This window comes from Lycorma delicatula, chromosome 1 (genome assembly GCF_047948215.1).
Source record: "Lycorma delicatula isolate Av1 chromosome 1, ASM4794821v1, whole genome shotgun sequence".
In the NCBI taxonomy this organism is placed as follows: Eukaryota; Metazoa; Arthropoda; class Insecta; order Hemiptera; family Fulgoridae; genus Lycorma; species Lycorma delicatula.
Window position 1 is genome coordinate 259,312,719 of NC_134455.1, and position 288,358 is coordinate 259,601,076.

The 288,358-nt window shown below is 31.3% G+C and overlaps 3 protein-coding genes across 8 annotated transcripts in view; 2 read left to right on the forward strand and 1 right to left on the reverse strand.

The window, feature by feature from the left end:
• The first annotated feature begins 7,195 nt into the window (after positions 1-7,195).
• Positions 7,196-184,585, forward strand: LOC142330866 (uncharacterized). 4 transcript variants are annotated; one of them, XM_075376334.1, is made up of 13 exons: positions 7,196-7,353; positions 111,685-111,942; positions 134,368-134,522; positions 135,908-136,043; positions 139,314-139,471; positions 142,581-143,069; positions 153,087-153,333; positions 158,300-158,444; positions 164,259-164,422; positions 164,675-164,878; positions 172,309-172,476; positions 180,799-180,953; positions 183,094-184,585. In XM_075376334.1, exons 2-13 carry the CDS (start codon positions 111,846-111,848, stop codon positions 183,445-183,447), a joined length of 2,472 nt encoding a protein of 823 aa, XP_075232449.1. In that variant the 5' UTR covers positions 7,196-7,353; positions 111,685-111,845; the 3' UTR covers positions 183,448-184,585. The 4 variants fall into 4 exon arrangements, with proteins under 4 accessions (XP_075232449.1, XP_075232462.1, XP_075232457.1 ...); XM_075376347.1 differs by lacking the exon at positions 7,196-7,353 and adding an exon at positions 9,586-9,959; XM_075376342.1 differs by lacking the exon at positions 7,196-7,353 and adding an exon at positions 76,550-76,708.
• Positions 184,586-190,980: 6,395 nt separating this feature from the next.
• LOC142330892 (uncharacterized) lies at positions 190,981-264,100 on the reverse strand. Of its 2 annotated transcripts, XM_075376362.1 has the most exons (11): positions 263,758-264,100; positions 244,889-245,078; positions 237,336-237,524; positions 236,021-236,217; positions 227,097-227,206; positions 206,085-206,192; positions 201,817-201,893; positions 200,363-200,454; positions 198,931-198,986; positions 194,304-194,427; positions 190,981-191,295 (listed from the first exon to the last, which is right to left on the reverse strand). In XM_075376362.1, exons 1-11 carry the CDS (start codon positions 263,908-263,910, stop codon positions 191,236-191,238), a joined length of 1,356 nt encoding a protein of 451 aa, XP_075232477.1. In that variant the 5' UTR covers positions 263,911-264,100; the 3' UTR covers positions 190,981-191,235. The 2 variants fall into 2 exon arrangements, with proteins under 2 accessions (XP_075232477.1, XP_075232485.1); XM_075376370.1 differs by lacking the exon at positions 244,889-245,078 and having other exon boundaries at positions 263,758-263,913.
• A 216-nt stretch (positions 264,101-264,316) lies between these two features.
• Nelf-A (Negative elongation factor A) overlaps positions 264,317-288,358 on the forward strand; it is a 73,560-nt gene continuing 49,518 nt past the window's right edge. The window contains exons 1-3 of one of the 2 annotated variants that reach the window (XM_075376381.1): positions 264,317-264,530; positions 282,998-283,175; positions 287,078-287,163. In XM_075376381.1, the coding sequence (XP_075232496.1) occupies positions 264,321-264,530; positions 282,998-283,175; positions 287,078-287,163 (474 nt within the window). In that variant the 5' untranslated portion in view covers positions 264,317-264,320. The remainder of the gene's footprint in view (positions 264,531-282,997; positions 283,176-287,077; positions 287,164-288,358) is intronic. The other variant, XM_075376388.1, reaches the window with a different exon arrangement.

Consider the following 288,358-nt stretch of genomic DNA (forward strand, 5'->3'; position numbering starts at 1 on the left):
TCTCTGCATTATGCAATTATTTATTGATCTTAATAAAATATTTATTTTACTCGTTTATTTTTAACATTTATAATCATTAAAACCATGCGATGAAAAGTTATTCTGAAGCATTCCTCAATTAATTTTATTTACATTGTATGAGTGAAATACCTCAAAAAGATTTGTAAGCTATTTCTGACAGTATTGTTTCATCATCAGTATCATTATCTCATTAGCAGTATTGTTATTATTAACAATAGGAAGAAAAAACAAAATATTTAATTTCACCGTACAGTTACCATGACACGGACGTTTCTGGTTTGATAATGGATGTGTAAAGGCGCAAAAAACGATTAACTTTTTCTTTCTTAGTAATGAAATAATAAAATTATATTAATCTGATATACTATTTTTATGTAAATTATTAATTTATTGTTTTATTTATACATTATAATGGCAAGATTCATATTACTGGTTTCAAACCGATACTGCAATAAATTATTGTAATTGCAAATTTGGTACTCTTATGTCAATAAATATGAGTACGTATATTATATTAATTGTTCTTGCACACTAATAATTGGCGCTCCGATTAATTACCATTTATTTACAGTTAAATGAAATGATTCTGCGGTTTTTTATTTTCATTAGTTTGTTTTTATAAATTTCAACTTAGTTCATTAATCTCTTTAAAAAAAAAAAAAATGTTATTTCTATTTTAATCTTCTTTCTCTGAGGACTGGGAACTTTGCAACAACAGAAAAGAGTAGACTTTAATTTTGTATATTCATATATAGGCTACGTCTTTAGCACTTCAGAATCTATTTTAATTAATTTTCTAAAGTCTATGAGTGCATGTGTGGTGGACGTTCACGCACACTAAAAAATTTGTTTCCACAGAAGCTTAAGAATCCATGAATAACCGGTTCCGACAAAAATCTAATCATAGATTAGATTTTTGTCGGAACCGGTTAAACAATGTCGTCGACATTGTTTGCATATACGTCATTGAGATATATATTTTACAGACTTATTATGTTTGTGGTAAAAAAATGGTTGATAAATTTTATTAGTGAATCAAATAATGCATTCTGAAAGTGTTCTAATACTTTTTTATTATAAAGAAGAAGAAGGTAATTGTTTTATTGGAAAAGTGCTGAAGAACCGTTGCTCATCGATACAAAATAAACAATAAGGATTATAATTATTATACGGTTCCTTTGGAAAAATAGTTACTTTGAACTGAATTTGACGGTCTCTACTATCTTAGTTGTTAGGAGTAGGTTACTGTAGTTGTAAATGGAGTTAATAGTGCTTTCTGAAGATATTTTCCTGAGACTTCATAGGACGCTACTGAACAGTTTTAGTGTTTACCGTTTGAGGGAATGTAATCTGAAAGTTATATAAAAATTTAAATGCTTTTTAATAGTGCATTATACAACGAGCCTATAATGATATCAATTCATTAATGGCACAAATACGAATTGAGTTACGACACAAGCCTTGGCGAGTGTCGTAAACTTCGCAAGAGTCCATTAATGGTCATTATGGAGTGTTGCATACCGTATTTTTTTAACAGCTGACAAAATATTGGGATTATTGATTTAAATCGATCGTAGAATACATTGTTTACGGAAAAAGTTTTTTTTTTTAATTTTTCAAAAATACATTAATCAGTACATTTTTGTGGTAATAGGTTATTAGTCATAAGTTCTGCTTTTTCTTTAATTTCGATTGGCGTTAAAAGACATTTCCTCAGAATCCGACGTAATTAACATAAGGATAAACAGTGTAATATAGAAACTTAGTTTCCTATCGGTGTTCTTTTAAATGAACCTCTGTTTGCTAATTAATAAATCGGATTAAAAAAAAAAAACAGCTTACACATTAAACAATACCCGCTTCTGATCGGTGAGTGGTTGAAAAGAGTAGGCTTTTGATCGGTTGAACACCTTTATCATAGTGAAAACTGTATCATAATGACCCTCATTATGACACAGCTTCCAGCCGCGTAATTCAAACGTTATAATACAAAATAAAATGAAATAGGAATTTTTTTAAATATGAATAGAACAGAAGAAGTCAGAATGTCTGCGTTACGAAGACCTGCTGTAACTGTAGAAACTTATTTTAGTATAGTTTGTCCAAACCGAATTGGCACAGATCTGATGAACAGCATAGCTGTATATCTTGCTGCCTACCGAGAACGGGTTTATGACGCTATTCGATTAAAGACAGTATGTTTACGGCGCGACTGTTGTTTATTCCAATCAATTAACAAATTCACGTCTTGTATTTACTAATTACTTATTTAATCCTGAGTTTATATATTATTAAATCAATAATTTATTTCTTTTTTAGATACTGAAGTAGATAAGTTATGCAATATTATGCAGACTAATCGGCTATTACTGATTAGTGTTTCGGCAAATGTATTTATTTATAGTTTTATAACTATAAAATATTCAAGCCAAACACGCAGAAGACTGATGTCTACTGTTTATGTTAGCTCTTCGCCTTTTGTTCTGGGAGTATCGAACAACCGTACGCTAGTCTAGGTTATGAGTCATACGTAAGAAAAATTTATTTATTCAGGTTTATGTGAATAATAACCTACCGATGTGTCATTCTAAACATTCAAATGATCTGATTCATTCAGAGGCTAACTTGTTTTTGTAAATGATGATAATTTATATTGTATTTGCAGTTAAAACTTGTCCAGTTAATTGTGTGTATCCAAAGAGTATAAGGATACGGTCCGATTATAGCGTTCTTTGAGTTTCAATTCTTGAAAGTAGTTGAAGTCTTAAGTAAAATTTTAAAAGTAATTTATTTGCGTTAAATTATTACATTTTTGTCGGCTCTATTTTTCTGGTAGCTTTATTTATTTTATTATTTTGCATGTTATATCTAATTTACGTGGAAAAGGTATTCACCGCCAAGGGAAAGAAATCATACACAACGTTTTTAATTACATGGCAGGAGAAGCTGCAGTTGGAATGTTGTTTAGTGACCCCAAAAAAGTTGTAGAATGTGTTGCGTCTGCCACAGGAGTCCCAAAAAGAACAGTTTAACGAATTACTGGTGAAATAGCTACGGAAAAAAATTAATTTCTTCTCGCTATGGAATGAGGTACTCATGTTTGCACCCCGTTCTTTAGTCCATTCATCAGGCATATGAAAAAATTGGCAAATACATCATATTTTTAATTTGAAGCTATTACTGTCGCATAATCTTACATATCACCATCAAAGCATGTTGTCAAATCTATTCGGAGATACTGTCATAAACTTTTTTACCTTTTAGTGCGTTTAATTTAGGAGTGGTATTTACATATTTTTTATTTTGTACTTTTTAGTCTTCATAAGTTTATACTTACAGCTGTACTAGCGCACAGGTTTGAGCGTATTTAGCGAAAATCGGATCGGTACGTTTTACGGTAGGTGAGTACATCCCAACCCCGTAGGGGAAGACTCCTGCCTAGTGACGTTCCGGTCGCCATACCACCCTCCCTCCCGTTCCATGCCCTGATGGGCTTTAACGGGAGGTGGGTGAGTACAATCAAAAAGTAGGACTAAACGATTTAATTTCCGGATAACCAAGATCCGGTCGACCAAGAGAGTACCCGATGTGTTAAACAGTTAGCGCTCGACCTGCTGATACATACGCCGTTTGAATCGTGAAAATCGGACGAGCGGTTGCCGAGATATTACGGTGGCATCCCATCGTACCCCCTCAACAATTTCCGAACGGCGCCCTGGGGGCACTTTAAAACATTATCATTCGACAGTTATCAATGTGAGCGGATGGGGTATTGTAGTGGGTGGTTGAAAAAATTTTCAGAACTCTAGGACCGACCGTTTTCGAGATATTTACGTTTTCGTTCGAAAATTCGGATCTGGTTAAAAAGCACTAAATTTTCCCAAAACTGTTGAATTGTTTTATTTGGTTAAAAATTTATTTATTTTTTTATATAAGTATAAAACTAAAAATAATTAAAAAATTAGATGTGAATTTGTTTATCGATTGGAATAAACATTAGTATAAGAAGTACTAAAAAATAATTTATACCGTAAATTAATATAAAAAAATTACTATAAGATAAAAAAAAAATTATACCGTATATATACCATAAAATTTATTATACCGTATGTATACTGTCTTCCACGAGTAGTATATTATAGCCACGCGCTAGCTAGGCAACCATCGCCTAGATCAGATCTGTGCCAATCCGGCTTGGACAAGCTATAATTAATTTATTAACTAATTCACTATTAACTTTTAATAAAGATAAATATAAGAAATAAATGTAAGGGTACGTTCAATTCAACTTTTTTTATATTGTTATTGATGGAGAAGTGAATCAGATATTGGCCAAATCAAATTTTTTAAATGTCGTCTGTTACATAATACTAATTTTACTAATTAAGTTCTTTTCAGAGAACTTTGTGTAAGAAAGGTGAAGAAAAACTTTCTCATTTAAGAAGATTTATAGCGTAATAATTAAATTAATCTTAAAACATTAACATTTTATTCGGTTTATAATGGAAGTAATTTCAAAATGTAAAATTCAATTTATTAAATTAATAACTTTTAATAATGGATAAAAAATAATTATTGCAGCCTAAATTAGTCGTTGTTAAAACAATTATAATTAGTAAATGTACTAAAAAGGTCACCTCCATTAATATTTTATTTTTCTTGTGTTAGAAAAAATAACAATAAAGATTAGCAATCGATAATTCATTACGAATAAATTTCCGCTCAACATTCCTTTACTCTTAAAATTTTTTCTTTTATTTACGTATTTTATAAATACTAGCCTAATTTATTCACAGATAAAATAACCAAAAATGATTCTTATTGTTAAAAAAAAAAAAAGAATAAATATTAAAACATCCGTAAACTGCTGATATATGCGTAATACATATCAAAAGCAATTTACATAAATAAACTTTTTAAATTTAGATTAACGTTTTCGTATTAAAGAAAGGTATGAGAGCTACTTTAAAAATTACCCAAATTTCTTAAATCTATTCGAATTTTTGTTACAACTTTTTCAAAAAAGTAGTGAAGCTTTCTTGTAAAAGTTTTTCACTAGAAAAGATTATTATTTAGTCACCGAGTATTTTTTATAAAAATTAAAAAATCTATAAGAATCAAAGCACATATAAAAGGTAGTGAGAAGGCCCTATCGGAAATAACTGCAAATGAAAAACAAAAATATTCCACTCACTATCTGATTTGAAGCTACCCATCATCGAGATATAATATCAATCTAGAATCGAGATATAATCAATCTAGAATTATTTAAAATAAAAATTTATTTCACTAGCAATATTTAAATAAAATAATGCGCATTAATAGGTATATGGTAATTATAAAAGAAATTATGCAAACAGTAAATGTATCGCTTTTTTCCATACCTAGTTATGGAAAAAACGATTGTCTGTGTGTGGTAGAGATTAATTTTTAAGACTGACTGTTTTAATACGAGCCAGCGTAAAGTAAAGCTTTGCTATTAGCGTGGATGGAGCCGAGTGAGCCGCCAGGAGCTGTGTGAGCCGTACGGAGCTGTGTGCAGCAGTCTGAATGACTTAAAAATTAAAAGTCCTTTAAATAAAATTTAAAGTTCCTCGTTTAAATAACCCTGCGTCTGAACAGGAGCATCATCAATCGACAGTATTTTTACCTGAATATATGCAGTTTATTTTTCTGATTCGCATGTGGGCTTTTTAGGAGTTTGTGTAGAAGTACGCGTACTGAGTAAATTATCTAGAATAGGTTGTATATTAGGTAAAATATAATAATGGAAAGTAGGAGGCTCTTGTTAAAACTGTTTCCTCTTAACAATCAGCATAAAAAAAGTAAAAGTTAATTGCCTGTTGTGTTTTTATAAGTTTTGACATACATTCCGTAACCTCAAACGTTATAAACATTAACGGTTTGATTACGTAATGAAAATTCGGAGTTTTATACAATTACGGTTAACTTTGCTACGGTTTTTAAGATCGTATTTAAAATTAAAACATCTCTTCATCGCAACCATTAGGAGTTCTGATCGCGAACCGACTGAATTTTTTTCAGTTAATACAAATGAATAAGAGGAATCTTTACGTTAACTGATTAATAAGTCAATTTTTTCAGAAACCTGATGATGAATATTTTATTTTCCCGAGTGATAAAATAAAATTGAGGGTAATATAAATAGGTGAAAATTAAGCAGAAGAGGTTTCCCTTATCTTCCCTTATCTGACAAGGATTATTAAAACGTTTACATCTGGGCTTATACATTCTTTACGTAAAACTCCATCTTACAAACGTAACCGAGAATTATTTTTATAAGTGCACCAATTTTCTTAGTCGCTATCAGAGTAAATTAAATATATTTATCCCGATAATTAGTACGTATCACAAAACTCCAGGACTGAGAATAATCGAGCTTCATATACAGCCGGTTGCGTTTTTCAGTCACAGTTGAGTATATTTCAACGGTCGCCAAAGCTTAACGATCTGTAACAAAAAACGAGCATTCGTAGAATTCCAAGAATTGCATTCGCGAATAAGTCGCTTAAATTTCACTTTTAGTGTTGACGCTAAGATATTACTAATATCCCTGGTCGTAACAAAGTTATAAAATACAAAGATAAAACGTAACCCTTTTTTTCGTCCTTATAGTTAAAAAATAACATGATAAAAAAATAATCAGGGATGAAGGTACGTTTACAAGTGTTGAAGGAAGTGACAGCAGTAACAGTAATGAAACGATACACTAAAATATTAAATAATATTCGTAGTTATTCACAACTAAATTAATACATTACTATCGCAGTGTCATTGAGTAATTTTATCACGATGTTTATATTTATTTCTAAAGTTAAATGTTAAAATTGATACTGTTACCGCTGTTAAAATTTTAACGAAGTCACATTAGCCGCTTTACACAAGATGCGGTGTGGAATAAATTACTTTTTGTCTTCATAAGTCGAAGGAAATTCTATTCTTGTTCCTGACAACACAAAAGAACTTGAGATGGTAATAGTGATAATGATAATAATAAAGAAACGATTAATATTTGTCGGCAAATTTTTTAGAGCGTTTAACGAGCATTTCCTAAATAATAGACAAAACTAAGTAAATTACTGTTTGCAGCGATAACAGGATGCTGTAGGCTGTAGGTCGGTTCAAGTGTGGTGGGGATGCGGTAGGTAGAGAGGCCTAAAGGCAACGGTCGGTGTTGTTCAACATTCGGATGTAAAGTGTTGTCAGTTGCGACTGTGACTTAGAAGCCGTTGACTGACTGACAGCTGACTCGTGGAAGGTAAAGAAGTAGAGAAGGTGTATAGCAGTTTCAGAAGTAAATAATTTGTACAGGTATGTCTAAATAATTTTAATTTATTTCCTTTTTCTAGATTAATACAAAACCGAAGAAGAAGAAGAAGACAGTTAGATTTAAAAGTGTATTTTATAAGATTTTCGTTCATTACGAAGTATTTTAATAATTTTTTTTTTTAAATATAAATATATATACCCTTAATATTATGTTTGTTGTTAGGTATTTATTCTAATTTCGTTAAATATTTTTTAAGTTATTTTTTTAGTGTGTAATATATTTTTAAATTAACTCCCTCGATAATAGTTTGTTAAATTTGATCACTTTTTAATTGTGGCAAGAAGATGATGATTGAGATATTAGTAAGATGACTACCGTGTCGTATTGTCACATAACGACCTGTAACAAAAGGTAGCAGTTTAAAAAATTCCGCTTTTCGGTAGTTGTATATTTGCATGTTTCTTTATAAATCTCTTTTATGATTTTTTCATGAATTTTTTTAAAATGTAACGAAGTTTCTTTTATAACCAAATCTTGCTTTTACTTAATAATAACGACAATTTTATATAGATTAATTTTTGTACAGATATCATTCATTAGGAAACAATTAGATTCAATAAGATTTATTAACATCCATAAGTTGGTTCATAACACAAATAATTGTAACTTATTCATTTCAAAAGCAGAACCATGGAGAAGCAACGTTTCAAAATAATAAAAGTGGCACATTTACAGTGAAAAATATATGTAAGATATATATAACTTAATATATATATATATATATATAGGTCTTTGACATTTTAATTTCGCAATTCAAAAAAAATCTGTATACAATAACGTGAAACTTTTTAGGAAACTAAGAGTTAAAATGTTGGAAAATAGGTTGTACTTTTTAAAAAAAATATTAACAATGAAGCCTAAAAGTTATCACAATCATTATGACAGCACGTTAGTATATCTAAATAAAATTATTTGTTGTAAAATCAAATATTTAAGAGAATATTATTTAAAATATATTATTACCTTAGTGTCATTACTACTCAGTTTATTTTTGTGTTGTATCAAAATAACCCGATACTACATTTTATAAAATATGCAATAAATGCATTTAATTTAAATTAATGATACGGTTATGAATAGATTAATGATTAATTGATATATTGGCTACATTTAATTACACATAAACCATAATTATAAAACATTTAACACTTTTAGGTAGATTTCATAAGAATTGAATCATGGTAATGAGTACCATGATTCGATTTCTGGAAAATTTCGACATATCTTCGCCTTTCGTATCTCCCAGACCCCAAAACCACCGAGAGTTTAAAAGTTTATATATATATATATTTCACTTTCTTGTGGTCGCGATAACTGCCGTAATTTTGCGCCAATCACTTTCAAATAGATACATAAAATATAACGACCCAAAATATCGGTCGAGTTCGTTAATGGGAAAAATCGGACCATGGAGGTGGAAACGGGGGAGCTTTTTCGAAAAAACAAAATATTGCTATAACTTTCTTATTAAGTAAAATATCGAATTCGTTTTAAGTTCCTACTATTCTTTTGATAAGGGCCTAAAACTTACATAAGTAAAGTTTTTTGATATCACCAACCATTGGCCCAAGGAGTGGAAAAAATGGGGTTTTGAAGACAAAAAAAAAATCATCTCTCCCTTAGTAGGCACAGTATCGAATCGGTTTAAAGTGGTCGTTAGTCCTTTAAACATTACGTAAAACTTTTGTCTGAAACAATTTTTGATGTGACCAACCCTTTTTGGGATGACCAAAATTTTGCTGCAATTGTAAGAAGATGGGTTTGATATATACTAAACATATGAATCTTTTTTCACATGTAACCATTGTCGTATTGAGTAAATTTGAAGTTTTTCTTAACTTTAAGGTGGAAATCTTTTTTATCCCCTACTTGCACCGGTGAAATCTACCTCCGCCTTCCAGCATGCCGAACGGATTTTTTTTTATTCATTTTTATAAACTTATAGATGTAAAAATATTTATAAGAATATGTATAATATAAGAATATATTATTTTTAATAGGAATATTTATAATATTTATATTTGTATTAAGAAAAACACAAGAGAAATGAACACATTTTTCTAAAAATATTATATCACAAAGTAACGGTTATGTAATCGCAATAATGATGTAATATTATGGTAATAATATTAATAGTTCTGTCGATATCATATCAGTCAGTTTCTCGGTATCATAGGAGTCTAATTCAGTTAAAATGTTTTCACTTGACAGAACAATTTCACATTCGTATTTTATAATCGTTGCTTATAATATGTAAAAAACGTAATAAGCTCCAATGATTGCAGTGTTGGTCGTTGATAGAAGTTTATGAAAGGAAGAGATTGTTATTTGCTAATCCAGTTGAATAGAGCTTATGTGAACAACAGCTTGGTTTGATCGAGGTGTATTTCAGAAGGGAATTAAATGCCCCGGTTAATAGTGCTCAATTAGTTTCAGTTTATATTCTGATATCAATAAGATTCTCGCTTATTATGTAAATGTTACGTTTAAAGCGCCCGTTCTATGTGCCGTGTTACACCAGTAAGGAGACTTATAGATGCACTAGAGACTTTAAAATTCGGAGATGAACCGTCTTCATCCAAAACAGGTACAGCTTGAAAAAATAATTTTCCACCATTCCTTACAATACATATTAGTAATAGTATTATATATTAATGAGGTTTAACATGAAATATGTTACTTTTATTAATCGAAGGACTTAATAGAGCTCGATATACTTATCGGGGAACATTTCTCATTTAAATATAAACTGCACTAAAATCTCTTCAAAACATTTAAAGAAGTTCAGAAACTATTAAATTTAATTATTTGAAATTTTAACGTAATGTACTCGTGCAGAGATTTTTTTTTAAATTTTTCAGTTTTAATCTATTTTTATCAGATAACGTTTTAAAAGATTCAGACTACTGAAGATAGGCTACAAGTTAAAAAAAAAAAAAAAAAACATTAAAAAACGAATATTCTTTTTCTTTTTGTTGTTTATTTAGACTGGTGTAAACAGACGTTAAATACTGTAAAATGATTACTCGTAACACTTGCTATAATTGCGTTGTAGAATAAATTGCTTTAAATTATGTATTATGTACGTAAACTTTAAAATCAACAACCTATTGAAAAACATTCAGTGTCTAATATTTCTTGACAGAATTTTAATAAAAGTATTACATCAGAGTCAAAAATCTGATCAGTAAGACTTTAACTTTTAAGAAATTAACTTTAAGAAATTACTTGTAAGAATTAACTTTTTATAGACAAAAGAAAGTGGGAAATCCTGTTTCTATAAGATCTGGTTATGGGGATATTGTTTCAAAATTTCTTTGATTAATGGTTTTTAAAATTAGTGTGATTAATTTTTACTACAGATCGTGTATTTTATGTTAAATAGAAACGTATTTAATTATAATATTAATTAAAATCTCTGCGGTTAGGTCTTTCATTTAATACGTGCACATTTAAACTGAAAAGATTATTTAGTTTTACCTGTTTGGAGCCCTTTAATAATTTTGAAAACTCAAAATAATATTTGTTGTTTTTGAGACTTATCTTTTAACAAACTGGAAGCGAATATCCGGTATTTATTTTGTACGGTTGAGAAGATATCTTGCTGCTGCAGACACAGTTCGGTGAGAATAGAATTGACCTCTAACAGGAGAGAATTTCGATTAGATTAAAGAAAGGAAGTTAAAAAATTCAGAGTGATTAAAAAGAAGAAAGAATTTGGAATGTAAGTGGTTTTTAAGTTTTTGCCTATTTTCACTTTTCAGATAAAGAATAGAATCTGAAGTGAATAAAGAGAGGAACTGGAAAAGTAGTTTTGAAAATTCTGATAATTTCCAACGAATAGAACGTAGATTATATAAAATATTCTATAAATTTTCGATTTCAAATTATTCTACTTCATTTAAATTCCAATGATAAATGACTAGACTGAGATATTAACAAGAGTGCATGTACTAACAAAAAGGTTTACCGAAATACGTTTTTACCGCGCAGTTTAAATACAAATAGTAAAACATAACCGGTCAGATGATTTGAACGGCGTATAATAAACAAATAATTATCTGTTTTCATAATCTATATATACGTCATCACTCTTTACCGTGCACACATCTAAATACATTTTGCAAACGCTAACGTAAAAATTATTCCTGGTTGGATGTTTTACATGCGTTTTATACTTTAAAGTAGAATTTTAATTTATATCATTGAACTAATTATTAAAACTTTCACCGATGGAATTTTCGATATGAATTACGACTACCTTATCTTAAATTTTCCTGCAGAGTCCACAACAGAAAATCTAACAGGGTTTATCAGAAAATTGTTTCATTTTTTAATGGGTTGCATATAGAAAACACTTTTCCGGGGTTAGATATTGTATTCAATAAAATTTACGAATTTTGTTAGTACTTTTTCGCGAAGTTTTAAGACTCACCGTTCTTTTGGTTTACCATGGATTTTGTCATTTTTCTGTCTTATAAACATTTTTTCTCCAAAAATTATCACCTGTAACATTTATTTCTTTTGTTTGTGTTATTTGCGTTCAATTGTTTGGGTCATTTTTGTGTTTTTTATTGAATATGCAGTAATACTTTATTTTTTTTAAATATTTTGACTGGAGTTTTTAATGTAAAATTTTAATTAAATAAAAATTTTAAATAAAACATAATAAAAGGTAACAGCTCTTATTCGATTAATAATAATCTATATTATTTGCTCGATTCCCCTTTCGTCAGAAAACAAATTACTGAGATTTAAAAGATCATTTTCTTTTTTTATTTATAGCTCCTTAAGTGTGAGTCCAAGTTATACCCTAACAAGATTTTAATCTAGTAAATCGAAACCCAAGTGGTTTTGGAGAATATTGTATTTTGTTAACCGCCGTTTTCTATATTATCTTTCGAATTCTTATTTAAATTTAAAGAAAACAGAATTACCGGCGATCAAAATTTTTATTTCTGTAAATTAATAAATCCGATCGCTAAGAATGTTGGTTTTGATTAACCACCTCCCAGTTATTTTATTCCTATGAAAAACAACTCGTTTTTCATACTGTTTCATCTATTTAGCTCAAGGGCTATTGTCAACATATCGAATTCTATTTTTTTAATTTATAAATTAATTTACAAATTAATTCTGTGGGCGTACAAGTAGCGCAAACGTGAATGACTAGCCTTTTACCAAGGTCTAGCAGTTAAATTTTAACGTTAACGATTTCTCAGCTTTGTCTCCTAGTCATCTTATTATCTATGACTTATTAAGGGTAAGATCTGAACTGCAACACATTCTCTCCTGACGAACAGGAACGGATACCGCAATGGCCTTAACGGGTTAGTAATAACTACCTACGAGTTTAATAAATTAGATTTGCATCCGATAATTTTGTATTATCATATAAAATATCCTAATCATTCAATTAGGATATTTTAAAAAATTTTCGGCGTTACTTCTGTCTTCTATTATTATTATTTTTTTTTTAGTTTTGATGTAATACCTTTAATTATTAAATCCGACTATAATTCAGCAGTATGTCACTTCGTTGAACATGGTAATCGTGAAAATAGAGAAATTGTCATAATTTTCGTAAAATCGACCGTAACCGAAACCGTTACTTAACCGAATCATTTCTATCAGAACTTTAATTCTAATGTTTCTAACACCATTTTGAACTGGTGTACTCTATAGATACAATTAATTCAAATAAAATATTCGGATTATCGATATTCTTACACCGTTTTTAACATTAACTACCTAGTCTGCTATTTATAGTATACGTAATATGTTAAATTTCACTTATTTGACGAATGACAGAAAACAGATGATAGAAAAGTAAGGTATTTTTAACAAATTGCTATAAAAGATGATCCGATATTAATTAAAATCAATAACATTTTATAAACCTAAAAAACAAAAACAAAATGTTCGTTAAAATAATAATCCCGAGTTCAAAAAATTGATGATGGATTTACGAATGTCTACACATCCTTGTAAGTTGATTTATCCGTGCTAAACTAAAAACGTTCAGATCTTAAACGTATAAGCGATGAACTGACCTTATCTCAGTATTACAGTTTTTGTGATGTTTTTTATTAAGAAATATTTCAAACCTGTTTACTTATTCAGCAGCATTAGGTGGGAAACATAGTCACTGTTAATTTGTTTTTATCACTGCTTATCTAATTTTTTTTTTATGATTGCGTTGATGAAGTAAATGATTAAGAATTCCAGAGTTTGTGAAAATTTAAGTTACTTACCATGAGCTGACAACTTCCTCAATTTATTAAAAAACTAAAATCCTCTGAGAATGTTATTGAAATTATTGTGATTTACTTAACGAGATTGTCGGGTAGTATTAGAAGGTTAAAGGTGAAGATTTAGGCTAAACATTAGGCAGAAATATATTTTAGTACATTTATGGATATAATTCAGAAAAGAAGGTTGTAATGGTTGTAATATCGGGGATTAATGTTATTAATGCTTACAACATAAATGAATTTATGTTGCAATAAACATACATATATATGTTTTTTTTCTATCGATTGTTTTTATGTATGCATGTTTTATTGCTTATTTATGATTTTATTTCACAAAATAAAATTAAGGTTCTTTACATTTCATTACATGCCACGTTGTATATTATGCACAGTAAAATATTAGTTATTAAAATGTGAATTAATTATCCGATCAGAATTTGCTTAAATGTTAACGTTGTATTTATTTTTCCTTATTAAATTGGAGTGCGTACAACAATACATTTTTGTAGAAGTATTTAACTAATTATTTTTTTTTGTTTTCAGTTACAGCCTATTTATAATTTTCCTTTCGAATTATAAATTAAAAATTAAGTTCGTATTACAGGTATAGAAATGATGGTCAGTTTCTTTATTTATATCAGTTGGTTTTGGTTTTAATTTCTGATAGTAGCAAGTTGCCGGTATATTTTTAGTCGTTTCAACCATATAACATTCTTCTTCTTTAAAAATCTCTTTTTTAGACCGTATCCGAAGTCTAAAAAATAATCATTATAGCATCATGTTCTTGAGAAAATTAAATTTTTCCCCTAATTGCACGGTGCAGCCTGTAACGGGACGGTCAACAATAGCACCACTGAAAGTACAAATATGTAGAACTTTTTTATTCAGTAAAGTTTTACGAAAGACAATGTTGATTGTGCGTACAGATGTTTTGACTATATTTTGAATAATAGTAGTAATAATAATAACTAATGATTGCTTCGTATTCAATTTTTACCTTCGCAAAGGCCGCTTGACATTTAGATCGCTAATGTAACTTCCGTTCAAGGCCAGGTTTCGGGTTTCAGCTTCCTATCACTAATATTGTAATGACAATGTGAAGACGTTGCTTATTAGAAAATTGCTTATAATAAATAGGTTGAACCAATTTGCTGCGCTGTAAAGGCTAAAATAACAGCACCAAAAGATAACTTATTTCAAAGACTGTATAACATGAAGACTAGATTCTTTTAACTGTTATTACTTTTTCTGAAAACGTGTGTCTTTTGAAACGATATGAAACATGAATATATTTTGAGTTTTATTTCATTTAAAGTGAGCATTTTAAAATATGTGAAAATTATTTACTTATATGTAATTTTATTCAGATCTAACGGTAGTTTTTAAAATTATTGTATAAAAGAATTATTGTAGTTAAGCAAATCTAGTCCATTTTTTTATTATATTAAAGCGATAAATGATGTACACGTCTAGCTATACAGTTCACTTACTATTAGGACAATAAAAACTTAAATTATAGGTCTATTTTGTGTCAAATAAAATGGTCTACGGTAGATTCATTAAATAAATTCGAGGAAAAATTCATTTTATGCATTTTCCTTAAAAACCATTTTTGGTAGTAACTTACAAAGCAATTTTAAACCGCCCGTGTATTGTTACGTAAAGAGAAGAATAGTATAGTTCTTCTCTATCTTGTACTACTAATTTTTCTTTCAAGAAGTAATCCTATTAAAAAAAATTAATGTTATTAAATTTCTTTAAGTTGTTCTATTTACGAATAGTTTTTGCGTACATTAATTTAGGAAAAGAATAATATCATTTTTGTCATGGTAATGTAGCAGCATCAAAACGCTGTTTTCAGGATACATAGTGAAATTATGGTAGAGAAAAATTTCCACTGTTTAAATTGCATTAGATTAAATATATATATATATATATATATCATTCGCAAATATTTTATTTCAATTGTACTGATACAGTTCTATGGAATAGCTCTCTCGAATACGGCTGAATGATCCGTGAACTTTTTGGAAGGTGGTCATTACATTACGATTTGCAACTCTACTTTCTAAGAAAAAATTAAAAACAGAAATTCAGTTGATTCGTAGTCCGAGAAAGCAGAATAAAAATTACTACAGCCATACTATTATTGCAGTCAATGAAATGATGTGAATCAACGTTAAACTTATGTTCGGTTAAATCTCTATTTCCTTATCGTGTTATTGGTTACAAACTACAAAACTAAATGATCTGTTTAACCAGAAAACCATTTTAACTTAACAAGCGTCTTTTTATATAAAAGTAATTAACCTTTTTGTTTTATCAAATTATTTTATTCGTTTGCATACTTTTATTGTAAAAGTAAAAAACCAGTACCGAAACGTGATCGGAAGGGCTTCACATCGTTACACCCTCGAGTACAAACAATGCTATGGAAGCATTCATAAGTGTGTGCACGCGTACTTGCGTGTGTGAAAACGAGATTTTTTTCAATATAAAAGCGAGCATTCGAATGAATCGGCAGGCTACTACCATTATTGAGTTTTTTTAGTATTAAATGAAGAAAGCAAACTTACTCTAGTGTAATATTTTTAACGAAAAGTGTTAGGAAAAGCATACATTCTCGGAACCCATCCGGTATTGAAAGATCACAATTCCGTCATTCGTACACTCCATTACGTGACGAAAAACGTTGAATATTTAAAAAATATTCTAAGTGTACAAAGTTAAAAGAGAAAAATACGCAAACGACGACTTTATTTATTTACAAACGATATTTTACAACTTGCTGACGTTCAATAGGCAGTAATGCGTCGGTAACTTAATTAATAGCAAAATGAGTTAAAACTCAGTTATGTGTTAATACTTTAATTGCGGGTGAACCGGTTAATATCACTGGTTTTTTCGCATTAGAAGCCAGAATTAACCCGGTTTCACTTCGAAATATACGATACTCTTCGAAATTTATTTTACTGGGGACTTCGTAGATTATGAATAAGAATTATCAGTTTTATTTAGCTAGAAAAAAAAATTAAGTATCAGAGGCGGTCGGAACATCTTTCCATCCAGTTGTAAATAAGTAGGAATGCAGAAAAGTTTAAAAAACATTCTAATCATTACCATTACAACTGTTTCTCATATGTAGTACGCAAATGATGACAATAGGCTGATTTTAAATTTTACAATTTCCTGGAAAAGATGAAGTCGTCGGAGAGGGGAACAGATTCAATTATAAGCTCGGTCATTATTTCCAGAAATAAAATAAGTAAGCTACATCATAATTTGATACGTACGAAATTGTTATTCCTATATATAAAAAAAAAATAAATAATAATTATTAATTTTCTTAGAGTACAATTTTAAAGATGCATTAATGCATGTCCTCTCCTGTGTATATTTTTTGCTACTATAATCAATGAAATAAAAGGTAATTATTATTACTTTGAGTATTATTTCTGGTTGTATTCTTCCATCACGTTATCAAAAATTATAGTTGAAACATATTTAAACGTTATTTATTATTAACAAATATAATTTATTATTATTTTCATTTTAACAGTAATATTACATTTTATAGCGTAAAAAAGTAGCCTTCTTTAAAAATCTCCCAAAATGACTTTCACTAGTCATCTCTTGCTTCCTCTAAATTATACGATGGTTCTTTATGTGCGGTAAAAAAAATAATACAGCGTGTTCGTGTAATTTTCTGTTAACGGTTTGTGATGTCATCACTGTTTGTATTACACAGAAAGCTAACGTTTTACAGGAAATCTATTTTCATATTTTAGAGAACTTAATTTTATATTTTATTTTATTTCAGTGTTATTTTACTATTGAAGTACAGAATAATACTAATGAACCTGTCTGAATTCTAAATTTTTTATTTTAATTATTGTTTCTATGTTTCAAAGGAATTGATGTTGAGAAAAATTAGAATATAAGTTAATTTTTCAACAAAAAGTAGATGAAAAACGTTTTGTTTCTTAGTATCTGTTGGTCTATACGTGGATAAATTCTTTTGAAATGTGATACTTTACGGATATAGCAATATTTTTAATAAATTTTTCATTACCTGTATTTTTAATGTTACTTACTGATAGAATCTACGTCAAACGTTGACATTTTCTTTACCTACAGAAGACCGATGAAATATTTGACCGATGAAAATATTTAATTTAAAATTAAAAAAAAAAAAAAAATTATATATATTACTATTGAGTACGTTGTAATCTGTTAAACTAGTGAACAATAAACAAGCCCTCTCCAGCCCAATGAGAGGAGGATGATATTTTTGACACGTAAATGAAGTGGTCTTATACAGACTCAGGCCGACCATTCCTGAGATGTATTATTAATTAAACCCCAACCACCAAAGTACACCGGCATCCACTATTATTCAAATCCGAAGCAACCGAAATTTACAGGGACTGGAACCTAAAATGCTTCGGCTTCGAAAATTAATTGTTAAACAGCTGATTTAAAACGACGAGTTTACCATTACACCAGCCCGGTGGGCCGAACAAAAAATTAAAGAAATCTTTTAAAATGAGAGAAAAAAGGAAGGAAATGAAAACAGGTAATTTTAATTTTTTATGGAGATGCTTTCGAGAAAGCTAATTATAGGCACTATAAGGTTTCATTTAAATCGTTTTTGCCGATTTCACACCAATTTTTTTATCACATTCGAGTGAGAGCAATATTAAACTAACAAAAATATAATTTGGAGAGAACAGTTGGAGAAAATATGGATTCTGTATTTTTTTTAATTTCATAAATATAATATTTATGTAGTTCTAATTTGGGTGGTATATTATTTTTCAACTTTTTTTTTTTTTAGTGGTCTTTACATCCACTAAGTTTAAATATTAATAGTACACCAGCATATACATATTACTTTCTTCAAATACTTACGTATTTACTGCAGTTAGTTATCTACTAATAAATTAACCTACATATTTTACCTTAAAGAAAAGGAAATATTAATGATTATATATAATATTTACAACAAAATAGTACTTGAAATTTCCATTTATTCAATTTGATGAATATTTTCTAAATAATTAACTTGTAATTATATATAACAGAATTTCGAGCAAAATATGTTATCTTTCTTTAAGTGAATAATAAAAATTAAGTGTATTTAAAGAGATCAATGAAAAAAAGAATTAGAAAATACCAATTCGCATTTCCTGTTAAAAGAAAAAAATATTATTTTATTGTACTTTATGAAAATGTTAGGAAATTTTTATTATTGTACGTTATTTTACAACTAATGTAACAAAAAATTTACATCTGTTGGAGTTTCATTAAGAGTGTTTTTTAATTTACTCTCCAATCAAAGTACGTATTTTAAGTTGTGATCTATGTAGAGAAAGAGAATTAAACGATTCAAAAAGAAATAAATTATCTATTTACAATCGACAATCTATTACCTATAAATATCGAACAGAATCTGCGCTCGCTAATGTTTCCTAATATGTAATAATTTAATTAAAATATAACTAAAGATACATTTTTCTTTCAGAAATAATATTTTTATCTAGTACTAGATTTCGAAATTAACTAATATATAAAATACATGACTTTTGCGCCGGTTTAGTCAGTCGATAGGTGTTACATTCTATTAAAATGTGGAGCTACATAAATTATCAGGGGTGAAATTAGATTCGACCAGTCGACAAATTTCATTGGAATCATCTCTCTACGTCCTATGCTGTTCCTTGCCGTTTGGTTCGCATTAATGACTTGAAGTCGTTCATCAAGAACAGCCAAAAAAAAATTAAAGGATAAAGATAGAAATATGCATCGGTTAAATTTTTTTTTTCAAATAAAATTCATTTCATCTGTATCTTTCTTCTATTGTGTAAATATATTTTAATGAATATATTTTAATACTTTTTTCAAATTAAATAATATTTTTATACTTAAAAATAATAAAGAAAAAGGAATAACTCGTGTTTGAAGCATTACATTAAGGTATTTAAACAATAATTAGCCATGCGATATCAAATAAGTGACAATTCTGACAAAAGTAAACCGATAAATTAAGCGATATTTTAGATAAAAATATAAATAATATATTTTCCTCATAAAGTGCCAGAAAAATAAACACGTTGTTGTTTCTTTAAATAAAAATAAAATTTCACGTACACAGAAATCAAATCGCCTCCATTTCAGTGGATGTATTTTACGCTGCTATGCAGCAATATATGCTGCTCAGTTAAAAAGGTGACTGTAAATCACTTCTCGTCTTAGTCTTGTAATCCTGTTATTCTTAAAAATAATTATTTATTCTTGATTCTGTTTACTCTTATTTACATGAACGAAAAATGTTTCACGTCAGTTCGTTTACAATCGTTACGAATATGAAATCTTACATAAATACACATTGTACTTTATTAATTTGATAAAGTAATTAAATACTTTGCTATACATTCGAAGCAAGTAAGCATTTTCATTGCTCAAAAAGAATTAGAATAATGTTAGGTTTTCCTCAATAAATGGACAAGGCCATCTCAATTGCAGGTAAGTCAGGATATGAATAAATTAGCGTGTAATGAATGACATGTGAGTATGTTAAAAAGTAAGAACGTATTCTATGGAGTGTGTCTAGTTTATTTTCTTTTAGTAACTGAGTGAGCGTTTGAATAAGATTGATTGTGAATAATGTTTGAACTAATTATTTTAATTTTTGAAAAAACGTAGTCTTAGATAATATTCTTTTTAAAGTGAAAATAAAATATTTATTTAATATTTAAATAAATTTCTTGGTAGGATAATTTTTTGCTCAAAATTGAATTAGTAAAATCTTAATTCTCTTGTTGTTTCATAACAATATATTAAAATGATTTACGTTGCTTTTCCTGATTCCTTTGAGATTTCTGTCTCCACCGATAGGTTAAAAAAAAAAGTTGTTTTGTAAAACTTTTAATAAAGATGAATAGTTACAGAGTGAAACAATGCCAGTGTGATTTCATTTTTATTCTTCTTTACCAATGATAATGTAAGGCTATTATGTACGTTTATAATGTTAGGAATATATCCTTTAATAGTGCATATTATAAACCTGTCATAAATAAATTGGATTTAAATTGTTTCCGTCTTATAAAAGATTAAAATTGGATTAAAATTGTTTAATTGGTTAAGCTTAATCGGTTTAAATTGAATTTTTATAATTGTAAAGCTTGTAGGACAAAAAAGTAGGCTCTTAATGATTTAAATATTATGTAATAAATATTCTAAACTAGCTCGGTTGTTTAGTCGTATTAGTATCACTAGGTATATGAATGAATGTAGTCGTATTAGTCTGTAATGGAACGAATGCTTCTTGTATGTAGTATTTAATGTTTAAATGCTAATTTCCTATCTTCTTTGTTTAATAAATGGTCTGGTCACAGATCCAAGGTCATAAATTTAAAATTGCAGGTGTGTTATATAAAAAGACTAACAATTAACTTTAAAATGTAATTTGTTTTTATAAAATGTTTTATTGTTTCGCACTATTATAACATCCACTAGCTCTGTATAATCATAAATATAAGTAAAATAATAAAGGTTTTAAATATAAAAGTTTTAAATTTTTAACAGGTTTTAATTTTAAAGTAATTTTTAAGTAAAAAAAGCTTTAAATTATGCATCTTTATGTAAGTTATGTTAGTGTTAAAGCAGTAAATTTTCGTAAAATAACTTTCGTAAACATAACAACAAATAACATTTGTAATGTTCTGTGAAACTCTTTGTTTGCTTTTTTTTATTGTGAAATAATAAATGAACTAGGAAATGGGTGGGATTTATATGTTGTTCTATAAAATTATTAAAAGAAGACATTTGTAAAAGCATAAAATTTTATATAAAATGTAATATTTTACTATAATATTAAATATAAGATTATACTTATTATTATTATTATACGTAATATAATCAGTATAGAATAATCATGAAAATATTAATGTAAATAACTAAACTAAATTTCATCGTTTAATAAAATATAAGAAAAATTGATACGAATGCTTAACCTAATTGAAGTCAAATTAAATAAATAGACATTTTTAAAATTAGTTCAAATTTATACTGAAAAAAGAATAAATAAACTACCGTGCATTAAAAATTCAGTTATCACATAAACGAAAATCTACACGTGGCTCCGCAATTACAAAATTAAGTATTACCCTAAAATTGTCAAAATAACCTTCCTATTCGTCCAGAAAAGTTTTTTCTAGTCTCGATTGATAATTCTTGTACTTTTTTTTTGAAAATAACATATAGAAGTGTAACAGTACACAATCGTTTGACCTGGATCGTACATTACATGCAATTCAAACTAATACATTTACGGTCTTCTCGGTAAACACTCTTCTTCAGCACTTTCAAAAAAGGTTACTATATAAAATTATCTTAAGATCTATTTAAATGTAAGCATTTATAGTGTACGACAAAACGCTGTCACTCAACTCGTTAGCAGGCGTACCAATCCGGTACCGGTTCACCATTTTACTAACGAAAGGATACACCACATTTATCGAATCATTTATCTAAGTAATTATCACAATCAAATTTTACTATGAATGCCGTAAAAATAGTCTCATCAAACTTTTACACTCACAAAAATGCGCTGGACATTTCTCCACTGATGATGAAGAGAGACAGGATATTGTGTGACAGTGACGGTAAAGAGTAATGCGACTTACATAATTCGTCTTGGCGATCTCACTTAACTTACTGAAATACAATTTAACACATATTTATTTTATAAGTGTTCTCTTTCCTTGAGTCACCCTTTTCATCTGCGAAACCGTTCTTAACCGACGCGTAGTTGCACGTAATGTACAGGGCAAAATTGAATGTTATAATTTAAAGTAATATAAATAATTTGAATATTCATTTTAAATCATTTAAACATTCTAATAGTAAGATATCGTTTGTTAACGTACTAACCTTTTCGTATAATTGATATGAGACGTAGTTTGAAAAATGTCCACTTCACAATTTAAATTTCTCTAAGGCCCGTACGACAATTTTGGGGCTAAAGAATCCCGATATTAGAAACAATTTGATTTTTTCGTTACCATTTTTCATAATTAATATTATTTTGTTTTCCAATATATAACAAAAAAATTTAGTAATGGATGTTTAGTAGATGATAAAAAAACAACAGAATTTACTAAATATTGGCTGCGATATGTGGTTTTATGATCGACTTCAAAACAAAGGAGGAGTTTCTAATTCGATATGTATGTATTCAATTTTAAATTTAGCTCGAGCTTTACACTTATCAAAGAAAGGATTTTCAGTGACCTTTTTTTATATTGTAAACAGAGTTCTTATAGTAGTCCCGTTATAAATTTTTTCCATAAAACTAAGCAGAAAAACTTTTAAACGGAATGTTATATCGGCCTCATGAACCCAGATTTGAAGGTATTTCAAATCATTGTTTATATCATCGCTTAGGATCGGATGTTATAGCTTTGTGAAATACGCGTTGGATTCTGTTATCTAAAGTATTTTTGCATAAAATTAAAAGAAAATTAGTTAAACAGTTTAGAATAATATACATTTCTATTATATATAATTTTAAAACAGCGTACCAAATTCCAGTTTGATTTCCTCGAGCGTTTTTGGTTATTCTGCTATCTTCAAGAGGAATATACTTATAGCATAAGAGTATAGATAACAATTGAGAAAGTGTCACTATTACAATACTGACTTAGTCACTTGGACGTAAAACTCTATAACTTTTGACGAATTTTAACAAAATGACGATCAATTGTTTTATATATAAATATATAATTTAATTATGTAAGATTTTGATTTTATATATGTTAATCATAAGTATCCTTTTGAAGATGGCAGAATAGCCGAAAGCGCTAGAGGAAGTCAAATTGGAATTTGGTAAGCTGTTTTTAAAATTATGTATAATAGTTATTATACTAAACGGTACCACGTTCGAAAAACTAAATACACATTTCGCATTTCAAAGGAAGAGTAATACAGAGCAGGCGCTAGGTGTTACTCTGTTGGTATCTTTTCTTTTATTTAACAAGAGTCAAATTTCTAGTCTTGGCGTTTTTGAAAACGTTTATTTTTCTACACTGCGCCTGTTTTATAGGCTGACCATTTTTTATATAAAAATAAAGTCAAAATTAGAAAATTAAATAAACTTTAAAAAAAAATTAAATGGCCTAAAAAATCGTTCTAAACAAAAAAATTAACTATTGAAAGCATATATTTAAAAAAAAAAATTTTATTAGTTTTTAGTGCGAAGTTTTGAAGTCTGTTTCATATATTTTAAGTTTATTTTATTTCTTAGTCGGAATTTTAATGTTTAACAAAATGCGAGATTTAATTTAAACGATTTGATCGGATAGATATAGCGTAATTATATAAAACCTTAATCATTACGGTAATTGAAATATTTTCATGAAAAGCATGAAAATTAAAAGTCAAGGTAAAAATAATATGTACTCCAGTATTCAGAACCGCATTACTTTAATCTCGATAGCAGTCGATTAATTTTGTTTCTCTTTATTTCTTTTCTTATAAACAGAAAAGGCAGTATTTTCGCATTTTCTCTTTATTGCAAATGGTTAATTTTCGTACGGGTGGGATTTTTTCATAAAATTTTCCATATTTTAAATAAGACAAAAAAATAAATGGCTTTTAAAACGCCGGTAATAAAAATTAATTCTGCTTAGTTTTAAAAGAAAAAAGTTAACTTTTTTAATTCGACGCCAAATTTAGCGTTAGCAAATTATTGTTGTAATTTGATCTACAGTTAAATGAACTAAACAAAATTTATTGTTCGTGGTTAGTTTTTAATTTGAGACCGACTTTAAAAATTTGAAATTTAAAAATGAATTGAATAGTATTATTTTTTACATTATAGTACGAATTTTGAATTCGGTTTTATTTATTTTATAGAACATAAATATTTTACATATTTATACGATAGATATGTGAAAATATTTTACACATTTTATTTGTAATATATAATATCCTACTGTTCGACTTAAGAATGACGTATCCAAGGTTAAATATTTTTTTATCTGAACGATTTGGACGGTGTTCGTTGTATGTGTTACGTTCGGTAGTATATTTTTAGCATGTACAGATAACGTAGCTCTTTTTTGAGCGATTCGATTATTCGTTTTTTTAAACAGCTGATTAATTTTCAGAAATGTATCCGCTCCTTGAAGAGCCTATATTTACGTACGTAAAAATAATATATTCAGCTGACGTAAAAATAATATATTCAGCTTTGAAATAGGACAGACAGTTTTTTGTAATTCTGAAAGAGTATTATTCTTTACGATATTAAACCTTGAAATCGAATCAATAGAATTCCGCGTAGGGAGTTTATAAGGTTTCTAAGGCTATCCTTCTCGGGGAGAGTAGTCGGTTAGTGCGATCTTAGTTGTGGTCTTTTCGGTAAGACGGACGTCAAGCAGCTCGGCTTCTTTGAATACTAGTGGAGTATAGAAGGATGTGGCACAAGGCTGCACTGATGGAATAAATGATAGAATGAAGGTTAGACTTACAAATTGCCTCTTGACAGAATAATTCTCCGTATAGTCTTCTGTCATGCGAGCCCTATGATAAAAACATTTCCAAACATTCTAAGCTCAACGATTTAAGATTATTATGCTGTAAAAATTACAGAATAATACGGGTGTATTTTTTTATTATTAAAAACGAATTTACGTCTAAAGGTTTTATTAAAAATTTACGTCTAAATTTTTCGAATTTGATGAACGAGATTATATTTTCTGATTGAGACCCGTTCTGATAAAAAAGAAACTATAATAGTCATAATTACATTTCTTAACGATAACCGAAATTGTGTCTGGTTTTTATATCCGCAATTGAAAAACGTCGATGTAAAGACGTTACAACCTAACGTCTATGTTAGGATGTAAGCTATTTGCTTATATTTAAATTTATTTAGCTTCACTTTTTGACGATGTGCTTTATTATAAACTGTATTTAATATACTTAAACAAATTAATCTCTCCGGTGAATTATAATTCATAGTTTTATTTTCTTTTTAATTAAATTAATTTGTTTTACATCGCAGTACATTTGAATAATTGTGAAGACACTACAAACAAGTAGTTAAGTAAAAATATAAAAACAGCTGTTATATGTTAATTTAAAAAAATGGACAAAAAAGTTGTAATACTTTTCTGGCTTCGGTTATTTATTCTTATACAGTGGAAAAATAATTATACGTTGAAATAATTTTAAACGAAAAAAAAAGTTTAAAAAGTTAAAAGAAATCGATATTTTTAAACTTTGATCGGCTCCCTACCCCAGTATTTATACCAAGTGTTTTTTTTTTTGGGGGGGGGGTCGCTTGCACTACTACTATACTTAGTGAGACGTAAAAAAAAATTAGGTTAAAAATATGCAATAAATAAAAAGATAGTTTTTTCAATTATTTGGGAAGGGAGAATTTGGCAGCAATTTAAAAAAAATGGTGAGATAAGCATGTACGCATACTGAGCTAATCTAAAGTGGGGTTATGTTTGCAAAAGTTTGAGAAAATTAACCCCCAAATAACTATATATCCCAGCCCCTGGAGACATTAACTCCAAAATTTTTCCAACAAATTACCTCATATACACGAGTCGTATAAAATTTCATCAAAATCGGTTTATCCGGTCAAAAGTTATTAAGATTCAAACATGCCAACACGCTTACATATGTAGGAATATATATCCCCACTTTTTGTTTTTTTGGGGTTCCTGAGTCATGAAACGTCAAAAAATGAAAAAAAACCCAGTGATAATCATTTTCCATTTTGCCAGTGATAATCATACTTCCTTTCTTGCAGCATTTAGCTTTTGAGCTATTATGGTAGGAAAGTAAAAATGAACGAACATATACGTAGTTCTCAGAGTATTTTCAAGCATAGTAATATTCTAAAAAAATCTATAATAAAAAAATTAAAAATAGGTAAAATATATCAAGGTTAGTTGCAGGAAAAACTTAAAATGCAGACCAAAGTATTAGTGTAATTTTTTCCCTTCCCTTTTTCCTTGTTTCATTTCCTCTTTTCTTCATTTTTATCTTTCTTTCCATTTCCCTCATTTCCTATCCTTTAACTGAACGGTTATGTGCTCAGAAATAAGGTATTATGTTTTGTTAACCGAGTAACCTTGAAGTTCATTTTAAAGCTTGTTAATGGGAATGTGCCTTTGAACCCATTGGATTGATTAGATGATTCATTACAAAATTTTATTCGGTATAAAAAAGATCTGAAATTTTTTTTGTGTATAGGATACAAAATAGCTGTTTATTTAAAATAGCATTACGACGATAAATGTCATCTATTCAGTCGAATTTCAGCTAAAATGTTACGTAAATTATAGTTTCAAAGATGTATAAACTCAACAACGTATGAATCTCAAGCTCATTAAAAAAAATTCTAAATGAAGCCCTGAAATATCTTGAACGTAATATAATCCTTTGTTTTATAAACCCGTATTGGGCTTCACTAAAACTATTGATGTTTTTCGGGACCCTCATACTGTAACGCACACTGCTCACTTGTTATTATTATTATTATTTTTTTTCTTGCACAAAATGTTATTTTCAGTTGGATAATAAGCCCCAATAATTTATGATTTTTGCAATAGTCTCTTCGGATGGTTATAAGAAAAATCATAATTTTATTTTTTTATTTTAAATAAATTAATTCGTTTGGACGTATATCAAAGCATACAATCGGATTCAGAGTAGTTTGCAATGGTGTTGTTAATGAACTGGTCGGTAGCTCAAAAACTTGTGGTTTGCTGGTAACGCCTAAATATATAAAATAAAGAGTAATGTTTTAGATTTAAGCATCATTTGTACTTTGTTATAATAAACGTAAAAACAATTATATAGCGGAAAAAAAATCGAATTGAAAATTGAATTTTTTGAAGGCTTGATTCACAATCGTCCTTAGCAACAGGTGTACCTTCTTCAGAAAATGAGTATTTACTCAGTCATTTATTAATTTTGGTGGTATTTCATTCCATACCATAATTTTTTTTTATTTTTAAAATCGGTGGTTGTCCTAGTTGTTTTGATACAGTTAGCGGCTTGAAACTAAACTATAAAAGGGTTGTCGTTAACTATTTTAAGTTTTACCTGAAGTGTACCATCAATATCTCTTTTTTTCTTCTTTTTTTTGGCTTCAGTCATTTGACTAGTTTGATGCAGCTCTCCAAGATTCCCTATCTAGTGCTAGTCGTTTCATTTCAGTATACCCTCTACATCCTACATCCCTAACAATTTGTTTTACATATTCCAAACGTGGTCTGCCTACACAATTTTTCCCTTCTACCTGTCCTTCCATTATTAAAGCGACTCTTCCAGGATGCCTTAGTATGTGGCCTATAAGTCTGTCTCTTCTTTTAACTATATTTTTCCAAATGCTTCTTTCTTCATCTATTTGCCGCAATACCTCTTCATTTGTCACTTTATCCACCCATCTGATTTTTAACATTCTCCTATAGCACCACATTTCAAAAGCTTCTAATCTTTTCTTCTCAGATACTCCGATTGTCCAAGTTTCACTTCCATATAAAACGACACTCCAAACATATACTTTCAAAAATCTTTTCCTGTCATTTAAATTAATTTTTGATGTAAACAAATTATATTTCTTACTGAAGGCTCGTTTAGCCTGTGCTATTCGGCATTTTATATCGCTCCTGCTTCGTCCATCTTTAGTAATTCAACTTCCCAAATAACAAAATTCTTCTACCTCCATAATCTTTTCTCCTCCTATTTTCACATTCAGTGGTCCATCTTTGTTATTTCTACTACATTTCATTACTTTTGTTTTGTTCTTGTTTATTTTCATGCGATAGTTCTTGCTTAGGACTTCATCTATGCCGTTCATTTTTTCTTCTAAATCCTTTTTACTCTCGGCTAGAATTACTATATCATCAGCAAATCTTAGCATCTTTATCTTTTCACCTTGTACTGTTACTCCGAATCTAAATTGTTCTTTAACATCATTAACTGCTACTTCTATGTAAAGAATAAAAAGTAACGGAGATAGGGAACATCCTGGTCGGACTCCCATTCTTATTACGGCTTCTTTCGTATGTTCTTCAATTATTACTGTTGCTGTTTGGTTCCTGTACATGTTAGCAATTGTTCTTCTATCTCTGTATTTGAACCCAAATTTTTTTAAAATGGTGAACATTTTATTCCAGTCTACGTTATCGAATGCCTTTTCTAGGTATATAAACGCCAAGTATGTTGGTTTGTTTTTCTTTAATCTTCCTTCTACTATTAATCTGATGCCTAAAATTGCTTCCCTTGTCCCTATACTTTTCCTGAAACCAAATTGGTTTTCTCCTAACACTTCTTCCATTCTCCTCTCAATTCTTCTGTATAGAATTCTAGTTAAGATTTTTGATGCATGACTAGTTAAACTAATTGTTCTGTATTCTTCACATTTATCTGCCCCTGCTTTCTTTGGTATCATGACTATAACACTTTTTTTGAAGTCTGACGGAAATTCCCCTTTTTCATAAATATTACACACCAGTTTGTATAATCTATCAATCGCTTCCTCACCTGCACTGCGCAGTAATTCTACAGGTATTCCGTCTATTCCAGGAGCCTTTCTGCCATTTAAATCTTTTAATGCTCTCTTAAATTCAGATCTCAGTATTTTTTCTCCCATTTCTTCCTCCTCAACTTCCTTTTCTTCCTCTATAACACCATTTTCTAATTCATTTCCTCCGTTAACTCTTCAATATATTCCACTCATCTATTGACTTTACCTTTCGTATTATATATTGGTGTACCATCTGTGTTTAACACATTATTAGATTTTAATTTATGTACCCCAAAATTTTCCTTAACTTTCATGTATGCTCCGTCTATTTTACCAATGTTCATTTCTGTTTCCACTTCTGAACACTTTTCTTTAATCCGAAAAAATCTTTGCACTTCCTGTTTATAGCATTTCTTAATTGCCGATAGTTCCTTTTACTTTCTTCATCACTATCATTCTTATATTTTCTACGTTCATCCATCAGCTGCAATATATCGTCTGAAACCCAAGGTTTTCTACCAGTTCTCTTTATTCCGCCTAAGTTTGCTTCTGCTGATTTAAGAATTTCCTTTTTAACATTCTCCCATTCTTCTTCTACATTTTCTACCTTATCTTTTTTACTCAGACCTCTTGCGATGTTCTCCTCAAAAATCTGTTTTACCTCCTCTTCCTCAAGCTTCTCTAAATTCCACCGATTCATCTGTCACCTTTTCTTCAGGTTTTTAAACCCCAATCTACATTTCATTATCACCAAATTATGGTCGCTATCAATGTCTGCTCCAGGGTAAGTTTTGCATTCAACGAGTTGATTTCTAAATCTTTGCTTAACCATGATATATTCTATCTGATACCTTGCAGTATCGCCTGGTTTTTTCCAAGTGTATATTCTTCTATTATGATTTTTAAATTGGGTGTTGGCAATTACTACATTATACTTCGTGCAAAACTCTATAAGTCGGTCCCCTCTTTCATTCCTTTTGCCCAGCCCGTATTCACCCACTATATTTCCTTCCTTGCCTTTTCCAATGCTTGCATTCCAATCTCCAACTATTATTAAATTTTCATCTCCTTTTACGTGTTTAATTCCTTCATCAATCTCTTCGTATACACACTTTACCTGATCATCATCATCATGGGTGCTTGTAGGCATATGCGCTTGTAGGCAATATCTCTATAGATGTCAATTAACATGTATGAAATTTTTATTAAAATAACACTGATAAACGTAATTTTTATTTACTAACTTGCGATGCATGATTTTAATCTGTTTTTTGATGTTGAAAAGAGAAAAAGTGCAGCTTGGGCTTCATTAAAGACGTTTGCAAAAATTTTCTCGGTAAAAAAAATCCGAGAATTACCACAATATTGTTAATCAACTTCTTACTTCATACAGAGCTATAGGATGTAATATGTTTTTGAAATTACATTTCCTGCACTTACATCTGGGGGTTTTCCCGAAAAATCTAAGAGACGTAAGTGACGAGCACGGTGAACGTTTCCGCCAAGACATTTTGTTGATGGGAAGCTTCTGTAAAGGGAAATGGAATATTAACATGCTAGCCGATTACTGTTAGACATTAATTTGGGATGTGCCTGAGGCTATTTATAAAAGAAAAGCATCAGTGAAATTATTCTAACACAGTTGTGGCCATGCAAAATTATAGATTTTACAGATTTTAACTATACTTTCTCTTAATTTTTTTTGAAGAGTAATTTATTTATAACTAAGGGTGATAGAAAAATTGTATTTACAGATCTGTAATGTACGCAAAAAAGCAATTCAAGAAGTGATATCACATTCAGAAAAAATTAAAAAAATTTGTTTTTGTTTATCAGTGTAACGAATAAGCTTAGTTAGGATTGTTTATATGTTTACCGTTTTGTACATATGTTCCTGCAATATTAACAACTGTGCTAGATTTAGTATTCCGCCGGCCTCCGTGGCGCGAGTGGTAGCGTCTTGGCCTTTGATTCGGAGGTCTCGGGTTCGAATCCTGAGCAGGCATGGCATTTTCACACATGCTCAAATAACTCATCTCAGAGTCCTTTGATGCAATAACTAACGGTGGTCCTGGAGGTTAAAAAAAATTTCCAACATTTGAATGCCTTTTGATTCATTCGATGATTCATTTAAAATTGTACGCCAAGAAGACTTTTTTTGCACTTCATACTATTAATCTACACGAGATTTGACATTTATCTTAACTTCCAAAACTTCAAAAAAACCTTTTAGTATAGTTATCATTTACATCACTAGTTTTTACATTTTAGCAAATCGGTTTATCTTTTGCGCTGACTAGACACAGCACAAATTTAATTCCTTGAATAATCCATTTTAAAGAATTGTTAATTTTTTGTTTACTTATTTTTTTAGGATTATGAAATGAGATTTGGGAAACATTTTGTTTCTGAAAGTATCAACATTTTCATTCATAGATCCGTAATTTAAAATTTCCAATTAATTGTTTCATATAAACATTTTCTGTAAAACAGTTTATAACTTTAGTCTTGTAAATTTTTATATAATTATTTATCGAACAAAAAATTTCATACTGCAATTACTATTAGCACCAGCCGAAACCGGATATATATCGCTGTATTATTCGGAAAATCCAGACCGAAACATTCAGACAGCTATAATCATAGTTCATGATTAGCTACCAACACATTTTTTTTGTTGAGATTTTCGATTTGGTTGCTTAATGTTCAAATCGAAACTGTTACTGCTTAAAATATAAAGGAATCTTTTTCGGAGGGTAAGGGTTATTAAAAGCACATAAAACTTTATTAGAATCGGTGAAATATAATTTTCTTACGATTACAATTTTTCATTTTATTCAATAATTTATCTAACTTGCAGGAAAATATATCATAACTATTAAGAAAGTACACAATGCAATGACATATATATAGTTTCACAAATATATGTAATATATAATAAAGTAATAAGTATTTATTCGCTTAGTGATGTACTTTTTAATTGCAGGATTATTCATATAATCAGCACTAAATACAAGTTGTATTTTGTACGTACTGTCATACGTTTTTATTTAATTTAGGTAAAATGGAGTGCTCAAAAAGATCCTGTAAAAAAAATGTTATAAAGCAGAAAATTACTTTATTATTTAACACATAAATTATTTTATTTCTCCTTGAGTTAAGTAATTAAATAATAATAAAAGTTATTAATTAAAATTGTAATAAAAAGGAAGATAATAGCCATATCCAAATAAATGTCGGTATCTTTTTGCTAAAACAGATCAAAATTTTATCATCTAGGTTATGCCTATAATTATTTTTATAAATATCGTATAAGGATTACAAACGTATAATGAATTTTAAGGTTCATAAATTATTTTTATACATATTAATCCATTCCCTTCATTTACTAATAAATCAACGAACCTAAAGTTGGTATCTGGATCAAATTTGCTGTGTAGCACTATAATTAATATCTTGAATAAACTACCTGAAAAATGTGTGTATTCTGATGACGTAGCATTAAGTTAGAAAGTCGTCATCATGAGCGTTTTGATAATATTTTACAAAGCATTTATTTGGAACTATGCTAGGGTAGAAAATTAAAATAGGAGTATTTGTCATCTGTTTAATTTATTCACATTGATGTTTGATAAAACTAAGATTTAAAATTTTTCCATTTTTTAAATAGGATTTCACGATTAAAATCATATATGCCAAATATATATTGAAAATCAATTTGAAAAATAGCTTCTACTTAAGTTATAGGACGTTTTTTTTATAAGGAAGTAAATTCAATAATTTAAATTTAAAATAAAATAGAACACGATGAAATAGGTAAAAAAAAGCTTGCCGTTTGGGGTAGGGTAATACAATTTTGTGGCGTATGAAAAATGCATGTTTGACCGGGATTTGAACCCCGGACTTCCGAATGAAAGCCTGAGACGCTACCATTTCGCCACGGAGATCGGGATTTTAACATTATTCACTTTTCGAACAAAAAATTTACAATGAAATAAAAGGTTACCACTTTTTTAAATGTTACTCTGGAATTAGTTTTATAAATTTTTAATATCCATTCTGTAAAACTACATTCTATAGCAGATCCAATCCATAAAAAGAGTAACAAAAATTTTATCTGTCTCTAATGCATACGTACAATCTGTTTAACTAGTAAACAATAAGGACTCCTCTCCATGGCCTAATGAGTTATATGTATAACGTGCAAATGAGGTGTAATTCTGAACAGACTCAGGCTTACCATTCCTGAGTTGTGCAGTTAATTGAACTCCAACCACCAAAGTATACCGGTTAAACAAGTGATTTTGGGACGATGAGTTTACCGCCATACCAGCCGTAATATAAAATTTCAAAGTTTTTATGAGCGTTCAAAGTTTAATTCTTAGTTATAAAGAGGATTCTATCACCAGTTATAGTCATTAAGTTCATACAAAATTCTACGATCTTAATTGAAACTTGGATGAACGACGATGTGAGTATCGATCTAAAAGGATATAGGTACGTTAAGCAATTTAAACGTTACGGAGGGGGGTATCATTATATAGGAATGAACGACACTATAACATTTTCAACTCCCCATATCCTAATAAAATTTGATAAAACTCAACGATGATCAATAGATGTGTAACGGTTACGAAAATTCTGTGGAATGAAAGGCAGTATTTTCTTAACAATGGATATGAATTAACACACTATTTTAATTCGATATGTGGTAAATAATATAATATGAGGTAAATAAAAAAGTAATATTAATTATAATATGTAGTTTGTGATATACACAATATTTGGTTAGGATATAAGTGAAACTTACAGTGTAAAAACTGAATTTTGGCTTAAGTAAGTTTAATTTTTTCAAGGTTATTTTAGAACTATTAAACCCGAGTAAAAGTTGATAAAAACTTTGTCGAATTTACTGTAAAAAACGAATGAAAAAACGTAACTAATATTAACCATTCTGACATTCTCCGCAGTGGAGTGGTTGTCTTTGTCTTTCGTCCGAAAGATTCTAAGTACGAATACCGATCAGGCTTGGTGTCTTTAATAAAGAATAAACTTCTTCTTTCGTACATCACCGCAATTAGATGTGACAACCTATTATTTCTCAATGATGGAATAAATAAAACTGAAAAATCATTAAGAAGGAAAAGTAATTCTCGTGAATATTTATGGTTGAATTATATGCGAAACCAAAACATAATAAGAGGAGGGGGCTGATATCTATCACGGCGGAACATTATTACGAAGTACACATATAGTAAATTTAATCACTAATTTCCTCTTTATTTTCTAGTCGATAGTTTTGTCAGTTCTAAGGGTTTTGAATACTTTGTGTTGTAATAACTTTTTGGTTTTAATGATCACTATCGTAGGTTTGTTTGAGCTTAAATGGTAAGGATTTAACGAGATTTTTACCGTAGGATGCTCTTCTGGAGATCTATCCAGCAGCATATGAAGTAAATAATGATAACCCTCCGTTTACAAATCATTGCTAAGCTTTGGACGATATGCTTGTATTATTATTGCAATTTTTTATTTTTATTATTACATTAATAATATGCAGATTAATCTTAATAAAATTGCAATAATGTACTTGTTTATAATACAATTACAATCGGTCTAATCTCCGACTCGTGTTTCTGTACTCCTGCAGTTTCTGTCCTTAAGCTGATTTCAGGGGGTAGGAGTGGCACTCAACGTAGTTGAGCTTTTTAACGTACTGAAATTCATTTTGCGGTACAGGGTCCATAGCTAATTCTGTGTGGAACGTTATAAAATATTCACCGACCGTGGAATCGTTCTTGTCACCGGGTTTATTAAGAAATCATTATTTCACAACGATATAAACGTCCTGGTTCAAGCTGTACGTTAGATCCCGGTTTCATTGTATCGTATTCGTGTACGTGTCTCATCACGTGTTTATCACGCGAGATAAAGTTATTTTACGAGATCTAACGAAAGAAGAGTAAGGTGAATGACCTACAACGCATGACCACATTCACAAGGATGTAAGTTTTGAAAATAATTTTCATTATAGCTCTTTTTTCACTACTTCAAAAAATGTATTATTATTATTATTATTATTATTATAATCAGTATTATTATTACTATAACCAGTGTTGTTAAAAAAGTAGTAATTTTGTATTTGCGCGTGACTGATTAAAAACGTTTTGAACGTAACGAAAAACATGTAAAGTTTACTTGTTTTGTACGTACATAAAGTAAAGAAAAAAATATAAACTTTTTCTCCGAATTTTTATAATTTAATTTCTTTTTCTTTGTTTTCACAATTTTTAGTTGCAAATTTTATTTTACTTTCTGCTCGTTTCTTTTGTAAAAAAGAATCACTTGTCTCATTTACAAATTAAGTTGCTACAAAAAGTTTTAATCGGTCAAGTTTTATACTTTATTCATTACAGTTCATTCGTAAAAAATGATTTCAACATTATTAACATTAAGTTCTTGTATTATATTTGCTCAGCAAATTTTGTATTTGCTTAGTTTGCCGATGTATATTTATATCTTCTATATATATTATATATGTATTTGAGTGTGTGTGCGCGCGCGTCTGTGTATTTGCTTAGTGTGTGTGTGTATATATATATATATATATATATATATATATATATATGTATGTATAGAGCCTTGAGTGTTAAAAGTATGAATAAGTTTCTCTCAAATAAAAGAAAAAAAAAGATACTGATAGCATTTTATGAGATCAAATTTGATGCTCTTAATAGCAATTTATAATGACTAAAAAAAATTGTGCGTGTTGTAATTTGGTTCCCTAGTAACTTTTGTTTTTCCTGTAATTCGTCCGAATTAAATGAAACTTTCTATTTATCTATTTCGTCTAGATATCCAAAGAACTTTCCCTTTGACTCCTTTTCAGTTTAACTTGCCTTTACGCCGTTCGAACGAATAATTTTTTTTTTAAAAGCAAGCCCTATTAACTGGTTTTTTATTCAACTATTATTTCGTCGGAAACAGTGAGATATTCTAAAATACAATTTGTATTTGTATAATTACATACACAATTGTATAATTACATATTTCTTATCAGTGTGTGCGAAGGCAATATGCAGTTAATCTTCAAATAAGATTATTAACCTTTGTCTTGTTTTCTGAGTTCAATCCTAGTAATAGTGTTATGTAATGCATATATAAAACCAAATTTAAGTGCAGCAATTTGAGTAGATACGCAGATAAGCAAAAGAGAAAAGAAAAAACGATTATTCATTTTTTTTTTTAAAAAGCAAAATCATCTATATTATTTATTATTTTTAGGTGGCCTGATAATATTGAAAGTAGATGTTTTAAACGAACAGGAGATAGATATTTACAGCGGAATCAAAGAGACGATCTAGTTGTTGGTATGATGTATTTTAAGAAAATCAGATTTTATTAATATGGTGAGAAACACAACGATAACTGTACAGGAAAACAAAATTGGCCATAACATGAAACAATAAAAAAAAAAGAAAAAAAGATGAATTCTATGAAATAACGCAGTTCTATGAAGTGCGTTATTAAACTTCAGTTCATCGACAGTATAATAATACCATTCAATAAAAGTGACTACGATTTCGTTTTTTCTCCATTAATTTTCCATAGCAGTATTAAAAGCCTTCTGTTGTCTAGAATCATACAAATTCTTGTGAGATTTAAATAAAAACGCGCGCGCACACACACTCAAAATTTCAAGTACATGCCTTTAGCGAGCCTATAAATAATTTACTAAAGTGTTAAAAGATGAATTACGCATATGGTCTAGAACAGCTATAATCGTATACATTGTTGAAACTACGTGAAACTTCCAGAATATTTTTATAAGCTGGTAAGCACGTCAATTTTATTTATTTATTTTTTTACTGCAGGAAATTAATTTTCATGAATATACAAACAAACCTTAAAAATAATACAAAACTTTAAAAGTAATTGTAAAATTCTCTACAATTAAGAGGAAACGAACGAAAATAATTTCATCCTCAAAACCACCAATGAAAAGGAACTGCAGAAGATATTGCAAATTAGTTGGTTTCATATTAGTCCAATTACCTGTTTCATATACTATTATAATATGAAAAAATATACGAGTATATATGTACGACCTTGTGATGCAGTGGAAAGTTCAAAATGAAATGTATTAAAAATTGCCGTTATTTCGTCAGCTATAACAGTTATCGTTGTGTTTGAGCTTAATCGAATGTATTTATCAAATAAAAATACGTCAAAAAAATAGCTGACGACCGGATTTTAGAACTAAACTTGTTAATTTGTTATGAATTTGACTAGTACAGTTCTTCTCATAACAAAAAGATCACAGGGTTTACTTTTAAATGACGTCTTTCAATGCTATTCAGTCTTTCTTATTTTATTATTTATCACGCGATATTTGTTTTTATTGAGGAACACAACCTTTTATTATATAACATATAATCAGTCTTCTTTATTTTATTTTTAAATAGAAATCTTTTTTATTTCACATAAATTATATTATTGTTGTTAGTGTTTTGATATAAGTCCTTTTTTACGTTTAACCATTTCGGACAGATTTCACTTTATTAATCGTCATTTCAGATATATTTTACTTGAAAAATAGATATTTTATTTATTGCAATAGTTTTTGTAGTCTGTATTGTATAATAACGATTAACCTTTCACACATGTTATCTAAAAGTAACTGTTATCACCCACTATAAAACTATTTTTCTGTAGTACAACATAAACAAAACAATCTCTTTCCCCGATGGATAAACATATGTTGCTCTCTTACCTGGACAAACGGTCAGCTTTATCACAAACATTATTGTACTGTTAGGTAATGACTAAAGTTTTTTTTTGGCCGGAATAATCTCAAAACTACCAACTTCATGTGAAACAGTTTTTTTATTGTTTAAAAGCATACTCTAGGCTTCTTTAGCCCCTCGGTTGAAATATTCAAATATTTCTTTTTCAGGAGAATGTGGTCTGAAAAAATTTCTTTTTCAAATTGTGCTCTACCTTAAAAGCCAAGAAACAGATTAATCAAAGTACTTTTAAAACTTTGGACGCGTGGTTCATTATTTTTCAGAACCTTAAGTCCCGTTTAATTAACAGAAGTTGAATCATCGAGATATTCGATCCATTCTTATGCAAAAGTTCTGTTTCTGGGAGGCAATCAAATTTTTAGTTTAGAAAGTAAGAACCATATTGCCTACCTCGTTTCTTTTCAAATTGTATTCTTCCTTCAAAGATTTACAGAAGTCTCAATGGAATTAAAAAGATTCGGGTTCCTCGCCACCCTTACCAAGACTGCTTGCCTTTTTATTTAACCGCCATGAAAAGTTACAATTTTTTTAACGTTAGTCTTCAACAGTATTAATTTTGTAGGCGAGTAAAAAATTTGGTGTCTAAATCAGTCTGGGCACTGTTTGACTTATTTCAGTTTCGAGAATTTGGAAGCCTTTTCTGTAACATCAAATTATTGGTAAAATTAATTTATTGAAAAGTTTTTTCAAAGTTTATCTACATGTTGCTCACAATATGGTCTTCCCGTAACTTACAGATTTAAAAGTAAATTTATCTAACCAATTCCAGTTTATTTTACTGAAACTCGCACGGGAAGTTAATCTTAACCAGGACAGAAATATACCTTCTGATATAAAGTATGAAACGTGGAGAAGCATTCCTTCTTATAAAAAATTACACATTTTTGGTCCAGATATTTGAAATATATCTGGATTTCATAAAAATATTTAAATTAATATATACTTATTATTAATTTAAATAACTAAAAAAATTAATTTGAATATTTCATTGAAAATAATGAGTAGGCGTTCAGATTACAGAAACTTACTCTCCGTAACTAATTTGCATTTGTTAACAAAATGAACAGCAAAAAATGTGAATATACAGCAGATAAAATGAGATAAACAAGCGTAAAAGAGAAGGAAAACACACATATAAATTAAATCCTTTATTCGTATTGATGTTATCATTAAAAATAAATTTTACAATACATTTAAAATTTGTACTGATACATTCATGAGTTGATTACAGAATACATTTGAATAATTCATAGATTATGTCGTCAATTTGTGTATCAATACTGAAATATTTTTTCATACCTCATTAAATAAATGTCACAAATGTAATGATTACACATTACTCTTTCTTTCTTTTTCACTTTCTATCTCCTATATACCTATATATAGGTGTATATATATAAGCATATATTAAAGTTTTAAGTAATCATATATTTGTTTGAATTATATAAAAAAACAATAATAAACTATACAAGTGTAAATGATGTGACGTTCTGATGTGAGACATAATTCCTTCCCTGAAAATGGCACACATATACTGAAGAACAAGCCCCATGACAGGGAAAATGAATACTAGGGAAAATGAATAATGAAGTCACTGTTTAGTCAACATCATTGTTTTAATTAGTACTCGAGTTCTATGTTTGGTGCTTTCATACATCACAGCTCCAGAAGACTGTGGGCAGTTATTGTAATTTATAAAACAAACAACCCCATCTATGCGGTAAAATAGTACATTATGTGGAAACATACTTTTTACTCGTTACTCGGTAACGATCTTAGTACCAGGTAAATTATTTTTAAGTAAATCAGATAATTAAATGAATCAAAGGTTTCAAGTTTTGGTAGATGCTAAACTTACTATGCCGTAAAATAATCGATGCGTTGATAAGTCAAAAAGAAACATGAGAAGAGAATAGAAGTTAGACGGAGATTCCGGAATCAAATTATTTGTGTAATGGCAGACTTATAAAGGGCATGTTAAGGAGGTGAAGAAAATTAATTAATTGAAAAATCTGTTGTTAAATGACTCAAATAACTGTATAATATAATTCTGTAGATATAAAACAATTAAAAACCGGTTGCATAACGTAAATCTTTTAAATAGTTTGTTTTCTATTCTTGATTTTACGTAAATACTCGTCTAGCTTAGTACTTTCTTTATGTATGAAAAATTACACCGATAACATGTTTTAACCAGGATTTTGAGAAACTTCGGACATCTTAGTATCAATATAAAAAAAAAAGTATTTGTAAGAAAATTTTCATTTCAGCACTCGATGGAAATTTTCATTTTTTAACAACTCTCGGCTAAAGGGATTGAATTATTCTAAAATAATACAGTAATGTTGTAGTATGTAAAATCACGAGGAAAACATTTCAAAACATTTCAAGTAATAAATTTTGTGTTTCTGGGATGGGAGGAGGGGAATTGCATAACAAATAAATAAATTAGAGCTAATAGACCGAGTGATTTTTGTTTTTGTGCGGATGTTATGGGTAATGAATGTTTTATGCCTTGTTATTCGGGGTTCCAGGAAGAATCTAACGTGTAGCCGAGGCCTTGCAAGTATTAAATTATGCCAATTAAGATTTAGTAGAGAGGCACAGGTAAACTTCTTAAGGAGGCTACATGCAGGAGAGAGTTACGCCAGACTATATAGTTTGATTGAGACCATTTTTAATAATTGTATTTAATTTTACACTGAACTGCCTTATAAAATATTGGACCTACACATATATCCTCGTAAGTATTATAAAATCTACTTCGACTGCAAATCAGGTAATATTTGCGAATACAATTGGGTCTCACAGATTACATTTCTTAAATTTTGGTTTTAGGGATGTGTGGATTTCGCAGTGTTCCTTTGACATTAAATCTGAAATGAAGTTTTTGTTGACGTTGAATTATCAGCAATGGAGTGGGACTTTCAAATGTTATCTTGCTATAGGTTTAGTCTAGTTTGTAATTCACTTCCTCTTCGAGAGAATTTTTTATAGGAGTTTCTAACAATCAAAATGGGATACGTAATATTAATAGAAAAGAAGGTCTTTTACATATAATAATTTATTGTTCCATTTCTAATCCTCTTAGATAACATTATTTCCAAAAAAATAAATAATGAAACAGGAAATTTTGAAATCGGTGTAACAAATTGTCAGCAGATACAAAAGAGAAATTATTAATAATTTTTTTCCACACGGTAAACATGTTGTTATGAAGATGAAACAGTTTATAATTAATGAGTAAGGTGGCATATCACGGTCACGTTTTTTCTTCTGCAGTCTTTTTAGATGAATTTTAAAATGGGTTTATATTATCCTAACTTTTATGTTACACTATTTCTATTGTAATTATTGAGTTTAACATTTTTTTGTATGGCATTTTGTGCAGGCTATGAACGTTTATGTGAATTTACTTTATTATTAGCAATTTTATTAAACCGGTGCCCTATTGTTGTTATTTGATAACGGTAGTTGATGTTTTTTGTACTGCAAAGCTTTGGTACTATCGTATTTACTAAATTACTATCTGTATGTACGTAAGTTTAAATATTATTTAATTTTACTATTCTGCCATGTTTAATGGATTTCGGTTTCATCTTAATAACTCTTTTATCTAGTTTCATAGTTTTTTTTCATAACAATTTCTGTGTTTATCATCAGTTCTTTAATAATAGATAGTTAATATTTCTATATTAAATCTACCTTAATAATCTTTATTTGTAAAACAAATTAAATGAAGAAAAAAGATACTGATATATAAGAAAAATAATAAAATAAATATTGATGCGAATAAATTTTATTATTGTTAGCAGTATTGCATGATATAGATTTTATGTTTATGTTGCTATCATAATATGATAATATACCATGTCATAAATAAGCATGGTGATTAGTTTAAGAGAAATGTTTTGCTTGAATTTATTGTTTAATGGGTGTTGTCAATGTAATTTTTATTTAAATGAATTAAGTAAAAATTATTGAATTTTTAGAAAGGATTTATTATCTAAAATCTTTTCATGAGCTGGAGAGAATATTGCATACATATTACTTATGAATTAACAGTAATTTTTTCGGGTTAAAATTGCATTACTTTACACTTAGATTTACATTTAACTTGAGAAAGAAAATTTGTTGTATATTCGATTACATACAACATCAACTTTTTACACGGGAATTTGCTTATCAAGTGAAGTTATCAAATCGAATTGAAGTTGAAATTAGTACTGAAAGACATATGCAACAAAAAATATGCTGTAATCTATTAATGACAAGATAACTGAACCAGTGTCGTCATTTCGCAGAAATAATTTTAGCCTTACATGTAACCCAGTTGACATTTGGGTTTGCCATCTAGTACAGCCGATCTACTTTGTTTATTTTTTAACGATTTTGTAATAAACACAATACTTGTATGTCTATATATTTTTGCCGATCACCTCGTTTCAACATAATGAGCATTCATTCATAAACATGAAAGTGTTACATATTAAAACCGATAAAAAATTTAACGTAGTTGAGTAATACAAGAAATTTAAACACATTCTTCGCATAATCATAATGAATTCAATACAAATTGCACTTGATTCAAATATTACTCAAAATATAAAATTAAAATAAACCGTCTGCATACCCAGAAAGTGAATTCTATTACAATCACAAAATAATAACAATAATTTTTTTCTTAATTTAAGATTTTCATATTCGAAACGTATATGCATATATATAGATAAGTGCTATGAAGTGGGAATAATGTTCATAAAAAACAATTTGTGCCGCTTGTAAAGTACCTGTCAAGAAGCCTACAGATTCATGCCGAGTACGCTGCAATCCCATCATGTTGTAACCCTCGATTATGTATGCGACGGATTGGGATGAAATTACGTACGAGTAATAGTAATGATCAACGCACCGGGTTGGTCTAGTGGTGAACGCAGTAAAGGCAGTTACTTTTATACGGATTTGAATACTAGATCGTGGATACCGGTGTTCTTTGGTGGTTGGGTTTAATCAACCACATATCTCAGAAATGGTCGACCTGAGACTGTACAAGACTACACTTTAGTTAGACTCATACATATCAACCTCATTCATCCTCTGAAGTAATATCTGACGGTGATTCCCGGAGGCTAAGCAAGAAAAAAAAACAGTAGTGATCGGTATTTACTTTCACAGGATTTCGACCGTGATCGTCCAAAAAACAGCTCCGATACGTAGAACTACGGAAAAGCATACGGAGTATTAACCGAAGTTAATCTTGAACTACGCGTAGACCTCTCGTGAAGCTCACGGAATATTCAACCGCTTAACGGCAATTGTGATCAGCGGCGCCAGGACAAAAAGGTGTAGAATGAAATAAATCGTTCAAAATTTCTTAGTCATTTTTGAAATAGATCTACTGACTCTCTGTTAATTATTTTATATGATTGATCTCCTTAAGCATCCTGCGAAAATGTTTCTTCGGAAGATGCGGCTTGCTTCATAATGGACCTCCTTGGACTTTTAGCGACTGAATTTAGCAATCCAGTTGTATTTCGTCTGGTAGTTTCGAATCGGTTAGAGAACCTTCTTGGAACTTTTATACTCTTAGGATAATATTATCAATCGGTCATGAACTGCTGTTGAAACTCTTGCAGAATTGTCACAACAAGCCTAAAATAATAGTTCATAGGTTTTACTATGATCACACACAGGTCGCTGCTCCATGGCAAATTAAATTCTAACACTGAGGATACTGGGTAGGACTATGAGCACATCTGTCAACTATTTTTGAGTAAAAATAGATATATCTTCTCAGAAGTATATAATGTAGAAATATTTCAGATTTATCTTGTTCATTTTCAACATTTTAGACCGAGGTTTCTAACGTGAAATTAAATATTACTTTCTTTGAAAGAAATTAAACTGGTAACAACATTTTACAAAAGTCGCAGCAAACAACTGAAATTAAACAACACTACGGGAAATGTCCATTATTATTTTCCGAAATTTTTAATTTAAATTTTTTTTGAAATTTTAAGTGCGTTATTCTTCTGCAATAAACGATGTCAAGAATTTACGGAATCAGATTCTGTGATTTAGGTTTCGGTGATTCGTTCTTTATAATTGCCGTTTAAATACTTTACAGTGCTGTTCATTTCCAGCAATCCGAACTTATCCTCAACATTATAAATCTCTATTATTACATTTAATATTAGCTCTATTATTCAGTTAAAAAAGATATATATATATAAATTGATTTCATGTGTTTAATCCATAATAAAAAAACGTGACGCGTAATTAAATATATCAATGTATACTTTTAATAACATTAATTCACCTGCATGCTTATGCAGATTGCTACGAGTTCAGTTTAAAATTCAGATCAGCAACATGTTATGACACGGAATGTAAAATGTTTTATTTGAACATAACAAAACCTATGAAAAATTGTTTTCTTCTTAAATGAATTAAAATTTCAGTTAAATTTCTATTTTTGCTTGTGTTAAAATTTATCACAGACTATTAGCCTAAACGTGTTTTTAACTATTCCTAAGAGGTATTAATAAATCTATCGCTTATAGAAAAAACATTAATGATTTTTAAATATCGGTCAATATTTTTATTATTCCGTTAAAGAATTGTACAAACATTTCAAGTTTAATTTGTTGATTTTCAATATTTTAGACTGAAGATGCTACAGAAAAATAAATATTACTTTATTTGAAAGTTATAATCTGGTAATTAAATTTTACAAAAATGGCAACGAACAACTAAAATTAAAAGTACAACGGAAAATGTATATTGAAACATTTTTTTTGCTCAATAACAATTATAATTACAATCGGCTCTCCTGCGGAGCCATAAGTAAGTTTCCTGACAAAATCACGTGATAAGAAGGTCCTTAAGGAATCCCCAAAATAAATAATACACAATAAATAGTTGTAAGCAAACTTAAAGTCAAATATGAAATTTCAAGCTCAGCAATGAAATTTCGTAAATCACAAACCAATAATTTCAGCACCACATGGTCCACTAAACAAACATTAATAACAAATAAAAAGAAAAAGAAAGAAGTAACAAGAAATTAGATACGACACCGCTAAACTTGACGGTGTTAGATTCCAAACTGTTGCGCAGACCCAAGTCGAGTACATGGGTTCGTTTCAACCGTCGGACGTCTCTGCTGTTATGGAGTAGATTAATTGCACAGTGGTTTACATGATTCTCAAGCCTCAACCGTTATACTGAAATATAACGGTAATATTTTCCGAAATTTGTAATTTAAACCTTTCTGAAATTTTAAATGCGTTATTCTTCTGCATTAAATGATGAAAAGAAATTAACGGAATAGGATTCTATTATTTAGACAGTCGATTCTGTTTTTATGCGTAACTGTTGTTTAAATGCTTTAGAGTGCTCTTCATTTCCAAGAATCCGGACTTATCTTCAACATTATAAATTCTTGTCTCCAAAAGTTAACCCATTTTTTACTTCCTATTCATTCTACTTTTATTTCGATTTACTCGTGTTTGCTTTCTTGTTTCTCGTGTTTTTCTTCAAACGAGTTACACATTTATGGAGGTTTATTTTTCCATTTAAATTTTTATTAGTACATTAACAATATTTATATATACTGTATAAACATATACATTTATTATGTACACAATTCTTTGTAAACGTATGGGCTGGTATTCTGGATGACCACTTCTTTGTCTGTTTTTTACCTGAAACGCTCAATGGTGAAAGATATTTCTAGACGGCTGACCTTCCACGTTACAGATAACAAGGAGCACCTAAATGAAGCATATCCAAATAGATGGATCGGTCGAGGAGCCCAGTAGCATGGCCTGTAAGGTCTACTAAACTCTATATTCTTGACTTTTGCTTATGGGGCCATTTAAAGACACTTGTATACGATACCCCCTTGAATACCATAGAACAATTCACACAAGAATTCTAAGTGTTATGAGGATTCGTCAGACACCTGGCTTCTTGTTCGGCAGTCAATGAAAAAACGCCTGGATTCATGCACGTATTTTGAATGAGGGCCGCCATTTTGTACAGTTACTGTAGTTTATTATATTAATGTTTCATTATCTGGTACGATAATTTATTGTTAAATTTTAATTGAAAAAAACACTTTGGGTGATAACCAGTGTCTGTTCATTAAACGAAAAACGTGTAATGCGAATTATTTTTCAATTTTAATATTATAATATTTTCATGATTTCAGTAATATCTTATTTTATTGTAATATTTTAAATACTATTAAATTATTATAATTTCTTAAATGATAATATTAAAAAATGTATTCCAGTTGAAATCGTATCATGTTATTTAATTCTATTCGGGAGGAAATGAAAAGTGGCTTTTTAACCTACAGTGGTTTACTTCAAGAATTTTTGCCATAACTTTTTTATTTATAAACGAATTTGAATAAATAAGGTGTCATTTTCTTTGTCATAAAACGCTTAAAATCGTCTGTATTACGCAACATTTAATAAACTGGAAAATATAGCTGGAAATATATTAACAATTAAAACGTTTACGTGGCCGCCATTTTGAAACGGATTGAGAGATCTGGTTCATTATTTTTAAACAGGTAATACTCTAGGTACTCTGGCAGTGTACGAAATTTGAGTTCAATGTTATAAACTATTCCTGAGGAATAAGTTTTTATGTTAAAAATACAAAGTGGAGGATAGAAGGAAAATTAAGCGTTTCGACATACGAGTGCGGGACCGACACCTGAATTCTTTAAACGGTTTTTATAAACATCTATATATATATATATTATATTATTTTGTCAGGAAAATTTTACACATATATTTTCTTTCTTTTTATTTAAATAAAAATTGATGAAATCGTTCCATTCCGGAAAGTTTCACTAATTAAATAAAATAAAGAAAAATATTTGGTGTTCGTTAATACATTTATGATAATAGTCTACGTATTAAAATATGTTATTTAATCAATTTTCTTACAACAATAGTCACTCATATGTGTGTGTGCCCATAAAATGCTTTAGAATAAGAATTCGGGTATTTCAGATATTCAGTCAAAGAACTATTCCTATAAAACCAACTACTTTAACCTTTAAAACCATGCCGTACGGAGTAATTCAGGGGGTAGCTTTAATTCTCGTTCTGGCCTTTTTATAAATGCCGAATTACAATGTAGGGTATATAATGTTGCATTTTTTTTTAAATTTATGAGTTAGTCACCACCTTATTTTAGTTATAATCGTGTCATCTACACAATTCAAAATACGAATAATAATTTAAAGCTATTTCGTTATCCCTGTAATTGTGTTTTTCTTTAATTATAATATAAGATAAAGTGCACGTATTTGTTGGTTTAGAATAATTAGTTATTCATGAACATATTTTTTTCGTAATGAAAACCTTCGTTTCTAACACAATGATAATTTAAATATTAATTACAACTGCGAAAAAGTTACACCTTTATCTTCAATTGTAGCAACAATTGTTTTTATTAATATGTATAATAATTTTAATTCTCTTGTTATGAGCAGTAAGGTCTTCATTAGGGTGAAATAATTTATAAAAATCCTTTGAGAATATTGAATATTGTCAAAGTGTCTTGTACAAATTAAAGCATTCCTTCTAATTAATTAGTTAAAATGATGTACGAAATACATAGTATAGTTTTCCTGTAAAAAAAATAAGAAATTTGTTCACTTATTTATTTAAATCAAATTTATCTACAGTTTCATGAATCGTAACATGACGTTATTTTCGACTTTTTTGTTAAATTTTTTTGAATCTAAAAAAATTAACTTTTTGGTTAAGGTTCTGCAAAAAAAGCGTTTCGAAAAAAAAATTATAACCAATTAATCCGCAGAGAAGTAATAAATTTTCATTTTATAGTGTGGATTTTTTTCGTGGAATTACGTATAGATATACTTAGGTTTTGTTGACTCAAAAAATTTAAAAGACTATAAGAATATAAATTTAAAAGAGACTATTGATTAGTCACCGTAAGTCACTCGTTTTAACAAATTATGACTTGAATTTATTGTAATAAATACCAGATAAAATAAAAATCGGTTACATGTGCAAGAAAATGTATGTGCTCAATTAAAAAATTTTATCTTATCAGTATCTTAGTAGAAGTTGAGAAATATTTTAATAAAAAATGATATAGTAGACTTCCCATAATCCGAAATTATCACTTATCTGAGAAAGTAATGTAAGAATTAAAATCCATGAAAATTATACAATTTTAATTATTTTGTCAGGAAAATTTTACACATATTTTCTTTCTTTTTTTTAAAATAAAAATTGATGAAATCATTCCATTCCGGAAAGTTACACTAGTTAAAACAAAGAAAAATATTTATTGTTCGTTAATACGTTTATTATAATAGTCTACGTATTAAAATACGTTATTTAATCAATTTTCTTATAAAAATAGTACTTTTTATTACAGCATACTGCGACTGCTGTTTTAATTGAATCTCGAAAAATTTACGAAAGACTGTAGAAAAATCATTTAAAAACACTTTAAAGTGTATACCAAAGGATACTGTAAAGTAATCATTTATCTTATATAGTAAAAAGAAATAAATAAAAAAAAGGTTAATGATTAAAATTAAAAAATCCACAAAATTTCAACACTAATAAAATGTAATAAATTTTAATATGTTTTCTACATAAAATCAATTAAATTTGTTTGCTTTAAGGTGTTATATTTTCTGTTAAAACTTGTAAAATTTGTAGAATCTTTTATCTTGTTCATCGTTAATAAAGAAAATGTATAAATATTCAATCAGTAACAGTGTTTATTGCATTTTTATTATGACATGACATTTTACTTACTGTAATTCTTGTTTTTTGTTTGTTTTTTAATACTGCTGAAGAGTGTCGGTAAGCTAATTTTTTTTAACCAAAGTCATGATTTTAATTATTTTGGATTTCCAGGAACCTGCTGAACTTTTTTTAACAAAATATACGCTATTGCGTTTAAGTTAAAAATTTTGCTAAATAATGGAACAGTTCTTCAAAATATAAATTCTGCATATTACCTAAACTTTGAAGCTTTTGTTTTATAACTTGACGCTGTGATTTCAGTAGGAGTTCTTTATAATAGTCCTGAAAATTGCAAATACGGCTGTACAACGCAAAAATTATTTATGCGTGTGGGTTTTGAAGACAAATACTAGGTAAAATAATTTCTGAAATGAAACAAAAATATTAAAAATGAAATTTTGTAATAGTAACTATTAATAATTAAAATATCCTCCACAAAAGAGAACCGAACACCAAATTCAAAATTGAACTGTTAAGTAAACTTACGGAATAATTTCTTTTTTATAGTTGGTAATAAAGGATTAAAAATGAAGTTACGGGTAGTATTATTAATATTAATTTTGTAAACATCTTGAATAGTTCCTCTACTGAGTGGAGACGTATATAAAATATTATTTTCACAGAAAGGCATACATCGATATTTTAGTTTATAGTATTCTGTCGATACATTAAATTATCTGATATAACACGGTATACTGGGCTTGGTGAAACTGTTCATTTTTCACTTTCCGTAGCAGTTTTTTTTTTTTTTCTTGGGAATGATCCTGTCATTTTCAGGAGATACTGTCAATTCGCCTATAACGAGACTTACGAATACAACTACATTTAGTGAACAGTCTCATGCGATGAAATTTATTTCCACTTCTGAGATATAAATGCAGCATTCCCTCATGACCATCAAGAAATACTTCCTAACGGTAGGACAACATTTCATGAAATCCGTGCTTCGGCCTTTTATGATTTTTTCCACGATGATGGGTTTAAAAGCACTGGTTTGTCTGTCGGTAAAGTACGGAAAATTACTTCGCAAAGCAAAATTTTAGCATTTGCACTCGCAGAAGGTTCAACATTTACGATTTGGATATCTTACGTCGTGGTTAAATTTCTGTTATTGGATTCAAAATTGGCAAAAAATGAATTCTATATTTTTCGTATTAACTTCCCAGGCAGATCTTAAATTAATTTAGTAGTTAACCGGGTAAACTCCAGTACTGTTAAAAAATTGCAAGGTAGTGTTAATATTAATACTGATAATATTTTCTATAAAATTTCTTACAAACTAGCTCCCCACTATTTTTAGATGTTTTCATACAGATAAGACGATATGTATTTTATACGATGAAACTCACAGATATATCTTTGTCAACCTCTAGCAATTAATTGGAACTGTTTTTTATCAAAATAATTGGATTGGACATGGCGAACCAAGTAACTGGTTTGCACGGTCAACTAATCTAACCTAAATGGTCTGATACCTACCCATCGGGTTGGTCTAGTGGTGAACTCGATATTGCAAATCAGCTGCTTTCGAAGTCGAGAGTTATAAAGTTTAAATCCTAGTAAAGGCAGTTACTTTTATGCGGATTTGAATATTAGATCGTTGATACCGGTGTTCTTTGTTGTTGGGTTTTCAATCAATTACACACCTCAGAAACGGTCGATCTGGACTGTACAAGGCTACACTTAATTTACATTTATACATATCCTCATTCATCCACTGAAATAATACTTTACGGTGGTTTCGGAGGCTAAACAGAAAAAAATGGTCAGATACCTGGGAACCATTAGAAAATGTTGATTCTAAAGAACGAATGGTGTAAGAGAACAGATAGTATTAAAAACTAATAATGATTTTTGAGTTACTACTATATAATTTCGATTACGCGTGTAACAATCGGGTTGAAATATTATTGATCACCATGGGGAGCGCTTCGTTTAAACAGAGTTGGAAGAAGTTTTAAACGATTTGTGTAGATACGAGTATATTAACAAAAATAGAAGTATTTCATCAGAATTTATTATTATCTTATTTGATCCTGCTCTCTTACAACTTCATTACAATAAAATCAGAAATTTGAATAATAAAGCCAATGTTTACGAACTTTACACTATCATTTATTTTTAAAAAAAGTTGATATTTTTTACTGTTGTTTCGTTCACTTTATTTTTAAAACTTGTTAGAAATATAATATTCTAAATTAATTATTAATTTATAAGAAAAAGTTTCGTATGATTGTGCAGTCTGTACGTGAAAAATAAAGTAACGGTCACCTTCATGCTCCTTTTCAAAAAAACGGTATTATTTTTATTAAATTTTAAAACACAAAATATATTATTCCTTTATGTTAAAGGTATATGTTATAGCTTCATAATTTATATATTGATGTAAAGATTCACACTCTACCAAAACTCATGAAAGTAAAGACAGTAAGTCAGAGAAACACAAAAAATATTTAGTCCTTAATATGTGAAAAAAAAAGAATTAATATGAAATTTGTTTCAGAAGTTAATTTGGTTAATTAATACTCTGTAAACTAAGAACTTTTATCTTTATTCATTAAGCAGGTTTGCATCCGGCTCCGTCACAGAAATGTAGATTACGAAAGTTTAATTTTTAATTCAGTAATTATAAGTAAACAGCTGTACATAATTAATTAGTTGTTAGATATTAAAATTTTTAAAAATTTCACCATATCGCTATACTAACAGACTGATTTTTTATCACGACTGGTTTTTTTTAATATAAAAACGTAGAAATCATTCTAATTTAATCTTCATTATTTAAAACCAACTTAAAATACACAGAAGAAATTTAAATAAATCATTGTTAAAAAGACCGAGCATAAGGAAACCCCAAATAGTTAATATCTTAAGAAAATAAGGAATGGTTTTTTCCAGTACGTAGAAAAAATTACTGAAATATTATTATTAGACTGTATTTATATTGTTAATATTATTACTTCTATCACGATATTTATTAATTAGTTTTTATGTTTATTATTATTATTATTATTATTACCGATCTGCATGGCGGAATGGTAGCGTATGGAGGTTCCGGGTTCGAATTCCGGACCGGTTTGGCATTTTTCATTCGTGACAAAATTCATTATCATCCATCAGCAACTGCAATTAGACATCATGTTGTTACTCCATAAATAAATAAATATTTAATTTTGAGAATTTCATTCAGCAGAACGACTAACCCGAATAAAATATAATAATTCGGTTACATTTTGAGCGCTAGGATTCGGAAGGGCTTCGTTTTTAAGTTTAAAAGAAATAGCTTTTATTATTTTTTTGTTATTATTATTCATATTTTATTTCATCGTCGAATAATAAAATATTCTTATTTTTATCAAATAAGACTATTCATACTTAAAATTCTTCAGTAATATTACATCCTTCTTCATAACCGTATTTATAAGATCTTTATTTTTCAATTTATTCAAATTTTGTTAAAGTTAATTTCATGAGACTGTAGAAATACGTCAAAACAAATTGCTTTTTTTAGGTAAAGTTCAGTAGGGATTTAAAAAATGAACGGAGATAATTTACTATTTCTGATATCACTAACTACATTAGTTTTATCTTTTTACAGTTGAAAATTATTGTAATATGATATTATTCAATTTCTAATTTTTTTTAGAAATCTTCAGTATCCTCCTGTGTTCTGCGTTATTAAAGAGATTTAATAAAATCGGTGTGGACGACTCAACGTTGATTTAGCATTTATTATTCTGATCCCAACTCAATTTGGAGGCAAATTGTGTTTAATGAGTGCATAAATGTTGTGGTCAGAAGTGCCGGTGAGATTTTGGTCCGATTCTATGTTCTACCAATGTTTAGAAATATGGTATTTCATATTGTACGGAAAGTAATTTTAATTTGCACATAATACTACACAAGTTTTTACGAATTCTACTTCTGAAATCGCTTCTACTATTACATATAAATTAACTATAATAAGTAATTATTCTGGTCTCATAATCAAAGCTAAATATAATTTTTCCTTCCGTATAAATACAGAAAATATTAAAGGCAGAGATTTAGCATAGCTCTTAGAAACCAGAGTTTCTTAGGGTTAATATAAAAGAAAAAGTATTTCATAAGTCTTATAATTGAAAGTTTGTGTAATAATTCGTTTTTTTTTTGTTTTTTTTTGTTTTTTGTTTTTTAATAAAAATCGTATATCGTGCATCTGTAAATAATTTTTTCTTGAATCAGTTTGTTAACATGTAGATGTATTTATTTCCATCTACATATATATATTTAGTAATTTTTACGAGCTGGTTGACTGAGGTTATCTAGGTTACGAACTTTCAACACTATAAAGTTTTTTCTGATCCTTCCAAACAATGCACTTTGAAAAAGGACACTCAATATACCATTCTCGTCTAAAAAAGAGGGTGGATGCCCTAATAGGAAATAAATTCTAAATCTCTCCATTCAGAAAAATAACCTTTTGAATAATGGAATATTCCAATTTTTTAGAAATTTCAGAAGAGCCAGGAATTATGAAGCATGTGCGGATAAAACACAAACTGTGTTTAGCTACTTTTTTTTAATAAACCTAAGAAGCAGAGGGACTCTTTCCAAAACGAAAGTTAGAATATTTCAATTATTAATTGAAATATATCAATATCTCAATTTTTGTCGATCGGTTCGGAGAGGAGCAGTGTATCTTTAGATTCATAGATACAATTGTGTTTTTTACTTATTTTTATAAGTAAAAGCGAACGATTTGAATATCGCATTGCTTCGATTTTTGCCCCGAACTTTATAATACTATTGAAATTCTTCATGTTCCCCGTAAGAAGTGTAAATTTTCAAAATAAAAGTATTATTATTGCAGTATTTTATTTTTTATTCATTGAAACCGTTAAAGACAAGAGGGTCTAAACTTCTTCAATTCCATTTTTATTATTAATTGTTTGGAATAACATATTTTGGAAAATACTTATAATAATATTCCCTTTATAACCAATACAAATTCAGTAGGTGTTCAAGAAGGTACTAGGGTTTGGATCCTTAGCCAAACCTGGGGAAGATTCCCTTCCTACACCAAAAGAATTAGATCTTAGAATTTGGTTAAAATGTAACAAAAGTTTCTTAAGCAGTCATACTTTTGATCGTAAATTCTTTTTTACAATTACTGTTTGAATTATTGCCAAGAGGTACCAAAGAGGGTGGAATTAGGGGGAAATAGGTAGATGTGACGTTTCACAAATGGTTATGGACCCGAAACCAGGTAAACCGGTACATGACGTAACTTTATATTAGGTTTTTCACAGGTGAATTATAATGAGGACTTGTACAGACAAGTCCTCAAAGAACACAAATTCTATTGTCAAAGAACACAGGTTCTTTGACACTAACTTAGGAGTTCCTCAAGGGTTGGTTTTAGGATCTGTCTTATATTCCATCTATATAGCGGACCTTCCAACACCGGACTATGACACTTTCGATTCGTTTGTCAATGATACGGCTATCCTGGCCACCGATGTTGACCCAACTCTAGCTTCAAGTAATCTGAATTGGACTAATCAACGGATCGACCAATCAAGCGAAGTCGAGTCATTGTATCGCAATGAGGAAAAGAGACTGCCCCCGGGTCTTCCTCAATGGTGCTGTCTTACCGCGTGTTATAAGTGTGCGGTACCTTGATCTTCATCTTGATCGTCGTCTAAGTTTAAGGAAATGTTCTGGTAGCTGAGCAGGTGATCATAGCTTTCACTATCTAACAAGTAGTTGCTGTACACGATTATTCTGAAACCGATTTGGACCGAGAGAAAGCTGTGGAGAACTACAAGCAGCAGCAACATTGAGATAATACAACGATTCCAAAATAAATTACTGAGAAACGTAACAAAAGCGCCTAGATTCGTAAGAAACAGTGATATCCAGGAATATCAGGGTTTACCGTATGTTCGAGAATAAATACAGCGATTCAGTACACATTTTAATGTGCGGCAAAACAATCGCGTGAATTATTTAGCTATTAACCTTCTAGACAATAGTGAAGACGTTACAAGGCTAAAACGGCCCCACGTGTTGGACCTTGGTGACTTTATGTGATTTGTGTCTGAGCTGCATCAACTGAATTTTACTCGTCAATTCATTATTTCACTTTATTCAATTTTAGTTTCTGTTTCGTTATTCATTTTACTTTTATTTTCTTCTTTTATTTTTCTCTTTGTGTTTCATCATTTCTCTTGTTTATAAATTCCTTGAATATTTTTGTTTTGCGTTGAGCTACCATCCTGACTCCCGGAAAGACACCGGTCTTGTAACATTTTCGGTCGTCACACCAACCCCTCCGTTCGTAGCCCTGATGGGCTTTACTGGAGGTCGTCTTTTAGATCTTTAAACTTGATAACACGACACAGTCATCAGTTTGGCTTAATGATACTGTCTTTTGACTTCACTTTGCGTGTATACTTACATTGAATGTTCTATATAGAAATATTAGTATGTAATTTTAGAGAAGCTTCGTTGTAAGCCATTCAGCATATGACTGTATATGATCATATATACTTATGGTTTCTTTAACACTGTAAATTTTATTTTGAGATAAAACAAAATTATTTATATAACATTAAATTATCGTCACAAACATCTGTTTTTGTTTACTGGAATTCAAGCGGTGAAAGTATTTTTAATTAAACAGAAAATTAAAATTTTTTCGATGACGGTAAGCTATTATTAAAAAATTTTATCAACGCATCATAACATTATTTACACGAATCTAATGAAAAATTTACCTCGGATGCAGATACAGACAATAAATTAATATGAAGCTCCCTAAATCAGAATAATCCCGCAAGATTTCATACGATGTATTAATTAGTATGTTAAACGAAAATATAACAAGGATCTAGTAGTTTGATATATAAAACCGTGAAAATTATATCTAGAATTTTGCTGTTCTATGTACAAAAAATTTCATAAAAAACTTATTTGAAATTGAGAAGAATAAGAGTGATTTAATTACAACTGAAGGTTGAGACTTTTAAAAGGAGAACTCAAAAAATTATGAAATACATAAAAAAAAAAGTTTAAGTTATCCTTGGATAACCCATTGCTAGTTGCACTGTTGTAAGGTAAGAGTTGATGGCTGACAAATAAACTTTTAATTAACAATTAAAAATTGTTAATTATACGAAAAAAGGTAATTTATCAGATGCATATTTTTTATGATCTGGATAAATTAGTAAATGTTTAATCTGAAAATAGGAAATGTTTCTGCCTATCTCAACATCCTAAGGATTTTTTACATTCATGATTTTGTATAAGGTTTTACTGAGATGTATTGCACGTCTGTTTATAGGCGGTACATTGTTTAACTACATCTGAATTCTTAAGGGGTGGGTGTTTTACTACAAGAATTACATTTCGAAGAAGTGCTTTAGATTCGTGCACCACGTTGATATTTTCCGCTATCTTACAAAACCCGTATAAATAATAATCTCTTGATCGTTATCAAGGTCCAGACTACGCGCCAGTGTTTAGCGCATCTGAATTATTATCTTCTTACATTGCTTACTAGGCTATTAAACAAACAGATAAAATTTTTAAAAACTCTACAGACGAGTTAGTATTTTTTGTACTAGATTTTTGTGCAGTATTAGGTAATACAAACTCAGCCGGTTTTAACGTGTACAGTGTCGGTTTTGACTTCATGCAAAACCACATCCAAACATTCATTTACAAAACCTCAAGTGTGAAAGTCTTTTACGTCAGTACGTATGTCCTGATAATAATAATAATTTATGTTAGTTAAACTATCTTTTATTTCTTATTAATGAATAAGACGTTATGTGGATTTACAAGCATGAAAAAAAAAGTATATAATAGTGTGTGTGTGTGTGTGTGTGTGCACGCGCATTTGCTTTCATTAAAGAAATTACGACGAAGTACGTACATGAACAAATTTACATTATTATTTTTCAAATAAAGAGAAAGCAGACTTAAATAACGTTGTTTGCATATTTAACTGAAATACTATTAATTTAATTTTAGAAATAATCAGTTTTGGATTGAGTATAATTAAATTAATTCTCTATAGTGTTGTAGTTTTATGTAAACGATATATGCATTATTAGTAGGACGAAATCTGATGCTTCATTAAACGTATTTTATTTCATTATCTAATGTCAAGTGTGTTGCTAATATTAGCGACATTATAATGATATAAGATAGGAAATTATCATGTTGATTGGCGAAGCAATATTCGAATTGGTCGGTTATTGTTGATAGATGACTCATTCATTATTGTAAATAATGTCTTCCTGCTGAGTCGAAATCTCATTACAGTTCAATGATCCTTTACTAATATTATTTAATCTAAATAATAAGAGTGATTAAACAATCTGGTAAACTCAACTGAGGGTGACAAATTAAAGCGAAATCAGAAAAAAATAAGAGAATAATTCTCTAAGATTTTAAGTTAACTAATACTGAAACAATTTATAAAGAGACTCGCTATTGTAAAAAAAATTAAATGTAATTTAATTAATTTACTATTAAGTAATGCACTGTAATTTTTCTGTTCACCTTTTATTCAGCTCGTTCCGTTTCGAAAACAATCTGAGCGAACTGATTACTTAAAATAACATTTGTAGAAATAAGACTAAAAAAATTAGTCTCACTCGTTACAAAATACTTAAACATCTACAAAAACATATATATATATATAAAACTTTTTTTTATCGAATGAAAATTTAAAACATGACGAAAATGAATCTAATAAACATAGAATGTAAACAAAATTTACACTATACAACACAAATGAATCAATTTTTAGGGAAAAATCAGCCGCATTTCAGAAACAGCACATTTTCAAACAGCCGCATTTCACAAGGTATAGCCCTAAACAAGGTGCTATACCTTGTGTAGCCGTTTTTGGTGTTAGAAACACAAAAAGAAGTTATGACATAAGAGTGAAAAAAAAAACATTCAACCTACACCCAAATTCGGTGTCTATTTAATAGACATAGATGTTAATAGAATAACATCCAATTTGAAATTATTACACTTAAAAAAAAATAAAAAAACCACAAGTATGAAATATTATCCAAACTAGGAGGCATATGTAATTCAACAGTTATAATTAACAGTGACATGTTAAATAATAAGATTATAGGTTACATTAATAAATAATTATAGGGCTTCACATAATACTTCAAACACATTTCAAACCACAACTACATAATTAACAAATCTAAACACGCTACAAGCACACAAAAACGGTTCCTAAAATAAACCACCCTGAAGTTTTCACCTTTCAAGCTAATCAAAAATACATAAAAATAGAATTTTCTACGAATCCACAAACTAAGGTAATGTTTGGACAGAGCATCAGAAAACTTACATAAAGATAAATACTGACATGCATTTATAAAAAAAATCACTACAACCTTCATGAATAAAAAAAAAATTAACATATCCACAACTCAGTGTTAACATCACCTAACGTAAATACCCGCTCACTAACACAAATAACGAAGTACCTCAAGAATCTATCCAGCAACCATAAATTCACTAAGATTATCACAAAATTGAATTGCTTTACATTTCAAAACAGCTGTTACAGTGATCTATTAGTCCAGCAAATTTCAACCAAACAAACCCATTTATTGCCTTCAAATAACATGATCCATAGACTGCTCAACACACCCATGTTGGGTGAAAACCGTATAATTAATATTATAAAAATCTATCGCACACAAATTGATATAACATTCTTTGGCACATTCCTACATAAAATATTTAAAAAAATAAGTATAATAAAATTACATCTCATTAATGTAATACGAAACCCTCTCGGAAAGAAAATGATGTTTTAAAATGTCTGGATATAACGTCATCAATGAACAAAACGAAATATTACATGCGTAACTCCATCACCAAAAACCGCACCCGGGATTATACTGGGTGGAGCAGAAACAATTAGACTATGTAAAATCGCGACATACACCTGTGTAGGTGATGGAAGGAAATACATATAGCTGAATAAAGCAGTTTAAAGTCATTACGCAGCTTTGGTCGGAACAGCATTGCGCTTTTGCAGTGAAAGTTTTCTGCAAACATAACGGTTCTGCTACTATACGCAACGCATTTCTCGACGACATTCTGACATTGGAAAATGGAAAGGTTCCCGCACGCTAAACAATATTGAATTATATCAGACAATTCAGGTCTAATGCATCCATTGTCAACAAGTAGCAACCAGCCTGGCCGCTCTTACGAACTATGCGAACCCCAGAAAATGTACGGAGAGTGGCAGAAGCGTTTCAATGTAGTCCTTAGCGTTCCGCTCGTCGTCATTCAACCGCGTCACACTTAGCCCATAGAACCGTTTGACGCATTTTACATGAGGTTCCATCTCTATAAAACGCAAGTAGTGCAAAAACTCCAACCGCGTGATTTTAATTATCGGAATGCCTTTTGCAGGCGATTATGCAACTAATCGAAGAAACGCCGCAATCGCTGGATCACCTGCTAATATCCGATGAAGCACATTTCATCTAAACCGATAAGTTAACAAGCAGAACTTCAGATAATTGTGCCGCAGAGAACCATTTATTGGGTGCATGAGAAGCCACTGTACAGTGAAAAGGTTACACTGTAGTGTGGTGTGGTGGGTTTTAATACATTTGGAGTGATTGGACCGTACTTTTTTGAGAACGCTCATGGTCAGTCTGTTACGGTCATATCAGATCGATATGCTATGCTGTTAGATCGTTTCTCCATAACGAACTTTGTCGGCATCTTGCCGACACATAGCTCGTGCGGTTGAAACAGGATGGCGCTGCCGTCCTTACAGTAAAATTTCATAGCAGTCAGTCAAGAGAAATGTTTCCCAACATGTCATTTCTCATCTCGGAGACGTTGCGTGGCCTCTTCACGTGCCTGATATATCAGCTTACGATTTTTTCCTACGGGGCCATTTGAAAGAGAAGAAGATTTAACCGACCTCGCACTGTACAGGAACTGAAAGATTTCATCTGAACAGAAATTTATACAATGATCGGCTGAGGAAAGTTATGGACGTCGTGCAGAGATGTCTCTTATCGCAAATAGTGGTTACTTGTATGACGTTATCTTTGAAACGTGAGTTGAAAACAAAATGCTTGTCCTTGTTCTTTTCAATGGCTGGCTAGTATTTCGTTTTCAATTAAAGTGTTCATTTTCAATTTTAAATCGTCTTAATTGTTTCTACTCCATTATGTATAAACTCAACAGCTCCAACTGCACAATGTTCAGCTTCGGTGACCCAGCTTCAAACAAAAATTCAGTGAAGACAAAGAGTTTATTACAACATAGAGTCAGACATTTGCCGATCACGTCACTGAACACATCACATATCCATCTGAACAGATGATAACTTTGATATTCTTCACGGATTCAAAAAAGGACCACGGTTTAACTCACCTTAAAACTTTTATATTTCGTCATCAGTTAGTTGACAGGTTTCATGCTAATCTCCTTTCTTTTGTATTTTGAGCTAATATTTTAACCTTAATACATCGTATATTTACTACATACTTCATCCTAGATTATTTGTTTCGTGAACATTGTGAAATATATTGACACAAAACAACAATATACTAAATGAATAATCAATTTAAATTTCAAACAAAAACTTTTTATCACGTTCCAAATACCAGTCCGACTAATTAAAAACAACAAAATTGACAACAATAAAATATCAGGTATAACCAAAATGAGAACCAGACACTAAAATGGTCGAAAAACAACTGACAAATTTTCGAAATAATTTATTATACACGTTCAGTTAAAAAATTTTGTTTGACTTTTAAAAAAATTTTATATCTTTAAAATAAATATATAATTTTATTTCAAAAGTAGATTTTAGAAAGTAAAAAAGAAATACTTTTAAAAAAAATTGTGTGAATTATAGCGCACACACAATTTATGATAGTGAAACATGAAGAACCGGTAAACTTGAAAGACAAAGAATAGAGGCTTTTGAAATGTGTTGTTGATTAAAAAATGAAGAACATTATTCTATTAACACCGGTTAACAAATCCGTTAAGTTTAATGGATGTTAATATTTCAAGACAAATAGAAAAAATTGTTACTAAAAGAAGGATTGTTAGGTCATACATTACGGTACCCAGAGTTCATTATAAATTAATTACTAAATCTAACGGATAGAAAAATTGAATGTAAACACTTACAAGAGACAGGTTGGAAATATGCATAACACAGATAATTGAAGATGCTGGGTGAATGAATACTATATGAAAATAAAGAATTAGTGCAGAACAGGAAAAAATATCTCCTGATATTTCCCTTTTATTCAAAATAAGTTACTTCTATTTTCTGTTATATTTACTGCACATATACAATTTTGTATTTGTTAAATTAAAAAGTTTTGAATTGAAATCAAATAGTAGGTGCATAAGAAAATTTATTTTTTATCAAAATAAATTTTGACCATCCATGAACATAGTATTTTTCAGTAAAGTGATTTTGAAATATAAATAAATAGTAAAATACATGAGAGTAAAATAGCGTAAAATACATGAAAGAAGAAAATAAATGTTGGTTTTTTGCATATGTGTATCAAGCGAAAATCAAAATGAAATACGTGCGTTCCAAGTTGTGGCATAAAGAAATAAACGTATCCGAAATTGGTTTACGCTACTATATTGCGATAAAATTTGTATCGGCTAACCGGCAACGTATTACTCCGCTGGGTTGTAAATATGATCGGTATAACAGATTTACTTTCTGTAATTTTTACAGGAGTTTTCATTATCTCTTATTCAACAGACGCATACACGAACGAACGCGAGTATTAAACTTAATGAATCTGTTTTTTTTTATGATGGCCCATTTCTTCTCCTTCACAAAATATATATACATATTATTTTACAAAAATACGTTCATACACGTATTTACACACGAGGACATACATACTGTTTTGTAAGGATAAGATTCTCTCTCCCTCTCTCTTTCTCTATTCAATTAATTTTATAATTCAACTCTTAATCAAATTCATTATCTTCGACTTTTGTCTCCACCTATGCATCATTATATAAAATATTTAAATGAATTATCTATTCACTCATAATTATGGTAGTTTTTGCTGGTTGAACAAATAATAATATTCTTTCAAATGAACCACATACTATTTTTTTATATAAATGCTATACAATATAGTATTTATTTTAATAACATCTTTTTTATAGTAATGAAAACAGAAAGCGTGAAACTCAGCACTCGTAAAAAAAAGATAGATGTGCTGAACTGAGATGCGAGGTTAGTGTTTATGTCTGCAATAATAACAGAAAAGTGGCAGATGTATTTTCATCAAGGTTGTTATCTTTTTTTATTTGAATTTTTTTATTAACAAAATGACTCGTTACTATAGCGTACTAAAAATACATTTATGTCATCATTACATTCAGTATTACTTGTGAACAAATTTACCGTCATTATCAATTAATTGAACGACATATGTATTACAAAAGAACCTTAAGCAGAGTATAAAATAAGATAAAGTAATGAATAAGTAGTATCTGTAAATTATGATTGGATCCTAATTGAACTTATGAGTTCTACCACCAAAATTGTAAGTTGTTATTTGTAGTCTCGGAACAGATTTGCTCATTACTATAACTTACTTGTCTCGTTAAACAAATAATTTTCGTGTAAGTAACTGAATCTATCTAGTGATTTTTCAAGTTTTATTAAGAGTCGGTAAGTGAACACTACCTCATTTTGCATTACAAGATCATTATTTATAGTTTTTAACAGTCTTCTTATATTTAAAAGTACTGCAGACAATCCTTATTTTAAATCAAATACGTAAAGATACTATTGGCCAAACTAGGAAAACAGTTAGTGGAGTTTATACATTTTTGAAAAAACCGATAAAAAATGGTTAAATATTCGGGTGACAAGGCTAAAATACAACAGTAGGGTTAATGCGTCAGATTTTGAAAATTAATTTACGTTAATTCTGTTTTAAACGGTAATGTAAAGTGTAATGATTTATTAAGATTCTCTCTCCCTCTCTCTTTCTCTATTCAATTAATTTTATAATTCAACTCTTAATCAAATTCATTATCTTCGACTTTTGTCTCCACCTATGCATCATTATATAAAATATTTAAATGAATTATCTATTCACTCATAATTATGGTAGTTTTTGCTGGTTGAACAAATAATAATATTCTTTCAAATGAACCACATACTATTTTTTTATATAAATGCTATACAATATAGTATTTATTTTAATAACATCTTTTTTATAGTAATGAAAACAGAAAGCGTGAAACTCAGCACTCGTAAAAAAAAGATAGATGTGCTGAACTGAGATGCGAGGTTAGTGTTTATGTCTGCAATAATAACAGAAAAGTGGCAGATGTATTTTCATCAAGGTTGTTATCTTTTTTTATTTGAATTTTTTTATTAACAAAATGACTCGTTACTATAGCGTACTAAAAATACATTTATGTCATCATTACATTCAGTATTACTTGTGAACAAATTTACCGTCATTATCAATTAATTGAACGACATATGTATTACAAAAGAACCTTAAGCAGAGTATAAAATAAGATAAAGTAATGAATAAGTAGTATCTGTAAATTATGATTGGATCCTAATTGAACTTATGAGTTCTACCACCAAAATTGTAAGTTGTTATTTGTAGTCTCGGAACAGATTTGCTCATTACTATAACTTACTTGTCTCGTTAAACAAATAATTTTCGTGTAAGTAACTGAATCTATCTAGTGATTTTTCAAGTTTTATTAAGAGTCGGTAAGTGAACACTACCTCATTTTGCATTACAAGATCATTATTTATAGTTTTTAACAGTCTTCTTATATTTAAAAGTACTGCAGACAATCCTTATTTTAAATCAAATACGTAAAGATACTATTGGCCAAACTAGGAAAACAGTTAGTGGAGTTTATACATTTTTGAAAAAACCGATAAAAAATGGTTAAATATTCGGGTGACAAGGCTAAAATACAACAGTAGGGTTAATGCGTCAGATTTTGAAAATTAATTTACGTTAATTCTGTTTTAAACGGTAATGTAAAGTGTAATGATTTATTAAATACAAGACTAGATAATATATTATATAGAGGCCCTAAAATAATATTACAGAAAAATGATAAAAGTATATAATTGATAAAATGAAAAAGTAGAAGCGTATTAAGTAATGGATACATAATGCGATTATGTAGGCCTTCGTGCTATATACATAATGTTGGTAAAATACGGTAACGTACATACTTGTGGTTGATGATACTTATGCAAGTGTACGATGAAAATAAAAGATTGCTTGCACGAGGGGTAGACGGTCGCTGTGCAGGGCATTCTATTACTCTTTTCTCGTAACATTAGGCTCATTTTGAAACCGACTATTCAGCAATGCAGTGTGTTCTAATTTCATAAATGGTACAAATTCTTTACGCAATTAAAATTTAGTAAAATTTTGTTTAATTTCAGACAATAATTTCTTTAAAATGATTTAGCGTACTTTTAAATATTTCTTACGGTATACAGTGCAAAAAAGAATATTAATACTTGTATTAATAGATTATTATTACACTCCCTCCAGCAACCGAGTCATAAAATGAAGGACCGCTTTATCGGAGTAAAGGTTATCAAAATATTTCATTTGAGTTATATTGATACACAGTGTATGCACTTTTTGTAACGGGTTTTAATACTGTTGATGATGTTTACCGTAATAAACATCATCATCATTAAATAATAGGCCTACAACCGACAAATTGTAATACAGTAATTTATGGTGTCGCATTTTTGACTAATACTGAATTCAATATTAATGTTTACTTTTCATTTTCAGTAAACTGATTTAGTTCAGTTCTTGGCGTGTCCCGTACGAATAGTGCAGTTGTTTCCTTCTGTAATGTTCTGTGTGTATTTATTAATTCGTTCGGTTTGTGCGTTTTTTGTCAGCGGGTTTTTTGCAACGGCAGAATTAAAATCCGTAGTTAAGAATAAAAAGCTCGCAGTCAAGCTCTTGAAATAGTTAATGTCTACGATTTTACGAAGAAAGAAGTCATAAAGTTAGAAAAATTAGACGACAAAGATTAATCACGCATTCAAAAATGTGAAGAAAGAATCGCTACAGCTTGTGGGGTTTCAAGATCATAAATTCAAAATTCCGGAAAGAAAAACAGGATCTTCTTAAATCTAAATCGCAGTCGTGTTCATTTAACACACCAAAAAAGTATAAATAACGTTCTAAAACCAGTAGTTTAGTGGATTAGACAGTTTTGATCAAGGCGTAAGAAGAACAGTTAACGAGTTTCACGCAAAACTAAATGAACAGCCTACAATAAATAAATTACGCGAAGAACTTCAAAAGAATATTCATTTTAGTGGTTCTAGAACTACACTAGCAGCTATCCTGAGAGAGTTAGTGTTTTAAGTGTTGTAAAGCCGATAATAATAGGAAACTTTTGATTGAGAAAGAAGACATTCTGTGGAAGAAGATAAAATATTTAAGAAAAGTGACCGATTGGAGAAAAGAAAATCCTTCGATCGTTTATTTGGACAAATCGTAAATTTTAACGTCCTATTCGACCACAAAATCGTGGTCAGATAACAGTGGTACAGGAAAAAAAGAGCCGATTAATAAATTTGGTCGGTTAATCATAATCCACAGTAGACGAGAGATTAGGTTCAGGCCAAGCGCAATGTTAATTTAGAAAACTAGTTCAAAAAACGGTGACTATCACGACGGCGTCAAGAATAACAATTTTATGAAGCGGGCAACTGCAAATTAATTCCTTGTCTTTCCCCCCCTCCCATCAGTCAGCGGTTGTTATCGATAATGTGCCGTACAAAAATTCACTTCTAGAGAAGCCTCCGAATTCAAACGATAGAAAAAGTGGCATGATTAATTTGACAGAAAAGAGCAATATTCCGTTTAATAAAGCAATGTTAAAAACCACAATATTGTATGACGTAATTAAATCGCATAGAAATAAAAAATAAAGTATCATTTTGATGAACTATTAAAAAAGCACGGGCTTCAGGTTCTGAAAATTTCCACCTGACTATCCCGATTTAAATCCGATCGAGGTGGTATGGTCGGATCTGAAAAATTATGTTAGTAGTAATAACATAACGTTTTTAATGTTAGATATTAAAAAATTAGCTGAAGAAAAAATGAGTAAGGATGATTGAAGACCGTATTGCGAACATGGAAAAAATTTGAAATGAGTATAAGAAGATTGAACCGTTAACCGATGAAATAACAGATAAATTTTACCATATATCTAGACAGTGGTAATGAAAGTGGCTGTTCCGATGAAGACATAGGAACTGGACCAATAATGCAAATTTCAAGTACGTGTTAAAAATAATAATAATAGTACAATCAACATTGAAAACAATCGTAGAAAATAAAAAGAACTTGCGAATTCTAAATAATAAAAAAAATCTAGATATTGTGTATAAAAGAGTTGTAAAATAATAATTGTAGACTTAATTTAGTGTAATTACGGATACAATACACATTCAAGCACTAGTTAAGATTTTTTTAGTTTAAAAATACACCTAAATTAAAATTCATGTTTTTACATTCTGTATTTATTGAATTATTAACACTAATTAAATAATGATGAATTATCATTAATAAAACATAAAGACGTAATAAATTAAACGTGCATCCATAAAAGTACAGTGATTATTATTGTTACCCTATTAGATGGGTGTAATTGTTTTCAGGTTCGGTAATAATGCATTCTCGACCTTCTTCAACACTCTTTTTATTTTCATAGGCACTTCACGGTAGTGGCTCTGTTTATTCATTTCACAAATAAAATAATTATAATTCGAAAGACGGGAACTTTTATTACATGAAAAGTCACAAGGATTGGTAGAACATGTATATTACTTCTTCCCGGCAGTATATACTAATTTTGTATATTAGTTTCTTTACATCTTTTGCGATGAGTTTAAACCGCTAGTTCGCTTCGTAATGGATGTAAAATATTGCGGGTAATCTTATTTTCCCTATTCATTTTCTCTGTTGATGTATGGAACGTTATTATTATTCTTACTGAAATTTGTTTTTAATAAGAACCTTAATAAAACTAAAAAAATACCGTACTTAATCTACATTCAACTTAACTGGACTTTATTCCTGAGTGAAATAGTAACTTATAAACGCTCGAAAAAATATGGCTTGAAAAATTTGGGCGTTTTTAAATTTAACGGGTTTTAAGTTAATATATAGCTTTTACTAAGCTAATACAGAAATAAATTACTTTTAGCTAATATTTGATCGTGATTTTTAAAAATTTGTTATACGAATAAAAAAGTTGTAGTATTGTTGAAAAAAAAAAATTGTTATTTATTTCTCCTTTTATTTAATACATATTTTTCTTTCGTTCTGCATTAGAAATCGAGGAATTAAACTTTCTGCTTTATTATTGTCAAAATATTAAATTCGGCTTTTTATAAAAATTCAATGGCTTTTTGCTTTTATTATTCTTTGGAATAGCTCGCCTAGAAATTCTTGATGAGCTCTATGAGAATGTTTTATGCAGGATTTCTTTTATATAATGCATTTCTAATTGGTAAACAATTAGAAAAAAAAAATTATTTATAAATAATAACCACCAAAAGTATGATATGAATTATTCAACTTAATTCAATCTTATCTAAATTCTTCAACGATTTTACTTGTTTTGAGATACCGATTGGCTTTGTTTACTTCAGTTCGTAAACGTAAAATATTCTGTGATAAACGGTTTTTTAGAGAAAGGGGATCTGCGAGAAGTGGAAGCAGCAACCTCTTTTAATCTACAATAATAATTTTTTTTAGTGAATGATTTCAAAATTTTTTTTTTAACCCGACAAAGAACTGGAGCAATAATATATTTTCCGTGAAATAATTTACTTCTTGCTTACGCATTTCTTATTCTTTGTAAGTCTACCATATTTTAATTAAAACTAAAGGAATATGAAAAATATTAATATTATACGTAAATATCATGGAAAAAACAGACTTAAAAAATTCACTAAAAAAGTAAAAAGTAGATTCGATATCTATTCAAATTTCGATTCCCTTTTTTTAAGCTGATGCCAAATGAAGGGTTGGAAAGTTCCTTGTACGACATTATTTTGGCAACCGCAAAAAAAAAAAATTGAATACTATTACTTTTCAATTTTTGGTGCTTTTTTTAAATTCAGTTATATTATTTCACATTTTTATTTAACACCTACGTAATATAAATAAAATTTCAAAAGTTTTTTATTGCTTTACTAAATCTTCGATAGAAAAATTTAGTTGAAGTTTGTCATGTATCCCCTTGAAAATTATTTGTTGACACACAAATTATAATAGTTATTTAATATCTATACCACAAAAATGTACACGGAAATAACCGTACATTGAAATAAATGTACGATGATGTATTACAAGTGTTCAGTTTCTCTACACCATTATCTGAATTAGCTTCCTTTATTTATGACTGTATACAACCATCAAAACTCAACATATTGTTCAATCACAGATACATGCACATAATATTGTTAAAAAAAATAAATAATGAAGGCAAAACAAATGGTAATTTGAATGAAGATTATATCTTCAATTTTATTAATAGAAGAACCATCACCAAATAATATATCAAACGCTAATACAATGACTTTTTTTTTAAATTTTGGAGTTAATTATACTTTTTAAATAGCATAATTAACTCCAAAATTAAGAAAACAAATTGGAGTAAAGTTCGTTAATAATGAAATGTGTTTTATATTTAAATTTTTCTGCCTAAAATCATCTCATAGGTGATGTAACAAACCAGTGAAATAATATTTATAATAAACAGCTCATAATTCAATAGCAATCAAAACTCTTGTTTAATCCCTTTATGAAAGCAGTAGTAAATAACGGTACAAAGTTTCTATTATTTGCATGGCCATGACGAATTAGAGATTTAATACCGCTAATGATATACGAATTAATAATTAATGATGATTAACAAATGCCGATTTTTAATCGTTAAGAAATTTTATATGGCAAATAATGGCAATAAGATATTGGATGTAAACAAGGTTATTTACAATGGAGTGTTTGACTGGGAGGGAAATTTCCAACAAAACGCTTCATAGTCGTATTTACTTCCATCCGATCTTACTAAATGTAAGTCTCAAAGAAAAGAAAAAAAAGAACTGCTGATTATGGCAATGAATATTATTCTAAAAAGTGATTTTTGTCGTATCTAAAATTCTGTGTAAAAAAAATTAAATAATTTTTATTTACTTCGTATACATTTATTAATTTTAGAAAATTTACATTCTCGAGTAGAGTACAAAAATAATATGAACTTTAATACAAACTAAACTAAAAATATTCTTAATAAAGATAACATTGTTAATTTGTTAAACATTGTTAATAATAATTGATAACATTGAACTTAACAAACTTACACAGATTAATAACATATTGTGTATTAATATCAATTACTTTTTAATAATTTGTTGTTCGTTATCTATTTTCTTTTCCTGTTCCGATCATAAACGTAGCTTCAGTAATATTAACTAAATCAGATTAGATTAAACAACTAATTAAATATTTATTAGTTAATTACTTAATATTTTATTTACGCTTTAATTTTTAATGCTTTAGAAATTTAATTAAAAAATATCAGACTTCTTTTTATGCTTAGATATACTTAACAAATTTTCAAATTATCATTAAAAAATGTTCATGGATATCTGGTAACCCATTATACTCTATAGTTCTTTATTTTCTGCATAAATCCAGAATTACCAGCTTATTTCTCAAAAAAAACTTTCTCGTCTCGAAGACCCCCCTCACGCATCTGAAAAATTTTGTTTTTAACAGAAAATAAAGAATTTTGTATTTGTAAAAGTTTCGACATCAAAGTATTAATTTTTTTAGTTCTATTTTATCAGATAAAAAAGTAATGTGAAATTTTATTATAAAACAATTTTTCATATAGTAGTTGTGAATCCCATTTGTTTGAATAAAGTGGTACAGAATACAAATATTAAAAGAGTAGCGGTGTCGTTTAATGCCAGTTTTTTTCGTTTATCATTGATTATTCTCAGAAGATTAACGATTCCATAATATCGACTACCAGTTGATTACTTACCCATGCATATTTTTATTTCCCTAATTTATTCCTTAAAAAAGTATAAAAATGAAAGGAAACCGCAATTATGTGTAAAAATTAATAGTATAGAATAAACTAAATAATTTCTATAAATGTTTTATCGTTTAAATCTAATTGTCAAAAATATTTCTTTGGAATAGAAAAATAAAAATTATTTTGTAAACTGTCATAAATGTGGAATAAAAATTTAGAAAAATTCAGGCACGGATAAAATAAAGTCAACGAATGAAATTTTTAATAAAGTTCAGTTTTTTTAGAGTTAATTTACGATACCACAAATCAGCAGCGCGATTACTCTTCCGGTTCTGTATTCCCTTCATTAGTGTTACAAACACTTATAATCTATTATTTTTATGAAAACTGATAAGGGGCATATCCAGCTCAAAATGGAAAGGGAGCACCTTTAGGAATTTAACTTCTTTCATTGAGAAAGGATAATCCATGAGCGGAATGCTAAACAATAATACACAATAACAAAAGGAAGGAAGAATAAAATATTTATTTTAAAGAAAACTTAACTTTCTAGCAATAGTTAGCGAGAATTAGATGCAAATTGTTTAATTACAGCTTCAACTAATTTTACTCTTTGTTTGCGAAAACTCTTTGTCGGTGAATGCTCAACGTAGGTAACCTGTTTAACCTGTTTTCACCAATAGTGTTTCTTAGCGATATTTTAATTCGACGAAGGAAGCTAAATGAACGCTCGATAGTACTTGTTGTGTAGGGCTGTAAAATCAGTACCAGCAGAGCCTTTCTAATAGTCGGTAAAAACAATTCAGTCTTTTTTAAAACCTCATCTATGTTTGGCACTTCCTGTACCTCATTCCATATTTTGAACCACAATTTTCTTTCTCCTTCAATGCCTTCTAAATTGTACCAAATTACACAAGATGAAGTACTTTTACTCCATTCCTTCACTGAAAAGCATTCATATTACTCGGATGAACATTTATTATTGAAAATGCAGCTGATTTATATGCAGAAATTTGATTTATAAAGATGATATGATGGAATTGGTAAGAAATTATTAGAGACCTCCAAAATTCGGATGGATTGTTGGCTGGATGATTGATAATTTCTATGTCGCTGTCGGCCAGCGATGCGAGAGGGGGTTATATCAACATTCAAATATATTGCAGTGTCGCCTGATTCTTTTAAAACGGCAGTCGTGACGTTTCCCGCATCTTTCCGATAAACTCGTAGCATGTCAAGAATAGTTGGAATGTGCTGGTTGGCTTTAATTACGTCAAGCATCTTCAATTGAAGTGGATTTGGTACGGTTTCAGTATGGCAGAATTCTTAGCAATTAATGCTACTGACACAATAAATGAATATTGATATGCACGCCGCTGCATGCGTTTGATAAGCACTTCCTCTTGCTGCTGCAATTCCCTCTTCAGCTAAAGTCTCTAATGCATTAACTATATCAACGAAGTGATCCTTAAAAACACGGGTGCTTTTCTATTTCTCTGACTACCTAGTCTCACACAATAAAGGAATGCTAGCAATTAAAGTAAAGACCGTTTCATTGTAAAAAAATTAATCTGAAAACTTTACAAATATTTTTTATTTATCTTAAAATACATATCTTAAAAATGTTATCAGTAAATCACGTGTCGGACCCGCAACATGTGGACGTGCATTATCGTGCAGCAGGACGACGCCGTCGGTTAGCCGCCCATGTCGCCGATTTTGAATGGCGCACCGTAACTTACGTAGAGTTTCGCAGTAAGCTTCTGCATTTATAGTCGTTCCACGTGGCATGAAATCAATCAGCAGTTTGCCAAACAGATCCAAAAAAAAATTATGGCCATCAGTTTGCAAAACAATTTTAATTATTCTCTTGTTGTTCAGGATATACGAAGTAACATTTAGCTGGGGCCCTTTAACTAATTCGTAAAGATTTTTCAACCTTTCACAAATTAATCTTTCATCTGACCTCTTAATAAATAAGTTAAATCTATGTTAATCTGTTGTGGTAGCGAACTTCGATACAGCTATCTATTTCTAAAAGTTATTTTTCATATTCGATAATATCTGGTATTTCCAAAATGATAAGCTAATTTTTTCTCCACTGTTAGAATTTATGTCTAACTTGAAGATTACTTATAGAAAAAATTTCCAAAAGCTACATGAATTTAATTCCTTTATGTGCTATTTTTCTGCTCGTTGTACTTAGAGAAATAAAACACTCAAAATGAGTTGCTTTTTCTCAAGTGGTTAGAAGTACTTTACAGTATTTAAGCGCACTCTTTGTTAATGATCGGGAGTAAAATTTTATCGACCTCTTACCAAGCCCTTTCTTAAACCTAAGTTATGATATCTCGATGTCTGTTGTAATCTAATATTTTGAAGCCAACCAGGGTCCTTTGCTAAACAAAGCGTGCGGTGAAGCTAATGAGAATAAAACCTACTCGCTGCATAGAGTAGTTACAGAGATTTGGGAAAAAGACTTATTCACAGACGGGTGGAAAACAGCTCTAATTCATCCACTTCACAAAAAAGTGGACAAAATGGAGGTTAATCCACTATCTCTAAAGGGAGAACAAATTTTTAGCCTGAAAACAGTCATCAAGAAATACAAATTGGCAAACAAGAGAATAGTGATCACCTTTGTAGATTTTAAAAAGGCCTATGATTAAAGTCAACTGGAAAATATTCTTTAACGATATTTTCGTTGAAATCTGAAAACCGACATTTTTTGCGATCACAATACTTCATTTATTTCGTACAAGGAAGTAAAAATTTACAAAACTACATATAAATGTTTTTTGTGATCTTATTGTTATGTTGGTAGTTCCGAATTTGAAAAATGTAATAATGAAATTGAATACTCTTATTAACAGTGTAACTTTAGTGATTCATAAGAAATCAGACGCCGAAATTAGTTTTATTAATACTAGCACTTGAATTCTGCTAATAGTTACACTACGGAAAATATTTAATTTGTGTGCGTATGTATGTACCTGTTTTTGTTAAATATTCATTAAGAAGATATATTTTCAGTTTATTTGTTTGCATTGAAATTTTTTGTTGAAACATAATAGTGAACAGTACATTAGCCAGTAATAAAAAATGCAAAATATATAACTTTTTAAATTATTGTATTTACAAAAAATGAAAAAAAAAAAATTGTATATCCCAATTTTGAGCTATTTACACCTCAACAATGTACATTCTATTACAATTTAATAATAATAATAAAAAAAAAAAAAAAAAATTACTTAAAGGGGCATTTCTGTTTACTTTTATAAAACTTATAGTAAAAATATAATTAAGAAACATCATTAGTCGATGTTAAAAAAAATTTGTTATTTGGTGGTCGAAGAATAAACTAAAATAAGTAAATTTTTTCATTAAAAGTAGCAAAAAGCGTAATTTGTTTCATAATTTTTTTAATAAATTTCGACCATATTTACTTTTGGTTTGTTTGCTTATCAGGTTTATCGGTTTTTACATTTTTACAATTTTCGTAATTGTGAGAGAAAGTATTCGTATATATTTTTATTGCAACTTTTTTCAAAATTAATGTAGCGTAAAGTAAAAATAATTTACCATGGGAGATTTAAAAAAAAATATATATATATATATATATATATATATATATGTATGTATATATATGTATTACACCCATAATTCCTAAATCAGCATATAAAAAAAGAAAAATGTCATAGTAGACAGAATAAAGAAAATGTTAAAATTTTAAGCTAATGCCTATGATGTATATAATCAATTGTTCGAACGTAGTTATCCGGAACTCGGACAGGTTGCCTGTAAATTCATTTATTGCGTGTTCTTGAACAATATATTCGTAACTATATATATTTATATACTTACTTTTCAGCACTGCGATCATACAATCAAATGGATGAAGGTACTCCATTTACGTAGGTTTTACAGTAATTAATCCTTTTTCTGTTAGAGGAAATTTTACTATTTAATTTTAAACCTATCGGCCTAGTTGTGATTTGAGAGATATTGAAGAAAATTTGATGGAGAATTGGTCTGCATCATTTATATCCAGCGGATACTTTTGTCAAAACCATTCCACTAACGTTTTATGAACTTGTATGAGGTGGGTGCTGGGAGCGAGTCTGTTTTCCTTGATGCCGGACGTTTCTACTGTGAACCAAAAAGAAGAGATGAGATGAATTTGTTATTCTCTCTTATAGATGCGCTCTTCTGTCACATATATAATAATTCTATTTGTACGTGCAGGGATAGTCAGAAAATCGACCTTCGTTTGTTCCTGATGTGATGCGTATAGTTCCGTTCAACGGGGTTCAACGAGTTTAATATATACGCCATCAATCTGTCCTATTTTAATCTAAGCCCTTCTCCATTTCAAGATAAAACCGTTCCAAATTCGATAGTCGGCAGGGATCCAGAAACTCCATGTAGGACTGCATAGTTTTCTGCAAAATCTTATTTCTAAATTGAACAGCTGTTTTTGGCAATTATTCTTTGAAATTAAACGTTCCATCTAGAGTTGACCGTAATATTTTCCAAATATTATCATATTATTGCTTAATGCACCCAAATTAAAGGCTACTGAACGATTTCACTCTATCTTGACTTTGTCATCAGTAAACTTGCGTTTATATTTCTATTCTACAGAGTTTTTTTTTCCGGACTATTTCGAACAAAATTGTTACAAATCATTTTATCGTTTGCTATGAAATTTGTGCGTTATGACTAATAACCTAATAACTTTTGCATCCCGTGTGACATGAAAATAGGTCGATGTAATTTCACACATCAGTCTGAAAATGTTTACGGCTGAGTTTTTATTCTCATTAATATAAGGTGAGAGAGAAAACTAGCATTATGAGAAAATGTTTGCTATGGACATCACGCCTAAATCATGAAGGTTATAATTACGAAAAAATTATCATTAAAATTACAATTCCTAGAGACTTCGGATAAGCGTTTTTATTTTTTAAAAATATGCAAATTGTAAATAAATTACCAAAATTTTGTTATGTAAACTATACTTTGATTATTTGTTGTAATATTAATGGGTTAAACTTAAAACCGTTTGGTTACGAATAAAAAATAAACATTTTGTCAAATTGTTTAAAACAGATTTTAAAATGGTGATAAACCAATACCTTCGCGGTTTCGTGGTTCAGATTTATGTGTACAAATATATCTCAGGTAACATTATTACATAAAGTATCAACATATTTGTATTTAAATATTAAATACCCTGAAAAAATTACTTTCATTACCAAATGAAAAAAAAAATTCTTAAATTACAAAGTTAAGAAATACAGATATAAAGATAAAAGAGAAGTTGAAAAAGTAAATAAGTTTTTAGCGAATCATATGCCCCTAAATTATGTATGAACCCGAATGCGTGGATACACAATATATTTAAAAAAGTACGATCGTTAGAAAAAGATTTCAGATAAATATAAATTATCTTTCTATAGAAAGGAGATATCTTAAAGAGTACATAAAAATCGTTTTTCTTTGTTACAAAATTAAAAAAAGCCAAAAAATTTTTTAATCAGTAATAGTTGAACTATAAATAGCGTAATTCAGGATATATATCAGTGTTTGTTGAAATCTTTCTGAATAAAAATACGTACACATGTTAATTCAGAAACTTATATTTGTACAACTTTTACGCTGTGTGTTTAAGGGTACACAGATTTTAACTGGTGGTAATGGTGATCATATACATCCCATGTTAGAATTGATCCATTTTTTACCCAGTCCGTGAATTGAACGTAAGTTAAAATCTCAGATTATTTGATATAAGTAATCTTTCCGACAAATATAATAAATAATCCGATTAGTTAACTGCGACAGAAAAATCTGTTAAACTTCTAAATTTAAAGTTTTCCATTAATTGCAATTTATTTGTTTGAACGATCACATAATATTTCATAAATGAAAATGTTAATATATTTTGTTAAAATTGTTCACGTAATGATCGATGTTATGAATTAAATAACATTGTAAAACGCAGAAAAAGTTTTTTTGTCATGATTTTGAGTTTGTAATCGTGATTATTATTTGATTTCTTTTAATTTGTTCCTAAGAAGTACAAATTACGGTCATGTATTAATTTACAAGGTCATGGTTTCACTGCTACTTCATGAGCTGCCATCACGAACTGCTCCAATCAAACGCGCTTGCCCACAACACACAACAACGTGTAGTGTAAGATGTAATCTATATATATATATATTAAATTATATACAATAAAATAGAATATTTTAATGTATAAATAAAATGAATAAAGAAACCATCTGAGAAATTGAGGTAGTTATTAAGTAGACACGGTAATTTTATTTATTAATCTCTTAATGAGATAAATTATTTTAGTGTCCTTGTCACGCGGTCACACGAATCACGTTGTGTCTACTCTTCAAAGTTTTTTATTTTTCTTCTCAGAATTAATTATTTGTATTTAATTACATGTTAAATTTTCTTTAAGAAATCTGAAATAGAATCGCAGTAATTAATAATAAACTTCCACATAATTCATATTATGTTCGCGTCTCAAGACTTGTAATAAAACACAGTCTTTTTCTGCGAAATGATTATATTAATCCCACAAGTTGTATTAGTAAAATACATTTCTGGAGGCTGTCTTAAGCCTTTATTAAAACAATGTTACTTATAGAAAATTGGATTAATATAACCTAATATCTCGAACGTTACTGTTTGAAATACGTCGATAAGAATTGAAACAGAAATTTTTCACCTCTTAACTTGTGGTACGTATCTTACTAATAGTTTAATATGTTTTCTTTTATGTAGACATTAAAATAATTCTAACAAAAAATTATTTATATACGCTAGTTAGTATTCTAAGTTTCTTAGATCTGTCTAAGTTATTGCGTTACGTGACGATTTCGGTCGACGGATTTTTTCCATCGTTGTGAATTTTCTGAATTTCTTTATTTCTATCGTTGTGAATTTTTTTTAACTCTTCCCATTTTTGTAATTTGTAAAGTAGGAAATGAAAATAGTGCACTTCTAAAGAGTAGTAAAAAAATTTAACAAAATTAGTAAACTGAATACTTTGATAAATATCGGGAAAAAACATTCACGATAACTTCTGAAATACTCATAAATAAATATACACAGCTACAGCTGACAGGATCCTTAACTCAATCCCGAAAACACAGAGATATTTGTCTGTTGAGCGTAAACAAAACTGATGCAAGTTTTAGAGGGATCTAAAGCAAGTTGAATTTAAGTAAAACAATATTTTATTTAATGGGCTAACCCGTGAAATCAAGCACTCAATGAATACAGGAGCGGATCAAAATCACGACTTTTGGTGCGGGAGGGAGGCGCACCTAATTCTTCTTTTTTCTGTTTACGTGCTGTAGTGTTCCGAAAAAACTTATCGATTAGTAAATTATTAACTCTTGTAAGTAAAATTTGATAACGGGTCATCAAAATAGGGACTTGAAAACAGAGTTAGACTTGGAAAAAGAATAATCTTTTCCCTTACATTTGAAGAGATTGGCTGCAAGAACCGTTAGCCTTAAGAATGTCTGTTTTCTAAAACATAATAAACAAGTTATTTTAACTATTTATAAAAATAATTATATTTATTTGAAAGCGCAATTATAATTGTAAGAATACGTTTGGTTCAAATTTCGTGTGCCTTTAATATTTCAGCCCGGTGTACGTACCCTAAGTGGATAATGCAAAGGGCATCAGTAAAAGTTTTTTTTTTAATTTCCTTACTATACAAATAGAATGTATGTAGATTTACCATAAAAGTTGTTTCTTGGAAAAAAGTCGTGAATATTTTTTTGAGGATTATCAGTGAGGGTTTACAGTGTTTAAAAATGACAAATGTTACTTAAATTACCGATAAGACCATCCAGGGAATAAATTGAAAATCTTCACATATGTAATCGAACATTTTTTATTTAAACAGCAAAAACATTTTCAATTTCTGTGACGTTTTCTTCAGTATGAAATCTTTATTATCGGATCGTATATTTTTGTAATCAAACATCATTTATGAACAGCGTTCATAAAAATGAATTATTTTAAAAGATAATTTTTTATTTGCACTGAATATTAAGGTCCATATTTATAAAAACAAAATTACTAATATTTTGTATCAAACACTTTATATTCATAAAAAAAAAATTTAGTTAAAAATTCGCACCACAATAGTTTTTAAAATGAATTCTAAAAGGAGATTATGCCCTGATCTAAAAAAAAATCAAAAACTTTACTCAATTTTATTTTGTCATTTTCATTTTTTTTAATTTTAATTATTATCTTTTAGTGAAGTTAAGAGAAGGACTTGCTAGATTATTTAAAAAATCGATTAAATGTAGACGAAAAATCTTAAAATCTCTTCTGTGTTAGCCAAAATTATTTTTAATATTTTAAATTGATTATATTAGTTTTATATTTACCAATGTTACATGACAAGATAATGGGTTGTTATCAGTTAGATTGACGTTTTATTCCGTCGTCTATCTAACTTAATCGCATAAACTTAAGAGCAGGTTTACTGAATAATTTTTCCGTTCTATTGCTTTTCACTTTCAACGTTCATTTATTTATTTCTTGTACGAAGTAAAGGAAGTATTGTGATCGCGAAAAAGTTCAGTTTTCAGATTTCAACGGAAATATCCATTTTGACTACCCTTGAACCCATTTTGACTGGTTTCGGTGTGACGTCTGTACGTACGTATATTTCATATAACTCAAAAACGATTAGCCGTAGGAAGTTGAAATTTTGGATTTAGGACTATTGTAACATCTAGTTGTGCATCTCCCTTTTTAATTGCAATCGACTGAATCAAAGTGTCCAAAAAAGGCCAAAATCCGAAATAATTTGGATTTTGGACTTTTTTAACTGCAGTAATAAGCCCTCATTGAGAGATTTGAGAGAAATGGTACTTATTTTCATTGGTTTCAGAGTTATAGCCAAATAAGACTTTAATTAATAAAATATTTGGTTCTTAGAAGGGGAAGACACCGGCTCGAATCAGATTTCATTTCCTTTCTTTTTTTAATTTTTTTTTTAAACTTTTTTTTTAATTTAAATATATTAATAATTAACGTGACTGTAAAATTTTTTTACAATAAAAAAAAGAAAAAAAATCAGAAGTTATTAGTGAAATAAAATTTTATGTTCTTTTAAAAATGTGTGTATGTAGTTTAATAGGCATTAATTATTATTACATATGTGTATATATAATAGATTTGGTGAAACATCTGATTATTTAATACTAATTAAAAATTATAATTTAGGATCGTATAATTTTTGGATTTTCTAGTTTAATTTATGTTTAATTCTATTTAAATATTCTGGAATTTTTGTTTAATTTTATCTACATTGAAGTTAATTACAGAGCGACTGAAAATTAGACACTCACAAGAACAACATATACATTGAGGATACATCTTTAAGAAATTGCAAAAAAATATCTTATCTTTTAGTTCATTACTCCTCTGATAAGGGAGATAAGGGAGATAAGGGAGATAAGGGAGACTTAGGGACAATATTATCCCTAAGTCGGAGTTGATCATCATTTCGTTTATTTGTTTTTTGTTGCCAATCAGTTAATCGCTCTTTGGTTTGATATAATTCTTCCGATATTAATTTGTGTACACGTTCTCTAGTTTCAGCAGTTGTGTAACTGCCCACTTTATTTTAACAATTGAAGGATCGGTTCTCACTTTAAAATGAAATAAGTTTAAATTAAGCGTAGCAAAAAATGTGTATATGTAATTTAATAGGTGTACAAGGAAGTTGTGTAATGTTCACATCAGATTTTTTTTTAAATTTATGTTTAGTTCGATTAAAAGTTAGGTTATATTCATCGGATAAATATTTTCTCGAATGAATTAACGTAAAAAATATTACTGAAAAATTATCAGGCTACTTATATAAATAAAGAAATCTAATTTAAAAGTCGTTTTAAACATTCTTGATTGATAACTTGCTAGAGTCATCAGATTGTTGACTGCTCTGATGCTACTCTCTTTCCTTTACGTTTTGTACTAATCAGTTAGCCTCAATATTTATATCTTCAATTATTTGTTTTACTGATGAAATATTTGTCTTCCTTTACAATTTTAGTTTTTCACACACACAATCATTACCAAATTACCTTGTCTTGTTCCTCTACCTTAATATTAAATTCCTCAGCATTCTCTTTTCTGTCCTCTCGTTTTATTACCTTTGTTTTACTCTTGTTTTCAAGTCGTTTTCTTTCTTAGCAATGAATTGAAGACATTCAAAATGTTTTAATCCCATTTATATTTTTTGTCAAAATAACAATGCTACCGGGAGAGTTTTTAATATGTATTCCTGGATAGTTAATCCGTTTTAAAACTGTTCCTTCAATTTCTGTATTGCCTTTTTTAAACACAAGTTAAAAAGCAACTGGACAGAAGACAGACATCCTTGCCTCTTTCGTTCCTGAATCAGAAATTACCTTTCTTCATCTCCTTTTGCAAATATCAACCGATTTTTAAGAGAGAAATAACTACTATTTCCAATGGATGTAATTTTTTTTTTTTAATTTTGTTCCACTGTGTATATAAAATCCCTTTTCTTAACCCACTAAATGTCGTATATGCTTAGATAAAATAACGGTTTATTCTCCTTAAATCTATTGACTGAAATTAACTGAGAACCAAAAGAGTCTTTCTTGTACTTATACTTTTTCTGAAACCGATCTGGTATCATCTAATACACCTTCCATCGTGTTCTCTATTTACCTACAAACTATCCCATTGACTCTTCTCATTCATTGAGACATTAAACTGATGCAATAGTTCTCCGATTTATCGCTCCCAAGTTTCTGTTCTACTTCTCTCACATAACATAGCGATTCAGACGATAGACCGTCAATTTTTAGTACTTTATTCTCGTTTAAAATTTCAGAACTGTTTCAAATTCAGATCAAATTGAGTATGGATTTATCATTAACCAATTCTTCCTTTTCCACTAGTATTTCAACGAGCATTTTTCTCCTGTTACAGTCTTCTTTTAATTGCAGCCAACTCTTTTTCTCTCAGTAATAGATGATGGTTGGAGTTTGTTGTACGTTATACAGATGATACTAATAATTAAACTATAATCTAACAATCCGCTAAACGGTGGTGTTGCAGTTAAGTAATTACAGTTTTCTTGTAATTTTTGTAAATCAATGAACTTATCAGTATTTCGAATGTTTCGTTATTCTACGTTAGCCATTTAAAATGATTGTTTGTTGAATTTCATAGAGTTCCTCTTTACATTTTGACGTACATCACATTAGTGGAACAAAAAAAAATAGTCATTGGGGCATTATTGTTTAAGAAACTAATACATTAAAAGACCCTGCTTTTTTAATAATAAAAGTCCATAGTAGTAATAATGATCCAGAATTGGTTTTATAAAAAATGATAATCTTTTAAATGTTTTTTTGAATTTAAAACTTCCGAATTATCTTTCACTTAATGAAATGTCATTTTAAAACACCTAACATAAAAACTTCAGAAATTGTTGTCCTCTTATTTATTACTTTTTGTTTTTTTGTTTAATCTCCGGGATCACCGTTAAGTATTGCTTCAGAGGAAGAGATGAATGATTTGTAGCGTGGGTGAAAATGCCATGCCTGACCGGGATTCGATCCCGGGACCTCCGGATGAAAAGCCGTGACGCTACCAGTTGCGCCACGGAGACCGGCCTTATTTATTACTAACTGTTAATTTAAAAGATCACCATTTATTATTGTGAAACCGTCTTTGTAAATCACACAGGTAATTATACTTCTTGCCAAAAAAAAAAATAATCAGGTGGAATCTATTTATTAATTTTTTTGCTAAAAAAACTTTATGAAAAAAAAATTGTTAAAATTTTTAATTTGTTAAATTGGTTAAACAAATGAAAAGTTATAAATTCGCACAAAATTCAACTCTGAGGTATGGGTATTTGTAGAGGTAAGGAAGCAAATGCAAAAGTGAAATTATTTGACCTTGAACAAACAATATTTATTTTAAAAGGCGTATAACATTTTCTCACTTTCACAGAGATGATTTTTGAGAAATTAATATAACATCCCTTCATTTAGAGAAAGATAAATAATCAAAGCAAAAATGTTAACGTTTAGAATTTTAAAAGAAAAAATAATTTTAGATTTTAAGTTTTCTGTCTATTAGAATTTTATTAAGTGATGATTTGAAAACAAACAGGGTGAATATAAAAATGTAAACTGTAAACAAGGTTTATTATTTTTCAAAAACAATTTTCCTCACGGATATTATAAAGAATGTTTCTTACAATTATGAATTGATTAGAATTTATAACATTAAATTAGAATTATTATTCAATAGAATTATCATGTATAATAAAACTGTGTAGTTAAAAGTACAAAATACTCAATCATTCATCAGATTTTTTCCGAACCCGTGATTATAGAAAAACAAACAGAATTAGCAAAGGGTGTCGCCTTGATCTTAAGCACGGGCTAGTAAATTGACCTCAGAATAATGATATTTCGTATGTACTTCTAAACTGTAACTATAAAAATGTAAATATATTTTTCGATCAATATTAAGACCAAATTTATTTAATAAATTTAAAAAAAATAAAAACAAGAAAATGTTAGACTAATAAATGTATAATTGAAATATTAATCCATAAAAAATTTAAAAATCTCTTGAGCAGAACTTTCCATTTCCGATGGCCCAACTATTTCGCAGTCAGAAATGCACTTATTTTCAGCTTAAAACGCACTACATACGAGTGTGCACTCCTACGTTCGATTAACGAGTAGATCCTGCACACAATCAAGTTTCCACTAACTCACCACTATGACTCGGAGCATTAGCGCGTATGAAAAGGAGGTACATTATTATAAATCAACATAATCTCAAACCAAGTTAAATACATTTATTGTCGACCTTATATTGAGCGTAACTGAAGAACGACTCAACCAATTTTCATAGCACAACTTCAGATACAATACTACAGCATATATGAATTTCAATTAAATTGATCCAGTAGTTTTGTTGATTTTCGAGGCTCAAATTGTATGCGTAGGCCTATGTATGTATGTATTAGAGAATGACAAATTTTCAGTGAGTGGCATTTTCGTATTCCTTATACCTCAAAACCTCAAAGAAATACCTCAAAGAAAATTCAATTTCACTCCCCAAACCCACCGTGTGACTGAATGTAATACCGTACTTTTCTGCGAGAAGTTGAAGAAAAGTTCTCTGTCGACAAACCTCTGTCGTTCCTTATTACAACAGCAGAAGTCAGAGGATTGACAATTATAATATTATGAAACTACTAGAAAATTGTGGATCTATCCTTACGTGGTGTGAAACAATGTACTTGATTTAGACTTTAGCAGCAAAATATCGTTTTGGCGTACCAAGCAGTAAGCAAACGGTACATCCACACGAATCACTTGTTTAGCTCCATTAATATACATCACCACATCTAAATGCAATTAAAAACTGTTTAAATAATATAGAATGGAGAACTTTATCAAGTATTTAATTAATCTTGGTATACGTGCGTGACAGCGACAGTGGTTTCGACAAACGTAACTTTAAAGTTAGCTTGTCGGGTAAAGTTAGCTTCGATGACATTCCTTTCTTTTCATATTGTTCTTTTTAAAACCTTTTGTAATGGATTAAATGTTTTTCATGTGGGCAGTACTAAGACAAATTAATGAGAACGTCGTAGTTTTTTTATTGTTATTAACTCTACGTCTTAAAATAAGGAATGTGAAGATTTTGTCTAATATTTCGATTAATAATTATGATCAATTAAAACTATAATTAGTTATTCTTCTGTATATAAAATTACTAGGTAAAATATATATATTATTTATATATACACACACACAAAAAAAACAACTTTTTAATTACAATTTTTTTTTTATGAAATTTCTTTTTAATGTTTACATTTTATAAATTAAGTTTTCCATTAGTCCAATTATTTATTTTTTTCATTTTATTTGTTGCAATGTTTATCAATAAATTTAATAAATCGCAATCAAAATAAATAAACTTAGAAATAAAATTTTCAGTATTCATCGTTTGAAAATAAAATTTACTTTAAAAAATATACAAATCAACAAGTATTTAATACAAAAAACTTCAATAAGTAATACATTTTAATGTTTCAAAAATTTATATTAAAATTTTTATTCTTTTAAATTTCATAATAAGTTTTGATCAATCGTTAATATTTATTTATTTTTCATTAAAATATGTTTATTTTTATCTTCTATAATCTAAAAATGTTAAAAATTTGATAAAATAAGCAATTAATCTATTAGTTTTGAAAAAAATGTTAAAAAATTGGTGAAATAGCGTACAGATATTCGTAAAAATAATTTTTATTTATATGATTAATGCGAATGATATTAAAAGCGATGCGGAACTGTGTTATTTTGAGTGAGGTTAATATAATTATTTCGATAGCTACTGGAGATGTATTTCTGGGTTAAATTTTAAAATAATTTTTGATAGTAAGAAATTTAAAAACCACAAATTTTCTCCAAAGGTTTTGTACTAAAAATTTCTGTATACTTCTTTTTAACGCTAGATTAGAGATAAAGCAGGAAATTTTAACTCGAAAACAAATTTCTGGAATTTATACCAACGTTTTTCAGTATTTTTATCAGTGCAACATACTTTTAACGGGTAAAATGTTGTTCCCGGAACATATACTTGTTCTCGGTTAAAAGGTAACCTTATCTTTGTGTTCTTTATTTTTGAAAAAATATAATAATAAATTGTAAATTAGCAATATTTCAGGTTCTATAAAAAGTCAATTGACTTATACCAGCGCCATCATTATCGTGGGGTAATACGTCGTTCAGTCAATAATTTAACTGAAAAGTTTTGTTGAATCGTTAATATTTATTTTCAATTAAAATATGTTTAATTTTATCTTCTATAAACAAAAAATATTAAACATTTGATAAAATAAGCAATCAATCAATCAGTTTATCAATTTATCATTTATTTATCATATTTTTAACTTTTTCTTTTTAATACTTTTATTTATAGTCGCATCAACAATTAAAGTCATTAGCGACTTATCGGTGTAATGTAACTGTACCGGTAAAGTTGTAGTCTTGAAAAAACTCAGGTCAACTACTCTTGAGATGTGTGGTTAATTGAAACCCAACACCCAGAAGAACACCGGTATCCACGATCTAGTTTTCAAATCCGAATAAAAGTAACAATAAACTAATAAACTACCTTTATTAGTATTTGAACCTGAGAACATCGACTTCGAAATCAGCTGATTTACGACGACGAGTTTACCACTAGACCAACCCGGTGAGGTGCGTTATCATATTTTTAACTGAATGAATTAAAAATTCTAAAAATAAAGGTATGGTGTAGGGAGATAGAGGCCATCGTACTTTTAAAAGATACTTACTGAAACAAGACTCGGCCAATATCCTGGCGAAGTACGTACATCATCTAGTTGGGTTCCGACGCACATTCTACTCTCAAAACATCACTGATCGCAGCTTCAGTTTCAAGGTAGAAGTACTCATGGTGTTGCTCTGAAAATTCGATCCGCTATACTTAGGTAAAGGCATCAGAGTGTAAACTATCCTTACAATAATATCACACACAAAAATACCAACATTCAGAAACTCTTGTGCTCATCTCGTTTCATTAATCAATCTCTTTTTGGTCCAACCCCTCCAGTTCTCAGTAAGAACTGTTTTGCAATGAGTAATGAAATTGTTCAGAAGGAGTCTCTTAGGAAAGCTGATATGCACCTGAGGGATGATGATTTTTCTCCGACCAATGCTGTTGCATGTTGCTTGAGAAGCTCTTCTGATTACCTGATCGTCCTATACTTGGAAATGGAAATAACCAATGTAGAAGGAACCTCAAGGAAAAGTTTCAAAATGCTCAAGAAAATTTTCTCCAGAACAATTTCTATAGATTGTTTAGCTTAATTAGAGGTGTTTGTTAGAAATTTATTTAGATTTCTTAAAAAAAAAACCGGAGTATTTCTTGAATATTATCTTACACCAATAAATGCAAGAAAGGTATGTTTCTATTTATAGCCATTTTCTTTTCTACGTTTATTATATAGAGAAATTGTATCTTGTTTTTAATGAAGCAGTGAATGAGTGTAATATGTTACGCCCATCTTTTATTAAAGATTCTGATTCATAAAATTATGAGCGGCGACTATAACAATAACAGTAATGGACGACTGTTAACGTTTTCAAAAAAAAGATCCTGGTAGTAGAAACTGAAATCATAAAGGAGGAAGGGGTTTACTTAGATCCTTATTTCTCAAGAGGCATAGATATTGTTACTCCTAAAAAAAATTTGCAACGGAGTACTGATAATAACGTGTTATCATTAATAAAATATTAGTATGAATGAATCCATTAGTTTTTGTTTATAGCAGAAAATATGATATTTTTCTTTAAAAAGATCTAACAGTCTACCTATGAATTTGATTGACTATATCTATTCCTGTAGATGCCCTCATCATATTTCCAAGTCTTTGTAATTAGATACATAAAGATGTTCAGATTGTTTCTGTATCGTGTGCATGAAGATCAAATATGTATGATAAGGATAAATATATATCTGCATTTTCTTCATACTGCAAGATGTGTAGTGATGTCTGTTCCATAATTGTGATTTAACTGGTTGATGTTGTATTACATATTAAGATGTATAATTTTTTCAATATTTTACAAATATCTTTATACACAGATATACTACTAGCGATAATTGAATGGTAGAAATGTAACTTACAAAATCATTAATTTTTTATATATGAGATACGAGATATTATTTAAAATTATTACTAATATCATTAAATAATTAAAAGTTCTAAAATTTTATTACAAGCCTTTTAAAACTTATTACAATGTAACTTGTTGGAATTCAATTCAATCTTCAATCAAGTTAATTTTACATTTGTATCTTAGTGAAAACAGATATTGTGATAATGAAGATAAAATCAGCATTCGTTACTACATGTTATTTCATATTTACAAAAAAAAAAACTTTCCTTGGTAAAACTTTCATCAGCGCCAACAAAAAAATAACAAAGGAAAAAGCAAAACTTGGGGTATAATACAAAAAGACTATTTAAAAATGAAACTATACTCCAAATAAAAGTATTAATCTAGACTATGAATAAACTTCTGAAAACCATTACTCCTGTAATTAACGCATATTTTGTTATTTTATGCATGGAAGATCAGATGGGATTAACAGCGTGTGCATTTGTCTATTTGTGCTCTGTTAATTTTCTTACAATTAACAGTTAGTTGTGTTTAATTTTGTTTTTAATATATTGTAAGTTCATATAAATTTATTTAGTTAATTCAGTTATTTCTTAAAAACTATATAAATTAATTATTAATTATATTATTTTTTCAATGAGATTTTATTGTTTGAGGTGAGAAATAGAAATATCAGAAACAAATGTTGTTATATAATAGAACTATTTTCAAACAGCTGGAATTAAAAAGCGTCCAGCGTGCCATTACAAGTAACTGATCAAACAAAACAATCTTGGCGTCAGAATCGATTCCTCTATCCAAGCGATTCATTTTCCTTAGTATGCCACCAATAATTCCAACAGCTGATCTAAAAGAGAAAGCCTCTACTTCCAATAATTGTTAGTAACCACTGTAAAAAATTATCAAGAATTTCTTAATACAATAATTTCAATTATCACATTGATTTGAATAAATTAAATAAATGGTAATACTAATATGACAACACAGAAAGCTGATCATATATAATCAACAATAAAAAAAGTAATGAGTATATTATTGCACTTAAGGAAGGAAATATTATAAATAGTGTGCTACCACTGTTAATATGGCTCATCAATTTCTATGATTGGTAAATTTCATTTGTTACCTTCTTTTACATATTGACAGACACCTAAGTGGAGTGCACACTTTGACATAAAATTAGAAAATAGGTAAAAAAAATTATTTACTTACATCGCAAATGATTGCCATTGGAAAATTACATTTTAAAACTGATTGTGTACAAGATCAGTAAGAATGTATGGTTTCTAAATTTTTAGTCTTCTACAGTAGCCAAACTACAACCAATCTGATCAAAATGTTTAGTAATGATAGGTGAAGAAGCCTTTGGTAACGTTTCACAATGATTTGCAAGTTCCGTACTTTAATGATACCTTCCTTTGAGTTTATACCAAACAAAACCTTTGCAATCCACTTATATGCAAACTAAATACGCACTAGCTTCCGGTAAATCCCCCAAAGGCAGCTACATAGAAAATGGAATAGTTATTTACTTTAAGGTGTTAAAAGACTTTTATTAGCCAATTCTTTTTTATTTACCTTTTTCCATTCTTTTTATTTATGTAATTAATTTTAACTCTTTTTCTTACATCTCATAGTAGCCTCACGGCTGTGTTGTTTTTACATCCCATTTCATGTCATCTCATCTTTCATCACTTTTACTGATCATTTTGTTAATGTAGTTGTAAATTAAGTAGAAAAAAATGTTGCATAAAATAACTGTTTTTTTATTTCTCTCTAAATAAGACGTAAATAGTAGTATCGAGTAAAGCTTGCAAACTGTTATAATCAATATTAATAATTACATAAAAGTATTCGCATTTAAAATCACAATTTAAAGACTTAAAACAATAATTTTATCATAAGAGTAATTTTTATTTTTATAAATATCTACTTGTGAATTATTATTAATAATAATTCACATAAATATATATTATTATTATTATTATATAAAATAATAATACAAATGAGGATTCTCTTCAATATAGAACATTAGACAGAGCAACTCGGTCGAATGAGGAAAGATAGATCCATAGTTGATCTTGAAATATAAACATTCCTGAAAAAATAACTCGGTAGGTCCTCATTAAAAACCGGTAGTTATTTGTCTTTGTGTTAATAATACATTTTTTTTAACTTATATTTTCATTAATATTAATGATATAAATTTATCATTAAATAACTGTACTAATAATTATTTTTAAATAACTTTTTTTACTAATACTTCATAATACACTGATGATTGTTTGAAAACCGATTCAGCCATTTAAATTTACATTTATAAAGGGTTTTGAACGTTCTTTCTTATTGAATTTGTTTGAGAAATGGAATCTTTCTTATTGAATTTGAGAATGGAATCTTCCTTGGTGATCAAAACTAAATCAGCTACAGCAAGATTTCATGTGGGAAAATGCCATTTATTTTGTTGCTGCAAATAATGCAGATAGTCTTTACACCAACACTTCCAAATAGATTGAATAAAATCTAAAATAATTGCCAGCGTCCTAAACTTGACTTCAAATTTCTAATAATTGGGCTCAGGCAAGGATGTAAGTGGGACCCAGTGAGAAAATGTCCTGGTGTTAGAGTCTCAGGATCTCTATTGTCTGTAGAAACAGAGAATAAGGGATGGGAGATAAGGCAAGCCTTAATCTGTGTTAAAATTGTATTTAATTCCTTAAAGTTAAGAATCGTTTGACCAATAACACAATGCATGTGATGTTTGACGCTTTTAATTGTGCTTTCCCACAGCCACCAAAATGAGATGCAGGAAGAATGAACGACCAGTTACAACCTTGTTTTATTGAAAATGAATGAATGTTTGATTTAAAATTTTCTGATTTAAAGAGTTGAAATAAGTATTTTTAGCAGAATCAAAGTTAATACCACTGTCATAGAAGATTTGATTAGGAATACTTCTGTGTAATATGAATCTTTTAAGGCTGCAATAAATGAGTGTGAAGTTAGGTCAGAAACTAGTTCTAAATGTATTGCTTTAGTTGCAAGACATATAAACCGTGCAATATAAGCTTAAGTGAAGACTTGGATCTCTGCCTACCATAGCATATCATAATTGGACTGCCATAATCCACTGCACAAGCAGAGAATGGTCGTGAAGGGACTACTCTAAAACATGTTAGTTGATCAAGTTGTTGAGTTTGATTTCTTGCATTAAACTTAAAGCAAGTCAAGCATTTATTAATGATTGACGAAATAGTTCTCTTGGCATTTAGTATCCAATACTTCTGACGCAATGAATGATGTGTTAACTGAGTACCAGCATATAGAAGCTATAAATGTTTGGACATAATTATTAGTCGTCTGATGTTAGCATCTGGCTGTATTGTAATAAATTGTTTTACATGGTAGTATAATAAAGAATGTTGCAGTGTGCCTCCTACATATAGTAAACCTGAGTTATCCAAGAATAGAACCAGAGAAATAAGTTTATTATGTTTAACAATAGTTTGATTATTTTTAACACTATGTATCTCATTACCAAAATTAATAAACTGTGATTGTTGCAAGAAAAAGGTAAGTGTGTTGTTTAGTTAAAAGACCTGAATTTCGTTCTAACCGATTAGACTTAGCATTATAAATGAATCTAAAACAGAAGTTAAATGTGTGGAATAGCTTGTGTAAAGATGAATATTTCTGTGTATAATCAGGTATGACGGTATATACACAAGACAATAACATAGTTTTGCATTTTTCTGCTAAGCCTTTTGGATTTGTGTCACAATTATTAAAAGTAAAATTATTATTATTTGGCCAATAGGAAGAAGTTTGTGAAAGCTAACTGGGAGCATGCCACTAAGATGAGATGTCAGATGTTCTAACCGATTAGACTTAGCATTATAAATGAATCTAAAACAGAAGTTAAATGTGTGGAATAGCTTGTGTAAAGATGAATATTTCTGTGTATAATCAGGTATGACGGTATATACACAAGACAATAACATAGTTTTGCATTTTTCTGCTAAGCCTTTTGGATTTGTGTCACAATTATTAAAAGTAAAATTATTATTATTTGGCCAATAGGAAGAAGTTTGTGAAAGCTAACTGGGAGCATGCCACTAAGATGAGATGTCAATTAATTTGCTTGGAGGGCAACCCCTAGACATTACATCAGCAGGATTATCTAAAGATTTGACGTAATACCAAATAGCATTTGCAGTACTATGTTGGATTACTGATACTCTATTGCTAATAAATATCTTCCAAATAGATGGTTGTCCATGAATCCAGTAAAGTGCAACCATAGAATCAGTATAGAAGTGTGTCTCGTTAAAATGTATCTTTAATGCATTAGTTACCTTTATTAATAAGTAAGTGAATAACAAACAGCCACATAGTTCAAGTCTTGGTAACATTATTTGTTTTAGAGGGGCCAGTTTTGATTTTGAACACAATAAATTAGATGAAATTGTATTGTCAACAAATAATGTTTGAATATAAATACAACAGCTGCAGCCCTTTTTGGAAGCATCAGAAAAATCATGTAATTGAACTGACTAACTTTAATATTATTATTAGTAATTATAGATTTACTTATTTTTATTGATTCAATTAAATGAAACTGATTGTATAGAGCCAGCCATTGAGATGGTATTGTTTTGGGTGATATATCCCAATCGATTTTAATTTTCCATAATGATTGCATAAAATGTTTATAAGAAAATATGATAGGACCAGTGAGTCCTAGTGGAATGGAATATACTAGCTATGATTGAGAGGATATTTCTTTTTGTATAGATGTTAGAATTATTGGAGTGAGTGACTTGATAAATTAATTTTTCTGAAGTATTATTTCAAAGAATTCCTAAAATTCATATGTATTTTTCTTGATTGGACAGAGTAGGGTAATTACGATCAAGGGAACCACTGAAAGAGTTGTTTGAAAACCAAGTATCTAATGAAAAACTGTACTGTTGTAGTAATTTAGTAATGTCAGTTTTCAGTTGATTAATTTCAACTAAGTTATTTGAGCCAGTAATAATGTCATCAATATAGAAGTTGTTTTGAATAGCGTTACAAGCTTGTGGATAATTAATTTCATTCTCCTTTGCTATTTGTATTAGACATCGTGTGGCTAGGTATGATGCGTAAGCAGTTCCATAAATTATCATACATAGTGCATAGTGTTTTATTTCCTGATCTGGAGAGTTGCACCATAGTATACGTTGTAAGTTTGAATCACTAGGTTTGACTAAAACTTGTTGATACATTTTTTTGTTATGTCTGATGTGATGACATAATTATGTGTTTTAAATCTAATCATTATAGAAAATATATCTTTTTGGACTACTGGACTGACTAATAAAGTTTCATTAAGCGATAGGCCATTAGAAGTTTTAGCTGAACCATCAAAAACCACTCAAAGTTTAGTAGTTAGGCTAGACGGTTTAAATACTGGGTGGTAGGGTAAGTAACACACATTAGCTTATTTAAATAGTAAGTCATTGTAGTTAAGTGATGATATGTGACCCAGATCTAAATATTTTTGGATGAAGGTGGAATAATATCTTTTGAGCTTAGAATCATTGCTTAACCTTTTTTCTAAATACAAAAATCTATTCCTAGCATTAACAAAGGAATCACCTAATTGGATGTTATCATATTTTATAATATGATAACACACTGTGGTAATGAGACCACAAAACTACGAGGGTAAGTCAATTATTATCCGCAATGTAGTGATAAATTTATTGCAATACAAATAGGAAACTTACATGTATATCATTTTTCAACATAGTCTCCTTGCATTTCAACTCACTTGGTCCATTGTTCCACAAGCTTCCTGATGCTCTCATAAAAGAAGGTTTTCAGTTGAGCTGCGAGCCAGGAGTGCACCTCTTCTTTCACTGTTTCGTCCGAGGTAAGTCGATGGCCCCTTAATACCTTTTTGAGTGGACCAAAGAAGTGGTAGACAGAAGGGGCAAGATCAGGACTATACGAGCCAGTACTTTAAAGTTTAATTTCTGGAGCGTTTCAGCAGTGTAGGCAGCAGTATGTGGACAGGCATTGTTGTGCAACAACACAATACCTTTCGACAGCAGTCCTTGGCGTTTGCTTTGAATTCCAGGCTTCAGCTTGACAGTAAGCATCTCACTGTAACGTGTACTGTTTATTGTCATGCCCCTTTACTTTTTTGGGCCTTGGAGTCACAAAAAACCGTAAGCATCAGTTTTCCTGCGGACTGTTGGGTCTTGAACTTTTTTTGCACGGCGAATTTGGATGTTTCCATTCTATACTCTGGTGTTTACTCTCTGGCTTGTAATGATGGATCCATGTTTCGTCACCATGATTCTGCCTAAGAAGATGTCCCATTTGTTACCATAGCGAACCAAATGTTTTTGGCAGATGTCCAAACGTGTTTCTCTATGCAACTGTGTTTTGGGACCCATCTTGCACAGACTTTATGAAACCCAAGTCTGTTGTGGATAATTTTGTAGGCAGAACCGTGACTAATTTGCAGATGATGTGCCACTTCATCAATAGTTACTCGTCTGTCTAAGAAAACCATGTCACGTGCATGGTCAATGTTTTCTTCATTTGTGGCGGTAAACGGTCGTCCGGCTCCTTCGTCATGCGTAACACTGGTGCGACCATTTTTGAATTTTTCAATCCATTCGTAGACACTCCGTTGCGGCAACACACTGTTTTCGTACTGCACCAAAGTCTTCGATGAATTTCGACCCCTGATACACCTTCCAACCACAAAAAACAGATCACTGAAGGTTGCTCTTCTTTGGTGCAAACAGAAAGCAGAGCAGCCATGGTTTACGGTAGGGCAGTAATAATGGAACTAACTTAGAGCATCAAACCTGCACAGACATAACAACAATTAAACCACGCATGCATCATCTATGCAACACGACATTACTACCAACATAAACAAAAATATAACTAATTTGCAGATAATAATTGACTTACCCTCGTACATTGATCATATTGTGTCAATTAAACTGGAAATGTTTTTTGTACAAGGAATTGTCATTAAGTGAAATATCAGTATTAATTTCTTCAATCCTCCAAAATTCTCGATTGTATTAGTGAGAGCTATAGAATCTTTATGAGAGAGAAATGATGTAGTGGAATTATTGTGCTTAACATTAACTGGGATACACAACCGCTAACTATATATCCTAGTTTAGTCTCTTGGACAATAGAATTGTTAAAAGATTGAATAATTTTCTCAGGGAGAATGAGACTCAAGTAAAATTGAACTCTGATTAATATATCAATGCCATTTGTAATATTAAAATTAAGATCAGCATGAAATAAATTATGAGGCAATTTAAGATGTGAAATGTCAAAGGTGTATGAGGGAAGGCAATCTGTTTTATTTGAAAGATCAGCATATTGTACCACAAATGATAAATCCATATATAGAAAATGCAATGTGATCACAACAGTGTATTGAGATTGAGAAACTGAATTATTTATTTCAATAATTGGAAGATTACATTACATAAGCGGAAGCCTTAGAATTTGAGTAAATTCATGTGTACAAAAATTTGCTTGACTGCCTGAATCCACTAAGATTTGACATGCATGAGAATAACATGAACATCAGTGGCATTACATATTGCCATTATTTAGAATCACTGCACCAGTGAATATGGACAAGAGCATTATGTTTCTACAACAAATGTTACATACAATGGCAAAATGACATTCATCAACAAAATGGACGTTAGACAAAGAATTAAAACAACAATAATTATGTTTTAAAATGTTTCTTCTATCATCAATAGATAGATTTAAAAAATCTTTACAATATTGTAAGTTATGATTTGAATTACACAATAGATATTGTTGTAAATTAAATTTTTAATAAACATTAAAATTTTTTCCCTTAAAAGGTTTAGTATTTGAAGTAGGACATTTAGTGAAAGATTTGGATGTATTGTTGTAACGCTGTCTCCTAGCGTTGTTTTCCATGTTAGAAGGTTTGACCTATTTGGGTTGGTGTTCTCAAGAATCTGCCATCTTGATTTAAGAAACGCTAGTAACTCTTGAAATGTGGGAAATTCTTTCTTTAATAATTTTTTCTTCCACTTTTTAAAAGTATTGTAATCAAATTTTGAAACTAAAAATTGAACCACAGTAAATTCAAAAATATTAATTGGTATTTGCAATACCTCAAGAGCATTTACATAAGATAATACTTCAATAATAGAATTGGAGAAAGTGCCCAAAGATTATTCTTTTAATGCATTTATATTTAAGCTGCGGTCAGCGTCATGGAAAGCAATTATATGTTTATTATCAAATCTCCTTTTCAATAGTTCAAGTGAAATTACGTAATTTTCGTTTGTAATTGGCAAATTCTTAATAATGGCTAGCACTTAATAATAATGCAATTTTTGTAAATCTGTCAAGTCAATTCTATTATGTATTAGATCATTAAATATGTGATAGTAATGCTGCCAATCAAAGACATTGCTTTTAAAAATTTTTAAGTTAATTGGTTGTAGTTGGATTTGGTTAATCCTTGAGTTTAAATTAACTTCTTGGTTCACTGTTTCTTGACTATTATTAAGATAATTTTGACGTAAATAATAATAATAATAATAATTTTGACGTTTTTTGACGTAAATAAGATATTGCAACTTACATTCAATGGTGGATATATCATCTTCAACTTGAATGCGATCGGATCAGGGAACATTAACATCATCAAAGTCAGTTTCAAGGTGTGACTGTATAACATATTTTCCATGTAAAACAATCTTCCTTACAAATCTTGATTTGTAAGGCATAAGTATCTTCCTTTGATACATCAAACTTATCAGTAAATGTACAGGTTCTTGTAATGGCAGACTTAATAGTCTTACTTTGCTTTAACAATTTTTCCTCATCCATGATAGATTAAGAACTAATAAGTAATATACATTCTTAATATTAAAAATTAAATAAAGATTAATAATATTACGACATTGATGAATTAATACATTATCGTACTGCCCAAATCATAGTAAAGTTGGGAACTTTATCGGTTCCTTTCACTGTATTATTGTTATAAATCGTTGAAGCTTTGAATAATATGACTTTAAAGTTGTATAATTTAAAATTAAGGAGTATCAAAATAAACTTTCACATATCCGGCTCGCAGGACCAAAAATAAAAGATGTTGAAACACACAACTCAACTTTTTTTACATCATAACACTAATTCATGGATATTAATTAAGAACACAATTAGTCATATTTCGAGTATATTCTTTATTAACAATTACATGTTTTATATGTGATATTTATAGGTGTTACTATTAGAATCACCATACTGTATCACCAGAACTCAAAAATGTTGAAGTTACTGTTACTTGATGTTACTGTTCATATCATCGTAGTTGTTACTGTTAGAATAGTTCCTTATCTAAAGAATAACTAATTACAATAATACATATTAAACATAGCTAAATATAAACAGGTGGTAATGCCAGCAACATAATAACAAACTTGTTTATATTTATAGAAAACAATAGTAAACATCTTAATATTAAAAATAAAGAGGAAAGGAAAACGTATGGGACTAACCAATACCTTTAAAGTGCTTTTTGGTATGTTTTAAAAATTGCGCAAAATATTTTTATTATATTTCTATTGGTCGATAAATAATGTTTTGTGTTGTCCTTGTCCAATTTTGATGTTTAGACCTACAGTTTTTCTATAATAAACTTTGCAAGCAAGGTTCTTCAGTTAGGAATAATTGCGTTTAAAAATGAAAAAAATGCCTGTTGCAATTCTATTCAAATAGCATGGCAAAAATTAAAAGAAGAGACAGTCATTCTGTATCAGTGTTCCCAGCAGGAGGAATTTATTCTTGTGTTATTATAATAATGCAATGTTGAATTTGTATGTTTAATATCTGTTTCAGTTGTTAGTCATTGAAAATTCAATTTCTAATAAAATTAATGAAATTATTATAGAATTGCAAGTCATGTAAAGTTATAATTAAAAGAAAATCATTGTAAATATGGCAGTAATATAGTTTTAGTAGTCGATTTAAGTTATTATGCTACAGGAATAATTCTTTGTAAGTCTTCATCAAACTGATGAAGACTTACAAAGAACAACGGTCAACAGATTGATGGAGTAGGAACAAGAAACTTAAGGTTTAAAGCATTTTTAGGACATGTTATTTTGTGTGGTTTACAAAGGTGTGAAGTCATGATAGATTAAAAATTAGTTACAAATTGGTAATTTTTTTCATATTTTCTTCAGTTTGAAAAATTGAAGTATTGAAATAACATAGAATTAAGGATAAAGCGTGGAATCTAAAATAAGACTTTACCCATTTTTTATCATTATAAAGTTATTTGAAAATATCAAAAAAGAGTAGTACCATTTTTAAAAGATGTTGGTGTCATTTATTTTTCAAAACTTTTGAGGAAAAATTAGGTAACCCTAAGAAACAACCTCGTTTGGGTTTAATGTTATTGAATTATGTCATTATGCACTGTGGTCATAATTCTTTTTTTATACAACTGATGACATATTAATAGTTAATCTATTGTAACAGGAATTCTAATCACCTGGCTTTAATTCTATAATAATTTCAAGCTGTTTTGCATTTATTTTAAAGGCACTTAAAAGTTTAAAAGAAAAGTAATGAAATATTATTTTTTTAAATCTTCAGTCTGAGAAGCGTTATTTCTTCAGACAATATTAATTTTCAGTTTCTCTGATTCTAACAATTCACTTTGTTACTTAGCTCTTTAAAATCTAATTTTATAAAATAATATGCCTTTTTCACAAACAAATGTTCATTTTTTAACAAAAAAATGTATTAACTTACTAATTTACAAAAATTTAAATATGAGTACCACGGTTGTAATTTTGAAATTTCATAACATAAAATTTCACTATTTATTTCCTAAAGAATGTTAATTTAACTTTATATAGTATATCATATTTTATCAAAATTCTTCCATCTGTTATTGTAAGACAAACGATTTTAAAAAAAAATTACTGAAACAGGCACTCTGAGACTTTTCACGTGCTATTTTTCTAATACACATTTGAGAAACAAGCTACTGGAATATTGAATAACCTTATGTAAGCAACCATATATCCAGTGCACGCATGCACAAACACACACACAGAGAAAGAGAGACACACTCTCACTCTCACTCTCAGTGAGAGTGAGAGTGAGAGAGAGTGTTCTGAAAGGTCTTCAGATAATATTAGCTCTCCATGTTCCTTTTTCCTTCTACTAAGATAATTACAGCTTTATAACCACTATATTGATATTGTTCACCAAATGCTACATACTACAATCTGTTACTTCCCTACAGCGATCACCAATAACCACTTTCTTCTCAACAGGGGTCCTATCAGTTTACTAAATGCTTTTCTTTGTACCTCTAAACAATAATTTTTATTTTCTTCTAATTGATTAACGTTGAAAAATATTATATGTAGTTTGCTTGTCAGTCTGTTTATTATTCATCCCATGTTCATATCAAAAAAAGTTAACAAATGAAAAGCACTTCATCCTTTTTCCAGTAATATGTACAATATTATTTAACACAGGAATGTAGTAAGATATGAAGAAAGTGGTACAGACACATACTTGTGTAACCTAATCGATACGATTAGAATTATTTTAAGTAGATAGTAAAATTATTGGTCTATTAAATTTGCCTTAAATTGATACTGAATCGTTTTATGCTGTCATAACTGGTCGGTTTAATGTCAGTCGAATCTTCTGTAACTGTGTTAATAATGAATAAATGCTTAGTACAGACTGTAGGTTGTATGTACCTATTCATTTATACATGTTCTTTTATTATTCAATTGTATTTTGTATGATATAATTAAACACAAATTATATTACTATTTTCCACTGTCCGTTTTTTTCTTGTAAAAACTTAAAAGAATCTACGTAATAGAGGAGTAAGCTGATCGGATTACAATAATACCAAAAATATTATATTGTAATGTAACACGAAAATGTCATTAATTATTACGTTGTAAAAATAATCGTCAATCAACATAGTACTTTGTCATGGGTCGTTTGAATACAAATCAAGCGTTACGTTGACGGTTATTGAAATAAGTTGGTAAACGAGATTACGCTATAAAACTGTTCAAAAAACTTCAGTTAAAATCCTAGACGAAACTGTCTTTCCATTTTTCAACTTAATTCATTAATCCTTCAGTTGAAAGTTTTAAACTAATTTTTTTTGATTTTTATTGGGATTTCCTACAACTCTCTGTTGTTTATACTTTTATTTTGCACTCTTTATTCTAAAAATCGATAAAAATTCTCGTTTGATATTTCGTAAATACCGTTTGCAAATTTTTTATTATTTTTTTTGTTTAATTGTTTTTATATAAATTTTACACGATACCCAATTATGACTGCAATATCTAATGAAAATTGTAAATGGCTGTTTAGAATTGGATTTTAAGTAAAATTTTTGTAAACGGTTTTTGAGCGTTATCAGTTTTTTCCCAATTTATACGAATCATTTAATCTGATCGATGAAATCCTTTTTCTTTTCTTTGTAAAATATTTATTCAGTGTAGTGTATAGTAAAAATTTAAATTACCTGATTCACATACCTTCTATGTTCTTATCATAATTCTTTATCCTCTACGAATTCCAAATTACTTAACTTCAAATCACATTAAGTAATCTGTCCGTTAAGATGAACAGACCTAGTTCTGCATACTACAAGATTCTGTTACCGATCCCGTTTAGTAAGGCCATTGTTCTTCCATTACCTGGGGAAACATATCGCTCAAATTTTTAATTTTTCGAAGCTGCAGGAGTTCAAAAGATATGATTAAATCAGTGAGGGAGTCATTGAGTTTTAATTGAAAAAGCGAATAGATTTGATGATTTCTTTTATTATATACAGTTAAATGTTCTCTTAACAAGAGTAGATCAGAGAAAAAGGATGCAATTTTTTCATAAAATAATTACTCGACTAGGTAAAATGTGGTATAACAAGACGACAGGAAAAATGTTGAATTTATTATGGACGAGTATGTTATTATGTTGATGTTAGGATCTATAAATTATTTAAGAATCCGTTGGAATAAATTTTGTAGACTAAGAGTGCAGGCGCAACTGCTAATATTCTGCCTCTTCTTCTATGATTTCTTCTATGATTTAAATAAACCAAGAATCTGGAATATTTTTTACAATACCAAAACAAGTTACCATAATTTACAGTTTATTCCAAAGCTCGTTCGTCTCCGTACGTACGTATTTTAAAGTTCCAACAATTTTAAATCACGATGTCTGAATATTTTAAGTGATTATTAATTAAATTTATGCCTTGTTGGCTTATTTCATGTAAATTAATTACTTCCTTAATTAGTACGTGATTTCCGACAACACCGTTCCGCTACAAATTTTTTTAAAAAGTAAAAAATATGTAAATTTCTGTCTTCTCTGTCTATTGAAAGATGTTTTTCTGTTTATACATTAAATGTATTCATTAATTAAGCAGATAAGATAATATTATTTATGTTTTTAGTCAGCGATTATTAATAAAAATATTTTAACAAATTAACAGCAAGTTGTAGAACTGTAAAGTTTGTAATCGAATTTGTATTAAATTATCAAACTGTAAACGATTATATTCAGATTAATGATTTAGATTAAATTAATTTAATAAATAATGTGATTTAATTAGGAAACACCAGGTTTATATTTTATCTATTTTTTATTCACAATGTCCACTACAGCGGTTTAGTTAAAAAATTTGTTAGGTAGATTGTGCTGTGACGAGAACAATACACTTTTGTAATTTATTGTTAAAATTAACTTTAAGCGAGGAAGTTGCATTTAAGATTAAAATAATTCTAATTTATCAAAAAAGAATATAATACGTTAATAATCGATTGATCTTTTAGCAATTCTCTATTTATATGTAGCATTTACAATACTAAATGTAAACTGTATACCATATCTGGGAAAAGTGTGACCGATTCATACAGAGGACGCTGATAGTTGGCAGAACTGTTCCGTAGAATTCAGATCACGCAGCGACTCCAATTGGTCCACTGCAGTTGCCATTCAGCTTAGCTGATTACTAACTATTAGCGTTGTCGACAGGAAGTTGCGAAACTGCCGTTAAATGCATCTTTTAAAAGTGACATGCGATTATATCAGTTCTGCCAACAGACAATAATCAGCAGACATGTTTTCAAACATTTTCATAACTGTATTGTATATCTACATTAAATTACAATTTACTTGATATCATTGCTTAAAAATACTTGCCTATTACTTTTGATATAAATTTACGTTGATTTTTAACTGTATTTTACTAGCGTGACATATGTGGCAATAAGAACTGCCAATAAATTACCGGTATTATTTTTCGTAAACTGATAAAAAATAAGTTGAAATAAACGTTAAGTAATAATAAAGAAGAATTAACGCACCTTTTAAAAAGGAGTTACTCATCTATCGTTGTAACCTTTGAAGGGATTTTACAGCTCCTTTAATTACTTTATACTTGCCAACTGCAAAAAACTGTAAAATGTATGTTAATATTTACACGAGTTCTTTTTCAGTAAAAAAGTACGACTAATTTTATATTCTAGTAATCATAATTAATTAAATTTAATGAATTAACTTGTGAATGTTATACCTGATCTTGATTTATATATACGATGATTAATATAAAAAAACTACACGATCCATTAATAAAATTAAGATACCATAAGGAAATGAAATTATTTTACGGTTTAGAAACGGCCGAATTAAAAACGTAAAATTATCTAATGTGAATTTTTAATCGGATTTTAAAAAAAATCTGTAAATGTAATATATTCCCTTTCTGTATTTATATGTTATATAAATTTAGATAAAATTATTGTCAATGATTTTGGATTATAATGTTGTACGTGCACGTTACATCTTGTGTTCAAAACATTAATTTTTGTTTAATTAATACAAAAAAGAAAGAAAAACATTAACAATAATTATAAAATAGATGATAATAATCCATTAATGTTAATTATATAACACAAATAACCAATAACATCAGTTACTTCATCATAGATCATTTGTGAACTGGCGATTACAAAATGAATTTACCCTATCCCTGTTACATATTTATCAAGTCACGAGTGGTTTCACCACTAGAATTGTTGTTTTTAAACCCGAGTCTTGTCTTTGTTAACCCGACTGTCTAATGTCTTTATTCTTTTTTTTTTAATCATTTTGTCATTAGTAGGGAGGCAATTTTTTGGCGTTTTTTGTCTTTTTTTTAGCTTCATTCATAATGTTTTGCCATTAGGGCAGGTCATGTCACGGCTGCTGCTCTCCACCTTTTCCTATCGTTTGCTGACCTCTTGTTTCCGCATATTTTTCTTTTTCCATAATCTCATCCGTCCTTTGAATTTTTTTCCTTTCTCTTCCTTTCCTTCCATTCGCCAGACCTTCTATTGCATTCACTAATAAACACTCTTCTGATACAATGTCCTAGCCAGTTCCTTTTCCTATATTCAATCGCATTTATCATTTCCCTGTTTTTTCCGATTCTCCATCTGTTATATGGTCTTGCAATCTGACATTTATCATTCTGCGCCAAACCCATACCTCAAAAGCCTCGATTCGTTTTCTCTCTCTTTGCTCACCCTTCATGTTTCAGCTCCATAGAGCATCACACAAATAAAACATTTCATTCCTGAACGGTGAGTTCAACTTTTCACACAGCAGTCTTCCTTATTAAATGCCTGCCTATTTGATATTCTTGTTTTAATTTCTACTGTGCAAGTCAGGTTATCAGGTTATCAAGCTAAATTATTATCAAGGCTTATCAACAGGTTATCAGCTTGTTATTTCCTTTTCTATTTCCCTATGTAATTATGCCACTTATCAGCTTTTTTTATTTTTTCTTAAGCGGTTTTCCATCTATAATTCTGATACTAATAACTTACTAATAAATTTAATTTCCCGTAAATGTGTCCTATTTTTCTACGTACTATATTTACCGTTCTTGGAAATATTTTCTGTTGTAGATTTCTTTTCAGTCAGTCGTTGTTTGATGATTTACATTATTTATTCCATTCTTCAAAAGTTGACTTATATTTTGCGGTGTTGTCTTTTGAATTTTTATAACTCTTACGTTCGGCTACCGGTAACAATATATTTTTGTTGTTCGAAGTTTTGTACGTGTGCTTTCGTTCTTCCTAAACTTTTTTTCCTGTATTAATAATTTTTGCTTTAAAGTCGTCTTTTAATTTCTTAAGATATCTGATTTTGTAATAACATTCAAACCGTCATTTTCATTAAGCATTCTCAAATATATTATTTTGTGGTTATTTTTTTAATTTAATATCTTAATGTACCTTAAACATTATTTCATGTGTTTAATTTCTATTTTTAATTATATAATCTATTACGCCGTTCTGCTCTTTTATCACCGTTTCTCTTGATTCATCCTTGCAAGTTGTGCTTGAGCAGTTCCATTTGATTTTTATCCGCGTAGTAGCACCCATTCCTGAAGTGATCTATATAATGCAATGTAATATTATGATCGGTACATAATATTGCATTACGTAGATCACAGTAAAAGATTTATTTATTAGTTTGATCACACAGTTTCTGCTAACTTTCCCTTTATGATACCCCAAAGATAATTTTCAGTGCCCTATGAAGAATTTTATTTTATTTTTGGCAGTTCTTACCCGTTTATTTATTTGAGAAGTACATCATTAAACGTATGACACCAATAAACATTGATTTACACATTAGGCTTCTCAAAATTTTCTTAAAATGTTTTTACTGAATTTTCTGTAGCCATTTCCCTTTTTGCAATGTCTACGTAGTAATTATATTTTGGTTAAAATGTGTTAATAATCATTGTGTTAATAATAGTTACTGTGTTACTAACGTTGTTTAATTTTTTTTATTTTTTGATCAAAATGTGTTTATGAATTCGTAAGGTTAGGGTACAATTATTCAAATCATGACATATTCGAAACAATATATATATATATATATTGTGCGCGTGCGCGCGTGTTTGAGGCAGAATAAAAGAGATAGAAGTTTATACAACAATGCCACTTTCTCTTGTCACCAGCATGTTACCTGCTGATGCATGAACCCACTGTATCGCGTTATGCAATCTTAGAACAAAAGAAAACTGTTTCATAGATCCGTAACCGCATAATACCTTTCTGGTATGGAAATGAGAGCGCAATTTTCACTAATTCAGTGAGCGAGAAGTATTCTATGTGGCAGAACTTAAAATACTTTAATAATTTTAATAAGTATATTTTCATTCTCTAACCCTCTTTTATTTCTGTATTTATAAAAATATAATTTTCTGTGTTTATATAACCAGTATTACCGATTTTGTATTTGCCTTATTGATGATAGGGAATGAAAGTGCAAGAATTGACAACTTTGTTTTTTAACATTATTTCTTAAAATATTTTACAAAATATTCAAAAATCAATACAGTAACTTAAAATATAAATGAATATAACTGTATAAGCCGGAAGTGCAGGAACCATTTTTAATTTAATAAAAAGTAAATAAATATCCGGTAGCTTTTTTTTGTTTAGATACGGACAGTATTCATCTTTCCTGGGATGCTCCATTACGATTCCATCACTCTAACAAAGAAAATGAGAGATTTTAATTTGATTTTTGAACCATTGTTTTCTTGGAAAAGTTAAGGCCAACTGGTTTTATCAGTTAATTTATCTTTAAAACGGCTCTTGTTAAGTAAACCGTACCTACCAAAAATGAATTATTTTATTTACCAAATTTTCATCAGCTAAAACATCGCTTAAGTAATCTGTTATTGTCATTTAATTATAACATATTCTTGTTTGATTTGTTTAAATTTATTCTTAAACCACGTTAGACCGCATACGTAAAATACAGATTCTAAAGTATGAAAGTAGTTGAACACTGATAGAATAAAAAAAATGATTTATTAATATAAATGTTTCTTGCCCAAATTTTTTCAGTTAGTTTGATTTGTTAAAAGTTTTTAGATCTGTTCTTCAACCATGTATATCTTATAAATGAATACAAGCTGCAATTTTTTTCTTGACTTATACCTAAAATTATACCTAATTAATTAATTTATTATAATTATTTTCTTTTTAATTTAAAGAATTTTATGTTGATTGATCTGTAATAATATTCAATTATATTGCTAATCTTTTTATTAACAATTAGTAATAACTAATGAAATTATATAAAATACACCGGGTATTAGCACAGATAAAACCAAACTGATACATTTTGTTATCACAAAACTAGTATTTTTTTCCTTAATAAGTAAAAAAAAATTGCATGATTATTTTGGTTTTACGGTTAGTCATATTTAACTCTCCGTAATCAGATAAATCCAAATAAGCATAAATTTTGAATCCAAAACTTTTCTGTGGTTTACTAATAAAAAGATAAAAATTCACTGATTTTTTTCACCAATTTAGTATTTCGCTCTTAAACAGATGCTTTTGTATTCTTCTCAGGCTCTGTTAGCTTTATTAGAATATAAATGTTAATTTTTATTCTTGAGACATTCAAGAAGCATACTGCAATTTTCTGATTAATTGCAGCTTTATTTACTTAATAATATTACAAACTGTCTTTATTACGGATAGGATATTGAAAATTGATTGTGACAGTTAAATAGATTTAATTTTTATTATTGTTATTATTATATAAAAGTATATAAATACTATTTAAAAAGGAATTAAGTCTACATTTCATTATCGATACAACTTGTACATTACGGTTTTATTTTTTTAAAGTAAAACTTCAATCAGCTACTTTCTTTCTCTCTCTGTTATACGAAACTATACGTACAAATGACATTTAGTTATTAAAAGAAATATCGCTACTTATTTTCTGTGACAGAAAGTAGTGAAATAGTGTTTGTTGCTGCAATGAAATACCTAATTTTATACAAATGTATAAGCTACCTAAATACCATTAACGTATGGTACAATTAGAATAAAGTAAACAATATCATCAACATTGTTTTATAAAACTAATTCTAAATAAATGGCCTTATTTTTAATTGATTACTTTCTCTTTCTTTTAAAAAGTTAAAAACAGTAAAAAAAAACAATTTTTTTATTATTACGTATCATTGCTTCGTTTATTCTGTATAATGACCTACATCATTGCAATTAGATTATTAATAATGATTTTGCTAAGGATATATAATTGTTCTTTTTAAAATAGTCAGTGATATTTTTCTAGGCAATTTAACAAGTAGATAAAAAATAAATTTTAAATAATTGTATATTTCCTGGACACGTAGCTTTTATTTTAGATTCATCTGTATGTTCTCTATCAAATAATTTTTATCATTTCTATTAACTCGGCAAGATGATTACCTCCACTAGCCCCAAAATTAGAAAATGGGAAAAATTGTGGTTTTTCTAGTAAAATGGTTTCTACTTTTTTCCTGACTGTTCCCTTCTTTTTGAGGAAATTTTATATTAGTGGCCTTCTCGTAAAGATTAAACCAGATTAAAAATTAAATTAAAAAAAATATATTTTACTTATGAAAAATTGCACAAGGGCATCAATAAGCACAAAAATATATTAATTAAGGGAATCAAAAATCCTCTTCGTACATATATATGTTGCTATCTGTAATTTCACTTAAAAACTACAGATGATCAGCCAAGAATTTGCTGTAAAAATTGATGTTTGATAATATTTGGAATGGTCAAAAGAGGTCTTTTGTTTGAAAAATTGATATTACCGTAGGTCTGTTTGAAGAACTACCTGCTAATAGCGAATTAGTATTGTTGAATTAGACATCTATTAGATTATCAACACGCTCTACAAATTTATTTTACTTGTGGATATATTTCAGAGGCTTTCTTGATCCCTAAATTCCGAAAATTCATTCTTTACTTAAAATTTTTTATTATAAAGTAAAAATTCTCTCTGTTAATGAGTGTATGCCCTGTACTTGAGAAATACAATTTTTTTTTTAAATACAGAAATATTTCTCTGTCTTGATTCCAGATTAATCATGCTTTTACATGTGTAATCTTTTATATACGTATAATCGACAAAATCGGTTATCATCAAATGAAATTTCGATCGAGCTTAGACATGAACCTGTACAGAAAATGAACACCAAGATTAATTTTCTATATCGTTTGATGTACAAAACCTTCCATTATTTTCTTTGTTGTTTTTAATTATAAAAGTTTCATTATAATGAAGTACCGTTGTTTATTTTGTAAGTAACAACATTTTATCTTGTTTATACATACGATCCAATGACAAAGATAATACGCTTTTACACGTAGAGTGTAACAAATTACTTTTTTTTGGCCTGAGGTAATGTTATTGCCTTAGTACAATGAAGAGATTTCGAAACTTACTATGAGAGGTAAAAGAGAAACTTATCTTAGTAAATTAACTATTTACTCGCAGCACCCATTTAGAATCTTCATTTCCGTTATATAAATTTTCAGTAACTGTATTCATTAAAAAAAAAAGAAATAAATTAATACACTAGTAGAACCGATCAGGGGAAAATTTCTCAATAAATACAATCATAATTATCTAAATAGCCTATACTTTTAAACGGTTGATTTAAATAATAAAATTCTTTAAAAATAATTTTGAACCTAAAAGATTATGAATTAATAAATAAATTTCGTTATTAAACTGATATATCAGCATACCGATCAGTGAGGGTTTTTTAACACCACTCAAAGCCAGTAATCATACTTCGATCTCTTTCCTATCTATAACTTCTCTTGAGGTTTCTTTTTTAATCCTACACCATCACCTCCTACTCGTTCAATTTTTCTATTTTTCTAATTGATTTTTCACCTCCTTTCAGAACACTTTGAAAAACTCTAAAATGAGTTGAATTTAGCTCTTGAAACAAAACGTGCTCCTCATGATTTCATTTCTGAGATCACAGTTTATAAAATTATAAAATGAATGAAACTAATCATTTCTGATTACATTTACTTTCTTGTAAAAATTTAATCTATTTATTCGTTGTGGGAAGTTTGAAATAATTGAAAGCTGTACAGATAGTATAAGCTGCATCGAAAACAAAGAAAATAATTAATCGATTTAAACGTTACCAAAGAAAGGAAAAACATCTATTCCGCAAGATTAAATGTTTGAAGTATAATCACCTGTATAAAATCATTTTAAATTTGAAAATAATCACCTGAATCGGTCGAATAGAGAATATACCTTGTAAATGAAGAGGGAATGCAGGCCTTGGTTTTTTAATGCGTACAGGGCCTACGTATTTATGAAAGAACATTTTCACCCATTTCGATATTTGCTGACCTTCATTTTTCAGTGAACTTATAAATAACAGCTGACTAAACATTGATTGTTCTGAAGGCCCAGGCTATAATATCTAACTTTAAAATGTATCCTTGATGTAATAAAACTAACCGAAACTACAATTCTGTAACTCTTTGGTTATTATCTAACAACTAGTGATTAAATATGCGTTATAAGACTAATGCCAATTTATCTAATGATTATTTTTATGTAGTATATTGTACGTACTAGTGTGATACTTCATTGTGTAAAAAATTTGTATTTAGTTTGTTTCTTTATTTTATGTTTTTATTAAGGAAAAAATAGTAGTGTTTTATTAAACACTACGTTTTCAGATGTAAGTGAAAATCTGCATAAAAAGGTGCCTGGATGTATTATGCATTTGCAAATACATTTTTTATTATGCAAAATTATAATAGAATAATCTAAATGACTTGTTTGAAGTTTCTTATTGAACTAATCACTATGAATACAATATCCGTTAACTTTGTCGAGTAAATATGTTCTGCCTCATAATTCTAAACTGTTCCAAGTTAAAATATGGCCTGATAGCCATTTTTTTTACCGAAAGGATAGTCAATATCTAATCACAAATTTCTTCTCTTTTCTGGCCATTACATTTTGTAGCATACAGTAGGATACATTCATAAAAATTAATATAGCCTCTTAATTTATAGAACTTAAAATTGAGTTATACCATCAGAGATTTTTTTCATAAATATTTCTGGCACTCTAAACAAAGCTTTCCTACCAAAAATAATACATTGGTATAGCAAATAGGTTCGTTCAAACGAACGATTTTAATATCGGTATCGACTTTCCATTTTCCGGTAGTATACTGGAACATATTTAAATCCACTCTATAAATATGTATATCAACCGGTCGAAAAATACTCCTCTTGACACAAGAAGTGTGGATTTAAATACAGACTGATAAAAATTAATTCCGGAGGAAAAATGCGATGGAAAAGAGAAAAACTATGCCGGCAATAATTGTATCTTAATATACTTTAAGCGATTTATCAGATGGTTGACCGGGATTTTTTTTAGAAACAAATAATGATTTACTCACACATTTATTAGTATAAATTAAGATGTTTATAGCGCAGAAAAGGTGAGTTTCAACATACACAAAACTATTTTCAAAATTCTTTGCGGAATTCAGATGGTCCACAAGCTGGACTCTGCGCGAGAGGTTACACTGGTCAACATGATTTTTGTTTCACGAGTACCAATAGATGTACCTAATGCGGTTTTTATCCTGTTTTCAAATATGTATTCGGAATTTCTCCATCACCCACAGTTTACTGTTATTTTAATTTTTTTAAACTTATTTCGTCCATTTGTCCATTGTCAAGTAAAAGCTCTTAGAGCATTGTAAATATGATGGAACCAAATGAGCTAACTCAAAGGGTAGCGTTGCTATTGTTGTGCAGGTTCAGACGTACAGAGACATGTACAAACGTGATCTAGTGTAGCACACATTCATCAGATCGATGCCAGTTGTGAGGTAGTAGTGAATCAGTAAATACATCATTGTGACTGCTTTGTGTGTCTGAATTATTGTGCATTACATATTTACAACTCTATTTCTTTTAATTAGTCGTTAGTTACAAAACGCCTAGAGTTTGTTTAAATCATTCTAATAAATTTTGTTATATCTGGTGGAGTGACTCTCAAGTCCCAAAGGCAAAACTTACTCCATTACTAAAAAAATGTTATGAACTTTATTTTGGGTGTAAAGTCGGAGACCAAACGAGGGCCTGGACCCCACATATCTGTTGTTTATCGTGTCCTAGGCTTCTCACTGCATGGAAAAATGGCACACGCCACATGCCATTTGCTATTCCTATGATTTGGGGGGAACCCAAAGATCACTCTTCTGATTATTATTTCTGCTTAACAAACATTAAAGGGATTACGTCAAAATCAAAACATACAGTGGTGTACCCTAACCTGACTTGCAGTTTGTAACGAGACCAGTTCCACACTACGAAGAATTACCCATACCAAAGACTCCAGAACATATGACATTAGATGAAGAGAGCTCAGAGTCTGATGGAAGTAAGGAAGGAAAAGAAAGAGATTCTGGTGATACAACGTTTGAACAAAGTAGTTCATCTGAGCTTCACTTTCTAACTCAAGAAAATCTTAACGATCTCATACGAGATTTAAAGTCATCCAAAAAAACAGTCTGAAATCCTTGCTTCCCGGCTAAAAGGATGGAATCTTTTTCAAAAGAATATAAAGATATTTACTTATCGTAATTGTTATTCTGAATTTAAAGACTATTTTTCTCAAGAAAATGGCTTCATGCTTTGTAATGACATTTCTTTCTTATGAAGACACTTTGTAATGAACATAACCCAACAGAATGGTGCTTGTTCATTGATTCCTCTAAACTTAGTTTAAATGCTGTGCTTCTGCATAATGGCAATAAATTCCCATCATTACCTGTAGCTCAATCTGCTAGTATGAAAGAAACATATGAAAACTTTAAATATAAGTTGGAAAAGCTTCAAATCACCAATATGTTGTGATTTGAAGGTAATTAATTGCACTTATTCTTGGTCTGCAGCTTGATTACACAAAGTACTGTTGTTTTTTTGTGTGAATGGGATGGTGGAACAGAAAAAAAACAATTTCATTAGAAAAAAATGGTTGGCCTAAACGCCAACCACTCATTCCTGAACAGAAAAATATGAAACATGACCCATTGTGTAATCCTAAAAAAATGTGTATCACCTCCGTTACATATCAAAACTAGAATTAATGAAGAATTTCGTCAAGGCCATGGACAATACTCCTGGTTTCATGTACTAAAAACAGAAGTTTCCTAAAATTAGTGATGCAAAAATTAAAGAAGTAGTATTTGTGGGTCCACAAATACTATCACTAATGTATGACGAAAAGTTTGGGGAACTATTGAATCCGCTGGAGAAAGCAGCTTGGCAAGGATTCAAAAATGTTACTCACAGTTTTTTGGGAAATTGGAAGGCGGAAAATTATCGTGATATTGTCAACGATCTTATAACATCTTATAAAAAATTGGGTTGAAATATGTCCTTAAAAGTACAGTTCCTGCACTCGCACCTAGATTTCTTCCCGGAAAGTCTTGGCGCAGTGAGCGATGAGCATGGGGAACACTTTCCTGAGGAGATTTCAGCTGTGCAAAAGAGGTATCAAGGCAAATGGAATCCTAATATGCCGGCCGATTATTGTTGGACCATCAAGAGGGATGCTCCACAAGGCGAAATATAGCAGAAAATCGTCTTTCTTACTTTCTAGGCGAGTCAAATGCTTTAATATTGTGTAGTTAAGAATGCAGAAAGTATTAAAATGTTTGAAATTATAAATACCTGTCTCTCGGAAACCTTGCGTGATTGGGAAAAACCGATATAATATTTGAATTCAAGAGAAAATATACTATCATAATCACATATTTTTCTTTCTGAGAATAAAAAAAAATTACTTTTTTGTTCCCCAGTGTTATCTGTTAGGTTTCTTGTCAACTTTCTAGCTGTTTACACAGTGCGTTATAAAATATATTCAAAATATATCATTTTTTTAAACTGAATTATTCATTGATTTATTACTCTGAAACTGTAAATTTTATTTTTTTTTTTCAGATTAAATCCATTACCCAAGGATGTGCAAGAAAAAACTGATTTGGAAAGCCTTGTAAGGTAATTCTAGGATGCCGACATTATGATTCGTAAATTCCACTGCGAAAGATGAGATGAGATTCCCCTACGTGAATGAGACATGAAGGTTCTAATAAACGGACAACATGCTCTTCCTGAATACTTTCTTCCACAGGATTACGACGGACTTCCGTCAGAAGGAACTGCTACCTCTGAAGCTCTTATTTTTCGTTCATGCTTCAAGTACGTAGCTACTACTCAATATAATTAATTAACAAGTTATTATTATAACATAATGTTTATATAGTTTCATTACTATATGCAATATTATATTTATTGCAGTCCTAACGCAATTTTCACTACGTAGATATACTAATGCAAACGTAAATGTGTAAGCACCTTTGTATTGTTTAATTATTTATAAAATAATACTCGTACCTTAATGAAGTTATTGAAATTATTTTCTAATTAGATGTATGTGTGTGTATGTTTAATAAAAGCGAGAGTTTGGAGCAGGAGCAGTTCTTGTTAACCGAAAGCCACAAATTAAAATTCTTTTCAAGGTATTTAGGAAATATATCCAATACTTGTCTGATTTTATACTTAATGCGTATGCATATTTGGGCTACGTTAATCTGATGGAAAATTTTAGGGCTTTCAAAATGTACAGCTATCTTAAATTCGCTTAAAGTGGTTAGTTGCTAACTTAAACACATTTTCGGACTGGCTTTGCCTTGCTCCAAACTAACAGAGAATTTCATGTAATTTTTATTTTTCAATATTATTGCTTTTTGGTAACAGGAAGTTGATTTGAAAGTCGATGGAAGATCAACTAACTGATTACCTAGGTTAATAAAAGTAAATAGGTCTTTTGAAAATTTACAAAAAAATTAAATTGTAAATATTTAGAAAAATGATACGCATTCAAAAGTCAACAATCTTGGCATAAGATGTGGTCATCGTGTCAATCATCAGTAAACAATAAAAGCGTTGCCCTACTGTAGTTTTTAAATGTTACCCTCTTTTTGTTGTAATAATAATTATGGAATTTTTTACTTTTTCTTAACGTATGAGAAGAGAATAAAAGTCGATTATGATAGAAACATTAGTATTCAAGTAATTATATTTTTATAAATACTCTATTCTAATGGAAATTATATATAGCATCAAAAAGGCGTCAATACGACGCCTTTGACCTGAATTACGTCCCTCGTAAGTTACACAATAGCCTCACCAAAAATTTCGTAATTCAGTAATATACAAAGGTGTAATATAATTATTTATAAAATTAACATTTTTGATTTTGTGTACAATTATTGACTCATCCTACCAATCATCCAATTTAATATTTAAGTTTAATTAGACGAGGTTAGCGAGCGTTAGGTTATGTTTGCTGATATCTTAAGAAGTTCAGAAACTTGTTTAATTTAATTTTTGTGATTTAATCGCGTTAAAGTTTCATTAAGTCTATCAATGCTGAAATCAGCCGTCACAGATTACAGCGAAGCATATTTAATAACAAGTAATAAATATTAGATACAGAATTATACGAAAAAGAAAATTCTAAACACAAAAGATTTGGAACACAAATTCAAAACATTACCCTACCCGCTACGGCAATAGGTAGTTTTTTATTTTTCATTTTAAATTCTTTATAAGTCAAAAACTATAATAAAACGACACTTTTTTGAATATTTGTAATCAGCGCGGTGAAAACAACATATGCCAAGATTATTGACTTTTGGATGCGCGTCAACTTCCAAAATAATTACCGATTAAATTTTTTTCTTTTACTACCAAAAAAGTTTACTTCCACTGGTGAAAACCTAATCATTTTTCCACTATTAATTTAGCATTAACTGAAGTCAAATTAACAGTACTATAACTGTGATTATTATTAATTCAGGTAATATAAAGCTTTATACTTTATTGGCTGATTTGATTATAACGCAAAAAAAGACTCTTTGGCCAGAAAAGTTTGAACCCTTTTTGTCTGGCAAGTTCGAAAACACCGGTGAGGATTCATCGGCGTCATTTCATTCTACACTGCTATCCAGTCGGAAAGTTATTAAAATATAAGAATTTATTTTGTGAGCATCAGCTATTATCTTCAGAACGCGGAAAACTTAAGGAAAAAAATTAAGAAACATAAGGTAGAATCCTCGGAACAAAAACATACATTAAAAGTGCTTTCTTGCTTGTCCTTAACCCACAAGGAAAATTTTATCTACAGTAGCTCATCATAGATATGAACTTCATAACTGTTCGGTAGAATTCCAGTTGCAACGTTTGAGAAATTTATAACCTTTGATCGGATTAAAATGCCCGTGAACCACAAATAATTTTTTAAATCAAACTCATGGGGTACAATCTCAAAATTAAATTTTTTAATTTCATTAAATATACAAAATTTAGTATAATGATTTGTATAGAGAAACTAAACACTGCGGGCAATTTTATGAATAAGGGAAGTTTATTCGTACTAGAGTGGTAGGCTAGCGTGTAATGTTAGATCATAAGCGTAGTTCAAATCCCTAAATCCGCGTGAAAAATCATAAAAAGAAGTCTGAAAATAAAACCAAATTTAAAAACCATAAGGAAGTTAAAGAAATTTTTACGAAGCAGCTAAAAATATTAATAATTTAATTTTAGCCAATCTATTTTCTGAAAAAGATAACCAAAAAATAATAACTAAAAGAAAATATACGTAAGATATTCTAAAATTCAGTCGGTACTGCTTTTTACTGTCCTCCCACTTCTAATTGTAAGAATGAGCCGTATCCGCACAATTGCCAGTAATTCAAATACGTATTAATTTCTTTAGTTTTGTAGACATGCGCATATTTAGTACGATCTAGTATAAATGATGAATTGTGAATTTTTTACTGACCGTTGTGGGAAGTATATTTATTTTTGAATTCAGTGTAAATATAATTCGAGCATTCTTTTACGTATAAAAATATAAAAAAGACATGTTTATAGTTTATAACGCGCTTCAACTTCTTTCATTTGAAACTTTACCGGTGAATGTGTTTATATTCTTTTCAACAATTTTCCTCGAGGAAATATTAGTGTCTTTCTTATTTGTTTTTAGATATTTACAGTCCTGACTCTAACTGTCCAACTGCCACTTCAGTTGTTAGGCTTATGCGATTACCGGACTAGATATAAAGATCCTGGCTTGGTTCATCGGGTGGTGAGTCCTCCCATCAAATCAAACCGAAAATGCATTGTTTATAGAGATATCAGCTTGAATTCATGAAGATTAAAACTATTATTAGAACCAGAAACGGGGAATAGAAATCATTGATGAGGAAAACTTTAAAGGCCTGCTGGACAGATCGGGCTGCGGCATGTGTGTAAGTCCTCCACACATGCGCTGTGACTTATATTTCATCCGGTTGTAACCGGCCGGTAAAGCTGGTCTATATGAAAGCTGCCTTAGTAAAACAATTCCTATCGAGTTCGACAGATTTCGGTTCCCGAAACAAGCGGCGCTCAGGAGCTATAAGAAAAATTAAGATAACATATAAAGAACGTTAATATTTTATATATAATTTAATAGCATGTGAATGTGCCGTACTAATCATTTTCAGCGAGTTTATTAAGCGAGTATTCTATAAGTGAAATAGACTAAACAGTGAAATCCTATTCAGGAATTGGATTTTTGCACGCTACCGATTTTCATATCACGATCCCATGCATAGCATTTAAACATAGGTGGGGTATTCATCGTTAGAACAAATAATCTCCTAATCTCCCCGCATAGGCAAAAGGAGAAATAAGATATTCAAGTCGTGGTATACACTTGATATTCTATAGATAACGCATAAATAATCGGTTTTGACTGAAAAAATTCTTTTAGCTACCGCTAACCATCCGTACCGTTCCTACACATGCTTTACTGGCAAAAATTGATAACAGTATGATATTTAATTGATAGAATATTTAATCCACTTCTATGAAGACTTTTTTGGATATATATTCAACTGATTCCCTGCAGTTATTATTTTAACATCATAAGGACGATAATCACATACATTTTAAGATGGTTCGGAGTAGTTTAATTTGTGATCGATTAAGATTTTAGGTATTTGATCAAAAACATTTTTTAACCGGAAAAATAATTTCAAACTTTTCTAAAAATGCTCTCTGTAATTATAGAGGAAAGTTTCATTTACATCTTGTAAGAGAAAGCAGTCTTGATCTTTTCCAGATAAAAACAAGTAAAGTTTTTCCTTTTAGCTTCTTCAAAACCATAAGTTTTTTTTTTTTTACTGTTTTTATTTACTACTTTTTATCCTATTAAACAAAAGCTGTTTGTAACTGTTCTTTCCACGCATCTCAGCCAAATGTGTAAATTTCTATTTTATCGAATGAATATAATGACACTCTATTAAAAATTATGGTATTTGTGCTAACAAAAGATTTATTATTGTTTAAAAACAAATTCATGTCTACACGTAACAAAAATAATGAACGGTATCTTAGGCCAAATAGAAATAATATTTGACCTATAAAACAAGCTCTTAAATTATAGAAGGAATATTTTTGGTTTTTATGTTGTTATAAATATCATGTATCAGTGAAACACTGTTGTTATACGCATGCATTTAAATTATTAAATAAATTTAGATTATTATATCTATTTACATTAAATTATTATTTTAATGTAATCTATGTACTAGACATCAGTTGGTAAGGCATGGATCACATCATAGATTTTTGCAAGTTGGTCAGAAGGGAGCAAGAAAATAAATGAAAATTCATTTCTTATACAAGTTATTCTCTTTTTGTTCTCTTATGTTACATAAATTTATATTAGAAGTTTCAAACTTTAATGCTTGTAAATTATTACGTTTCAATAGAAATTTTAATAGTAATTTCTTTCAAGAAAGTACATCAGTACTTTCAGTACATCATTTCTTTCAGTACATCAGTAACCTAAATAGTAAAATACTCCACCGCACATCAAAAAACAATTTACATTTCACTACAACAAACAATTCACTACCTGTTTTCACACCTATTAATGCACATTCATCCTGGTTCTGTATAAAAATAGTCATCAGAGAATATACGTATGTGTATGACCCGTGCAATACTACAATTCCCTGAATGTCAATAATTGGTGGGATATTGAAATGGTATGTACGTTTAGAGAAATTACTTTTTATTATTCTGATATTGAAATCAAGTATTTCAAATATATAATCAATTATTAAAACTATTTTACCCGTAATTTGTTGATAGATACCACCAAAACTGTTTTATAATTTTCTGGTAGAAATGTTAACCAATCAGTGAATAATTGCACCAGTTATTCTCTGGCCAAATCTCTACTCAGATTAATTAACAAGACCAGGTCTTGGCCGATTAAATAAAGCGTTTTGATTCTTTGATTTGATTGATAACAGAAAATTTTACCATAGACAATTTAATGCTACATTAATCAATAGGTTGAATCATACGCACTATTTTTGATTCTGTTTCCATGCTTTCAGTCACATTACATATCATTGAAGTCACTCAAAAAGTTGCTCCGTAAATCCTTTGTGTAGCTAAAAATAGTACTAAATAGAAATTAATATTTGTTAAAATGTCATGATTTTTGTTTTGTATGTGTACAATTTTGATTTTGAATATGTACATGATAAAATTTTCATTGGTAGAATATCCAAAATCTAAAGTGTGTCCCATTCATGAATCAAAACTGAACACATCATCAGTGATCATCCTTGGCATCTAAACTATAAAACCCTTCTGTTGTTCCCAGTGTATATGGATTTCAGTAACATCAAATTCTCCTGGATAAAATTTTTAACCTTTCCTGTAGTACATATTCACACCTTCTTTATTCAGCATAAGAATAACTGGGTTACTTGATTGCAGTAAAATTATAACATTCATTGTTTAGACCATATGTCAATGCTATCACCGATCTTAAAAAATTGTTTTAAGTCCTTGGATAATGCTAGAACAATTTTAACTGTACTCAAAAAAATCGGATTTTATAATTGTTTGACAAATTTGTAAGCCACACTGTAGCTTCTTAATAATTATTTCATCTTCTATTTGTATTTGTTAAGGTATTTTTCTTGAAATAAGATTTCTCCTCTTTAACTTCCTTAAAGTCCATAATGACACTATTATCTTCTGGCTAGCAGAATGCAATAAATTATTCGCCTATTGAATAATGTTTATTTTTATAACTGTTCATCAAATAATGTAAAATAAAAATTATTAGTATTTGTGTACTCTGTAACTATTCTCATATGCTGTTATATGGTAAAACATTTTCCACAACTTTTTTATGCGATGAATGAACTTTAAATTAGTAAATATATTTACTCCTATGATTTATTGAATTAGATCCAGGTTATTCTTCTTCTTCTTTTGAGTATATACTTACTTCAAAAATCTTTATAGTCTGAACTGGTATCTTCCATTACCCCAGTTTCGTACAATTGCAGATCAACTTTTAAGATTAATACTGAAGAATACTAATGCATGTGTGTGAGTTTCCATTGTGATGTAATCTAAAATGCTTTTTGCTTTTTACTGAAGTGACTTGTTTCTACAGATATTATGTTTTTATATAATTATGAAATTTCAAAAAATTAATAAAAAATGTTAAAAGTCTATAACGTGATTCAAACCTGGGAAATATTGCATCAGTAAAAAAGACCAATATGTATAAATGATAAAATGCGGTTGAAAAATTGTCATTGCAATAACAGAAACAAAGCTTCCAGAGAAAACATTGAGTGGATTATTATATCCCAAAATGTAATTGAAAAAGTTCTCGTTAGTAGTCTGTTAAAACCTTTTGGTTAGCTTCAATTATTACAAATATTTTAAAATTTTGACTTCTTGGACTGCTGAAAATGATTTTTGCTTATAGTAGCATATACTTTTACAAATGGTTGTTGAGAGTTGATGTTGATGTCAATCCAAATTCTTCATCTTACTTAATTGTTACTCTGCAAATTACTAAACAATTAAACCACCCAAAACATTAAGTGTGGTTGGGCTTATACTGCTATTCACATACCTTGCAGTATTATTTCAGTCTCAACTGCAGTTATCCATAATTGAAAAATAAAACACACAAACACACATACAAATTTAGCCAGTGACTCTATCTGGGATCATTATAATGGCAAGCACATTAAGATATGCTACTGAAATGGTGTCTTTCAACTTTTACATTTTTTAATTTAAAAACCCGTTCAGAAAATTAGTCCTTAACAAATTACATACACCTTAAAATTTAGATCATTTGAATGAATTATTTGATACTGTTTTGTACAACAGTTTTTAGAAATGAAAAAGATATTTATACATAATATTATACGAGGCCTATAATGAGATTGATCCAGAAAAACCTTTTATTTAGTTCAATTATATATTAACTCTATCATCTTTGAAATAGTTCCCTTGGGAAGCCACACAACGCTTCAAACGTCTTTCCCCACTCTTCACAGCAGTGTTGGAACTCAGAAACCGAAATATCCTTCAGGTGGTCGGTTATATTTTTTAAAATGTTTTCTACTGTTCCAAAATGATGTCCTTTGTTTTAAAGTCAGGAACAGGAAAAAGTCACAGAGACTCAAGTCAGATGAATAAGGTAATTGAGGAACTATAGGAATGTTTTTCTTTGCCAAAAACTCATTAATTGAGATTGCAGTGTGACAAGTTGCATTGTCATGATGCAACATTTAGTTGTCTTTGATGGCTGGTCTCACATGGGCAACTCTTTTCCACAGTCTTTCAAGAATTTCTCCGTAAACATATTGATTTACAGTCTGTCCTATAGGCAGAAATTCCTTATGGACAATGCCATTACTATCAAAAAACAAATTAGCATGGTTTTGATTTGCTTATTTTTGCTTTTTTTGGATGTGATGAGTTTGAAGTGTGCCACTCCTTGCTCTGGTGTTTTGTTTCTGGTTATCCCAAGATTCATCACCATTCATTATATTTTTTTGAAAATCAGGATCAGTTTCAGTTCATCGTAGAAGATCACGGCACACTTCCACCCTGTTGTTTTTCTGTTCAATATTGAGTTTTTTTGGGACCAGTTTGCACAAACGTTTTTCATGTCCAATTCGTCAAAATTTGATGGACTGTGGTATGGTTCAAATTCAATTGTTCTGTAATCATTCTGACAATTAATCACCAGTCGTACCATATCAAGTCTCTGATTTGCTCAACATTGTTGTCACTTTTTGATGTTAATGGTTTTCCAGAGTGTGGATCGTCTCCAACTGATTCCTGGCCGACTGAAAATGCTTTAAGCCCCCTAAAAACTTGGGCTTGTGACAGAGAGTCATTTCCATACGCCCTTTTCAATTTTGAAAAAGTTGCAGTAGCATTCTCTTCAAGTTTAACATAAAACTTGATTGCACAATGTCGCTCATAATTAGTATCACTCGTTTTTGTAATGCACAACAAAAACTCGTTTCATGAAAAGTTTGTTTACATCTCACATGGCAACAATAGACTAAAAATATTAAATACCTAGTATAAATCAACCGTTCATATAACCATATGTTTACTAATAACTTTACATGGCCACTTTGGTTGCCAAAAAAAGCTAGTCTAATTACTTTATTTGCAGACCTCGTATTATCTATACATACAAAATAACAACCAATTCATAAACAAAACTATTGAAAATAAATTGATGAAAATTTATATTCAGACTTTTCTTATAGTAAGTGCACACTAAGAAAGGACTTTTTGAAATTCCAAGTTTGAAGGGTTAAAATGGATTAACAATTAAATTTACACCTTTTTAATTTCACGGTAACAAATGAAGATATCATCCTAATTTTTGGTGAGTATAATCTTCATATGCATATCTAAAAACCAATTTCTAGATCTTTTGAAACAACCTTGAAAGGGGTGAAGAAAGATAAAAAAATTTTGAATAATGACTGCAAGTTTTCCCTATTTTCGACTATACTAAATGCGATATTCACTCTTTTTTTTTAGATAAATAGCTAAAAATAATTTTTGGTTGTTTTGAATTTTAATACTTTAAGGGGTGAAATAAACAAATTGGTTTTTTTAAAATTTTTACCAATTTATACTTCTACTATTGAATCAATTTTATGAAATTTGGTAACATTGTAATAGTAATTTATGTTTGTAATTCTGATTATGTATTTCACAAGTGAAGCCATGACAGGAAATCTAAAACCTAATTAGTGGGTCCTGTATTGACCAAACTATAGCTCTGAAGAAATTATAACACATAGATAGTTTTTATAAATTTAACAAGCTTTAATTTCTATTTTCCATTTTTATTCTCACAAGCATGACTTCAATGAACAAAGGGGAGCCCTGACAGGCTAAACCTCTCCTGACCATGATGATGCAAGTTGGCATGGATATTAGTATATACATATATTATGTATAAGTATATACATGAAATATATACATATAAATGTATGGACTTTTTGGGAATTTTGTTATTTGCAAGTAAAGAAAAAATAAATAAAGTATAAAATCATTAAGTTTCAAGCAGTCTAATTATCATTATCAATTATTTTAACATGAAACATGAACATCAATAACTACGGAATTTAGTTCTCACTCAATCTACAGTTAGTAATTTTTTATTTTTTTTATTTTTTTATTCTGCTTAGTTGAAAAATATATATATATTTTTTTAAATATAGTATTCATTACTTCATAGTACTCATAGTATTCTTTACCTCTTTCTTAAGCACTCTTTTTATCAGCATTATGAGTTAAATTAAAATTGCTCTGTAATACCTGATACGTAGTACTTAATAATGAGTAAATGCATGCAAACAATAACATGTGTTCTCTGAACAAACATTACTACTCTACATTCTCTTCACATTTGATGATGTTGAATAGGTTAAATACAAAAGAGAAAACATTATTTTTCAACAATCTTTAATCAGTTTGAAAAATAATTTCAATTTTGAAACAGATGATACTGTTAAGGAAAACATTATGGTTGAAATTACAAATTTATATGATGGATGAAAATTTCCAATTACAATGATAAAATTTAAAGAAAAATATCTCATGGCAAAAATGACAAATATTGAAGGAGCTACATACTTCAGAAAAAAATATGCTTATAAGTGTAAAAATATTTATTTTGTTTTACAAATGAGATACAGTAACTGCAGCTAATCAAACATTTTTCTAAACTTAGTATGAAATACCATAATTATTTATGTAATATGATTTTTGTGTTTCTTTTGTTTTAACTACCTTTCCAAAAAAAATTCTTAAGTTTTCTTTTCATGTGAATAGTTTATAAAAAATTGGAGAAGTAGCTGTAAGCGTCGATTCCCATGGCACGCTCAACACCTCAATGGGTGTTGTGGTCTGCCAGGATCTTTTAAACTGTTCGGAGCAAGAAATTGTTGAAGAATTAGCATCACAAGGAGTAATAGAGTGTCGCCGATTGAACATGAGAAGGAATGGCGAGGTCCTACCCTCAGCCTCTCATGTTCTCACATTTTACTAGCCTACTTTGCCGGAGAAGGTAAGAGCGGGAATATATCGATTGGATGTGCGGGCATTTGTCCCGGAGCCAATGAGATTCTTCAAGTGCCAGCGCTTTTTCACACCGCTGTTAGATGTGAAAGACCGCAAATTTGCGTGTGCAGCGATGAGGTGCATGAAGGAGAACTGTGTAAGGAGCCTCCTACATGTATCAATTGCAAAGGACAGCATTCATGTAGATCCAGGAATTATCTTGTCTACAAAGACGAGGTAGATGTGCAGGAAGTTAAAACGCTGCAGAAAGTCAGCTACCTCGAAGCTAAAAAGATAGTAAACGCCCGCAAACCTAGAGCAACAACAACCTATGCTCATGCTGCGGCTGCTGTTCCTGTTCCTGCTCCAGTTACTGTCGATGAAAGTCAGTTCATCAGCAAATTTGCGCCCACTTTGGCTTACGTGATTGAAAGAATTATTGAAAATAAAATGAAGCCTTTCATAAAGAACCTGTTAAGCCAAAGATATTAGTACAGCCTCCTGAAGATAAATCTCCGAAAGTTGCTCTTGTTCAGAAGAAAACGGACGCCAAACCAGAATGCCAAGTCCGTCTTAGCGAGATCCTTGATAATAAGAAGAAAGTGATTGCTACGGAATCTGTTATGGAGGCTCCCAAGCCTCCTGCGACTGAGATGGCCTCTAAACCACAGAGGCCACAAAAAACCACACGGGGGGGGGGGGCAAGTGTCCCCACTTCCAGGGGCGGTGACTGGTGCGATTCCTGTGTTAGGTGTCGGTCAGGTTTCCGCCTCTCAATCGGTGCCTGAAACCGGCGCCGATCCATGTCCATCGTCGTCGGCGGCTTCGGTGGTGTCCGATTCGGAGACCGGAAGCTATACGGACGACGACGTTTTCCGCAAACACGAAGCTTTTCGCAGTATGGAGAAAAAAAGATAAAAAGGCTGGCCGAAAGGTAAACCTAGGCCATAATTTAATTTAAAATTAGCGAGTCGATTGTACAATGGAACATTAATGGATGTTTTTCAAACATCCATGAGCTCCAACGCTTGGAACATGATGTAGACCCGATTTGTATATGTCTGCAAGAAACACATTTCTGCTGAAATGAAAATTTTAAATTAAGAGGATATGAATAATTTCGGCGAGATCAACGGCCAAATGTAAAAGTTAGAGGTGGAGTAGTCATATTAACATCGACTAGAGCTACCGCCGAAGCGGTTGATCTAAATACAACCCTACAAGCGGTCGCCATTAGAATGAAGCGTCCGCTTCAGATCACTGTCTGCAGCATATACTTGCCGAATTTTGATTGGAAGGAAGATGACATAGCGCGATTAATTTCTGAGCTACCCCCACCTGTTTTACTGGTGGGTAATTTTAATGCTCATAATTCTCTTTGGGGATCGGATCGAGTAGATCCCCGCGGAAGAGAATTGGAAAGGTTCCTGATGAATTTCAAACTTATTCTTTTAAACGATGGGTCAGGAACCTTTTTCAATGCCAGATATGGATCGACATCCTTTATAGATCTTGCACTTATTAGAGGATCAATAGCACCGAGGTACACCTTCCATGTTTTAGACGATTTGCATGGAAGCGATCATTTCCCGGTGCAAATTGTAACTGATGTCACAAGAAAAATATACCCCATCTCTAAAAGATGGTTGTTTGATAAGGCAGATTGGACGAGCTTCACAGCTAAGACGATACTCCCCGAAACAACTGGAGTTATCGGAGACGATGTCGACGCTATAACAAATGCGATACTTGACTCGGCATCGAGATATATTCCCAAAATATCTAGGAAACTTACTAAGCGACCCGTTCCCTGGTGGAACGAAGAAATAAGTGAAGCTATAAAAAGAAAGTAAAGAGCGTATAAGGCCTTTAAGAAACGTCCTGCTATAGATAATCTTATTGCCTTTAAAAATACAGGGCGTATGCTAAACGACTCATGATAGATTCAAAGAAACGATCCTGGCAACAATACGTGTCATCCTTTGACAGAACTACTACTGCATCAGACGTTTGGAGGAAAGTGAAGGCGATTTGTGGGCGTAAAAACTTTGCTTCCATAACTACCCTTCAAGATGAAGATGAAATTAAGGACACTCCAAACGAAATCGCAGAGTTATTATCCAATCACTTCGAGAAGGCCAGTAAAACGGCTAACTACGATGAAGATTTTCGGACGAAAAAAGCAGAACTTGAAGGTCTACTAAATTTCAGAACTGAGTATAATTACTCATACAATGGACCATTTAAAATGGAAGAATTCGTGAAAGCGTTGGAGAAAGCAGGCAACACAACTGCTGGTCCGGATGAAATCCATTATAATATGATCAGGCAACTGAATACCACTGCAAAACGCAGATTGATAGAACTATATAATCAAATATGGCGGGATGGAATGTACCCGCAACAGTGAAAAAAGCACATGTTGTTCCAGTACCGAAGAAAAAGAAAAATTTAATTTTACCTTCCTATCTCTTTGACGTGCGCTATGGGAAAAATACTTGAAAAAATGATTAATAATAGACTCGTTTGACTTTTAGAAAAAGAAAACCTGATATCACCATATTAAGCAGGTTTTCGGCAATACCATTCTACCACCGATCAAATGATCAACTTAAAGAATATTATATACAACAGCTTTATCACAAGGAAACATTGTGTCGGAGTCTTCTTTGATCTTCAGAAGGCTTTCGATATGACCTGGCGACATGGTATAATGCTCCAGATACATGAATCGGGCGTTCGTGGCAATCTGCCAGTTTTACTCAGCAACTTCCAAGTACGCGTCAACAATGAATATTCATCTGAAACAAGCTTGGAAAATGGCATACCACAAGGTTCACCGCTGAGCGGTACCTTGTTTACCATCTCCATTAATAAATTAATATTAGCCATTCCAGTAGAAATCAGCAAAAGCGTCTATGTTGATGATTTGGCAATTGTGTATGCCAGAAACAAGACAGCTATGGTGAAATACAAATTAAACGGGCGATTGACGCTCTAAATGAAGTTGCGAGGAATAATGGATTCCAATTTTCACCAGAAAAAACGTGCTGTTTACACTTCTGTAGAAAGAGAATTTCTCACCAAAGTCCTACGTTGACAGTCGGCAATAATCCAATACAATATAAGGACAATGTAGATTTTTAGGACTGGTATTGGATAAATCCCTTACGTGGGGATTACATATCAGGACGAGTGATAGATGCAAAAAAGCCCTAAACATTATAAAATGTTTATCGAACATCAATTGGGGCTCAGATAAAGAAATATTATTGAGACTATATAAAGCATTGGTACAATCGAAACTAGACTATGGATTCATAACAGCGGAATAAGATATGCGACTGGCGCTTTCCGCACAAGTGCGGCGACTAGTTTAATGTCCGAAGCCGGAATAATGCCACTATATTATAGAAGAGAGATCCTTTTGCTAAGATATGCAGCAAACATATGGGCTTTTCCTGCTCATATAAATAATAAACTTTTTAACAACCATCCTTTGGCTGCATTATATGAACATCGTGCTACCTATTCCAGACCAGCCGGAATTAGGTATCACGAATTAAGAAGAAAACACGAAATTGCTATTTCAGAGACACTAGCAATTTCCACGAGAGAAATATCGCCATGGCTCTTGCCAGCGGTAAATACAAGGTTGGATCTCTCTGAGGGAGAAATAAAAAAGAAGCCAGCAGTTATCATCCAACAGGAATTTTTGGCAACCGTCAGTAGTTACGAAGAACATATTAGAATTTATACTGACGGTTCTAAAACCGAACATGGTGTTGGATGCTCCATATATGTAAATGGAGAAGCCCATTTTTGGAAACTGCCAGATATGACTAGTACCTATACGGCAGAACTTACTGCCATACAGCAGGCTCTTCGGTACACAGAACACTATTGCGAAGAGAGAGTGCTAATATGTTCCGATTCTCTTAGTGCACTTATTGCAATTCAGAACAAGAACATTAAGGATGTCCTAATTTCAAACATCCTGTCCATTTTGTATGTTCTAAATCAACGAGGACAGCGATGTGTATTTGTATGGACTCCAGGGCACGCTGGTATTGCAGGTAATGAAAGCGCAGGTAATGAATTTTGGATGCAATTCTTGTAAGGGTGGCAGATGTTAAAAGCTGTCTAACTAACATAATAAGAAACAAGTGGAATACTGATTGGAGGAGTTTAAATACAAAATTAAACTCGGTCAAAACTTCTCCGTATAAATGGAAAAGCGACGTGAAATTGACTCGCCGAGAACAAGTGGCTGTGACCAGACTTAAAATCGGTCACACGCGAATAACAAATTCATATTTGTTAACCGGCAAAGAGAGACCAATGTGCGGTGTTTGTAATAAAACACTTACAATTAAACATCTATAGAAGAGTGTACCATATATGAGGACCTCAGAAAGAGGTTCCTGCTAAGAAATGATATTGCTGCTGATCTGGATAATGGAAATGAAGAAAAGATAGTTGCTTATTTACACGCCAGTGGACTTCTTAAAAGTCTGTAAAAAGTGGATCATTTAAAGCTGTGTTAAACAAACTCTAAGAAGTAGTCTTACATATAAAAAGGGAGTCTCGAAGCGTGGCACGTATAGTGACGGGAGGTAGTCCTCTTGCCTAGGCCATCCTGGCTCGCCTGCATACAAGAGCAGGGAGTCGGGGTGTGTCCAATGATGGCATGGGGGACCCTCAAGGGTGGACTGAGGGCGCGAGGCTATGAATAAGCGTAATGTATGCCTGTAGCCAAGTAGGTCAACCGGGAAGGGTAGCCTCCCCGCCCAGGGGCTTTTTGGCCGTCCAGAACAGGTGGTCAGATTGCTCTAATGACGCTGGGAGGACCCCGATGGGTTACGTCCTACAGGACTTACTATAGGGAGGAGTCAACTGCCACGGCATCCTGAGGCGACTGGTATACTGCTTTACGGCAGTTATAGTCGTCCCGAGGGTGGTTAAACAAATTAATAAACGAGACAGGTAGAAGGAGATAATGGTATTGTAAAGGCATGTATTTTACATCTATGTTTATTTATGATATATTCTCATATTTTTTTAAGATTGGGACCCTTTACACCCCATATGTGTTATTTTTGTTTATTGTTTTAGATTAATGTTATGTGTACTTTGTGCTTTTTAAATAAAAATGTAATGCCCTTTACACCCTTGTATATGACGATCCTGATGGTGATACTAATCTCTTTTTAAGAATGTGACGAGGCGACCTTAGCAGTCGATGCCCGTAAAAAAAAAAAAAAATAATAGTCTACTTTGAAAAACCAAAAAAATTATTTTGATCATAAATCCAATAAATAAATAAATACCTTTCATGTTAGAAAATATTTATACGTCATATAAATTAATTCATGACATGTGTGCTATTCCATGGATAACAAGTATGTACTGTTACTCTTAGTCTTATATAATGGATAATAATTATATGAAACAATAATACTGCAGCTATGGAAAGAAAACAACAATTTTGAAGGCATTCACTAAAAATTGTAATAGTTTAATATTAAGCATGCATTAAACAATATTCAGAAAATTCAAATTTACGAGAGGTGGATCAAAAAATTAGTTACATCCTTTCCGTGTTCTTGAACTGAGGCGTAAAGGGATATATTAATGTCTTGTGGTGGTAGCATTGGTTGGGTTGTTGTCTTCATGCTTTCCCAGCTGCAATTCTGCACGACATTCAGTACGTGTGTAGTGACGTTGTCAGTGTGGAGTTGTCCTCTAGAAGTTTTGTCCAGCAGTCAGATATTTGTGGGCAAAAACTTACAATTGTGAAATTCATCACCAAATTGTTGAGGTATAGAGTGAGAATGCAATGTTATGCCCCCATTATCACAAAATGGTGCCAAATGTTCAAAAACGTAAGAACAAATATGATTGACGAACTGCGTGCTGGGCATCCTTCAACTGCAAACACGACGTGTAACGCGGAACGCGTGAATGAAGTGATCTTGAGTAACTGGCGCATTAAAATTAGAGAGATTGCAAGTGAACTTAACATCAGTTATGGTAGTGTGTTTGCGATTATTCACGATCAGCTTGACTACTGTAAGATGTGTGCACGATGGGTGCCACATCCGTTGACCGATAACCATAATAATCAACGTTTTGCATCTGCTCTTTCTTTTCTTCAAAAAAAATTTGCCACAGCCAAAACAAGTTAAAACATCCTCACATGTTTGAAAGGTTATGCTGACAGTCTTTCTCGATTCTGAGGGAGTTTTTACAGTGAACTTATGCCCCGAGGAATAACAATCAATGTTGAATCTTACTGTGAGACTTTCAAAAAATTGCATAAAGCCATTAAAGATATAAAACCCGGAAGATTGAGCGGTGGAGTCATTTTTCTTCACGACAATGCTACTCCTCATTCAGCTCATGTGACAAAGGAGTTACTGCAAAATTTCAAGTAGGAAGTGTGGACTCATCCGCCTTACAGCCCTATCCTAGCACCCTGCGACTACCACCTGTTTAGTCCTCTCAAGCGAGAACTGGGAGGGGAGTGTTTCACTAATGATGATGAACTGAAGGAAGCGGTCCTTAAATGGTTGAAGGAAATTGCCACAAGGTAGTAAAAGAGTTTAGAAAAACTTGGTGATTATGTCGAAAAATGATAAAAATATGTAGTTTTTTATTCAATAAAAAAAAAAAAATGTCTTATAAATATGTGTTTCATAGGGGTATAACTTACTTTCTGATCGTCCCTTGTATGTAATTAGTATTATTTAAAAACATATCAACAGAGTTGTAGTCTAAGTATTAAATCTTTTAATTTTAAACAGATTGGTTAGAAGATCTTTTAACGCATTGGAAATTAATTAAAAATGACAAGAAAGTATAAGCAGGTCCTTTTTTGTAGGTTGACTTGCTATCCTATGTAATGTGTAGATTGTTTATTTTTCTGGTTTGATAGAAGTAAATATTGTCATTTTTTAGGGATAAATGACAGTTTTGTTCAGACAGATATTATAAATATATTATTAATACAGATATTATAAATACATTACCAAATATAAATATGGAAATTTTATAATTTTTTAACATGTTTTTCTATATTTTTCTACACGATTCATATTTAAAGCACCAAACAAGGTTCATCCCCTTTTTGAATCCTGAAATCCTATTCTGACTTTCTGAATTAGCTGTATCGTGCAATATTATATTTTTTACACAGAAATTATAGTACAAGATCCAGCCAGCAGTCGATTCCTGCAGGTATCTGTTTTTTAATGAAACTCGATTTAAATGAATGATTAATGATAATTTAATATATTACTACCGAGTTGCCTAGCAAAAATTAACCACAATTACCTTTAATTAAGTATATTGTACTTAATTTATTTTAACAAATTGCAACTATATTTTTTTAAGTGAATAAAATGTCGTTTGAAAGAAAATGGGGTGAAGAATCTAAACAAAAAAATGGTTGCAAGCTCTCATTCAGCTTCAACCTACAGGTTGCCAAGTGTAAACAGATATGTAAACGTCCTTCCGTTCCATGGTGGAATGATGATTGCAAATGTGCTATTAAGAATACACGGCGGGCACTACGCAAATTCAATAATAGACCTACAACTGAACATATAAATTTATACCGAAGGGCTAGAGCGGTATGCCGTCGGGTCTTCTTGAACGCTAAGAGGAATTCATGAACGAAATATGTGAACACCATCTCACGTACTACTCCCACATTTACTGCGTGGAAAAAATCCATGCAATTTTCGGATCGCCAAGGCAATCTATTCTCGGTCTCATCGATGAAGGAGAACTCCTTTCATCATCTTCGGCTGTAGCAAATACTTTAGCAAAATCTTTCCGCTTGGTGTCTCTCACTTCATCATATAGTAACGACTTTCAGAGGTACAAAGCACAGATAGAAATATTGGCGTTAAACATTGGTGATTCGGTTAGTAAATTGAACACTCCATTCCTATTTAAAGAATTGTTTCACGCACTTAAGAACTCACGTGACACTTCCACTGGACCAGACAACGTTCGCCTTTGTATGCTTTCACACCTTCCTAACTCAGCACTACAACATCTTTTGGATATTTACAATGGTTTATTCTCCGAACAAGTCTTTCCGCCCAGTCAGAGGCATTTATTATACCAGTACTAAAGCCTGGTAAAGATAAAACCGATCCTCAAGCTACCGCCCTATTTCTTTAACAAGCGTGTTGTGTAAAATAATGGAGAGAATGGTAAACCGCAGGCTTACATGGTACTTGGAGAAACATGGCTTTCTTTCTTCGGAACAGTGTAGTTTCCGACAAGGACGATCTTCCATTGACCATTTAGTGTCAATGGAAACAGCCATACAAAACGCCTTCCTGAACCGCCAACACCACGTTGCTATCTTCTTCGATATAAAATAGGCGTACGACACAGCCTGGCGACGTGGTATTCTTAACACCTTTAAGAGATGGGGAATCAAGGACAATATGCTTGCTTTAATCCGGGGATTCTTAAATCACCGAACGTTCCGTGTTCGTGTAGGCGATTCACTTTCAGACAGTGTCGTCTCGGAAAATGGAGTATCTCAAGGTAGTGTATTAAATGACACCTTGTTTTCTGTAATCATAAACAGCATTACCAATTGTGTACAGGTTCCTGTCTCATGTTCTCTATTCGTTGACGATTTTGTTATTTACATTGCGAGCCGCTCAACACCCACTGCAGAGCGACTGCTACAGAACACTATATTTCGCCTTGAGGATTGGTCCAGAACTACTGGTTTCACATTTTCATCCGACAAAACGAAATGTGTAGTCTTTTCTCGGCTACGGAACCCTTCTATTCCGCGGGGTTTTCTGAACAGAGAGCTTATTGCTGTCTCTCCTTACGTCAAGTTTATAGGTTTGCTTTTAGATAGCCGTCTTACTTGGGTCAAACATAAAGGAATTGAGGAAAAAATGTTCCAAACTTTTAGATACGATGCGGGTCTTTAGTAACACCAATTGGGGAGCCGATCGGTCATGTATGTTGCGTTTTTACTATTCCCTTGTTCGTTCCCGTTTAGATTATGGTTGTATCCCCTACTCTTCGGCTCTTCAAACCGTGCTTAAAATGCTGGACGGTGTACATCATTCTTTTCTTCGGCTTGCCACAGGTGCGTTTAGATCAAGCCCTATCACAAGCTTACTTGTAGACTATGGCGAGCCATCACTTTGGGATAGACGAGACCAGTTTTTGTTATTTTATTTTGCCCGTCTCAAAGGACAGCCAAATCACCCGGCTTTTGACCCAGTTCTTAGGAATCCTAACTTACGGAAGTATGAGGACCTTCCACGCTGTACTGCGCCTGTGAGTGTCCGTACCCGACGTCTGCTGCAGCATATAAATGTTGACACTCCCTCGTTCTTTCCATCATGTCCGTGCTCATATCCTCCGTGGAGAATAAACCTTGTAAATTTTACATTTGACCTTACAACATACGATAAACAATCAACACCACCTACTGTTTTCCGGCAAATGTTTCAGTATATTCTCACGAAGACGAACCCAGACGCAGTGATATACACTGATGGGTCGAAACAAGACGGTACCGCTGGTTGTCAATGAAAGAACTTATGTGTTTGGCCAACCCGGTATTACGAGTGTGTTCACCGCTGAACTACTCGCTATAAATAGGGCTCTAAATATCGTTAACCCTAAATATAGAAACATTCTTATTTGCAGTGACTCGTGTAGTGCTCTCCAGGCGTTAGAAAACTTTTATTCCAAACATCTTGTCGTCATTAAAATTTACGATGCAATCTCTTCTTCTTCTTCTTTTTTCCTGTTTAGCCTCCGGTAACTACCGTTTTTAGATAATACTTCAGAGGATTAATGAGGATGATATGTATGAGTGTAAATGAAGTGTGGTCTTGTACATTCTCAGTTCGACTAATCCTGAGATGTGTGGTTAATTGAAACCCAACCACCAAAGAACACCGGTATCCACGATCTAGCATTCAAATGCAATCTCTGAGTTAGGTAATCGCAACACAGAAGTAAGTTTTTGCTGGGTCCCTAGCCACGTAGGGATTCTAGGTAACGAAAGAGCAGATTATGCTGCCAAAGCAGCGTGTATTCAACCTCCTTTCACCACCCGAGTTACTACCTTTGATTTTATTAATCGTGTTAAGCAATCACTTAGAGCAAGGTGGCAAAGTGACTGAGCGACTACCGTCGATAATAAACTCCGACTGATTAAAGATTCAGTGTTGCCACAGGGCTCCTCTTGCAGAAAATCTCGTCGTGAGGAAGTGGTCCTCTGCCGGTTACGGATAGGACATACGAAGATGACACAATGTCAGGAGAAGTCCCACTCCTATGCAACTGCCGCATGACTGTGCACCACATTCTCGTGGACTGCATATGTTATGCGGCGTTGCGTCGTAAGTTTAATCTACCAAGAAACATCCGTGTTATCTTGTACAATAATAACGAAATTTTGGACCGGTTGTTTCTGTTTTTGCATAGTACCAGATTACTGCAAAAAATTTAATATTATCATATATATTTTTATGCTAACAGAGTTGTTGATTATTTTTAACCTTTACTTCCAATTTTGATTTATTTGGTTCTATGTCTTTAATTTTATTATCCGAAAAAGAAGGTTTACCTTTGAGTTTTATTTTACCTTCTTGACTCTTGTTTTAATAAATTTTTATTATATGATTAATATTCATTTTACACCTTATAAGTTTTATTACTTTGGAGTTATTTTACCCTTTATTAATAAAATTTCGGGCGATAATAACACCCAGGCGTTTTTCGCCAACAAACAAAAAAAAAAAAAAAGGTATGTTATTGTTAATTATTTATGCTCATTGTGTTTTTCAAAAAAATTATATACTAAATTGAAGTTTAATTTTTTCTGTACACGATAACACATGGATGCCTGTAAAAAAAAATTACCACAAGTAGTGGTTGCCATTATTTGATGTAATTACTTTCAGTATGGATGAGTGTGAACAAGAGAGAAGGAATGTGTGCACTGCTTCATGTTGTAAACCAGAACAATGCAACTATCATGTACAGAAAAAAACTTCAATTTAGTATATAATTTTTTTGAAAAACACGATGACTGTAAATAACATACCTGTTTACACCTGGCAACTTGGAGGTTGCGGCTGACTGAGAGTTGGCAATCATTTTTTTTTTATACGTTCTTTACATATTTTCTTTCAGATGACGTTTAATTCACTTAAAAAAATATAGTTGCAATTCGTTAAAATAAATTAATTACAATATATTTAATTAAAGGTAATTGCGGATAATTTTTGTGGGCAACCCGGCAGTAATGTATTAAATTATCATTAATCATTCATTTAAATCGAGTTTCATTAAAAAAACAGATACCTGCAGAAATCAGCTGCCGGATCTTAGACTGTAAATAAAAAACATAATAAATTGCTTATAATGACAAATTTATAATTTCATTATGAAACTTTACAATGGAACAATACAATTTTATCTTGTTAAAAACGGAATCAATTCGATCATCTAACAAGAATCTGTAATCTAACAAGATGCCAAAAAATTTACATTATGGTGTGTACTTTACATTATAGGCTATTTACAGAAATAGTACTATTTATTATTAATTGGAATACTATCCGTCTATCTCAGATTTATTCATATTTAAAATAAGATAATTACAACCTGCCTAGTAAATGAATTTTTAGAGGGCTAATGAAGTATTCATTAATCCTATTTAATGGATAGTAGTAACTGAACTACTATTACTAGTAATAACAGTAATGGATAGTAGTAAAGGGATAGTAGCATAAAAAGTTGAACCACATCACTTATCTATAAATTTGAGAGACAATTGTAATGAACAAATCTATCTCGCAATATACTAAATGATAAAGAATAATCAATTGATATAAAATGGGTAGATGAAAAAATATATATATTCTGATAAAAAAAATAACCGAACTTATAACAGTTATTTTGGGTACCCACATGCACTAGGTGTAATTTACTGTATGCAAACTGGTATGGTAGTGAAAATTAATTCCTCTGACACTTCTTTTCCAACTCATATTAGTTCAGATTAATTTTTTACTTTATAATTTTTTATTTATTTAAAAAATAGATTTGAAGAATTCTTTTTTGTTTCAGCACTTTATGTTTTGTATCCATACCTGACTATTCACATGAGGGAGTTGGGTTTAAATGTAGAGGAGGCAGCTATAATGAGTGCTGTCACCCCTATTGTGGCCATTATAATGCCTCCTTTGGCAGGTGTTGTTGCTGATCGCATTGGAAATTTCAAGGTTACTATTTGATTATTGTAGTACTTTATATTTTATTAACATTTTTACTTTTTTTAAATCTGACACTAGTCACGATTTTCAGTAAATATTATAAATATTTTGAAGCCATAATTTCTATATTTATCTAGTAAGAAAAAGACCCAAACAAAAAAAGGTTTCTTCTTAGTTTTAGTAATAATTTATACTGTAGCAGCTTTTGTTATTTTGATATGAATTTTAATTGTTAATTTATTTTTTATGATAAAAAATTCATTGCTACAGAGCTTACTGAATTTCAGGGAGATAGTAATTTTCTACTGCTGTCTTTACATGTCAGGTAAAACCATTTTACTCAGCACAGTATCAGTTGTTTGGCTGGATTTTTTTTCATTATAAATAACATTATATTCTATGTACTGATGATATGGAAAGCTAAAGAGCTTGAATAAGAGTTTTATATGTGAGATTTCAGTACTGCCATTTTAAAATAAATTATTAAAAATTATCTTGTAACAAATGCTAACACAATAAAGTAAAAAGAATTTTAGAGATAAATTCTAAAATCAAATATATTTTTAAATATATATTTTAATGATAATTTTCTTTATCTACTCATCCACAAAACAGTCAATAGAAGGTCAGCAACACAGTAGGTAGCTGTACTTAAATTAGAATTACTGTTACTCCCAACATTGTCACATTGTCACCCACCTGCCATTGATACAACATGCCGCACCCTTATGACACTGAACTATTTAATTTTTTATAATGCCTAATTTATTTCTCTCATAAAGATAAATACTACCATCCTGCACGTATGAGTTCTTTAATTTGCTCAGATAATACCTTTCTATTTATAGAAAGAAATTTTAAAAGTTCAGAGGTTTAAAATTAAAAACATAAGTAAATAAATAGTATAATAAATAGCAGATAAATGAAGTAATTGAGAAGCAATTAATTTTGGTATTTCTTAATCATTGACATTTTGTTACTTTTTACAAAATAACTAACGTAAAATTTATTTATCATTACTCATTTACAATTAATTCTAATTTCACTTATTTTGTTGCTGCTTTTTAACGTAATTAATTATTAGTTCATTTTTAACAAATTCAAACTGTCAATCTTCTGCATAAACACTTAACACTTTACATCTGTCAATACATAATTTACCCCTGAATTATCAAGATTAAATGAATAAGTTATGATGAAAATAGAAATTCAAATTTCTACAATGAAAGTAAAAAAAAGCAAACTGCTAAGGATTTAGATGGTAATGTAAAAATTATATTTAAAAAAAATGTTTTATTACATTGAGATTAACATTGCAGATTGTTGCAAAGAATATCTTCATAATATACAATAATGTGATTAATTTAAAATGCAGAGACTTTTTCATGTTTCAGATTTTGCTATCAGTATTTAATGCACTTGGAGGGGCTACATCATTATTATTGTTATTAGTACCTGTAGGACGTGTTTTATTCAGTTATCCAGAACAAGTTCTTCTAAATCTAAATTGTCTCAACAACCAAATACCAGGTAAACATAAAATGAGAAAGAAACACTTCATATTTTGCTAATATTGCATTATAATTGATAGTTATTTATTTATTTTTAATACAGAAATACAAAAATTTTACATTCATGAAATCATAATATTTAACTGCAAGTTAAAGAATGTAGATAATATAACTTTGATTCACATTATTTACATAAATTTATTTCTTATCACAAAATAATATTGCAAGTAGCAGAACACTAGCCTAACAAATAAATAAATGAGTAACATGAAAACATCTTATATACTTCTATAAAAAAAAACTTTTCAGTGTTAAAAACCTTATTATTAAAAGTTTTATTTATATTCTGTAAATAAAAATTGGCTAAATAAAAAATAAATTAAATAAAACTAGATGTTCTATTTATATTATCAAATTACACTGATCTATTAATCAATATTTATTACTGATTAGTGGTAACTTACTAATCAATTAATCAAATCATTATCATAAATTATGATGTTTAATTGCCAAATTGGTCGCAGAAATGACATAATTAAGTACTGCACTGATACAATTCACTTACACTGATACCAATTGACTAACCTAGCAAAACTAATTTACTGATACCAATTCAATTATTTAATATAGAGATATTGGTAACAAATAAAGTATTTTATTTTAAGCTAAATCAGTTTTAAATTTGACTCAGGCTGCACAGCTCCTTTGTGAGCGGTGTTGCTTTGGTCCTACAGCACTGATGAAAGAGAATAAAACAGAATCTATTTCAAGTTTTATATTTTTTCTGAGTAGTTAATGTAATGTGTTTTGCAAATTATTCTTTCAATGTATCACTTTAGTTTCTTGCTAAAATTATATAAAATTTATTTCGAATTACAAGAAAGAAAAGTAAAAAGTAGGATTTTACTTTTTAAGAATTTTGACAATAACGATCAATTATACAAAATAATAATTAAAAAATCTGGAAGATAAACACTGAAAGAAAATAATCATCTATTAAAAACAAATATTCAATAGAAATGATGCATAAAGTCATACAAAAGTTAATATAAGTAATGTTATGGGATGTAATACACTTACATTAAAGCTGCTTAGCAAGTTCTCTCCTTTAGTAGGTAGCCTTAGGTAGATTTCAAATTAAAGTCTAACAGTAATTAGATAGTATATTAATCCTCCATTTGGCTTTATTATGATTTCCCAACACTGAAATATCTTAATGGAAATGTTTACCACGTTCATCACTTCCTGTCCCATTGTTTGGCGGGAAGAAATCCAGATGCGAATGAAGGATATGAGACTTTGAGGATATTTTACAGCCCATAACTCTCTATGAATTTATCATTTTATTTATAATATCCTGGTAATTTTGTGATTTATAAATCTTGAGCTTCAATAGCTCAAGATGATTTTTGTATTTTTTTTATGTAAATTCCAACCTTGCAATTTTGAGCCTAAAAGTTAAATTGATTTTTTGATAAGTTTAAATTTCTTATAAGAAAATTATATCAATGTGATATAAGATGTGGCTCACTTGATTGTAATTCAAAGTTTGAATCATGATTGTCTTCTTCCATAGTGTCCACTTCTTCGTCACTGATTTCATGAAACAAGTTTTCAGAAACGCTGGGAACTAGAATGGATTCACTGCGAGATATAGGTCTGAGTGCAAATGGCAATGCAGGGTTTAATACAGAATGTTTAGACTTCTTTGACATTACAGACACATTACTTAAACAAAAATAACAGTTGGTTAAGTAATCTTTTGGTTCACGCCAAATCAATAAGACACCAAAGCCATGGCAACCCTTTTGTGTGCTTTTTCTTAAGATTTTGTTTTCTTTTCATCCTCTTAAGTTGACTACATATCTACTACATAATACTATGAAGAGCCCATGAACTCATACAAATTTCAAAAACTGTTCAAATCATTTACACTCTTATGTGACATTTTGAGACTTCACTGTTCACTCATTTAATATAGTTACCACAGTGACTGAAGAGATTATACTACTAAAAGCACAGACTAACAAAGCCAACAAGCTTTGTGATATTTTGTTAGGAACAAACATGATGAATCTTGTTCATACATGCTTCAATAGAGAGGTATGAGATGTTGTGATAATATTTTATGTTTCATATAAATAAATGTATCATATAAATATTCATGTAAATATGTATCATATAAAATAAAAAGTGTTTGTGTATAATAATTCATCATATAACATCAACAATTTTCAAAATTTAAATTTTGGAATTTTTCATAAACTTAGATTGATGGAATAATCCTGAATTCAGATTTGTTTTCAGCATTAAAAAATATATTGGTTTCATGTATCACATGTTAAGAAACAAAGATTTTGTTTATTATTGTAATTAGAACAACAAAAGTTCTCATAGATAACATAAATTAAAAAATTTTCCAAACTGTTAGAAAAAAACTTCTTCCTACCCAAGCACTGTGATCTTATGCAGTTCATCATTGAATTATCCCCTCATGAACAAAACATCAAAATTTACATCAAGTTCTAGGAAAATAATTCTTCTAAACTAGTATATTACATGCATAAAAAAAATAAACATGATCTGTTAATATGATACACAAGTTTCTTGAGATTGGCATAACCCTTCTCAAGAGAACATCTTTGTTTTCTTTATTTAATAAGACTAAAGAAAGTCTGAAATGACTCTTACTAAGAAAAATAAGTAGTGACGTGGTTTTGTATTACCTTTTAAATTGAGTCACTTATATTGGTCCACATCAGCAATCTGAAACGTAGATGCTCAGCTCTGCCAGTGATACTTTTACTCTCTTCACCATAGGGACTGGCTGTTTAGTAAATATTATTAATTTCAGAGGTAGCATATCTGACATTCTAAAAAAGCACAGGATAAGTAATGTAAAGTAAAATTTAATACAGCCCTTTCTCAAGAAACAAATCTGTTAAACTTAAACAAAATATTATTCTCAGTGTGCTAAAAACTTAAACTGACTTATAAAACAATATTCCATATCCTACTCTGTAAATTTCTGCATGTTTTTTCTGTAATAATAACTTGAAGGTAACATTTTTTATGGTCATTAATTGGATTCAAATTTTGGATAACTCTTTTTTTGTATTTCAGTAAATTAATTGGTTAAGACTATTATGTTCAAAATAATTATCAGAAGTCTTTACATCAATAGATAAAACTTATTCCCAATTTAAGAAGTTTGTTTTAAAAATCTATTGCTAACAGATTTATTTATTTGTACCTGAAAAAATTTTACAGTAGTTATAAAATCTTTTAGGTATGTTAACACTAACATTTGCTGGAGAATATCCTTGTGATCTCAAAAAAGATGTGCTGAATTCCCAAAAGATCAATGAATCTCCAGTATTAATGGCAGTAGATCTGCAGGCGTGTGGGCTGATATGCTTCCGAGACCCCTCTGAATTTACACCTGCAGTAAGTGTGAAATTTTACTTTTAAATGATAAATTTATTTATTTACTCACTAATAAGTACTATTGGTTTTAAGTTATGGTTAATTAATTTGGTTAAAAATTTAATTGTATAAATCCATAAAGCAAAATACAACTCATCATTGCAGACAGAATATGTGCTTTTATAGGGGACAAAATATGTACCCAAAACTCATCTCATAAATTTAAAAATTGACACCAAGCTTCGTAGGTTGCATCCTAGTTGTAAAACTGATTTGACATCAATTTTTGATAGGTGTTGGTATAATAAATAATATTCTTATGATAATAAATTTCAGGTTTAATTAATTTCACACAAGTGTCTAAAAAAATTATTTTGAATGTTATTACAATGTGTGGTAAAAATTAAAAAAGTTGAACATTTTTTTCCTCCTTCAATAGAAATAACTTGTTCAATTATTTTTTTCTGCTCTAGAAAACTATTTTTTATTGAAAACATTTATCTGATATTACTTTGGTTTTCTTAATATCTGAGATAAATATAGAATAAAATAGATTTTTTTTTATTAATGTTCAAGATAAATAATATACACATTTTGTGGATGGAGAAGAAAAATACTCTTGTATTCGTAATCCTAAAAATCTATAAGAATTATCTACAAAGTATTTTCTTAAAGATTAATCTTACTGATAAGTTTTGAAAACAGATAAATAAGCAGGTCCTTTCATCCCGAGGTTCCCCGGGTTCAAATCCCGGTCAGGTATGGCATTTTCACACGCTACAAAAATTGTCATTCATCTCATCCTCTAAAGTATACCTAATGGTGGTCCCAGAGGTTAAAAAAAAAATAAATAAAAAATAAGCAGGTGTCTATTTACACCTGCTAATTCATTAGCTTAGTTCATTTACAGAACTGTTTCTTGTAGAACTGAAAAACATCAGTTTATAATAATAGTCATCACTTCAAACAATTCTGCCAATAATATTAATCTGTTGTTGCCTAAATAATGTAGGTATATAAATAAATTATGTATAGTAATAGTATAAAATATGCATATAAAATGTCTGTTGTTGTTGAAGTAATATAGTAATGTAAATAAAATATGTGTCTGATAAAACAAAAAAATTATAATTATTCCATAACACACATATTACTTAACAGTTACTAACATTTTGTTTCTTCAAAAACTTCTATTTATTTCAGTATTTTTTCTCTGGTATATTCATGACAAAACTCCTATCATTTGATGCAGTCATGACTACCATTATCATACTTATTCATTCAAAAATCTGTTTATATTTTATTTTGAAATAAAATATAAACAGATTAAATTAGTAATAATTTATTATTGTAGATAGCTATTTTTTATAGAAAATACAGAGTGTATAACAGCCATACATTGTTTTACTAAAAATACTGTAATTTCATACATTTATTGTGCTATTATCATACCAATTAAGAAATATTAATGTTGAATGATACAAAACTGAATATTGAAAAGTATTCCTAAAGATGATTACAGCAATATCGTTGAAACAGGAATTGATAAAATAAAAAAAACAGTTAAGCATTATTAAAACATTAATTTTAATAGATTGTGTTTTTCTAGATGACAAAAACTTATGTAATATTGATTAGTTAAAATAGATGAAACTAAAAGTTTAAAATTCTTATTAGCTGGGATAATAATTATCTCAAACCATCCCAAAAATGTTGATTTATAAGGTAGAATCGAATCAGTTACTTAACTGCTTGCTTGATGATTAAACTAGATATCTGCTGCTCTTAATGGATTCTTCCATTAAAATATAATATTTTGAAGTAAATCACTAACATGCTGACAGTGCATTCAGTGATTACTGAATTAAAAAATGAAACAATATCTATAATAAATTAACACATATCTATTTAAAATTACTACTATTACATTGTTTTTATTCAAGAGCTAACTGACTCAAAAAAGTATTTGAGTATTACAATTTGAATATTTAGCATGAAAAAAAAGACTGATTATATTGGTTGATTTATTTGTTGGTGTCTTAAAATACTGTCTTTATAGCTGGCTAATGGTCCAAGAGATGTTATTATTTAATAAGACTTACAACTTGATGTAAGTTAAATTAACATTTTATCAATGTTTTTATATCAATTCATATTTAAGTTTAATGGAATTATGCCATATCAGAAAAATATTATAAATGATACATAAAATGTGTAATGCATTATATTATAATTGTTACTTCAGTTTTTACTATCTTAGACAAAAGTTAAAAATATAATGGTATAAATAAAACTACTTATAATAGCCATTAATTTTATTCATACAATATTCAGTAAATAAAATAAAATAAAATAAAAATTTGATTACTCATAAAATTTTTATATTTTATGGTTAATAAAGTTAAATTAGTTCTATTAAACTAATCTCAAAATGTATTTTCTTTTTGTTATTGCTATTGTAGTGTAAAAAATGAGCTAATAACCTATAAGTTTTCTAACATTTAAGCTGCTTTTTTTGTTCTATTCTGTTTCTATAATTTCTGTGTACCAAATTGGAAGAATAAGAACCAAATTTTCTTATGCATCTTAAAAACAAGAAAGATTTACATTTCAGTTTTATAAGTTAGCTGGGTTGATTCATTTCAGATTGGTGTTTAATATGTATATATTACACAATAGAAGTTGTGAACCAACTGTCATTTTTAAAGATGAATTTTAATATAATAACAGCAGCCAAATTATACAAAGAGATTAAATAACAATTATCGACTGCATAGAATATTAAATTCATAAATATGATTGTTTCAAAAAGTATGTTGTGAAAGCTAAAATGTGTGCTACATTTTCTTACTTGAAGTAAGAAAGTGACAAATTTGAAACGTGTTCAGTAGATAAAAGAATATTGCTATGGAAAGCATTCATTAAAAAAAATTGTAATCAGCTTGTTTAGAAAAAATCTGAATCCTTACTTTTTCTGGAATTGCTTTTTTGTTTTTAACACCATTTTTAAAATCTGGAATAGGAAGTTGTAATGAACATAAATGAAAAGGCCTTAAAATTATCATTATTTTTACTAATTTTCTTTATTAGTTAACTGGTCTTAAGCTAAAATAAATTTTCATATTTTCAGGTAAATAGTGGACCAGTGACGCTTGAAGAGGAATCAGCAGCTATTCTGAGAACCAGAAGTTATACAGCTATCATACATAACTCTGACAGCAACACAACTGACAACTATTCTTATACATTAAGTGCAGATGATCTTCCATTGTTCCGTACTCCTCATCCACATGAGACAGATGCAAGAAGCAATCGAAAAATGAAAAACTCTGGCCACTTTCGTACATCCGTCCGAAAATTAAAAACAAATACATATTTTTTCCCCACTAGTGGACTGTATAATTTCTCTTGTTTAAGGGATACTGATAGTGCAGTGAATTCTTGTTTTATAGAAAAAGCAAACTCTAGTATACCATTAGTTATAGTACCGATTAGTGAAAAACTCAAAGTGAAAATAAGGTCTGCACCACAGGAAAACCTTTTAATTGTGGAAAAAATTAATACCTGGCAAGAAGATGAAAAATCATTAGAATTTTTAAATGGCACATGTACAAATGAGGTAAGTTTAGTCTTTAAAAATTAATTTTCTACACAGAGTGCTATGTGATATTTTTATTTAACTGATATTTAATTTTCCAATTATAAAAAATGTCATGCTTTCACCTCTTGAGTTGGGAAGACTTATATGGGAGATATATACAAAATCTAGTTTTGCTATATAATGAATCAGTGTTAAATAAAAACAAAATATTTGATCATTGATAATAATGATTATAGGTTACAGTACTTTTGACAGTAGTGTTTAGGGTTTTATATTTATTTTATATCATCAGCTTGGGACTCGTATATAACAAGTTGGCAAAATCAGTTAATAAATACTAAATTAAACTGTGAAAAATTAGTTGTAAATTAAATCTGAGATTAAAATAGATTTTTAAAGCTTTTTTATAATTTAAATTAACAGTTTGCTGTCTTGGCATCAGTTGGCTGGGCCAGCTAAAACAAATTGAATTAAAAATATTTTAATATTAATCAAAATCTAACTTATGAAAGAGTTTAACTCTTTTTTACTGAAATTAAACCATCTAATTAGTGGTCTTGTCAACTTGAAATCAACTTAGTGGACCCTTATTGTACGATGGTAAGTCAATTGTTATCAGCAATGTAGTTATAAATTGTATTGCAATATAAATAGGAAACTTACATGTACATAATTTTTCTAATGACTGCCATTTCCTAACAAGTGGTAGTCAGAAGGGGAAAAATCAGGGCTATATGGAGAATGAGCCAGTACTTCAAAGTTGAGTTTCTGGAACGTTTCAGCAGTGTTGGCAGCAGTATGTGGACAGGCATTGTCATGCAACAACACAACACCTTTCGACAGCAGTCCTCAGCGTTTGCTTCGAATTGCAGGCTTCAGCTTGACTGTAATGCACACTGTTTATTGTCGTGCTCCTTTCCTCATATGTTCCAGTACTGGGCCTTGTGAGTCCCAAAAAGCAGCATCAGTTTTCCTCGGATGGTTAGGTCTTGAACTTTTTTTTTGTAGGGCGAATTTGGATGTTTCCATTCCATACTCTGTTGTTTACTCTCCGGCTTGTATTCGTTACCATAGCGATCCAAATGTTTTTGGCAGATGTCCAAGCGTGTTTATTTATGCAACTGTGTGAGTTTCTTTGGGACCCATCTTGCACAGACTTTATGAAACCAAAGTCTGTTGTGGATGATTTCGTAGGCAGAACCGTGACTAATTTCCAAACGATGTGCCACTTCATCAGTAGTTACTCATCTGTCTAAGAAGACCGTGTTATGTGCATGCATAATGTTTTCCTCATTTGTGGCGGTAAACAGTCGTCTGGCTCCTTTGTCATGCGTAACACTTGTGCGACCATTTTTGAATTTTTCTATCCATTCATAGACACTCTGTTGCGGCAACACACTGTTCCTGTACTGTACCAAAAGTCTTTGATGAATATCAGCTCCTGATACACCTTCCGACCACAAAAAACGGATCACTGAGCGTTGCTCTTTGATACAAACAGAAAGCAGAGCAGCCATGGTTAACGGCAGGGCAGCGATAATGGAACTAACCTAGCAGCATCGAACCTGCACAGACATAACAACAATTAAACCATGCATGCATGATCCACGCAACATGACAGTACTACCAACATAAACAAGAACTAAATTGCGGATAATAATTGACTTACTCTTTTAATTAAAAATTTTGAACTGCGATTATTTTTCATAAATGTCCTGTTCAATTTATGGGTAATTAATGGATATTTCACCATAATGTAAATTGAAGATATTTAAGGTAATTACATCAACTTGATTCTCTTACCATTATTCTCACTAATTTTGTCAATCCTTTGAAGCAGGATAATTTCTAAATTATATAATTGAAAAACATGCACTATTAAAACATTTCATACTGCAACCATAGATTAATCTATCTACTAACCATTGTTCTGTAATACTATGTATTGTTTTATAAGGTTTCTTCTGAAGTATTTATAGTAGATTCACATCAATCAATGATTTACATGAATGATTTTCTTAAGTGGGAGCTGTTTGTCCCCTAGAGAAGAATAACAAGGGAATGGTATAAGACAATGACTGCATATACATTATATAAAATATTTGAAATGCAAAATTTTGAACTCAAGTTTGTCAGTAACTCATAAGAAAATAAATCACAATTAAATTGAGAAACAACTACTGGTTTTGTTCTTTACAGCTCTGCAATAAAATCAGTTTTTAAGACAAAAAATTGTTTTACATTGTCTAAATCTATATTAAAAATTGTAAACAAAATTTGGTTTACCTCCTCTATTTGTACTTATATAAAGGATTTATTTTCCCTGACTGCTAATGGTTGCCAACCTGGCTTCTTAATAAACTTATTTATTGGCAAGTATCTAATAATTTTAACGATAATTTCATTCGTCTCATATTCCTCATTAAACTACTTGACTGCATGTCCATAGTTTTAATAAGAGTAAAAAAAAAGAAGCATTTTAAAAGACCGGCATTGATAATTCAGACTGATGGTAAATAAATAAATTTCTTCATTTTTTGAGTAAGGTTTTATACATAACATCTACAAATTTTTTGTTATGTTTTTTGGTTGAATGTAATGTGATAAAGAAACAATTGTATCATAAAAAATGTTATTGTAAATTACATTTACATTGGAATTAGGCTTACCGTACAATTAGCCTGGACCATCCTGGATTTTTAGTGCTGTCCGGGGTTGTAAAAATTGCAGGGTTTGCAAATTTTATGACTGGGGAAGATTTTTTTAATTTTACACTTACATGTTCGACATCACGTTTTTAAACATTCTCTTACAGTCGTCCATCTCTCAGCCATCCTTGGAGCAAGCACTGACGTCGATTTTGACGGAGGTTTGGCTAACAGTCTTGCCACAACTTTTTACTTAGTCATCTGGCAACACAACAGAGGCAATGTTTTTATGTTGTTTTCAAGTGTGAAGTAACTGATCTACACGTTTTTGACATTTTATTTCTATCACATCGTTTAGCAATGGGCAAAAGAAAATGTGTGTTTAATGTTACCTTTCAACAGGAATACAAATTTTTGATATTGTGAAACGACAGTAACAATGAACGTGTTTATTGCACACTACGTACTGGAGAATTTTTTGTTGCACATAAAGGAAAGGGTGATATTGAAGATCATGTGAAAACAGCTAAACATAGGAATGTTAATAATACTACTGCTTCAGCAAACATAAGAGATTTTTAAAGCCAAAGATGGGAATAACAATAACAGTGATCTGGAGTGTGCTGCTAAATAAGCTAAATTTGCATACCACACTGCCAGACATGAACTAGGTTTGAAAACATCAGACTGCACATCTGAATTGGTTGAAAAATTATGTGATCCAAATTTTCATCTGCTAGAACCAAAACTGAGGCATTTATTGTTAACATTATTTCGCCATTTATATTTGATAATGTGTTATGTTCTTTGGTAAACATTAAGAATGTAACAGTAACAATGGATAGCTCAAACATAAATGAAGTAAACCTTGTTCTGAAGATATTTCAATATGGAGGAGGGAACTCAAGTTAAACTTATTAATTTTTATGAAATGTCAGGTGAAACTCCTCAAATTTTGACTCTGTATTTATTGCTGATAACACTAACAGTAATTTTTGTGGTGTGAAGAGAAAAGGTAATGAACAAGTCTTCAGAAAAGTTCAAAGTGATTTAGATAGACCTATTTTAGGGATTGGTTGTTCAGCCCACATTGTACACAACTCAGTACAAATAGCATGTGATTGTTTACCCCATGTTCTATGGGACATAGAAGTTATTGTTATAAAAAATTATAAATATTTTCACATATATACAGTAAAAGTAATGAAACTTAAGGAGTTCTGTGAATTTGTGGAAACAGTTTACAAAAAATTATTATCTTATAGCAGCACAAGATTCCTTAGTTTGTTACCTGCAACAGAAAGAATTCATTCCATTTTGATGGCCTAAAATCATACTTGTTATCTTGTGACAAATGCCCAAAATTATTATTTGATTTTTTTGAAAGTCTAGAAAGTAAACTGTTTTTGAAATTTTTATATGATACTCTACAGTTATTTAATATTGTAATTCTGAAATTGGAAGCTAATTCTATTACAGCAAAAGAAGCATTTCAGACATATTCTGAATTAATATGTCAACTTCAGGAAAGAAAAACCCACAAATAAGTAGGTTGTGGTTCAAGTTCTGAAAACGTACCAGATACTATTGAAGAGAAGTGGAAAGCAGTTTTTAAGGTGTTTCGAAAGACTGATATTTCTGTTGCAATATTTCTAAAATGGTTGAGTTTGTGATGTCTTTGCCTGGGAAAACTGCTCCAGTTGAGAGACTTTTTTTAATTACGGGGAACATTTGATCTGCAGAAAGGGGTAGACTTTCAGTATCTACTGTTAAACGTAAATTAATGCTAAATGTTAAAATTAATTCAGAACTTTCTTTTTGTGAATTTTATGATGTAATTAAAACAAACAATCCATTTCTGAAAAAAAGTCATGTCTAGTGAAAAATACAGCTGAACAAATAAAGTTTAATATTTCAATAAACTGTTAGACTTTTAAGTAATTTCAAAATATGTCCTGGGATGGACCGAAAAAATATGGTAAGCCTAATTAGAATGCAATTCAAAATTCAAGCAGTTATTTTTATCTTAGGTTTAATGTACAACTTCTACTGTATGAGGAGCTATTAGTAAAAACAACCATCAAGCAGATGTAACCAAGTATTGCTGCTAGTGTTATATAAATTAACATATTTTTATATAGAAACTATTTAATTTTATTAATATTTGTTGTTAATGCTTATAAAACCAAACTTGATTGAAATGTGTAAATGGTGGACTCCTTCTTAGTTGGCCCAGCAGGCATAAGACTCTTATGCATGCTTAATGCAAAAACACATTATAAAATACTAGTACATTTATAGAGGGTAATTTATGTATTATTTTATTCCGCTTATCATTCATTGTCCTTTTACTGGCATCTAAATTATTAAATACATGTTTTGCCACATCACCTTCATCAGTATCTTCTAACACTTTCAATTTCTGTTACACAGTAATAACACTATCACAGTTATCATTTAGATAAATGAAAGTATTAAAATCGAAATGAAAAGAACTCATCTTTAAGCTAGGTGTTTAGATTTTACATGGTTAAATCTAAATGGACCATGGTTAGAATTTTGGAATGACTTGTTCTAACCATAACTTTGTTTCATTGTTAATGCAGTTCAGTATTAGTTCAATCTTCTCCACATCAATATTGGTAGCTTGGGCCACTTATCAATAATTAAAATTACTGGATTATTTTATCATATTTTGATAATACTGTTCCTGTGCTACAACTTGATGATTGGTGCCTACCTTACAAGAGGTAGTATACTAATTACCCATACTTAGTATACCCATCTTGCTAATATCTATGCTATCTACATGAACATTTATGTCATGAAATCAGTAGCCTTTTATAATGTAAAGTAAAACTTCAGCACAAGTATTTATAGATTATGTTTATATCATTCAATTAATGTGTTTATAGTTAATTAACAAATGAATAAAATTACGAATTTAATTAATGAAAAAACCTTATTTTGAGGTTTAATATGTTTTGCTGTAATCCATTTTTTAAAGTTCTGAAAAATCACTTTTTCATGATATTGTTTGAGCAAGCAATTTATGTTAATAAGACATTAAGAACAGTTTAGGATAAGATTTTTCATCTGTATAATTTATGATCTTTCACCTTTGGAAATTGCAGTGTAAACTTTCTTATTGTTTCTGTCCTTCTTTGATTTTTTTTTGGTTCAATGTGAAATTAAAACTTATAATAGTCCATGTAGTAGTTATCTACATTTCTCAAAAATTATTTGAAGCTTTAAAGTAAGAATTCTTTTCATAGGCATACCTTCTCTCTGAAGCAACAACTTTCCATTATTGTTGTCATACATAATCCACTTAAATCGCAAACTATTTAATATGTAGTCCTTAAACTTGTTTCTCCTCTTTACCATTCTAGATAATATTTAAGTTTATTTCATAACTTCTTTAAAGTTGATAATATGTTTTTTCAGTCAAGTAAAAGTTATGTAAGATTCTCCTAACAGCTTATGAATTAAAACTATGAATTGTTGTTATGGGTTTCTCTCTCTTGCAACAGTGTGAAACTTAACTCTTTGAAAATATGACTTCAGCTTTCCTTCAGTTTTACTCCAATGGACCTGAACTTGGTGCAGTAGAATAAGGAAATTGCTTTTATCATAAATTTTTGCACTTGTACATAATTTCTTTGGTATGTCCATATAATTTTTTATATTTTATTTTACTTTTAACTGTTGGATTCATATTAGACAAAAATGTCACCAGATTTATATGATGGGAATACACAAACACTCTAGAAAATCCTTTTCAAAAGTGTAACAACTAAACGAACAACAAAAAGCCCCTAAAGGTATCACTTGGAGTAGCAAACAAAGTTTTAATAAACTTGCAGTCTGTTTTCAACTGATAGAACTGTGATTTAATCGTCAACTTATTCTTAATAAATTATTTATTTACAAGAAATTCATGTTGATATAGCTCTGTTTTGGGGTTAGATAAATGTTTACTGTGTAGGATAATATGAATCACTATAAAAATAATGACATCATTGTAACAATTAGTTTGAATGTTTATAAAATGATGTTGAGAATACCCCTTCATTCAAGTCTAATTTATAATTAAAAATTAAATTAACATTTTTAAGTTCAATGACTTTGAAAGGTTATTAAAAATGTTCAAGGTCATTAAAAACATGAATGTCAAGGTTCATGTTTTTAATGGGAATTTAAATGCACTTCTTGTTAAGAACAAAGGTTTGAAACTGAACCTTTTACTCATTGGAAAATAATAAACTTAAAAATTCTAATTTACTTTTAAGAGATGAATTAGATGAATTGTTCAACGTTGTTGAACTTATGGATGTGAAATAGGCTTCTTATCTTTTTGTAAGTACCAGCTCTTTTTTGAATTGACCAATAGTATTTACTGTTAAATTTATTACTGATACATGTGTTTATTCCGAAAGTTATCTTACATTCTGGAATATTACATCTTTCAATTTTTCTCATAAATAGAAACTTACAATTGATCTTGCATTCTTGTTAGATTTTTATGTCCAGCATTCAAAGAAAAATTCCATGATTTTTCTTATTCTAAAATCATAGTAACTTAGATGTGTGACATAGAGCTCCATGAATTTGGGTAGTGAGTAATAGAGGCATGATGTCATCGAGTACAATGACCTTCAGCATGTGTGAAAACATATTAGCTACTATATAGTTGTAGTTTATAGTACTGTTAGTTTTCAAGCATTACAATACCATGATGTTAGTTATTTGCTCTTCACTGTCTCTTATTCTGAATCAACTGAATTTTTTCATAGTTATTATTGTTAACTTTTTCGGCTTCAGTTTTCAGAGAGTTAGTGTTTATGTCAGTGTTTTCATTTAATATTTAATTTTTTTGTTTTTTTTTTGGTTATGAACAGTGGATACCCTGCCTGAACCAAGTATGCCACCCAAGAAAAAAAGAAGCCGTGACATTCATAGTGAAGCTCGACAGTTAATTAGCAAATTGACAAATGTAACAGCAAACCAAAATGCAGCTCTTAATTATCCAATCAGTCAAACAATTGAGAGCAGCTGACTACTGTGGAAAGTCAGAACATTTCATTATTAATGTCCTACAGAAGTAAAACAATTGCAAGAAAAAAAACTGCCAGTGCCATCTGAAGAAACATAAATGAATGTTTCTTATGCGGGGTTAGTCTCTCAAGTCAGCCCTGATCATCAGTTTTCTTACTGGTCTAAATAATTGGAATGCAATAAATAATTTTGTTCATAAATAAAACAAAATAAATATAACTGACATTAAATAAATACCTGCCCGATGAAAGAAAGACACAACAGCAAGAGACTTTTTGTCCAGGTTCTGCAATTTTGCAGGAAGATACACAAATCTCCTGCTATCTTTGTGTTATGTTCCAAGAAACTTCACCTACTACAACTGTTTAAGGGTTACCTATGCAGTCTGATCAAGTATTACCATCAAAACACAGTTTGTCTACTCATGGGAAAATAAGAGACATCTGGAAAGGAGACCAAAAAGTTTCTGTTGATGGTAAAGATAAATGTATAATTGACTGAATTATTCAAGAATTTTATGTTGCAAAGGAAAACCAAGGGATAGAAAATTGCTTCCTGTAATAAAATTAGTGAATTAACTTCCCTTGGGGCCAAGATTCATTAATTAAAAAAATAAAAAGTATAGTATCCAGATGGTGAAAATGACAGAGAAAAAGAAAGATTCTAATTGTAAAACTGGCTATAGTGCCATGATAGTACAAATATTTGATTCAAATGAAAGCTCTCCGAAAAGCTGCTAAAAACATACTCGTATTTTATTTAGATGAAACATGGTTAGATATCAACCTCCTGGTCATCAAATGTTGGCAGTCAGGTGGTGTATGTGGTGTACTTGGAATAGTGCAGGAAATAGTCTGATTTTGTTTCATGTAGGTAGTAAATCTGGGTTTGTGGTAGATGCAATGCTCTTTCATCAAGCTGGTACTACAATGGGGATTGTCATGGATAAATGAACAGTACAAATTTTGAAAAATGGGTGAGAGAAAAGCTCTTATTAAAACTTCCTGAGTCATCAGTTATTGTCATGTTCAATTATCATTTGTCACTAGTTGAAAAAATTCCCATAAAATATTCAACAAAGAAAAATATGTGAATTTTTGCAAAAAAAAAGTTTTTTGTGAGAACTAACTATGAATAAAGAATAATTAATAAATCTTTTATCAATTTATAAACTGAAAGACAAATTGTATAGAATCAACCAGTGTATTAATAGTTTAGGTCATAGGTTGTTCAACTTCTAACGTGCGACTTAAACCCAACTGGACTAGTTTGAGCCCTAATAAAAAAATAAGTAAGAGAAAGAAATTGTGACAGAAATCTCTGCTTAACCTGGTTAGAGGAACTTGCAAAAGAGACTATTGTAAATATTGCACTGAATGAGTGGAATGCGTATTGTAATAAAATAGAATGTATAAAAAATGAGAACTGGACAAATGACAGAATAGTTTCTGATTTACTGATGAATTTATTATACATCTCAGTAATGAAACTGATAGTGAGTCTAGTGATGATCAAGCCAGTGAAAACTGTAATGATTCTGATGTAGATAGTGATTTAGCTACGCCTTTAAATTTATATAGTTTGCAGCATAAATTTTAAATAGTCATTTAAATTTATTCCGTAATTTTATTTTAACATAAATTCAAACAAAAATTAACCAGATTAACAAAAAAGATTCTCATAATATTTGTACGGTAAAAAAATGTTATTACTCACATACAAAAATATTAACTACTGAGTATTAATTTTAAGTGTTATGAAGTACATGTCAGATGCTTTTAATTAGTACAGTACAGTAGATGTAGTGTACAGTAACTGCCCGTTCTCAACCTGCCGATCATATTCACAGAGTTGATCATCAGATAATATTAGTTCCTTTGTGGTTTTAATGTTAATTTGTTTTTACAGAAAAAATAAATTATGTAATAAAATTTATATTCAAATCATCACTGATTAAGTGTCGGAAGTCTGTCCAAAAACATTTGTAAAGATGATTAACAATTTGCTATGTTTTTTATAAAATTTTCCTTAAATCACTGTTTGCTTATAACTTTTTCATCAAGAAATTAATTTATTTTAATAAATTTAGCCCAAAGTAAGCTTTCCTTTGAAAATTAGTACAGCTAAAGTCAAAATAAATGTTCTTTCCCCTCTGAGTTCAGTCATTCCAAAGTAACTTTTATGTGGTAATAACATAATCATCTTAGTACCCTTGATGTCAGTTACAATAATTAGTATCTTAAAATTAACACTTATTTATAAATTATCAAACTTGATGTTTGATAATTTTGATGTCTGAATTTTTATTTTTATTGATGTTTGAACATAGGAGTCTTCTACTGAATCACAGATGGTTTCTGTTCCTCTGCTAAATCCTGAAAATAGTCTGGTCGTTGATGCTACCTTAACAATGGACAGCTGTCAACCAAGTTGTTTGCTCACTGTTGCTCGTAAAGATGTTTGTAGCAACTTTGAGAAGAATGTTGAATATGACATTCGTCTTACTTTTTGGTTGTACCTGATTGTTCGTGTTTTTATTGGTATGATTAGTGGCACAGCATTCGCTATGTTTGAAGGTAAGATTGTGCTTTTTAATAAGAAGTGCTTTATTACTAATTATCATATTAATTACAAATCACTGTATATTATGATTACTTTATATATTATTGTGTATGCCTCTATATCAATCAAGTTAATATTTTAATTTACTGGTCTAAATTGTAGTGTTTAAAAATTTATTTTACAGCAATACATTCATTCTTTTTTTTAATAATTATACTTTTCCCTTTTTTTTATGGTTCCCTTTCTTTATCCCCCTCTGGAGCTGGATCTGCAACTAAGCTTGTAAACAGCTCTAGGGGGGTGCCATTGCCTCAAACTGCCTCAGTAGCAACTAAGGTTCCCTCCCAGATAGCCAGGACTTTGTTTTTAATCATTCACCATGACCCTAATGAGGGGCCCAAAGGGGTTCCCCACTGGGACTCCGGTCTTGTCACCACGCCTCTAATGGGGAACCCCAAGGGATCCCCACTAGGACTATGGTCTTACTTTATCCCCCTTAATTTATATATATATATATTTTTTTTAAATTTATATTAGACCTAAAATAATAACTTCTTTTTTTTGTTTTCACTCATTTGACTGTTTTTATGCAGCTCTCCAAGATTCCCTATCTAGTTCTAGTCGTTTCATTTCGGTATACCCCCTACATGCTACATCCCTAACAATTTATTTTACATACTCCAAACGTTCTCTGCCTACACAATTTTTTCCTTCTACCTGTGTCCCCAATATTAAAGCGACTATTCCAGGATGCCTTAATATGTGGCCTATAAGTCTGTCTCTTCTTTTAACTATATTTTTCCAAATGCTTCTTCTTCATCAATTTGCCGCAACACCTCTTTATTTGTCACTTTATCCACCCATCTGATTTTTTACATTTTCCTATAGCACCACATTTCAAAAGCTTCTAATCTTTTCTTCTCAGGGACTCCGATTGTGCAAGTTTCACTTCCATATAAAGCGACGCTCCAAACATATACTTTCAAAAATCTGTTCCTGTCATTTAAATTAATTTTTGATGTAAACAAATTATATTTCTGACTGAAAGCTCGTTTCGTCTGTCGTATTCGGCATTTTATATCACTCCTGCTTTGTCCATCTTTAGTAATCTACTTCCCAATTAACAAAATTCTTCTACCTCCATAATCTTTTCTCTTCCTATTTTCACATTCCACCTTCGTTATTTCTACTACATTTCATTACATTTGTTTTGTTCTTCTTTATTGTCATGTGGTAGTTCTTGCATAGGACTTCATCCATGCCGTTCATTGTTCCTTCTAAATCCTTTTTACTCTCAGCTAGAACTACTATATCATCAGAAAATTGTAGCACTTTGTACCTTGTACTGTTACCTTGTGTCTTTTCACCTTGTACTGTTATTCTGGATCTAAATTGTTCTTTAACATCATTAACTGCTAGTTCTATGTAAAGATTAAAAAGTAACAGGGATAGGGAACATCCTTGTCAGACTCCCTTTCTTATTGTGGCTTCTTTCTTATGTTCTTCAATTATCACTGTTGCTGTTTGGTTCCTGTAAATGTTAGCAATCGTTCTTATATCTCTGTATTTGAACCCAAATTTTTTTTAAATGCTGAACATTTTATTCCATTCTACATTATCGATTGCCTTTTCTAGATCTATAAATGCCAAGTATGTTGGCTTGTTTTTCTTTAATCTTCCTTGTATTGTTAATCTGAAGCCTAAAATTGCTTCCTTTGTCCCTATACTTTTTCTGAAACCAAACTGGTCTGCCCCTAACACTTCGTCCACTCTCCTCTCAATTCTTCTGTATAGAATTCTAGTTAAGATTTTTTATGCATGGATAGTTAAGTTAATTGTTCTGTATTCTTCAGATTTATCTGCTCCTGCTTTCTTTGGTATCATGAATATAACACTCTTTTTGAAGTCTGATGGAACTTCCCCTTTTCCATAAATATTACACACGAGTTTGTATAATCTATCAATCGCTTTCTCACCTGCACTGTGCAGTAATTCTACAGGTATTCCGTCTATTCCAGAGCCTTTCTGCCATTCAAATCTTTTAATGCTCTCTTAAATTCAGATTTCAGTATTGTTTCTCCCCTTTTCATCCTCTTCGACTTCCCCTACTTCCTCTAACACCGTTTTCTAATTCATTTCCTCCGTATAACTCATCAATATATTCCACCCACCTATTGACTTTGCCTTTCATATTATAAATCGGTGTACCATCTTTGTTTAACACATTAAATTTTAATTTATGTACCCCAAAATTTTCCTTAACTTTGCTGCATCCTCCGTTTATTTTACCAATGTTCATTTCTTTTTCCACTTCTGAACACTTTTCTTTAATCCACTCTTCCTTTGCTAGTTTGCACTTCCTGTTTATAATATTTTTTAATTGTTGATAGTTCCTTTTATTTTCTTCATCACTAGCACTTTTATATTTTCTAGGTTCATCTATCAGCTGCAATATATTGTCTGAAATCCAAGTTTTTCTACCAGTTCTCTTTGTTCCACCTAAGTTCGCTTCTGTTGATTTAAGTATTTCCTTTTTAACATTCTCCCATTCTTCTTCTACATTTTCTACCTTATGTTTTTTACTCAGACCTCTTGCGATGTCCTCCTCAAAATTCTTCTTTACCTCCTCTTCATCACGCTTCTCTAAATTCCGATTCATCTAACACCTTTTTTTCGGCCTTTTCACCTACCTACCTTTTTTCACCTACCTTTTTTTCACCTACATTTCATTATCACTAAATTATGGTTGCTATCAATATCTACTCCAGGGTAAGTTTTGCAGTCGACGAGTTGATTTCTAAATCTTTGCTTAACCATGATATAATCTATCTGATACTTTGTAGTATTGCCTGGCCTTTTCCATTGTATATTCTTCTATTATGATTTTTAAACTGTGTGTTGGCAATTACTTAATTATACTTGGTGCAAAACTCTTTCATTCCTTTTGCCCAGCCCGTATTCACCCACTATATTTCCTTCCTGGCCTTTTCCAATGCTTACATTCCAATCTCTACTATTATTAAATTTTCATCTCCTTTTATGTGTTAATTGCTTCGTCAATTTCTTCATATACACACTCTACCTCATCATCATCATGGGCGCTTGTAGGCATATAGATGTTAATAATCGTCGTCGATTTAGGTTTTGATTTTATCCTTATTACAATGATTCTATTGCTATGCATTTTGAAATACTTTACTCTCTTCCCTATCTTCTTGTTCATTACAAAACCTACTCCTGCCTGCTCATTATTTGAAGCCGAGTTAATTATTCTAAAATCAATGACCAAAAGTTGTTTTCCTCTTCCCACCGAACCTCGCTAATTCCTACTACATCTACATTTTCCTAACCATTTCCCTCTTTAAATTTTCTAACCTACCAGCCTTTTTTAGAATTCTAACATTCCATGCTCCGACTTGTAGAATGTTATTTTTTAATTTTCTGGTGACCCCTTCTTCAGTAGTCCCCACCCGGAGATATGAGCGGGTTACTAGTTTACCTCCGAAATATTTTACCAAGGAAGGTGCCTCCATCATTTTTATATGAAAATTCAGAGAGCTACATTTTCTTGGAAAAAAAAGCAGCTGCAGTTTTTCATTGCTTTCAGCTGCGCAGTACTCATATGACTGCATGATGTTGATATGGCCGTTTAAGTCGTCCTGACCTACGCCCTTAACAACTATTGAAAGTGCTGCTGCGCTCTTTCAGGAATCATTCCTTAGTATCTGTCAACAGATACCTCTCCGATATGGTTGTATCTTCGGTCCAGCTGCTCTGTATCTCTGAGCACTCAAGCCCCCCACCAACGACAAGGTCTCATGACTCATAGAGCGAGAAAATAAGAACTATGGTCATATTTAATTTATTATATTACAAGGATGACAATAATTTATGAAACGGTTATGCTGTGAGTACATGTCACTATAGGGTTAACTGCCTGTATGATATTCAATTTATTTTTATACTTTTAATTATACTTTTAAGTTATTCTTGTTTGTTGGTAATTTTTTTACTGATATTTGTTTTATAATTAAGAATTAATGTTATTAATTTTTTCCTTTAAAAAAACTATGGAACAGAACATGAAGTTTCTTCCTTATCTAGCTTTCTTTGAAGATGTTCATTTTGTAGAAAATATTACATTAATAGACATCATACTTATTTACCAGGTTTTAAAAATAAACTGATATTGTTTTAAAATACCTACAGATTTATCTAACTCTAGAAGCCTCTTAGTCATAGCAATAATGTGGTACATTGTGGCAGCATTCTTTCCATTTCGTAACATAGTTGTAATGAAACAAAATTATTAAAGTTTTAATAATACTACATTATATTAGCACTAATGCATTTTATAATAGTAAGAATCTTATCTTTCATTATAAAAATATAAATGATATTAAAAATTTTTGAATCAGAGTAGATATGCCATGTATTTCTAAAAGGATTTAAAACAAATAATTTCATAAAAATTGGTAGTTTTATTTCTTCAGTACTGTGAAGTGCCAGTAAATCTTCTACATGAAGTTGATTTCCAACTGTTGGAAGATATGAATGATGATACTGAACTTGATGAAAGTAATAACTATCTTAGCAAAATAACTAAACTTTAAAATAATAAAAGATTCTAGTTTTTTGTGATTTAAAGAATGTAACTGAAGTCATTACAATATCCCAAAATCTTTTAATTTACATTTCCATTTAGATACAAAATTTCCAGTCTGGTTTTCTTTTTGATGTTCTTTAGAAGTTAATTTTCCCTGAATGGGTTACTGGCCCAGTTGCAGTTAAGTACAGTAGCAGGGCTGCCACTATAGGGCCTCTGATCATGCCCTAGGTTTCCTTCAGAGACAATCTCCTAGGCTGTGCCACCCTCTCCACTATGCTTTCAAGGCTGTTACACACAATATTAACAGTCAAATTTCCTCACATGCATAACAAAAATATGTGTAAGATTAATTTCATATTTAATTTAATCAGGTGCAGTTATTGCCATTTTGAGGGAACACAAAGCGGATTATGGATTGCAAAGGATTTATGCAGCTATTGGAGGGATGATAAGTTCACCATTATCAGGAATGCTGATTGATTATGCAAGTCAAAATAAAGGTTATACTGACTTCAGGTAAAGACATTGAGATGATTAAACAAAATTACTGTGCATTTGAGTTAAACAACATTAATTATGATGGAAAACATTCGGGTTACTTTTTATTAATTTCATTTCAAAATGTTTTATTAATAAATGTAAAAAAGCTATTGTTCAACATTTTTTATGAGAAATCCATAAATTGTTATACATATTAATAAATGTTGTTCAAGCAACATTAAGTTTTAATATCTATATAGTTTACATGACTTGGCTTATATTATTTGAAAATACTACTTTTTCTTAGTTGGCAAATTACATTATTAGTTTTCATACTGTTCACATTACTCAAGCCTTTATCCAAAAAAATATTTAGTTATTTAAAAAAATGTTTGTGGAATAACCAAAAATTTATTTGATGTAAATAAAAAAATTGTGAATTTATTAAAACTGTTTTATTTGCATCAAAAACTTTAGCTGTGTATGGACAGTATTTATCAGTAAATGCTGAAATACTAGAGCTCTATTAGTCACAATTCTACCAATTGCTGATCTGCTGATTTTGTTCAGCTATAGTATGAACAGAATTAAATGCTGGGTCAATTTTTCAGATTTGGAATTAGTAAATTTACGATGTCATAAAAAGATGTGTTAATTTTCAGCTGGTGAGGTAACATCAAAATGACAGTGCACGTCAGGTCGCTGTGTGATTACCCTTGATCACATAATGAAATGTGCTATGCAGTAACTGGTTCTTTTTAGTTTTGGTTAGATTGCCATACACTGAGAAATTTTATAGTGTCTGTTTTTTCTCAATCAAGTGTCCAACGTCAAACTGACGTGTGCTCACCATTTATGTAAATACAATTTCCTTTCGTAAAATGATAAAATAATGTAGGTTTTTGCTTAAATATAAATTTCTTTCCATCCAGTTGTTTCAATTTTATTAGCAAATAGTATTAATTTTTTCCAGTGTAAAAATGAATGTGAATGATCAGAATTTTGAAGAAGCAATTCTTCGTGAACTGGTTGGATGAGAAAGCGAGGATAAGAATATTGATGAACCAATTACAGGTCAAAATAAGGAACAAGGTGCAAATTATAATCTAGAATGAGCTACGGATGGAAATTGAAAGGTGGTTGCTGTAGAAAATGAGAACAGGCTGTTGATCGGAATTACTGTATTGTCAGCAAACATGATACAGATTCTGAGGTCAAAGTTTCAGGAGGTGGTGAAATTGAAGGGATTGATAAACATGGGGAAGTAGATGAAAATGTTTATCTGAGTAAATCCAATTTTAGATGGTCTAAAGTAGAACTGAGATAAAATGGTACGAATTGGTAGCAGGTGTAATAGTCGAAATTAAAGTGAAACAGGGAGAAATTCCAGCTGAATTTCTCCCTGGCAAAAAATGAAAAATTGGGGAAAGTTTATACGGCTTTACTAAATAAATGACCTTGATTTCTTATGTATCAAAATGTAACGGAGCAGTAACACTTATTAGTTAGGCATCATAACAAAGGTGATGATAAAAATAATAAGACTGAGATTATATCCTACTATTATGCCACAAAAAATGGGGTTAATGGTTTAGACAAAATGTGTAGTAATTACTCTTCTATCCAGCGTACAAAGAGGTGGCCGATGGTTTTGTTCTACAGATTAATTGATATTTGCGCGTGAATTCCTATATCGCTTATCAATTGCAAGACATACAGTCTTATGACAGATGCTTTGACTCTCTGAAAGTAGTAGCAATGAAGTTAGTTTCTGCCTATACAACGCAAAGATTTTATAATAGAAGAACTTCTCAAGAAATATGAATTTCATTAAAAAGAATTTTTAAATTGCAAGAACCTGAGGTACTTCCAACAATTTCCAGAAGGCTGCAAGACTGAAAGATGTACAGTATCTGTCCTGCAAAAAAGAAGAAAACAGATATTGTATTTGTGCTATAAATGTAAAAACTCAGCATATTTAGACTATTTGAAAAAGATTTGCATGAACTGCTATGAAGACTTATAAACTACAACTTTGTTTTTTATTTCTTATTATTATTATCATTATCGTAGTATATTCACCCATATTTTTATAAAATATAACTGTTTGATTTCAAATGTTATTAAAATGAAAAAAGCAAAAGTAAAACCAACTCAAAATTATGATTTCCAAATTCTTGATTTCTTTTTATTTATTTAATACTGGTTTTCCTTCTTTGGGATTCCAAAACCAAATTCCTCAGATTTGCAACTATGGGAGTCTTTTTGTCAGCAATTCATTTGAAATTACAGACAATCATGTAACAATGGAAAAGGCTATAAATCAGAATTAGTTCAGCCGCCAATTACCTAGGTATCGCACTTTCTATAAGAAACCACCTTTATATCCTTCTCAGAACATATATAAAGTTTCTAACGTTTAGAATAGAAACCTATTCAGGTAGGTTATCTTCTAACGGGTTATAATTTTATTCATAAAACCTTTGTTATTGCTTATCTTTGTTGATGGTGAACATTCAATCACTACCCTTTATTTCAACTAGTATGTGTATTGGTCGAATTCCAGTTTCTGTAAGTTATGTGAAAGTTGCTCAAAACATTTTTTGTAATCTAACATTATGAGGTTTAATCAACCCCCTCATCTCTCAAGTTCTTTTTTATCATTACAGTATAAAAGTGTTTTACTGTATTAAAAAGTGGTTTATAGTATTAGAGGTGTTTTAAAAACCTTATTCACTTAACAATAACTAATATTAAAAATTTACTTAAAAATGATGTAAAAAGTACTGAAGATTAAATGTTAATTTTATCTGTCCATTTAGTACATCACTGTTTGTAGTTTTTATGTTTCTCTGTTTTGCTTTTTTCACCTTGTTAAGACATACAACTTTTTTTTGTGATCTATCTATTTATATAGATATCTAAACATTTAAAATGTTTAGATATTGTTATAAAAACATTTACAACATTTAAATATTCTGATCAGTTTTACAAAATTATTTCCACATTACATGTAGAATATTTAGATGTTATAAAAACATTTATAACATCTAAATATTCTACATAAGTAACAACAACTCATTTAAGTAGAAGATGAAAATTGGCTGTTAACATTGAAATCATGAATTAATAAATCGTAGGTTAGAAGAATCAGAATTTGCTAGATGTTTGATAATTTGAGAGGCAATGAATAGGGGTGTCATTACTTGGTTTTCTGTTTATTGTTGAAGTTGTTATTTTATCATTTTTTCTTTGATAATGAAGTTAAGAAAACATACAAAATGTTTAACTCTCAAGTTAAATTAATTGTATTTTTACATATGTTAAAGGTATATATATATATATATATATATATATAAAATTTGTACTGTAGTTGCCAAAATAGATATGCCAATAAGATGTTTTCTATTAATGAAAATAGGTATTCATTTTATGATTGTTTGAAGGTTAATCCCGGGTAATGGAAGTAGTACATCAATATAAAGGCCATCAGATAGTGTGTAATATTTATTTCGAAATTTAATGAAGATGACATTTGAAATTTTACTTTCTATCTTCCCAAAATCATGAGTAATTAGCCAGTTCACCAAGCACACATAAAAAGGAAATGAAAACTTGATTTTGAATATTTGTGTATCACTACAGTTCCCTAATAAAATCAGAAAAATTTTGTAGTGTTAAACTTTAAACTTATTATTACTGTTGAAATGGGAATAGAGCCCCTGACATTGTACTGCCTACTATAAGCCATTCTTGGATTTTCCAATTACAGATTTAATATCTCAACAGAAATAACTTCACAGTAATTATAAAAGAAAAAAATATACTACTATTCTTGATTACACATTATAAGCAACTATATTACTGCTGTACTTTTCTGAACTTGCAGACAGGAATGTGAGCAGGACGAAGTAAAATCTTGGTCTGTTGAATGATTTGTGAGTCCTTTGATTGATCCTCACACTTGCATCTTACTCTTTAAGTCACTTGCTTGTAGTTAACTTGAATATTCCACTTCCAGCTGGAATTATCAGAAAGAGTGTACTTTGCAAAACATTGAATCTATCCAAAACAACTTTATGTCGAGGTGTTCTCACAAATTTCACCTTCAACAACTGACAAACAGCAACTAAATTCAATCTATAACACTGGTCAACATGATTTTAGTCTCACGACATGCGGTAAGACAAACCGCACTGAATGAGGTTTTTATCCTGTTTTCAAATATGTATTTAGAATTTCTCCATCACTCACAGTTTTTTGTTATTTTAATTTTTTTAAATATTAAAAAACATTTTCATCCATTTGTTCATTGTCAAGTAAAAGCTCCTAGAGCAATGTAAATATAATGGAACTAAATGAGCTAACTGTTGTGGAGGTTCAGACATAACAAATGTGATCTAGTGTAGCACACATTCATCAGAATGATGCCAGTTGCGAGATAGTAGTGAACTAGTAAACACATCATTGTGAGTGCTTTGTATATCTGAATTATTGTATATTACATATTTACAACTCTACTTCTTTCAATTAATAGTTAGCTACAAAATTCCTAGAGTTTGTTTAAATCATTCTAATAAATTTTGTTATATGTGGTGAAGTGACTCTCAAGTCCCAAAGGCAAAACTTACTCTATTAGTAAAAAAGTGATATGAATTTTATTTTGGGTATAAAGTTGGAGACCAAACAAGAGCCTGGGGCCCACATATCTGTTGTTTATCGTGTTCTAGGCTTCTCACTGCATAGAAACATGGCATACACCACATGCTATTTGCTATCCCCATGATTTGGAGCGAACCCAAGATCACTCTTCTGACTGTTATGTCTGCTTAACAAACATTAAAGGGATTACGTCAAAATTAAAATATACAGTGGTGTACCTTAACTTGCAATCTGTAATGAGACCAGTTCCACACTGTGAAGAATTGCCCATACCAAAACCTCCAGAACATATGACATTAGATGAAGAGAGCTCAGAGTCTGATGGAAGTAAGGAAGAAAAAGAAACAGATTCTGGTGATACAACTTTTGAACAAAGCAGTTCATCTGATCCTCATTTACTGACCCAAGAAAATCTTAACGATCTCATACGAGATTTAAAGTCATTCAAAAAACAGTCTGAAATCCTTGCTTCCCAGCTAAAAGGATAGAGTCTTCAAAAGAATATGTACTTATCGTAATTGACATTCTGAATTTAAAGACTATTTTTCTGAAGAAAATGGCTTCATGTTTTGTAATGACATTTCATTCTTATGGAGACACTTTATAATGAACATAACCCAACAGAATGGTGCTTGTTCATTGATTCCTCTAAAGTTAGTTTAAAAGTTGTGCTTCTCATAATGGCAATAAATTCCCAACAGTACCTGTGGCTCACTTTGCTAGTATGAAAGAAACATATGAAAACTTTAAATTTATATTGGAAAAGCTTCAATATGCAGTATATGAATGGGATTCCTAAAGTGAGTACCTGAAGTATTCAAGTACATGTATACTTTTTTTATATTTATTTTTTTACACAGTTACATATGTAACTGTGGACATATTTATAGTAGCATGTACTATTAATAATATTATCACAAAATAAGTAATAAATGATTATCTCATTTTCATCATTATTCTTTCATGGGTACATACTTTGACTTTCAGGAAATTATTTATACTAAGTACAATTTTTCTAATATAATACTTGAATAAGAATATGCAAAATGTTAGAATATGTGTCTATTACCTATGTTTCAGCATATGTAATAGACAGAATGACATAATGATTAAAAAGTTCTGCGTTTATCTATGTAGCAGAACACATCAACCAAATAAACTAATAGTTACTTATTTTTATTTTTGTAGGCCAGCCTTTTATTTGTATGCAGGACTGAAAATTATTAGCGGAGCTTTGATGTTAACAATCAATCTCGAGTTTAAAACACCTGCAACTAATGTTGTATCTGATGTATTAACAGTTTTAAAAAATATTGAAATTGTTGCTCTATTTATTACCTGTTTCATTCTTGGTAAGTTCACTTATATTTTATCTCATTTTTTCATGTTTATTTTATGTTTAATGAAGGAGTTATTATATTACAACTGTTTTAAACAATCAGCTAATTTTCTAGTACAGAAAAAAATATAATGTGATATGAAATGATTCTTAAAAAATATTTTACTCAGTAAATTATTGTATATTTAAATTCTATAGTATATTGACAAGTATATTAACAAAATTCAATCAAAATATGAACTGCAGTACAAAATATCACTTACAGGTACAGCATGGGGTTACATAGAGAGTTTCCTGTTTTGGTTACTTCAAGACTTAGGTGCATCTCGTTCTCTAATGGGTATCACAATTACTATTGGAGGAATAGCTGGACTTCCGCTGTTAGTCATGTCAGGACCAATAATCGACCGCATTGGACATGCTAATGTTCTATTTATTGGTTTCATATTTTATGCAATTCGACTTTTAGGTAAAGTATTAGTTAGCTTTATTAATTTTTATATTATTATCATTAGTATTATTATTATCATCTCCTTTTAATATATTTGCTGGTACAAATCATTTTCTCGGTGCAGTGGACACTTAAAAAATTAGTTTTTTTTCTTGAGTGGGTCTGAATAATTCTAATAATTAACAAATACAATGCAGTATTATTAAAACTGAATAATAAAAATTTTGGTCTAATATTCAGTCTATTGAAAATTCTTACTTAAATGCTTCTTAATCAATATGCTTTTAAGTAATACAATTTCGATTTGACTAAAGTTCTAAATAAGACTATGAATTATCTGTGTTATATTAACTGCAGATTAGAACTTAAGACACTAAAAAAAATTATATTTTTAAATTGAGCAAAGAGATGGTATATATATTTTTTGACAATTTTATTTTATAGAATTTCATCACTTTAATAGTTCATTGCTATTTACAATCTAAGTGACATTTGTTTCATTTATATTCAGGTTAATATAGGGCATACTATCATGGAACTGAGACCTGTGAATTGTTTGACAACACCACTTAATCAGAACCAAAGGTGCAGGATTAAAATAATTGATTCCTGATATCTCTGTTTTAATGGTCTATGATGTCAACAGATAATAATGTTAATTGCAAAATTTTTTGTTTGGTTACAAAGATACTTTATTTAATTTACTTTCTTTATGTTAACTTTTGTCCTCTATTTAATAGCATTCTTATCATCAATCGCTAACTTACGTGTTACCTTAGAATATGACAATTAAGATCTTATTCAAATTTCTTATAATTAAAACATTAAATGCTCTGAATAAAATGAATGTCTATACCAGTGGGGGCTTGTAGCTGAAATTAGTGGGTGCGATGCTCCAGAAAAGTTTTTCTGGGCTTTTTGAAGGCCATGGTTAAAGTTTTTTGTAAAATAAAAGAACTGAAAAAATGAATCAAATAGAATAGTTGGAAGCAGGATAATAATCTGATTTTACACCTTATCACATTCAATAATATGGTACATAGTTTTTAAGCACATCATGCTTAAGCACAATGGCTTGGCTGTTAAGCACATGGTTTTTAAGCACATTGTGCTTAAAAACCATATTCGGTTTACCCGAATAAATAATAAAATGTCAGTACAGATAAAATTTTTTAGTATTATTAAATAATAACTGAATAAAATGTCCACTTAAAAACACTATAGTCCAATGGTGCTTAGTTTAAATTTCTATGTACAAAGAAACAAATACATAATTCGTTTTTACTAATACCTTCTTTTCCCCCTCTAGTGTGTTATTGGACAGATTTGGGAATCAGAGTCCTTGCTTTCTGCCATCTTCTGATCATTACTGAAAAAACAACTAAACTACTTTCATATTCCTTCCACCGATTAAATGAGAAAAGGGAACGAACAAGGAACGTTCCATATATACATGGAGTAAAAAAAAAACTACCTTCCACTTGCACGCCAGGGTTGGCATTGCAGGATTGACAGTACTCTCTCTCCCTCGCAGCCTCGTATGCGGCTTTCTATGTGCGCATGCGCACTACAGCCATACATCATGCTGCTGGAACTGTGAAACACACAGTTCCAAAAAAATTTTTGTTTCTTTTTCATAACTGGGAGATGGCTACTGACATTAAGCTTAATGATTATATATTGCACAAGTATAAATATAGAATTAAAGAAAAAAGTTTTCATTATATTAAATTTTATTGATAATATCAAGTGGAAATATAGAGTGTTGTAATTCCACAGTATCTATACGTGAGCCGCCACTGGTCTATACTATCCAGAATGTTACACAAAATCAATTACTTAACTACTTGAATAGATGAAAGCATCTATTCAATGAGTTTGCCAAGGTAAACTTGCGTAAGGCATAAGACATACCAAGTGGCAAGATTATTGATTGAATAAACTCAAAAATGGTAAGATGATATTAAACAATTTGAACATTTGTCTCAATGAGCAAATATGTAAAACTCAGCGATAAGAAGAATTTATTTCATAGAACTTTTGAAAAAAAAATAAGGTAAACACTATACAAAAAATAAGAAACATATGTTTTAAAAAAAGAAGTTCATTAAACAAGTTGTTTCAGACAAAGGTGATAATATCTGGTAATTCAGATTAAATTCACACACTGAAAATCTGTAAATTACATTAAAAAGCGTTTAACAATCTGATGAATCTCTTTTACACAAGATTGAGTTTTAAAATTATGTAAAAAACATTATACAAAAAAAATTCACTAACATAAATGAAAGCATAGCTTTAGATGAAATAGTATACTATTTAATGTATACTTTGATATTACAGGTGATCAATACTTTAGAGACTAGTGATATAAAAAAACATAGCAGCAAAATTAAGAATTCACAACTTTTTTAATGACTTGTATGAAGATAATTAGTCCTATGTTCAAGAGTTCATAGTTGTACTATGATTCAATATAATTAACTCTCGAGCAGTGACAGCTTGCGTATAGGAACTGTGGAACTGCAGCACACTTATTTCCACATGATATTATCGATAATATTTAATATAATGAGTCCATTTTGCTGTAATTCTTTCTTTATACTTTATACTAGTACAATATATAAAATCCTTAAGCTTAATGTCAGTAGCCATCCCCCAGTTTATGAAAAAGAAACAAAAATCTTTGTTTGGAACTGTTTGTTTCACAGTTCCAATGGCGTGGTGTTTGGCTGTTGAGCACATGCGCACAATGGAAGTTGCATGCGAGGCTGCGAGGTAGAGAGCACTGTCACTCAAGCAGTGCTGACCCTGATGTGCAAGTGGAAGGTAGTTTTTTTTACTCCACATGTGTATGGAACGTTCCTTGTTCGTTCCCTTTTCTAGTTTAATTGGAGGAAGGAATATGAAAGCAGTTTAGTTGTTTTTTCAGTAGTGTTCAGAAGATGGCGGAAAGCAAGGCTTCTTTGATTGCCAAATCTGCCCAAAAACACACTGGAAGGGGAAAGAGAAGGTATAATTAGTAAAAACTAATTATGTATTTGTTTCTGTATACATATAAATTTTAATCAAGCACCATTGGACTATACTGTTTTTAGGTGGACATTTTATTAAGTTATTATCTAATAATACTAAAAATCATTTTCTGTATTGACTTTTTTATTATTTATTCAGTTAAACCGAATACGGTTTTTAAGCACAATGTGATTAAAAACCGTGTACCGTATTCTTGAATGTGATAAAGTGTAGAATTAGATTATTATCCTGCTTCCAGCTATTCTATTTGATTCACTTTTTTTTGGTTATTTTATTTTACAGAAAACTTTACCATGTCCTTGAAAAACATTTCTATTTCTTCCTGTAAATTAAAAAATCTTTTTAAACATTTTCCACAACTTAGCCATTTAACATTAGTAAAATATACGATATCACCATATTCAAAAGATAATTCGCTAAGGAATTCTTTGAGTTTCCAATGCTGAAGAGCATGTGAACGAATGTAATTTACTATCATTAACTTCATAACGTGATTCATGGATAATACTTGAGCACATAAATTTTGTTGATGTATCAAGCAGTAAATAATAAAAATATCATTGGTTTTAATGCCTCTGCAATCTAGCTTATCCATAAGTAATTTTACAGCTCCCTTATTTTTACCTAACAAAGTAGGTGCTCCAACTGTTGTTTATCTGGAAGAAGTCTCAAAATTTAAGCTATTTTCAGCTAAACATTTTTTAATCGCCTTGAAAACATCATCTCCTGAAATTGTGTCTTTTAAATTTAAAAGATTGAACATTTCTTCAGTCACTTGGAATGAATCATTCACACCACGAATAAATATCATAAGTTGAGATGTGTCTGAGATATCAGTACTTTCATCAAATGGCATAGAATATACTTTGAATGGGTTAATTTTATCTCTCAAAGTTACTCTATTTCAGCTTAAATGTCATGAATGCGTCGACATATAGTTTGCTGTGAAAGACTGATACTTGAAAATAATTTGCTTTTATTGGGCAAAACATCTTTTACAATTGCTTCCAAGCACTCCTTCACCAGTGTGCCATTCGAAAATGGTTTCATTTTCTTTGCAATCAACATGTCAACAGAATAACTTGCTTTGACAGTGGTAGATGATTGTTGTAATGCCAAACCAAACATCATTTGCTGAGCTTTCAGATGCGATTTAAGAAGTAAAACTTTTTACTTCTTTACTGAAATTTGCGTGTTCAGTATGATTTGTCTTATGATGCCTTTTAACGTTATGTTCCTTAAATACAGTGACTGTTTCTCTACAAATTAAACACATTAATCTTGAGTTTTGGATTGTGAAAAAATAATCTTTTTCCCAACAATCATTAAATTTCCTGTTTTCATGAACAACTTTTCTTTGAATTCATCCTGAAATGTTAAAAAAAAATTGCTAATAAATGTTAATATACCAATATTCTCCAATTGGTATATTACACAGAGCAACAAAATTTACTTTTTTGAGTAAATTTAGTATTCATTTTCTAATAATGTATTAATATTATGTAAAAATACCAGTATTTAATAACTTTTTTAAACTTAATACAAATAGTGATCACTTGACACTTAAAAATTTATAATAATAACCTTTATCACTCTAACATTTTATTAAATTCTTATTAATTTTTTATTTTACTCACATAATTTTTACAATATACTCACTTGATGAATAAGTTCAGAATTTCTTTGGAAAAAAAAAAACTGATGTCTTTATATGGTATGTCACTTTTATTCACAGGAAACCAATATTTTTTCAAACGTCAATTATTGTAACATAATGTATATATATTTATTATTAGAATTAAAATAACAGTTAAAATGAATTGTAAGGGTGGCGGGCAGCACACGTGCTCTCTGTTTCTGATCCTGTCATAAACCTCTTTTCTTTGGCTCGCAAAACAACAGTACATTGGTTTCTCACAGACAACCCGCTGCCCACTGCTCGATGTCATCACTCCACTCTCCTACATTACTAAGAGCACAAATGTGTAGATTGGTTCTTTATTACATAACTGAATTCAAATTACAGATGAATGTTACCGATGGTTGCCTACTGAAACAGATTCTTTCAGTAGCATTTGGTGTTTGTCGATATCAAATATAGAACTATAGTTTGTAGCCGCAATTCCACATTATAACATTGATGTCACATGCAAATTTTCATTTATTTAATATTTTTTGTATGCATATAACGAGAAAAAAAAATTTCAATAGAAATATAAAATCACCTGGCGACCCACACAATTTAACGTGGCGGGGTACATGTTGGCCAGGTCTGTTAAAATGTATTTTTTTTTATTTCTCATTATGAAATTATTTTTTTCTCATTTTTTAGATTATGAATTTATTGTATTTTATTTTGATTTCAATGTAAATTTAGATAATTTTACTTTCTGGTTCTATGTACTTTTTCTTTTAAGTCTATTTTATTTAACTTAATTTTATAATTTAAATTTTTTGTTTTTTTTTATTTTTATTCAGTTAAATATTGTATTTTTAATTGATTCTTGTATTCATGCTATTATAATGATATGAATTTGCAGCTAGAGCTCAAGGTTTCTTTTGTACCTGCGTCAAGGATAAATATATTGAATAAAATTGTATATGTAATTTTCAATTGACAAATGAATAAAAAAAATTGAAAAGGCATGGAGGAGAATAGAGAAAATTAAATGGATAGACACAGTGAAAAATAAAGTAGTGAGAAAAAGTGTAATCAGAACAATTCAAATTAAGAAAAGTAGCTGGTGGCTAGGATATATCATGATAGGAAAAAATTGTTTAAAACAATCCTATGAGGAAAGGAGAGGAGCAAAAAAGAGAAAGGCTGAAAAGAAAAAAATTATAGATGAAAAAGTAAAAATTATAGATGATCTAAAAGAAGTAGAAGCTACTAGGAAAAAAAGTGCTTCTGCAAGGAACCTGCCTCAGAACAGATAAACATACAATGATAGTGACTTCTTCTGTGATCAGATTCATTAATTTTGTTGCTTTAATGACTTTCCAGTTAATTAATTAATTTTGGGTGGATTATGACTCTCCAGTCATAATCCTTTTTTGAAAAATTCCACTATAAACTTTTCTTTCTCCAAATACTTATCCTCATTTTATACAACAGCAACCCATCTAATTCTCAACATCTCCTGTAACAACTAAATTAATACAAATATGATACAAAATTAATACAAATTAATACAACTAATCTGTACAAAATCAAGATGCAGTTATTGCTTAAAATCTGTACCATGAGTGTCTTTAACTGGCTTCCCCATTATCTTACAAAGTTCTTTAATTTTTTTATTTAACTAAGATAAACTCTTCATCTTATACCAGAACGTAATATTGATAGAATATAAAATTGTATTAATTAAATTTAGATTCTATATAGGTCACTTATAAGCTTTCTTTTAAATGAAATTTCCTATCAGATAATAGATTACAGTAACAACAGAACTGATAAAAAATATACTTATCAGATATAAGGTTATGCCAGTAGCAGTCAACTCATTACTTATTGATAATTTATTCATAGTCAGCATCTAACATTTTAAACCAAAAGTGCTATTACTAAAGTTATAATTTAATTTAATTATGTTTTGGCTTTTTTTTTGCTTGAGGAATAAATTTACCACCGAAACTTACAGAGAAGCTTGTACATGGAAATGTGGGAATGTAGAAATGGAATTTTGTAGCATATGAAAAATGCCATGCCTGACCAGGATTTGAGCCTGGGACCCTCAGCTGAAAGACTGAGATTCTACCATTCCATCATGTACAATGCAACAGGTAGCAAAGTTAAAGCACAATATTGTTCAGAAAAGTTTATTTTGATTCACTATCACAACATCAGGCAAAGTATGTTGGCATGAATTAGAAAACCATATAGCATATTTAGTACCAACATGCAATTTTGTTTTCATGTTGGTACATTACATATTGTTTACATTATGATATTTGCCTATCTAAAATGAAGTGTGCAAAAGGTAAATCATCAACATTCAAAGTAACTTAATAAAGACATTAAATAATCAAGTTGGATTTGTTAAGAATACTTAAAAAATCATACAGAAGTTTATCAGTAAAATATTTATTCTTTTGCAATTTATTTCAAAATATTATTAAATATGATTGATTATTTATCTGTATTTTAATAAACAATACAAGACAAATTTGAAAAATTTAATCTAAACACTTATACAACAGTCAATACAAATCTCAACTTGTATGGCAGGATTTATTGTAATTTAATAACTCATAATTTAGCACAAAAAATTGCACCATTAACAACTCTGATCAATTAAATGTAAATTATTGTTACTGCTGATGAATTCTATTGCAAAACTATGTTCAATACTGTTCAATACCATAATAGTATTTCAGATATGTTATAATTTCAATATTTATTATTATTGTAGGTTATTCATTAATATATAATCCTTGGATGTGCCTCATATTTGAAGCAATGGAATCTGTTACATCTTCTTTAGCAATAACTGCAGCTGTAACTTATGCTGCTAAACTTTCTACCAACACAACCGACTCAAGTATACAAGGTCTTCTTGGTGGTCTATATTTTGGTGTCGGTAAGTGTAAAAAAAATTATTTCTATTTTAATAAGATCAGTATATATACGAGTTTAGATAGATCAGAATACAGTATTTGGAAATATGATTAATAAATTTGTTATAATGAAATTAAACCTACTGAAAATACTGGATATATTATTACTTATTATTTTATTCATATTTTACTTTTACCATTCATGTATATCAACTAGTGATGTTCAAAGTATATGCCTTGCTACACTGGGGAAGCTGTAACTTCCTCACAGGGGTACCTTGAAATATTACACACTTTTCATAATTTTATTTCCGTTTTCAGTTCAGTGTAGGATGCAACTCTAGCAGAGCTGGTGCAAACCATTTCATTTAGTTACTGTGTGTGGATGTCTCTGTAAATGGTTTCTAGATGATACTTGTCACTCAGTGTTTTAGTAGTTTATCAAATTTTCTGGCATTTTGTGTTTGCATGTAAATAAATGTTGGTTTTGCACAGTTTTATTGTTGAATTAGTTTTTAGAGATTATATAGACTAAATATTGTTATGATCAAGTCAAGTGAATAATTTAAAGTAATTTTATCTCATATGCATTTTTACTGAACAACAATAAATGTTTTGAGAGTGAAAATGGTGAGGGCACATCATCAAATAATGGCAAGAGGTAAAGAAGTGTAAAAATCAAAAATATGATGACAACTATTACTTGGACTTCGGCTTTATTTTGACAGAAGTCAATGGTTAAGAGAGAGCACAATGTGTTCTGTGTATGAAAGTTTTGGTAGCACCAGAGTGGTTCCATTTATAAATTACTCATCCAAGCATAGTGAGTAAATCTCATGGTTACTTTAGTAGGATAAAGAGTTAATTCAGCAAAAGGATGGTGTATATAAGCAAGCAAAAAATAATTGCAATATCTTACAAGGTAGCATATATAATCACATAATGTAAGAAGCCCTATACAATCGCAGAAAAACTCATTCTACTGGCTGCTGTAGATATGATGAACATTATGATAATGAGTCTGTTGGGAAGCTGCTTTAAAAAGTGCCTTTGTCTAATAACATCATCAGCCACAGAATACTGCTCATTACATAGGACCACAATAATCAGTTAAATGAAAACTTGAAAAGGTAGGAATTTGCCATAATAGTAATGATGCTCACTTGATTTGCTATATAAGGTTTATAGATGGCAATGTTATTGCTATCTTTCTCTTCCATAAAATTATCAGTTAAAGACCTTTTCTGTAAAAGTTCAATGCTAGTGCAAAAGGTCTTGTTCAATAATCCTTGATACATTTTACTTCCACATACAAAGTAATTTTCATTGGTTCCAGAGTTATAGTGAAATGAAATTTTAATTAATGAAATATTTGTATCTATAAGGGGAAGGCACATTGATTCGAATCAGACTTCATATCTTTTTTTTAACTTTTTATTTTTTTAATTTAAATATATTGATTTATTAATAATTATTAACCTGTGATTATAAAAATAGTTTTACAATAAATAATTATTCAATAATAATAATAAAAAAAATATATGAAAAATAACAAAAGTTACTAATGAAATAAAATTTTATGTACTTTTAAAAATGTGTATATGTAATTTAATAGGCATTATTACATATGTGTATATGTAATAGAGTTCGTGAAACATCTGTTTATTTAATATTAATTGAAAATTATAATTTAGAATTGTATTATTTTTGGATTTTATAGTTTAATTTTATTTAATTATTCTGGGATTTCTGTTCAATTTTATCTACATTAAAGTTAACCACAGAGCGACTGAAAAATAGACTCTCACAAGAACAACATATACATTGAGGCATACATGCCTGATCTTTAATAATAAATTGTAAAAAATTCTTATCTTTTAGTTCATTACTCCTCTGATATTGTCGGACAATATTCTCCCTAAGTTGGAGTTGATCATCATTTTATTTATTTGTTTTTTGTTGCCAATCATTTAATCACTCTTTGGTTTGATACAATTCTTCTGATCATAATTTGTGCACATGTTCTCTAGTTTTCAAATTTTCTGTTTCTTTATATTCATTATCCTCTCTTAATCTTTTTATTCTTTCCTTAGTCTTAACGTTTTCTTCCTCTTTATATTTATCATCTTCTCTTAATGTTTTTATTCTTTCTTTGTTTGCAACATTTTCTTCCTGTTTATTTTTTTTTGGTTTTCAGCATTTTCTTCCTTTTTATTTTTCTTTGGTTTTCACATTTTCTTCCTCTTATTTATCATCTTTTCATAATTTTTTATTCTTCCGTTGTTCTTAACATTTTCTTCCCCTTCATATTCATCTTCTTGTCATTTTTTTGAGATATATTTCTTCATGTTATCTTTCTTTATCCTGTATGATTGTTCCTTTTTTATTTTTGATTATTCACCAAATAATCCAATAATAAAAACTGAATATTTTACACTGTAAGATCAAAATTAACATTTCTAACCAGTATACAGGAGTTCACTAAACAGAATAGTTTAATTGTTATTAACTTTAAAAATTTATATGACATACCAGACATCTGAAACTTTTGCTAATCAGCAACTCATGAAGATACGAATAATACTGATCTGTTAATACGAGTAATAAAGGAACTTTTACTCTATTCTATTATTTCTGTAAGATTGTTGAATTAATAATTGTATAAATATTTGATGTTAATAAAAACTAATATTTCAACAATTGTGTAAATGTTGACTTTATTAAAGAATTGGAGGGTCGTATCTCACATTCAAATGAAATAAGTTTAAGTGAAGTGCAGCTAAAAATGTGTATATGTAATTTAATAGGCTTACAAGGAAGTCATGTGGTGTCCACATTAAAAAAAATAAATAAATAAATTTTTTAACCAAAAACAATTTGGACAAAGTGCACTGGTGTCTGCAATGTTGGTGCTAATTCTATTTCTGACTGTTTTTGAGGATTGCAGGCTTTAATTCAAAGCAAAGCTCCTGAAGCACTATTAACTGAGTGCGTTAGTCACAGTGAAGCTCTTGCATCAAAATATCTGAGTCCTATGTTGAACCAGGTTTTAGAATATATAGTGAATATAGTAAACTTTATGAAAACTCACTCGCTGAAGGCAGAATTTAAAAAAAAAATTATGTGAACGGGATCTCTGAACACGTCTCTTTTTTCAAATGCTTTATTTCCACAAAAATTCACATGTACAATTATTATACATTATTCTATAACAGCTAGTATTCACAAATAAAAATAAACAATATAATGCTAAAAAATTTACAATGTAAATACAAAAAAAAAACATAGTCGCATATTAGTAAAAAAAGTGGCTAGGTATTTCATGAATTAAGAAAATTGTGTTATGTCAGAACAATTCAAAGAGTAGACAGATGAAAAAAAAATACCAAAAGAAATCAATAATAAAGTGAGTATTACTCCATAATTTATTATAAAATTTAGTTCCTGACCACCACATAATGTATTCCCAACATTCCTAAGTTCAAATCAAGTCTACCACAAAAAATCTTCAATATCTTTATTATGAAATAGAAAAATACCAAAATTTAAGCTCCTTCAAATTAGTGAAACTTGCGGTGTACGGGAGCAATTAATTGAAAATGCTTGATGTGGCATATATAAATCTTTTATAATCCTCAAGATTTGCTTGTGTAACAACCACCACATTCCTTGAATGCAACCTGGCTGAATAAACAAGGGAATTTGCAGTTGTCTGCTGTCTCCCATAGAAGAAAATACAGATAATATGGAAAATGATAAGATGCCTCAGTGGAAGTACACCCAGGTCTTTAAACAGGGGAAAAGTACATTCAGATCTCCTCAATCTACAGATCTGCCTAATTATTTTTTTTGAGCTACAACATTGTTTTTACTGTTGAACTATAGGTACCACCTCACACACTTATTCCATATTGCAATTTACTATATACCAAAGTATATTTACAATATACTAATTTCAAAACAGAAACTGGCAAATAAACTTTAAAAGATATATTTTATGCAAAACTCTATACACATGCATCCTAACCAAATTGATATGTTCTTACCAAGTACATTTCTCATCGACATAAATGCCCACATATTTAATAATAGAAATAAATGTTTTCTATACTTAAACATTGAATACAAATTTCATTAACCCTTTTTTGAAGACAATTTTTATATATAAAATAAATGTTACTAGAAGATTCTTGTTTGTTTCTAAAATTAGAACGAATAAATTTAGTTTTTGTATTCAGTGCCATCCTATTAACCGCAAACCGTAGTTTTAGATGATTAAAACAACAAAAGTAAAACACTTTTAGAAGTAAAACACTCTGCATTTGAAATCTAAGTTCATTGATATTTCTAGCTGAATAACACAAAGCTGTATCATTGGCAAAACATGACAACAGTCCAAATAGATTTCCTGAATAAAGATCATTTACATACACAGGCGAGCAACGTTAAACTGAACCCATAATTAAACTGCTACCCGAACCTATTTATGAAAGACTGTCACACAACTAGCACGACTAGTGGATATATATGGTACTAATCATTGTTGCTGCCGTATGTCAGGTGGTTACGTGTCAGTGCAGTATATGTTTTATTGCAATGTGGTATTGTGAATGCAATTGTGTTTGTGTAAAATGTCTTTTTCAATCCAGGAGAGGATACCTATAGTTGATGCTTGTATTCGTTTGAAGAATCACGTCAAGTATTCATAGAAAAATTTCCAAATGCCTGTATCCCCTGAAGAGTAACATACACAATTTAATTAAAAAATGACATACAACAAGTTTGGTTTCAAATGGAAAACGAAATAGGCAACCTTCTGTTAGGACTCCACAGGCCATTGCCAGTATTGAAAGGAGAATTACTGTCAGTTCAAAAAAATCACTTCCCAAGTTATGCCAGCAATTTGGTGTTAAATACACACCTTGTAAAATTCTTCATGAATTAAAATTGACACCATACCGCATTACAACTGTGCAACAACTCAAGGAGATAGACAAACCGAAATGACTTGATTATTGCAACTGGCTTCTTGAAAATATTGTTGGTGGACAGATAGACCCAATGATGTATTTCATGTCAGATAAGACATGGTTTCATTTATCCGGCCATGTTAATTCACAGAACAACAGGTACTAGATGGCAACGAATCCTCATGACATATTCGAGGATCCACGATGAGAAAATTGGTGTTTGGTGTGCCATTTCCAGTAATCGTTTAGTGGAACCAATATCTTTTGACCGGACTGTCAGTACACAATTTTATTTTACAGTTTTCAAAAATTCTATGTACAATTAACTGATAATGAAAAAGAATACAGCTTCTTCCAACAAGACGGAGCAATGTGTCACACATCAAACATTTCAGTGAATCGCATATATGCAGCGACGGTGGCGTCCGTATTCCTCAGAGTGGTCTACTTGTAATTCTTTCCTTTAAGGCTACTTAAAGGAAAGAGTTTGTGCATCTAAGCTCCACAATATTGATGAACTGAAGGTGAACATTCAATGAGAAATCAATATAATTGGTAACAATGTATTGCATCAGATGACCCTCAATATGATCAGTCAAACAGAAAAGTGCATCAATGCCCAGGGTTGGTCATTTTCAACATCTTTTGTAACAATAAGGTAAATAAATGCAATATTTACATTACATTTCTTTATGTTTTTCTTATTTAATTTATCCATATCATTCATAAAATTTCATTCCAACATAACTTACGGATTCTGCAGCGGTTATGTTATGGGTTCGGTTTTATGTTGCCCATCCTGTATTATAAACATAATTGGACCAAGAACTGAACTCTATGGCACATATGAAAAAGCTGAACATGAACTCAAATAATTTTAACCCTTACACACTGTGCTCTACCTGATATATAGCTTCTAAACCATTCCAGTGCTAGACCCCTAATACCACAATCCTCAAGTTTTTGAAGCATTATATTATGATCACTAATGCTTTTGCGATATCCAAAAAAATTCCAGCAACAGTTGAACCCGAATTTAATCCATCAAAGACGGAAAAAAAATTTAACAGGGCATCTTCTGTAAATTTACTCATAATAATGCCATATTGGTTTTGACTAAAAAATTGAATTTTGTTAAAAAAATTACATTAAATTTCTTTACAGTCTTTTCTATAATTTTTGAAAAGCATGAAAGTAATGAAGTTGACTTACAATTATTTATATCTGTAACCTCACCTTTCTTAAATAATGGAATCACAACTGCAGTCTTCAATGAAAGCGGAAATTCACCTTTTTCAAAACTAAAATTAATGATAGACATTAAAATAGGTGCTGTGTGCTTACAGATAACTTTAAGCAAATGTGCTGAGATTCCATCTATTCCAGGACAATAATTTGTATTTAATGATTTTATTACTCCAGAAACTTCACTAATATCTGTGGGTGCAAAGAAAATAGAATCCCTGACTCTTGCCCTAGGAAAAACGTTTTCAAATTCTTTTGCATCAAAATTTAAATTATTATCTAGATTATTCTTTAATAAAAAGATTACCCTTAAAAAAATGTATTAAACTCTTCAGCAATTTTTCAGAATTGGATATAAAATCATGGAGCAACTCGTATCTTATCCAATTGCCTAGTCTCAGATTCCAAACCTAGAATTTTATTAACAGTTAACCATTGTTTTTTTAACGTCATTTCTATTTTCACTAAATAAATTCAAATAATAATTCTCTTATGCATATTCATATCTCTTTTAATTTGAAAAATGATAAAAATGCCTCGATAATCAATCTATTATCGATTATTAGGGGATTTTTTTTCAATTTTTTTTATAATCTATTTCTATACTTTTGCCAGTTACATAGCTCAGCAGTAATCCAAAGTTTTATTAATTTTATGCCTGATGAATTTCTTTTTACATAAGAAGATTGACAAAATTCTTTCTTTTAAAATATGTAAGAAAATATCATATGCAGCTGACACATTTATCTGCTTAAAAAAGGTATTCTAATCATTACCCTCTAACAGTTTATCCAGTGCAATATAATCAATTTTTTTTATTTCTTGAGTCCAAGAATCCAGTTGCGAGTTTATTAAAAAAAAACATCACAAGATTGCAGATTACAATGTCATGAACACTTCTGCCAGAAGAAATAAAAACAGCACTAGGACTAATCTTATCTGTAACTCTAACATAAATATGATCTAAACAATGTCGACCTCTAGTTGGACTATTGATTAATTGTTCAAACCCATTGCTGTTCATTAATAATTGATATTCATGAACATTAGGAGTCTGTTCTAAGATACATAAATTTATATTCCCAACAAAAACTAAATTTTTCATCTTGCAAAAGAACTTGATTTAATTTCATAAAGAAGACTGAAACAGCAACGAAGTGACAATAAATATAAATAAGAGAAAGCAAAATACTATGTCAAGATCAATGGTTATTTTAATTTCATTCAGATACCATCTGAATTTTTATTATATCAGTTCGGGCGCATAATTGTTGGGATATGAAAACAGGTGTTTCACCAGCCCTATAAGTTTCATTATAATTAGCAAATTGATTATAACCAACAATCATAAAACAAGATATCTCAGACATCCAAAATTTTCAGTTAAACAAATTGCTTGTATGTCTGGTAAATTATTTAAGGAATCTAAAAAAATGTTCAACCTGTCAAAATTTTCCCTAATACTTTGAATATTTTGATGCATGTTTGAAAGTCGTTTTGAATTCTATTAAGATGTCATAAAAGATTCCTCAGCCATAGTAAAAATCAAAGAGATAAAATAAAATATTTATGCAAGGAACATACTACACTAATTTTACAAACTAAAATTGCTTACAATTTTTCCAAATATTCACTAGAAGTGATTCTTATTACTGGCGATCCTTGATTTTCCCAATTAAATTGAACTTAAAATTAAACAATAAAAAAAATAAAAAGGTAGGCAGCTAGTTAATAATAACTACTAAAAAATGGTAACATTACAAATATAAACAATTCATAGTTACTTCATTTAACCAGTACACACTACGCAGGCACATTACCCAAATGTTTGGCATAACCAAATTCAGGTTATGTAAAACAATCTATACACAAAAAGTTACAGATAATCAAGAAGAGCAGCACAATTAATACGAAAAGTACACAGCCACACCAAACAACTAACATCACACAAAAAACACTTGCACCAACAAAGGAAAATATGCTAGAACCTCGGTCGAGTCAGAGCGTGAAACAAACACATCAGACTGATAAGTGACATCAACAAACTGCCCTTTTATAGCAATTTAATTACTCTCTACAAAATAAAAACTTAATATGAAACTGTTAAAAAACTCACTTTTTTAATTTCAGGAAAAGGGGCTGGAAGTTTGATTGGTGGATATCTAATGCAAGCAGTTGGGACTCGACCAACATATCAAATATTCTCAGCAGTAACATTAGTCACAGGCTGCATTTACTATCTATTTAATCACTTTTATATAGAAAATCGATATCAAAAGAAGGAGGTAATTTTATCTTGTTTAATTACTACTATTATAATCTAATTCCAATCAGTGGTTCTCAATGGCTCAACCAATGCATTATTAAAGAAAGATCTAAACATAATAGATAGCATTTTGTGATTCATGTGTATTTGCATCACACAAATTGAAAAAGACTGCATTATAACAAAAAAAGAAGATCTTGGGATTAAGAATTGTGACATAAAACTCCCAACCAATAAACAATACTTCACCTTATAAATGTAAATTGTTGAAAATCAATATGGATAGGTTTCTCAACCTTGTATGTAGGCGCTAGCTCTTGCTAGCACCTACATACAAGGGATCATTCCCTCGTGTTGCTAAAAAATGGTGACCTCATGATGCAAAGGCATTATGCTTGCCAATTACACAATCTATGTTTTAGAGTAACAAACAGAAACATAGAATGACAGTAAATCTTATTATTGCCACAGACAAAATTATAGTTCTCAACCAACTAACTTATACCTGCTATCTGTTTTATGTCATGCCTTCCTGAAACTCATTCTGTATAAGTGCTGAACAATCTATATCGTACTATTGAATGAGTTTACAAAAATTTGATACTGCTATTCAGTTTTAACTCTTGTTCTTTATGTGACCTTAATTATTCACATTTACACACCTATAATTATTGAATTTGATGATGTTATAAAGAGTTAAAAAACCGACAATGAATTGCATAACTTTTTCGGCTATGCTGGTCAAGTTATGCAAACTTTTGAAAATTGTTTAAAAATCACATAGATACAACCATAAATCTAAATAAAGTTGTAATTTTTTCAGAAAGGGGTGGAAATCTTTGATTATTCTTTTTTCTAGAAATACTAAAAGTAGGGGCTATAAAAAACTTAAGATTTTTATATTTTAAATTCAATGGGTGACTTAGTGAGATATAATTTAAAATAAATCTTTAAAAAGTCCTTATTTGTTATCACCGACCATTTGAGTGGGATGGGCAAAAAAAATGAATATTGTGGTTTGAAGGCCAATTGATGTAGAAATTATAAATGCAAAATAAGTCCCATTAAATAAGTCCCATTTCTAGCAATATATTGCCAAAATGAAAGAAATATATTAAGCCATTTTTTGAGTAGGGGTGAATATTAAATAAAAATAAAAATTAAAATAAATAAAAATTTGAAATATTATTTCCGTTAAAATGCCTAAATAGAATTTTGGTACCACCTCTTTTCCAATTTTTGCAAAAATTTAATCAATTCTTTTTCTCCCTAGGTAGTACTTGTCTACAAAGTTTTAATAGAATTGGTCAGTGGGGTCCAGAATTATAAGACCAAATACAGGCCAACATATGTACATACATACACACAATTATCCGTCTGATAAAAATAAATTTTTTGGACTAGGAGTATTGGAATAATTTTTTTTTCACAGATTTTTTTTTTATTAAATATTTTTTTCTTAGTGTCTCCTTAAGGGACAAAAACTTAAAAAAAGATCAATTGTTTAGATATTTGTTTTGTCTAATCTGTATACTTTTCTGTTAGCTATAGCTGCAACAGCCGGGAAAGTAGAAATCTATTTGATAAATAAGAGTTAGCTTGTATTAAATGTAATTCACATACTAAGAGTTTATAATTTTGTAATAATTAGTAAATCAATTATTATTTTAACATTAATTATTAAATTAATGTTTATAATCTGTTGTTCTTGAGATAAGGGAAAATTATTTTAAAGTAATTAATTCACATTAGGTGCAAAGTGTTAATGTTCAAACTGTTTCTTTGTTATTTGGTTTGAGCAATTTATACTAAATTATCAATTTTTGTATTTATATTTATATGCTGCTTTAATCAAGGTTTTCAATGATTTCTCTTGATCCTACCATTAAAAAATTTATAACATTACTGTTATGAACTGTTATCAGTTTTTTTAACAGTAAGATATTATTCAGGAAGTTGTACGTGTTAAAAGAACACAGTGTAATGTGTTGATAACTGGTTTTAACTCCTTTCCACATGATAGGGATCATTGGACACATCCAAATTCAGAAGCCCTCCTCCACTGATTTCATCAATTTTTAATTTTTTAATTTATTTAATTAACCTCTTTAATTAGTCTAAGTTTTATTCATATACTTTCATGAACCCATACTTTTCAGATGGATGAACAAATGAAGGGTGTCAGCAATGCTGCATTTGAAAAAGGAAGAGAAGCTAAGGAAATTACTAGTAATTATAACAATCTTGGAAAAGAAGGAAATCATATAATTGAAAATATTCCCTTGAACACATCATCTAGTATGGCCAAAAAGTACACTAACTGTGATCAAAGTAAACTAACAAAAAAAGATGAAAATCAAACAAAAAGAAATGATTTGAAACAGGATGTGTTAGGAAAGTCAGCTATGCAGCCTTCTTGCCATATTAATCTTGGATATGATATTGATGATGAAAATCTTTTAAGAAATCGAGTACAGAATTTAGATGAAACAAAAAACAAAGAAAAAAGATAACAAATACTTTTGATATTAAGTTAAAAAATAATATTAAAATGTAATTTATTAGATAATTAGGTTAGATAATTTATATTGAAAAAATAAGAGGTCTTTGTGATTTGGTGCTTATGACTTAAGATTCAGAAAAAATTACTTTACAGACTATGAATAAACTGTATTCTTTTAATAACAATAGTAAAAAATAAAACAAAAAAAAATTAAATATTCTCCATGCTTTAAATAATTAAAAAAGGTGTCTGTTAATTTTTCAGTGCATCTGAATTTTATCATATTTAATTGTTAAGATGATTATTAATTTGAAAAATTCTTCAATTTTTGAATTTTTTCTCCTCCAGTAAAAATCAGTAGAAAATATGCTGTAAGTCATGTCAAAAAACTCGGATGTAAAGTAAGAATATAATTCTTCACATCTGGAAGATGTAAAGATGTCTGTGTAAAACAGTATAACCATGAAGTGTATCTTGAATTTTCAAAAGTTGTTTCTTTTATATATATAACAATCATTAAGTATTTTTATTTAAATGTTATATTTTTATTTATAGAATGTTTGTTTGAAATAATGTAGTATAAGTATATTTTTTGCTTTTAATATGCAACAATCTTTCATTCTATAAAAAGGTGTGTAAATTGAGTTATTTGTCAGTAACCCAATGTGTAGACGAAACTGTGTCTGAAAACTTACAATCTGGTGTGTTAAAGATGCGGTCTGATAAAACTGACTGAAAAAAATTTGTTAGAAATAATTGATTTTCTTTCCTTCCTTTATAAGTTCTAAGTTAAAATTTTTACATCAGAAATTTTTTTTTTGTGAATATATGTTATGATAATGATTTTTATTTCTATTATTTTATAAACCTGGTGTGAGCTGAACTCATACAAACATGATTAAGTCAATGCATTAAAATTTTATATAATTATTTAAATACTACTGCAGCATGGATGAATTCCAGAAATTTAAAAAATGAAGTGCACAGAATAATTTCTAAATAAAAAAAATTCTATCTAAATTTTATACTTAGGATAATAAACAGTACTTGGAACATTATAAAATGTTATCTTTAATGGTATTAAGTCTGGTTATTCAATTTTAATTGTAAGAATGTTAACATAATATAAAAAATACTTTTGTTGAATATGTGCAGTGTTTTTTATTTTAATTTTTCACCATCAATGTCAATGTAAAACAACAAAATCTGTTAACATATGGTGAAGATGTTGATTATAAACTCCCTTAAAACATGTTTAAGATGTCCAGAGATATTTAATATGATTAACAATTAAGTTAAGCATTTTTGAGTTAACTCAAATTCAAAATTACTTTTCTGTAAATCACTTTCTACAGTTCCTTTAAATCTACTATGTAAATCTGTAAGAAGTTTCATATGACTTTATCATGGACTATTAGTTTGCCTATTGCCAAGGTCACTCAATTGGCAAAACCAACTTTAAATTGATTATGAAGACTGTTGACAATAGAAAATATCAGCAGAAATTGTGATGGAAATTCCAGCAGAAAATTTTGACGTGACAACGTCTTATAAATCGATGAACGCCGGCAGCACGCACGAAAAAGCATGACTCATTGTCCCGTTCCGCCTGAGCCGAGTGTACGAGCGAGAGCGCGGCACGAGCAAGAGAGAGGCACGATCGGCCTAACCGGTTTGTGCCGCATCTATCTTTCTTCCACTCGATTTCAAATTAACAATTTATTGTCATTTTTTTGATTTCAGTTTATTTCTATAATTAATTATTCATGGTTATATTTAAACAAATTACTTAAGTTAAACTTGCAAAAACTATAAATAATATTTAAAAATTGAATATTAATGTTTTTTTAACCAGAATTTCGATTTACTTAACACTAGTTTTAAAAATATTAAGAAGTTTTAATGACAAGTTCAACCGCCTAACCGTCGTGCAATGGAATATACTATCATGTCGAGCAGGTTTTGGCGGGCTTTTCAAAAACAGCAATTTCATGAATTTGATTTATGATTTCAATTACATCGTTTTAAATTGACACTTTATCAACATTGATTTGATTAAAGTTTATTTCTATAACAAATTGTTCATAATTATTTTTGAACAAATCATTCAATTTAAACTTGCAAAAATTATTAATATTAATTATTACTATTAAATGAATTAAAAAAAGCAATATTAACGTGTTTCATTAGTTAATTAAACAATCACTTCGATTCAATTTGTTTGTTTAAACAAGCAATTTTTTAAAACATCCAAATCATAGCGCCCGCGACATTGTCGGTCTTTGCAAGACGTTGTCACGCTCAAATCTCGTGCGAAACGTAGTTCCACACAAACCAATTTTTTTTTAAGGTATTAAATTAACAGATATTTATTTCAACATAAGATATCCAAATAAGTATTTTGATCATAACGGGGCAATCTCTAAGCAGTTCTGTAACCCATCTAAATTGGAAGCACCATAATAGTTTTAAAATACTACCCAATAAAATATTGTATTGTTTTCTGCCTATTACCTAATTTTAGTAGAAATGCTCTTTTTTAACTACATGTTTAGAAAAAGTATTATAATTTTAAATAGTTAAAACTTTTAATTCTGAGATAACAGTTTTAATTGTAACATTTCATTTTCAACAAATATCAGATAATATAATTGATTATTAATGTAATAATATGTAATGGATGTAATAAAAGAAATTGTAATATATATATATATATATATATATTACAATCACAGCAGAAAAAGTTTTTAAATAATTTTAAAGTTTAAAAAAACTTGCCTTAAAAAATAATACTTTTAAAGGTAATAATAACCAACCATAAATTTGAGAGCTTTGATTTTGTCAAAATCAACATTTTAAATAGAAATTAAAAAAACATTATTTTAGCTAGAGTTTTTATTTAATTAAATAATATTACATAATAAGTGCTTTTTTGAAAATAATAAAGTAAAAAAACAATTAAAAAATAATTTTGTTCTTTTTTAAAACACGTATTTTCAAACTTATTTTAGAATTTTAAATACATTCTCATATATGTTGTATTTATCTGCTTCATTCTAGATTACTCTATTTAAAATATTGTCACTAGTAACATTTCAAGAATATTGTATAATTTTTGACAGTCATTAACAGTAGCTGTAACTTAACTCGTAAAACAAAATTAAATATTTAAAAGAAAGCGTACAAATAATGGAAATAACATTAATTTAAAATTTGATTTTTAAATTCATATCATTTATCTTCTTTTTCTTGGGTTTTTTCTTCTCATTTTGTTTTAATGAAGGCGGAACAACAAATCATAATAGCTGGGGAACTCTAGAGTACTATTTAATTTAATTTCTCCTGAAACTTAACTTCCATTTAGAAGACAGAATTGAATTGTGTTCTGATAGAAAGCTAGGGATTCTTTGATTCTGTTTTATGGATCAATGCAGGCCTTGATAATAATTGTTGGATTATTTATTTAGTACAATCAACAATATTTTAAACATGGAGATCTGTGAAACAAGATCACATTTCTTTCCAGGGTGGTCATTCTGTTGAAGAGTTGTTCCATTTTATTCTGGGTTTAAATTGTATTCTTTCACATCATACAAAAATGATTACTTCCTAATTATTTTAGAGTGCTCAAACAATCAAGAGGTAAATTTCTCTGCTTAATGTAATCATGCACTAAAATCAAATGCCATATTTAAATGTTCTTTTATTACAAATTTTTGCTCAATTTCAAAGCTATTTTGAATTGCAATTCAATAATGCATTTTCTGTAGTCATATTTTGGTTCTAATATACAAAAATGAATAAATATCACAACTAGCCACCTTTCTTCCAAGCACTTCTTGGTAATATGTCATGCATATTATCTCTTAGGTAATATGTCATGCAAGAAGCAAAAATAGCTTACAGGTCAGCATGTATCTTATTCCACAAATAGTTAATGCACTGTTGGGATACAATGTAACGTTGTATATTGTGAAATTGTGACAGCATAATTTTTTCAAAATTTGTAGTAAACATTTAGCATTTTTTTTCACTTTTTGACATGTTCTTTTCATTTTTATTCAGTGATATTTTTAACTTTATAAGGAGAGCACAATTGTCCCATCTACCTTTTCTAGAAGTGAATAATAAGTTAGGTCATCAACGGTTGTATAAAATTTAGTTCAGCTGATCAAGAATTTCTTGGTCATTTGTGTTCTTTTGGCACATCGACATCGTAGTCCTTTTTTTTTTTATGAAAACACTGATGCAAGTCTATCTTCTATGTCCTCTGCCTGCATAATGGCTTGAAAGTCATAAATTATAAATTTTTGGAGCTGTGTATTATGATCTTTGTTGACAAAAATCTTTTGGCTTCCCTATGGTAAATATCCAATGTTTTTATCATTTCTGCTACCCTCATTAATATTGCCCATATTACAATACTTTTTTATTTGTTTTTATATATGTTTAACATTTTTTCTCTCATTTAACTTTAATGAGCAAATGTAGTACTACACTGAGAAGATGAATCTCCAGGTTTTACGTACAACATTTCATATCAACTCGCCTACCAAAGAAGAAAAACATTTCTTATAGTTTCACAAGTGATTGATAATTATTTGTCTGTGGTGTCCTGTAAATTTGTCAATGTTACAACTGGGCTTTGTAGTTAATTATTTTTATTCTTTGCATTCTCTACTCTTTATTTCTATTCCAAGCCTTTTCTAACTTTTCTAACTTTTTATGCTGTAGTTTGGTGCTTGTTTACCCACCAATCATCATTCAACAAATTGTCGCTTTGACATCAACCATAACACACATTTTTTTACAATTTTGACAGTTTTATCTCGCAAATTTTATTCTCATTATCTTACATAATTGTAATGATAACTATTACAATTATAAATATTTCTTACCTGTGAAACAAATCCCAATAATTTTTCTATTAGTGGTATTCACCTTGAGTAATGGATTATCACTGAAATTGCATTATACAAGCTATCAGAATTCAACTCACATTCAATGATAACAATTGCATTATAAATTGAATAACAATGTAATTGTTATTTGATTACTTGGTAATCAAAATTTGGATTAAAACAATTGACTAGAGCTTTATTTACAAGTATATATAATTAAGTTTATAATTTATATCATTTACCCACACACAGCACAGGCTTAGGTAGGAATTAGCCGTTGAGAAATAATTTTTTTTTCATGAACAAAAATATAATTCATTCTAATTACAACTTCATATGATTTTAACATGCACTAAAGTCACTGTAAACTGTTATGTTGTAGTTCATCTCAATTCTTAGTATGTAGAATAGGAACAAATCAACACCAAATAAAACATTTTGTTGCAAATGTACTGGTATATCAAATTGTAAATTTATTTCCTGTTTTTTGACATTAAATCTAAAATGTAGGTTTTACATTTAAGAAGAAATATATGAACTGTTCCATAAACAGTTTCTACATTTAATTTTTTCTTTATTGCTTTATTATCGCCCATGTAAGAGTTGTATAAATTGACTACAAAAAAGAAAAAAAATCTACAAAAGGATGAAGTGATCTTGAATTGATAAATTTATTACTAATTCAATGAGTAAGAATGTACATTCATACTGCCTTCAGAGATTTATTCAATAAATAAGAGATAATCTAGAAAAAATAATATCTTCTTAACTGAGAAGTGTTGATTTTTAATACTAGAATTTTATTGGGGAAATAATCAAATCAACCCATTTTTTTTTATGCATGATGTGAAAATATTCTAAAAAATTCACATCACAATTTTTTTCCTGATAGTAAAAGGTAAAGTAAATCACAAACTATACTTTGTTCTATATAAATAAAAAAAAATTGTAAATTTAGAGAAATTATGTCTATCTTAACAATATACTTTGATAGCATTGCCTGAAATAGAAAATTGAATTACACAACATTTTTATCCAATACAATTTTAATATCAGCAGTTAAAATTATTGGAGTATTTTATTTCATTAAAAAATCTGGTTAATTCTTATTTGTAATAACTTCTAAACCAGTAAAATTAAAAAATACAGATTTTTTATATACACATTTGTAGCATAAGCATTCTGACTAGATTTATCAGAATTTTGTGTTGTTTTATTGAGTAATAAAATAATAAAACTCAATAGTAATCGCATGTCCTGAAGCACTGAGACATTGTGCTTCAGTGCCCTGCACAGGCAATGACTGCCTACTATAAATTAACTTTGTGAGGACTAATGAATTAAAATAATTATATTACTCTAATTTTGCGTAACACCACTTTTGTGTTTTACTAAGTTATAATATATAATTTTACATTATTAAGTAAAATCATCATCTTACAAAATAAACTGCTGTAAATTAAATTTAATCATAAAAAAATGGGATAAAGGGAATCATAAATGGATAAAGGGGCAAAGGGAAAAGGTAAAAAGGGCGGAAATTTGGAAAATTTATAAAGGGTAAGGGGGAAGGGTAAAGAGGAAATGTAAATGGCAAAGAGTACAAGGGAACAGGTGGAAAGGTAAAAGGAAAAAGGGAACTGGGGTAAGAGGTAAGAAGGGAAAGTGGGTAAAGGAAGAAGAAAAGGGTGAAGGGGTATGAGGGAAAAGGGGAAAAATATATGAAGGAAAGGGGAAAAGGTTTATGAGGGAAAGGGGAGGAAGGGATATGAGGGAAAGGGGAGGAAGGAATACGAGGGAAAGGGGAGGAAGGAATACGAGGGAAAGGGGAGGAAGGAATACGAGGGAAAGAGGAGGAAGGAATACGAGGGAAAGAGGAGGAAGGAATATGAGGGAAAGAGGAGGAAGGAATATGAGGGAAATAACAAGGGATATTGGCGGGAAAAGGGAAAAGGGATAAAAGGGAAAAGGGATAAAAGGGAAAAGGGATAAAAGGGAAAAGGGATAAAGGGAAAAGGGATAAAGGGAAAGGTTAAATTTTGAGAAGTTCCGTAATCAGGTTTTTAATGTTATCAAACTTTCAATTGTGCTCATATAATCTCTTTCTCTCTCATAGAGAGAGATACTCAAATCTAGCAATAGCAAAGCATTGCCGGGTCTGATAGTAATTTAATAAAAAAAAATTGAATATTTTTTAATTTGGACATTTAGCTATTGTGAATATTGGTAGTTCAAGCTTTGTTAATTCATGTAATTAGATCTTAATAATTTTCTAACAATATAATTTTAAGCTTAAATACCAGTTTTAAGTTTTTATTATTTTCATAATTTTAATATGTAATGTTTAGAAATTTGCTCAGTTGGATATTGTATAACCATTTGTACTGGTTTTAATACCACCTTGTATAGTGTCATTTCAATGTAAAAACATTTTATTAAAACTGCATCTATTATTAAAACCTATTCCTCTAAAACCAGTTATTTTACACACCTATTCTGGAAATTTCCATACAATACTCAACACTAAATGAGCAGTTATTTCGAATGGAATGTAAAGGTTTAAATTATGGTACATACTTTTGTCTTACATACTTTTATTTTCCAAAGGTCACACCTGAACACAGTTTTTATATATATATATATATATATATATATGTAAAACAGCAGGGGTCCTTCATTTACAATAATAATAGTTATACCATATTAATACTACTACTACCTATACTACTACTATTATGAAATGAAATACTACTATTAACACAAAATGGAATCATATAAAAGCTAGCTAATTATAATATTTAAAATGAAAAACATAGTATAAAATAGTTTTGAAATTCTGACATTAAAAATTTTATTTATGATTTATTAAAACTTGATTTATATAAATATTCATTTTTTTATATTAAATTAATATTTTTTTCCTTTAATGACATAACTGTACGTTGTAGTTCATTAATCTGAAAAATAAAAACAGATACAATTATAGATGGCAATTTAAATCAGTTTAATTAATTTGTTTCAGATGAAGTACATAAGTACAGCTACAGATTTAGCAAAGCCTAAAACTAGAAAAAGTGGTTTACATAAGCTTATGCCTTGTATAATTACTTTCTTTAGGGTAAAAAAAGGTTCAGCCAAGTGAATTGTATACAGAGTGTTTGTAAAATAGGGCTCCAAACTTCGGCAATGATTTTCTTATATTAAAATAAAGAAAAAAAAAGTTCCTATAAACATGTGACCAAAAATGTTTTGTTTTCTTGTTGGCCACAATTTTGTTTTTTTTTCATTAAATAATTTTTATCTTCAGAATGGTTTGTCTAATTGTGTTGAAATTTGACCTGGTAATTTTAAATACAATTAACACAAAAACCAAATTTTATTAAAAAAACCTAGAGTCAAAAAAGTTTTCTTTTTTAATTTTAAACAAACTAGCATACTTGGTTTTTTAACTTGCTTCATAAAATAACATTACTGAAGTTACCAGTATATATCATCATTATTTGCATAATAGGATGTTCGAACTAATGCACAACAAAACTTCATTGTGATTTTACAATTATCTGTTGTTAAAAACAGAAAACAAGAGATGCATTAAAATCAAAGTTTTATTAATCAGGTAATATTTTTTAAAAAAATGATTTAGAACTGTGTTTACATTTGCATTGTTAATTTTTACATTAGCAATTAATTTGTTGGTTTTAATATTACCTAAAATGGTTCGATATTCTTACCATGAGCAGGCGGATATGATTTTTATGTATGGATGAGCCAATGGTAGTGGCCAGGAAGCAGTACCGTTGTATTTGGAAGAATTTCCTAACCAACAACAACCCAATCATCACTCATTTGCTTCAATTTTTTGAAAGCTTTCAGAGACTGGAACTTGGCACGGAAGACAAAGGTAAACAAGAACAGTTGCTCTAGAGCAAAACATTTTAAATTATGTTGAAGAAGATCCACACCACATGTAAGTACTAGACAGCTAGGAGATATGTTACAAGTAGGACATTCAACATTGTGGAGAGTACTGCAAGAGCAGTTATTGTATTCATACCATAAACAACAAATTCAAGCACTTCATTTAGAGATTACCCAGCTAGAGTGAATTTTTCCCAGTGGTATCAACAGCAGAATGCAGATCCCATATCTGCTGCTTCGATTTTTTATACTGATGAAGCTAGCGAAAAAAAAGATGTTATTACAAACTTACATAACGATCATGGGTGAACAGATGAAAATCCCTATGCCATATTTGAAGGAAATCACCAGGAATGCTAAAAAGTGAACATGTGGATTGTCATCTCTGGAAAAGCTTGTTGGGCCCTCACTTTCTGCTACAACACTGAACAATTATGTCTGCTTCCAACACTGGTAATAATTATAGACAGTTCAAAGAAAATGAACTCCCTCTACTTTTGGAAGATTTATCCTTGTAAAGAAGAAATTACTGCTACATGTGAGACAGCTACTCAACATTACATACAAGCAGAATTAGATTGTAAGAGGTGGGCCAATATCACGGCCTGCTAGACAGCCTGATTTGAATCATGTAATTTTTGTGTGTGGGGGCACTTGAAATCTTTGGTTTATTCAGGGCCTATTAATGATGCTAAGACTCTTCAACAAAGAATTAAAAAAATATTATGTATTCATTTTTAGTAGAATGCTTGATTATTTTATGAAGCAAGAAGAAAAACCAAGCATGCTAGTTTGTTCAAAATATAAGAAAACCAGGGCATAAGTTTGGCAGCCTATTTTAGAAATACTCTGTGTATATAACATATATATAGCAGCAGATACTGTTGAATTACTTACAGAAATTTACTACTTATCAAAATATTATATGGAGTTCTCCCATACAAGTCAAAGAAATTGTTTTTCTTATGAGAAAACACTGTAAAACATTTTCAAAATCTGGTGTGAACTGATGAAATCAGAGGAAATAAATTTCCATTGACTTCAGGATAAAAGAAATATCTTTTTATTGTTTAATAAAATATACTGATACTGATCGATAAATTTTATCAAATTTGTTTAATGATATATTGATAATGTAGGGCTTAATTATCCTCCCCTACATGCATAACATAATTTACTGTTATTTCAAAATATGAGTTCAATGGGCTTCTAGACTGCGCCATCTGTTTAATGATTTAACATATTAAAACAGAAGATTATCTGAAAATAAATTAATATCATTTAGTATCGATAAATCACTAACAATATAACAAAACTTAAACTTAAAAATATATATTTTATATATTTGATAGATATATTTTATACACTGATCTGCATGATAAAAGGAGTATTCAAAAAGTTATTAACTCATTTTCCAATTAAATTAAGTTGCATGTAGTTGTGCTGTATAGGGCAATAAAATGTGTGTTGGTTGTTGGGGGGGTTTCAATATATAAGTCTGCATCTTGTCTATGCATGCAGAGTTCAAGAAAGATAATTTGTGTTTATGTTCAGTAGTAGGTATAATTTATTGATTATCTAAGGAATATGAGTTACTTTTACATTGCCTGTGTGTATAACTTGAAATCATCAAGCTAATAATCTTACACATAAAGCCAAATGTTTGTCTGGTTTTTGTTCTCACATCATGTGATATATATTGCTTTCAAATTTATAGGACACATTTGTGTTTTCCCAGGGAAGGTTTTAAGTATAGTAGTGAAATAAAGATATTCATTAAAGAAAAAAATTTAATCCATTTAATTCATGATGGAAACTGTAATAGGATGCGGAGCTTTCCTCGTCAAAGTCAGTAGGTTTAAGTACTTTTAAAACTTTTTGTCACATTTTGTCATGTTGATCACTGGATAAAAATACTTATTTTAATCCTATGTGTTTTTATTATAATATATGTAACTTTTTCAAATTTTAAAATTTGTCAAAATAGTTTTTATTTGATATATCACATATCGCAGAAACTATCACGACAACAAAATGGTGATTTTACCTTTTTTATTTCAAAAGAAAGATTCTTTTTTTCAGAACGTGGAGTCACAGCACGAGCACTTCTAGTTTTCCTTAATTCTTGAAGAACATCCAAAATTGCACTGATCTTGGAGGTCACCATTTCACTTGCAAATAAAAAATAAATATTACGAAAACCTCTCAAAATAATATAACAATTAAAAATAATACAAGTTAAGTACAAATATCATTGTTATTGCTAGCTATTTACTTTAATTCCTTACAGAAATAATCTCCATTTTAAATGAATAAAATTACACAAAGCAGACAAACCAAGAATATAATTATTACTCTACAGCCCATTTCCTTAACATTGATTCTGCAAGGATTCTGAAATAGCCCAGGATTCAGAAATAGGCTTTCCTAAGGAAAACCTATCCCATAATTTCTGTGTCAGTGGAACTGAGTTCCACATACCTACTGATTTCCACATCTGTTTCCCCATTAGAACACTATTAAGAACAAAACAGTTTAAAATACATCATTGTATAGTACTGAGAATTTCCTGGATCTTATCACAGTAGTTTGAGTAGTAACCTAATACTCCACATTTTCCTGCCTCTGTATCCTATATATGTATATAATTAATCCTTTCAAGCAAATTCAGAGTGCCATTGAGCAATTAAGATCTCCACACATCAATAATGAGTAGAGACAGTATCCAGTGTCTGTATAATTTTATACTAATAAAAATGTATTACTAATGTCTGTATATTCTACATAATTTATCCTATAATAGTTTTAGATGCACATATTTATTAGTTTATTCCACTCATAAATGAATTGCATGTAAGAACACATCCAATTGACTAGTAATTTGTGTGTGTGTTTATTTTGCAACCACTATGATCCTTGAAACTGTAAAAACTGCAAAAACTTTTACATGGGAAACTCCACTTATTTTTCCCTCAACATTAATATTTGCATTTTTCAAATCTCATACATTTTTCTAAAATGACTTCCAACTTTGCTTTTTAAATAGTTTGCCAGTTTTTGGCAGAAAAAACTTATATTTTTTCATATATTTTCCTAAATGCAACCGTTTACGATCTAAAGGCTATCAAAGGCTATAAAATAAAATATTTTAACTTATTTAAATCATTTGGCATTTTTCACTAAATGCAACAGTTTAGAGGTACACATCTCCAGTTGGAACCATGTTCATACATGAATAATTTGGATATAAGTCTACAGCATCGCAAATTTGTTGCTTAAGTGGATTGCTTTATTTGTGATTTTATAAAACGTTACATGTGTTTTGTTTTCCATTAATTTTTTATCATGAAAATTAAAAAAAAAAATATAGTTTTTTTAGGAGATTTTTGTGAAATAAAATTTAGGTTAACTACAAAAAAATTAACAATCATAGATAAAAATTTGATATTGTAAATTGTTGCTCATCTATCCTTATTTATCACTCAGTCGAGAATAATTTCAACATTAAATAGCTTTCATAATGTCTGTGGCGGCTTTTTTTATTTTTGCAAAAGAAGCATATTTCAGGACTGGACGGCCATTTTAGAGTAAATTTGATATCGTCAGTGCAATACAAAATTAACAATAAGAAATAGAAATTCCTAACTGGATTTCAACAATAACAAATAGAAATCCATAATTAGATTTTGACAATCAGAAATAGAAATCCGTAAATAGAATGATAGGATTGAAAATCCCATGTAATGATGATTCATGATAAATTTTTAACCCATCATTTTTAAAGATGATTAAAAAGGGTACTTGGAACGGGTGTTTAATAGTGGGTTCTCTGATATTTTATTATATCCTTGAGACCAGTTTGAATGCTTTTCATTATGCTACCTACATGCGCAGTTAGAACAAATGTTGTGCTAGCATTATTTTTGGAACTATTTTCGATTTATAATTTTATACCACTAAATGTTCAATCTATATCTTGTCACCAAATAGCTTCGACGGCACGTGGCACTTAATAACCTTGTAGAAGCCCTGAGAGGGGCTATTGTTGTCTAATGGCTTCGACAGCCTATAATTTATAACGTTGTGGTAGCCCTGAAAAGGGCCGCTGCTTTTTGCATTAGTTCTGAGAGGAGCTGTTGGGTCCGAAAGCTGGTCTCCGGCGAAGTCGGAGAGTTGTGGCTCGTCCATTGAAATCAGATCATTCCCCCCAGCGGCAGTTGGGTCCCCACTATAGCGTGGCAGTGGTGGTCCCCAGAGCTCCGCAGTGTCGGGTCGGCGTCGGTCGTCTTTTCACGGCGCGGCCGAGGTGGTGGTTCTCCCGAGCGATCCCACGCTGGGCTGGCTCCTGCTGCTGAGTCCGCCGGCTAGGGCGATTGAAACTCTGCGAACTGGAGCGGGAAGTTAGGGTCCGTGTTCAGCGGCTTTCGCGGCGGGCCGGCCAGGTCTGCTGCTCCGGCGGGGATGTTGGCATCCGCCGGGAGGTCCCACGTTGAGGCGGCCAGGGTACTTCTGTCTTCTTCCATCTTCTTTTTATTCTTCTTGGTCTTCTCCAGGTGGTGGTCGACGATGAATTAAAAATTCACTCTCGTGCACGCTCTTTTATTAGAGCCTGAGAAAGGTGGGGCCGCAACGCCGCTGTGATGAGAGCGCGGCGGGAGTGACGCTTGTACAATCATGTACGTATGTATACTGTGCTCAAGCTGACATCTGAGCTGCTACCGTTGTCGTCCGCCGATATTAAATTAGGCATATATGTGGTAACAATGTATACTGGAAACTCTCATTACACTACTACATAAAAATCAATATCAACAAATAATGATTTATTGCATTTTAAATGAAAACCTATATAACACAACTGTAATTTAGAAAACAACCAGTTAAAAAAAAAGTATATATTTTTTTATTTAATGTTGTTTTCACTTAGCTTGTACTGCCTTTCAGCAAATATTTAAAAAAAAAGTGTTATAGGCAGGAAATGGGAGATCTAATATGACATCAGAAATCACATCATCAAGTCTTATTTATTCAACAACAAAAAAGTTGTTTTTTAGTTGTACAATATACCGTATGATGTTCAAATACAATAGCAAAAATAACGCTAGTTTATGAGCGTTATTTTTCTTAATTAAAATTTTTCTTATCAATTGAATCAAATAACCATTAAAATTATTTCAGACTTTCTTTTCACAGTCATATAATATTTCCTTGACTGTACCAATTAAGTCTTCTACATCCTCATTTTAAGCCATAATAAGTACATCAACCCAGTGATGTATTCTCAGCGTATTGATAACAGACGATCTGTGTCATTCCGCTAGTAGCTTTCGAGAGTACTAATTGTTCCTGACCCGTTTCGTTAAGATACTCAAAAAAATAAAAAATTCTTAAAATAATGTTTTCCATCGTAAACTGCAAAAAATAAATTTGGTAGTCATATTAGGAAGAATGGAAGCGATTTGAAAAATGCAATACTGTATTTTTTTCCACCAATTACATTTTTTTCTAACTCAGTTTCAAAAATATCCTTGTGGTGGCAATCTTAAAATGAACACTTTGTATGTGCAGGCTTGCTAGAGTTGTTTGCACTTAAACATTTTACGATTTTAGGCAAAAACATTTTGTAACGTTTAGCCATTCTTTATTTTATTTTTTGTTTGACTTTATTTTTTCAATAATTTTTTTAAGTATTTTTGTATTTTAGATCTAATATGGAAAATTAGATTCACATATAAAATTTAATGTCACATATTTTTGAATAATTTTATCACAAGATATAATTAGCAAAAATATTTTTGTAATAAAATATTTGACATTTTAAAGCTTATCAAGAACCATTTTTTCACACTGGAATTATAACAGTTTTAAAAAATTTAAAGGAAATATTTAAATATGAATAATTGTTTTTAATTTTAACCAGTCAGGTTATTGCTTAATAAACTAAATTTTAAAATCGTTTAATTAAATTAATAAATTTAATTTCCCAAAATTAATATTTTGGGAAATTTTCATCAAGATATTGAAACTCATTTCTCAAAGTCTATGGATGACATTGTGTGAATTTACTAAAAACTTTTCAAAAAAAGCTTCTATAGGCAGAAGATGGTTGATCTAATGACATCAGAAATTACATAAATTTTGTAGACTTCGTATTTCATAATGAATATTATATTAAAATAATTATACGGGTGCCAAGAGTCAGAACTGAGGTCATGTGAATACCTTTTCCCATAAAAACTCCCTAACCCAGAAAGAAAATTTCAAGTATTATGAATTAATGTAATTTCAACTGTTATGAATGTAAATATTTATATAAGGATTAAATTGTCTTATTAACCTTTTCATAAAATTAACATTGTCTTATTAACATTCAAGAAAATACTGCAAAAGCAATTTGTGAAATATGAGGTTCAGCACCTTTTGCTTTAGATGGCATACTTATTAAAATGTTTTACAGTTTATTTGACTAAGACCCAGGACCCAATCAACTTTAGAAGTTATGCTCAAATAAATAGCCTGTAATAATATACTTTAAACATTATATTAGATAATGACAGATATATAAAATTAGTCAAAATAACTTGACAGTTTCTGAAGAAATATTACCTTAAATAGTTTTTTTATGGATATAATTCTGCTACAGTGTTATTAAAATCACATGACTACATGCTTACCAATTATTTTCTGTAGATCTTGAAAACCTCCTTTTAGAGTTTGAGGATTTTTCCTGCTGTAAATATAAATGAATAAATTAAAAAAATAGTACATAACAACTTAACAAAATAAAAATGTAAAAATATGTCTGACATAGAAAAGTGCAGTACCCTCCCTCCCGCCTCTTTATGATCTCATTAAAGTGAATCATAGTCCAAGTTTAAACAAGGACTAAGACCAAATCTACATACAAATTTAATTATTTATCTCCAAAGTAGATCCATAGTGTTACAGCCATTCTTTTATAAAGTTTTACATCCTGGTCCAAGCATGGTCATTTTTCATCAAATCCTAAAAGATTTCTGTTCCATATAACCATGCTCAATCTTCAAGCTTATATCTGAATTAAAAATAAATAAATAAACAGATTAAATAAATAATGGAGTTCATTTATTACATTATTCTTTCATTTTTTTATTGACTAAGTCAAAAAACATGCTTCTTTTCCTTCCTGATCTATTGTTCTTGTCAACTAAGAAAACATTCACAACAATCACCTCTATGCAGAACTCCTCCTTTCACCAGCCTCATACTACATTTTTGTCATTCAAAATTAGCTTACATCAATTACCTTAACTTTCAATATTTTTATTACACATATTTATAAATACTTCTTGTATTTTGAGCTGTTTTGAATTTCAGTGTATAATGATAATAAAGAAAAAGAATAATTAAATGAAACAATATGAAAATTTCTTTGACAGAAGAGAACATTTATAAAATTTTAATTATTAAACATTTGAAAGAAAGCATTAAGGATTAATCTGTCAAGTTGTACTTTTTTTTTAAATGCCAACTCTTCTTATATCAATATGACCTAGTTAAATAAATTAAATTATCTTTTATATCGTTATGAGCCAAATTTAAGTAAATTAAATTATTATCTATTGATTATCTATTGATACTGGAATATTTTTATCTTGAAAAGATGATGTTCCAACATGATCTTTCCTAATTTGGAAAAAATGCTGGGAATTGACATGATATGTGCAAAAAACTAATTGCAAAAAGGGTTCATCATGTCCATCTTTTATAAAACTGAAATAATGCTCTATGTTCTTTATATTTAAACACATATATTTGTTTTGATTTATAAGTTTATGGAAAATCTTGAATGCTACAATGATAAGCCAATTGATGTAATCAGAAAATTAGTGACCAGTACGTATACACAGTATTTATAAAAAAATACACAAAAATCCTACACTTGAAAATAAAATTAAATATCTAAACGACTTATGTTCTTTTATTGCAATCACAGCTTATTTCTTATCATGCTGCTTCAAAAAAAAATTGTTAATCTAATATTTTGTGATATCTTTATATCATCGTATCTTTCTTTACTCATCCATATATAAAATAATTTAATGACAAGAAAGTAAGTATATCTACCTTGCCAATTTCGCTCCTAGAAATCATTCGTTTATGTTCTTCATCAACACCATACGGCATTTCAAGTTGAGGCATTTGAGAAGAAGCTTCTCCTGAAAAATTACAAGAATTATTGGAGTAATATTATGTCTGCATTTTTAATGAAATAAATATGACTATTATTATGAAACAATTAAGGGAGTTTCTCAGTTTGCATTCTTTGTCAAATATATTTTATTTTTAGTAATTAATTTAATAGTTAGATCTCTAATTTAATTAGATGCTAAAATATAAATTAAGTACAAATTAATAATCTATTTGATTATAAAAAACAGAAAAAATTTTATCTTTTTAATTTACATTATAATCACATTTTTTCATGAAAATCCTACCCATTTATGAAGAATAGACAAGCTACTACCATAAAAAATTACAAAATGGAGAGAATGATAACACATTCACCGAGTTATCAATTATTACCTTCTTCTAGATCTTTCACAAGAAAATGGAAGCATATGACAAGTATATGATGTTATAATATTCTAATTCAATAACTGTTTACATATCGATATACATTGTTTATGCTGTGTAAAGCTAATAAGTTTGTTGTTTTCCTTAACAACATGCAATTTTTTATGGTAGGATCATTTTTAAGTACTGAACAAATCAGCATCACACTTTGTATCATGAAGAATGATTATGAAATAAAAACCCCTGTTATTAAAAATCCCTTTGAGTCAAAGTGCTCAGATACAATCAGATCAGGAGATCCATCTAGGCTTTCACAATTTTCTGTGAAGTCATATCAGCATAAAAATTCTTGTGTTGCACTTTCTTTGAATATTGCCGACTTTGATACATCAAAAACAAATTTATTTTTAGACTGTCAGCATCACTGACCGTATTGTAAAAATGGAATTACATTTTCTTGAAAAACAATGTTATTGCGATTTTCACTGTTCAGTGACTGCTCCCTTCTTTGATTTACATCATTCTCTTCACTTTAAAGCAATTTAATACCCTACTGCAATCCTGCTTTTTGAGTAGAAGATAATGTAAAATTATATACTTTGTTATGGCAAGTAAGTTGATGGCTATAGCTAATAGTGATGGCTAAAAGAAAATTCTTTAAACAGGATGATAAAACAAAATATGTTATTAGAACACACTTTAAAAATATGAAAAACTATAAACTTAATTTTTCAAATTACATGGAAATTGGACTTTCAGAGGACATCTGGGATCTAATTAAACAGAGTCTTTTCATTAGAATGACTGATAGCATTGTAATTAATAGTGTCCTCTATAATGAATTTAGTCTGTCAGTAGTTTACATTGACAATATATTGTCAATGATACAGTTTACTATCTTCCCATTAAATATATAGATATATCAAAAGTTTTGGAGGCATTTTGGTTTTTTTTTTTTACTAAGAACAGAAAGTATATCAATATTAAAATACAATTCATGTAACCTTTTAGATATTCCATCCACTTTTTAATCTGCAATTCTTTTGCATCGTGTTGCCATTTGTCAAGAGCATCTTTGCTTCTGAAACATAAAATATTATATTTTTATATAAATTTTAAAAGAAAATTTCTGGTTTATGGAAAGCTGAAAAGTGAGTAAACCACAACTATCAAATATGTCCGCTGGTGTAGTTTTATATGGAATTATAGTATATATATTGTCACATTAATTTAAAATTAATTAATTAACAATTTAAAACGCTTAGATAATTACAATTTATTAGTTTAAGAATGTAGTAAAACAAGACAAATCAATAATGATAACGCGATTATCATAAATATAAAAATAAAGAAAAGTATTAACAAAAACAAATTATGTCAGATTTGAGTGGTTAATAAAATTTGAACATAAATATGCAAAATCTTACATAAAGATATTACAGTAATAACAATTAATATTACTGTTTTTAATAGAAGTGAAAAAAATCAATAAAACATATGACCTGTTACAAAAAGTCCTTTAAAAATAATTATGATTTATCTGGAGATTTCAAAATAAAATAATGATTGCCATCAAATTATTGATAAAACCATTTCATTGTTAATAAAATGTCTTTCAGAGTACTACTGTAACTGTAAAAATGCCAAGAGTAAATTTTCAAATGTATCTGAACACTGATGAAACTAAAATTATAACCTATAAAGAAAACAATTTGGAAATCATAGAAGAAAATAATAAATAAGGAAACAGAGATTTTAGAATTTAATGATGAGAACTTTCATTTATGTATATACTAAAGGTGTTTGGAAATACCATGATTTCTTCACCTTTGAAAAAATTAGGCCATTCTTGGGTCTAAAGTTAAAGGGTAAATTTATTAATGAAATCTGACAAAATAAAATTAAATAGGCTTTACAATTGTATTTTTAGTAGTTTTCAAGAAAAATTTTGGTTGAAATACATTATTTTATGTTTGGCAATAATAACTAAGTGGCTAATAAACAAATCAACATTTTGAACAAAACTTGTTAAAAGATTTGATTTTGAATAAAATGGTATAAATTAAGTCTACAGTAACTAAATACAAACCTAAGAATTACAAAGTATATTAAAAAAAAAAAAAAATTAACTAAATATTATGAAACAAACAAAATGTTCAAATTACAAAACAAAAGAATTAAATATTTTAGAAAAACAAATACAAACTATAAAACTAACGAAAAAACAATTAAATAAACTGCTGTCCTCTGCTACAGTGTTATACCAATCTGTCTGACAAACATTGCTTTGGTGGCTTACTGAATTTCAACAGGGTTGTTTTGTAGATTAATTGTATCACACTGAACATTTTTATCATTAATTCTTCATATACTAATGATATTAGTGTAGGCCTACATTAAAATATGTGTGATACTTTAGTTCAGATGGGCTACTAAATTTATTTTTCTGTCTTCTGTATATTTTCTTGTGCAAGTTTTTTTTTTTGGAATTGGTATCATTACTGTTTTCACAAAGTGTTCAGGCCATTCTCCCATACTGTAATATCGTATTACACAATTCAATTATTTATTGCGATTCATTTATTTCTCTATGGAATTCATCTACTGTCAATTTTTTATTCTTTATTACTTTAATTGCTTTCCATACTTCATATTTTCAATATCAACAGTTCTTTATCCTCTTTAGCTACCTCCCCCCTCCTTTTCTACAATTAAGTTTCTCAGGTTTTTCTCTTGACCTATACAGGTTCTCCATGTATTTCTTCCATGTTTCTTAATTATTTTTCTTAATTCTTTCTCCTCATTTAGCATTTTACCATCCTTATCTTCAATTTCTTTGTTTACCATTCCCTAATATTTTTTCCACTTAATGCTCTTTGCCTTCCATTGTATTACCTTTTCTTTTCTAGATCTTCAATATTATTATATCTCTTCCTTCCTACCTCAATGTATTGTATATAATTTCTATACATCTGTTTTTCACTTTCTCCTGCCTTATTCTTAAACTATCTTCTTTCATAATTTTAGTATTTTTGTTGTAGTCATGGTTTCTTGATGCTATTTCTCCCCTAACCGCCTAACTATTCTGCTGCTGTTTTAACTACAGCATTTTTTATTCTTATCCAGCTCTTCTAATATTTCTCATTTTTTTCTTTCCTTGATTTCTTTTGCTAGTTTTTCTTCTATTGTTTCCTTGCCCACTTTCTTCAACTTTTCTAAATACCATTTTTCAGCTACCTTTGCTTCCTCTAGTGTCTTTAAAGCTATTCTGATTTCCATCATAAGAAGCACATGATCACTTCTGATAACTGCACCTGGAAATCCAATTGCTTTCTAAGATATGTTCTATCTGCTATCGTGTTTTGTCCCTAGGGGGAATACCCACAAAACAAAACATTTTCTTTTATATTTTTTGTACTAATGGCTATAAATTTTTTTTCGTGGCCAAATTCCTATTTTAACCACAATCCTAATTTTCCTACCAAACTTTCTTTTTTCACCTTCCAATGACCTTAGCATTCTATACTCTCAACAATGCCTTACCACCATCCTTTTCCGATTTTATTACATCATTAATTCTCTCATACATCTCTTCAATATTTTCTTTATAATTTGAAGTTGGTATGTGTACATGTACTATAAATAAATCTTTTGGTAATATCACAATTCTCTAACTTTCCATTCTGAAACAAAGTCTTGACATTGCAAGTTCCTATATGCAATTGATCCTTTAAATTCTTTTGTAAACTCAGCAACATTTAACAAAAGAAGCCAGCATTATAATTCAATGCAAGCAATTATCACTAGGATCTTTAATAGTGGTTTTTCATTGCCTTCTGTATACTAATATCGTTAACTTCCTAAAGAAGTTCCACTGCTTTTGGGCGCAGTTTCCTCTCCCATACCCCCAAGGGAATAGAGTGTCCTGTTTCTACTGAGGAGGAACCCATTTTGTACTTGTAATGGGAGGAACTCCTTATTGCTTTATTCATTAGCTGCTCGTGTATACTGATAATTGTTAATATATACAACAACCTTTCTATCATGGGGATGTGAATACAGGATTTTCTAACCTGAAAAGCATTTCCTAAATTCTCTAGTACTTTCAAGATTAAACAGATAAATAGTGTTAATTTTAATATCTTTGCTATAAATAATTATTTGGTATAAGCTTATATGTTTTATTGAATGGCCCTTATATATACCCTTAGTATTGTAACAAAATTAATCTTGAATCATGTTAGATTCAGAAATATGAATGGAGACAAACTAGAAACAAAAGCAAAAACCCCTTTGGGCCAACTGTGGCCATAATGTCAGTTGAACAACTGCAACGTGTGTAACTTATAAATCATGAAAGGGAAGACTCATCCCTTGGCCAACAAAGAAAGGAGAGAATGTGAAAGTGACAAAGCTAAACAAAGACAGATTTATGGAGGTGACAAGTAGCACTCTTATTCATTTTCTTCAAGCTCTAACATGATATTATGAAAGGGGAATTTATGAAAAATTTGGGACTGATGTCATTAAAAAGTAATGAAAATTCTTATCTAGCAAAATATATCTAATTTTATATTGTACCCTTTGTAATGTGCATATTCTCTGCTTGCATTTAAAAGGTAGACTAAAGGTGTTATAGGACAAATTAATGTTTTTCACACTAAGTAACTCTATTTTAAACAAATTGATAAATTCCTGTGCTCAATCCTTCCATCTCATTCGAAATACCTTGCTTGCATTGAGTTTAAGTTAAACAAATAATAAGCCATTCATAATACTTTAAGCTATGGTGTTTCTACAGTAGAGAAATTAAATTGAATACAATAGAGTAAATCAAATCAAATTTTAGAGGAAAAAATTATTTTTTCCTCAAACAATTTTCATTTTTATTTCTTTTCCTTTCTATAAACAGTATGCTAATTAATAAAACATTAAAAATTATACATTGCAAATATTGTATTACATCTCATAACAGAAAATAAAGTAGTTAAGCCTGTAATTTTTGTATTTTTAACACGATACTAGCTGAATTACTCAATAATTCTTTGGGTACAGTTCTTTTCAATTATATGGAAGGGAGACCCGGAAAAAAGTTTCAATTTTGTATGATGTAATTTTGTCGTGAATTTTTGTGGCAATACATTTTCAGAGAGTAAATTACAAAAAAGATGTACGGAATCCTAACTTGAAATTTTAACTGATGTTTCCTGAGATAATATGTTTTATTTCTATTTACTTTAAGTTACATAATTTAAGAGTACATTACAAGTACCTTCTCCTTTGCAGTTCTGATTGCTGTTCTTCCAGTACAGTACTAATTTTTTTTAGCCAAATGTCTTTTATCAATTTTGATTTTACCATGAGCCTCGGAGAATTTTCCCTGGAAAACAAATTAGCATGCAACATTAATAGTTTGTACACAAGCTACTTAATTACTATGGTCAAAAATTACATATATGGAGAAGTGGCATAATATTATTTGAAAGAGATTGTGGCTTTCCTGATTCTAACTAATTTGAAAATTAAGAAAAATAATATTGAATCACTACATAAACTAAGAAAAATGAATAAAATATTGGAGAAATCAAAATTTGTTTCCCTTCCTCCTTTTATAGCTGTATTTTGCTTGTTAATAAATTATATTTATTTTTAACAATTCTAACATTTTTAACAGTTTTTAAAAATGAGAGCTAATCCAAATTGTTTGAAACCTATGAGACTCAACAAATGTTAAGTGTTTTATTCATTATCATTTTTAAATTCGACACAAAACAGCTAATGCTTCATATATCTTACACATCCGTACCTAGAACAACTGCAAAACACTTTACAATGCACCCACTACATTATTCTTAGTATAGTCATCATCATAACTTATTCTTTATTATATCTTTGATTGAGTATGTGTAATTTTACTACAGTTGTAACTTATGACAAGCAGAAATAAAAAAATTGGTTGGTATCCTTCATCATTAATATAGAGGAAAATTTGTTTTAACTTGCTAATAAACAAAGTTAGAAATCTGTTATAATGAACAAATTATTTTCTTTCGAACAATAAATTTGTTTCCGAGTATTAAAAATGTGAATTTAAAATACAGTTACTGAAATATTAAATCTTAAAATTCATTAGTACTGTAAGTTTGTAATGTTGAATATTATTATAACATTGTTCAATTAGACTAGGGAGGCAGTGCTCCCTAAAAAAAATCCCATGAACCCCCTTAAAAGTTATTGAACTAGAAAACAGGCAATCTAATTCTGACATGTGTAAAACTCAGGGGTTTCTACTTCCACTGTCTCAACAATTTGGAGTTAAGGATAGATTTCATTAAAAAAATCAGGTAAAAAAAAATCTTTTTTTTTTCAGGAAGTAAAACAGTTTTGTTATCAACGCTTGGACACAATATATTTGTACAAAATAAATATTATGAAAACTGGACTATTAAAAATTAAAAACCCAGAAATGCAAAAATATATCTTCAAGGTAAGAAACACACATGCTAAAAGTGAAATAAAAACACAAATATGTCACATTATATATCTGAAAACAATAAAATCTGTTTTACAGCAAATGGCATGAATGTTTGGAACACACAACAGTAATTTATATTTTTGAATATAAATGGACGGCCATAAGAAATCACAAAACAGAAGATAACATTTCATTATCCCCTAGAATAGTTTTACCTTACCCCCTACTTTAAACCTGTGATGCAATCCCGCATAACAGATTCAATCCACAAGGATGTGATGCACAGGAAACAGAGAAGATTGTTAGAACCAATGCAGCTGGTAAAAGAAGGCTGAAAACAAGCTTCTTTTGCTGTGCTATCTGCGCACTCATTGCCTGAAATTCCTATATGGTTGAGGACCCAGCAGAAGCTCACTCTTGTATTAAGTCTAGTCATTTGCAAAATAATACACTGAATCTCACAAATAATAGAGTGTCTGGAATATAATACGCCGCTAATTGCCTGTAAGGCATACATGGAATCTGAGCAAACAATATGTCAAAATTTTGAGCTAACCAGATGTAAGGCCTTATTAATGGCATACAGTTCTGCAATGAAAATACCTGGTGATGCCGGGAAGGCCAAACGTGTGTGTTCTGTTGCCAACCACAACAATTTTTTGTCTTCAAAAAAAATGATTTGGACAAAGCTAGTACGTGGTTGAAAGTGAAAGCGAGTGAAAGAGTTTCCATAAATGGACCCATTTTTAAAATTCAGGCAGAAAAAATTGCTGACCAGCTGCAATACAAAGGGTTTGATTTGCAGCAATGGTTAACTGAACAAATTTTAAAACAGAAATCAAATAGTTTTTGCAAAAATTAGTGGTGAAGAATCTGGTGTATGTAATTCTGACATTAGCAACTGGCTAGGTAAAAAAATGGCCATTAATAAAATCGGATTATGACTGGGAAAACATTTTTAATGCTAATGCAATAGCCTTATTTTATAAATTAACTTTGGACAAAACATTTAAAATTAAAAGAAGGGAACTTGTTGATGGAATTCATTCAAAAGTAGCACTTATTGAAATTCTGTGTTCGAATATGAGTGAAACAGAAAAAAGGAAACTTGGTCATTCGAAATTCAAGAAGTCCCTGTTGTTTTAAGAACGTCAATAAACTTATAGTATAAGCACTTAGCCAATACGAAAGCGTGGATGACTTCTAAAAATTTTTGAAGGTGACTGCGAACTGAGAAAAATGAAGAAAATTAACTAATAACTGTGAGGCACACCTATTACTGGAAAACCACATTGTATTCTTGCTTCCAAACACTACTACTGCAAAGGGATCGGGTTACTGCAAGGCTGCAACCGATGAATGAAGGCATTATCCGCCTTCTGCGAAGAAGTGGACAGAGACCCATGGGGGAAAGATTACCGCATTGTGTCCAGGAAGTTCGGAAGGAGATCCCCGGTACTAACGACGCAGCAAGTTCAGGAGGCAGTTGAGATACTATTTCTGCAGCGAAACAACTTCGTCAGGGAGGAGATTGTAATAGGAGAAACAGAATTGTTCAGCATGGCATGGAAGAACTTAAGACAGCAGGGAGAAATCTGAAGCCTAGTCAGACTAAATCTAAGACTAGTCCCGGTCCGGATGAGATACCAGTGGAAGTAGTGCGAGTTTTAGTTGGGAAAACACCGGCGGAACTCCTTTACATATTTAACACCATGCTAACGGAAGATTATATACCATCAGCGTGGAAGGAGTCGCTACTTGTACTACTTTCGAAACCAGGTGCTCCAGCTAAAGCTTATCGCCCAATATGTCTAACAACACATTGTGCAAGCTACTGGAAAAGATGATAAGACATCAGGCTTAATCAGGGGATAGAGAACAGTGGAGGCTTCTCAACAGCCAATACGGCTTTAGGAAAAGGAGATCTGGCCCATTCGCTGTGAACAAAGTCTTCAGTCTGGCATCAGAGGCAGCAGCTGGAACCAGGTGCACGAGGAGAATTCCAGTGGTCGTACTATTGGATGTGAAGAATGCATTCAACTCGCTGCGCTGGGAGGCCGTATTCCAGACCCTTAAGAATACAGGGATCGATAATGGCATTAGACGGCTCATACAAAGATACCTGGAGGATAGGTACCTGTTGTATGACACCGTTGACCAGAGGCTCCGCATTTCCATCACATATAGGGTGCCACAAGGCTCAATCTTAGGCCCCACCCTCTGCAATGCAGCCTTCGACGATGTCCTCCGCCTTCAACTACCTGAGGGTGTAACTCCAGTAGCTTTCGCAGATGATCTCGCTATTGTGGTCTCGGAAAGAACAGTTGAAGTGACCACGACGGCTAACGAGGCCATAAGGCGAGTACAGATGTGGTTGTTGGACAAGGGTCTAGAATACTCTCTGGGGTCAAAACGACCTTCGTCTGCTTGGTTGGAAGATGGCCATACCGATAAGGATTGATGACGTCTTACCCAGGTCGAAACAGCCAAGTACCTGGGAATATGGCTGGACCACAGAAGGGTTTTCTAGTCACATGTTAAACAAGTGTCAGGCAAAGCTGGAGAGACTGTGCGAACTCTCAGCAGACTACTAGGTAACGTCACAGGCCCCAGAACGAGCAAAAAGAAGCTCTACGGCCACGTCGTCAACTCCATACTACTCTATGGGGTGTCAGTATGGGGGAAGGCCTTAGAGATAGGTAAGCATAGGCGCGTACTAGAAGGAGTACAGTAACGGATCGCTCTACGAGTAATCTCCGCGTACTCCTCAGTTTCGACTGAGGCTACATTAGTTTTGGCTGGCATGCCTCCTCTTCAACAGATGGCCCACATGAGGAAGAATGAGAAGAATGTGGAAGAAGGAATGGACAAGACTGAGGCACGGAGACGAATGTTGCAGGAGTGTCAAGGGCGATGGGACCATTCTTCAACAGGGCGATGGATTTTTCGCCTTATAACGCAGATTGACCTGTGGGTCAACCATACATGGTGTGTTCAGGGCGTACCTATACGGAAGAAGAAGTGCAGAACATGACCTCTGCCGTTACTGTGGAGAAGCAGGCACCCCTGAACATGTCTGTTTGACTGTCAACGGTGGGAAGACAAGCGTCGTCGGTGCACTCAAATAACTGGACCTTTCACAGCTGATACTTTAATTGAAACCATGCTGAACAACAAGGAGAATTTTAAAGTCATTGCAGGGATTACTACACAAATCCTGCAGCAGAAGGCCAGGGAGGACGAAATGGCAAGGGGTGAGGGATAGCGCTGCAGACAATAACACAGGCCGTAGAAGAAGGGCGATTCCAAACCCCTTTCAGGAAAGAAAAGACCCAGGCCCGCCACAGCACTCTCTAGGGAGCGTACGTGGTAGAGGCATAAAGACCGAGACCCGGCCTTTGGGGTGAGGCCCAGGAACGACATAGTCGGGCTTGGCCACCTCATTTCAAAGGTTAGAGGCAGGCAAAAATGAAAGATGCAAACCTGTCGTGCCTGTCATGACATACTGCCAGCGGACAAGAAGGCCCGTTTGAGTTAAAAGGACAACCTCCTGAGCTGTACTAAGCTTAATCCTGCAGTATCCAGCTCAGAAGGGTAGGAGAAAAAAGTATGTTTAAAGTATTAAAGTAAGTAAGTATTGTTTATTACAGTATTAAAGTGTAAGTTATAAAAATTTACAGTGTTTTATTTTTAAAATTACATAGTGGTTGATACTGTGTGTGTATGTATTCGCGATTATGAGTGTAGGTTGCGAGAATGAGTGGTGGGGATGACTGGTTGAGTTGTGTGTATGCGGGGACCGAGAGTTTGGAGAGTCTGCGTTGATTTGTATGTGTGTGTGGTGTGATGAGATTTCGATTATTCATGTGTCATATTAAACAAATAAATTACAGTCCACAGCAAAAATCATATCATTTCATTTCAGATCACAATGTTGGTCCTACCGACCGGATTTTCTTATCATTAACCAGCCATAATTATTAATCAATTTAATAAATAAAAAAATCAACCCAAGGGTAATTTTTCGTGTTTGTGTTAACCATTATATGTACCGTAACAGTGTTTCCGTACTGTATGTGTATTAAATCATATCAGTTGGTGCATTCGTCAATACATGCACGTATACTTAATTACGTATTCGGATAGTTGTGCATCATTCTTTATTCATATTTACCTCATTTACGCGTTGTGTTTGTTTAAAAGGAGGTCAGCTTAGCTGAGGTTTAACCGTAACTTGACTACTAGCGACTTGAAGTCGTGCGACTGTTATTACCAGTTACGCCGGCTACTAGTGCAGCCTACGCTGACAACCAGCAATCATTGAGGCAAGGCCCCGTGACCAGAATAATCCATATTCTATTATTCTTAATTTATCATAAACGATTATTTCAAAATATTGATTCTGTCTTTACTTTTAATTAAATCCCCTTTATGCTTTTAATTTATCACCTTTATGCTTTTAATTTATCACCTTTTTCCTTTTCAATCTCCCTTTAACTACCTTAAATCACGATACTACACAGGGATATTACACGGTTTTAAAACAATAGCCTATTTTTAATTATTCATATTTCTGTGTGCATGCTTCTATTCAATCATTATACTTGTACAGTTTTAAATGTTGTTAGTACGCCTGTCGTATAATACGATTATTTGTGAAAAATCATACCTTTATTATTATTAATTTTAAAATGGAGGATTCAGAAGGGGCTGTAGTTAAGGGTCAAGTGACAAGATTCAATAGTTACTTAGATAAATCAGATTATGTTAGTTAGTTAAATTTCAAGAACTGTTATCGGAATTCGAAAAATTCAAACCGAAATCGACATTTTAGAGATTCTGAAAGCCATGATGATGATTGAGTTCAAGTTGAAGATACATTCTATCGATTAACTATGCAAGCACAAACTAAAATTCAGCAGCTCAATAAGCTGATACTATGGTATAAAACATGAAACAACCGACGAAAATAATTACTTGCTTTTCGTTACCAGCTTGTCAAGCTGCCCACATCTTCGGGAGAATATGAGAAGAGGTCAATATGTCAGTGGTCATCATACCATGAGAGTTTTATTAATTCATGACAATCCAAATCTGTCTGTCAGAAATTTCACTATCTCAAATTGTCTTTAAAAGACAATGCCGCCAGTGTTTTATAGTCTCTAGAAGGGTCATCCAAAAATCATAAAATTGGTTAGGATCTCTTAGTGGAGAGAATTCAAAACAAAAGGTATTTAATCAACAAACACCTGTTAGCCATTTTCAATCTAAGTAAATTAGACAAAGAGTGTAACTCTAATTTAAAAAATTTAATTGACGATGTACAAAAACATGTGCGTGCCCTTCATACAGTAGGTCAACCCACTGAATACTGGGACACTGTAATGACTCACTTGTAATGATTCAGGAAGTTGGATAAAACTACTCACAGTCAGTGGTAATCAGAGATAGGATTTGGCAATGTACCCGTTTTTTCTGATTTAATAAAATTTCTACAGAAAAGATGTCAAATCATAGAAACTGTTGAATCTAAACCAGCTTCCTCATTAAAACAATCTCAAACTGGAAATTCTCAATCAAAAAACAAAATTCAAAAAATAATATATACACGTCTAATTATCTTCTATAAAGAAATTTTCATTATGTGATAATTCTCACCCATTTTATTTGTGTGACAAGTTCAAATCATTATCCATTAATGATAGAGAAAAGGAAGTGCGGAAGTTAGGACGATTATGCTTTACTTCCCTTCTTCTGGTGATCAAAAATAAAAAATTGTGGTGAAGGGTCATACAAACTTGGTGGTAAACGTCACAATACGTTATTGCATTATTCATAAAAGACGAATAAATCTTTGCATCCTGAAACAAATACGTCAATTTCCAAAGCTGAATCCAGTAGTCAAAATCAGTCTATTGTGTCCACATCACATATATCGTGCCAAGGTGTTCCTTCTTCAGTGTTGTTGTCTACTGCCCTAGTGTCTGTTCTCTATCATCGTGGGGCTCCTCATCTTTGTCGTACATTATTACATTCGAGTCACAGTCAAATTTTGTGACTGATAAGGCGATCAGAAAACTAGGTTTGCCATTTGTAAATGTATCAGTAGAATTCAATGAAATTGGAACATCCACTACCAAAACAAAAGTTGTTCAATATGTCATTAAATCAAGATTTAATACATTTTCCTCCACCACCGATTGTGTAGTCCTAACACTTAACTACTCTATTACCTAACACTTAGCCACTGTGCCAATTGAGAAATCAGACATGAAAACTCCCATCTAATGTTCAGTTAGCAGATCCTCATTTCAATCAATCGAGTGATGCTGTTCAACCTGCTCACTGGAGCAGAGTTATTTTTCGACTTTCTACGTGACAAAAGACTAAAACTTCATGATTCATCTCCAACCCTTCAAAATACAGTGCTTGGTTAGATCATTTCCAGTAAGGTAACGACCAATACTATGTAGCACATAACTACAGTTTGTCTTCTATCTACGCTGGACGACATCAATAAAACTACACAGAAGTTTTGGGAGATACAAGACGGTTGTTCTAAAAAGCAGTACACCGGAAACGACAAACTGTGTGAAGACTTATTTATGAATACAACCATCAGGGATGATCTTGGAGGGTACTGTGTCCAAATCCCCTTGAAGGGTGATATTTGTGAGCTTGGTGAATCAAACAATTCTGTATTCAGAAGATTAGAAAGGCGTTTATCCGTTAAGCCATAGATGCATTCACAATACTTCCAATTCATGAAAGAATATGAAGAGCTAGGACATATGAAGGAAATTACAACGACTGAAGCAAATTCATCGAAAGCTTATTACATTCTGCATCATGCAGTGTTAAGAGAAGATTCTACATCCCCCACATTACTGGTAATTTTCGATGCATTCTCAAAAACAAGCTCCGGTGTTTCATTGAATGACATCTCAATCGTTGGTTCAATACTACAATCGGATCTCGTCAGTATTGTCTCAAGATTCAGAACACATCCATATGTTATAACAGCAGATACTGAAAAAATGTATCATCAGATTAACGTCCAATCAGTTCAGCAAAATTTACAACTAATCGTTTGAAGAGACCAATCAGAAATCCTATTAAAATATTTAAATTGCTTACAATCACTTATGGCATCGCTAGTGGTTCTTAACTAGCAACGAGAACGCTAAATCAGTTAGCATTGGATGAAGTATCCTCCTTTCTAGCCGCATCAAAGGTAGACTTAGAGGATTTTTATGTGGACGATGTTATGACTGGGGCCAAGACTATAAAAGAAGCAAAACAACTACGGCGTGATTTAAATGATTTGCTTCATGGAGGCGGTTTTCATCTTAGAAAGTGGAGCGCTAACAATCCGGACATTCTATCTAACGTTCCATTAGAATATGGCTAAGGGTGGCGTTGAAGTAGATCAAGACACTACGATTAAGACACTGTATCTTGTGTGGAATCCAAGACAAGATGTATTCCAACCTTCTTTTAGTAAAGAAAACACACCTGTAAAAAACAACTAAATGCACTATTTTGTCGGCAATATAAAGGATTTTTGATCCCCTTGGAATCATAGGTTCAGTAATTTTAACCACAAAATTGTGGTCCTATGCAAAATTTGTGGTCCTATTCACTAGGATAGGATGAAGAAGTACCTGATGAATTACTTGAAGAGTAGACTCAGTTTCTAGAGTGAACATGTTACACTCATGTACAACGCATGTTGTACATGCTATCAAACATTCAAGTCCAAAGGGCCATAGTCCCTACATAGAAAAGTGTTCTGAAGTTGAACATAATTGAATCATCACTATTAATTTAGTTACATCAAAATCTCGTGTCGCACCATTAATGAAAATTTGTGTGGGTGGCGCTTTGTTGTTATCTGAACTATGCAAATTAGCAGTTAATACATTAAATTTTCAAGTTGATTCAATTTCATATTACACTGATTCGACTATAACATTAGCATGGATTAAAGCTCCATCTTTTCAATGCAGAACATTTGTTGCGAACAGGATATCTAGGATACAAACTAACACCGACATCAGTTCGTGGAAGCATGTGAAGAGTCAAAATAATCCTGCTGACTATCTGTCAAGAGGCCTAATGCCAGATGAGATTACAAAGGCGGACTTGTATTGGAAGGGGCCTTCATTCTTGTATATCACAGTATCTCCAGAAGAACCAGTTAGTCTACCAATTGGTTGTCAAATGCCAGAGCGTCTTCGTACAGTGTTGTGTTGCAAGTGAAAACCAAATGATCAATTTAAATAATTTCTCTAGTTTTACAAAGGCTTATCGTGTAATGAGTTACTGTTTACGCTTTATTTACTCTCGAGTACAAAATTTGCCTCTTCGCGATCCATTATTAGCTTCTGAACTTCGATTAGCAGAGCGTGCTTTGGTGAAGATTGTGTAAAAGGAACGATATCCAAGTGAGCTTAACGATTTGCAGCTAGGAAAACCACTACTAACCTAAACTAGCAAATTCATTTCTCCAAGCCCATTGTTAGACAAAACATGTAATACCTGTTGGTGGAAGATTAAAGTGCTCAGATTTAACTTCAGATCAAATTCACCCCATCGTCATACCAAAGAGTTATAATATTTACTTATTTGCCTGCCAGAAATTTTCACATCAAAACGCTTCATGCAGAGCTACAGTTATTAAAAATTATTCGTCAAAAATCTTGGCCCATCAATGACAGAAGTTTAGTAAAATTTTCCACTTTCATTTCATTTGTCTTTCTTGGCAGCACTTCAAAGATTTATCTCAAGACGTAGGAAACCCAAAGATATGTACTCTGACAATGGCACTAATTTTGTTGGTGCTGAACGAGGAATTCAAGAGTTCTCTTAACCTCTCTACCCCAAGAGTGGATTATAACATGACATTTTATACCACCAAAGTCTCCACATTTTGGAGGTTTTTGGGAGTTGTCAGTCAAATTTGTCAAAACACATCTAAAACGTATCATGAAAACATCAGTTTTTACTTAAATTCAGTTTTTAAGGTTATTAACGCCCATTAGTTCCTTTGTCAGATAACCCAACCGATCTTTCTCCAAAAACTCACTCACTTCTTAATCGGTGATGTACTCATAACTAATTCTGAACCTTCCATATCTGAACTTCCAGAAAATTAATTGTCTCATTGGCGGCAAATTCAACAGTTGTTGCAATACTTCTGTCACGGTGGTGGCGAGACTACTTGAATGGCCTACAGCAGAGAAAGAAGTTGACCACTCCTTCACCTAATTTAAAAATTGGTGATATGGTTATCATGAAGGAAGACTCTCTTCCCTCTTAACAATGGAAAATTGTTGCCCGTACTGTAGAACTTCATCCAACAGAGGATAAAGTTCGGGTTGTCACTGTTAAGACTTCAATGGTGTATTGAAGAGACCAATTAGCAAATTATGTTTATTGCAAATTTATTTTTAAAGAAACTTTAGACATTAACTTTTTTTAATATTGTCATTTTATTATTTGTGTATATCTTAAAGTAGTATGTTTGAAGTAACTTCAAGGTGGAAGGCAAGTATAATATTGTGTGCGTATTTGTTCGTATGCATGATTTTGAGTGTTAGGTTTTGCAAGTGAATGGTGGGGATGACTTGTTGGATAGTGTATATGCGGGGCGTTGACCCGTATGTGTGTGTGATGTGATCAGATTTCGACTATTCATGTGTCACATTATTCAGTGCTATACTTTTCATATTTGACATACTCTTAAACCAGTAATAAATTACAGTCAACTGCAAAAATTGTGTCATTTCATTTCACATCACCATACAGGTACGTGCAGTAGTACGTATGTGCTTACAGTTTTATGCAATATGATTTTAATTATTGTTCAGGCAAGTCTCTTACAATGTTGTATTCTTTAATGTCGAGTATCAGTTATCTACTTTGTGTTCGAGGAAGATTTTTTCTGGTATGAATAGGCTCATACGTTTGTAAAGAACACATACTGCCAGTCACTTGAATTATAACAGACTTTCACTGTTTATTTCACTTGAAATTCTTGTTGTAGCTTCAGAGAAAATTATTTAGAGTTTCTTTAAAAAGAGAGGGGTTTAGCCGCTTTCAGATTTAAGCAATCAGCTGATTGTGATAGTTTGGAAAACCAGGGAATGACAGAACACAACAGGCAGCAACTTGAATATATTTCAAAGGTCATTTTGTTTACCATAAGTTTCTGTTCTCCCATGTTTATATACAGGCTTCCTGGTAATTTATGAGCACAAATTCCACATCCTCACCACAAATTCTTGAATCAAGAGAATCAGATTATAGAGATTTTCCAGATTTTAGTAGAGTGAGCAGGCATAAAAAAACGAATAGTTTGATTCATAAATCAAGCTACCTATTAGTTTTGGTAAATTTGTAGAACACAAGTGAAGATAAAATAAAATTATATTTCATCCACATAATTACATATTCTATAAAAGACAAGAAAAAAATAATAAGTATATAATTTTAATATATATATATTGTTGCGACATCGACGGAACGCCCTTGGTCAACAGCGTTGCAGTAGATTTTAGAGCGAGGGTGGACTGTGTGTGTTCATAGGTGATGAATGAAACAACACACGTTGTTGATTACTGAAGAATTGGTTGTATGATCCTTGTTGATTAAGAATTAATTCTGTAACATAAGACTTGTAACTATAACTTAACGTTAAAAATAGCAAATATAAATAAAACAAAGTAATGTTCATTCGAACAAGAATTGAGAGAGTCCAAACGGACGCGACCGCCTTGGGTCAGGTATGAGTGCAGACTGGTATAAGACGCTATGTACAGTGGTCGAGGGAGCAGCTAGTGACGAAGAGTGGCGTAATGATCAGATGACCATTTCTTGCTGTGGACACTAGCCACCGCTAGGTTTCAGCACCCGTTGTCAAGAGGGGGTGAAAACTTAACACACCGTCCACCAAATTACAATTATAATTTTTATAAAAATTACAATGAAATGACGTTAAAAGAAAAAACTCATTGATTGGATTTAGAATGATTCATATCATCCCAACCATCTAAATTTGGAATAATTGATTATTATTGTATTTATATGCTAATATTATACGTCCATATTGATAATGTGTTCATTGCTATCAACAGATCTGATGAAAAGACATGCACCATACGTGCTGCTACTTTCATAAAAAAATCCGTGTAATTGATAACTCTTACTAAAACTAATTTTAACTAATCTAGGAATCATAGAATTGAACATTTGAGTTGAGAATACAGAAAATTCCATTTTTCTGCTAACGGAGCGGGAAGAACTTCATCCCAGTGAAGGTTGGGATAACCATAACCCTTGTATGAGCACTTTAAACGAAACGATTATAGGAGCAAGTAGTCCTAAAGGATCTAACAATGAAGAAATGATTAACAAAACTGAATGTTTGCTGTAAAAAGTATTCTTATTCCTTGGTTTTAATTGATAAATGAAATCATTGCCTTGGGGATTTCAAAATAATCCATCCAAGTGTCTTGATATTTTCATCCTTATCTAATTTGATGAAAGAATCAGAATTGTCGTACATATCTGAAATGTTGGAATAGCATTTATAAATCCATATTACTAGAGCAACCCGGTGGGTTGATCCCAGACCTCTATCTCACACAGATTCTAAGAAAAAAGGGGTAAAACAAGAAAATAACTTATTTTTATTTTACTTAATATTTTTATTTTGTGAAAAATACACTTTTTTAGGTTTGGAATATTAACTTTTTGAATGTATGAATAAACAAATAAAATTTTTTGTAGTTAACTTTGTAAAGAATTAAAAGTCTGAGAAAATTTATATAAATAACGTCTATTTAAATAAAACAAATCTGAGAAGTTCAACTTTAATTACAATCAAACACAAAACTGGGACAGAAAAGTCATACGCTTTTATACAGAATGATTTTTATCATCAATGTTTTAACTACATAACGTAAATGAAAAACTGAAAATTTATAACAGAAAAAATTATTGTATGGAATTTTCCATACTTCTCGTAGTTTTTGATTTTTTCTTTTTTTTTTTTTTTTTTTTGTGTTCAGCCATTTGACTGGTTTGATGCAGCTCTCCAAGATTCCCTATCTAGTGCTATAGTCGTTTCATTTCAGTGTATACCCTCTACATCCTACATCCCTAACAATTTGTTTTACATACTCCAAACGTGGCCTGCCTACACAATTTTTTCTTTCTACCTGTCCTTCCAATATTAAAGCGACTATTCCAGGATGCCTTAATATGTGGCCTATAAGTCTGTCTCTTCTTTTAACTATATTTTTCCAAATGCTTCTTCATCAATTTGCCACAACACCTCTTCATTTGTCACGTTATCCACCCACCTGATTTTTAACATTCTCGTATAGCACCACATTTCAATAGCTTCTAATCTCTTCTTCTCAGATACTCCGATTGTCCAAGTTTCACTTCCATATAAAGCGACACTCCAAACATACACTCTCAAAAATCTTTTCCTGACATTTAAATTCATTTTTGATGTAAACAAATTATATTTCTTACTGAAGGCTCGTTTAGCTTGTGCTATTCGGCATTTTATATCGCTCCTGCTTCGTCCATCTTTAGTAATTATACTTCCCAAATAACAAAATTCTTCTACCTCCTACCTAGGACTTCATCTATGCCGTTCATTGTTTCTTCTAAATCCTTTTTACTCTCGGCTACAATTACTATATCATCAGGAAATCGTAGCATCTTTATCTTTTCACCTTGTACTGTTACTCGGAATCTAAATTGTTCCTTAACATCATCAACCGCCAGTTCCATGTAAAGATTAAAAAGTAACGGAGATAGGGAACATCCTTGTCCGACTCCCTTTCTTATTACGGCTTCTTTCTTATGTTCTTCAATTGCTACTGTTGCTGTTTGGTTCCTGTACATGTTAGCAATTGTTCTTCTATCTCTGTATTTGAACCCTAATTTTTTTAAAATGCTGAACATTTTATTCCAGTCTACGTTATCGAATGCATTTTCTAGGTCTATAAACGCCAAGTATGTTGGTTTGCTTTTCTTTAATCTTTTTAATGCATGATTTTTTATGCATGACTAGTTAAACTAATTGTTCTGTATTCTTCACATTGATCTGCCCCTGCTTTCTTTGGTATCATGACTATAACACTTTTTTTGAAGTCTGACGGAAATTCCCCTTTTTCATAAATATTACACACCAGTTTGTATAATCTATCAATCGCTTTCTCACCTGCAATGCACAGTAATTCTACAGGTATTCCGTCTATTCCAGAGCCTTTCTGCCATTCAAATCTCTTAAATTCAGATCTCAGTATTGTTTCTCCCATTTCATCCTCCTCAACTTCCTCTATAACACCATTTTCCAATTCATTTCCTTCGTATAACTCTTCAATATATTCCACCCATCTATCGACTTTACCTTTCTTATTAAATATTGGTGTCTATCTTAACACATTACTATCTTTGTTTAACACATTATTAGATTTTAATTTATGTACCCCAAAATTTTCCTTAACTTTCCTGTATGCTCCGTCTATTTTACCAATGTTCATTTCTCTTTCCACTTCTGAACACTTTTCTTTAATCCACTCTTCTTTCACCAGTTTGCACTTCCTGTTTATAGCATTTCTTAATTGCTGATAATTCCTTTTACTTTCTTCATCACTAGCATTCTTATATTTTCTACGTTCATCCATTAGCTGCAATATATCGTCTGAAACCCAAGGTTTTCTAACAGTTCTCTTTATTCTGCCTAAGTTTGCTTCTGCTGATTTAAGAATTTCCTTTTTAACATTCTCCCATTCTTCTTCTACATTTTCTACGTTATCTTTTTTACTCAGACCTCTTGCGATGTCCTCCTCAAAAAACTTCTTTACCTCCTCTTCCCCAAGCTTATCTAAATTCCACCGATTCATCTGACACCTTTTCTTCAGATTTTTAAACCCCAATCTACATTTCATTATCACCAAATTATGGTCGCTATCAATGTCTGCTCCAGGATAAGTTTTGCAGTCTACAAGTTGATTTCTAAATCTTTGCTTAACCATGATATAATTTATATGATACCTTGCAGTATCGCCTGGCTTTTTCCAAGTGTATATTCTTCTATTATGATTTTTAAATTGGGTGTTGGCAATTACTAAATTATACTTCGTGCAAAACTCTATAAGTCGGTCCCCTCTTTCATTCCTTTTGCCCAGCTCGTATTCACCCACTATATTTCCTTCCTTGCCTTTTCCAATGCTTGCATTCCAATCTCAAACTATTATTAAATTTTCATCTCCTTTTACACGTTTAATTGCTTCATCAATCTCTTCGTATACACACTCTACCTCATCATCATCATGGGCGCTTGTAGGCATATAGACGTTAACAATCGTTGTCTGTTTAGGTTTTGATTTTATCCTCATTACAATAATTCTATCGCTATGCGTCTTGAAATACTCCACTCTCCTCCCTATCTTCTTGTTCATCACGAAACCTACTCCTGCCTGCCCATTATTTGACGCTGAATTAATTACTCTAAAATCCCCTGCCCAAAAGTCGCCTTCCTCTTCCCACCGAACCTCACTAATTCCTACTATATCCACCTTCATCCCATTCAATCCCCTTTTTAAATTTTCTAGCCTACCAACCTTTTTTAAGCTTCTAACATTCCACGCTCCGACTCGCAGAATGTTATTTTTCAATCTTCTGGTGACCCTTTCCTTAGTAGTCTCCACCCGGTGATCCGAACAGGGGACTATTTTACCTCCAGAATATTTTACCAAGGAAGGCGCCTCCATTATTGTTATGTGAAAATGCAGAGAGCCACATTTTCTTGGAAAAAAAACAGCTGTAGTTTTCCATTGCTTTCAGCTGCGCAGTACTCAGAGGACTGAGCAATGTTGATATGGCCGTTTAAGTCATTGTGACTCACGCCCCTAACAACTACTGAAAGAGCTGCAGCCCTCTTTCAGGAATCATTCCTTAGTCTGGCTCTCAACAGATACCTCTCCGATATGGTTGCACCTGCGGTCCAGCTACTCTGTATCACTGAGCACTCAAGCCCCCTCACCAACGGCAAGGTCTCATGATTCATAGAGGAGGTGATTTTTTCTAAAAATTATTAAATATCAATTTGGTTATTTGATAAAGGTGCAAACATTTCTTCAATGCTATTGCCCAATGTGGCCGCCGTTCTATTTAGTGCATTACTCAACTCGGCGAATCATGCTAACGAATCAAGCACGTCTAACAGCATTGTTATTATTATGATTCATCACATCACAACGGTAGTGAGAGCAGTGTGCCATCATTTAATAACCACATCTACACTCTATTTGTAAGTGGAGTATCTTCCAAGAGTTCCATTAAATCTGTTTGCAAAGAATTCAGGTACCGCTCTCCATTGCAGCAAGAAAAAAGGGCCTGTGAGATTATCACCAAGAAGGCAACACAACACAAACGAAAAGATGCGTTGGAAATGAATTTTTTCTGCCCAAGTGTGAATATTTCGATAATTTACAATGCCATTTCTTGTATAACAGGATTCACCAGTAATTAGTATATTACACATGAAATCTGGATGATGATCACAGTTTCTTAATTAACCATCGACATAATTTCATCAGATTATCAAAATCGGGTGGTAGTAAGTAACTCTTGTACACGTGCTGTTTGGAAATTGTGTAATCGCTGCTCCCGTACGTTCACCGCACAGTTGATTGAGAAATATGAAAGACGTGACAATCTTCAAGTGCTAGAGATGGAGATAATTGTACCGCATTTAATATTGCTTCTTCAGCGTTGGAATTTCTCACAAAATGTTCACGACCGGCATCGAATCGCTGTGGTTTAAGCAAACCTGTTTCTCGAACTCGTCTCTCCAAAGCCTCAAATGTTTTACGATACAGTACTCTTCGATCTGGATAATTTTCACGCACAATAGTCAATCCATTTTTCTTTACAATAAATTAACAACATGCCCGCGTCAACTCTCCAAATGATAACAGATTTGGGATGTCGCCCATTGTGAATGACAGACCGAACAAAAATAGCAAAAAAACCGATCAGATGAATATAATCAAAAGCTAGTCGCTAAACTTTAATTGTCGATCAGCATTTATTGCAAAATTATGAAAAAAATAATATTTTTTAATATATTTTAGAAGGATGTCTTTCAAAGTCATTTTTATAATTTTTAGAATTTGCGTGTAAATTGCTCTGTTTTAAATTTTATTACATTTCCAATCTAGTTTGCGAGTTTTGTTTCTAATTCAAGTTGAACTTATCAAATTTTTGTTTAATTTTAATAGCCGTTATTTACATCAATTTTCTCAGAATTAAATTCTCTACAATGTATTGTGACTAAACTATTATTATTATTGTGACTAACGCTTTTATTCACTTTCTTAATGTTTATATTTTATGTAAACATATGTTCGAAAATGCTTTGTTTCAGAGTTACGGCTAGTGAAAACTTTAACTCTGATTTCAGCTACCCTGGTGAAATAAGTTATTTTAGGGTGTTTGACCTGAAAAATCGAATAAAATAGATCTGAGACTCGTATCTGCAGTAGTTTTTGAGAAATGTGGGGTAAAACCTAATAAACTGGAGTAAAAAACCCTTTCTTTACGGAAAATACATTTGTTAAACAGGTAATAAACTCATAAAACTTTTGAACAAAACTTGCAGAGAATTTAAATCTGAACATAATGTAACATAAGTTGAATAAAACAAAGAAAGTTGACAATTGGAATTTTATTTAGAAGCAGTACAAAGAAATCAGTTTTATTTAGAAACATTGAAAAAAAAACAGTTTTATTCAGAAACAGTTTGGCATTTTATTTAGACCAAAATGCGTTAGATGTACCACTTTATAATAAATGCTCGAAAATAAGCCCGCCAATTTCAACACATTTCTTGGCACGCTTCTGTAATGCTTTTGTTGCTCTTAGTTCTTCAGGGTTGTTCTTAAGTTGCTTAGCAGTATTCATAATGCGGAAATTAATTCCTCACGAAAATGTATTTATTTTGTATACAATATTTTTTTCATCCATCCCCAGGCGATGAAAGGTGATCATGAAATGTGATGAAAGGTGATACATGACTAGAAAGGTGATCTTTCTGGTCAGGAATATGGACATCCATGACAGATCCATTTCTCAGGGAAATGATTAACTAATTGGAAACGGCCCATGAGAAGTTCGAAGGCGAGCCATCGTGCTGGAAGTATACTTTGCATCTCGGCGATAAAGCAATACCTTCAAGCAGCTGCAGCAATTTTTCTTGAAGAAAGCGCAAGTAAATCTCAGCATTTAAGCGGCCAGGTAACATGAACGGTCCAAAATGCTGATTATGAAGAATGCCTTATCATACATTGACGCTAAATCTGTGTTGAAAACTACCTTCCACAGTTTCATGAGGATTTACTTCTGCCCATGTATACTCATTGCTAAGTTGATACCATCTCTAGTGAAATTTGCCTCTTCGGTAAACAAAACATCCTTAAAGTTGTCGATTTCTATTTCACCAGCTGCAGAACTCCAAGCGAAGCTGACCATCTCCTAGGTGTAGACGTTGAAGTGGATGTGTTTATTATAAAATTTCTAAGCGTAAAACTTGTTTTACAGGTGGGTTGTACTCGGGCGTTCGTGGTGAGAGGGGCACGTGGCTGGTGTCTGACGTTTCCTTTGTTCATAGCATTTACATTTTAGTCGTTGAGATGGAGCCGTGGACGCTAGACCAACGCCTGTACGCGTATGACAGTTTTGTGCGAAATGACGAATCCGTAACTGCTGTTCAGCGAGATTTCCGCCGTCAGTTTAATATCCATCGTAATGCAAGTGTCCCTTCTCGTAACACAATATTGCGATGGGTAAACAACCTTCAAACAAGTGGTTCAATATTGAAGAAAAAACCACCGGGTCCCCGACGAACTGCTAGCACTCCGGAGAACATCGAACGAGTAAGGGAAGCCATTGTCAGAAGCCCACGCCGCTCTATTCAGAGACATTCAGCAGCGCTTCAAATGAGCACAAGTACGGTAAGACGAATTCTACATACAGACCTGCATTTCCATCCTTACAAGATAGCTGCAGTGCAGCAGTTAAACGAGCAATCATTTTCATCTGAATGGCTTCATCAAAAAACAGAATTGCCGGTATTGGATAGAAAGAAACCAACATCAGCTTCACGAGAGACCACTTCGTAGCCCAAAGGTGACTGTCTGGTGTACAATAGGAAAGGTCGGTGTTATTGGACCATATTTTTTAACAGCTGAACGTTACATTGCGATGTTGAATACGTTTTTCATCCTTGAGTTACGAAACCGGGGAATCGATTTTCAAAATGTGTTATTCCAGCAGGATGGAGCTACAGCGCACACAGCGAGGGCAACGATGGCTGTTCTCCGTAATTTGTTTCCGGGACGGATCGTTTCCAGATTCAGTGACATTCCTTGCCCCCCTCGGTCCCCCGACTTGTGATTTTTTTCTGTGGGGGTTTCTGAAATCGCGTGTGTACGGCAATAAACCGCGTACGTTGGAGGACCTAAAGATCGCAATTCGTCATCACGTCACCCAGATTGATGTAGGCATGCTGCAAAGAATTGAGGCCAGTTACCGTGAAAGGCTACAACAATGTATTGCCCAAAATGGACATCACTTGCCTGAAATAATTTTTCGTTCATGAGTAAGTAACAACAAATGCTTTGATTTAACAAGTTTTTCAGTTCCAATAAAATTTTTTTAAAGTAAATATTCAATTTTTTATGATTATTTTAAAAACATCCGGTTCCCGTGAATGACCCTTTATTTAAATATCCTTCACAAACTATCGAATGCGGAACTCCGCTCCCCTTAGAAGGACATCGTGTATGATGCCTGGACTGCGCTGAACCGCATCGATAATTTAATCAATAACATGCTGGGTAGGTCGTTCGTAGCCGGTACGAATAGTAAGTAGTGAACCTGTTTCCCGAAGATTGCCAAAAGTCGCGCTCATTATTTTGGGATCTGTAATCGATTCGAAAAACTAACTTCATTACAAATTGGAATTTTTATTAGAAACGGTGCATTACTACATCTGTCAGAAATGTACTTATTTACAAAAACCAAATTCTTTCTTGGTGATGTGAAAAATTTGAGCAAGTTAAGGACAGCCCTGAAGAATTAAAAAGAACTACAAAAGCAGTACAGAAGTGTGCCAAGAAATGTGTTGAAAATGGCAGGTTCATTTTTGAACTTTTATTATAAACTGGTACATCTATGCACTTTGATCTAAATAAAATACCAAATTCTTTCTAAATAAAACAGTTTCTTTGTACAGTTTTTAAATAAAATTACAACTTTTCTTTTTTATTCAGCTTATCTTACAACAAGTTTTGTTTAAATTTTTTTCAGTTTATTAGCCATAAACTGATTGTACATCAAACATAAAAAAACATGGTATTTTAACCCAGTTTATTAGTTTTTACTCCAGATTTCTCAAAAACTACAGTAGATTAGATTGTGTGACCTATTTTATTTGATTTTTCAGATCAAAAACACACACACACTCTACTCACCCGGAGTAAGTGATATCCAGGTAGCACATTATTCCAGCCTTTACAGGAAAATTTTGTTACTAGACCTCATAAAGATGCAAAATCGCATTTATGAATTTGACAAGATTATATGATAATTTTGTTTAATTTTTCATTTTCAGATGCTACAGCCTGAAATATACCAGTTGCTATGGAAGCATCTGGTAATAAGGGATGCATCTTACAAAGGGTCCATTTATTTATTATGTTAATAAAATTCTGTACTTACAACTTAATTTCCTTATGAGAAGATACATTTTCATCACCATCCATGGTTGAAGGTGAAGTAGCTTTGGCATTTTCACTTGCTTGTTCTATTATCTCAACCAAAGGCAACTGCTAGAAATAGTACATAAAAGATATGTTTTATTTATATAACGTTTCATTTTCATAAATTCTACTGTATTTTTTAACCGTCAAGAGAACTTCATTCATGAATGATTGGAGTTTATGATTTTTATTACAAAAATTTTAAATATACAACAGATTAAATTTCATAACAGCACTTATAAGATTATGAAGTTCTTGTCTTTGTTGAATTCAATAACTGTATTTAAAGATATTTGATAGCGTTTAAAATTATATGATTTGTAATTCACTATCATACAAAAAAGCAATCGCTTAATATAATACATAATTAAATAGTAATTAATAATAAAACTTTATAATAATTTCTGTCATGAATTATAAAATGTCAGCCATATATTTGTATTTGATTATTATGAGATTAAAAAAGTACAAATATTTTCTGAGATCCTAATACAGTAATAAAATAGAACTTACCAAATGAGGCACATCTTATGATCTTAAACTATTTTCAATTTAATCAAAATATATTAAATTATTAATGCAGTTATAACATAGAATATATAAACAAAAAAAAAAAAAAAAAAAAAATATATATATATATATATATATATATATATATATATATAAAGGATACAATTGAATTGATTTTTCTTGCAAACATTAATGTAGATCTCAAAATCATTAAATTGTAGCTTCTCAGTAAATAATAATGTAAAAAGTTATATAAGATGCAATTACTTCCCCTTTTTAGATACAAGCAATTGTTAACAATCAACGACCACTCATGCTTCTAAATGTCTATTGTGTCTGACATTTCAAGAAGCACATTTACTTAGGACGAAGTACAAAAAAGTCATGAGGTGGGGTTATTACAACAGTTGAAATAAGTGTATTTCAGTTGTTGATAATAGTTGATAATATAACAGACAAATAAATGTTAAATTCTCATAGTGAAGATCAATGACTGAAAAATAGCCCACCAGAAAATGGTGGAATCCATTCTTAACATCATGAATGGGCTTGATGTGGAATAATCAGCAAATCAAACATGTGCTCTATGACCAACCACACAGCAACATACAAAGGTCTTCATTCTTCTTACTAATCTGTGTAGATTAATAATTGGTCAACAATCAGCTAGAGAGAAATTTACAGACTCCTATTCAGACATCAGGCGACTATAATTTTTTAATTATACCGCTTTCATATCAATTATTAAAAACACTGGAAAAAAGAAACAGTGTTTTTTACATATGTTGTGTGATGCTTCCAGATGATCTTATAGCAGCTACTGTGCAGCTATTTTTTCAGAGGAGTTGTAAGTATCATTTTTAATGGCAATCTTACTGAAGTGATCAGAAACCTATTGTGTGATAAAACAGTATATTTGTTTTTTAATTCAAATTTTATTTTCAAAAAAATAAACTGTGTAAGTGCTTTTTATTTGAGCACGTTGAGTTTTATGCAGTGATTTGTGAAGGAGTTCTGCTGTTTGTAATGATTGAATATGTCTCTCCATTTGTGGATAAGTATGCAGGCAGACTAAAGTACAGTTTATTAGTCTGGTACAGTTTATTAGTCTGATGCAGTTTGTTAGTCTGGTGCAGTTTATTGTTTGCCTTCATTTAGCTAAATATTTCTATGATGAAAAATATTACTATTATGTTGCATACTCTGCAACTTGGCCCTTACTAAGTTTATAATACTGTGAACTGTGTATAAATTTCTAGTTACACAACTGTAAACATCACTAGCAGTAGCATACTGAGAAGTAAAAGTGTGACATAAGGGCAAAATACCATTGGTCCAGATTTCATTTCATGTATAATTTCCCTTAGATTACTAGTTAAACAATCCCAAGTGAAGTTTCTCTGTTTGCCGTTTGCACTTATTGTGAGAGTAATCAAAGACTGTAAAAGAATTTAACAAGTACTTTGTTGTATATAATATTCATTTGGTTTAATTAAACAATGTAATTAGAGAAAAGTCCATTTTTATTGTAGATGAGTGTTTTCATTTTTTCTTTTCTTTGGGGGGCATCTACACTATGGTCATTAGCCCTCATCCAATTAATCTTGTCAAGCAGATTATGATAAAAACAGTTGTTATAAAACAATAAAGACCCAGAAAAACATGAGATGACAAGGGTGTATTGGGCCCTTTCAACATACAATCCATCTCTAAAAGAAAGGTCAAAACTATCAAAATGGGTTTTAAAGGGCCCGAAATTATTAAGAACACATCCTTAAAAGAATTTGTCTAACTTAGAATAACTTGCTTCATAATATTTATCAACTAGAATTTCCCTTAGCCTTATCTTTTTATGTCTTTTCTCTATCATCCTGGGGGCCTCCTCCTTTAATGATGACATGTCTGAGGCCTCAATCTTCATCCATCTCCAATGAGACAGCGGATATTTTGCAGCCCGCATCAGACGATATTGGTTCAAGTGGAGCAGGGACTATTGCCAAGTCTAGGACTGGATGCACTTCCTGCTGTAGATTTTGAGTAGGTAAAATGCTTAACCTCTCTGTACTTTTGGGGGCTCCATTGCTACTCACTCAACAATCTCTTTATGCACTATCATTATCTCACCTTCTTTCTGGATTCCCTAAATTGGGATTTCCTTTATTTGAACTTTAACCTATGGTACATTAGATTCAAGCTTTTAAGCTTTTCAAGCTTTCTGGGTTTACTTCATTTTCCTTCACCTTATGATTAGTCAAAGGTTCATTCCTAGGTTAAAAAGAACTCTCTTGTTTGGAGATCTTTTTTGAGCTGGATTTGGGCTGCTTGCTCTGGTTGGTTGAAAAAAAATTATTCTCAAAAGTGAGAAATGGAAAGTTTTCAATTCTCATTGATAATAGCTGTTTAACGTACTTACTAGCCAACGCCCGCCCTTGGCTGTTGAGCCATTTGGCAACATGCTGATCAATAAAGACGGCTTCTGTGAACTCTGGACTCTCATCCAGCTGAATATGGTCCAGGGCCAGACAATCTTTCAGGTGATCAGCATTCATTGTCTAGCAACCACACAGGGGACATGCAGGATATGGAAGCACATGGATACGATCGCTTCTCGGCCTCTTAGCTAAGATCAAAGTGTAGCACATGGATGCAGTGAAGGTGACAAGCAAGGTAGTCGTGCCAGTTTTTGGTCGTAAGGCGGCTACGCTGACCGCTGACCGCACGCGATTGTGTTTATAGGGCCGTCAGTGACCAAAGTTTCCAATCTCCTACTAGCAGCAATCTCGGAGAGGCGCTGTTTGTTCAATCTGTCAACCGCCGCATCGACCAGTGCCCTGGATGAACGCAAGGACGTGGGGTCACTAGGGTAGAGTAGAGTTGTTCCTAAATTGGCCGGTTTATCGGCTTCTTTGTTTCCACGTATGTTGACATGACTGAGTATCCACTTAAACAATAGTGTCCACCCACGAGTTCCCAGGTTTTCCAATACTATACTCAACCGTCCACCAGGCAGAGTTCGTTTGGGTGTTGCGCGATAGATTATATATAGCGGCTTGGGAGTCGATCAAAAACACTGTTTTCAAAGGAGAAACTAAATATTCCAATTCGGCCACAGCGGTGTGCACTGCTCCAACTTCGCAATCATAATTGCCAAGGGGGGCACCTACGGCCATATGTCCCCGGAAAAGATGCCAGTAGTAACAAGCTCCTGTCTCTCCACTACCTGAAACTGAAGATCCGTCAATGTAGACATGAATCCATTCGTCCTTCAGATATTCCTTTTGAATAGATTGTAGGGCTTAGCTGCTTCAATTCATGTTGTGTGTTTTGACGTCGAATGGTTCTTGAGTTGGTAGCGAGCTCGAGGTAAGTGGTTTAAGAAGTCCTGTCTCGTGCACAGGGGTGCAATGTCCACGGGTGGAATATCATATTTCTCATCCTAGAAGCAACTTGCTGGTAGTTAGTCCATTGTTGCTTACATACTCGCCTAAAACGCTCCCAGGATCGCAATGCTAGAAGGTGGTTTTTGAACAGACATTTAAGCAGACCTCGAGTGAAGAGGTGGATCCAGTGGTTACCCAGAAAAGTAGGTCGTCTGCATAAATGAGTGCCTGGACGCCAGACAAACTTCTTACCGCATCCAGGATGTCATTTATCATGATATTAAATAGCAAACAGCTCAAGACGGCTCCCTGGGCTAGTCCTTCCGTTGAATACGAAATCTCGATGTGCAGTTGGAATATTAAACCCAATCTGTCTTTGGGACAGGAACGAATTTACCCACATAGACAGGTTTCCAGAGATTCCCTGTCCGGCAAGCTTATGTATGAGCATGGGCCGCCAGATGATGTCATAAAAGCGGCCTTCAGGACCACTAGTACTGCCAATTTTGACATTTTCCTGTGTAATCCGTCCTTAACATGTGTAAAATCGGTTACGTGGTTCATTGTGCTGCGATGCTTGCGGAATCCCGACTGACCATTGTCAATGAGCTTTCGTGCTTCAAAAAACTGATTTACACGGTTCGCAATCATCCGCTTCACCATGTTACAGAAACCACTCGTCAAAGATATTGGTCGATAACTCTCAATCTTCTTGAGTTTGTCTGGTTTCAGTAAAAGAACTATTTCGGCCTTTCTCCATTGTTGTGATACGTGCCTTTCCAAAGTCTAAATTTATGGCGGCTATAACAGATTTCTTAGCGGCATCGCCAATGTGAATTAAAAACTCGCGCCATCAATTCCCGCAGATGTTTTTTTCTGCAAGGGATCACTCTCCAGTAAAGCAATAGTAAAGGGAGCACCCCTTTTGAGCTTTTGAGTCCTCTTGTTCAACCATGAGGTCAATGGACGTTTAGTCAGTGTTCTGGTGATGGCTTTATCTCCATGGACACGGCTCACATCTATTGGGTCGGAAAAATTGATTGGCACACTGAAAGGATTGCTGCGGCATTGGAGGGTTGTCATTGTTAACTGCAAAAGCTGTCGGCGGAAAGATGACTGCACAGCCAATGGGCATGGGATACACCATGTAGCCGTGAGGTGTAGTGGCGTTTTGACGAGGGCAGAATTTTTTTTCCTCTCTACTCACCTGAGGCGGTCCGACTGTTTGGTATTACGCCACCCAGAGAAGTGTCTGTTTACTCTAACAAGCCTCCCCACTTGACCGGCTCGCCGGTCAGCTCTTTTGAGTTATTTTTTGCTGCTCTTTAGACACCACACTCATACATTTCTGTCGAGACGTGATGTCGGGTCTTTTCTCTTTTTTTTTTAGTGTCCTAGCATCTCCTGCAGTCCCCCAGTGGATCTTTGAAGCCGACACACCAAGGCATGTCGGCCCTCACCACTGAGGCTATCTGCCCTACCCTACTCTAAAATTCCCTTCGCCGCTCCTCTATTTCCTTTTGCTTGATCACTTGTCTTATAGTCATCCACCCATTTCCACTGCAATTCATTGCCGAGCATGTAAGTTATCAATTCTACCGGTTTTTTCCCTGCGACTTCAGCATCATATCTCAAGGTGTTGTTCCATTTACCACAATCAAAAAAGGTATGTTCAGCGGTGTCATCCTCGTTGCAGTACATGCATTTGGGTTCTGATCTTCTTCCGATCCTATATAGATAATCATTGAAGTTACCATGGCCAGTAAACAGCTACGATGTGTAGTAATTGATCTCGCCAAACCTTCTGCTATGCCAAGCTAGTAAGTCTGGTATTAGCTCCTTAGTTCGTCTAGCAACTCCCTCTTCTCTCCATCTATTCTTCCATCTTTCCATTAGCCTGTTTCCATTAGCCTCATGTCTATCTAAGCCCTGTGCTATCTCTCTTCTTTCTTCAACTTGCAATTCAAGCGGAGGTGTGGAAGAGAGTACACACAACGCCTCATATGAAACTGTCCCATAAGCTGAAATCACCCCTAGTAATAGCTTCCTATAGACTCTGACCATTCTTATCAGATTTCTCTTATAACTTAGAGAAGGCCCCCAGACTGGCACAGCATATAACATAGAGGAAGTCACTATGTTATATATAACATATAAAACATAGTTATATATAACATATTATATAAAGTATATATATAACATGTTATATATAACATATGAAACTGATACTATCAGTTTCCTTTTGGACGCTTTTAGAGCTCTCTGCGAAGTTAAAATAATGTTGAGCGCCTTAGCCATATTTTCTGCCTTCTTGCAGCTGCTAATAATGTGTTTGGTAAACTGACAATTCTTCTCAAATGTCACCCCTAGGTATTTTAGCTTACGTACCTCGTTTATTCTTTCTCCCTCTATCGTTAGATTAATCGGTTCAATCTTTCTCCTGCCTGTTAGTAAGATTTGAATGAGCAAACGACACTGTCGGCGGGATGGCAACTGCACTGCCGAGGGCATGGGATAACATACAGCCGTGAGGTGTAGCGGCATCTTGACGATGGTTTATGAGGTAAATGTCACGCGGGACTCTGCGATGGAACCGAGTGGGAGTAGGAGGTCTGTCCGTCTTTCCCTAGTGGACCAGACCGGAGTCCATAATTTAATTTAACCAAGTCTGGGGTTTGAACTTTTGTTGAGTTCAGTAAGCTAAGACTAAATTTCGTTGTTGCTATCAACGTCTTTGGTGGTATGTTGTGTTTAATTTGCCTCGATTTACGAGAAATTCACGAAATTGGCTCATAAATAGAACTAGGCGCGGGGTTCGTGCTTCCGCGAACTGGTTAGCGAAACTAGGTTAGGATACGATGTAGGACTTTCAAGATGTCCGGACGAGGCCTACAGCGAAGGCAAAAGCTGAGTTAATAAATTACCGATGCAAATGTCTACAGAGGCATTTACATCGATGGCATTCCAACGAGGCCAGGCTTATTACTATGAGATGTAAAAAGTCAAGAGGGCGTTAGACGACTCCCGTTAAAGCCTAACAGAGCTATGAACGGGGGGGGGGGGGGGATGGCGACCGGAACGTCACTAGGCGGGTGTCTTCCCCTACGGGGTTGGGATGTCGTTGTTAAGCCGGGAGATGTATTTGTGAGCTTAGGTACCATTTCTTCCTGAAATACAATGTAGCAATAAAATCCCAGAAAGCAGACCGCTTGGCTTTTTTGATGTCAGTGTGAAGCTCAGCTTGGTATTTCCTAAGTAACCTGAGGTCCTTGGGTGCTTTGTTCTTTCGGATGTGCGGCGGCTGTTTTCTCTCTTTTCTTCAGGTTGGATAATGTGGAGTTCCAGAACAGTTTAAAGTTTTTCACCTGTCCACGCGGTACGCACTGTCGTGCACAGTCCAGTAAGGCTTTATTAATTGTGTTCATAGTCTTTTCAGGGAAGTCAGAAAGTCTTACCAGTACCTCAGAAAGAACCGCATCCGTGCACATTCGGAACTTGTCTCAATCAGCCTTTTTGAAATTTCAGCGCGGAGCCGGGCAGTTATTGTAAGGTGTCTTGTCTGTAAGTGAACTGACAAGAATGGATCTATGGCCGCATGCGCCGGCGTCATCGAGAAGTTTAAATTTTGTTTTACCAGAAATATGAGGGTGGGTGACAATCAGATTCGGCCTTGACGTTTGATCCGAAAATGACAAGAAAGTTGGAGGCGCTTCCAAAACCACTAATTGGTTACTATCAGTTATTTCCTCCAGAGTCCTCCCAGGCACGGTGACTAATCAGACCTTATCTCCGACGAGAATACTGGTAGCCTGGATTGATGCTTCAACCGCTTCGAAAGAGGGGACGTTACCAGGAGAGTTGTTAAGCGTTGTTCATTATTCCACACCTCGACCTTAACGGCTTCGAGCTTGTTCTTGTTCCGCCATCTTACTTTCTCAAAAGTTACTCTGAAAAGTAATTTGTTAAAAGGCGAAGGTACCGCCGTGGACTCACGGTGAACGGACGAACTTCTAATTTGTAATTAAACCAACGTTATTTTTTTGGGATACTAGGATTTGTTAATGGTCAGGACATGCGACGCGGAGGGTAGAACTTCTCCATTGCTTTGTGTGTTCAATCGTCATCACGTTACAACCCCTTGTTCATAAAGTCCCTGCACACAACTACTCCCTGTGAGGTAATTAAGAGTACCACGCGGTCTTATCTCAATGTCCATGGATCCAATCTATCAGCCAGCCCCTCACAGATTTAGTCCAGCCCGGGGAGTGAGGTACTGCCTGACCTGCTATACCGACGTCTCGGGGCTCGCACGTAGCGGTAAGGGATCAAATATCCTTACCTATGGGACAGTCTCTGCCAAGGGCCAAAGTGTGTGATTAATGTTGAACGGCTCTTCAGCAGAGCCAGCTCATCAGCCTAGCCCCAACCCAATTTACACAACTGGGAGGGAGAGAAGCACTCCCCGTTCGTACTCTACTCAACGACGGCATAACAACCGAGGATCACAATCGCGACCACATTAACGTGTAAGTATCAAAGTACCACGTCGTAGCCGCTCGGCCGTGTGCGTATAACTGTGCGACGTGGGAGGGGGGTAGCATTTTGTCCAAGGCATTATTTTTATAATTATTATATTGTATTTGCATATGATAACATTATAAGTTCATCAAGTGCACATTTCTTGTTTCAGAATGTCTTTGGCAGGTCTGTAATAAATCTTTTTCTAATATAAATGATTTTTTCTATTTATTTAGAACTTTTTATTAATGAGTTTCTGTGTGTACAATCTTTTTTATACAAAAAAGGTAAATTTTTTTTTAATGAATGATAAAAAACTTTACCTTTCCAGGTACTGAACCTAGGAAAAATTGAATAAACTGTGAGAGCTAGCATCTACACTACACCAACTGGGTGCCTTGTAACATAATATGAAATTAAGCAATTAACTAATACTAATTATATCTACTTCATTTTTCTGAACATCAAAAGTTACCTGATTATTCTCATCAGCTTCTGTAATAAAATCCTTAAAAATTGCCATGGTGGTTTTTAATTTTGGTCGAACAAGTTTGGTTATTTTGACACAATCTTTTAAATTATGTGATTCCTGCTTTCTTGTCAAGGGATTATAATTAGTTTTACTACATTCTAATTTTTCTGCATTGTTCACATTTTCTGGGGGCAATGTCTCTGCAAAAAATAAATCATATAATTACATAATGCTGAACTGGCAGAAGAAAAAAGATAAATTTTTAATCAGAAAGGCACTAGAGGAAGGAAATGGTTTTTTAGTAATATGATTAATTTCAAAATATTTTGAAGAATAAAAACAGTTTTTTTCTGAGAAAAGGCACCTAGAGCAGGTGGAGCAATGTGGATAACTCAGCTATCTTTGTCCAAATCAGCCAGCCCACAAACAATTCAATCCAATACAGCCCACAAACAAATTTGATTTGATCACAAATTTGATGATTGTTGAGAGTAGGATGGATGTTTTTTGTGATAAAGACAAATGCTACTTATTATTCAAACCTTTTAGTTCCTTTTTTATCCATTGAAAGAACTTCCATGTTATGTTAACAAGTTGCTCATCAATTGTTTACCATAGTCAAAGTTATATTATTATATTCATTCCATTTTCCATGCTTTAAAAAAATAATCTTTTTTTTTAAATTTGCTCACCTCAGGTTGAACATCTACTCCTAAGAGATGAGAGGGATGTCAGGTTGATCTTTGAACTATTTTACAATTGATAATTTAAATTAGATATTTTACAATTGTTCTTATTTATTTTACTTTTTCACTTGTATTTTTATAGTTGCTACTTAGTAAGAAAAACTACATTTTATGTTCAACATGCTAAATATATTATTTGTAGAAAATATGAACTTAAACAATTAGAAGTAATTAGATATAAATGGAAATTAATTTTTAATATATTTTAATTCTAATTTGTTTTAATGTTTGCTTTTTTTAACAAAGCACTCATACTATTAGTAAGAATGCATGATTTCCTATATGCATAATTTTCCAACCTTCTGGTTGACCACATTTGTAAAAAATGTGCAGTTAAATAACAAATTTGACATTTTTGTTTTAAAACTTAATTTTCTTTAATTTTTATTTTTTAAAGAGTGATAAAATGAATTTTTGAGTTTCTAGAAATAAAATTTTATTAAACGTCATGCTGCAAAATGAAAATAATCCATCTTACTAATTCCACAATTAACAGCACTACAAACAGAAACTTTATGTACATTTTCATATATTTTGTATAATACTGTGTGAATGTAGATTTTTATATTTACCCTTAGAAGATATTCTTTGCAAACTTTTGAGTGTGTTAAATGAGTCGTTTTCTGAACAGACTTCATATTCTTTCCATTCTTTTTGTAGAAACTGTATTACTGCTGTAGAACCCTTTTCTAGGACATTTTTAGGTGGATATAATAGTGGATTCCTTAGTAGTTGAAGCCCTCGAAGATTAGGAACAGAACCTTTAAAACAGAGTGGTTATTAAATAAGTTGTAAAATCAGGTACTTAACAGAATAGTTCAGCAATTAGGTTTTAAATTTTCCAATCTTAATTATCATAAAATAAGTTTTGATGCTGCGTGTAGCAAATGAAACACTTTTACATTTAAAAAAAAATATAGGTACTAATATTATTATGTCAACTTAAAACTTGCAATTCCTTTTTCTGCTTATACTTTATAATTACATTTTTTGTGTTTTAGTGAATAAGGTCTGTTGATCTCCAAGTAATATTCATACTTATCCTTAGTGTATTAATTACAAATAAAAACTTGTCTAAATAAATTTTATAATTATATTAAACCTTTTTTCTGTTACTTTTAACGTGTTTAATCTATCTGAAAAATATCTGAAGGAATATGACCATCTAAGCATAACAAGCTTTTCATTTTCAGAATGGTGAATTTTAATGTTTCAGTATTCCAATATAATACATAAAAAATTAATTTTAAGTGTTTAAATTTAGAGTTGATTTTGTTCATCTGTTTTTTTTTTTTGACTGGTGGTTTTATATTTCTGGTAAATTAATTGTCTATTGTTAACATTATATTATTTTTAACCCTCATTAAAAAAAAAAAAAAGGAAGAACTGAACGATACAGGGTACTATGCATTACACTGCAGTGTACTATGTATTACACTGCATACACTTACAGTACAGATGTATGGATGCTAAGTTTCAGTATTTTTTCCAACTATTTAACCATAGCTTTGTGACTTTCCAATATACAACTTCATGGAGCTCGTTTCTTGTTTTTCACAAACATTAATTTTTACAGCCTTAGTAATTTTAGTTTCAGTAACTGCTAGAGAAGAAAGATGAAAAATTATAATACAATTATGGACAGTTTTACCACTCTTGCTCCTTCAGTGATATAACTAAATATAAATTACTCTTTTCAATTGTGTTTTTTTAAAATAATATTGGGTTATTAACTCAAAAATGGAACTTTCAAGCCCTAAAAGGAGCAAGAGGTTTTTTGTTAAAATTTCCCAAAATTATACTTTTTTTTCATAAATAGAAAGTGTTTCTTCCAATATTAACCTCTAAATAACATTGCTGACACCTTTAATTGCATGTCATACTTGAAAGTAATCATACATTCCTAATAATCTATTCATATAAGTAATTTTACAATTAGAAAAATCTAACCTCAGCATTACCCAGAGAAAATATCTATAACTAATGCTTTATATCGATATAATTGCTTCTATGATATGTTTGAACAGCCCAACATTGATATTTTCTATGTTTTTAAATTATTGATATCCTCATTAATATTTGATATTTATTATTTTATTTGAATTATTTCTGAGTTCCAACTAATCCCAAACCTAAAACTGGCTAGGAGGGAAAAAATTTGCAGTGAAATATGACAACTTTGTAAATACTTTTTTTTTATAAAAGTGATAAAACTGTTTTGTAATATCGATTGGCAGCAGATGCTAAAAAAAGAGATTATGTTGAAAAGCAAGTATCTACCAAACAAACAGCTAAATCTATTTTATACAATTAAGATGCAAGACATAAAAAAAGAAAATTAAACAAAAATATTACTTGTAAAATTTCTAATCTCTTTGGCAGAATGGTAGCATCTCTGCCTTTCGTTTGAGGTCCTGGGTTCAAATCCCAGTCAGGCATGGCATTTTGTATGCTACAAAATTTCATTTCCATATTCTTAATGTACAAGCTTCAAAGCTTCTGTAGTGAAATAATTCATCAATAAAAAAAATGAATTCACTTTAAGAACCTTTTTTTAAGGATGACCAAACACAAAAACTGTACTAAAACTTAAAATACTCCACCTATGTAGCTAAGTAATAAAAACCAAGTCATGAAATTTCATGGAATATATAAATTAATTAAAACAAAATAAATTTTTCTACAAGGACATAAAATGAAATCAACTGTGAAAATAAAATTGCATTGGCAATAAATATGCAGCAAGTACCTTTATACTGTGAAATCCATCAAATAATTACACATCATGCTTTCTAACACATCAAATAATTGAAATAGAAGCATTACGGCGACACCACAAACTAAAGAATTTATTAAACCGTAACTGGTATAAAATTTTATCACTAAGAAAATTAGAGTACTAAAGAAATAAAAAAAAAAAAAAGAAATAAGTGAGGAAAAGATAAAAAATATAAAAAATAAAGATATTCAAAATGATTTCACATTCAGATGAATAAGATGAAAGCAAGTAAATAAGAAGGAACTATTTAAAGGACTCTCTGAAAAGTTAAAAGTAACATAATACATTGTATATGGTCAAATCAGTCTGACATGATGAAGAACCATGAGTATGGCATATTAGCAGGAAATATGCAGCACTGATGAGGAAGACTGAACATATCTGTAACATACTACATACTAACATACTACAAAGATACATATATGATATTAATCTGTTTAAAACAGTCACTATTAATCACTGTGGGTTACCTTGGAAAGGAAGTTTGCAAAATTTCTGTTAACATAAGTAGTTCATATTGCTTGGTTTATATGTAATCAAATGAAGATGAAAATGAAGTGGTGGATATTCCCACAGGATATAAGCATGCAGTTGGTAAGTGAATGAAGCTAGGTTAGTTCAAGTTTAGTAATACAAATCTACACTAAGCTTAAACATTCTGAACATACTGAAGCTGATATCAAAGATATGCTAATCATTTCAAAAACAACTAATTTTCAAATTCCTTTAGGGGAAAGTAAATGTTCTGCTTTTATATGAAATTTCAATGTTCTTGTTGTTGATTCCGTTGTTGGCTGAGAAAAGTCTTGCCATACTCTGATCAAATGCTTACTACTGGACTAGAGCAGAATGCACTGTTAAAAGTCAAAAACTATTGCTTTGGGTGGGATCTAACATTGTAAGTGCCATTCATCAAACAAAGGAGTAGATCACGAATCCATAATTCAATCGAGAGGATCTGTAAAGCTTAACCATAGATGTTCCCAGTTTGCAACCTTATTTTGAAATGCTGCACTTCTAAGTATATTACATGTGTTTATTACTAAGTAGCTTGATATATAGATTACACAATTATAACATTTTCTCTTGTTGTAACTTCAAGTTACTTATGATATGTACTAAGTGAAATTACAATATTCGATTTTCAGGTGGATTTAGAGGTCCAAAAGCACCGGCTTATAATTTTATTTTTTTTCTTGTCTAGGAAAAGTAATTTTCTTCACTCAATATACTGATTTTTTTTAAATGTGAGGGACTATTATTGAATACTGTTGATGGAAATGTTTAGTAAAAGGTAAGTAAAATCAAACTTTTTTACATCAAATCAAAGTAAATGTAGCAATCTCAAAATTACATTTTGTAAAGATTACTTTTTTAAAGTTATTGTAGAAACATAAATTTTTTTATTGTTTTTTTTTTTTTTTTATTAAACTAAAATTACAGCAGTAAGATAATAAATAAAAATTATTTAAGAGGAATGTAGTCATTCAAATGCTGTTAAGTTCATTTTCCACAAACTGACTTTTGAAAAATTTGTTACAATTAGATTTTAGTGTTTTGTGTTTACAGTTAGATTTTAGTTTCACAATTGCTTTAATCTTTGTCATTTGATAATTTTTTTTCTGTTTGATAGAATTATTTTTAGCATATGAAAAATACCAAGTCTGACCGGAATTTGAACCTGGACTCCAGATGAAAGGCAGGTATTAACAAACTTTAAAGGAATTAGCTCTGTGTATAGTTCATTTAAATGACATCCCACAATTGACTTTTTTTTATAATATAGAATAAAAATTCTCAGTGATTTTAACGACATCTCATTTTCTCATAATAAACATATTTGTAGTATGACTAAGAAATTTGCACCTAATTCATTTTTCTGAGGATCTCATTTACATTACTTATACTTTTATTTTACCTCAAGCCCTTCATAAGTAAAAAGTTTTAAACAACAGGTTTCAATTCTTGTTAATGTTTGACTCAGGTTATCAGATACGCATTTATAAAATAAAAAAAAAATAATTTTACATGCAGCAATTCAGCAATTTCTGACAAAAAAATAATAAATTTAATAATTTTTATTTTTTAAAATAATTTTAAATTATTAATTTAAGTAATTTTTGTGCATTACTCTAATATAAACGAAAAAAAAAACATTTAAATATTAAAGAAGATCAAAAATTTAACTATATTCTTCACCCTGCTTTCTCAAAGAGCTGAAATTCTAAATAAACACTTTGCAATTATCAATGTGAATGATAAAGAGTGCAAAAATCATCCACCCACATACAGTGAATACATGAAAAGGATCTTTATATTATAAAAATAATATATACAACAAATTCATTAATATTTCTATAACATTCTATAAGATTTCTATAATAATATTTGTAGTTGAAATAAACAAATTACTCTAAGGCAATGTCCTGCAAAATTCTATTTTCTGAAATTATTCTTGCTACTAAATTGCTGAAAACCAATTTTTCTTTAACTTCTCTAGTCATGCGATAAAATATGCTTTATGCTGAGACATATCACTACAACCCAATCATTCAAGATATTCAATATATCTCTAAGTCATATTCTATGTTTTCTCCAAATCAAAGACAGCAATAAGTCAGTGGCACAAATTATGGAGATCCCTATGAACTACCTATTTACTTCCTTTCTTTTCTACATATCTGTAGAAAATGTAAGAAGTCTTGCTTCACCTCTAGCCATATCTTTTTCCTGTCCCCATCTCCCACTTCCCCTCTTTGCTGTCCATTTCCCACTTTTTTTTTAGCAGAAGCCAAAATTTCCACTCATACCCTGCAATTTCCTCTTTGGCCAGCCTCTTAGCTACCTTCTTTCCTTCATAAAGTAAGAAATAATTTTTGGAAAGCCTTTGGATATTTAATTGAATTCTTCACACACTAAACAGAATACTAGAAGCAACCCTGTGTAATAAAATAACAATATCAGATTTTCAGATTAACATAGAAAAAAATAACATTCATTTGAACTAACACTAGCATAAATCAGAAATAACCCTGGTAAACACATTTACACAAAAAATTTATTGTTTCTAACATAACTTCTTATGATGATTGAACAAAAATATATTTTTTTTAACATGTACAATCTTTGAACAATAATATTTCTTACTAATTATTTTGTTGAAATTACAGTTATTGTGTTTTTAATGATAATGTTAATAAACATTCTAAAACTTACTATTACAAAGACAGTAACTGCGTTGTAGATCCAATTCATGCACTGATGTGATGCAACACTTCAGTGAACACTTCATAAACGCCCCAGTATTGCTCAAATATTCACAGATATAGACCAAGCATAGTTTCATTCTGCTTTTTCTACTGATTTACAGGTACTATGTGGAGTAAATTATGTTACAATAGAGAATAAAAATGCCAAGGAAGTTTGTAAATTATTCAAATAAGTTCTGGGATTAAACATTGATGGGATTAAACATCAAGATTATTGATGAAGTTTGACTTCACGTTTAAGAAAATGTTATGCAGTAACATTTGGCCGTTAAGTCAGCTGTTAAGATAATAGTTGAATATCTATACAGACTGGGCTAAGCGTTCTCAGCCTATGAACTTTGTCACATTGATGTTAGATAAAAGGAATAATCGGTAAATAAAAACAAAACAGTAAGTAAGTACCTGAATTTGCAATATGGTATGAGGCCAAAATATAAAAATAAGGTCTTACAGCCATATCATATTCTCCAACACACCTAACCACAGAAAATGAATCTGAAGTTGAGGTAGCTACTTTACTTCAAAATGAGAATCAAGGTGATCCTCATTCTGCAAACCTCATCTGATAATGAGGCAAATTTAACAACCTTGTTCGGGATTTTAAATAGTCAAAACAAAGGCTGACCTTTTGGGTTCAAGGCTGAAAGGTTGTTTTCCTTAAATATGACACTGAAGTACAATTCGTGTTATCGACATGAGCATTTAAAGATTTTTACTCTAAAAACAATATTTAGTGTAACATTTATTTTTTCTGTGACTGATGTAGTGATTGAACACACAAAACAAGTTAGTGCAGACTATTCATTGATTCTTCAAAAACTAGTTTGAAGGCTATCCTTTTTCACAATAGGGATGAATTACCTTTTGTGTTGTTAGATTAAGCAACTATAATGAAAGAAACAAAAAATTACTAAAATCTTGTTCAAAAAAAATTCACTGAGGTGAGCATTAATGAAATACATGTAACAATTTAAACAACTAAATTTTGTTGTTTCTTGGGCGTAGAACAATAAAGATAATACAAATAATTTCATCAAAAAGGAATAGCAAGAACATGAATCATTTATGCCTGGAAAGAAAAATGTTGTAGTATATCCCTTACTTGCCAATTGACATGATCCTTCTGTTTCAATTTCATATAAAATTAGGGCTTTGTAAAAATTTTAAGGCAATGGATAGAAAAAATAAATAGGGGTCTGCTTAATTATTTGAAGGAAAGGTTCTCTGTTCTAAGTGATGCTGAAAATCAATACATTTTTTGGACTCCAAATAAAAATTTTGATAAAAGATGTAACATTTTAAGATCTGTTAAGCCAAACTGAAAAATTAGTATGGGTGTTATTCAAAAATACATTGTGAAAAATATTTAGGAAATCAAAAATGTTCCAATTGGACTTCTTCCAGATAATCTTTATCTCATCAGTGACTAGTATGGAGAGCCATTTCCACAAAGATATCACTGGCATGAAAAAGAGATACAAGGGACAGTTTACTTATAGCTTGGTGACTAGTATTAGACACTGAAGGAAGGGGGATGTTCCAGATGCCAAACTGGTCGAAAACAACAATCATAAAAGTTGGCTAAGATGGATAGGTGTCACGTATATGTAAAAATAAATATTCTTTCATATTTCACCTGTATGTTACATAACATTTAAGTGTGGTACAGATAAACTGTTTACATACTTGAATTCAAAGAAAAAGTTCAAAGATTAGACCAATTTTCCTTCTTATGCCAAAAAAACTTTAAATTTGTTCCCAGCATAATCTTTAATCCCATCCCCAGTAGGATTCACTCATAGCAGCAAATTCATTAACATAAATAATGGTACTGTAATATTGCCCTTAAAGAGTGTTTTTTCAAAAAGAAATTAAAGTTATGAAGTTAAGAGATATAAACTAATGAAGCATTAAGAGAGTTAAAGGTGCATAATTATCAGAATGTCTGGTTATTCATAATTCATAATTTTCTTTAAATTGCAGTTTGCAGACAAGATTATTTTTAATAGAAGTTAAACTTAATACAAAATATAATATTATATTATTAACAGTACAATTACATATGTATATTATTTACCTAGTTCTACTGGAAGTTCCTTTAGTCTATTACCCTCCAAAAGAAGAACTTGCAAACATGGATGCTTAGCAATGGTTTTTGGAATTTGAAGTAGCTCATTATTTCTGATATCAAGCCATTGTAATTGTTGGAATGCCAGAAAGAAATTATCATCTAATTTCTCCACTTTGTTCCCCTCCAAATAAATGTGCTGAAAACATTTAAGCCACATAATCCTATTTGTCTAACTAATCTACATGAAATATCATAATTCTTTTGAGAAAAGAAAAGAAATTACAGTCACGCAATATTAATAATAATAATTATTATTATTATTATTATAATAATGTCCCCCTACTGGGCGCGTCCTCAAGGTGGCGGATAGAGGAAGACGCTGTAGATATACAGGGTAGGTGGTGTTCTTCAAAGGCCCACCCGCGGACCATATCAGGTACTTTAAATCCAACGTGTCTGTTCCAGATTGGGTGGTGTTTGGTCGGCGTCTGTTTCCCATGTTAGGGACGGCCGTTTCTATAGGTGTCAGAGCCTTGCCTGCTGGGGATTATCCTGTTACCCATTTGTTTTGAAAATTAATGGAGTACAAATATGTGAATAAATACCGGGGCGGTAGGGTGTTGCGGGCTGACACCCTTTGGAGCCGTCGTGATGTTCTGTCTGGGGTGAGGAGTGCTGGAGCGAGTGGCGGCACCTCACCTAATGGTACCACAAGGCCTGGAACGTCTGTGGCTTCTGTTGTGGATGAAGTTCAGTCACCCAGTGCTGTAGAATCCCGTGGTAGCAAGCGGTTAAAATGGACAGATTAACATAATGCCTGCCTTTACCGTACCTACCTAACTATAACAAAAATGGAATCGGACATGAAACAGTATAGTGTTCCGCTGCACCAAGCGATGGTTGAGAAGTTCCCTGAGCTACGATGTAAGTCTGTCCAAAATATCCTGGATCAGCGCAGATCCCTTTTTAAGTCTAATAGGGTTTCTGCAGATGTGGTGGCGTTAATCCGAGCTGATGTTTCTAGGGAGTTAGGGTTATTGTCCAGCCCATCTTCAGATGAAAGTGCTGCAGAAGAAGCGATCAGAGTCGACAATCCCCTCTTCGATCAATTTGCAAAGAACGAGATGCTGTATGGTGGTATGGATCCGTCGGCCAAACAGCGTATACCAAGGCTGAGGGTTAATTGCGGCACGAGAAATATAGTGGGCCTTATTAATGAGATTCTTGAAGAAAAAGTAAGATTAGTACCCTCCATAACTGAGCTCCATGAGTTAGTGTACATCGGTGCGATCACGGCAGTCAAAGCGATTGGTCAGCGAATCGTCGCTCCTGCAATGCGTAAGAGTCCCCAGCGTCCACCTTGGGAGGAGACTGTGTAGGAAAGTCGATAAGCTGAGGAAAGAAATTGGTCGTTTGTCCAGTTTCTTAACATCTGCTAACCCCAGTGGAAGGATCCGATCGGCGGCGGAGTCAATAATCCGAACGTATGAGAACCCGGAAGACACCACCGGCCATAAAATCCTGGATTTGTTAAACCAACGATTGATGGTACTGTCATGTCGGCTACGGCGTTATCAGCAGAGTAACATGCGCTGGGAACAAGCTCACTTGTTTCGTACCAATCAAAAGGAGCTGTATAAGCAGTTGCAGGTTTCACCTCAGCAACAACCTTAGGCGAACGCGTCCCCTACTAATGAGGAGGTCTTGTGTTATTGCGGTCCGCTTTGGTCGTGTTCCTCACAGCATAACAGTGGGGCAACGTGGATCCGTGAGGAACGAAACGAGTTGATAGAGTCCAGACAATAGTAGATCATTAAACACTCTAGAAGATGTACAGGAGGCGGTTAAGAAAACCCATAATTGGAAGGCGCCTGGGATTGATGAAGTGCATAACTTTTGGTACAAGCGCTTTTCATCTGTTCACAAGCGTCTTGCAGAATTTTACTCTGCCATCTTGAAAGATGCAAGTGTAATGCCAACCTTTCACCTGGGGGATGACCTATCCTCCAAGTACTGACAGTACCTGTCTTCCTACAATATATAAGCTTTTTACTTCTGTCCTCACTGCCAAAATCAATAAGCATCTTAAGAGATATCAGATCTTAGCTGAGGAGCAGAAAGGTTGTCGTCAGGGTAGTAGGAGCTGCAAAGAGCAGCTAGTGATTGATAACGTTATATCTGTAACGGCAAAGAGGAGTCGGGGCTGCCTATATACTGGTTATATGAACTACAGGAAGGCCTTTGACTCGGTTCCGCACTCCTGGATGATAGAGGTCTTACGTCTGTACAAAGTCGATCCCGTTGTCATTGAGTGCCTAAGTGTCGTTATGGGTAAGTAGAGCACAAATCTTTTGTTGACTATTCCAGATAACAACCCCGTTAAGGTCGGAGTAACACAGATCAACCGAGGCATTTTTCAGGGCCTTGAGCGCTCTATGGTTTTGTTTAGCGTTAAACCCTCTGCCTTCCATCTTACAGAAGTCCAAGAAGGGTTTTGCTCTTGGGCAGTGCAATTTTAGCCACCTCCTGTATATGGATGATATTAAGCTTATTTCTGACACTGAAAAAGGAGTCCAGCAACTTGTCAAATTAGTCGAGAAGTTCAGTGTCGACATATGCATGAGTTTTAGTCTTGACAAGTGTAGGGTCAATGCCATGAAGAGAGGAAAATTGTCGCAGATTGAGGCGTGTGAAGTGCCGCAGATGGATGCTCCTGCACTCATGAATGCAATGCAGCGTGCTAAGACATATAAAGTACCTTGGTTTCCTGCAGGATATTGGAATTAGCCATAGTCGAGCGAAAGAGGACCTTACATCTGGCTTTAAGAGTAGGGTAAGAGCCGTCATGAGTTCTCAGTTGAGTGGTTCTGATAAGGTAAAGGCCATTAACATATTTGCCATTCCGTTGATTTTCTATAGCTTTGGCGTGATAAATTGTACGCGGACAGACCTTGAAGGGCTTAATAGAATGATGCGTGTATCGTTCACGCGACACCGCTCCCATCACCCGCGCAGCTCCGTCGAGCGGTTTCACCTGTCCAGGAATAGAGGAGGAAGAGGCGTTGTGGATTTGCGGGAGGTTCATGCAAAACAGCTGCTGAATCTCCGGAAATACTTCCTAGAGAAGATCAGTCCAGCTTGCTCTACGGGGTTATAGTAAAAAGTGACAATAGTCTAATCCCACTATGCTTCAGTGATGAGAAATTCCAGCCCCTTGAGGAAACACCTTCTCCGAGATCAGTGTAATGGATAGGTGGCGTTCGAGGGAGTTGCATGGGAGGTACTATGCGGCGCTTATGGATGAAGCAGTTGATAGAGATGCGTCTGTGGCCTGGCTGGAGTATGCTGAGTTGTTTGCTGAGACGGAGAGCCTTGTATTTGCTATACAGGATAGGGTAGTCAGCACACTCAGCTACAGAATGCATGTCGTTAAGGATCCTGCTGCAATCATTGACCTGTGCCGTCTTTGTGGATCGACCAACGAGTCCATCGAACATGTCGTTAGCGGGTGTCAGTTTTTAGCTCCAAGGCAATATACAGTCCGACATAACAACGTGGAGAAGATACTTCATCAGTGGCTCGCTTTGGGCCTAGGTCTCCTTGCCGTTTCAGTCCCGTATTTTAAGTATACTCCTCAGTCTGTATTAGAGGACGATCGGTATAAACTGTACCACGATCGTACTGTTCTGACGGACAGGACAGTGGAGCATAATAGGCCAGACATCGTTCTAACCAAGAAGCAGGAGAAGATCACCTTCCTGATTGATGTCACAATCCCATTGTTCACCAACATAGTGAAGAAGTACACGGAAAAAATAGTGAAGTATAGGGATCTTGCAGATCAAGTCAGGGAGATTTGGGACCAGGAGAGCGTAATGGTAGTCTCGGTGGTTTTGGGCGCGATGGGAGAGATTCCACGTTCTATGAATGATTCATTAAGATCCGTTGGAGTACCAGCAAATCTGTTCCGACCAATGCAAAAGGCTGTGTTGTTGGATACATGCCGCTTGGTCCGTCGGTACGTCACAAGCTCGAGCGATAAGATGACGCCTGTTATTGAAGAGGACGATCAGGTGGAGTGCAGGCGGGGGACAATGGCAGTTCATAAATTTTCATGTCTGATATTTTGTCTTTCATTCATATATCTCAACCCATAGTATTCAATAGTTCATGTTCCCATATACAATGCATGTCAGAACATAGCTCCTGTGCCTTGACCTTGGGCGGGCCAGGATGCTTTTTACTGGGGTTGCCCAAGAGAATAATAATACATACAAAATAGAATTTAAAATAAGGACAGGATTTATTTACAGGTAGTTGATGATGTGAACTTAAGCAATTAAGCATAGAACAGCGTAGGGGTGTCCTTTTTACTCTCAGCAGCCCTTTCCACCTACTGGCAGTATGTTCAGCATGGCAAGTCGGGCTGCTGCTCAGATCTTTATTTTATATTTTATTAGTAAACAACCCATTAGAGTACCCCACTTCCTGTGTAGTTTTTTAGCATCCACTTCTCTCCAGTAAGCCCAGTTGAGGTCTGGTTCAATGCAAAAGCTTGTGGGGAAATTCCAATTAATTTGATGCCCAACATGACCACTTTATGTGAGGGAGGTCCACCTTGTTGAGTTTCCAAATTTCTGCCGGGGGGGGGGGGGTTGAAGTCTCACTTCACAAAAAAATTCAAAAATGTTTTGGATATAAATTTTTCATGGAGGGTCAATTCCATAGATTTTGACACCCCACATGACCACTTTTTAAGGGTGGTCAGGGGGGTCGGGAATTGTATCCCTCCAAAAAGCAATAAACATTTTCCGGATCGGTAAAGATCCGGAGGAAGACAAGTAGGATTGGGATAGGTAAGGAATAAAAAGGATATGAAAAATTCCCCTTATAAAAGTCAGAAAAAAATCGTAAGTGAAACTCGCAAGCACTGATCCTGTATGAAGCTATCCAGCTTCCAGTTATTATTCAAAAACTACCACAAGGAGTCCCCGATCCCTCTTCAAGAACGGCGCACCTCGGTGAACCGTCCTCTCCGGATCGAGGCTGCCCTCCATAACTAAATCACGCAAAGTTACACATGATCGAGGTCCTAACTGTCACGGGATTTTGTCTTCAATATTCTAGAACCTAGCTTCTCCACATTTCCCCAGGCCTGCCTACTAGAAAGCATATAACCCAGAATACTCTCTGGAGTAAGCCACGTCAAACTCAGTTCCTGTTAACTCAAGTATCTACATACAAACAGAGGTAGCGCGTTTACCAAACCGGCACAGGTACCCCTCAAACTCCCCATGCCCGGTTAGCAGCTGGGAGAGGTAGAATCCCACCTCCCCAAAGCCACGCTGAACCTACAGATCAGTGCTATGTCGTCTATCGCCCTTTGACTTTTTACATCTACTTCGAGATGTAAAAAGTCAAAGTCGTTGGGATGCCAAGGATGCAAATGCCTCGGTAGCATTTGCATCGGTGATTTAATAACTCGGCTTATTGCCTTCGCTGTAGGCCTCGTCCGGACATCTTGAATATCCAGGGATTAAGAACAGCAGCATCTCTTTCCACTGTGCAGAGAAACAGCAAGCTTGTAGCGCACAACGCGTCAAGGACTACCCAAGGGTGCCTTGAGACAAGCGTATTAATAATGGACCCCAGAACCATGTCCGAGCCCGGTCTCTTATCTGGATGTAGCCACAAAGCGGCTCCTCGCATCTCATCGATGGTGAGTCGCCACACGAATCTGTCTCCAAGGCGACTCAACTACTGGAAAAGAGCTCGGAAATTGTACGGAGAGCGACATCTCTACTTAATTCCCAAACCTGTAACTGGTTTCCCAAACCTGCAACTGGTTTCCCAAACCTGCTCATAAGAATTTTATATGCCTCACCCCACGGATTTACATCGAGATCAGCCAGCAGTTTTAGCCATGCCTTCACCTTGGCTTATTTTATGGCCGCATTGAAAGCACCGGCAAAGCATTCTTGCACGCCGGTAATCCTGAAGTAGTTCCTCGACTATCCGGCCAGGTACGTCTATAATTCCGCCCTCTGTCATTTCCTCCTGGCCGCAAACGCAGCAGTCCATTTCTCCGCAGTCACTAGACCACCAATATACTCGTCTACGAGAACAATTTAGCTTCTCACCACGTGGACATTCTTCAGTAATAGCTTCCGATAGGCTCTCAGTTGTAATTGGGTTGTTCCTTCGAAACTTAGCAGCAATCCTATCGACAATACGGACAGCCTGGAGTTCATTCGGTTTCCAACGCTGAGAACGCATCATACGTCCAAGCAACTCAGTTTGGAACTCGAAAATAATTGCTAGATGGTCATTTGCGATTTCATCAGAAAGAAGCTTCCAGTCTCGAATCCTAGGTACTATATGCTCGGAGGTCGCCGTAAGGTCCACAACCGACCCGCGCCCTCTACGAGCATAAGTAGGTAAAAAGCGCTCATTATTGACAACTAGCCCAAGTTCTGAGAACAATGCTGCCAGAATGTATCCTCTTGGGATGGAAATCATTCCCCAAGCTCCAGCCAGACATTGCGAGTTAAAATCACCGTTTAATATTTCTACATGTCGGATACAATCCTCCAGATCACCAAGAAAAACTTGATATCATTTATCACTGGAATTAGGTGAAACATAACCAGTTCAATTGGTAAGATCCACAGATACATATCCATCAATTCTTGATACCCAGGAGACAGCATACCGGCCCGAAACATTCGTTAGGGCAAACTTCGAATCCATCAACAACTCACTAGTGCGTGGCCACCCTTCTTCTGTTAGGCACCACAACAGTCAGGAAATCCACATCATGCTCAATCGCAACACGCCAGATGTGGTCATGTGCTATGAAACACCTACTAGCATTAACTTGCATTATTCTCATTACGAAGCCTGTTTACCACTCCTTGGACCTAGCCCGATGTCCAACACCTCCACAACATCTTGCAGGTTCCTGACAATTTGTCCTATGGTGGCCCTGTCCACCAAACCTGAACCAGCACTTTGACCCATCTGGGCCCCTACAGAACGCAGCCACGTGGCCGGTCTCCCAGCACCGGTAACAGCGATCATCAGGCTCCCGAATCAGCTTCTTAGCCACCAGATAGCTAGTGAAAACATTGGCTATATCCTAGGGTCTCCAAAGGAAGACCAAACTGAGGACAATTTAAAATCCTCATTCTTTTGATGGGAAAATGAAAGATTAGTGTCATGCAAAAACAAAGTAATAACAAAAATAATAATAGCAGTGTATAATAGCAACAAAAAAAATAATAGTGTATAATAACCACAATAATAATAAACAATGATAATGATAATAATAAATTACATAAAAATTAAATTTCAAGTAAGGACAGGATTTATTTACAGGTGTTTAATCATAAAAACCAGAATTGACTCCCATTGACAAAAGGCACTGTAATGACCTCTAATATTTACATCTTTAACAACTATTGTATTACTATTAAAATAAGATTAGTCTGTTATTTTAATGCTAATACCTTTCCTTTTTACAAATAAAACTACCCTAGCAATTTATGAATGAGTTCATCACTAGATATTGTATCTTGTATTCACTAGATATTTGCTCCTTCGCATAATAACTCTTTGCTTAAAACTGATAACTCATCTCTCCTGGAGTATTCATACTCCTATCCTCTTTATCTGCAGCACCAGACCCAAGTTGAAGCATGAGAATCATCGTCAGAGTCCTTAAATTTTCCAATGGATTCCTATCCTGGTCCAGTAATTCTTCTCATGGAATAACATCTGTAGTAGGTGTGTCGTTGGCTAGTATTACAAAGAACGATCATTAAATGGACTTCTTAGTCTTAGAAAAAGGATTCCTTTTAGATCCCTTCTGGATTCTATCAATTATATTTTCTACTACTTTCTTCTTTGGCAGGAATCCGTTACTCAGATATGTTAATACCAGTCTTGTTTATATATATATATTTATAGTACAAGGCGTTTACTGATCCTTTTCAAGAATTTAGATAAGATCTCCTACATTGAAATAAAGAAAAACCTTTACATCAATATATGTCTGGAATACTTAGCTTACCAGCTATCCACCATTTTGAATTTTAACAGATTTATTACCAGGAATGGCTAATCCTATAGAGCGGAAATTTTGTGTACTGCTAGGTACCTAGAGGTTTATTTATATAAAAATAATTAACCTGATCTTTCAAATTTCAAAATGGCAGCTATGTAAACATTTTTAATTGTTAACTGTATTTGTAACTGTTGGTTTATTTAAGTAAAATGTTTTACAAAAAATTGTTAAGCATTTTATAACAAAGAAAATGATACCCAAGTTATTCAAATTCCTTCATAAATAACAAGTTATGGCAAAACTTCTTGAAGTGAGTTTCTATATTAAAAAAACAGCTAATTCCTTCCAAATAAAATTAATAACTCGACACTATCTCAACTGGAATAATTTTATTAATGTTCTCATACAATAAATTATAAAAATTCTATAATATTGAAAATATCAAAATAAAATAGAATATTATTAAAATCATGAAAGTGTTATAATAAATAATATTATTGAAAAATATACTCGTAATTTCAATTAAAATAGATGTTGCAATTATCAAGTCATTTGTTGTAAATGTAAATAAAAACTAATACCCAGTTTATCTTTTGCTATTAACCAAGTGATAAATTAACCTGTGCTATATGAATGAATTATTTTTTTTACCATTATGTTATTCACAATGCCAGTTTTTATACAAACTTAATGTCTAACATGCATTGAATGTACTACTATATCTAGCACGTTGCAAATTTACCAAGAGATACATTAACCTGTGTTGTATGAATGCACTGTCTTGCACATTGCAACACCCTTGAGACAAGATAGTTGTTACCAGGAACACTTCTGCAATTGAGTGTTACCTTCTCACAGAATTTTTTCATCCATTCATAGATGATTCAGCAACACAGTTAGCTTATAACATCAATATATACACCCATTTCAATATATACAAATAAAAACATTAAAATAAAACATTCAATATATATCAATTGAGGAGGGTGCAAGATAAAATATCTAACCATCCAGAAAAAGTACTAGAGAGCTGTCTTTGGAATATTAATAGCAACCCCATGCCTAATCACTAATCACTGTCAATGCGTACAGAAGCTATTTACCTTAAGATTATACTCAACATGTTCAGTTATGCTATTAAAAAAATTTGGATTAGTGCGTTTTGGAAAAGCTGGCTTTTCCAAAACGCACTACTCCAAATTTTTTTAATGATATTTTCTTTACTGATGAAGCCAAATTTACAAAATCAGCCTTTCTTAACCGGCCTCTTGCTAAGATCAGAGTGTTGTACCCACAACACACAAAGAACACTAGGAAAGGTCTGGCTGTCATAACAGATGACAAGGGAGAGTTCACTTCAGAATTTGTCGTTAGTAAAAGTTTTGAAGTCAAGTGGATCAGAAATGTAAAAGGAGGCCTTGAGTCATTGTCTATGATATAGATCGTCACTGAGGAGAAGGTTGAGAACAAAACACAGACTTGGATGAAGCAACATTCAAGTCCAAGCGCAGCTTTTTGCACAAAACTGGTAGATGTGATGCTTAAAGGTATCGCAGTATATTCAAAGTAGGACCTACTCTGTTTAACAAGTTTGTTGCTGAAGGTAGATTGTTTGTGGATTTCTCTTCTTGTATAGTCAGGGGGTACACATTGATGTTCAGAGATGATTTTAGTGTTGTAGATTTGGTCATAAGTCTAAACTCTGTCTATATGCTTCACTGTGAACATTGTGGTGATGAGAGCCACATATATTAATGAGTGTCTTAACATGTCTGGAGCTCCTACTTGTGTAAATTTCAGAAGGTTGGCAAAGATTACAAAACCGCTATGTCAATAGCAAGGACTGTGGTTGTTATTTGAGGGCTGTTGAGATCTATTTTCATTACATGGTTAAATTAGGACAGCTAAATTCTCAAGATGCTTAATTGCTTAGTTTGAGTTAGTTGAGATTGTTAAAAGGAAGCCCATTGATCATTGTTATAATTTCAGTTCTGTGTTCTGAGGACATTGGATTATGCCTTTTTGTAGCAAGTTTCTGATACTCATGTCACTAAACTTGTTTTGATGGCCTTGATTTATATGTTGTTAGTTAATATTTTCAATATGGAGATCCCATTGTGGAACATTTACAAAGGTAGGATATAGAATTCTTGGTCTTGTTGGTAACTGTCCTATAGTGCTAGGTGCTTATGTAAATGCTAAGTCACTTTCTTTGGCATAGTGGAGTCACAGATGGTAGTGGTGAATTAGCTGAAGGCTTTGTTGTGCAGTATGGATTTTTTGTGTGGTATGGAACCTTTAATGTTTTCATCAAGTTCACATAAAATATAAATAATAAAGGTTCAGTTTACCAACAATATAATAAATAAATAAATTAAAAAACTTTATAATAAATAAACAAATTTTAATAATAATAAATTTGACAGACATACCAGAAAACAAGCTAAACAATATACTATTATAATACATTTTAACTAATTTTATCCTTGAAACCAAAAAATAGCACCTTCTAATTCTTTTATTTATAAAGTAATAAAATATTTAAAACATAACGTAACTAAATAATTAATTAACTAACATTAAATATATTACTGTAACAAAAAAATATATATATATTGTTATTAAGCTGAACCTTCATTATTTATATTTTATTTATAAAATACTAATGGTGCTATATTAAGAAAAAGAAGAGAAAATATACACTGGAATAGCAGATGGGAAGGAAATGTTTGCTGGAACGACTACTGATGATATTGTTGGTAGGAATATTTCTGGTAGAAATATGGTTGGTGTTAGGTCTGTTGTTAACTATTGTTATCGACTAAATATTTCTGAGATTGGTAGGGAGTCCCTGTTCATCAGGAGTTTTCTGCACAATAAGGTAGACTGGCCTAAATTTGTTAATACTCTCTCTTCTAGACTCCCATGTCTTAGACCTCAGATAACATTCAATTGGAAGACTGACAGAAAGATGTTCTATGGCTTTCATCGATACTGCTGAGAATTCAATTCCCTGCAGTTCAGGTAGAGAGAGAATTTCCCTGGGATGGACAAGACATTTATCTTTATTGAAACAGTCCATGAACAATATCAGAAGAACTGGTTAGCGGGATAGTGATCTTGAACAGCAAGCGGTTTTGGTAGATTACAAATGAAGGCAGAGGTCTGAATATTTTCATTTGGTCAGGACATCAAGAAGGGATTCTTAGTGTTCTTTTGTTAGAGAGCAAGGAAATAAGGATCCTGGGAGTGTGGTGTATAGAGTCCTAGGGCATAAGCATAAGAAAAGTATTCTTTTGTCAGCTCTCTCGACCCAGCAGGATGTTTCTAATAAAGGTGAAATTTTACATATTCTATTAAATGATTTGTTGCCAGATGATGTTGTGAAAGATATTTACATTTTCTGATGGCTGATCTTCCACCTTTACTTGAACATTTTCTTTAAACACACACAACAAAACATAGTTCATGCTGGATGGGGCTCCAGTTCATTAGAGATAACAAGTTCAAGATCACCTAAATAAAGTATATTATTCAAACAGATGGGTTAGTCAAGGAGACCCAGCAGCAAGGCCAGCAAGGTTTCCTGACCTCAATCCTCAACTTTTTCTTATGGGGCTATTTAAAGACACTTTTATATGACACCCCAATGGATACCATAAATGAATTGCATACAAAAATTTTAAGTGGGATTGAGAGGATTCATCCGACAACTTATATCTTTGAAAGAATCCAGCAGTCAAATGAAAAATGCCTGGATACATTATTTTGAATGAGAGCTGCCATTTTGAACAAGCTACGGTAATTCCTTTTATTAATGTTTTTATCTGAGATAATTTACTTTTATTAAAAAAAATGTTATTGTAAAATAAAACAGTTTGTTTAACCATTGTTTGTTCATTAAATGAAAAATGTAAATATTTTCTCCATATTTTCATGGTTTCAATAATTTTATTTTATTGTAATTTTTCAGTACTATAAATTATTATAATTTATTACATGAAAAATTAATAAAATTATTTCAGTTGAGATCATGTTGAATTAATTTTATAATAGAAATGAAAACTAGTTTTTTAATCTAGAGACACTTCAAGAATCTTTCCTGTAACTTTGCTATTTATAAACAGATTTGAATTAATAAAGTGTCATTTTTTTTGTCATAAAATGCTTAACATTTTTTTATCAAACATAAAATTTAAATAAACCAGCAGTTACAAATATTGACAATTAAAAATTTTATACGGCTGCCATTTTGAGGTTGATTGAGAGGTCAGATTCATTAATTTTGTATAAGTGACCTCTATCCATGACTCATGTACAACTCGTAAAGTCCAACTGTGATCAGCTAGCATATTAACACTCTGTTTGCCTTTAGGTTTAGTTGGAAGAAATCCAGATATAAATACAGGAAATGAATTTTTATTAACATATTAAATTACATAGCTCTGTATGAATTTTATTTTATTTTTTTTTTAGTCAAACAGTAGTTTTTATTTAATATTTGATTAGTTTCAGTAGTGTAAGTTTGTAAATATATTTAGTAACAATGGGTGACAGACTAAATACTAGTTCTGGAATAAAAAAGTTCTTACTCAACATGAGGGGGAGGACTGTAATGAACAAGATACTTTGTATTTTTATGGAATGCTGTATGGTGTTACACAATCAACTCTTTTGTGATTTATGTACATCAAGCAATCACAAACAAGATAAAGTCAATGACAAGAGCTTTTGCAGAGAAAATCTGCATAGATCTTACTATTCCAAACATTCAGAGAGGCAAAAGGTGCCAAACTTCTCAAGGACTCTCAAGCAAAACATCAATGACGTTGTTGGTCCATTGACTTCTGAAGTTGATAATGATCATCAAAAAATTGGAACAAGAAAAATATGAGGATTTGCCCTGCTAAGAAGGGAAGATTGACACCATTCTGTTGCAAAAGCTGTAAAAACATATTTACATGGAGCACCGAAGAATTAAATCCACAGAAAAGTTGTAAATGGACAAAACCCACACAAATATGTTTAAATAATGAACTTGAATTAGTTTTTTTCAGTTCTTTTATATTTTTTCGTTTTTTTTACTTGAGTAATAGTCAGACTATGCATTGCCATTTACACGTGAGAAACCAGTGTTACCATTCTAGGGTAAAACTCTGTCAAAACAGCGAGTTCTACATTGGTCAAGATTTAAATTAAATATTTCATCTCTGACCAGTTCCCTATTGTGAACCAATAAAAAAATTTTCTTTCATTTTTGTTTCACTTACTTTTGAATTTTGGAATTTCTGCTTATGTTCAAGAATCCTTGACTATCTTTCTTCATAGCTTTTACAAGAATTTTATTAATCCCAGTTTGAAATGAAGAGGCTGTAGAAACACTTTCTGATTTAACTACAGGCTCATGAATAATGTTTTGTACCAGAAGTTAAGTTCTCATGTTTCTTACCCTATTTTACTACAGAATGCTGATACTTAGCTTATCCTGTCCCATTCACAAATAAAACAACAGTATTTGGTGTTCCTTAACTTCATCCTACAAAAGAGCTGTTACTTTTAAATCTCCATAAACTTTCCAACTGTGCTTTTTCAATTACAGTTTTCTTAATATCATAAATTTATTTCATATTAAAAGCAGAACTTCTTTTAAGCTGTACTTGGAGGAATCAATGGAAAGGCGCCAGTGCCACTTTCCAGGATCATAAACTTGCCCTTATTGTAAAATAAGCTCATCAATATTTATACAGTAATCCAACTAATTTTCTTTAGCAAAGTATTGAGAAAAATCTTTCATTCGACTTTGATAGCCGAAGATTTTTGCATTTTTTTAAAGTAAATTCTAACCTTGCAATCTTAAGCCTAAAAGTTCAGCTTGATTTTTTTGTAAGTTTAAATCTTTTACAGAGTCATTTACCTCATCTTGTGAATTAAGATGTGGCTTACTGGATTGCTAATTCAATTCATGATTATCTTCCATAATGTTTACTTCATCAGTGTTTTTATGAAAAAAGTTTTCAGGAACATTGTTGTGAGGTACAGTCTGAGTGCAGATAACAATGAAGGATCTGTTATCTGTAATGATCTTCTGGTTCACGTCAAACCGTAGGGATACCAAATGGCAAAGTCTTTTGATCATCAGTTTTACAATCTCAGTACAATTTACAAATTTTTTTAATTAAAGCTGTAATTTTTTCTTAAGTGATTTTAAGTGAACTCACCACCTTAATAAAGCTACCAAAATCATTTAGATACTTATAACGCATTATGAGACGTCGCTGTAGTTCAACAAAATACTTATCTGGCCTCCAACATATTTTATTTAGTGTTTAAGACTAGCACACTAAGAATTTATACTGTAATAATAATTTAATCAAATTGGTTTTTGACAATTTGATTAGATTTAATGAATTTCTTTATTTAGCATAATTTTCTGATTAAAAAAAAGTTATTAAAAACAACATAATTGTTTAATTAAAAACAAATTAGTTTTTAAATAAACATCTTCTTTGACTAAAACATCAACTCTTCAATAAATTTACTTTATTATCAATCAATGCATTGCAATCAATTTGTAACCATTATCTGTTTATTCCCAACATTATTTATCAAGTAAGTATTTATCAAGTTTATATTGTAATTCACTCATACCTGTACAAGGCAATGGTCTGTGAAATTCCTATCAACTGAATAACTAGATATTTTATTATCTGTAGAAATTTAACTGTATGTGATAAATACAATTCTGATCTGTCATTTCTGTTTGAAAATCTGATGATCGAATTTTCATATTTGCTTTAATATAATATTAAACTATAAATATTGACTAACTTCATCTATATTTTAAAAAAAAAAATTTTATATCTGTGGATTAGCACATCAGCCTGCTCCTTACATGATCTATTATATAATATACATAGTAATCTCAAATTTGCACAACTTGCAGTGTTTTAAAAACTTGCACAACTAATAAAAAAATTATAAGCGCTTAAAAATAATGAAAAACCTGTTTAAAGCAATACCATTTTGACTTATTAAATAAGCGCTCCAAGGAGGTTTCTTGTCATCTTGGCACTTTAATATTTTTACTTATTTTTTTCAACTATTTTAATTGTGTCATTACTAATTCCTGTTTTATGTCTTATCTATCTCTTAAGAATGCTTAACTAATTCTTTGTCAGTCTGACCAAACGCTCAGACACATTGATATTATTTTAGATCTAGTCTATGATTGAGGAAGTAAACTGATAATTTTAAACCTTATCTTCTTTAGAAACAAGAATACATTTTTCTTTTAGTTATAAAATAAGATCATCATATTCATGTAAAGATTGAGCTGGATTTTCATTTTTAGAAACTTTTGAGTCAAAACACAATTCAAGATTCATTTTTAATTCAAGTTTTAATGCTGATGGCCACTTTTGATCTGTGCTTAATTTTTTGAATTTATGATGGCGATTCACCCAAAATGATACAAGCAGCACCCAATTGTTCAACATTGTGATGTAGGGCCAATGTATTGCTCTTTGTCTTTGCATTCATATAGTTTTGTTCTGTTGAGAAAAAATACTTTTGAAACAGTTAACACAAAGAGAATTTCTAGGAACTGAATTTAAATTTGGAAAAATTAGTTCTTTAAGAGCTTGCTCTAATGTTATTTGTCCTAAGTTTTTCTTAAGTTTTTTTATGAGTTCTCAGAGGGTCACAACAGAACTATCCATACACATGACTGAATTTTGAAAAACCTTTTTTTACAGTCACAAGTGACAACTTAATTAACACGTAAAAAAATAAACTAATTTTCATCACAAAATTCACAAATTTTAATGAGCTCTTTTGGCACTGTACCATACACTTATGATACTCTTCATGGAACATTGTTGTTCCATTTTTTTATGAAATTACTTGAAAATTATGCAAAATTTAATTGATTTTAAAATTTGCAATGTAAAAGTTATTTATTCAATAAACACTTCCAAACACAGGATGAAGTTTGAGACACTCTGTAAAGATGTGAACAGGTCACTAACTAAAGTCAGCCTGACCAGTCTGTAAGAGTAAAGTTAAATGTTGCAACAAGCATAAATGATCATGTTGAATATGTAACATGAACATATGTAACATGTTGGTATGCAACATGAATTCTCCTACAACTGGACATGACTTCAAGCGCCTGTTATAACATGAACACTGCAGTTGAATGGTCCAAACAAGTTTATTTCAACTATAGTAATAGGTATAAAAATATTATAGTATTAAGAAAACAAGAAACCATCTTGGAGCACTTATTTAGTTAAGTTAAAATGGTATCGCTTTCAACAGGCTTTTTATCATTTTTGAAAGGTTATAACTTTTTTATTAGTACAATATACAAGAAACTTTTTATTTGCCACAAATATCTATAAAAACACTGCAAGTTGTGCAAATTTGAGATTTTTATCAACAGTCTCATTACAGTTATTTGAAGCCAAAATTTGAATTTTTTTTAAAAAGTTAGTTTCAAAAATTCATGAAAATTTAGGGGTAAGTATATCACCATTACTATTATTTATCATAAAACTACTAACATATACCTACATAAAAAAATGCAAATTGTGTATGCCTTCCCTGCCTCTTGAAAAAATTACCAAAAGTGAAATTTTACAATTTGTCATGTTCAACTTCACTGGTAATTTTCTAATAGAAAGAAGAGAAATAGGTAAGTAAACTACTGGATCAGTATTTTACCTTGAGAAAATATAAATGAATTGCTTTTTGTTTCATTCTTTCAGGACCAACAGGGTTAAGTTAAGATTTTTTTCGTAGACCATTACAATCACAAAAATAGGTGTGCGCACCAGAACAAAAATGGCAACCACAGGTAAACTGCTTAAATAAAAGATTTAAAAAAAAATAGTCTTAAGGTTCTGAAATATGTAGGAAACACAAGTGGGTAAGTTTCATTTTTTTGGAATTGGTCAAGTAGCCGCCTTATGTTTTTTTGGATCACCAAATGGGTTGAGCCCACTATCAGATTAAGTGTGCTATCAGGGCAAAATTTTCATGTCAGGGTATTTGAACATCTTGACATTTCATAACTCCCCTCTAATTTTGAAAGGATGTATTAACATATGTATGGGCATGTTTCTTGTTTTTTTATTATTGTCTCAACTGGATGAGCTAATTTGGATGAAATGTTGCACAATGATTTCTCAATATGACATATAATTTTATTTAATTTTGGTCACATTGATCAGGAAGCATATAGGTTATTTAAACATTTTATTCAAACAGGAGATCAATTTTTTCACATAATCTAATGCCTCTTATGCAGCTAGGATACCTTATGCTGGTGTTTGCTCTTATCAAATCCCCACAAGGGGAAGGGGCAGAAAACATCTGTTTTTGTTGTTTGTTACTGAATTCAAAGTTATATTCTTGTACCACTTAGCTGACTCCATTACATTAGAATGTCACTTTTGTTTATATACTCACTAGTCAGAGTTTCATAACTTTCCTCCTACTGAAGCTGAGAAAGTTATGAAACTTCTTTCAGACTATGATTTTATCCAGATCCCTGATGATGTGGATGTGTCTACTCAACATATCCACATCACCTGAATAAATAATTAAATCTTAATTATCTATTAAAACAAGAGAAACATTTGCCAATCTTTCATACCTGCACATTACAAGTCCAATAACAACCTTTGTATTTACTGTCCATATTCATTAAAATTAATTTTATTTTACTCTCAGTTTTTTGAATAATGTGAAAATGAGAGTATAGATAAGGTATTTTCTGAACTCACTCATATTTTTGGATGAATTTACCATAGCTTATGTTTATAATGAAATGTTCTACATTAACTATTTATATTTTGTATAATTAAAAATGTAAAAAAAAAATCATAAACGGGTTGCAAGGTTGGAAAATTGTAGAATAAAACATATGAAAAATTAAACTAAAAATAATTTTATGAATTTCTGATAAGTTTCAAATGATAAAAGCTTGTTTAATTTTCTTAACATTTATTTAAAAAAAAATATTTTACAGAATTATTGTATTATGCTAAAATATCTTTTGGATTTATGTAAGGAACTGTAACATTATCTTAAATAAGTCTACTCTGGTGACAAATTTATGACATTTTTTTAAAATAAAATTACATTTTCATCCAATTTTAAAAAATGTTAAGTGATAATTTATTTTCTAAATATTTTTCTTTTTGAAAACAGTTAAAAATAAACATTCTGTTTTTAAAATAGCTTTATGACAGATTTATGTCTGTTGACATTTGTTTTTAACTAAATTACATTTTCATCCAATTTTTAAGAACTTAGAGATTTTCTAAATGACTGTTTTTGGAAAATAGTTAAAAATAAATATCATTTTGGTTTTAAAATTATTATTTGATTAATAATGTCTCCGATGACATATTAATTTTTTTTTCTAGATATTCATGAGTACTAAGATTCAATCTTAAATAGCTTCATTTAAAATTTTACCTTTGTCATGTATTTTTTCTTAAGAGAAAGATTAGAGTATTTAAGAGTTTTAGTTTTTTCCATTTTTAATGAATCTGTTGTGCATTATCAGGTGGTTCATACCAAACATCCAGATCAAATTCTGAATATGAGAAAAACACAATAAATATAGAAAAAGAAGCGAAAAGAAGTAAAAAATTTTGATGGTCCATGTTGTATAATAAAGATTATGACATGTTGTTGCCATGGAAATATTTTGACTCAGCATAATGTATTATTTTTTTTTTATTCTAGTGTATTTTCAACAGTTGCACAAATGAAGTGATAATTAATTTTGTGCCCTTACCTGGATATTTCTGCATGTCTTATAAGTAGAAAGAGGAAAAAATTGTAAATTTAGCTGGCTTATATCAATGAATTTATCACTATTTTCACAATTTTTTTGGCAATTTTTTAAATTTAATTCATTGAGCAGGAGGAGTTTCTGCTGCCCCTCCATCAACACCAGCCCAATAGACGACAAAAATTGAAAAAGCAATAAAAATTAAAATTGGTCTTTTGTCCATGGTTTTAGATTTGTGTCATGCCGATTTTTTAATAATTAAGTTGTCATGGATACAAATATTAATCAAATACTGCGCGTTTCTGATTTAACCAATTAAAATGAACTCTAACCGTAAAACAGAACAAACCAAACAATCATTACTACTTGAACATTTTAATACTTATTCTTTAATAGTTGCATTCAAATTTTCATTAATTATTTTTCAATAAAACAATAAAAAAAAATAAGGAAAATTTTTTACCATACTAGTGATAGAGCTTTTCCGTTAAAATCAGTTTTCTTAATTTTTTTTAGTTATTAATTTAGAACTGAAAATATGTCCCCATCAACTACAGTTTTCCAATATGGCGAACGTGAGGGATAGTGATACGTCTCTGTGGCTTCACAATAAGCTCGGTACATCGAATGACTCGTGGACTGGAGGATCAATTTGTAATCAGTTGAATGCAGAAGTTTTGAGAAACATTAAAGATTGTTTTCCAGACCTCCAAACTCAAGTAAAATTAAAATTACTTCTTTCGTTTTTTCACGTTCCAAGGCGCAATGTCGAGGAGGTGTGTGCATTTATGAATTTGTAGTGGTAGAGTTATTTTTTTAAATTTATTTGGGTTGATAATATTAAACATAACATAAAGTGAAAATCCAATAATGTATTTTGACTCTGTTAGCGAGTATAGTAACGGTCTTCCACAGAGATGATCGTTTGGCTCATGTGTCTGGGTTGTTTATTTATTGTATACATCAAGTTGTTTATAGTAAATTAATGTTATTTTTTCTTTTACGTTGTCGGTATATGCTGCTGTACTATCTGTATTAATGAAATAGTGTAGTAGTATTGTTCGTTACGCAATAGTAAACTAAATTTATGGGTACTTGATAATATTTAGATGCAGCTCTAATGATTATGGGATAACTCGTTTTTCCGAATACTTTGATTATTATATTAATATTTACTTATCCCCCTTCAACCATTGATCACAATTTTTGTATAGTTACCGATATTAGGTTATAATTATTTTGGAGCCCACATGATTGTAAAAGAGGGGGCAAAAATTGACCCACGACCATGTTATCTTTTTATGTGATTTTCTAATTCTGTTGTCTGTCACAAAAGAAACTTTCTTAACCTTTCAGCTGTTGTTATCAAAAAAACATATGTATTCTAATTGTGATTATTTTAAGCTAATGTTCATGTTTGAGTTTCTGGGTGTAGTTGTCGCTGACCAAGATGCTTTGTATGTATTTTAATCAGCTTTCTGCTACACAAAATTTTACACAATAAAGTACTAGTTAATTCTACATAATCACAAAAAAATTTATATTTAATGTAGAATGAATTCGTAATCAGAAACAATGTCAGTAAATATATAAGTTAACAGATAAAGACCAAATTCACTTAAAATGATTGCTAAATTCTTTAAGAAGTAAGGTTTATTGCTTACAAACTTGAAAACAAAATTTACGTTCTACTGGAAACTAAAAAACTCACTATCAGACACCTAGTCGTTTAGATTACAACAGTTCGAAGTAATACAATATGAAAATTTTACATTACAGACTGGACCTGAGGTGTAGAGAACACTTGTAAGTACTACCGACATTTATGCTACAGAATCAACTTTCACATACTATACCTCATACAAATAAAATATATACAAAAATAAAGTGGTTTAAATAAAATTATATTTGTTGGTGTATTGTTGTAATTAGCTGATTTATTGATTTGTGGTGGTATTTCTTGAAATCTGTAGGTATGCAGTTCAGCTTTTATTGATTTAGGTTCTCTAGGCAGTTAATCCCTTGTTAAGTAATGAGTGTAACTTATTTTGATAGTTCAGCATGCAAAAATGTCATCAACAGAGATTAGGACATGCCATCATAATGGTGCCCATGATCAATTTTTAAGAACCACTGTGTCATCAACCTCCTGTTAGGCAGGTTAGGCTGACCATAGTGCTTTTCTGACATATAAAATAGCAGAGAATAATAGTTGTGTTCTATGTAGAAAGGTAAAATAGAATTTTCTCACTGTAAAATCTCTATAATTAATAATTTTATTTATTCACTAGAAAAAGAAGTTAGTGGGGAAGTTAATCCTTTATGAATAGCGTATAATTTCTTAGGTAATTAGCAGATATAATTTTTATATTAGTAACTTATTTTTAGTGCCGTTTGAGATTTTACCTACAGTGTTATTTCCGATTCATTACCTGATTACTAACTATTAAGTTTTTGTAATAGTGAGTTTTATGTAAGGCTGTTGTAATTTGTCTGACCAAGGCAAGGAATCTTGTCTGTATTCTGTGGACATATATCCTATTCCTGGATATAAGTATTCTGCACTGATATCACCATAGAGTTGTGGGCTATTTGTTTTTTACTATACTTCTATAGCTGTATTTACAAAAGTGAGTAGTGGGCTGTGAAAAATAGGTGAAAAAACGTAATTCATTTTATTACATTTATCATTGATAATTCAATAGAAAATATTTTAACAGTTCCCTATGGATCCCTAAGTAGCTTGTGTTGCTTCCCTGCATTATGGGGCATATATGACCTGTACTGTATTGTCGCTACCTGCAGTATGAGGTTCATTTATCCTGTACATCAATGCTTTTGTAAATTTTCCTGGCCAAAAAAATACATAGTTTTATCAAGTCAAACAATAAGTATATTCTGTTGGTAGAAGGACGAACTATTTCCAGCAGAAACAGTTCGTCTATCCAGAGTCATGTGTTGAATTACAAGAGGACTGAGCTTGATGCATTTTTTGCATTAAAACGTCAAATTTGTACCTCATCTTTATGAAATTCAACAATATAAGTATGTTTAGTGGGAGCATTTAAAACAGTTATTATCTAAATACTTATTATTAACTCAAATTGTGGCGTAAAATTAGTTTTTAAGGAAAAATAAATAAGAAAATGTAGTAAGTTCATTTTTCAAGAAGCTATCTTACAGTTTATTTCATTATGTTATAAAACAATGTTGATGTAAACTCTGATGTAAACACAAAAGTTAACCCCTTAAATATTTAAAACATTTTCATGTGACTGAAAATATATGTATACTAATAATATCCATATACTAATAAATATCCAGTATACTAATAATATACTGGAAATTTGGGTGAGTATTACTGGAAAAAACATACAAAATTGAAAAATAATGTAACTTAACAGCAATAAAACATAACTTTGTTCACATTGAAATTAAAAAAAAGTATCATTTGAATTCTTGAGAAGTAACAAAATATTCTTGAAATAGAGAATATGTTTTTGATTATAAAGTTTTGTATATATATGACATACAATTTGGTTAGCCCAGATTTTTAAATAAAGATTAATACTAACTAGTACAACAAAAGAAAAATGTAATATTCAGTTATAAAAAATATAGAATCATAAAATACAAAGAAGTTTCTCCTCTTGATTGCAAATTAATTAAATCTGCCAAAAAACTAAATTGAAAAGTTTGATAAAAATTTTATAAAAGTAAATAAAAGAAAAAATAATACTAGTCAATAGTTTTTTTTTTCACCATCCATAAATGGGAAAGTGTTGGATTCACACGGATTTGGCTAGATGTTATTAAGAGATGGGTTCCCGCACCCTACTGACTAAAACTTACTATCTCACTGTATCCTCCCACCCGGAGCTGGATCAGAATTTAAGCACTTACTCAGTTCCAGGGATGCCTGCCTCTAACCACCAAAGATGAGCTATACCAGGACTGGCTATGCTCTTCCCAGCCAACCCGAACCAGTGGCTGAGTCTTGGTCTTTTCCGCTCAAGGGGTTGGGAGTCGCCACTTCATCGCCGCCACCCATCCAGGCAAGCCCAGATGAACGACAACTCCACAGAGGGTTGCCTCAACTCCTCGCTTCTTTCTCTTTTATCTGTATTTGGTGCTAATCTTCACTCCAGTTTCTAGCTTTATCTTCCTTCGTCTTTAGTATGTCAGTGGTTAACTTCGACACTTCCTCCCACTGAGGCTGTTCTCTTAGCAAATATTCAACAGTATTATCTGTTGTCAGCCACCCCAGCCCATAAAAATGCCTATTCTGATCTCACCTATGAAAGTTGTAAAAGGTATGTTTAGCTGTATCTTCTAATCTGCAGTATTGACAATCAGGTTGTCCTTTTGAACCTAAACAGGTAAGAGGAAAACCCCTGTGTCCAAACAATAGTTGTGTAAGCCAATAAGTGGGTTCACCATGTTTTCTCCTAATCCATGGCAAAAGCTGTGGTATTAGGCATTTAGTCCATCTGCCCTTATTCATTTTATCTCATCGTATCTGCCATTCCCTCAGCAGTTGTTCCTCGGTCATTGATTTGGGGATTCTCTCAAGTCTCCGCACCATTTGTCTAGCCTGTACTGGCACTGGAGGTATCCCAGTTATAACCCCAACTGCAGGTCCGGATATAATTCAATATGTGGCAGTTTTCCTATCGCTTCTCTTCGTTGCAGAGAGGTTAGGCAATTTGCATACCTCTTTTTCTCTAACACCAAGGACCACAGAGAGATCATATACAACATTGATGTAGCAACAGATAATGTCAATTGTCTCTGGCTAGCACATGGGACCCTTCTAGATAAGAATAACTAAGTCCAGTTATCATTCTCTCTGCATACTTCAACACTTCTTTCACGTGGGTAGAGAAGAGTCCAGACCCTTCTACCCACACTCCCCGATACTTTGCTATTCTGGTGCCATCCACTGTCACTGCCATCCTCTCAGTTTTCTCCTGCCCACTACAGCAACTACAGATGTCTTGTTTAGGGCCAGAGACATTTTCCTCGTTCTCAGCCACTCACTTATCCTGCATATGGCACTATTTGCAGTTTCCTCCACCTTATTTTTGGTATGACCTGCCACCAACAGTGCCAGGTCATCTGCATATGCAACCATGCGACTGTCACCTGGAAGCTCAGTTCCCAAGAAGCAATCATATAATGTATTCCATAAAATTGGGCCCAATACAGAACCGTGCGGCACTGTACCATATATATTAAATTCAATGGGGTCATCCTTAGTGTCAACTTCCATTCCCTGTTTAGTGTTGACAGCAGCTATTTCCAGATATCCCTGTCCCTCACTGAATCCATAACAACTGGCCATGGTATACTGGTAAATGCTTTTTTCACGTCGAGTAAAATTGTCAGTGATATCCACATACTCTGTTGCGTGCCTGCCGCTCTGTCTCTTGCCCAGTCCGTCACATCTATTATTGCTACTAAGGTGGGCTTCCCCTTAGTGAATCCTTACTAATTCAGGGATAGCCCACCCTCAGGCTCTAGCTCATCTTCTAGCTTCAGCAACCATTTTTTCGAACAACTTGTCTGAGAGTTCTCATTAGATACAGAGTTGAGGTCTGTGTGCAATGACCCTACTTGTTTTTGTGCCCGGTTTTGGGAGGAGGATCAATCTGGCCTCCTTCCAGCATCTGGGGAACTTGGAGTCCGTTAATGCAGCATTCATGGTGTCAAGAACCATCTAAGGGCGCCTTTCAACTAGACTACTTATCACTGCACCTGGAACACCATCAGGTCCTGGACTCTTTATCTTATTGATTCTGGCAGCAGCCTTGTTCAAGTGTTGTATTGTAAAGCGTTGTTCATGAATGCAAGGAATCTCTGTTCTTTCTGTTTCCCTCCACCGAAAAAAGGGATAGTACAGCCGTTAGATAGGACACACTTGGGAGTCACCTACCAAATTTCTTTGTTACAATCTGGTAGGCTTAACTCAATGAGTTGTCATCTAACTCATTAATGAGTTCTCAAGCAACGGCCTTTGCCTTTTTTTATAGCCACTCCAAGTCTCTGGCCATTTGGTATTTTTCAGTCTCAGCCTCTGCATTTGTGTCTCCCTTGTTGCATGATTTCCTTAACTGCTCTACTGATTTTCTTAATGAGGCGATCTCTTCTTTCTACCAGTATACAGTCTTTTCTATGTGTGTGAGCCGCAGTTTCCCTCTGACATGCATTTTTTACTATTGCCATCAGTTGCAACACAATCAGCTAATCCTCTTAATTTGAACTTTGTTGGGCCTCCATTGGCTTGAATGTAGGTGGCACTGTTGATCACATCTGAATGTAAAAACTATTTGTCTGTGATTGGAGTGAAACTCTTTGTCCAAAACATACCACATTGTTATTCTTGGAACAATTTGTTCTGAACAGCAGTTACATCTACAATTGAGCTATTACCTCTATCTATATATGTTAGCACTCCCTGATCATTTAAAACTGCCATGTCCATCTCATTAAACATATTAGCCAATATGTATCTGCTAGACCTAATCCCCCTAGTTCAACATACTCTGAATTAAGGTCACCGGCAAGAATCACTGCATTTCTTGACCTCCTGATATACAGCTCTAGTTCTGGTATAAAATCTTCATATTGTTCACAGTTAGGTGATATATACCCTGAGTTCAGCATATATTCGTTCAGTTTTAGTATTACAAAACTATCTCTTGGTATTACACTCAGAACTGCATGTGCCCCAGAAACATCTCCTACGGCAGCATCTTCACACTTGCCCACGTGCCAAAGTCCTGTGGAAACCATTCTCCTGTTCGGTTCCGTCACTATTAAGAAGTCAACTCCACTCGCCAGTGCTGCAGCCCAAACTAAATCATGGGCAGTCACACACCTGTTCGCATCGATTTGGAGGCACTGCATGTTTTCACCTTACAAACATGGCTGCCCATCCGATGACAGCTCCTATTACACACCAGACATTTGTTATATTGCATATTACAGTTTTAAGTTCCTCAGCTTTTTGGGAACCATTCACCTGCAATTGCAATCATCTTTAAAGCCCTTTCTGATAAGACAGGATCTCCTCGCCTCCTTCATGGAGACAGTTCGTTTCACTATTTTAACTAGGTCCACATAAGATTTCCCTGCTGACTTGATTATTATGGTGTCACTGTCCTTCACCGAGGGCGATTTTTTAAGCACACCTGATTTCTTTGTCTCATGACTAACCTCTGCAGTGGATGGAGCATATACACTGGTCTTATCTTACACACCTTTCTACCTCAATAGTTTCCTGAAAGTTAATTCGGTTGCCTTCTCTAACAATCCTCAAGGCCACCTGGACATCAGTCAGGGACCTCTCCTTGTTCTCACTGAGATAGTGTATAATGTACTTATTTTTTATGAAGTCTGAGACATCATATCCACTGCCAGATTTTCCTTTGTGATTACCTCGGGTTTAATGACGTTGCTTAATATGACCCCCTTTGGGAATCAGAATTATTCCTTATAGTGACCAAGTCATGGAATTGACAGACATTATCAGCAGCAGAAGGGTCTTTCACAACTCATATAGCCTCAGTCATCTCCTTAGGGCTATACCTATAATCTTTGCATCTGTCAGCTGACCCTCTAACAATAACCCGATCTGGCTTTCCAGAACACTCTGTCTGGGAATAATGGTCTACCATAAGTTTGGGGAAAGACTTTTATAGAAATCCTTCACCGAATCCTCTACACTTCCTGCTTGGTCACGGATACACCTGGCACATTCCTTCAACTTCTGATTTCCCCAGAGCCAGCCAACAAGACTGCACAAAACTCGAATCTCCTCCATTAATCGTTCCAATTCAGAACCACCAGACACATCACCATCTGTGCTAGATTCCACTTCTTCTACCTTCCGTTTTAATGACATAACTGTACGTCCATCTCTTCTGTAGCTGCTGTGTCCTTTGGAGTTGCCGGGACAGGCTTGAGGGCTTGTCTTCCAAAGTGTCCACCTGCTTGATAATCATCCTATGATGCCAGATTTAGAGGATCTGAAATTCCTGATCCTCTCATGTTCAACCAGAGCCACCCTCTTCACTTTTTATTTGGCCTCCAGCTCAGTAGAGACATTTCCGACATGTTATATAATAATGATGTAGAGGTTATAGTAATCAGTAATTATAATTATCAAGTAATAATCAATGACCAGTAGTTATCAACACACAAAGTAGTTAACCTTTAGAATGATGTTCATTGTAACATTATGTCTACAATGTTTTCCATCATAATCTTCACAATACATGTTAACTATTTTTACCGTACTATCTTTCTACCTGTTTGACATAATCGCCCGCAAAACGTTTTAGCGGCCACTGCATTTTCTTTTCTTACATTTATCGTCTTCAGATTTAAGCATGTGAATTGTTTTTGGAGTTCATTGATGTTGGTTTTCCCCATCTTCTGCAGGAAGTTGATCTATTAAAATTTCTTTATACTTCAAAATAGACATTTTTCTTTCAGTTTTATTACCTTTAATTTTAATCCTGTTTGATTACTTATTTTAATCCCTTTCTCAGTACAGTATAAAATTGGACATTTGGTCGGTGCTCTCCTTTTTTTGCTCCATTATATTCAATGACACATTGCGGTTTAGTGAGTACTTCTTGTCTGTCATATGCAATGTTAAATCATGGCATTCTTTTTTAGTTATCATTAGTACCTGGCCCTTATCCATCCATTTTGTTATTTTTCATCCTACCAACTATTTCACCTAGGTTTTTTAGAAACAATTTCTTATGACAAATTTTTTTGATTTTTTCACAATGTTCCACAAAGTTTTGTGTTTTTAGGAAGTAGATAATGAGCAGCATTTGGACTTGTGTAATAATTGTCAAGGTATAAGGTTCTTTTTCCATGAGGTATTTAATAACAGAGTGTATGAGACTCTCCCGCTGTCCTGTCACCATTTCCAATGTGTATTTTAAAATTATGAACATAACCCTGAATGATTCAGGGTTTATAAATTTTTGTACCTACTATTTTTTATATATTTTGTAAAGGATGATCATCCACGCCATGGAAACATCGTTTCATTGATTACAACGTTCTCCCTTGGAGTAAGGTACAACTGAAAATTATTTAATAATTTTTTAAGCAATACATGAATTTTCTCCCTCTATGAATCGTGAGATCTTGCCATTGGTGAGGGAGCTTGAGTGCTCAGTGATACAGAGTAGCTGGACCGAAGGTGCAACCATATTGGAGAGCCAGACTAAGGAATGATTCCTGAAAGAGGGCAGCATCTCTTTCAGTAGTTGATAAGGGCGTAGCTCAGGATGACTCAGAACGTCCATATCATCATTCAATCCTCTGAGTACTGAGCAGCGGAAAGCAATGGAAAACTTGAGTTGCATTTTTTCAAAGAAAATGTAGCTCTCTACATTTTCATATAATAAAGATGGAGACACCTTCCTTGGTAAAATATTCAGGAGGTAAACTAGTCCTCCGTTCGGATCTCCGGGTGGGGACAACTAAGGAAGGGATCACCAGAAAATTAAAAAATAACATTCTACAAGTCGGAGCGTGGAATGTTACAAGTCTAAAAAATGTTGGTAGGTTAAAAAATTTAAAGAGGGAAATGGATAGGATAAATGTAGATGTAGTAGGAATTAGCAAGGTTTGGTTGGAAGAGGAAAACGACTTTTGGTCAGGTGATTTTAGAATAATTAACTCAGCTTCAAATAATGGGCAGGCAGGAGTAGATTTTGTAATGAACAAGAAGATAGGGAAGAGATAGAGTATTTCAAATTGTATAGCGATAGAATCATTGTAATATGGATAAAATCGAAACCTAAACAGACAATGATTAAAAGAAAATAAAACAATGGGAAAAAGAAATAAAAGAGGGGACGACTTGAGAGTTTTGCACGAAGTACAATTTAGTAATTGCCAACACCCAGGTTAAGAATCATAATAGAAGAATATACACATGGAAAAGGCCAGGTGATACTGCAAAGTATCAGATAGATTATATCATGGTTAAGCAAAGATTTAGAAATCAACTCGTCGACTGCAAACTTACCCTGAAGCAGATTTTGATAACAACCATAATTTAGTGATAATGAAATGTAGATTGGGGTTTAAAAACCTGAAGAAAAGGTGTCAGATGAATCGGAATTTAGAGAAGCTTGATGAAGAGGAGGTAAAGAAGATTTTTGAGGAGGACATCGCAAGAGGTCTGAGTAAAAGAGATAAAGTAGAAAATGTAGAAGAAGAATGGGAGAATGTTAAAAAGGAAATTCTTAAATCAGCAAAAGCAAACTTAGGCGGAACAAAGAGAACTGGTAGAAAACCTTGATTTCAGACTATATATTGCAGATGATGGATGAATGTAGAAAATATAAGAATGCTAGTGATAAAGAAAGTAAAAGGAACTATAGACAATTAAGAAATACTATAAACAGGAAGTTCAAACTAGTGAAAGAACAGTGGATTAAAGAAAAGTGTTCAGAATTGGAAAGAGAAATGAACTTTGGTAAAATAGATGGAGCATACAGGAAGGTTAAGGATAATTTTGGGGTACATGAATTAAAATCTAATAATGTGTTTAACAAAGATGGTACACCGATTTATAATATGAAAGGAAAGGTCAATGAGTAGGTGGCATATATTGAGTTATACGGAGGAAATGAAGTAAAAAATGGTGTTATAGAGGAATAAGAGGAAGTTCAAGAGGATGAAAAGGGTGAAACAATACCAATATCTGAATTTAACCTTTTCAGATCATGTAGCCGTGAAACTGGTTATGTACAGCGTCAGTTTTAAAACGCTGTTACAAAATCATTTTATATGGCATCAGTCATTTATTTTTTTTTATATTCATAAAGTAATCAGCTTTATTACACAATTTGAATGATGTTTATATGATGTAAAATATTTTATTTACACTAGAGAGAATATGACCAGTTTTTCTCAGAAATGTGCTTGTGTGTGTATGTGTGACTTTTGTATTATAATTGCTATGAGGATTACGGATTTATTTATTATTTACAAAAATAGCTTATCTTACTAGCAACATATCGATGTATTGAAACACATAATAAATTATATATACGCATAATTATGATATACGCAAACAAAAAAAAAAGAAGGAATTTGTGGTCATAAATACATCACTTATACTTGAGGTCTATAAATATCTTTCCTGGCAAATGATATCGATAAACATGTAACACATATCGATTCGTAATGAAACACAGTATTCAGTCAAAATGGTTTTTTGTCAATATGAATAGCCTTTTGAGTGGTGGGGATTTTTATAAAACGTAGTTTTTTGAATCTACTTTCACGTACACTAACATATGTTACTAATCTGTGATTTATGACGCGGGTTTTTCATCATATTTTGCCCAATTTTCAACCAATTTGCTTGAAAGTATTATTTTTAAAATCAGCAAACTATGTTTCATAAACACAAAGCAAAAAAAAAAAAATTTTGCTAATTAAAAACGCGATAGAAATGCGCAAAAACAATTCTCCAATTAAATTATTGTAATTTTTGTACTGTTTCAATTTTTTTGTTGTTACAGGCATAAAAAATATCCATTCATAACAGTTTTTTTTTCAGAATCTGTTAAATCTCTTTAATATAGTCTACTTTTTTGACATTTTTTTCACAAGAGGGTATCATAAGACTATGAAGGGGGGCAATCGGATACCAACATATTTTCGCGGAGCGCTAATCAACCGCGGATCATTGTGATGGGAAAAGGTTAAGAGAGCATTAAAAGATTTGAATGGCAGAAACGCTCCTGGAATAGACAGAATACCTGCAGAATTACTGTGCAGTGCAGGTGAGGAAGCGATAGGTAGATTATACAAACTGGTCTGTAATATTTACAAAAAAGGGGAAGTTCCTTAAGACTTCAAAAAGAGTGTTATAGTCATGACACCAAAGAAAGCAGGAGCAGATAAATGGGAAGAATACAGAACAATTAGTTCAACTAGTCGTGTATCAAAAATCTTTACTAGAATTCTGTACAGTAGAATTGAGAGGAGAGTGGAAGAAGTGTTAGGAGAAGACCAATTTGGCATTTTTTAAAAAAACAGAAAGTCATTCGATAACGTAGACTGGAATAAAATGTTCAGCATTTAAAAAAAATTACGGTTCAAATACAGAGATAGAAGAACGATTGCTAATATTTACAGGAACCAAACAGCAACATAATAATGAAAGAACATAAGAAAGGGAGTCCGACAAGGATGTTCCCTATCCCTGTTACTTTTTATTTAGTCTTTACATAGAACTAGCAATTAATAATGTAAAAGAACTATTTACATCTGGAGTAACACTACAAGGTGAAAAGATAAAGATGCTATGATTTACTGATTATATAGTAATTCTATCTGAGAGTAAAAAGGATTTAGAAGAAACAATGATTGGCATGGATTAAGTCCTATGGAAAATGAAAGTAATGAAATGTAGTAGAATTAATGAAGATGGACCACTAAATGTGAAAATAGGAAGAGAAAAGATTATGGAGGTAGACGAATTTTGTTATTTGGGAAGTAGAATTACTAAAGATGGATGAAGCAGGTGCGACATAAAATGCCAAATAGTGCAGGCGAAACAAGCTTTCAGTCAGAAATATAATTTGTTACATCAAAAATAAATTTAAACGTCGGGAAAAGATTTTTGAAAGTATATGTTTGGAGCGTTGCTTTATATGGAAGTGAAAGTTGGATGATCGGAGTACCTGAGAAGAAAATATTAGAAGCTTTTGAAATGCAGTGCTATAGGAGAATGTTAAAAATCAGGTGGGTGAATAACATGACAAATGAAGAGGTGTTGTGGCAAATTGATGAAGAAAGAAGTATTTGGAAAAATATAGTTAAAAGAAGACAGAATTATAAGACACATATTAAGGCATCCTGGAATAGTCGCTTTTATATTAGAGGGTCAGGTAGAAGGAAAAAATTGTGTAGGCAGACAACGTTTGGAATATGTAAAACAAATTGTTAGGGATGTGGGATGTAGGGGGTATACCGAAATGAAACGATTAGCAGTAGATAGGAAATCTTGGAGAGCTGCATCAAACCGGTCAAATGACTGAAGACAAAAAAAAAAATGAATTTTGTACAATTTTTCATTTTTATAGTTAATTTTTATAGACTCTTCACAAATTGATGCAGCACAAGAGAGTTAAAAATCTGTCTCATGACATTAAATTTGCCACAAATTTGTTGTATACAGATTTTCTTGATCAATACAACTGTAATTAAGGTAGTACATTTATTTCCATAATTATTACTATAGTAAAAAAATTTTTATTTCAGTATTGTCAGTATCAACCCATTTATTTATTCTAGAGTTTAGTCGATTATTTTCTCGTTCTTTAAGTGTATTAGCATATTAGTTTTATTTACTATCCAAGATATCATCATAAATAAATAAGTTAAAGTAACTTAAATAAATAATTGGTTCGGTACCATTAACAGCAGCAGATAAAACTGCTTCTTATTGCAAGATAATGAGAATGGAAGGACTGTAGTAGTTAGTCTTTCCAACTTGACCTATTGTTATTGTCATCATAATCACCATTATCAATCATTAATATTATTATACCAATTACTATTTACAGTAGAGGATGATGGACCAGGATTCAAAAACTCACGTGAGTTATCAGCATGAATCATGTTTCTGCTGATTTCATCATCTGACAAATTTGGATCGGTTATATAATAATCTTCTGATTTATCAGAATTCAGATTAAAAGAAATATCTCTATGTGAATTTTGCTGCATTCTTAAAACCAGATCAAGAATTTGTTTGGCACTTTCACTCATGGTTTTAACAGCATGTAGCATGTCAAACAAACTGACAGCTAAAACCACTACTGTATGAATATATTACACTTTTGATGAGTACATGAAGAGTGAGGTGAATTTATAGAGTTCCATAAAAGCAATGCAGTAATAATTGAATGTTGGTCACAATTGCTGTCGTATAATGTTATGATTACTATTTATAGTAAATAAATTTGCCAATAATAAATCACAATAACCTAATAAATTATTAGGTCATTATTACTTACAATTATTAGATCACTAATAATTTATTTTATGTTATGTTCCATATGCGTTATAAAAATAATAAATTGGTCATAATAAGAATATTGAAAATTATGAGAAAAAACTGAACTTTTAGTTTCTGTTCTTCAGAAAAAAACAAACAGAGTCAGTCATCAGTCGTATGAAATGATACCACCATTATACTATATTATGACATAATTATACATGACTAATTAATATTAGAACATGAATAATTACTAAACCTATAAATAATTTACAAAATATTGTATATTGAAAAAAAACATGAACAAAAAAAAATAATTTTAGTGGAAATAAGTCAAAAAAGAGAATTTGCATTCCACGTAATAGTGTTATTACTTCACTGTGTTACGGGATGTAAATGGGTCGTAAAAATAATACAGGCCAAACACTCGATGCAGAGCAGAAGAAAATTACTTCTTTTTTAGCCGCATCACAGATGACTGCAGTACGGAACATATATACCCTGTATCACAGTAAACATGTTAACATTGATAGGAAAATGGGACTTACATTTTTTATGCATCTATTTGATTATTTAGAGCAAGTAGGAAGTACGTGATCAAAGTCCAATTGTTTCATTCTGACATGTCAGTGTTGATGGCAGAAAAAGTGAAGATCACATAAATTGTCAGAAATAGAAAATATAATGTAAACCAGCTTTAATAGTGGTCAGAGTCAGATTTTGAATCAGTCATTAAAGATGACTGACTGACTGTGCTGTTTGTGAGGTGATTCTCCATCTTACATATGATGAACCTTTTGTGTTAAGTTACAGCATTTGCATTTTTATTGGGATTAGTGTAAATGCACTTGGTATAGGCCTGAATGACTTCATCGTTGCATATTGTTGGCAACACTGCAGTGAATGGCCTACTGGCCATGAAAACGTTGGAAGATTATTATTAGAACAATAGTATATTATTATATTATATTAGTATATTATTAGAACAATAGTTCAGTATCCAGTTAATTGATTACTTTCTTTAATTAATTTTTTTTTTTTACTTGTGATCATTTTTAACTTTATTTAAAAATAAACATACACTATAAAATAAAGTTCAACATACAAAACATTATATAAAAGTAAACATATGATTTACAACAATAAATGAAGTATTCAATTCGCATGAATGCTTTCTGAGACTGAAATATTATAAATAAAATAAGTGCGGTATGGTGGCAGCAGTAATGATGTCCCATGTGGCTATGATGCCACTCCATCGCTTACTGAGGCGCATTTACACTATTCCCAACAAAAATGCAAATGCTGCCACTTAACGGAAAAGATCCCATGAGGCTAACAGCAAAGATCATGAGGTGTAGTGTCTTTGTAGTGACTATATTTCCATTTGAACATAAATTTGATGAAGTGTCTTATGCGATTGTGTTTAGTACTGCCATACCTTGGTACTTTACTCCAAACCTCTCTCTATCCAACTCTAACCTTAATCTTATCTCCACCGTATCTAACTCAATTGTTCTTTAACTTTAGCTATAATTTCGTTTTTTATATGTCTATGATTTCTCTGAACCAAAATATTCTACTTTAAAGAGAAAAGGCCACTTTTGTCTTTAATGCTGAATATCTCCTGATCTAAGCAACGTATTGATAAAAGTAAATATGGAAATTAAAGAGTTTTGATCTAGCTGATTTAGCGTTAATGGCAAATTGTGAGTTCTTTAATGTAGTTGCAGTTTTTGGGTTTTGTTCATTTTGTACTGAGTATTGAAATCTTTAAAGATCGAGATTGCAACATGTGTTTCACCCACTCAGTTTAACCCAAGATCATGTTAGAGTCTTAGTCATTAAAGATTTCAATATCTCGACACAAAATGAACAAAATCCAAAAACTGCATTGCTACATTAATGACTAATTGCTCATAATTTGTTATTAAAGCTAAAAAATTTTGGGAGGTGTTAGAAACCTTTTGATTCTCAGTGTGATGGTGGGTGAAAAAGTTTGAGAATCAATGCTCTAACCTTAAGTCTGAACTCTAACTTCTTCTCACATAATAGAGTAGGATTTTAACAGGTTTCTATAATTTGCAGAACTGTCTGCTAATTGACTAGGGTACTGATAATGTGGTGGGGACATTAACCTTGGCGTGTGATCTATTGTGCAAACCTGTGTTCTGACATTTAGATCTTCTGTTTTCTTGATCCTAAGCATGTCAAATTTGGTATATTAAAGTATGAAAAATGATGAAGTAGAACAAGTAATTGTTCAGAATTATTAAATTTATTAACTTTAATGATGGCAAACTTCCAGTAGAATCAGATTCCAAAATTTTTGGTGAGTGAGTGATGAATAGTTTTCTCACTATCATATTTTATTTATGAGGTCTGTTCAAAACTTAATAATCACAGGCCAGGAAAAAAGTAGCTTTTGAAGTAGCACTCTTGTGATTCCCCGCATTTAACTGTGCGATTTTTTCATTGTTGAAAACAATTTTTGTAGTCCTCTTTTTTGAATTGCCCAGTTGTGGTCTTTTGCATTTATCATTATGTCCTAACTGTCAAATTATCACCCTTTCAGTGGCATCTCTAGCTTGGGGAATAACTAGAAATCACAGGAAACCTGGCAAACCTGATGAATTCCATGCTTGACCTAGAAATTCTGGATTAGTCATGACAAATGACTAGGTGGGTTATTGTGATGCAACTGCCACTTTGTATGATTCTGACAGATCTGGCTTCTTGGATCATGAAAATTTGCAGAATCTCCAAATTGTACTGATTGTTAACTGTTTAGTTTTCTGCAGTGTGTTTATGATGTGCAGATCTGCGATAGTAAAAAAAAATGTAAACCACTTTCACTTTGCTTCGTACTTGTTTTGCTTTCTTTGGGTTGGGGATGAAGCTGATGTTAAATGGAATGACAGGTCTTTAGTTTCCCATACATCGAAGAGTTATAAAGAAATTTTGATATTAGCTCACTCTAGTTTGCTCTGTGAAATGGCATAATGAATTTATTCAAACAGAAGCAGCTTTGGCCCAAACATTTTAGCCATATCATTATTTGTGTGCTCAAATCATCTGTTAAAATCATGTATAAAACCACCATTAATCACAGTGTCATTTGCCATTAAAGTGGCTCAATTAAGGTTGGGTCATTTTAAAAATGGTTATTACACTTCTTAATTGTTTACTCCAGAAAAAAATTACTAGTGCAGTGACGCCAGTTAACATGGCCATCAGCTAATTGGCTTTTTAAATCTTGGAAACCTTCATGGGAACTGGCTGAAATGCTCGAGGAGATTTAATATCAACATTAATGGCAGATCTCATGGGATGGAAACTACAACTGCTAATGAGTAGAGGTGGTCCATGCACAAGTGCTGGGTAGGCTTTTGTCTACCAAGGTTGTTATGATGCAGACTTAATCGTTTAAGAATTGGACATTGGTCATTGGTAGATATAATTACTTTTTGAACAAATGGGGTATATGTCATCTACCGCTGGTTGAGTGTGATGAGCTCATTTCAAACTATTGAACATCGAATAAAGCACTATCCACAGCGAGCATACAAGGAGAATCTACAAGGTGTATATCATGCTACCCCACTTCGGGTCAAATTGCTGAAAAAACTGGATCTCAATTTGTAACTATAGTGAAATTTTTAATCATACCTACAGTAGCGAACAAATTAATACGAACAAGGAAATTTTTGTTTTGTTGTAGGGAATTTTCATTCTGTGGCACACTGCTTGCTGTTTCAGGTTATGTTAGTTCGTATATAAATAGAATTAGTGGTTTTCTTGCTTTTATAATTCATTGTTAATTAGTTTTTGGTGACCTTGTGAGTTTCTATTGTACGTTTGTTATTCGTTTCTAGTTAATACAATGGATATAACTCCACGAAAACTGTAAAAAATTGTTGCTCTATCCCAATACACACAAATGACTCAAAGACAAGATTGCCAGTGAGTAGTGTGGGGTTAGGTACTCTAAATGAAGTCATGAAAAGGTTTAGGGAAACAGGTTCCGTCTTTCCAAAGAGAAAAGGAAAATTTGGATGGAGAAAGAAAATTATACGCTTACAGAGGATTGATTACTAATAAGAAAAAGCAAAATCAATTCACGATTGTCAGCTGTTGACCTTAATAGGGACTTGAGAGCCAGCAGGACTAATGTTTTTTATGTGACAGTTCGTAGAAGATTGTTGGCAGTGCGAAGAATTGCTTGGAAACTAAAAAGAATCAGTTTCTGACACAGTATGAAAATAAAAAGACATCAATGGGCAAAGGAACATAAAGAATGGACTATTGAGTTGAGAGTGCCATGCAACACTTCAAACGGTTTTGTTTCTATTGTATGCGGCTTTTTTCTACCACTTCTCTGCTGTCTGTGGCTGTACCATTCAGGAACCTTGAATTCATGATAGTTATCTGTTAATTTTATTACAGTTGCACAGTGGAATTCCCAATTGAATGTTTTGTCATATGTGTATGAGAATTCAACCAACTACACAAAATAGGGGAGAAGGCATAATTCCTGTGGTTATTTCTAACATTGAAAAAATAAACATGTTTCACAGGTAAAATTAAAAACTATAAAATTCGACTAAAACTTATAATGACTATTCCGTTTTTACCATGGTTATATGGGTGAAATTGGGATTTTTTTTTTAATTTGGAGTTTGTATTTCAAAATATGAAATATTAAACAAACATCATTTGAAGGCCAATTTCACCCATATAACCATGGTAAAAACGGAATAGTCATTATAAGTTTTAGTAGAATTTTATAGTTTTTAATTTTACCTTTGTGCCAAAAAGACATTACATTTATTTTTTTGCTGAATTTAAAATTTCTTCCAAGCTTAAATGTTGCAGAGGAAAAAAAAAATATATCTATATACAGGATGAAAGTTTTACTAAAATAAACAGCCATTATTTTTTGTTTGTGACCTACTAATTTACCTTGAATTTTTTTTTAATTAGTGAATAAAATTGAATTATTTCTTGAAATTTTTGTTCTTTAAGAAAATTCCTTAACATTAACTTTTATTAGAAAGTAACTTTACTGTTAGTTTTCTTAGTAACATTATTAGCTTTATAGAAACAAAAGTAATTAAATAATTACATCGGCTAAGGGTACACGTAAGTAAAATTTGTATTTTAATTTTCAATGTTTTATCTGTTGGTCAGTGGAAGGTTGAGCTGGAGGAAATCTTGGAGGTGGCCCAGGTGGACAGTGAGCAGTGGGTATCTATGTTGGCCGAGATAATGAAGACATTGCCTTCTACTGGATCTCTTAATACCAATATCACAGAGAGTGAGAATCGTCGTATCTTTTCAGATCTTTTTAATGATCTCCGGAAACTAGGTTAGATATTATTGTATTAAACATTGGGCATCATGTTTTTAACTATTCATAGCAATGTAGTCTCTGTTGCATTTAACTGTACATGCAAATAGGTTATGTAATGTTATTGAAATGTGTAGTAATGATTAATATTTCACAAACTTTGAATCAAAACTTATTTATAATATAGCTTTGAATATTCTTATACAATACCAAATTCAGTCATCAGTTAATGTTACGAAATGAATTTTGGCTAAAATAAATATTAGCATTATTAAATTAATGATGTTTTTTATTTGTGCTTTAAATTTGGTTTAAATTGCTTTGGTTAATTTGCTTTAAATTTTGATTTAAAAGCCCAACACCATTATGTTTTTTGTGAGAGAGGAATATTGTGAGGCCTCCTTCAATTTCATCATTACTGGTGATGAGAGTTGTCTGTCTTTGTCGCTATAATCCCAAAAGCAACAAACAGTTAGGTATTTTGTCTAGAAATCAACCTTATTTTGATACCAAAAAAGGCCATAGTTGTTCAGCCAGTAGAAAAAATTAATGGTGGTTTCCCTCTTTGACTACATATATGAAGTGCCCACACATAAAACAGTTTCTAGGTATTCCCAGTAACTTAGCTGGATATCCCCATAAAATATTTTATGTGACAGTTTTGAAGGCTCTGTCTAAATGCAACTGATAAAAACATCCTCATCTGTATCCATCTTTTTAGTATTATACCATAGCAATGAATTCCTCACATTGCTAATGTTTAAAATGGTTGTTACATTATTAAAAAAATGCTTAATAAATAATACACATAAAATTTAGTTTTCATTAGGTAATTTATATTTGTTTGGTAGTAGATCAGTTGGAATATGATCAAATATTTAAATTAGTTAGTCTCAGTTTGCAACACTATTAACCAATAGTTAAAATATTGTCACATCTTTGTTTTGTAAGTGTAGGTTAAGATACATCTGTTGTAGAGTCTACTTATATTAATTTATCAGTTCTTATACAAACAAAAAAACGTTTCTGGCCCTTGCAGATGCTGTTACTGATAAATTTATGAAATTTGTTAAACTAGATCTCAGGTTATTCATTCTGCTCTGTATTCGGTGTGGCACTTGCTGTTCTAAGCAAGTTCATAATTTGTATAGGGTCATTGACGGGAACCGGATGTTTTTAAAATAATCATAAAAAATTGAATATTTACTTTAAAAAAGTTTTATTGATAATGAAACACTTGTTAAATCAAAGCATTTGTTACTTACTCATGAACAAAAAATTATGTCCGGCAAGTGATGTCCATTTTGGGCAATACATTGTTGTAGCCTTTCACGGTAACTGGCCTCAATTCTTTGCGGCATGTCTACATCAATCTGGGTGACGTGATGACGAATTGCGATCTTTAGGTCCTCCAATGTACGCGACTTATTGCCGTACACACGCAATTTCAGAAACCCTCACAGAAAAAAATCATAACTACTCAAGTCGGGGGGTCCAAGGAATGTCGCCGAATCTGGAAACGATCCGTCCCGGAAACAAGTTACGGAGAACAGCCATCGTTGCCCTCGCTGTGTGCTCTGTAGCTCCATCCTGCTGGAATAACACATTTTGAAAATCGATTCCCCGGTTTCATAACTCAGGGTGAAAAACGTATTCAGCATCGCAATGTAACAATCAGCAATCGTTACATTGCTGAACGTCATTTTGAAGAAAATGACGGCAGTGTCATTTTCTTCAAAAAAATATGGTCCAATAACACCGACCTTTCCTATTGCACACCAGACAGTCACCTTTGGGCTATGAAGTGGTCTCTCGTGAAGCTGATGTGGGTTTCTTTCTGATGAAGCCATTCAGATGAAAATGGGCTTCGTCACTCATTAACAATAACAAATTTTAATTTTCTTCACAAATGGTAAGCATTTGTCGACAAAATTGTAATCGCTGCGTGAAATCTTGCTCGTTTAACTGCTGCACGACGGCTATCTCGTAAGGATGGAAATGCAGGTCTGTATGCAGAATTCATCTTACCGTACTTGTGCTCATTTGAAGCGCTGCTGAATGCCTCTGAATAGAGCGGCGTGGGCTTCTGACAATGGCTTCCCTTACTCGTTCGATGTTCTCTGGAGTGCTAGCAGGTCGTCGGGGACCCGGTGGTTTTTTCTTCAATATTGAACCACTTGTTCGAAGGTTGTTTACCCATCGCAATATTGTGTTATGAGAAGGGATACTTGTATTACGATGGATATTAAACTGACTGTGGAAATCTCGCTGAACAGCAATTAGGATTCGTCATTTCTTACAAAACTGTCATATGCATACAGGCGTTGGTCTAGCGTCCACGGCTCCATCTCAACGACAAATGTAAATGCTATGAACAAAGTAAACGTCAGACACCAGCCACATGCCTCTCCCACCACGAACGCCAGAGTACAACCCACTTCAAAAACATCTGGTTCCCGTGAATAACTCTGTATAAGTATAATATTTAAATAATTTTTATTGTAGAAATGTATGTGATAGAAAAGTAAAGATAAGATAAATAGCTAATATAAGAGGGGCAGAAGTAGCTGATTGTCTTAGAAATAGTATTGACTGTGCTCAAAGAAACAATTTATTACTGTTGAAATATAGAGAATTTCAGTTAATAAAATTTAATTTTTAAAAACATCCATTAAATCCACTATCATTTTCTAAACATTGTTCTAATCTATCTTGAAGAGATTGCATAATCCTTTTAAGGCTGTAGGATTTCATGTATGTAATCATAGACCTTGGCTTTCAAATATCCCAAAAAGTAAAAAACTGGTGACTGTGTGGGCAATTTGATGTCATTATACTTCAAAATAAGGTGTGTACTAAATATTTATGTCAACTTGCTTTCAGCAGCCATGTGAGCAGTAGCTTCATTTTGTTGAAACCAAAGTCTATGCTTTTCTTTTAATGAAATGTAATCAAGAAATTGGTCCATTAAAAAATTCTGCATTATTTTACAGTAGGATTCACTTGGTGATTATAGGAACACTTTTGTCTGTTTTGAAAAAGAAAATCCAATAATCTGAAGTCAGAGCAGACTAATTTTGCTGTTCAGTAATGACTTCTGGTGTAATTTCTGAAGCTGTTCTCTGTCTAGTAGCAACAGTTCTACCTTTTACAAAAACTGTTCAGATAAAAATGTACTTCAGACATTACAAGGTATACAAGGAATCACAAATCAAGCACTTGATTTGAGATTTCTATATATCATTGTTAAAAAATTCATAAAAAATTCTTGGTACAGTATTTTTCTCTTGAAACTTATGAAAAACCTGAATATATTTGGATGGATATGAATGAATATATATTATATAGATGAAGTTTTAAGTTACCATGCAGAATATGGTAAAACTTTGAGAAAATATGCCAAGTGCCTTGGCATGGTGTCAGGCTGACCTTGACAGACTAGGCATGGAAGCTTGCATATAGTTGATGTTTTCAGGGATATATAAACTTTTACAGGGAGATAGTTGGTTCTGAATCTTGTGCTGACTGCTCATGCCATTTTTTAACCCATAATAACAAAATAAAGAATTTCTAAAACGGGTAGCACTTGTTTTAAATACCTCTGAAATTCACATTCAGTAACTATAACAGAATTTGTTTTAACTAGTGAATTTATAGGAAACGGTTTCTGATACAGACCAACTTTCCATGATATTAATTCCAAACAATGGACTCTCCAAAATTCACTATAACAGTGCTCTGCAATAATTCGGTGTAAACTATTTAAAAAAAAAAAAAAAAACAAAAAAAAAACAGCTGTTTGTGCTGACCATTATAAGTAAGATAAAAGTAATACTATAAACTTAGATCTGTTTTATAAACAATACAACAAATTTTTATGTTGTCAAGTAGATTGTAACAGAGTGATTCTCTTTGTTTAGTGAAAAAGCAGAGTGATCTTGGAATGCTACCTTTGGAATGTCACTATTTGAATAAAATGGCTCTCAACAGTGTAGTTGGACAGCAGGTAACTTAATTTTATTCTATATTTTGTCAATATTCATTAAACGTGAGATAGTATTTGTACTAGAGACATTTTAATAGAGAGATTTGCATTATTAACCAAGGGTGGCTGCTATATTTCAGAGAAACATGAATTTATATTAATAATTGGATGCAGTAGTGTTCACATCTATGTGAAAATAGTTTTGTGACTTGTTTAATATGAAACTTATACACCAACTGGCTAGTCATTATTATGAGCTAATTTTAATAATTAGAACATAAGCAATACTTAAAGCTCATAGTATTATCAATCTGGAAGCTGACATGAAACATCTTTATAAATGTGTGATAAATTAGTTAATAATTTTAATGTAAGGTAGGTTTTAACTTGTGATAATTGATCATATATATTATTTAGCACTTAACCCTAAAATAACCTTCTTTTTTTCTCTCACATCAGGATTTTTTGCAAATTGCAGATTTCAAAAGTTGAAAAATTGTGAAAATTTGATACTATAAAGTAGACATGGAACATTTTTTTTAAATAACTTTTTTGGCCTATACTATGCATTCTTGTAGCCAAACAGTTTAGTGGTCTGAAGAAGTTGGTGGGGAGGTTTGGGTTGAAGATTAGTCAGTAGGAGAACTTGGGCAACAGGTTGTGGCAAGTCTTAACAAGAGATGTAACATGTTTATTGGCAGCTCCCTGCGCCAGTCATGCACCATGCAGCTACTATCATCAGTGCTGTTTCAACCATCAGCGTGTGTAAATCAAGTTTTTTACGGCCTCCGTGATGAAATGCATTTTTGTTGGTGGAAAATATATTTTCAGGCCATAAAGCAAACTTTATGTTTCAAAATGGCTTCAAGAGGCTGCAAAAATTCTGCAAATTATTTTTGTGGTGAGTTAGTGGTGGAAATGCAAAAAATAAATATAATAACTTTTGTTGGACAATTGTACATCACATATTTCGTAGTGAAAATAGGAGATCAAGATAAAATTTGGTCACCTCAATATGTTTGCTACACATGTGTTGAAGTACTTGACGTGGTGGTGGTCAAAGGGTGAACAAGAAGCGTAAGATTTGGAGTTTAAATCATTTGGCAAGACCCACAAAATCATACCAGTGATTGTTAATTTTGTTTGATTGGTGTTCATGGTTTCAATTTGAAGAATAAAAAAAGAATCATTTATCCAGATATGCCAGCTGCTTCAT

Coding starts and splice junctions, on each gene's coding strand:
- LOC142330866 (XM_075376334.1), top strand. CDS start 111,846: ATGCTCTTCCTGAATACTTTCTTCCACAGGATTACGACGGACTTCCGT. Junction 143,070..153,086: donor ATGGCACATGTACAAATGAG/GTAAGTTTAGTC, acceptor GTTTGAACATAG/GAGTCTTCTACTGAATCACA. Junction 164,423..164,674: donor TATTACCTGTTTCATTCTTG/GTAAGTTCACTT, acceptor TATCACTTACAG/GTACAGCATGGGGTTACATA.
- LOC142330892 (XM_075376362.1), bottom strand. CDS start 263,910: ATGGAGGGGCAGCAGAAACTCCTCCTGCTCAATGAATTAAATTTAAAA. Junction 227,207..236,020: donor AAGCTGATGAGAATAATCAG/GTAACTTTTGAT, acceptor TACTATTTCTAG/CAGTTGCCTTTGGTTGAGAT. Junction 201,894..206,084: donor TCAGAACTGCAAAGGAGAAG/GTACTTGTAATG, acceptor TTTATGTTTCAG/AAGCAAAGATGCTCTTGACA.